The sequence below is a fragment of the Somniosus microcephalus genome, chromosome 22 (genome assembly GCF_052327205.1).
Source record: "Somniosus microcephalus isolate GS21.2 chromosome 22, FLI_Smic_1.0, whole genome shotgun sequence".
Lineage (NCBI taxonomy): Eukaryota > Metazoa > Chordata > Chondrichthyes > Squaliformes > Somniosidae > Somniosus > Somniosus microcephalus.
Window position 1 is genome coordinate 56,781,267 of NC_141008.1, and position 288,358 is coordinate 57,069,624.

Sequence of the window (288,358 nt, forward strand, 5' to 3'; positions counted from 1 at the left end):
GCATCTGTTCGCCTCGAAGGCGGTGTATGGACGGTCCTCCGGCCTAATGGGGAGCTGGTGGTATGCCGATTTTAGGTCGATGGTGGAAAACACCCGGTATTGCGCAATTTGGTTAACCATATCCGCTATGCGGGGCAGAGGGTAGGCGTCTAGCTGGGTGTATAGATTAACCGTCTGGCTATAATCTATCACCATCCGCTTCTTTTCGCTACCCTTAACTACTACTAGCTGGGCGCGCCACGGGCTGGTACTGCATTCGATGATACCCTCCCGCTTGAGTCTTTCTACTTCCGACGCAATGAACCGTCTGTCCTCCCAGCTGTACCGCCTACTCTTGGTCGCTATGGGTCAACAGTTGGGTGCGAGGTTGGCGAACAGAGAGGGCGGCTTGACCTTCAGGGTAGCCAGACCGCACACTGTGAGGGGCGGCTGGGACCCACCGTAGGTAAGCGTGATACTTTGGTGGTGGCACTGGAAGTCCAGACCCAAGATCACGCTCACACAGAGATCTGGCATTATCAATAGTTTAAAATCTCTGTAATCAGTGCCTTTCACCGACAACATAACCGCGCAAAAATCTGTAATTTTTGAGGTATGAGTCTTATCAGCCATGGCGATTTTGCCCTGTGTGGGGACTATCGTTAGTGAAAGTCGTTTTACCAGGCTAGGATGAATAAAGCTTTCGGTGCTCCCGCAGTCAATCAAGCATTTAACCTTGTTCCCGTTTACCTCTATGTCCATCATCGATCTAGACAACAGATGCGGCCTGGATTGATCCACTGTGATCGAGGCCACCAGTGGGTCCTGGAGGTCCGTGTAGTCGGGGCAAGATGGTGGACTCCATGAGGGTGGACAAGATGGCGTCCAAGATGGCCACCCCCACGGCGTGCACGCGGCGGTGGCGGAGTTGGAGGCGGGGTTCCCTCTGCAGACTTTGCTGAAATGTCCTTTCTTCCCGCATTTAAAACAGGTGGTGCCCTTCACTGGGCACAGATGCCTGGAGTGTTTGTCCTGGCCACAGAAGTAGCATTTCGGGCCCCGATGCATCACGGCAGTAGTGGGGCTCCTGGGTGGGGGCTGGGGCTCCGACGGTGCTGGGCTGGCCTGAGACCTGGGAGGTGAAGATGGCTTCCAAGATGGCGGCCCCCACGGCGCGCACGAGGCGGAGTGGGCCGCGTGGCCTGAGGAACAGGATTCAGAGTTCCTCTGGGCCATATCCAGCGATCGCGCTATGCCCATAGCCTGTTTTAAGTCCAGTCCCTCCTTTTCAAACAGTTTCTGCCGAATGTAATTCGAACTGAGGCCCACAATAAAGGAGTCTCGGATCAGCTCCTCCGTGTACACGATGGTAGACACGGCCTTACAGTTACAGTCTCTGCCCAGTACTTTTAGGCTTAGCATGAAGTCCTCTAGTGTCTCACCATGCCGCTGCGTGCGAGTAGTCAGAAGATGCCTGGCATACACCTCGTTTATTGGCCGCACGTAGTGGGCCTTCAGAATGGTGCAGGCATCCCCGTAGCTGGTGGCATCTTGGATGAGAGGGGAGACCCGATGGCTCACCCAGTTTCGCAGGATTCCCAGTTTCACGTCTCCAGTGGCGGTTGCGGCTGCTATGGCGGTGGATGAGTTTGCGATGAAAAATTCGAAGCATTGGAACCAGTGTCCGAACTGTGTGGCTGCGTCTGAGGCATGGGGGTCCAGATCCAAGCGCTCTGGTTTCAGGAGTGGATCCATCTTGGTGTTTTAGTGATTAAAATTGATGTGCCATCAATAACTCAAAGACAAGGAGTTTAAAGGATTCAACTGAAGGCTTTTAATCACTAAGAACATTGCAGGTCTTTCCACATCGGGTTCGTCTGATAGAATGACTCATACAGCTCTTGAGACCTTTATATGACAAAAGACAGGGGCGTAGCCAATACACACAATAGGAAAAAGGGGGCGGTACACACAATACAAAGCAGGTAAAACACAGGGGCTGATGAAGGTATATATTTCATCACAAAAGTATTCTGGATGATTAAGTGCTGTTTAAACAAGAGTTTACTGTATTATTAGCAGTTACATTGTTCATAAGCATACTCATAGATAGGGCCTTAAAAAAATTATTGGCATAATGGGTTTTACAGTGTGGGAAGAATAATGAGGCAATAAAGAGAGTACAAAGAAGATTCACTGAGATACTGCCTAATATGAGAAAATACAAATTCAAAGAATGACTTGAAAAATTGGGTCTGTTTTCGTTAGAACAAAGGAGATTATGGAGTGATTTGATAGCGGTGTTTAAAATTATGAAGGGACAGCTCAGATATCTGTTTCCGGTAATTGAGGGGTCGAGAACAATGGGACATAGATATAAGATTAAATGTGAGAGATTTAAGATAGAGAGCAGGAGAACCTTTTTTTTGCACAGAGCGTTGTGATATGTGAATACACTATTGGAGATGCTGATGGAAGCAGAGACCATGTCAACATTTAAGGCTAGGTTAGATTGCTGGTTGAAAGAAAAAGAAATATTTGAACATATGGGATTAGGACAACTGCTCACATGGAGGATAAACATCAACATGAACTGGTTGACCTGAACGACCGGTTTTTGTGCTGTAATTCTATGTACGATAAGGAGCCTAATTTTCCAGGAAAATATGGCACAATTATATTATAATACATAAAAGACAGGAATCATAATAGATGAATTATTAACATCTGAAGTTAGTGTTATGCCATGAATAATAATTGCTGTGACTGAAATTATTCATGCATTGCATTATATTGCAATAAGTATTCTATTATGTTTTCTATTACTATATACTGGAAGCCTTGCTTTGAGGCCTTCTATGACTGATGGGCACCGCAGGAACTGGAGGGCATATGGGACACGGGTGTCAATATTATTGACGAATGGTCATCGACCTGAAACGTTAACTATTTCCCTCTCCACAGATGCTGCCTGACCCGCTGAGTATTTCCAGCATTTTCTGTTTTTGGTTCAGATTTCCAGCAGCCACAGTATTTTGCTCGACATTATTATTATTTAATTTGATCAATTTCCTTAGATTTTACGGTTTAGTTTTTAAAGAGGACACTTTTGTTAGGTTTTTGTTATATAGACTTGCATTTATGTAACGCCTTTCACGACCACTGGACGTCCCAAAGTGCTTTACAGCCAATGAAGTACTTTTTTTTTAAGTGTAGTCACTATTGTAATGTAGGGAACACGGCAGTCAATTTGCGCACAGCAAGCTCCCACAAACAGCAATGTGATAATGACCAGATAATCTGTTTTCTACTGACACAAAAGCAAAATGCTGCAGATGCTCAAAATCTGAAATAAAAACAGAAAATGCTGGAAATACTCAGCAGGTCAGGCAGCATCTGTAGAGAGAGAAACAGAGTTAACGTTTCAGGTCGATGATCTTTCGTCAGAACTCCGACAAAAGGTCATCAACCTGAAACGTTAACTCTGTTTCTCTCTCCACAGATGCTGCCTGACCTGCTGAGCATTTCCTGTTTTTTAGTGATGTTGATTGAGGGATAAATATTGGCCAGGACACTGGGGAGAATTCCCCCAGCTCTTCTTTGAAATAGCGCCATAGGATCTTTTACATCCACCTGAGAGGGCAGATGGGGCCTCAGTTTAACGTCTCATCTGAAAGGTGACACTTCCAACACTGCGGCATTCCTTCAGTACACTGCACTGGGAGTGTCAGCCTGGATTATGTTCTACGAAGTCTGGAGTGGGACTTGAACCCACAACCTTCTGACTCAGGGGCGAGGGTGCTACCAACTGAGCCACAGCTGACACCAAAATGTTAATTGTTTCTCTCTCCACAGATGCTGCCAGACCTGCTGAATATTTCCAGCATTTTCTGTTTTTACTTCAGATTTCCAGCAGCCGCAGTATTTTGCTTTTTGGCAATATGATGATTTAATTTGATCAAATTCCTTAGATTTTATGGTTTACAGCAACAACAACTTGTATTTATATAGCACATTTAACGTAGTAAAACGTCCCAAGGCGCTTCACAGGAGTGAAATAAGACAAAAAATTGACACCGAGCCACCTAAGAAATGAAGGCAGATGACGAAAAGCTTGGTCAAATAGGTAGGTTTTAAAGAGCGTCTTAAAGGAGGAAAACGAGGTTGAGAGGTTTAGGGAGGGAGTTCCAGAGCTTAGGGCCTGGGCAGCTGAAGGCACGGCCACCGATGGTTGAACGATTATAATCAGGGATGCTCAAGAGGGCAGAATTAGAGGAGCGCAGATATCTCGGGGGGTTGTGGGGCTGAAGGAGATTACAGAGATAGGGAGGGGCGAGGCCCTGGAGGGATTTGAAAACAAGGATGAGACTTTTGAAATCAAGGTGTTGCTTAACTGGGAGCTAATGTAGGTTAGCGAGCACAGGGGTGATGAGTGAACGGAACTTGGTGCGAGTTAGGACACAGGCAGCCGAGTTTTGGATGACCTCAAGTTTACGTAGGGTAGAATGTGGGAGGCCAGCCAGGAGTGCGTTGGAATAGTCAAGTCTAGAAATAACAAAGGCATGGATGAGGGTTTCAGCAGCAGATGAGCTGAGGCAAGGGAAGAGACGGGCGATGTTATGGAGGTGGAAATAGGCGGTCTTAGTTATGCTGTGGATATGTGGTAGGAAGCTCATTTCAGGGTCAAATATGACATCAAGGTTGCGAACAGTCTTGATTCAGCCTCAGACAGATACTCGGGAGAGGGATGGAGTCAGTGGCTCGGGAACGGAGTTTGTGGCGGGGCCTGAAGACAATGGCTTTGGTCTTCCCGATACTTAATTGGAGAACATTTCTGCTCATCCAGTACTGGTAGCTGGACAAGCAGTGTGTCAAGTTAGAGATCGTGGATCGTGGAGGGGGGCGGTGGGGGGTGGTGGTTGAGAGAAATGGTGCTGAGGTCGACCTGGGTTCGGTCAGCGTACATGTGGAAACTGAGGCCGTGTTTTCAGATGATGTCGCCAAGGGGCAGCATGTAAAAAAAAAACTTACATTTATATAGCACCTTTCACAACCACCAGACGTCTCAAAGCGCTTTACAGCCAATTAAGTACTTTTGGAGTGTAGTCACTGTTGTAATGTGGGAAAGTAGATGAGAAATAGGAGGGGGGCACTTTCATTTGTTTTTGTTTGAGGATAGTTTTATTCAATAATTAAAAAAATTCTTTCTAGGAAGAAGGGTGGTGGGATAGGAGCAGGGGTGGGGGGAGGAGTCCAGCTGGGTGACAAGAAGCGAATCTGCGAAAAAGGGGAAGCAAGGTCAATAATCAGCCCAAGCGTTGGGCGGCGGCGCGGTGTCTTGTGGGAGCTGTAGTTCGCTGGCCTCCCCGCCCAAGGGGAGGGCGCGACTACAACTCCCAGAGAGCAGCGCGCGCCGCCCTAGCAACCGCTCAGCCCTCCCTTTCCTCGCCGCTTACTGACTGAAGGGGAAAAGAAAAGGGAGCTGCTCCAGAGTATTGAGCGGCGACCGGGGCTTCGGATGTGTTTATATAGGAGCGAGAAATTTATGAACTAAATACTTTGTGCATTATTATTATTTTTTTGCATTGGCATTTTTGCAAAAGAAAGAAAAAAATATTTATATATATATTTTTAATTTTGTGTGAGGAAAACTTTTTAATTTTTGCAGTTTTTGTTTGTTTGAAGGTGGGGGGAGGAGAAGGAGGAGATTGAGTTGAATTGGGGGAAAAAAAAGCAGGCCGAATGTTTAGGAATGGCTGAAGAGAACAACCAGGGCCATCCCAGTCACAGTAATAAAATAACGAAGGCTGCAGTTGCTGAAGAAGAAGGAGGTGAAGAAGAAGGGGAGGAGGAGGAGGAAGAAGAGGAAGGGGAGCTGAGTTTGGGGAAGGCCCTGCAGCAGTGCGAGCTGAACCAGAACATGATCGACATCAGCATCTCCAACCTGGAGGGGCTCAGGACCAAATGCGCCGCTTCTAACGACTTGACACAGCAGGAGATCCGCATGCTGGAGGTAAACAAATATATATATATATCTCTTATTGTGTTTGGGAAGATGGGAACTCCGCAAAGTGCAATAAGGGGGAAAAGTGAGACCAGAAAAAAGGAGAGAGGAAAGTCTCCCCCCACCACCACTTCTCTCTCTCTCTCTGCAAATCCCCAATACAAGGGCAGCAAAAAAGGGGAAATAAAGCCTCAAGAGAGAGACAGACTCCCAACAGCAGCTTTTAGATTTAAAGAAGCTCCGTATGTTTTTCTAATGCACTTAAAAAGGGTATTTATGAAGGATTTGCTCATTACAGTGATGATCCAGATATTTTTGCACCTGCACACATCATTTGCAAACTCCCAGCCACACGCCGTATGTTGATAATATGCTGCCTGCATCGTTGAGCACATAGAGACAACATGGACCTGTCTCTCTTATCTGACCTAACCAGTTGCTGTTGAAACCAAAATAAAATGCATAGAAATTAAGTTACACAGTGCAGCAAGGTTGTTGTGGGTTTTTTTTATTTGGCGTTTGATTTTTTGGTGGGGGAGGGGGGAGTTGGCAAATTGTGTAGCATTTATCTTTGTTTTAAGTAGTAACCAAGTTGTGTGTAATTTTATTGTGATCTTGTGTGCGCGCAAAACGAAACGAAACTCGCATGGTGAGAGGCGGTCCTAATCATAAAATGTTACGTGTGCTAATTTGGAGTTTACCCACGACTAGCCATTAATTGTATTATTCCCTGTCTTGGCTATGTGTTCAGCTGAGACCCAACAACAGCTGACGTTAACCCTTAATCCACAAGCCAATACATGCTGGTAAGGAGATACCTTTTTTCTTTTAAGCAGTTTTGCTTAAAGGAGTGACTTGGTACTTTTTTATGTGCGCCTGGTCTTGAGGATTCCCAGCAGCTCCATAGAGATTTTCGAACACTTCTGTGTGTGTGTGTGTCGCTCTTTTACGAGTGTGTTAGTAGTTTTTGGCGGGGGGTTGAGTGATCCTGGTAAGCCGCTGTCCTAACTCGCCTGGAAATGTTTAAACATGTCCCAGCATTTTCTGTGTCGTCAGCTTTTTTTTAAAAAAAGAGGAGGCTTCACAGTTTCTCCAGACCTGTTAGGGATATTCGTGACATTTTTAACTGCGTTTGCAAGGGTGTTAATGTTTTTCGAAGACTCAGTGCCAGCCCTAGGCCTGTATTGAGAGCAGACACTACAACGATGAGATCAGCATAACCTACTTCTCCCGAAATGAGCAGTCGCAACACTGCAGCACTCGCCTGTCTGTTGTAAGCCCGCTGTATTTTGAAAGAAGGCGATATTTTTGGGAGGGGAGGGGGTGTTGGGTATGTTTTGAGGTTCACAACGAATTTTAGCGTGTGGATTTGTGTGTTTTAATCTTTCTTTTCACCAATCTAACTTGCAACCAAGACCTTACAAATATGGAGGGAGACAGTCAGTGGTCGTGTCTTTGGATAATGGAAGTTTTTTTCTTCCAGCCAAGATCTGGTTTGTGGGTGTTGGGTGGCAGCAGTACGAAAAGTCCTTTATGGATTATCGGGGGATGAAGTAATACTGGTCTCCACAGTTGTGGTGTGTTGCTGTATAGTGTTGTGGTTGTTTCTAAAAATAGAACGGAACAACTCCTCCTCATTTAATGAACAATGTGATAAGACTATGTCACTACTGTACAAAGACACAAGCTGATTTTAAAGTTCTTTCAAATGTGTTTGGCATTTACGTGATTTAAAACATAGTTGAAATGTAGTACAGGGCTTTGACCTTACTAAGCATATTTGATCTATTTTCTCTCACCACTTTTGCTGATAGTGATACATCGGTGGCTGAGGAAGGACTGTACATGGGCTGGGAGTTGTTGCCACTTGAGGGTCGAAGCAGTTTGGTTGCAGCCTCCGGGTTCAGTTGTGTAGGGGAGGATATGGTGTCTTGCCTACAGCACTAAATTAATTTAACTTTCGTGTAGGTTTGCCCCACATTTATATACATATTTGTCTCAAGTGCTGTAATGAGCAGAGGGTATGGAATGTAAGAGGACAGGTTAGTTGAGCTGCTCTAGTTATACTGCATGTTCTTGGTAACTGCTCCTCGGAATTTCTTTTGTTGATTTTATATGTGCATATTTGTTCCTTTGCACAGGCATGGTATAACACGGATGATTTCATAGATGTTGAAATGAATGGTAATGGACAGGAACAGACTCCTGTAATGGGTATGGGTCTGCTTTACATTAATACAGATTTTAGTACATATTGCACACCCAGAGGACAGCTTGTGTCTAATTTTGGAGCTGATCTGACCTTATGCACCTATGTAACTGAGGCAAGTAAATGGCCCGAGGAAATAGTTCGAGTAATCTGCCATCATGATTAGTCTTCTATCCCAGTGCAGACTGGAGTCTCCCCCCCCCCCCCCCCCCCCCCTCTTTAACTTGTGCCCATACAAGGGAATATAACAAAAACTTGCACTTCACGGAGGCGTTATCAAACAAAATTTGACACCAAGCCACATGAGATATTAGAAGAGGTGATGAAGCTTGGTCAAAGATGTAGGTTTTAAGGTGCGTCTTAAAGGAGGAAAGAGAGGTTTCGGGAGGGAATTCCAGAGCTTTGGGCCTAGGCAGCTGAAGGCACAGCCGTCAATGGTGGAGCAGTGAAAATTTACAGTGTGCAAGAGGTCAGAATTGGGTGGGATGCAGAAATCTCCAAGGGTTGTAGGGCTGCAGGAGGTTAGAGAGATGGAGGGGCAAGGCCATGGAGGGATTTGAGTGTAGACATTTGGCATGCTTTGTGTGGGTCATGTTTCTGCACAGAGACTGTCAAACTGGACCATTAGACATGTATCTGCATAAACTATTTAGCATTAAAGTACAGTCTTGGTCTCGTTGAAGTAGGCAGCTTGGTCGTCCAGCATTTTGGTATCTTAACACATTCTGCCACATTGTGAATGCCAGCGAGACAAATTCTGAATTCTTTTCCTCCACTTGGCTGGAGGCTGGATAAACCCATACCACTTGCTCACTTTCTAAAGGTTTATGTGTAAGGGGAACAGAAGGAAAGAAATACTTTGTGGCCACTGCAAGGGGAAAATCATGATCTGCATTATCATGGCTGACTTATTTTCCTGTTTGGAGATAGTGGTAGTAGGGGCATTTGTGGCTTTTACTTAACTCTGTTTAAGCTATTGAGGTATTCTGCGTCGACCTTTCTAATCGTCACACTTCCAATTTAGTGAACATGTCTCTGCATTTCCTAGCCTTTGCGCTAAAACTATAGAAAAGCATGTCAACCCCTATTGGGGTTGAAAAGTTATTTTATAAATCCAATCACCTCCTGAATTGGAAAAAATGAACCTAACTATAGAGATTGCTAGGTTAGTTGAATATAAATTTATGAATATAACTTTTATGCTTATTGGGAAAGAGACCTGGGTCACCTAAAGTGTTTTCTCTGAAAGGGTTCTTTTTAAAATTCATAGCTTATCGCGCTTGGGTATCTGTGCTCCATTTCTATAGTTGCTCACAGTTTTGAAGAGTATGCTTTTTATATAAGTAGTTAGACATTCAGATCGGTGTATGTAAGCAATCTTTTTATATATTTTTTCCATTAACTGACTGTCTCCTGACTCTAAATTAACACGTGACTTTTCATTATATATTTATATGGAGCAGCTTACTAGGGCAGGAGAATCCTTTACATAATCGAATATTGAACCGCTTTGTGAAAACTCATGATTGCAGATGACCTTTATCGAAGATTGAGTAAATTGATGACCTGTCTTTTTGTTCTCTATATGAAATTAATCTGGGTATGGATGGGGGGGAGGGGGATAAAAGTTGAAACAGGAATAAAAAGTATGATTTAGACACAGTACCTATCTATATTCTCTTTTTATATACTAGTTTTGAGAGCGTCGGATGGACACAGTCCAGATGTTATGCTTTGTATGAAACACTAACCGAATAACTTTTTTTTAAGAGGTGTACAAAAACAAAGAAACCAAGTTACTTGCTGTTGCTTTTTTAAAAATTTGACACAAATCTGTAAAGGTTGTTGAGCGATCCAGCAAAGAAGACAAATCGCTCCCAATCCAGAGAAAATTCCAACAATAAAGTGAGCTTCAAATGGACCTCGGGACCTATTTGGATCATTTCCCCACAGGCAATAGATGAACCATGATCTAACGGAACAGGACAGGCCAGGCTAGCTGCTTTTCATTATAACTGTGCACTAGACTCGGCATGAGCAATGCCACTGATGATCAGCTGGTATGATAGATGAATGGGGTTGGGAAACTTAAAATCAGTATAAGCTCTTGTAGCAAATAGCGAGACTTTGATTCCAGTCTTGATGCTATCAAGCTCTTCTGTCCTAATTGGAAAGTTTGTTTTTCTTGTCTGTTTTGTCAGACAAGTGTATAGAACAGGAGCACCTAAAAGAGAACTGGATGCTGGAAATCAGCAATGAAAACACTGGAAATACACAGCAAGTTTGTTAGCATGCGGGGGGGGGGGGGCAAAGAAAGGTGATTGTAATGAAGGGTCTCTATCTGAATGGACTTCACAGAATCACAGAAACCCCACAGTGCAGATAGAGGCCATTTCGGCCCATCGAGCCTGCACCGACACATATCCCACCCGATCCCCGTAACCCCTATACCAACACATTTCCCACCCTATCCCCGTAACCCCACGTATTTAATCCCCCTAACACTAAGGGTCAATTTATCATAGCCAATCAACCTAACCCGCACATCTTTGGACTTTGCTAGACATTTCCAGCAATTTCTGTTTTTATTCTATGCAACACTTTCTGTAGTGGGGGAGCACTTCCATGGGTTCAGCTGGGTGGAGGCGAAAGGAGGGAGAAAACAAGAGAAACTTTCCGCATCAGCCATGTCCCAATCCAATCTTTATTGGGCCTTGTGGGGATTACTATGCTGAGCACAGCATTGAGTGAATGAAGGAAAATAAAGTGATTGCTTTTGCTCCATGGCTGGCTTTTAGTGTGGGTAGAGGTCTGGCAACAGGTCATCTGTCCAAACTTGGCAGGAGAGTGATGTTTAATGGATTTGGGTGGGTGCAAGTAAAGTTACAGAAAGGAGGACAACAAGAAATGGCAACTAATTATGAAGGATCATGTGACCCATCCACCTGCTGAACAAGGAAGTGTGCAGGGGCCCTAAAGGGGGGGAGTAGGAAGGGAAGTAGTAAAAAGAAACTTAATGCATGTCTGGCAACTTAGGAGTGCCATTTTTTTCTTGTTTGTTACGTGATTCTATGGAGCATTGTTGGATCACAGCATATTTTCATTTAAAAGATTTAAAAAAAGAATGCAGGGAAATGTACAATTTTATTTTGATCTTCATGTCCTGAGGTTGCTCTGGTGGGCTTGTTGTATTGGCTCTGTTCAGTGCTGCAATATGAACTGAAGTGTGTACTTTCACTCACTCAACTCTTCTTTCGTTTTCTGTGGTAGAAATTGGTTAAACAAATCCAATCGTTTTTTTCCCTTCCTGTTTTCTCCCCTCTTTTGAAAGCACTGACTTTTACTGGGGTACTGTACCACGCCCTGGCAGCGCTCCAATACCTTGCCTAAGGTGTTACACTCCACGCGAGTCTTGATGGTGAATATTGGAACTATGTTTGGTGCAGTGCATCACCGTTGAGCCTGACGTCCACGCATGTATTTTCCAAGGGTCACGGGCTAACAGTTGGGAGTGAGAAATCTGGCTTTGTGGCGGTGCCACCAAGAGACACTGGGCAATTAGTAATCACCCCTTTAACTACCATGTAGTGCAGCTGTGGACTGCACCTTTAAACTGTGTAGTTTCTTGCATTTTCGCGTCATGACGCCGATCACGTGACCCCCAGTTGGCGCGGGGAACGTGATGACGTCAGCTTCCAGTACTTAGTAGCAGTCTTAGAGAGGCTGTGAGGCTGCACAGACCTGTTTACATCTGCTCCTGTAGTTTTACCAGTTAAGTTGTTTGTTTATTAAACTTTGTTACTTTGTTTCACTGCGTCGAACTTCATTATTCGGATAGGAACTTCCGTTCCTACATTGGTGACCCCGATCTCGTCGGACAACTTTCGTCGAGATATTTATCATGAACACGAACGCCGTTGCCCTTAAATTGCCGCAGTTCTGGGAACAGCAACCAGCAGCATGGTTTTTCCAGGCAGAAGCCCAGTTTGCACTCCGGAACATTACAGCGGATTCGACCAGTTATTATTACGTGGTCTCCGCTCTCGACAGCGCCATGGCCTCGCGGGTCGTCAGCCTCCTGGGCAACCCACTGGCAGAGGGCAAGTATGAAGCTCTAAAAACTCGTTTACTACAGGTGTTTGGTCTAAATAAGTCGGAGCGTGCACGCAGGCTTATTGCTATGCCCGGCCTCGGGGACTCAAAACCATCGGAATTGATGAGCCAGATGCTCACGCTTTTGGGTTCGGAGCCCCAATGTTTTTTGGTTTCGAGAACTCTTCCTCTGCCAGCTACCTGAGCCAGTTCAGGCAGCCTTGGCCAGTTCTACGATTACGGACTGTGCCGAGCTTGCTGCAGAGGCAGACAAGACTTTTATGGTCACACAGCAGAGTTGTGCAGCCACGAGGCGCCGTTCCCCTATGCGAGCAAAGTCCAGCCCTCCTCCAGCAGGCTGGTGTGTGTACCACGCCCGTTTTGGCGCCAAGGCTCGACGCTGCCGTCCTCCCTGCAGTTTCGCTGAAAAAAATCTCCAGCAGGCCCGCAAACTTCGATGAGGATGACGGGGTCTGACAAACACACCCAGTTCACCATGGCAGTCGGTTCAGCGGGAAAACTCCTCTACATTACGGATTCCATGACAGGGCGACGATTCTTGTGTGACACTGGTTCTCAGTGCAGTATTTTGCCAGTTTCAAAGCTAGATCTACAATCCGGCGGTCACGGTCCTTCCCTTGAGGCAGCCAATGGTGCGGCCATTCGCACGTTCGGTAAACGGACAGTTAATTTAACTCTCAGAGGTCAACGTTTTGTGTGGGAGTTTATAACGGCTAAAGTATCACAGGCCATCCTGGGGGCTGATTTTTTCTGTGCCTATGGTTTTCTGGTCGACGTCCAACATTGTCGACTCATTAATGGGCTACTTTCCACGTGGTGCCTTGCCACCGCAGCACCGCTGTCTCCTGGTCGGTTGCCTGTGCGGTTCCATCGCAGGAAGGGTTTAGGCGCCTACTCGGCGAGTTCCCGGAGCTCACCAGGCCTACATTTTCGGCAGCAGTCGCGAGGCACGGTGTGGCGCATCACATCACCACAACGGGATCGCCTGTTTACGCTCGGGCACGAAGATTGGAACCCGGAAAGCTTGCAGCCGCAAAGGCAGAGTTTCAGACCATGGAGCGCCTTGGGATTGTCCGACACTCCGATAGTCCTTGGTCCTCCCCACTACACATTGTACCTAAACCAGGTGGCGGATGGAGGCCTTGCGGGGATTACAGACGCCTTAACGAAGCCACTATGCCAGATAGGTATCCAATACCGCATATACAAGATTTTTCGGCTCATTTGGCTGGCAACTCAATATTTTCCAAAGTAGATCTCGTCCGTGGATATCACCAAGTTCCTGTGCACCCTCAAGATGTCCCCAAAACGGCGGTCATCACACCGTTTGGCCTTTTTGAGTTCCTCCGCATGCCGTTTGGATTGAAAAATGCGACTCATGGACTCTGTTACGGGACCTTCCCTTCATTTTCATTTACTTGGATGACATTCTCATCGCTAGTAAGGATAAGAAGGAGCACATGGCTCATTTACGTACACTCTTTGCCAGTCTCAGCCAACATGGCCTCGTCATAAACCTAGCCAAATGCCAGTTTGGGTTAACCAGCATTGACTTTCTGGGGCATAGGATCACCTCCGAAGGCGCCGTCCCACTGGCCACCAAGGTAGAGGCAGTTACGGCATTCCCGCGGCCTCACATATATAAATCTCTTCAGGAGTTCCTGGGGATGGTAAATTTTTATCATCGTTTTGTCCCCAAGGCAGCCCAATTGATGCAGCCACTGTACGAAGCACTCAAAGGGAAGTCGGGTAAAGATGTTATCACTTGGACACCGCAGATGGACCAGGCGTTCCTTGACACCAAGGCGGCGTTGGCAGACGCAACTATGCTTGCACACCTACTCCCGGGCGCGACCATCGCCCTTCCTACCGATGCCTCCGATTACGCCATCGGGGCGGTTCAGGAACAATGGGTTGACTGGACTTGGCAGCCATTGGCCTTTTTTAGCCGCCAACTGCGCAAGAATGTGCGAAAATATAGCACTTTTGACGGAGTTGCTGGCCCTGTTTCTGGCCATCCGGCATTCCCGTTTTCTCCTAGAAGGACGCCCGTTCACTGTATTCGTGGACCATAAGCCGCTCACTTTCGCAATGGCCAAAACGACGGAGCCGTGGTCAGCCTGGCAACAGCGCCACCTTACATTTATATCTGAATTTACGACGGATTTACGACATGTGTCCGGCAAAAATAATCTCGTGGCCGATTGCCTTTCACGTGCCCCAGTCCAGGCAGTTCACCTGGGAATCTATTTCGTCGGGTTGGCGGAAGAACAAACGCCTGAACTTCGGGATCTGCCGGATCGGACCACGCCTTCTAGCTTGCAGGTAGCCGATGTTATGTTCCAATCAGCAGGAACCACGCTCTTATGCGACACATCCATGGGAGTGCCCCGGCCCATTGTGCCGGTCGAATGGCGTAAGAAGATTTTTCAGGCAATACATGGCATATCACACCCGGGGATGCGAGCTTCACAACGGCTCATGTTCTGCAAATTTGTTTGGAAGGGAATGCATTCGAATGTTCGGGACTAGACAAACCATTGCGTGGACTGTCAAAAATCTAAGGTCCATCGTCATGTTAAGGCTCCAGTGGCCACCTTCCAGGTGCAGGAACGCCGGTTTGATCACGTACATGTGGACTTAGTGGGTCCCCTCCCCACTTCGCGGGGTTTCATGCATCTCCTGACAATAGTGGACCGCACTACCAGGTGGCCAGAGGCGATTCCCTTGGTCGCTACCACTGCAGCGGACGTATCCAGGGCGTTTATTTCGTCGTGGGTGGCCCGGTTTGGGGTGCCATCTGACATCTCCTCTGACCGAGGTCCACAATTCACGTCAGAGTTGTGAAACGCAGTTGCAGAGGGCTTGGGTACCGAGCTGCACCGTACCACTGCTTGCCATCCGCAAGCGAACGGTCTATGCAAGAGGTTTCATCGGTCTCTAAAGGCGTCCCTCCGTGCCAGCTTGCGTGGTCCCAACTGGGTGGACAGACTCCCCCTGGGTGATGCTAGGCCTCCGTACAGCCCCTAAGGATGACCTCCAGGCTTCATCGGCTGAGTTAGTCTACGGTCAAGCACTTAGAGTACCAGGGGACTTCCTTCCTCCACATACAGAACCGTGGTCGCCTGCTCAGCAGCTCCTTCAGCATCACGAGGCGGCAAAGAATTTCCTGCCTATTCCAACCTCGCATCACAGCCTACAGAGGCCTCATGTTCCAGCAGAACTTAGGAGTTCCGATTACGTTTTTATTCGGCAGGACGCTCATAGAGATACACTCAGACCACCTTATGCTGGACCGTTTATTGTCATCTCAGCGGGAGAGAAATTTTTGACGGTCGAAGTGGGAGGTAAGTCCGATACCATCTCTATCGACCGACTTAAACCAGCACATCTAGATCGGAGTGAACCAGTTGTTGCTGCCCAGCCACCTCGCCGTGGACGACCACCGTTGGCTGCTAGACCAGTTATGCAACAGCCTACCATTGAACTGCCTGCTTCTGCCTCATCCTTGCCTACACCTTCTGCTACTGTTTCCTCCACCCCAGATGCACCGCTTCAGACACAGCCAAGCACCGGCTCGTCTCCCAACGTTCCACTGCCTGAAGTTCGTAGTTGTTCGGGCAGAATCATTAAACCTCCTGTTCGTTTGACGCTGTCTGTTAGAGAATTCTTGGGGGGGCGCCTGTGGCGGAGCCACCAAGAGACACTGGGCAATTAGTAATCATCCCTTTAACTACCATGTAGTGCAGCTGTGAACTGCACTGTTAAACTGTATGTAGTTTCTTGCATTTTCGCGTGATGATGTCATGACGCCGATCACGTGACCCCCAGTTGGCGCGGGGAACGTGATGACGTCATGACGTCTGCTTCCAGTACTTAGTAGCAGTCTTAGAGAGGCTGTGAGGCTGCACAGACCTGTTTACATCTGCTCCTGTAGTTTTACCAGTTAAGTTGTTTGTTTATTAAACTTTGTTATTTTGTTTCACTGCGTCGAACTTCATTATTCGGATAGGAACTTCCGTTCCTACAGCTTGCTGTTTTTTAGGGGGACTGAGATCAGTTGTAGCACCACTACTGCCACCTGAGCTGAGATAGACTAATGCAGCACAGGCTAGGAATTACATAGAAATGTGTAGAAGTTACAACTCCGAAACAAGCCATTTGGCCTGATAGGCTCGTGTTCGCAGTTACCTTCCATGTGAGCATAGTCCTAATAATATTGATCCACCCTGTTCCCATATCCCTTTTATCCCCTTTTCCTTTAATTTATCTATCCAGCATAATCTTGAATGTTGACACAGTTTTTGCCTCAGTTAATAACCCTGGAAGTGAATTTCACAACCTCTCAATTCTCTCTCTAAAGAAGTTTCTCTTGCTCTTTGTTCTAAATCTCTTGCATCTAATCTTCTATACCCACTTTCACCTTTTATCTACTCTACCATCCTTTCATAATTTTCAAAACTTCTTTCATATTGACCCATTATCTGCACTGTTCTAACAAAAAAGCCCGCATTTTTCAAGTCCTCTTTCAGATTTGTAGTTCTTCGGACCAGGCAACATTCTGGTGAACCTGCCTCAATATTTTTCCCTTAGTGTGGAGCCCAATTCTGCACACACAAGTCTAGCTGAGGTATTATTAAGGTTTTATATAGGCTCATTGTTACCTCCTTTGCTTTTATTATTCTATAATCCAAGTCCCTCTGCACTTCCACAGCATCAAGCCTACTTCCATTCAGAGTATAATTATTGCTGTTTATTCAAAATGCATCACCTCTCACTTACAGACATTGAACTCCATCTGCCACTTTTTAGCTCACTTCCCCCATATCCCTTTGCAGCTATACCTCTTTATCCTTTCTGGTAATCTTCATTGTGGCACCTTGTCAAAGGCTTTGTTAAAGTCTGCTGCATTTCTCCCATCTACCATACCTGTTACTTCCTCAAATAATCCTATGAGGTTTGTTAAGCACGATCGGCCCTTTTGAAATCTGTGCTGGCTGCTTCTATTTTCCTTAATTAAAGACTCTAAAATTTTCCCTACCACAGATGTCAAGCTAACTGGCCTGTAGTTGCCCAGATTAGCACTGTCTCCCTTTTTAAATGGAACTTGGGACCTTTGGGTCTCAAAAACCCAGGACTTCACCAGGTATACAATGAAATTAATGCTAAATCTATACCAATGCTGAGGTAGAGTTCTATGGACACTGGTCACAGCTGTATTACAATTTTTCCCCTCCACCTCCAGTTGTTTATGCTCCACCCGAGCCTCCTTCCACCCCTCTTCATCTAACCCTGTCACTATATCTTTCTATCCCTTTCTCCCTCGTGCTTATTTAACTTCCCCTTAAATGCATTTATTCTATTTGCCTCAACCACTCCCTGTGGTAGCGAGTTCCACATTCTTACCACTCTTCGGGTAAAGAAGTTTCTCCTGAGTTCCCTATTGGATTTAGTAGTGACTATCTTATATTTGTGGCCTCTAGTTTTGGACCCCCCCCCACCCCCCCCCCCCAAACAAGTGGAAACATTTTCTTTACATCGACCCTGACAAACATTTTCATAATCTTAAAAGACCTCAATTGGGCCACCCCCACCCCCTTAGTCATCTCTTTTCTAGAGGAAAAAACCCCAGCCTGTTCAGCGTTTCCTGATAAGTATATCCTTTCAGTTTTGGTATTGTCCTTGTAAATCTTTTTTGCACCTTCTCCTGTGTATCTACATCCTTTTTTATAATATGGAGATCACAAATGTGCACAATTTCTATCCAATTTTCCTCCTTCCTCTTGTAGGGATATGGATGAGCTCCGCTTGGTGTTTACCCCAATGGCATGGTTGAGATAGAATCTCGATATGAGGAGAGTGGTTGAAATTAATCCATGTCCTGGCCCTTGGCGCTCCAAGTTGTTTGGTCTCCTTTTGGATTGAAAGTAAATGTTGGTCCCTTAGAGGATGAGACCGGGAAATTAATGGTGGGAAATATGGAGATGGCAAAAACACTATGAATATTTTATCCGTCTTTACAGCAGAAGACACTAAGAATATCCCAACACTGGACAAACAGGGGGCTATAGGGGGGGAGGAGCTAAACACGATCAAAATCACTAAGGAAGTGGTACTCGGTAAAATAATGGGACTCGAGGTGGATAAATCACCTGGACCTGATGGCTTACATCCTAGGGTCTTGAGGGAAGTGGCGGTAGGGATTGTGGATGCATTGGTAATTTTCCAAAACTCCCTGGACTCGGCAAAGGTCCCGGCAGACTGGAAAACTGCTAATGTAACACCCTTATTTAAAAAGGGCAGTCGACAGAAGGCTGGAAACTATAGACCGGTTAGCCTAACATCTGTGGTAGGTAAAATTTTGGAGTCCATTATTAAGGAGACAGTAACAGGACATTTGGATAATCATAATTTAATGGGACAAAGTCAGCATGGTTTTATGAAGGGGAAGTCATGTTTGACAAATTTGCTGGAGTTCTTTGAGGAAGTAACATATAGGGTGGATAAAGGGGAACCAGTGGATGTAGTGTATTTAGACTTCCAAAAGGCATTTGACGAAGGTGCCACACAAGATTATTGCTTAAGATAAAAAATCACGGGATGGGGGTAATATTCTGGCATGGATAGAGGATTGGCTATCTAACAGAAGGCAGAGAGTTGGGATAAATGGTTCATTCTCAGACTGGCAATCAGTAACAAGTGGTGTTCCGCAGGGGTCAGTGCTGGGTCCCCAACTCTTTACAATCTATATTAACGATTTGGAGGAGGGGACCGAGTGTAACATATCAAAGTTTGCAGATGATACTAAGATGGGAGGGAAAGTAGTGAGTGAGGAGGACATAAAAAACCTTCAAGGGGACATAGACAGGCTAAGTAAGTGGGCAGAGATTTGGCAGATGGAATACAATACTGGAAAGTGTGAGGTTATGCACTTTGGCAGGAAAAATCGTAGAGCAAGTTATTATCTTAATGGCAAGAAACTGGAAAGTACTGAAGTACAAAGGGATCTGGGGGTCCTGGTGCACGAAACTCAAAAGGTTAGTATGCAGGTGCAGCAAGTGATTAAGAAGACCAATGGAATGTTGGCTTTCATTGCTAGGGGGATAGAATATAAAAATAGGGAGGTATTGCTTCAGTTGTACAAGGTATTGGTGAGACCGCACCTGGAATACTGCGTACAGTTTTGGTGTCCATACTTAAGAAAAGACATACTTGCTCTCGAGTCAGTACAAAGAAGGTTCACTCGGTTAATCCCGGGGATGAGGGGATGGACATATGAGGAGAGGTTGAGTAGATTGGGACTCTACTCATTGGAGTTCAGAAGAATGAGAGGCGATCTTATTGAAACATATAAGATTGTGAAGGGGTTGGATCGGGTGGATGCAGGGAGGATGTTCCCGATGATGGGTGAAACTAGAACTAGGGGGCATAGTCTTAGAATAAGGGGCTGCTCTTTCAAAACTGAGATGAGAAGGAACTACTTCACTCAGAGGGTGGTAGGTCCATGGAATATGCTGCCCCAAAAAGCTGTAGAAGCTACATCATTACATAAATTTAAAACAGAAATAGACAGTTTCCTAGAAGTAAAGGGAATTAAGGGTTACGGGGAGCGGGCAGGAATTTGGACATGAGTCTAGGTTCGGATTGGTCATGGCCCTGTGGGGAGTGGGCCCAGGGGCCGTGTAGCCTGATCCTGCTCCTATTTTGTGTGTCTAATTCTGTTAGATTCAGGAGATGGTTCTGTGATAGTAGATTGGCGGTTAGGATCAGATCAGCCATGATCTTATTGAATGGCGGAGCAGGCTCGAGGGGCCAATTGGCCTACTCCTGCTCCTATTTCTTATGTTCTTATGAATCATTTAGTATTGCACTCGACACAGAAACCTGCCAGTGTCGAACTGGTGGAAGCTGTGTTGATGCACTCAGAAATTATCTTCATTGGAGCCTTGGATACCAAATCTAGGACACAAAGAAAAGAAAGATGAAATAAAAAGAAACCTATTCCTTGCATACAAGCAGGGAAGATCTGTGCTTGCAAGATTTTAGCCACTCATTTGGTGCTCCATCAAGAATGTCGACTGACTGCTATTTGGTTGTGCTTCTTTTGCAGCAATGTAATTTTTGCAAACGAGGCTGGCTGTAGCTAATGAGTGACAGCCTTGGCTAGAAATTAAAATAATTGAAATAGAATTACCATAAGTTTTGGTAAAAACATAACCGTTTAAAGAGTTTTTAAAAAATGTTTTGCTGGGAAACCAGAGTTCAACCTGAACTGTTGTATCACTGATGTAAAACAGATTTTATTTCAGCACCCTTAAGTGCTATGTAAATGTTTGTATAAATATAGAGATTATTCAGAGAGATAAGGGGCTGTATAGTTTTAATCAGGTTCCTTCTAATATTTTCTAACACTTGTCTGAATCTGTAAAATGGGTTTGGTGAGTTTTTTATGGCAGGGGGGTTCAATGAAAGGCAGGTTGGACTAACTCGGAGTATGAGTAAATACTAATCCCTTAAGAATAAATAGAAGCAAAGATATTTGCCAGTGTTCTGTGTAGATATATTCCAGTGCAGCCTAATTTTGGTTGACTGGATGCTGACCTGCTTGAAGTGAGGAAAACGAGGTGTTTGGGGCAGGATGCAGATGCAGTGCAGCATTGCCATTGCTTGACCTCTTCCTGGCATTTCAGTTTATCTCTCCATAGCAGATTTTCCCTAGCACCAGTAGCGTGCAACAACAACATATCTGGGTGACAAACTCTCTATTCTAAATGCAGCATTTGCATTTTGCTCGCAAGATGTGACAACTTGAAGTAGTACATTGCTGCTTCTTCAGCCATCCTTTCCCCCCCCCCCCCCCCCGCCAGCCCACCCCAATACAGCAGGAATAATTTTCCATGTTCTTTTAGATCCGTGTGGAATCAAGTTCTCTTCTGAAAGATCATCTGAAAGCTCTCCATTTTAATTTAACAGTTGGTTTGTGTACATTTGGCCAGTGGCCAATAATTGAGTGCCACAGACTGCATTTACACATTATAGGGTGTGGGGTAGTTGTGACCATGTAAATCTATGCAGTATGTCTGTCTGTCCGCTATACACTCAAAAGTTATAGAGCGTACCTACACATATGTTATATCAAAAGAAAGCTGATGATCAGGGGAGTGTCATAGGCATATTTATTTTTTGGTCAGACAAATTGTTCGGACAGTACACAAAAAAAAGTTCAAAAATCCGCTCCTTAGCGGTTGACCAATCCTACCGCTCATTAGAGTTGAGTGACGTGATGGTTGACCAATCCTACAGTTCAGTGACCTGATGGTTGACCAATCGGTGTGTCACAGGCGGGACCTAATCCTGTAGCCTCCCGAAACTTCGCCGCCATTTTTCCCCCTGCTTTTCCTCAACAGCAAGCGGGGCAGCTGCGTCGGCCCGCTGGAGCGGGAGGCGAGTTCGGGTCACGCCGCTCAGCCCGAGACACAGAGCGGGGGAGCGGCAGCGGCCGGCCGTCAACCACGCGGCCCTCTAAACTGCCCTGGCAATGCTGTGCCCCCCCAGCTAGTATGTCATAAGTGGGTGCATCATTGTCATTATCTGTTTTCTTAACTGCTGTAGTTTTTTTTCCCCTGTCAAACAGTCCCTTCACTTAGAGGGACATCAAAATTTGTGGTGGTTAAGCAACTCCATGGCAATGCTTATTGTTCCTGTTGACCTCTTGGTCTGCATCCTGTACTTTACAGTTCCTGAATTTATTTGTACCAATTTTGAGCTGTTAATTGTGGCAGTTATGTGAATCAAGGGCTGGAATTTGTGGTCTCAAAGATTATTTTTGAACAGTCTTGGTTTGAATTATAATTCATTCAGGCCATGGGTTAACTTTGTAACATACTATAAAGTTGGAGAATATTGGCCATATTTCCTGGTACTAATCCTTGCAGTGGTTATATTACAATTGTTTAATTTTTCATGTGGACGTTATCGGTATGGAGAGCATCTGTTTGCAGAAAAAGACCCCAAATCGAATAAAAGCAACCCAGATCAGCTTGGGGTGGGGTGAAAAGGAGAGAAAGAGAGAGAGGGGAGTTGTCTGAAGTTGTGAAGTTAATGCCTTATAATCACTCCCAGCTGTTAGTTATTCTCTTGATACCTTTAAGGTAAGTTATTCCTTCAGCTAAGTTATTCCTTCAGCTATGAAGCCCAGTACAAAAGCAAGACGTCCATTCACGTTCTCATGCTGGACCAACAGCCAATTTTTGTTTTCTTAAGTAAGCTACCATGACTTTCAGCTCATCAGCCAGATTTATAGCCATTGTCATCTCAGTAAAATAGATTCTAAAAGCACTGCGATGAACTGGTGAACTCCTGTTATGGTCAGGTATGCTCTGCTATATACAGGAAACTTTGTGCTATCCGGCACCGACGGGACCGAGCTGTTGCCGTCCCATCAAAACTGCCGGACAAACCAGCGCTAATGTTAAAACATACGGAGCTTTTGAGCTCCGTATCTAGCAACAAACCCTGTTGCTTAGCTTCTAAACAGTCGGTCGTAGCTTGCAAGCGTCTCTGTAGCTAAGCAACAGCTTTAGCTAGACCTTGGGGAAAAAAAAAAGCAACGAAAAGAAAAAAAACTTACTGAACCGACTCCTGAATTTTGCCGGTGGATCGAGCATTCCGGACAGTTAACCTCCAGATAAACCAAAGTTTCCTGTAGTAAGCTTTTTTCTCTAAAGTAAGGAATAAAAGAAAAATGCTTTATTTTTATGGTGTTGAGAGAATATTTTTTCCATTGTGTTTTAGCTCGTTTAAAATATGATCAACTAACGCTAAAGAACTTTTTCTGGGTCTGAGTTATACCTCAAGATTATCCAATTTTAGGTTGCAACTCAGGCCCCAAGACCCACAATAAATTAAAGGAACAGTTTACTTTATAAAAACAAATTGTGCAGCAGTTCAAGGGATTAATTAAATGTGCGTGAAGGTTTTCTTCATTTTAAAAAGCATGTGGTAACAGTTATCTGTATTAACTTTAGAGCAGGAAGTGACTTGACTTGGAGAGATTAATGGGTTGAAAATGTGTCTTGTATGCACTGTCTCTTGTAAATGTGCGACAATACAAAAAGAAAACACTGCAGATGCTGGAAACCTTATAAATGTGAATGGCTGGAAATTTAGCTGCTGTATAAATTTGCTGAGTCACCGTACAAACTTGAATGGCAGAATGTTTGGTGCAAAATTAATATTTCCATTGTGTTTTGAAAGTGTCATGAATTCTGTCTAATCAAGGGTCCATTTTATTGTGACCGAGACTGTAGTACATCTTTGACGCTCTCACTGCTCTAGTTTCAAGGGGCTGTGTTAAAACTTTTAAAACTTCCTTTTCTCCCCTCTTAGCCTGAACAGGATGCATTTTGTAATGACCAAAGCTGAATTTCCACAGCATCCTCTCTTGTGTTCTCCACCTGTAAAATAGGCATTGTGAGTAAGCTCTTTAGCACTCTTGATATACTGTGCATCAAAAGTAAATACGTTTTTGGATATATTTGCATTATTTAACTTTGCCCATGTAGCCTCTAACAACCATAAGGTAAGCCCAAAAATCGGCCCGTTCATCCATATTTAATACTCTAACTTAGTTAAATAACTTTGTTTTACTGGTTTGCTTTATAATTTGAAAACTAAGTTTTAAAATTCTGATAGAATATAACACTTCTCGAAGGGAATCCAAAAGTCTTCTATCGGCATATTAATAGTAAAAGGGTTGTCTGAAGAATGGTGGGACCAAAATGGAGAACTATTGGTGGAAGCAGAAGGCATGGCTGAGGTACTAAATGAGTACTTTGCATCGGTGTTTACCAAGGAAGAGGACTTTACCAAAGCTATGGTAAATGAGATTAAAAATAGAGGTACTGGAAAGGCTGGCGGTAATTCAAGTGGATAAGTCACCCAGTTCAGATGGGATGTATCCTAGGTTGCTGAGGGAAGTAAGGGTAGAAATTGTTGAGTTGTTGGCCCCAATCTTCCAATCCTCCTTAGATACTGGGGTGGTGCCAAAGGACTGGAGGATTGCAATTGTTGCACCCTTATTCAAAAGAGGGGAGAATGTTAAACCTGGCAAATACAGGCCAGTCAGTTTAACATCAGTGGTGGGGAAGCTTTTAGAAACAATAATCCGGGAGAACATTAACAGCCACTCGGACAAGCATGGACTAATAAAGCATAGATTTGTTCAGGGCAAATCGTGTTTATTTGGTAGGGTTGATTGAGGGAAAAATTTTGCGCAGGGCACATGGAGAACTTCCTGCTCTTGTTAGAATCATGGAATTGGTACAGCACAGAAGGAGGCCATTCGGCCCATCGAGCCCGTGCCAGCTCAATGCAAGAGCACTTCAGCTAGTCCCACTCCCCCGCCCTTTTCCCGTAGCCCTGCAAAAATTTTTTCCTTCAGGTATTTATCCAATTCCCTTTTGAAAGCCACGATTGAATCTGCCTCCACCTCCCTTTTCAAGCAGTGCATTCCAGATCCTAACCACTCACTGCGTAAAAAAGTTTTTCCTCATAGAAACATAGAAGATAGGAGCAGGAGTCGGCCATTCGGCCCCTCGAACCTGCTCCACCATTCAATGAGATCATGGCTGATCATCGAAACTCAGTGGCCCCCCTCATGTTGCCTTTGGTTCTTCTGCCAATCAGCTTAAATGTGTGTCCTCTGGTTCTCGACCTTTTTGCCAATTATGCTTTTTCTTGTAACAGGTTCAGTTGTGCAAAAAGAATTTCCCCAGCTATAAAGTGGTATTGAAGCCTTGGCCAGACATGGGCTTTATGGAGTTAAGAGCTGTTGCCCTGAATTTAAGTTGCATGGCTTTCACTTGCTGCTGTGAAAAGATGAACAAACTTTGGGTGGTGTTGGCATGAGTCACAGATTTTATCACCTCTTCTGGGAACATTTAAAGGTTAATTAACATCTTTGTTTTCTAGGTCACTAATGTTAGTTTTAATTGTAGTAAAGGAAAGGGTAAGAGCATCTAATTGGGTCCTCATCTGTATTTGAAGGAGCAGTGTAGTTTAATTGTGCTTTTTAGAAAAGGAATTATTTTACTGCTTTTCTTTCAATTAAGGGAAATTGAAATTTTCTTTGATCAAATCACAATGTCTTCAGAGTAGTGCACCTTCTATTCCCATTTGTCCTGAAGTAACCTATACTTGGAAGGTATCAAATATAGATGGGTTGTTTGCGTTGGGTGCTGTGCCAACTGTCTCCGGGAAAATGGGGTGAGATTGCAGGGGTTGAGACATTCTGGTGACTGTACATCTACAGACTGACTCGCTGGGGTGGATAATGGATTTAAATATTTAGTCCCTTTTTGAATTTTGTGCTCACCAGGATCAGAAGTAGCATGGTTACGTTCGGAATAAAGCTCCAGCCTAGAAATAGGCCTGCGTCCCAACCTTTGGAAGGCGATCCCTATTGCACTTCCTTCTCCCCCTTTTTAAACTTCAAATACACTGTCCTACACACACACGCATTTCACATAGGATCCTTACAGCTAGTGGATAGATGTGACTTTTGTTCCATCAGTCTAGCTGGATTTGGACATGGGTTTCAGAGGGTGAAAGGCCAGTGTCTATCAAACTCCCTGCAGCATCCAACCATCTGTTCGATTCATTTTCACAAGGGATCTTTGAGGAAAAGCACAGTTTGAGACATTTCTCATCTGCTGTGCTGTTTTATGTCCGATTGTTCTCAAGTGGCTTTGCGCTTAAGGTTGATGTTCCAGTATTCTATTTCTCATAGCAGTAAAGTAAATGATTACATCGGTTGCCCTTGAACAAGATTGCGCTCAATGAGTGGGCTGGGATGTAATATCAGTTTGTTGAATTTGATGAGCCTTGTACAGCAGTTGATCTCACACCCCAGCCTACTCACAAAGAACAGCATGTTTTTTCACAGGAACTGCCACAGCATTGTGTTTGTGCATGATCACATTGGCAGAGAGCTGGCATAATCTTTCATGCTGTTTTGGCTGGCTGATTTGGGTATCAGGCAGGACTTAGTCCCTTGAATCCTTTTTGTTATCTTCCAACCCATGCACTCTTAAGAGGTTGGTAAGTCCAGTAATCTTCACGGCTACCTTCTATGTCACTGACAAACTGGAGCAAGTCCAGCTGATTTTTCCCTCCTTTCATATGCTATTCTCCTCTCTGGTCATATGCTCAGTGACCTGCTGTTGTCAGGAAGGCTTAATTAATTAGGTTTATTTTTCGATCAAGCTGACATTTTTTTGTAATGGTCCTTAGCGAACTTTTGTATTTAAAAATCAATATCCTAAATGCTTAGTACTGGTTTGCAGGATATTTTCCCTCTCCCCATGTAGTCTGATAGTGTATTGTAGCTCAGATAGTAATTAAGGAAAACTTGCATGATGAGTTGAAATATAAGTATACCCATTGTAGACCTGCATTTGTCTCTTCACTTCAAATTTTGTCATTTCTGAATCTTGAAGAACATAAGTCATAAAATTAAAAGAAATTTATAATCTGTATAAAAATTCATAAGTAATCACAGTTAACGTTTCAGGTTGATAACCTTTCATCAGAAAGGTCATCAACCTGAAACATTAACTCTGTTTCTTTCTCCGCCGATGCTGCCTGACTTGCGTATTTCCAGCATTTTCTTTTTTTATTTCAGATTTCCAGCATCTGCAGTATTTGGCTTTTACATAAGTAATCCCATAATCTGCATAATCCATGTATTGGAAAGTTTTAGTTTCTATATATCTGACCTAATACTGTTGATGTTGGCAGATGGGGATTATGTCCTTTTTTTTCAAGTTTATATTACAGGGATAGCCATTCTTTTCTCTAGCTTATGTCCAAACACTTATATTTTAATAATAAAGCAACTCTGCGATTCTCAGCAAGTTTCTGGACTCGTGTTGCTTGCATGAAGGGTATCAAATGGATTGATTAAAGGAATCTTTAAATGGTAACAGATTCTTCAGAAGAATGTTGAATTCACTGGTAAAAAAATAAAGCCGCTCATTTAGGATATTTCCGTAGATAATCGGCATCATGCAAGTCCAACTGATCTCTGGCGAAAATATTGTCCATGTATATTGGTTACTCTGCACTCTAATTTTTTTAATCATGCTTCACTAAACCTTTTGACATGGGTTATTCATGTATTACAATACCCTGAAAAAAGGCTACTTTGTTGCAAAAGGAATAACCGCAACCAGAAATGCTTTAAAATGAGTTATTCAATACTTGTATTCCAGCTTGGTTCAATTCGAGAATGTGACGCCAGTCAATGTTTTTTCCATCCAAGTTTAGTAGGCCTGTTTTAATTTTACTGAAGGGAGTTCAGTTATTTCTGTTTTTTATTACTTTTTCTTTTGCTACAATAGAAGAGACTTTCAGAACATTGGGGGGAAAATCTATCTTTGAGGACAAAAAAGCCTTTAACACACCAGCTTTCAAATTCTGAATGTGAAGTCTGTTGCTCATCCAAAAAAGAAAAGAGCCAAGCTGGTAGCATATGGATATGGAAATAAGCAATTTCCCCAGTGACTGTTGGAACAGAGATGATGTTGGATGCAAGCCGCATAATGCAGATTAACTGCTGAACAGCTATGCTGCAAGATAAAATAAATCATTTTGAAGGGACAGCACTTTGAGAGGATGATTGTTCAAGCAGCAAAATATGAATATAACTGGACAGTGTTGCCCTAACTTAAGAGGGAATTAATACTTTTTAGTAAAATATTAATAGGTATAGGGGAAAAAGCAGAGAAGTGAGATTAGAGTAAGGAGCTTCAGTGTGGAGTTAGACCCTGCACAGGCACAATGGTCGCGTGACCTCCTTCTCTGCTGAAATATTATGCCTCTGTCCGTTACTTTTTTTCTTTGCAGGGAGTTGCGTTTCCCTCTGATGGCAAATTCAGACTTTGAGTGGATGGGAGTGAAATTCCACTTGGGAGGGGTCACAAAGCGGGCAGTATCGCATCTGCTGACCATTATACGCCCTGCCCGATTTCCAGTTCCATTGATTTTAATGGAACTGAATATCCTGCGCAGTGTATAACTGGCGGCAGGTGCAATATTGCCCGTTTTGCGTCCCCGCCCCCCAGTCGAATTTTACCCCCGATATCTCTTTTAAAGAGCAAATTGTAAAACTGGTGTCCCAAAATACAGTGCCACAGGTTTGTACCTATGCTTCTCCAGGTGGTAAGATGATGCTGATCTTGACATTTTGGGGAAGTGTCAAGCAGAGACTAGGGCCTCTAAGAGGATGGGAGCGATGCTAGGCAGCTGTCATGTGCATTGTCTATGCAGGATACAAAGTTGCATTAGCTGAAGCTGTACAAGCTCTGTTTTCAAAGCCCAGTATCTGAAGTTGCCATTGTGAAATTGAACCCTTTGCGAGCTACCAATATACAAAAGTTTAGATGATGATTATGGATCAAGAGTAGATCTGTACAAATGCAAATTCTGAGAGCGAGGTTTTTTGAAAATATTGAGATAAGCAGTTGTATTGTTTAACCGGCTCAGTAAAGGGATGAAGTACTGCAGGTCTGTTCTTTCCCCATTACTTAAATGACTCCACTGACGTGGCAGTGATGCCATTTCACATCCTTTCCAGGTTATCTAGCACAGTGCTGACTCAAATTGCAGTAAATGCACATGGCTCCAGAAATGCCATCTGTTTCTCATTGCGCCTGTATCCAAGTATGATTCTGTTGCAAAATAGCTTATCTGCGGACACTGAAAATATTGTTCCTGTCATGCTCTTGTATATTTAGAATGTTCAGATCTTGCATGTTCGCCACCTATATAGGTCTGCACTGGCCACCCAGAAATTCATGGTCAATATTAGTCCCTAATGTCAAAGAGTAACGACATGTGAGAAAGCTGCTTTGGCCCATCAAGCCCACTTCCCCGCAACCAACTACAGTGAAATCAGTTAACTCACCACGATCATGGTTTAATCCATACTATACTGTGGATGAGTTTATTCATCTGGGTGTGTTTAAGTTCTGTTGCCAATGGTGACTCGGCCATTGGCATTTATTTCCAGTTTGACACATTTTCACACGCCAGAGGCTGAAGTGGTGCCATGTCACTAGGTAAGCAGATACTAGGTTTCAATTGGCTGAAATTGCCTTGTCAGAAGCAGCCAGTCTGCTCTGATATGCTTTGTAGATACAAGAAAATCAGTTAAAAAAGTTAATTGATGTTTAAAAGCACTGAGCAGAAGACACATCGGCCCTGAAATTAGGATCGGGAGCTTGCCGTGCGTGCAAGCCCCCGATGTTCACTTACCCGGCGCGCTGACATTTTAATTCTGGCCCGCATTGCATTTCCTCTCACTGGCCCACTTGAGGTCCTGCCGTGCTGTGCGTGCATGACCCAGCGGCGTACTTAGTGCGATGAGCCGGCTGGGATCACGTGAGCACAGGGCAACCAATGGGAGGTTGCAAAAGTTCATTCATGAGTTTGACAGTAAGAGCTGTCAAACTCATGAAAACTCCTGGCCCCAAAACACTACTTAGAAAGAAAATGAAAAAAAACATTGCACTACTTAAATGAACCATAAAGAACTCTGAAAAACTATTTTAAACAATAATTTTAAAATTTGAAAATTTTTATATAAAAAATTGGGGCTAAAACTAAACTTACTGTAAATTCTTTAAAAATAACAAACCTGTGGGGAAAAAAAAATTCTCAATTGTATTAATAGACCACTTACCTGAAAAACTAAGTACTTGTGGTTTTTCAATGCGTAAATACCGGAGGCCTTTACACACGTGCAACTCTCTAAAAATAGAGGAAATCCAAGTCGCACGCGCTGCCCGATACCGCGCACGCGTTCAGCCTCTTAACCCCTTGGGTCAGAGGACAGGAAATGCCGGTTTTCAGCGCATGCGCTGTGCATGCTGAAAACCGGCAATTCCTCTGGGCACACACGTGAGTACCCCGTCGTTACTCACACGTTGGGCCCGGAATTACTGGGCCATCAAGTGTAAGCATGTTAAATTGGGAATGTTGGAAATAGAATTTTGTCATACAGTTCTCTCGTTTTCTCCTAGAGGTGTCAGTCCATGGTTGAATGAGATTCCATGTTCCAAGATCTTGTCTGAGACTGCACAGTGTGTTCTGGATATTTTTTCTGTGGAGCCCAGTATAGCGGAACCTGTCCTCAACCACCTTTTTGTGTGCACTGTTTGGGTGGGGCAAAGAGGGAACAGAAAGGAGGATCACAGGAATGGCAACCGTGGCAGATTTCCCCATCTTAGCCTGGTGCCAGTGAGGCCCCTTCAAGCAGCAACAACTTGGATTTATATAACGCCTTTTAATGTAGTATATGTCCCAAGGCGTTTAACAGAGGTGTAAGCAGGTAAAAATGGATGCTGAGCCAAAGGAGGAGATATTGGGAGTGCAGACCAAAAGCTTGATCAAAGAGGTAATTTTTAAGGAGGAGAGGCGGATGGATTTAGGGCGGAAATTCCAGAACGTAGGTCTTGAGCAACTAAACATGAGGATGAATGGAAGCATTGGAGGACCAGGCGACAATATAGGTCAACAAGGACAGAAGTGATGGCTGCGCAGCCCTAGGAGTGGGATAGGATACGGGCAGTCTGGGTGAGCTAAAGTTTAGAGAGTGTGGAGGATGGAAGGCCGCCAGGCGAGCATTGCAATAGTCGAGTCCAGAGGTAACCAAAGCCTTGGGTTTCAGGCAGCAGCAGATGGGCTGAGGCAGGGATGGAGGTGAGTGATCTAAGTAGGCGGTCCTTGTAATGGAGAGGGTATGGGGTCAGGAGCTCTGCTCCGGGTTGAATAAGACACAGGTTGCAAATAGTCTGGTTCAACCTGAGGCAGTGAGATCAGTTAACTCGCCATGATCATGGTTTTCAGCTTTGTTTATCTTCATAGTCCCAATTGCTCAATACCTCACCATATAGTGCATATAAGCCATTGGATGCTGAATACTTTAATGGGGCTTAGCTATGGGACAAGACTTCAGTATTTATATAGTTAGTGAAAAACTAGTTGCAACAGCCAATTTTGTTTACTGCAGTGACAAACAATTGAAGTGAGACAGGTTTTTATATTTACATATTAATGGGATAACCAAAACACCAGGGAAGAGCTGCTGCATCAACTATATTTTCTGGGACTTAATCAACTAAAATGCAGAAGCATTCTAATCTCTAGTTTCGTTTGAAGCTTGTCAATTTTAAACCCATCTCTATTTAGAGTCTGATTCAAAATTGTTATCATAGAATGTTACAGCACAGAAGGAGGCCAGTCGTGCCTGTGCCGGCTGTTTGAAAGAGCTGTACAATTTAGTTCCACACCCCAGCTTTTCCCCCATAACACTGCAAATTAGTCCTCTTCAAGTACACGTCCAATTGCCTTTTAAAAGTTCCTATGGAACCTGATTCCACCACCCTTTCAGGTAGTGCATTCCAGATCTTAACCCTTTGTGTGAAAAAATTCTCGTCATTTTATCTCTAGTTCTTTTGCCAATTATTTTAAATCTTTGACCTCTGCTTTCTGACCCACTTGCCAGAGAAAACAGTTTCTCCCTACTTAATCTATCAATACCCCGTATAAATTTGAATACCTCCACCTTATCCTTCACTGCTCTAAGGAAAACAATCCCAGCTTCTCCAGTTCCTCATCCCTGGTATCATCCTGGTAAACTTTTGTACCCTCTCCAAGGCCATGACATCTTTCATAAAGTGTGGTGCCCAGAATTGGACACACTACTCCAGCTAAGGCCTAACCAGACATTTGTAAAGGTTTAGCATGACTGCCTTGTAATTGTATTCCATGCCCCTATTTATAAAGCCAAGTATACACTTTCTTAACTGCCTTATCAGCTTGCCCTGCCACCTTTTAAAGATTTGTGAATATGCACCCCCAGGTCCCTCTGCTCTTGCATCGCCTCAAAATAGTATTATTTAGATTATACTGCCCCTCCATGTTGTTTCTCCCAAAGTGCATGACTTCACGCTTATCCACATTAAATTGTATCTGCCATGTGTCTGTCTGACCATTTCACCAGGCTGTCTATGTCCTCTTGAAGTCTGCTACTATCCTGCTCACTAGTTACTACTTTGCCAAGTTTTGTATCATCTGCAAACATCAAAATTGTACTCCCTATACCGAAGTCCTGGTCATTTATTTATAACAAGCAAACGATGGTCCTAATACCGACCCCCGGGGGACCCCACTGCATACTTCTCTCCAGTCAGAAAAATATCTGTTCACCACCACTCTGCCTCCTAACCAATTATGTACCCAAGTTACCACTGTCCCTTTAATACCATGTGCTTCTATTTTCCAAATAAGTCTGTCATGTGGTACTTTATCAAATGTCTTTTGAAAGTCCATATATACATCGGCTGCCCTACCTTCATCAGCCCTCTGTTACTTCATCAAAGAACTCCCATCAGGTTAGTCAGACACGATTTGACTTTAACAAACCCGTGCTGGCTGTCCCTTATTAACCCATGCTTCTCCAAATGATAATTAATTTTGTCCTTGACAATGCTCTCTTAGTTTCCCTACCAATGACGTTATGATTTGAGCTTGCTTCAGACCTTTTTTCATGATACCCAACAGAAAAGTCTGCTAAAATAGCTAATTTCTCACTCCATATGAACCGAAATGTGACCTTGCATGCAAAGTATTTTGAGATAGCATGCCCTGGGCAAACAGTGGACCCTTTTTGCTGTTGAGATGTATATTCGAAACGGGATGGGATCCCACCATATTCTCCTGATCTCTCCTATGACAGCAAATGCCATCTTGGCACATCAGATTCTGGATGAAAACCATGAATCAAGTTTAATTAGAGGCAAGGCTAACAGCTGCCGGATCAAAATAGAGATTTTAGTGATATTATAATACTTCGCATAACAAAAATCTAGAAGCCTTTAGCAGTTCTTTGCACTACTTCAAACAATCATGTATCCTTGTTTTATTTAAAGAAAAACTTCTGCAAAAGAAATGGAGCCTAAAGTGCTTTCACCTGTCTGGTGTTGCAGAGAAAGGAACTGAAAAATAAATGCAACCACCTTGAATTATATTTTGTCATTCCCTTTTTGATGAGCTGGATACAAAAGGTCAAAATGTATCCTACAGAACAAAAACTGTTAATAAAGTAGAGTCCAAAAACTGCCTGAATGGTTTCTTGATTATGTATTAGAACAAAGCAACACTGCTGTTTTGGGTTTTAGAGTCTTCTCATCTCTCCTATCTTTCCCCCATGAAAATGCCCGGTACAGATAATGTTAATAATGTCTGCAACACTTGTTGAGCAATCCATATAAGCAGAGGTCCGAGAACACTCTCTGAAATGGCATCATGTAGCAGCATCAGGCATTGCTCAACCCCTCTTGCACTTCAGTACCAAACCCAACCTACCCTGAGTCTGCGTACTAAGTAATGGAGGCCATAGCTTCCCCTAGGGAAACCGTTTTTTAAAAAAAGGCAGCAGTCTAGTTAAAAATACATTTAAAACTGTGGGATATGTCGATTCTAATGATTCAAAACAAATTAGATCCCTAATCTGACTCCTGACCTCATTGAGTCCTGCACTTAGTCTTGCATTGCATTATCACAAGTTTTGTTTCACAACATGAAACTTGTGGAGTTTTAACATGGAATGTTGAGGCAGAAATGATGCTGAAGCAAAGAGAGTCTTGGTCTGTTTTGCTTCAGTGTTGTGTTGGATTTAGGTTGCATTCATGCTATAACTGCAATGTTGGTGCAAAGTGAAACCACTTTTGCACCAATGTCACAGTTGTATTATGAATGCACCCCAAATCAAATAGTCCATTTACATCTGTTATACCAGCTACTCCATTTCTCCAGTGGCAACAACTGTATTCTGATGAAAAATGTCGGTTCCAAGTCCAGGAATCGTTTCCATTGCTCTTCTAAAACTGAACATAGTATTCCAAATGTAGACACTCCAGTGATCTACAAAAGCTTGTAACAACTTGTCTGTGTATTCACAACCAGTAAAATGGAAAGTCCAATTTATTAACCAAATAATGCCTGTTGTGTGTAGTGTAGCCAATTCTGAATCAGTGGCTTGTACAATGTTGAGTTAAGGTGAATGTAAGGAGTCCATATCAGCAAGTAGCTTATCACATTGTTTCAGCTATCGTAAAGAGATACAAATTTCTGGTAGCAACCAAGAATGATCAAATTATTGACTCAACTTTTTATTTTATGAAAACTTAATTAATATTGTGCTCTTAATTTGACTGGTTTAGACATTGCATTAAATTGTGATGTTTTCTGTTCAAAAGAATACAGTACACCTGCTTTCTTTCAATATCTAACTAGCTGATACTTATCTGATAAATCAAACTAATTCTATGGTACATTGCAAAGTGATCTCTGGAAGTGTAGGTTTTTTTCCCCTCCCCTTTTCGAACATGTAGATCTGTCTTTATCTTTCCACATCCCACACGCAGTAAAGGTATAAGCAGCAGATGAGTAGTACAAGTTATTGGCGCTTAAAATGAGTTGCATGTGCATGAGGCAGATTGGCTGTTAAACCATGTTGTAGAGATCTCTTTTTTCTCCCTACTTGGCTGTGTACTTTTCCTTGCGTGCCTGGTTTTATTATTGATGCTTATTGTTCAGGTAGATTGCAACTCACTTTGACTGTAGTTCAGCTCCGGCTGGATCAAGTCTTTGGCAGGTTTCTGTGGGACAAGTTCTTTGGAGGCGGAGATATCCTTGGGTGATGCAGTGGTGACTTCTTAGTAGAACATCCTGCCCACCTTTTGAGATAGATGCATCCGATTTGGAGGTTAGTAATTACATTAAAACAAAGTTTTAAATTATCTGTGCGTCATACTCTGGCAGCCTGTAAAGGGGGGGGGGGGGGGTGGTGGGGCGGGGGTTGTTGACATCACTGGTTTTAGACAACATCAACATTTCCTGGCATTGCTTCTGAAATAAATGTCAAATGCTTGAGGTTATGTTCAGCCCTTTTTCAATATACTGTACAGTGCAAAATAAATAGCTCATTGAAAACCTGGGAACTGTTTCACCTAACAGTTTGAGAACTGTTGCAACATAAGAATGATTGGTGTGTTCTTTTTTGAGAGTTCACATTTTATTTTATGCACCCAAGTCACAGTACTAGAACAGTCCATTGTTCAAGATCTTCTCATGACCAGCATCTGAAGTGCCTCTAACAATGCTGGTCCTAGTGGAATAGAAAGAAACAGAAGTGTCCAAATCCAACAAAATGCTATTTATCTTTAATTTCCATGTGCTTTCTGCAATTTTTTCAGTCAACTGTACTTAAGTAAAAGAATCTTTTGTTTACAGGAAACCATAAACTCCATGTTACATATAAACACAAAATTAATGGGCAGGTAACTAGTGGGTAAGTGCATCACCCAGTGTGGTACTAAGCCACCTGAGCCATAAACAATATCCCAAACACAAGGGAACGTTAGAGCACTACAGTTGGCATCAGCACCTCAGCGAAAGGAAAATTAGCCAGGGCTCTGAAGCCTCTGATTGCTATCTCGTGGTTCCACTTGGAATATGTGAATGAGGACAAGTTGGAGAGTTGGGGCTTACCTATCTTCCTCCCAGTCCCAATGTTTTGAACAATTTGCTGATATTCCCAGTTTAGGTTTATGCATAAAGAATGGATGCATGGAGAGCTGCTTTGGAAACACCCCCACGTGAACTGATGCTTTCTGATGCCTAAATAAGAATGTTGCCATATTGGCAAAAGCTCCAGTAGAGGCATCCGGGGCCCATACCTGAAACAGGCGCCTGGTGGATTAGCACCCACAGCTCACCGGCAATGTGCTGATCAGGCCCGAGGCCCAATTTCGGGTGAGCCTCGGACCTCTAGCTGCTGGTGCACGCTCCCAACGCATAAATGTAAACGTACCAAAATGAATTTCCACCAAGTGAGTCCTTGTGGCATGGTTCCATTGTTGGCCTTTTGGCACTTTGCTTTAGTAGCCACTATTGATGTTTGTGGGTTGACGGTAAATGTTGGCAGGCTATTTGACTGTGGAGAGAATCGTAGCTGAGCCCCATCCGGTCTTCGTCCAATTGAGTGGCAACTCCAGCTAAATTATTTATTTATGTTTTTCCTTACCGGGGGATGCTGAGGCCAATTGCAGTGCCTCTGCTAGATTAACTAATTTGGCAATGACTGGAGACCAAAGTGAAGACCTTCCTGGTGTGTGTGCCTCAGCCACTCACTCGGTAAATGAGTTAAGCCAAAGAGAGTAGCCCAGCTTTGGAGGTCGAATTTGCTGATGTGGGTTTCTATTGCACTTCACACAGATGCTTGCTGTGTTCGGGAAGTGCTGAGCAGAGACCAAAAATCTCCTGTGGGGCAAGGAAGCATTTGAGACCCTATGAGGCCATCTCCTAGGGGTGAGCCCAAGAGTGGCATTGCTGGAAGTGTAGGAACAAGTTATCTATTCATGCTGTTGACCATTATTGATGGTTTCAGTGTACTTGACTTGTGTATTCTATTGTCTCAATACATGATAATGGAAAACATATGTTTGCAGCTATGAGACAAAGTTGTTTTGTGGTTAAGCTGGTTTCAAAATGAGCACATTCCTTTGGAACGAAGTCCTGTACCACAGCCCAAGAAGTCATTACATCAGTTTCACAGTCATCGTCCCTTAGCTTGTTCAAGCTGAAAACCAAAGGAGAAATTGCTGCTCATTTTCAATTACCACTTTATAAACTTTACAGGGCTAAAAGTTTAATATTGCTATCTAAATGCTCCAATTCTAATTTTTAAAAAAATACATTGAGAGTTTTCCTAAAATATTTATGGAGTAACGATGGTGCAGATTAAAAGGAAGTGTACATTGAAATGCAGTTGAAGTGATGATAATTAGGGTGGGCAACAGCAAAATATTGCTGTAATCAGGTTTGTTTGTGCAGCTTGATGCACTGCACCATTATGACTGTTCTTTGGGAGGTGCAGTATTGAGATGCATCAATTATCATATGACATTGTACCTTAAATCAGGATTGCAAACCATGTATGTAAGCAGATTCTTCATTCAGCCTAGTCTCAATTCATGTATACAATCAGAAGACTGGGTAGAAAAGTTTGGTTTTAAACAGCATCCAACAGCGTCATTCCCCTTAGTTAGAAAACTGTCTATCTTTGACTGTCTAGCTTTACGGGTACTGGTTTACAGGAGCTAGAGATTGATGGTGTGAGGAGATGGATCAGCAATTGGAGATGTTAATGAGCCTCATTGTTGTCCACGTCAGTGTATATGGTCAGGTTATATACTGCCTTCAAGTCTATACTCTCTATTTTCTTTGCCAATTTTTCATCCTACCCTCCTGGTGGTGGTAACTCATGGCACATATGCCAGGAGCCCTCCAGTGTGCAGTGTTAGCTGGCACTTTTGTCACAGAGGATATCCCAACCGAACCCAACAATTGGCTGACCCAACAAAGAAAAACTAGAAATTGAACCAGAGACCATATTGCTTTATACGGCCCAGGTCCACACTGTACAATGCACTTCCCAGCTGAGCTATTTGGGGAAGCATATCATTGAATTTTCACAGTAGGCTGTTCTATGAACCTAGTTTGCCTGTAAACTCTTTGGTACAGCAGCAATAGACCAACCTACTCTGAATTTGTGTGCATGTTTATGGATATGAATGTTTGGCATCCCTCCCCACTTCTGTGATCTCCTCTGGTCTTGCGTCTCTTTTGACCCATCGTTTCTCCAACAAAGGCCTACTTCTCATTTCCTTTTCATCTGCTGCACATTTTGGCAGCTGCTTCTTCAGTCACCATTCTCTAGAACTCCCTCTTCCGATACTCTATCTTGTCTTCAATATCCTGCTTCCTAGATTAATATGTTTCTAGTCTAATAAAGGAAAAAAATATTGCTTGATTTAGTTCTGGGAAATGAGGTGGGACATATAACATGTGAGGATAGGAGAATAATTGGGATTTAGTGACCTCAACATAGCCGAGTTCAATGTGATGAGAAAGAGTTGAAGATAAGGGTGCTGGACTGGAAAAAGGCGAAGTTCACTAAGATGAAATGGGGAGGTAAAAAGAGAGATTATAAAGGCTAAAAGGTATTATGAAAAAAGCTATCAGATAATATATAAGGGATTAACTAAAGCTTTTAGAAGCCTTCTAAAAGAATAGAGTGCTCAGGCTGAAGGAGGCAACCTAATTGCTGAAGGTTGGGGATATGAAATAAAATATCAGTTTGCTTAAATGAGCGAGAATATAGATGTACTAGAGGGGAATATGGAGCAATTCTTGTAGATAATTATAGGAAAGGAATTAGTTCTTTTTTTTAATGATCTAGTGGATGTCACCAGGTCCTGATGGCATGTTACCCTAGGCTGTTGAATGAAACCTGAGAGGAGGCAACAAAAAGGGTCTGACCACAATTTCATTCCTCCTTGGGTATACAAATTCTGCCAGGGGAATATAGGATAGCTAATGTAATGCCTCTGTTCAAGAAGGGAGAGAAGGGTAAACTGATAACTATAGTCCAGTTAGTCTAATGTCAATTGTGGGCAGACTTTTGGAATCTATCATTTGATCTCTAAATGATCACTAATTTGATAAGTGCGGGATAATCAAATGCAACCAGCATGAATTGTTAAAGATGAGTATTGTTAGACAAATTTAAGATTTTTTTTGAAGTGACGATTATTATATAGATAGAAGGAATGCAGTAGAAACAGTGTATGTAGATTTTCAGAAGGTGTCTCTCGGGAGGCTCGTTACTAAATTCAAATATATGGTCAAGAGGAAATGTAGCAGCATGGATAAAAAGTTGATTGGATAGGAAACAAAGTGTTAGATCCGTGATTCTTAAAGTAGGATGTTTTCCAATAACTACACGGAGGCTGTAACTTAACAATCAACAGGTGTTTACTGGAGTAGGGTAGTCTCAAGACTGGCAGTACAGAGGCATGCTCAAGGCTTATATACAGGTGTGGCCACTGCCGGTACTACAGTATACAGGAGCTGTAAAAGTAGTTCTCTCTTAAAGGTACATACACTACACAAAGAGCTTGGGTTAATGGGTATTGCTTGGATTGGAGAAAAGTTGGAACATATTGGGATCGATGCTGGGTCTACTTTTGTTCTCAATATAAATATTTAGATTGATTTGGATTTTGAGAGTACAATATTGAAATTTTGACGACTGCACAAAGGTGGAGGTTTGGCAAACAGCAAGGAGGACTGCAAAAGATTTCAGAAAGATGAGGACTGGTTAGTGGAATGGGCAGATAGGTGGCAGTTGCAATTTAATGTTTAGAAGTACAAGAGTGTATTTTGGCAGGCACAGAACAAGAAATGAGAGTATACACTCTGGATAGGAACAGAATTATGCAGAGGAACAGAGATCTTGGTGTATGTACATCATTTCTTGAAAATGTGAGTACAGGCAGGCAACGTTTTTTTTAAAGCCAATAGCTTTTCAGGTTTTATAAAGTAGCACAGAGTACAAGAGCAAACGGGCTATAATTTTTTGCAGGGCAATGGTTAGACCACAGTTAGAATAATGTGGCCTCTTGAGCATCCCTGATTTTAATCACTCAACCATTGTTGGCAGTGCCTTCAGTTGCCTAGGCTCTAAGCTCTGGAATTCCCTCCTTAAACCTCTCCGCCTCTCTTTCCTCCTTTAAGATGCTCCTTAAAACCTACATCTTTTAGTCATCTGCCCTAATTTCTCTGTGGCTCGGTGTCAAATTTTGTTTTATAACGCTCCTGTGAAGCACCTTGGGACATTTTACAATGTTTAAAGGTGCTATATAAATACAAGTTGTTGTTGAGTGCCCATTATAGAAAGGACATGAAAGCCATAAAAAGCATACAGTGCAGATTCACCATACTGACACCAGGTTGAGAAACTAGGTTTGAGCTACTGGGACCTTTCATTCGAGTAGAGGAGGCTGAGAGCAGATGCAAGAGGTTTTTTAAAAATTATGAAGGGTTCAAAATAGTTACCAAGAGACTGAGGCGGGAGGTTAGGAGACATTTCTTTAAGCAGAGTTGTTGGAGCATGAATACTTTGCCACAGGGAGTGCTTGAGGCAGAGGCCATTGCATCGTTTGATGGAAGACTAGTTAAACATTTGAAGTAAAAGGAGATCCAGGACTGTGGCGAGAGCAGGGCAGTGGAATTGGCTTTGAATTGCTCTAGTAAAGAGCCGTACAGACAAAATGGGCTGAATAACCTCCTTCCGTGCAGTAAACATCTGTGGTTCCTTTTTAAGACTTTTTTTGTGCTTTTTATCCAACTTGCTTCCTCTTATTCCCCAACCCTCCTGATAGTGCTGATTCATACTAATGTCTATCCGCTACCCTGAAGTGCTGTAAGGTGTTTCCTTTGTATGTACTGAGTACTATAAAAATGTTAAGTTGTTTAGGAATAGTCAAAAACTACCTACATTTCTGTACTTCGGATTCAACAATGTCTTGCTGGCTGAATGTTTATTGCAAGCTTGTAGTTGTGCCGACCTTAGTTCCCCATAAGGCTCATTCAACCGTAGTTTTAAAACAAATTCATTTTGCAATGCAGTCTTTCAAACTATCGCTGCTTTTATTAAAGATCCAAAATGTTGGAAGCAATACTGATGGTTTAGTGAGTTAATGCAGAGTGTGGTGTGGTACTGAGCCAGAGAGACCAGAAAGGCCCGAAGTTCGATATGCATTCTGTGCTGAGTCAGCTGGGTTCGCAGTACGGGCACTGTAATTGGCCTCCTGAGTTAGAGAGGGAGAGGAAAGTCGGCCAGGATCCTGGCACCAGACTAATCCAGCAACCACCTCTGGAAACTGTAGATGTCTGGACTTCTAGTTAGGTCAAGTATTCTGAACTGTAACGTACTTCAAACCTGCTCACGCTCATTACGAAGAATTGCCACTTGTGTGAGCTATCTGTAGGTGCCTCTGAAACTGTACACGCACGAGTCCACACTTTGAGTGAGGTCGGGGGAAGAGATCCATTTGGTTGTTTTCTGTGACTCTGCATTGAACTGTAGTTGCTTTAAAACAGCGTTCAGTCACATTGAGCTTGTATATTTGAGTCTTGTTATATAAATTGCCTGTCAGGACTGGTTCCATTTCATGTGGATTTTAGATTTGCATGGTTAATGCAACTGCATTATTATATTAATGGGTGCTTTTAGATTGTAACAGTAACTTCTGTGCACTACCACCTAATTCCCCTTTTTAATATCTTCAGAATTTGGAGCTGGACTTCACTGAGTAATATGTAGATCTGGGATGCAAATGCCTGGGATTGCCCCCTCCCCTGCCCATGTTCACTTTAATTGAAAGCAACTTTCTCTAACCCAATAGCAGATTTACAACCACATTTTCATAGGTATACACTGCTGTTAATTACTTTATGCTTAGTGCAACTGCATGCCTTTAGATCTTAAGTAAAAGTTAGTTGACATGCTTCTTTATTTCTGGTTTAAGACCGGCAGGGTGGAAGACCCATTTTTAACGCTATGTACCTGACTGTCACTGACATTTATGGGGCAGTAAATGTGCTGGTCTGGCAGCAACAGTGTGTTATTGCCAATGATGTCATGGCACCATTATGTATCTCCACAGTGATTCCCAGTTGTGACTTCAGGACGTCATTTTCTGCTGGCGTCATGGTACAGGTACTTTGAGCGTACATGAAATATCGAGACACGAAGGCTCGTTTATAAGATGATCAGCTGCACTGTTGGCAAGTAAATGCAGGAGAGTGGCATACTAAATGCTGCTCCTCCAATTCCTGAGCTGAAATGTAGCAACAGCTTTAATTCATAGCAAAGACATTGGGACTGAGATTTAAGATGACATTTCTGAGAGTGAAGTACTGCCTGTGACTTGCAATGCAAACGCTCATTGCTACAACAATACAAAAGGTATTGCTATGGGAACCTGCATAGGTCCTAGCTATGCTTGGCCTTTCGTGGGGTATGTGGAGCATTCTTTGTTCCAGTCCTACTCTGGTCCCCTCCCTCACCTCTCTGGTACTTGTATCGGTGCCGTTTCCTGCTCTCACCCTGAACTGGAAAATTTCATTCACTTTGCTTCCAATTTCCACCCTTCCCTCACCTTCACAGGGTCCCTCTCCGACTTTTCCTTTCCTTGACTTCTCTGTCTCCATTTCTGGGGCTTGGCTATTGACAAACATCCACTATAAGCCCACTGACTCCCACAGCTACCTGGACTACACTTCCTCCCACCCCGCTTCCTGTAAGAACTCTATTCCATTCTCCCAGTTTCTCCATCTGAGTCGCATCTGTTCTGACAATGCCACCTTCCAATATGTCTTTCCTTTTTCCTCAACTGAGGATTCCCCTCTACCGTGGTTGACCTGGCCCCCTCTTGTGTCCACTCCATTTCCTGCACTTCTGTTCTCACCCCTTCCCCCTCCCTTCCAGAACCACGATAGTGTTCCCTTGTCCTCCCCTTTCACCCCAGCAGCCTCCACATTCAATGGATCATCTCTAGCGTGATTCCACTACCAAACACATCCTGCCCTTTCCTCCTGTTTCAGCATTCCGAAGGGACCGCTCCCTCCACGGCACCCTGGTCCACTCCTCAATCACCCCCAATACCCCTCCCTTTCCCACGGTACCTTCCCGTGCAAGCGCAGGAGATGCGACACCTGCCCTTTTTACCTCCTCCCTTCCCACTGTCCAGGGCCCCAAACATTCCTTCCAGGTGAAACAGCGATTTACCTGTACCTCTTGCAATTTAGTACACTGCTGACGATGCAGTCTCCTCTACATTGGGGAGACCAAATGCAGATTGGGTGATCGCTTTGCGGAACACCTCTGTTCAGTCTGTAAGTGTGACCCCGAGCTTCCAGTCGCCTGTCACTTTAATACTCCTACTCTGACCTCTCTGTCCTCTTACACTGTTCCAACGAAGTTCAGTGTAAGCTCGAGGAACAGCACCTCATCTTTCAATTAGGCACTTTACATCCTTCTGGACTCGACATCGAGTTCAACAATTTCAGACCGTAACCTCTGTCCCTATTTTTTTCAAATGGCAAATGTTGATGATTCTGCTATACCCATTTACACCTCTTCTAGACCCATCTTTTGTTTCTTTACTTGTCCCATTACCACCATCTTTTTGTTTTGTACAATCATCCCTTTAGTCATTTAATCTCTTGCCTTCCGCCCTATCACAGACCTTCCCTTTTGTTCTTTCCTCCCCTTCCTCTGCACTTGCTTAAAATCTAACTTTTTCCAGTTCTGACGAAAGGTCACCAACTTGAAACGTTAACTCGGTTTCTCTCTTCACAGATGCTGCCTGATCTGCGGAGTATTTCCAGTACTTTGTTTTTATTTCAGAAGCTCATTGCTATTTTGTTTTAATGCCTTGATTTCCAGAGGTTTTGTAAAATGTTGCTGGTGACAGCTTATTGTCAATCCCTAAGCTGGGTTTCTACACAAGTATCTCTGTGCCTGTAAAAACTAGGATATGCTTATTGTCTCTTAAACCATATCCTGCTGAATAAACAAATACAATGTTATTGTAAGAGATGCTACATTGGGTACTTTATGGTTGATTTTGGGTAGAATATGCTACTGAAGTCCTTCAGTAATGAGACTACATGATCCAGATGGAAAATATAATTGGTTTTTGATTCAGTCAACGTAGCGGTCGCAGTCACTTCATCACATTCAAGTGTCTAAATGCTTATAATGAAACAGTGTGCTGGCTTAATTGTATGAAAATGCTGTGTCACTGAAGAGCATGATGGAGCCGCATCCTTCTAATTGCCTCTCTGCTCACTCCTCCAATGAGGCTTGATACCGAGAGTGAGATTAATGGCGTAGAAATATATTGTTGAGAACACAGACTGGCAAACCTTCTGGGAATTAACACATACAAAATGGTACAGCAGTTGAGTGAAATTCATTGCAGCATCGTCACAGCATATTGGAAGTCCTTAACACTGTGGTTTCACTGCTGCCGATGACCGAATATAAATACACTACATCAACAACTTGCATTTCAATAGCACCTTTTAATGTGGGAAAACCTCCGAAGGCCCTTCACAGCAGTGTAATCAGACAAAAAGTGATACCTCGCCAAAGGAGGAGATACTGGGATGGGTGACTAAAAGCACTACCCGTGTCGTACTGAGCTATGCGAACGGGAAAGCTCCACGATTTGATCCTTGGTCTGAACTCACTGATTTTAAACCAGGGAGGTGGTAGGGCTGCTGCAATTAACCATGGCACCCTTGCGCATAGAAGGGAAATTGATCAGGGTTGCTATTCTGTAATTTTATAGGTGCTCCTTGCCGGAAAGTACACGTGCATGGATATTGAGTGAGGACAAAGATGGGGCTTGGATGTAGCGCCTCACTATGATTGTGTTCTGCTGATGGTGTGATGCCTGTGCCATTTGCTCTTGATAATTCAGAGTTGTCTTGTCCAACAAAAATTTGAATTATTCAGAAATTGCATTAAAATGACAAAGTAGCCCGTAGGCACAATTCAAATTATCTCCTAATTTGAATTAAGCGACTTTGATAATCGAGACATTTTTCTCCCTCGGGTGCTTTATTGAAATCCTTTCAAAGGCGGGATTTGAAAAGCAATGCAGACAAAGGAGTGTTCTGTGGAGATCTCCATCAGCAAAAACTTGCTTTAAAAGGCTTCATCATATCATAAAGCTTCAGTCAGGACATGTGTAGGATTTTTTTCATGGAATGGTATAAATTGTGTGTGCACATTTCGGTGGATTGGAAGAGATTACTCTGGAAATGCAGTGGGCTTTTGTGGGGGAAAAAATCAAAGAAATGTAGGTGGATAACGAGTGTTTTTGGAATAGAAATTATACCTTAGTTAATTATCTCATTGAACAACCTCCCTAACTTGCAAAATAGGCAAGTTTTCTTTTGTACTGCACCTTCTCCCATAATAGTACATTTCTAAAAGGTATGTTAATGATATTAGAAGAATGTGAATAATCAAGACTCTTTTAATTTATAGTATCCTTTTAATAACAAAGTATTTCTTAATTTTCCACTGTAGTTTTCAGAAGCATACATGCAAACATAAACTAGCAAAAACTGATCAGATTCATAAAGTCAAACAATCTCAAATATAAGCCTTATTTCATATGATAGCAAAGCGTTAGATTGAAAGTGCAATAGAGCAGAGGCTTGCCATAACTGCTCGAATAAGCTGCATGTAACCGCTAATGACTGATCACGTATTGTAGTATGCAAAAGTGGAATTAGCAGGAGCAATGGATTTAGAAATTACAGAAGTTGATGTCTGTGTTGAAGGCATGAAATTTATTTTCTGGGGGAGGAGGGTGGATTACCACCACCCTGCCCTGGAAATTCTGATATTTAACACTGATTTGGTGTATTTTTGAATATTGGAGCCTATTGTATCTTTCTTTAAATTAATTAAAACTCATCACCACTTTACAATTTATTTCCATTCATTACACTTCTTGGAGTGCAGTAACAGGAATGATGAAATAAAGCCAGTAAAATCATTATCACCAGTGAATCCTTATCTGGAAAAAAAAAAAGTGGTTGCAACCTGTCTTGAAGAAAATAAACTTGCACAGAAGAAAACAGCTGGGCATATATCATAAAGTTCATTTTGAAAAGTTGAAACGATTTTAAAAGCTAAATGTTAGCACTACTTACTGTAACATTTATTACAGGGCAAACACTAAATAAACACACCTGTAACTGCGCCTCTCAGAAACCAACAGCTTATTTGAAATTTTATGCCACCGGTTTGCGTGTAATCAACAGTGGGAGAAAGTAAAGTCTAATTGGTTTTGATATCCTCCGATCTGTGTTGCAACCGATGTGATTGGTTGAAGAACTAGACTGAGGGCTGTTCGAACCAATCTGGTTCCGATTACCTCCAGTTCCACCGTCCAAATGATCGCTGGCATGAATGCAAAAGTTCAAAATACGTTGACTCTATTTGAATTTGTCGTTTACAAGGCAATAAATGCTCCTATGTACAAAATGCATGATGTGCCTAAAATTTGAAATGTAATTTGTAAAAACAAATGCTATTACAGGTAGTGAGGAATGTAATGGCGGAAAAAGCTATCCCTGTTAAAAGCACATTAAACTTCTGTGTAAAAGCTAGATATTGTGGCCCTAATTAAGGGTATTTAAATGTCGTATAGCACTACCATGATCACTGCTGTCAGAATGTCATTTATTTGCCATCGTTATCTTAATAAATAATGTCATTCAACTCTTTTTTTATAATTGTAAGTAATAACTCAAAACTGGAAAATATCAAGCAGTTTGAATATTGCACTATGTAGATACAGAGCAATGTAAATGCCCCAAGTTTGAAAAATCAATGCTCAAGAAAATTATAGTGACCTGTCACGGTAAAATGTGCTAGTTACTATCAAGTGTAACATTAATTGTGCTACAACTTGTTCTTGCCACACAAGTGGTCTGAAAGGGAAAAAAAATGTAGTGAGTGAATCCCTGGCAGTAGTTGAAGATTGTAAACTGGTTCTGTGGAATAGGGCTCAAATATTTACTGAGTGAAAACGATGTTTGCTGTGACATGGTTCAGCAGTTAAGTTGTGTGACAATCAAAGTCAGCCAAGCTAGGTTTATATAGCGGCTAAAAAATCAAATCTGACCTGATTTGGATCAGACCAACTTCTTCCCTCTTGCATTTCTGTACGTAACTTAATTATCCTGCTTGAATCTACTATTTGGGTGTTTTTTTAATAATTGTTTTGCCTGGGATACTCTGTGTGGAGGTTTCAATTAAGCAAACCCTATTGGGATTTGGACTTCCTTCCCAATTTGAAAAACTCCGTCATTTCAACCCTAACTTCCTAGTTTAGAACTGAGCATAATTCATATGAACACAGTGCGCACTTGTTTTACTTTTGAGCAAAAGAAGTTACATAGCAGATTTAATGACACCGTACAAATATCACCGGTTCATATTTCGGTACATAATGTCTGAATGACATCAGAGTTGTAATTTTTTTTTAACCAATTTGGCCAGTTTTCCTCCCTCCTTCTACAGCAGGTGTTGACTCCTTCCTAGATATGGTCCCAGCTGTTAGATCTGTGTATCTTGATGTTGTGTGTCCTTCAATAACTTGACAAGAGATTGCAGGGAACAATCAACAGGTGTTTACTGGATGAGGGTTACTCTAAAAACTAAACGTACAGATCCCTACTCAGGGTTTATATACAAGTGTGGTCACTGCCGGTACTACAGTATACAGGAGCTGTAAAAAGTAGTTCTCCCCTTAAAGGTACATACACTACACCAGCCAGGGCACTGTATGCTCTCCAGTACTCGCCCAAGTGGCCAGTATCGATGCATGAGATTTGATGTGGAATTGCAAACAGGAATTCCAAGAACTTTCCTATCCTCATCCAATGTTCATACATGTGCATACCTCCCCAGGGTTTTCTGGATAGTAATTAGAAGGCCATTTTTTTTTTGTTCCATTATGTGAAGTCTATCTTAGTTAACACTCTTTGTCAGATGCAGTGAAGTTCATCCTTTAACGTAGTTTTAATTGACATCCTACTGTACTGCGTGTTTATTGATCAAAAGTTGGGCGTGGCACAATTACATTGAAAAATCTGTTTCAGAAGCATTTGGCAAGTTATTTCTCCAACTGTCTAGAGATGGGTGGAGCGCTTAGCGTTCTGCCCCTCAGGCATGCCCCAAGCTCACCTCTGGTCATTGAGCATGCATGGGTATGGATAGCGTTTTGGGCTTTTCAGAAATAAGGAATATCATAGAATGATATATCACAGAAGGAGGCCGTTCGGCCCATCGTGCCTGTGATAGCTCTTTAAAAGAGCCATCCAATTAGCCCCTTTCCCCATAGCCCTGCAAATTTTCCCCTTCAAGTATTTATCCAATTCCCTTTAGAAAGTTACTATTGAATCTGCTTCCACCACCCTTTCAGGCAGTGTATTCCAGCTCATAATAGCTCGCTGCATAAATTTTTGTTCCTCATGTTTGCCTCTGGTTCTTCTGCCAATTACCTTAAATCTGTGTCCTCTGGTTATTGACCCTTCTGCCACTGCAAACAGTTTATCCTTATTTACTCTAACAAAACCCTTCATAATTTTGAATACCTCTATTAAATCTCCCCTTAACCTTCTCTGCTCTAAGGAGAACGGCCCCAGCTTCTCTAGTGTCTCCACATAGCTGAAGTCCCACGTTCCTGATACCATTCCGGTAAATCTCCTCTGCACTCTTTGGTGTTGACTTCCTTCCTAAAGTGTGGTACCCAGAATTGGACACAATCAGGCTACTTCAGTCAACTGGCTGCCCCATTTCCTGATTTTTAAAAGGAGGAAAAGGGTGAAGAAAGAGGAAGTGACTGTAAGGCTGGTGGTCAAATTTAGGCTGTTGACTGAGATGTAAATTTATGACTAAGGGTGGATCATGGATACAATACTGGCTGTAGCAAAGTGCTGAAATTGTATTTCATTTGTATAATACATGCCATTCCTAAATGGAGTTATATTCAAGCCTTATTTTTACTTCCCTCTTTCACCTCCAAACTTATTTATGCCAAGATTTGTTGCATTATAAGGTAGTCAGGCCATTTTAAATAAATAGCAACGGGTCTCCTGGATTGCAGATTACTTATCTGATTTGGATGTGAATCAGTATGGAAATGCAGCCAGAAAATTGAAAATATGCATTGTCCCAGTAAACTGAAAATATAGATTATCCCAGGGAATTTTGTGAACTCTAGCTTTCCTTTCCTCATGAAAATTTAATTTTGTTTTATGTGTGTAGCAGAAACAAAAAAAACAGGATATTGCCAGTTAATTGGCATCTCAGTTTTTCCATGTTTGGCTTTGATCTACCAAAGTACATAGCTCAGGAAAGAAAATTGACTGCAGCCAAGAGGGACATGCCTCTAGATCTCTGCCAGTCTTATTCAAACCTGGCCACACAAACGCGAGAATGCAGTTGTTCCCCATTCCCTGTCCTTCCTTTGTTATTGCAGCTTGGCTCAATATGATCCTCTGCTGCTGGAACTCCACAATATTGTAATTATTTGCTAAGATTAGCTTTTTTGATTTGCATAGAGCCTCAGATTTGAACAGTTCTATGTATTAGCAAATATACTATTTTGGTATAATTCAACAAATTTGCTTCTATCTGAATCAGATGTATAATGGTATTCTGCTTTTAACATGAATTATGTGCGTTAAAAAATGCACTACTTGGACGAGGTGTCTGGTCTTCATGATTTGAACTGATGAAATTTCAAAATCATGCAAATTCAAATAAATCTTAAATGCCCAATTTTATTTTTGGAATGATTAGCAGGACAGAGTTGAGATCTGGACTGGAAACTAGTTGGATTTAGCTTTTTTAAAGATGATTAACTGAATTTCCTTTTCAGATACATTTATTATTGGAGTGATCTGTTTTATGAAGGGTAGAAGAAAGTTGAAATTGGCGACTTTTGTCTTCCCCAAATACGTGTGTTTCAGAAATTACTGTATTTGTATTTCTTCAGCTTAGGAGTAAAACATGATCATTTTAATTGCTTAACATGCTAGTCATTTTTTGTGGATGAGACATGCACAGCTCAAATTAAATTCCTGATGTGCCTTGCACTGTGAGTAACTGGCTTACCCACAGTTACTGGTTTGAATTTCTCACAGTAAGTGCTTCTTTCATGTGGAAGACTTGCATATGAATGAGTGCCATACTAAACGAAGAATTTGAGGCTGGGGAAATGTTTGCAAGCTTATCCAAATGAGGAAATGCAACCCACCATTTTGGCATGCAATTATTTCCTTGCGTTATGGTTCACTTAATTCAAATTAGATTCCTAGACTAGCCCAACCCTAATTGCATCTCGAGTTAGATTTGAAGCATTGGGAGAGAGATGATGCCCCTCAGCTGTGTGTTAAATCATTTCTCAGCCAGATTGCTGTCGGCTTCTCCATGTTGCCTTCATTTGACCATTTAGAATATTTGTGATGTGATGTGTGATTCCTACTGTGCCAAGTATTTGGGAAAGACACAAAAATTGTCTTTGTACTGAAGATTACTGTAATTGGATGTGTAGGTGGGAACTTGCTTGAGATTTGTGTAGACTTAAGTTGCATACATGTGAGCTTCTCTCAGTGGCCTATTGTTGCTTTTTATCTTTAACTGCATAAGGGCGTAGTCAAATAAAAAAAACATTGTGTAATGGTGTAATCTCATTTTCTGCTGGTCGCTAGTCTTGCAGGGACTTTTTTGGAGACGAATCATTCTGGACGACTCTTGTGCACCTGTGTCGAGTGCTGGCAGGGGGCTTTGGAGCAGGTTGCACTTCCACCTCTGATGGAAGTGGTGCCTTTTTAAAAGGGAGGGGGAAAACTCCCCAGTGGCAATTCCCCTGCACCTGCTTCTTGCATCATTGATCACTTGCAACATACTAATCAATGGTTGCACTGAATTCGTTTTTTTTCCTCCCCATTCCTTCACTGGGCTTATGGCTCTTCTGGTTTTATTCTGTTCTGGTAAGTTGAATGTTTGTTTTTTTTTATCTAATATCTTATTTTTTATCTAATATCTTATTAAGTACCACATGGGAGTTACAAAATTAGCAATAAAACTGGAGCCAGAACTGCTGGAACAGAAGTATATTTTAGGCAGTTAGAGGCCCTCGAGATCTTGCACAGTGAGTAATAAGGCTTTTCTCTAGTGCATTTTAGTAATGCACTGCTACCAGTGAAATGTTCCTTACACCCTTTATTGCTGCCAAAGAAAATAATTTATTTCAGCTCTTGCATTTTTAACATCGATTTTATTTTTGAGTAGTTACTGTAATGCTGCGTTCATATGGTACTGCAGTTTTACGATCACTTCTGTTTGGCTTTTTGTTCATGTGGCATCAGCAGAGAGGTCGCTAATTTTGTGATGTGACTGCTGTCATTTGAATAAATGAGGAATTTTTATTGTGACAAAATTATTGGCTGAAAAAAATTGTTGTTCAAGAAAGGCATTTCTTAACCAGCTGCAGTCTGACTATTTTTCAGACAAAACCCATATGTAATAACGTCAGGGACAAGAGTTTCCGCTTTGGGTGCAATTGGAATCTGGGCACAAATTGCGCTAGTTTTCAAGAATTGATTTTTTTTTTGCTCAAGTTTCCGCTCGCTCATTGGCATTTTGACAAATGTAAAATCTTAAATGAACCAACGCAATCTGGCATCGTTTTAAAATGTAATTTAAAAAAATTGCATTAAAAATATTCCTTGATATATTGAGCAATAACCTGGTGCAGTTTTATTAATACAGCTGAAAATGGGATTATCACAAAAAACATTTTTAATCAGTGTCTAGTCCAGCACCTGTGGGTAACCCCATTTTTAAATAATTGAGAATTACTTAAAAAAAAACTATACAGATCCATTTACTAGTTTTATTGGTGTACAGTAGTTTGAGTAAATGAAATATTTAAAAGGTGCCTATTCGTGTTCTTGCACATAAAAACAGCTTAATTTTAAGAGCCTCCTCGAAGGCCTGCAAACAAGTGCAATTAGCGGAAACATTGAAGGCATGTAAACTGAGCGTGAGGAGCAGTGTACTGAATAGTGTCAGGATACAAAAGCCAGAGGAAATACAAAATTCTGCTGTGCGTCACTTGAGGGGTGACTGTATTCTAAATGAGGTGGCATTGCTTTTGCCAGTATAATGTGGCACCTGAAGACGTTATTCCTGATATTGCAGAGACACTGCGCCAGCAAACATAAAATGGTTTGCTGGCATTGAGGATTGCTGCCCTGTCAGCGTTTTATTTTCTGAGTTTGAATGGACTGAGTCCTTAAACTGACGGTGCAGGCCTCCAATCTGATTTTAGGGGAAGGTTCTTGGCCAACCAATTAAATGCTGCGATTGTTCTATTTGAATGAGTGCAGTCAGGTTTTTATTACGCTGCCACTGAAGCTCTGAAAATTCACCCTGCAGCTGGATTTCAGAGCATTGCGAGCGACTCATTTAGAACCACTTTCATTTGAAGTGCTTCTGTACAATATAAACTCGCTATGATGGTTTATTAAGCAGTGATGGAGCTGATAGTGAACACAATGATAACCAATTAGCACCTGAACTTGCCACCAGAGATAATTGCTTAATTTCCTTGTAGCACGCAGCAGTGTTTAAGAATTTCTGTTTCCGGTAAGCAGGTATTAGAAATGCATGTTTGCCAGGTGTTAATGAGTTATTGCCAATCCTTGTCTGCACGCAATATACACCCTCCCTATCACCCCACCAATGAATAGCTCATTTAAATGTGGAAAAATGCAAGCCATCCTGTATTTAGTAGCTAGGAGTAATTCAGCTTCGTTTGAGCGTCAAGCATTAAGAACACAGAATTCATCATGTGAATTGTAGAACTGGCAGCTGAAACAGAGCTAGCTTTTGAAAGGTAATAACAAAATAATCCAGAGAACTCAACTTTTTGCACCTGTGTGTACTGGTCAAGTATGTTAACACTGACTTGATTTTTTTTTAGAAAGAAAGAAAGGTTTTGAGATGAGTTTACTTTCACACAGGAAGATTGTATTCAATCACTTGTATTCAGACATCATTCTGAAGTGCTAAACTTTGGATGGCATTTGATGTTTACATTGGTTTCAACATTCATGAGAGCTCCTTTGGTGATGTGCGGCAGAGATTACAGTGCAGTTTAATTTGTTGGGTTTGCAGGTTTTATATCGGTGTTTCAACCCATGTGGAATTGAATGTTCTTAAAGCTACAGGAGCATAAATAAGAGAGAGGAAGGGGTGAACTCTAACCTAGTTTTAGAATTATTTATGTAACCCTGCTCTTTTCAGCGCCCAACTGAATTTAAATGTTCCATTAGGAGAGGAGTTCAACCTTGAAGAGACTGAATGTTCGTTCTAAGATTAATTTTTCTGGTCACAAACTTGTATTATGGCAATTTGACTAAAGTGCACTTTTGTTAAGTTTTTTTTAAACTTTATTTTGCAATTGTACTGTGACTGAAAAGTAATACTCTTAACTTATTGACTTGTGTAAGTTGAAAGAAACAAGCTGGTATTTTTTTGTAGGACTGGTTGATGTGAAAATGTTTTCTAAGCCTGTTCAGTGTTAGATTGGCCAATCCTGTTTTTGAGTGGGTTGCCTGGAAATTTCTAAAATGTAAACTGAGTGCCAAAAGTATGGTTTGTTTTTCTAATAAAAGCATTTTTCCACTTTTATGCCTCGTGATGTGGAGATGTTAGTTATTGAGGTTATTAAGGTTTACAAATGAATTTGTATAATCTGACAATCAAATTAAAGCCATGATTTCACCCACCATCCCTTTTTGGTGTTAGCCAAAGATAGAAATGTACTGTACCATCGAGAGTGTAGTTGTTTTCAGTAGAGGTGGAGGCAAGTTCCTGATGAGGTTGATTTAGTCCATGGGACTTCGGCGTGGGCAAAAAAATTAAATTTTCCCCATGTTACAGTAGGCTACTGATGAGGGCCTGTTACTTTCCAAATTTATTTCTGGTTTCTCAGGAAGGTACAAGTAGAGGTTAAGGACCTTGGCACTGGGAAGGAGAGCAGTGTGTAGGCAAGACAGCGACAGCCACATGGAGCTTTGGGAAAATGGCCAGCTTAACAACTGCTGAAGTTCTGGATAAGGAAAAAGTACTTGCCTTCAAGTAGCAACAGTGCTCATTGTACAACTCTTAACAAATATTGCCTTTATGTTTTGGTTAGAAGAGGAGAAACCTGTTAGCTCATAAACTAGCTTAGTCCAGCAGTATGGGAAGTACTTTTTCATTTTTACTTCGAGTTTGACTTTAATGCTACCTCTGTTGCTTCTGTAATGTGATGTTGGGCGTACAAGGTCACCTTAACTTGAAGGGTATCATATTACCAGTTGTAGCCTGAAAATTACATAAACAGGAAAATTTCCTGTGATGTCAGCAGGTAATCGTTTATTTTCTTGCCCATTTAAAGTACTTCAATTGATGAACTATTGTCATTTTTATAGCATTTCAGTCCAAGGGTACAATGTAGACCATTGAGCATGGCAGTGTAAAATTCAAGAAGAAAATTGTATCATTTATAGTTAAGATTGTGCATTTGCAGTCTTTCTGATACTCTATTTGAAACTTTGGGCTTCTAGTTGTGAACCCCCACCCTGTTAAGTTTGGAACGGTCTACAGAGGACAGGAGAGCAAAAACTGTTGTTGACCTGTGCAGGTAGACAAATCTCAGCCTGTCCATAACCTGAAACGATGGTGGCAAAACTTGTCCAGCCTGCTTCATAAACCCATATTGCAAGGTTACCAAATGGTCAACAGGAGATTTTACAGTGAAGCAAACTCTTTAAATAAACCTCAGTCATTTTCTTTCTTTTTTAATTAAAACCAGGTTTAAAAATAAACTTGTAGCGTTAGATTTCACTGTGGAACATTGTACCATGTGTTTTCAAATTTTGCGACTTCTCTCTCATGACTTGTGCAACTCCTGGTAACGAGCTCAAAGCGGTATTGTTGGAGGTCTTGTTGCAGTTTATCCAACTGTCCCTTGCCCGCCCCCCTCCCCTCCCCTCCCCTTCCCCCAGTCTCGGCGACTTCAGGAAAAATTCACTCGTCCATTGAGGGAAAAAAAGTTTCAACGTGCCAAAAAACCTTTCTGTATCTGCATCAGCTTGCTTTTTTTATAGTCTGTATACTTTGTGGTCAGTAATTTGCTTTTGTGGGCTTAGTGCCCTGTATAATGGAATTTACTTTGTCTTCGATTCTGAGAAATGTAGTCACCTACATTGGTTAGTAGAGCTCAAACGCAAGTTCTTTTCATACTGTATATTTATAACTAACTTATTCAGCCAATCTCTTTGATGTGAAAGGTACTTTACTACTAATGTGAGAACGTATTCAAAACTTATGTAGTGTCTTTTGGTCAAATCTGTGAAAAGCATTGTAGAATTTTATTATAATCATCTCCCTTATTTGCTTTTTGGCTGTTTTGTCATTTGACATTTATGAACTTATTTCAGTGATTTTTCTCTCTGGGTGTCAGCCTTGACTCAGTGGTAGCACACTCTCCCCTGAATCAGAAGGTTGAGTGTTCAAGTCCCATTCCAGAGAATTGAGCACATAATCTCGGCTGACACTTCAGTGCAGTACTGAGGGAGTGCTGCACTGTTGGAGGTGCTGTCTTTCGGATGAGCCGTTAAACCATCTGCTCTCTCGGGCAGACTAAAAAGATCACATGGCATGACTCAAAGAAAAGCAGGGGAGTTCTTCCCGGTGTCCTGGCCAGTATTTATCCCTCAATCAATGATATTTATCTGGTCATTATTGCATTCCTGTTTTCTAAGAAGTATGGATTGTGACATGTTAATGGTCTTATCATGGTGCATGTTGGTGTACCAGTACAAATGCCTCATTACAGTTCACACACTTTGTAACCCTATATTGAGCTTCAGACCCCATATCCTGTCCATCAGAAAGACTGCCTACTTCCACTTCGAGTCATAGTCATAGAGGCAGAGTTATACAGCACCGAAAGAGGCCCTTCGGCCCATCGTATCCGCGCCGGCCATCAAGCCCTGTCTATTCTAATCCCATTTTCCAGCACTTGGTCCGTAGCCTTGTATGCTATGCCGTTTCAAGTGCTCATCTAAATGCATCTTGAATGTTGAGGGTTCTTGCCTCTACCACCCTTTTCAGGCAGTGAGTTCCAGATTCCAACCACCCTCTGGGTGGAAAAGTTTTCCCTCAAATCCTCTCTAAACCTCCTGCCCCTTGCCTTGAAACTATGCCCCTGGTTATTGACCCCTCTACTAAGGGGAAAAGTTCCTTTCTATCTACCCTATCTAGGCCCCTCATAATTTTGTACACCTCAATCAGGTCCCCCCTCAGCCTTCTCTGCTCCAAGGAAAACAATCCCAGCCTGTCCAGTCTATCTTCATAGCTGAAGCGCTCCAGCCCAGGTCGGGTAACATCCTGGTGAATCTCCTCTGCATCCTCTCCAATGCAATCACATCCTATAGTGTGGTGACCAGAACTGCACAAAGTATTCCAGCTGTGGCCTAACTAGCGTTTTGTACAGCTCCATCATAACCTCCCTGCTCTTGCCTTCATTAGCCGAGGCATAGAATATAAGTATCCCATATGCCTTTTTAACCACCTTATCTACCTGTCCTGCTGCCTTCAGGGATCTATGTACATGCACACTATGTACTGTCCTTCCTAGGGTCCTACCATTCATTGTGTATTCCCTTGTCTTGTTAGTCCTCCCAAATGCATCACCTCACACTTTTCAGGGTTAATTTCCATTTGCCACTGTTCTGCCCATCTAACCAACCCGTCTATTGTCCTGTAGCCTGAGGCTTCCCTCCTCGCACTTCTGTAACATTGTCTGCCTATGCCCTTGCCTCAGCCCATCTGCTGCTGAAACTCTCCAACATGCTTTTGTCACCTCCAGACTCCACTATTCCAATGCTGCCCTGGCCAGCCTCCCAACCTCCAGTCTCCAAAAACTTCAGCTCATCCAAAACACTGATTCTTGTATCCTATCTTGCACCAAGTCCTGCTGATCCATCATCCCAGCTCTCGCTGACCTACATTGGCACCTGGTCCCACAACACCTCAAATTAAAAATTCTCATCCCCATATTTAAAGCCCTTTTATGGGCACATCCTTCCCTATTTATAAACTTTCTCCAGCCCTACAACCCTGCATTTCTCCAACTGTGGCCTCTCTAGCATCCTCCGAACCTTTCGTTCCACATTGGCTCCCACCACCCATGCCTCAAATTTAAAATCCCCATCCTTTAAATGCCTCCATGACGTCTCCTCTCCCTATCTTTGTAACGACTCTAGCCCTGCAACTCTCCTGAATACACACTTCCTCTGACTCCAGCCCTTTTTTACATTTCAACCCACTCCTCACCCAACCATTGGCATCTGTTACTTCAGCCGTCCAGGTCCCACAGTATGGAATTTGCTCCCTAACCTCTGCATCTCCACCTTCCTCTTGTCCTTTAAAATCGTCCTTTAAAGCTAATCTGTTCGACCAAGCTTTTGACCCTTCCCACTCTCTTCTTTTGACTTGCCGTTTTTTTTTCAGTATGCCTCTTGGAAGTGCTTTGGGGCTTTTTTTCTATGATACAGGTGTTCTGGAAATACAGATTGTTTTCTTCCTTCTGTTAAGATTTGCCACCAAGGTTCATAGATGCAGAACGGTCACTGGGGCAAGGTACTAGGTCTACCAGCATCTGTAGAACTTCGGGATGGGGAGGTTGTGGAAAAACTGCTCTCTCACTGCTTTCTATAGTGAAACACACTTGATAGTATTTAACTTAATATTGCAGTAATTTTTTTTTTTGAAGACTTAAGGACTGAATCCTTTTATACTTCTTTGATAAACACTAATTAATAAGATCTATGTGCAAGACTTCTAGTTTAGGCACAATAGATGACATCTGAAATGATTTACTTTGTTCTGCAAATTGTCAAGTGTTCAGATCCTCTTGCCTCTCTCTGCTTATACTGCTGTAAGAGATAGCTGCTAGGGAGTGGTTGTGAACTTCCCAGAAGGACAAGTTGTCTGGGTTCCTATTCTTTTCTGTGGGAATGTTTCCAGTTTCTGGTCAGTACTTCTTCCTGATGGTCTGATTGAGGCTAGGACTTTATCATATGGAGAGTGACTAACAAAGCCTCCCAAATACCCAGGAACACAGTCATTGAGCCACAGCTTTGTGATTTCAATGTTTTATACAGTACTTTATATTGATTCTGCTTTATAATACCCAGCATTGGAAAAATTGTTTTGATTTGAAATTGCTGGAAATATTTAGTGCGTTAAATTGAAAAATGAAAGAAAAGAAGGAACTTGTATTGCAGTTTTCACATCCTCAGGATGCCCCAAAGCCTTTACATCTAATAAATTCTTTTGAAGTGTAATAACTTTTATGTATTCAAATAGTGACTTCAAATTGCAATATAGTCAGAGGATGACCCAAGCACAGAGCTCTAATACAGGAGATGATTGGCCAGAAGTTGAATATGTTAGTTAATTGCCACCAAATATAACTTTTTAATCATTTCAGTATTTTTGTGTGCAAACTATAGTGGAAGTGAAGTGATAACTGATTAATGCATTTGGTTTTTTCTCTTTTCTCAAGCTTGGCAATCTCCATGCACCAAGTCTTACGGCCATCTTTAAGAGCAATCTGGATAATGTTTGGTCACTGGGCTCCCAGTGACCCGTGAGTGACCAGCTCTTTCATTTAACCTTCATAGAATCATAGAAATTTACAGCACAGAAGGAGGCCATTCGGCCCACCTTGTCCACGCTGGCTGACAAACAGCTATCCACTCTAATCCCACTCTCCAGCACTTGGTCCGTAACCTTGTAGTTTACGGCACTTCAGGTGAATATCCAAGTACTTTTTAAACGTAATGAGGGTTACTGCCTCTACCACCCTTTCAGGCAGTGAGTTCCAGACCCCCACCACCCTCTGGGTGAAAAAATGTCTCCAACTCCCCTCAACCTCTGACCAATTACTTTAAATCTATGCGCCCTGGATATTGAACCTTCTGCTAAGGGAAATAGGTCCTTCCTTTCCACTCTATCTAGGCCCCTCATAATTTTATACACCTCAATTAGGTCTCCCCTCAGCCTCCTCTGTTCCAAAGAAAATAACCCCAGCCTATCCAATCTTTCCTCCATAGCTAAAATTTCCCAGCCCAGGCAACATCCTCGTAAATCATCTCTGCACCCTCTCTAGTGCAATCACATTCTTCTTGTAATGTGGTGACCAGAACTGCATGCAGTATTCTAGCTGCGGCCTAACTAGTGGTTTATACAGTTCAAGCATAACCTCCCTGCTCTTATATTCTATGCCTCGGCTAATAAAGGAAAGTATCCCATATGCCTTCTTAACCACCTTATCTACCTGTCCTGCTACCTTCAGGGATCTGTGGACATGCACTCCAAGGTCCCTCTGATATTCTGCACTTCTCAGTGTCCTACCAGTTATAGTGTATTCCCTTGCCTTGTTAGCCCTCCCCAAATGCATTACCTCACACTTCTCCAGATTGCATTCCATTTGCCATTGTTCTGCCCACCTGACTAGTCCATTGATATCTTCCTGCAGTCTGCAGCTGCCTTCATTATCAACTACATGGCCAATTTTTGTATCATCTGCAAACTTCTTAATCATACTTCCTACATTCCTAAGTCCAAATCTCATATAGCACAAAAAGCAGAGGACCCAGTACTGAGCCCTGCGGAATCCCACTGGAAACAGCCTTCGAGTCACACACTCACACTTGTTAGTCAGACACGACCACCCTCTTCTCTTTGGGGAAGCAACTGGCAGCCACATGGCAATTCCCTCCAACAACCATGTTGAAATTGGAATGCTCCCTGTTGCATCACTGTCTTGTGCATTGCCCCTGTTGTATATTTAGTATCCATGTTGGTTGCCTAATTGGGAATCATTGTTCCAATTCCCAATAGCAAATGGATTAGAGTTCCAGTTACGTTGCTCTCAAGTGGATCACCAGTTTGCAATTATTGGCTGAAAGTTGAATATTGCCACTACAATGCTACATGTGGACATGATATTGAAAATATTTCCTTCTAGTATTGTGGAAACATATGTTAAGATCTCATTAGAAAGTGTGTGCTACTGGAAGGCTTGTTTGATGCCAGATCCATGGAAAATGAACAGTGTGGTGCCTCAGAATTACACCCAAAAGAGAACCTCTCTCGGGGATGAAGCTACTTGATGCCTGGATTGATTTGGCACTTAGTACTGGTTCAGTACTCAAAGGGTTAAGCTGATAAAGGTTCCTTGTGTGTTTTCAAATAAGATTAAAGACTTGGAGCATAATTCTGTAATTTGAACCCTCTTGCTTTACTTTAACTGATGCCTAGATAACCCTGTTTTTCCGGATAGACTTGGATCCAAGAAAATTAGCTGATACATGAGGCATCTTGGTGTATTTCATTAACACATTTGGAAACATCTCTAAAATGTCAAGAATTTTTCAAATACTGTGCCAATGTCTTGCCATATTAATTGTACTTGAATTCTGGAATAAATTCTTGGTTATGGTTACTGCATAGTGTATCAGCATTCAACGTAAGGAAAAGATTTTTGTGGTTGATCAGGAAGGTAAGGCGATAGAGTAGGAAATTGACCCTTGTGAACAGAAGAGATAAAGGTTATGGGAAAGTGGTTCCTTAGAGAATTTGCCTTTAGCTTCCTGCTCCGAAAATGCTTGCATCATTCGTTATAAAGCCAAATTCTTCCCGCAATCTGAATTGGTTATGAATTACATACCTCAAGAATGTAAGAGCCATTCTAGCAAATAGTCAAGCTTGTTCTCTTGTAAATTTTGTGTAGAAATAGAGTTCACAATAGCTTTGTTTGCAGAGCCCCTGTTGCAAATTAGCAGATGTACTGTGATCCAGTGAAATAATCTCCAGAAGCAGAGGACTACAAATGCAATTTTCCATTACTGTGATAGTTTTGTGCCAGCAGATTTGAATGACTTGTAAATCGTAAAGCAGATGGTTATTATCTCACTGGCAGAAATGATACTGAGTGGATCAAGCTTCTTGTCTGTGCAAACAGGTCATAGTTTGCATATTATACACAAAAATCAATTTAATGATGTGACCTACATTTTTTTGCATTAAAAGCTATCTGTTCTCAATCATCAATCAAGCTATTTAATCCCCATTTGTATTGCAGCCTTTGGAAGTAGACAAGCCCTATTGGCTGTAAACTACTGCTTTTTAAAATCACATCTATAACTGCCGTGCCCTACATGAACAAATGTATTGATATGCAATTAGGTGGCCTTTTTTTGAGAAAGCAGTAGATTGCACACTTTTTTTGCAATATGGACTATCTCAGCACACAGTTGACCACTGTCACCTTCGAGAAGCACACTCCTTGCTGAAACAAATCTGCTGAAGTATTTAATAAGATGGGCCAAAGTGTTGGAGAACTGCCTCTTCTAGTGCAATATTTGTCTATAGAAAGAAATGGTATGGCTGGCCTTTATTCACTTAATCCCTTGGATTTCTTTCCCTTCTGTAGCTTCCCTGCCATTCCCTGCCCCCGCCATTTTGAATTTTTCTCCCTTTTGCCCTGAAGGCACTGAGTCTTGCAGAGGAACAGTTCCACGGTTGTCAGCAGCTCTCTGTTATCTCACGTGTGAGCCTAGACATTGTGAATCAACAGGCTTTTTGACTGTATAGGACATTGTCACTGAGTCCAATCCTAATCTTGACTGATGTCGCCATGTACTTTATATCAGTACTTGCTGGATCACAATCTGTAGCTATAACCTATCTTCTGTCCTTTCCCTTTCCTCTCCTCTCACCAAGCCCTGAGTACTGAAGTTGATTGCTGCTGCCGATGAGCTAAAATAATACCAATGAGGATGAAATCTGGTACTTTCTAGTCCTTCTGATGGCTAGGTACTTCAAGCTTTGCTGTAGCTCACTGATCCATTAGGGTAGCAACTCCTGTTGCTTTTTGTACTCCTTTAGTTGCCATTTTGAATGTTCATTAAATTTATTGAAATAGATATTAAGGCATATAATCGTTTCGGCATTTATATTTGTGTGTTCCCAACTTCCTTCGCCTCACCATTTGCAATTGTGTCTTCAGCCGTCTAGGCCCTAAGCACCAGAATTCCCTCCTGAAACCCCTCCACCCCTCCTCCTTCAAAACGCTCCTTAAAACCTACCTCTTTGACTAAGCTTTTGGTCATTGGTCCTCTCTGGCTTGGTGTCAATTTTTGTCTGATTATACTCCTGTGGCGTGTCCTTGGGATGTTTCACAATGTTAACGGGGATATATAAATGCAAAATGAAGGCAGAAAATTATCAATTTCTCATGTGAAATATGGTACAGAACTATTCAAATATTTATGTATTTGTAGACATTTTAGTTTAGAGATTTTGAATTCTGGAAAGTGGTAAAATATGCCTCTGACCATTTCGATCTGTGCTCAATTGTACTTTTTCATAGACACACTTGATTGTCTGTTTGCTGCATGTGTGAATAACTTGACATTTTAAGTTCATGTTTTATTCCAGTTCATCAGACAATGAATGTACAGGGCAGTGCCAGAATAACTGACAATGCTGAAGGAATTTGTAATGCCAACAAATCTTTGTGTGTGCTTTTGGAAGATTAAAAACTAATGTAGTGACTTTGAGCAAATTCCAGGATGTTGACAATTCATGTATTTGATTTGAGTGTTTCTATATCAATATTTTCTTTCTTTAATAAAGAAAATTAGCTTACATAAAAACAGAGCAGGAGTAGGCCATACGGCCCCCCGAGCCTGCTCCACCATTCAATAAGATCATGGCTGATTATTGACCTCAACTCCCCTTTCCCGCCCGATCTCCACATTCCTTGATTCTCCACATTCCTTGATTCCCCTAGAGTCCAAAAATCTATCTGTCTCAGCCTTGAATATATTCAAAGACTCAGCATCCACAGCCCTCTGGAGCAGAGAATTCCAAAGATTCACAACCCTCTGAGTGAAGAAATTCCTCCTCATCTCGGTCTTACATGGCCGACCACTTACCCTGAGACTATGCCCCCGAGATCTAGACACTCCAGCCAGGGGAAACAATCTCTCAGCATCTACCCTTTCAGAATCTTGTATGTTTCAATGAGATCACCTCCCATTCTTCTAAACTCCAGAGAGTATAGGCCCGTTCTACACAATCCCTCATCATAGGGCAGCCCTCTCATCCCAGGAATCAATCTAGTGAACCTTTGCTGCACCACCTCCAAGGCAAGTATATCCTTCCTTGGATAAGGAGACCAAAACTGTGCACAGTACTCCAGGTGTGGTCTCACCAAGGCCCTGTACAATTGTAGCAAGACTTCCTTACTCCTATACTCCAGCCCCCTTGCAATAAAGGGCAACCTGCCACTTGCCTTCCTTATTGCTTGCTGTACCTGCATGTTAGCTTTCTGTGTTTCTTGCATGAGGACACCCAAATCTCTTTGAACAACAACATTTGAAAGTTTCTCACCATTTTAAAAAATGACCATTTACGATGTATTTTATTTTGGTCCTTTAGTTTAGGCCTTTGTGTTGTGCACTGGCGGGCAAATGATTTGCTTTCAGATCCCTATCGGCAGGGCTGATGACTCTTATCACTGGAGATTGTGACATTTGTGAATTAACTTGCTGCTGCTGATGGGGGATTCCAGAACAAGGGGGCGCAATCTTAAAATTAGACCTGGGCCATTCAGGAGTGAAATCAGGAAGCACTTTCTCACACACACACAGTAGTGAAAATGTCAAACTCTCTTCCCCCCCCAAAAGGCTGTGAATACTGGGTCAATTGAAATTTTCAAGACTGAGATTGATGGATTTTTGTTGGGTAAGGGCATCAAGGGATATGGATTAAAGGTAATTAAATGGAGTTAAGGTACAGGTCAACCATGATCTAATTTAATGGCGGAACAGGCTCGAGGGGCTGAATGGCCTACTCCTCTTCATATACAATATTGCGGTCACATGTCCTACAAAATAGAAGTCTCTAAACATCTTTACGCATGAACTTTGTAACCATCTAACTTGCCTTGCATTGCATATTGTAGTTTGTACATGGCACCACTTAGATGGAACATGGGGCATTCATTTATTATGTACCATTACATCTATAACTCCTAATCAGACTGACGCCTTAGAACATTGGGTGAAGCTAGGTGACCGTGACGAGTGAGAAGGAATCTGAATCCAGGTGGGTTGACATCTAGGGGGGTGAATTTTTCCTGCCCTGTTGTAACTTTTGTATGCATTTTAGCCGCCACCCCAGTTTTCAAATGATTCCTTGGTAAATGCAAGAAAGCTTGTTTTTAATAAGTTGTCTGTAATGCAATACAAAATAGCATTTTAGATCATATTTGTACAGTGTAATCATGTCAATTATTTTGTTGCAGTTGATCTAGTGGAGTGTAAAATTGCAACCAGTATATGCTGGATTCTGTTGTTTTTCTTTCTGGATAGTTTGGATTTGGACTTTTAAATGGTGCGTTTTATTCACCTGCGTGGGCTGGGTGTATCCAAGACGAGATATGAAAACAGACTTCAATCTCTTTTCGCTTGAATTTTTGAAGGTTTAATTTGGGCTGAGTGAAATCCAAGCTTCTGCTAGCTTGGTTCAGACTTGGCATTGATTGATTTTTTTTTTTTAAAAGAAGAAATAATTATTTGTAGTCTCCCAAAAAGTGCATCTGTACAGATACATCTGCTCTTTTGAGATCGCAGGAGCATGAGGTGGAAAGTCAGATTTTTAAAGACCAAAATTGCCCATATGCAAAGCTCTGTGAATGCACACTTCTGCTTTTTGGGGAAATTAAAATAGAAGGCAGTTTGGTTCAAGTCTGGCCAAATAGAAAGGTTCTGAATTAATTGGAAACACTTCCTTGTTCACCTCTAGCTAACAGACAGGAGTACGTGCAGTGTCTGAGTTTAGGTACTTGATATTTCTATTTTACCTTAAACGTTTTCTGTTGAAGTTGCAATGGTCAGAGCTAAATTTGATCTTTTAAAAGTGTTAACATTGAACAACAATATTCTTTTGCAAGGTGTTTGACTTTGACAAGGTCCTGCGATTTGTTTGTTTGTGAAAGACTGATTTTTCACTACCATTTGGTTTTTATTTATTTAACTTCAGTCAAAATGTCTGAAGTTGCATCTAATGTATACTGTACTGCCTGGAATTGTAACTTCATTTCTGAGCTTGGTTCTTTTGCTAAGAACTCTAGTTTATTAACATGTAACTTTGGCTACTAACCTTGTAGAAATTTTGTTGCGCTCTACCAATTTTTCTTGCATTTTGGAGCACTTTCTGTTGCTGTTGTGATGTAGCGAATTGAACAGCTGGGACAAGAGTTGATGAAACTAACAAATTTTGAATATCCAGTGGAGACCAATGTTCAAGCCTCTCTCAATGGCATTAGTGTTTTAATATTCAAGCTGATGGACCACTGTACAATGGGCTCCAGTGTCCAGTAAAGAACATAAAATAGCATTATAAATTCTGTTACATGAAAACTTGCATGAAAATGTAATTTAGGCCTTCTAGATATAGGGATGAGTTCTTTGTTGATACAGTACCAGGATTTTACAGCATTCAGATTTGTAGTCCATTGAAGACTACAGAGAACAAAGAATTGGTCCCAATGAAAACCTAACTTTTGAAAAATATAATAATAATCAACTTTATTGTCATTGTTAGTGCACAAGTGCAGTACAACGAAATGTAGGCTTGCGGCTCCCGAGAGTGTACATTTAGATTAAGACATGTAAACATTCAACATACATTTGGCTTGTAATACATTAACATAAACATAACCATAATAAAGTGCATTGGCAGATGTGCAGGCTTTAGAGTTTATTTGTGGAGTTCAGTAGGATGACAGCCCTGGGAAAGAAGCTGTTCCTAAATCTGGTCGTTCGGGTGCGAATGCATCTGTAGCGTCTCCCAGATGGCAGGAGGGCTAACAGACTGTGGCTGGGGTGGGTAGGGTCTTTGATGATGGTCCGTGACCTCCGTAAACAGCGTTTCTGGTATATGTGCTCTATGGTCGGTAGCCGGGTGCCGGTAATGCGTTGGGCAGTTTTGACTACCCGCTGCAGGGCTTTCCGGTCATAGTAGCTACAGCTGTCATACCATACTGTGTTACAGTTTGTCAGGATGCTCTCTATTGTGCAGCGGTAAAAGTTAGAGAGGATCAGGGGTGACAGGTTACATCCCTTCAGCCTCCTTAGGGAATATAGGCGCTGCTGGGCCTTCTTCACCAGAGAGGAGGTATTGAGGGACCAGGAGAGCTCTTCCGTGATGTGGACTCCGAGGAACTTAAAGCTGTCCACCCTTTCCACCACAGCCCCATTGATGTGGATGGGGGTGTGACTTCCGCCTTTAGACTTCCTGAAGTCCACAATGATTTCTTTGGTTTTCTTGATGTTAAGGGCCAGGTTGTTATTGGCGCACCACTTCACGAGATGCTGGACCTCCTCCCTGTAGGCTGACTCATCGTTGTTGGTGATCTGGCCTACTACCGTGGTATCATCCGCAAACTTGATGATGGTGTTGGAACCATGAACAGCCACACAGTCGTGGGTGAAGAGGGAGTAGAGGAGGGGGCTCGGCACACATCCTTGTGGGGCCCCCGTGTTCAGGGTCAGGGGGGGAGGTGTGGTTACCTAATTTGACAGACTGGGGCCTGTTTGTTAGGAAGTCCAGGGTCCAGTTGCAGAGGGAAGTGTTCAGGCCGAGAGTGTGGAGTTTGGTGGCTAGCTTGTTGGGGACGATAGTGTTGAATGCTGAGCTGTAGTCTATGAACAGCATTCTGATGTAGGTCTCTTTACCATCTAAGTGATTCAGTGCAGAGTGTAGAGCAGTTGTGATTGCATCCTCCGTTGATCTGTTTGCACGATAGGCAAACTGGTGTTGGTCAAGAGAGGCGGGAACACTGGCTTTGATGTGAGCCAGGACCAGTCTCTCTCAACACTTCATTATGATGGGTGTGAGTGCGACAGGTTGATAGTCGTTCAGACACTCCATTCAAAAAGCTTTTTATACTTTTTTTTGGTATTATAAAAGCAGAGTATTTTAAAAGTAGTGGTAGATTTAAATACAGATAGGCTCCTAGATTCACAACGTTTCAATTTTATGATGGGGAATTTAGAAAGAATGTTGATGAGGCCCAGATATGAACCCTATTGTAGTCTTGCAGTGTACAGTCCTCTCTGTTGAAGGAAATTAGTTATTTGTTTTGGATCCAAAGGAGGAGGTTGAATGGCCAAGTTGTGAGTTCATATTTAAGACACAAAATAACCCCACTGGTTTCATGAAATTCATCTGCTCAGAAAATTCTGCTTTTATTTTGCCGAGGCTCGGTGTCTATTCCTTTTATTTTCTTTGTAATGTTTCTCGCCCTTTTTACTGCCCCCCCCCCCCCCCCACTCCATAATATCCCTTGCACCTTTAATGGAGAAAATGTCCCAAGCTGAAGATGTTTTGTCTGTCTTGTAATTTTTTTCTTCATTTGGATTTTCATAAATAAATATAAATACTGGTGTTGATGTTTACAATGTATAAGAAACTATTGGCGAGGGGAGGGGGGGGTGTGGGTGGTGGCTATTTAACTACACCAGTGATAGCTGAATGCTAAATCAGTGGTATCTTGAAACCCTTATCAATGCTTTCTCGATAATTAACATTGGTTCTCATACCCTGCCTGTATTGGGTTTCATGCCTTGTTTAAACCTAGAATGACTGCAGCAGATGCCTGTAGAATTTGCTGCGGAGAGCTACCCATGGGAACTTGAAAATTGACATTCCAAATGGCGAAAGCAGGATACTTATAATGTTGGTGGCTAGTGACAGTGTTTGTCAAGTCTACAATAAAATACCGCCTCGGGCCTTTTTTTTTAGAAATTCCTAACCTTGAAATTCACAGTGTGATTCACCCCTAGTGTTCAGCTGAGGTTTTTTTTTCGATTGGGAAGAAGAGAGACTTAAATGGGAATTTAAATTTTAGTAGGAGGCTGCTTTTTTCTTTTAAAAAGAAAAGGACATAGAGTATTAAGTTAATTTTGACCATTTTTTTCGACTGCAAAGTGGAACGATGGAAATTAAACTTTCTATTGTTTTGGTTGGTGAGGTTGGGAGATTTTCTGCAATTTAAGCAGAGCAGAAGGGCCTACTGTTTGATAGCTTGTCGATTAATCACTGGACTCGCGCATGTAGAATGACTGAGGGCTCCTGACACCCATGGAACCATACTACAGCATGAGTATGCTTTTTAGAACAAGGGGAGGAAACATTTACTTAACTACCAACTTCCTTCCTCTGAAAACTGCACAAATAGTAAAGAACAGCTGATCAGATTCAAGAATGTCAAGTTTCAGGTTTTTAATATTTCTATTCTAAAATTGCTGACAACTTTACAAGAGTTATTGAAAGCTTGCAGTCATAATTCACAACTTTCAAACTAGATAATAAAGGAAATTGACAGTCGAGGAATTAACAACAAGGGGGCATAATCTTAGATTTTGAGATCTGGCTAAATGTAATTCCAGGAAAGACTTCTTCATATGGGCCTCAATGGGCAACTATGCAAAGTCATTTGAGGTATTTAAAAAGGAAATAAACACTTGAAGTAAGGTTATGATGAGGTATGGAGTAAAGACAAGGAATTGGGATTAAAAAGCTAGAGCTGACAAAATGGCAGAGCGGGCTAGATGGGCCGAAAGGCTTTCTGTTCTGAGGATATAAATTTTGGGGGAGGTAATCTTTGATAAGTAAATTGTACATGACGTATTGTAGCCACAGCTTGTTTGATTTTCCTGCCAACATGGCTCCGAGGCAGGTGTGCTGCTGCCGCTAATTATTTCTCCTGCAGTTTATGTGGAGGCTCTCTGCATAGGAAAATCCAATACGACCGTTGCCATCTCTCATGGCCTCTCTACTCCCATGGTCTTGATCACTGCTGACAATAACAAGCATTTATATAGCAAGTTTAATGTAGTAAAACGTCCCAAGGCACTTCACAGGAGCGTAATCAGATGAAAATTGATACCGAGCCAAAGAACAAGACATTGAGACGTGACTAATAGATTGGTCAAAAAGAGATTTTAAGGAGTGACTTAAAGGAGGAGAGAGGTGGAGGCAAAGAGGTTTGGAGAGCGATTCCAGAGCTTGGCACCTAGATGGCTGAAGGTATGATGGCCAATGGTGGGATGAAGGAAGTGGAGGATGCACAAGAGGCCAGATTTCGAGAAATGCAGAGCTCTCGGCGGGTTTTAGGGCTGGAGGAGGTTACAAAAATGGAGAGGGACGAGTCCATGGAGGGGTTTGAACACTAGGATGGAATTTAAAAAATAAGGCCTTGGTGTATCGGAAGCCAGCGTTGGTCAGCGAGCACCGGGGTGATGGCTGAATGTGACATGGTGCAAGTTAGGATACAGGCCGCAGAGTTTTGGATGAGCTCAGGTTTGTGGAAGATGGGAGGCTGGCCAGGAGAACATTGGAATGGTTGCGTCTAGCAAGGCATTTCCTTGTATCCCTGACCACCCATGTCCCCCTCCCCTCTTCCAGCCCCCACTTGCTTCTGCCTCTGTCCCTAGAAGAAACTCTTCCCCAAGTCATTTACAACTGGACTTTGAAACGCTCGGCTGCCTAGCCTTTGACGTCCATTTTTGATATGCAGTTGTCCATTTGCGCAACCATTCCTTCACCTCTACATTTGCCCTTGTCACCAGAAAAGCTTTTTTACACTCCCACCCTGGTATGGCCCCTACCTTCTCCCTCAAATCCAAGGGGCACATTGTTAACTTAGCTGATACACAACTGATTTAGCCATCCATCACCAGATCTGGCTGAATCATACTGAGCGCTCTCGCTGTCCTTTGCCCAAACCACCCACTATTCCAGGATCAATCCCAGCTTCTTTCTCCACCACCAACTCCTCCGCTACCCTCCTTTTGTACCGCTTTCAAAACCATTGTCATTACAGCCCTCCAAAAACCCATTCTCGACCTCCTCAGTCCTTGCAAACTACTGTCCATCTCCTTCAACCCCTCTCCCCTGAACCCTCCACCCTTCACTCCAACAAGCATGAGGAGGTCATGGACTTTTTTGTCATCAAGATTAAGATCATCCACTCAGCTGCCTCTGTGCTGTCCACATTTCCCTATATGCCCTCTTCAAGCTCATCATGAAACTCACCTCTTGCTCCCTTGACCCCATTCCTACTAAGGTGCTGACCCACTTAACTTCCCTTTCTGGCCCCCATACTATTTGACATTGTAAATGATTCCTTCTCAGGTACTGCCCCCCTTGCTTTCAGAACCATTGTCATTCCATCTTGCCTATCAAAATCCATCCTTGACCCCTTCAGTCCTTGCAGTCTACTGCCTATTTCCAAGCTCCCTTTCCTCTCGCGTTCTTGAATGTGTTGCCACCTCTCAAATTTGTGCCCATTTTTCTCGCAACTCATGTTTAAATCTCTCTCATCAGAATTTCGTTCCTGTTGCAGTACTGAAATGCCCCTAACCAAAGTCACATGACATTGTCTGTGACCGTGATTGTGGTGCAATATCCCTTCTCATTCTCCTTGACCCCTCTTTAGACTTTGGCCCAGTCGACGACACCATCATCCTCCAATGCCTCTCGTCCATTGTCCAGCTGAGTGGGATTGTTATTGCATTGCCAACAATGACTTCTCTTCCCACCTTTGCACAGTTATCTCCCAGAGTCCCCCAAGGAATGATCTTTGGACCCTTCTTCCTCCTCTACTTGCTGCCACTTGGCAACATCATCTGAAGGCATGCAGTCAGCTTCCGCATGTACACTGACAATCTCTCCACAATCTCTCTTGACCTCTCCAATGGCTCTGCATTGTCAGACTGCTTGTCTCATCCAGTCTTGGATGTGCCACAATTTCCTCCAGCTAAACGTTGCTAAGACCAAGCCCATCATCTTCGATCCCACCAAAAACTTCGTACCCTTGCCATCGATTCTACCTCCCTCCTCGGTCACTGACTCGAGCTGAACCAGACTGTTCGCAATCTTGATGTCCCATTTGATCATGAGATGAGCTTCTAACTCCATATCCTCTCCACCACAATGACCGCCTATTTCCACGTCCATAAAATTACCCATCTCTGATTCTGCCTCAGCCCATCTGCCACTGAAACCTTCATCCATGCCTTTGTCACCTTCAGACTAGTATTACAATGCTCTTCTAGCTGGCCTCTCATTCTCCACTGTCTGTTCACTTGACGCTCATCCAAAACTTTGTTGCCTATATTCCATCCCACATCCATCACCATTGTGCTCATTGGCGTCAAATTTAATGTTCTTGTCATGTGTTTAAATCCCTTTTATGGCTTCACCTCTTTCTATCTCTAACTTCCTCCAGCCCTACAACTGCCCAACAACAACTTGTATTTATATAGCGCCTTTAACCTAGTAAAACGTCCCAAGGTGCTTCACCGGAGTATTTTAAGACACAAGATTTGCCCACCAAACATTTTGAGCCTTTGACTTCAGTCTCTTGTCTTTCCCCTTCCTTTGGCCCACCATTGACTGCCATGCCTTTAGCCGGCTAGACCTTGTGCTCTGAAATTTCCACCCTAAACCCCTTCATCGCTCCACCTTCCTTCCCCTTTAAGACCCTCTTTAAAACTCACACCTTCGACCAAGCTTTTGGTCACCCTTCACAATATCTCATTCTTTGGCTCAGTGTCTGTTTCTTCTGTTACGCCTCTGTGAAGCACCTTGAGTTATTTTTTTCTACATTAAAGGCCCTATATAAATGCGGGTTGTTCATCATTCAGAGATATTTAAGCTTTGATATCTACTCGCAAGAATGCTGCCTTGTTTTGTCTGTTGTAAGTATTTCACGTATAGTAATTGATTACGGGGATGTGATGTCAAGTGCAATGACCACATTTGAAGGATGTCCATGAGGCATAGGCTCTGAATAAATGGGCGGTTATATAAAAAAAAGCACTACAATATCAGTTAGGCACTATAACCAGTTACTGAATTTATTAGCTGCTCCTACTGATTTTCGTTTGTATGTCACTAACATATGGAATTTAATTCCACTTGGTTTGTTGCCGGAGCTTAAATTGCAGGGCTATATGGCAACAGTGTACTGAAAACAACTGAGCTAACAACAAAGCCAAGGAGATGACAAATCCAAACAAAGCTGAGAACAACCATTTTTGGGAGCAAATACAGATGTCACTTTTCTGAAGATTTGAAGTAAAGTTCAAAGTCTTGACAAACCGGCATGTAGCCAAGGCAGATGATTATCTGTTTGGGATATGCTGTCTAATATTTAACTATTTCACAATTCAAGTTTCTGGAATTTCCCCAGAAGTGCTTAATACGTCAATGGTTAACACGTGTGATTTAAATTTTACCCGAAATTGATGCAGCCCATTTAAACTGAAGAAATCAGACAGACATGGCAACATTTTCAAAGCTCAAGAGCCAGAATAAGAAATTGCAACCTGATGAAGATGCGCAAGTATTAAATATAATACAGTATATACTAACACATGTCCTTGCTGTAGTGCCAGCCAGTACAAGAATACAATGGAAGAAATGTTGAAACCTAGCCCATCCATGTGACTCAACATTCTATGCTTCCAATTCTTTTTTCTCTCTTTCCCCCTTGCCCACCCCTCCACTTCCTTCTCACTCTCTTGCGCTCACACTTCTCCCCCACTCCAAGCAACGGCTTCTTTCATTAAACTCAAGAACCACCTCTGCTCCACTTAACAACATCTGCTGTCCACTCCATTGCAGATTTGTGCTAATGGCAGCTCCATGGCTGGTACGTTTTAACATTTTGATTAAAAGTATGTAGCTGAAATTGTGATTAATCCAGAATGTATAATTTACTTGGGTCGGCAGGAAAGCTACTTGTTGCATTGTGTTGTGGCAAAGAGCTGTGCTTCAGCTGCACGTGGCCTGGAAGATGCCAGTTGGTCACCTGGAGTAATTCATTTTGGGTGGAGTTGTGACTGGACAATAGCTCATTATACAGTGACTTGCTAATTACATTTTTCAGTTTCCTTTTTAAAGAATGCTATTCTACCAGACTGCTATTTTCTATCTTGATACTAATATAACTAGATTGTAATAGCCTTTAGTCGTGGTCTCAACCTATTTCTAAGGTACTGTGTTGTGAAAGATATATTGTACCTATATCCTATCTGTCAGTGCCTCATGCGACAGAATAGTTCAGCCTGAATGTAGGGGCTAGAATTTTTTAATTTTGTGCCCCTGAGTTGGATCTTTGCAAGTAATTTGAAAAAGAAATTGAATAACCATGTTCTTTCAGTCTTGTGTGTTGATCTATCTGTCTTTGTTAGCAGACTGAGGGAAGTCAGGTGATGCAAAACCATTTACTCTCTGATGTCACACCCTCTCTGCTTGGAGTTTGTTTTCTTCCACATCCGCCCCTTCCTTTTTTTTTCAAATTCTATTAAAATGCTTGCTTGTTTTTCAGCTTTCACTTTTGAAGAAGGACACTGCTTGAAACATCAGCCGACCTTTTCTATCCACAGATGCTGGCTGAGCTGCTTTTTTCCTGTCATTTCTAGCATTTGCACTTTTTTTGCTTTTTATTTGTACCACTTAAATCTCTGGCCCATGTAGAATTCACAGAATCACAGAATCACAGAAACCCCACAGTGCAGATAGAGGCCTTTTTGGCCCATCAATTGGGAATAATTTAACTGAAACTAATGGTGCCACAAAAAAGCATATACTGTAGACAGTGTTTGTGGTGGTTATGCAGCATGACTGTCACTTCCAAAGGATCAGTTCAGATTGAAAATGCTGTGTACAACATGAGTTTAAAAATCATTGGAATTATTAGAAAGCCATTACTAATTGACATACTGTATGCGGAAAGCTTTGTTGGGACAGAAAAACAGTTGCAGTATAGCTTGTGTTCCTGGAATTGTAGGCTGGGCAGGTATGTGTGAGTGCCAAGGAAAGCAGTAAAACTGGAACAGCAGCAATCAATTCAATTTGCATTCTGAATGGTTCCTTTATGGCCTTTGGTTGCCATTGACGACCAAATGATTTTTTTTCCTTCCCCCAATGTCACAGTACAACTACAGGGTCTAGCTTTATTTTGTGTTTCGACTTTATATTAAGTTTAGAAATCCTGAATAGCATTAAGGCGCAGTGCTAATTTTTGCCAAATTTAAGAGACCCTTTTTATTTTAGATTCACACGGGTTTCCTTCATTGCTTTTGTATTTTTATATAAGGCATGTTTGTGACACGGGTTGGTGAAGCCATGTGGTGAAGCAGTCAAATTTAGGTCAGATAACATCTGATCTCTGCAGTGGAATGCGGACTCTATTTTAAGAAATCAACTACAAACATTAATCAGATCAGCTGAATTTCCCATTATTGTTTACTGGGGCACTTGCCTCTGATAAAATGCAGACCATTAAGCACTTTTTAGGTGCACACTATATTCTACCACATTTTTATCCATTTGTTTACTGGTATGTCTTGAATCAGTACTTGTTTTGTTGCGTAGCAGAAGTTACAATACAACAGTGACTACACTTCAAAAGTACTTGGTTGGCTCAAAAGTGCTTTGGGACGTTCTGAGGTCGTAAAAGGCGCTGTGTAAATGCAACTCTTTCTTTTGCGTAATAGTGCTGGTATATCGGCTACTTGTATGCTAGACTTTTACTTCAGATTCTAGGAGCCTGGTGTCAGTGAGCCAGCTCCCAGTGTTTTTGCTATTAAATTTGCTTACTGTAATTTTGTGGCAGGATTAATTAAAAGACCAACATAAAAGCAGCTTTCTGCCAAAACTATACAAGAGGATGAACAGAGGCTAGATGCTGCTTAAAGGCAGAGAAAATTGAATAATTTGTCAACCTACGCCATCTCTTGTGGCAAGTTTAAGAGCGGCTTTGATAAAGGCCTGGGAATAGGTTCCTGCCTTTTCTCCTGTTCTAGGGATTGTGCATGGAATTAGCTACCAGCTTTAATGTTTGAGCTCTAGAATTGGGGTCAAAACTGTATGTGAAATGCAAATGTAACCACATTTCCTAGGTTGTAGTGTCCTCCTAACAACAAAGAACTTAACTGTAAAAGGACAAGCTTTTGTTTGATCTCGGCCCCAGTGACCTGTCTTCTGTTCTGCTCCGCATGCTGTACAACTGTTCGTTTAATACATGGTTCTTTGCTTCCATATTAATCACTTATCTATACACAACTGCATCTACTGCCCCAGTTAACTAAAAATCCAAATTCTGCAAAATCTGGTCATATTGATCCTCATTTGCTCTGCCTCCTATTTTGGTATCATCTGCAAACTTGGAGACGTGGTTAAAATGCTTATGCTCACGTGATTTATATATTAAAAATAACAAGGGCCCCAGCCCTGACCCCCGAGGTACCCTGCTTGTAAACTCTTTGCAGCTTGAAAAGTTCCCATTAATGGTCTAGCCTTGGCTTTCTGAATTTAAACCAGTTATCTTTCAAGCCCATACATTATCTCCCATTTCTTGATTCCTTAAATATACTATTAATCACTAATGTGAAACTCTGTCAAGTTTTTTGAAAATCCCAGTATTACCCTTTCCACATGTCAGGAGTATCTTTGAAAAACACCAGCTGTATGTCCGGCATAAGCTTCCCTCCTTGACCCCCAAACCCAGCCTCTTCCCTTGCATTTGATCCATTACCAAGACCATTTTCTTTCACCCCTGAAAACATCACTCCACCTCTACCTCTCTTTCTGCTGCCAAAGCCCATGGAATACAAGACAGTGGCAGCATGAATACGAAATTGGCTAAGTGACAGGAAACATAGCGTATTGGTGAACACTTGTTTCTCAGACTGGAGGAAGGTATACAGTGGTGTTCCCTAGGGGTCTGTTCTAGGACCACTGCTTTTCTTGATGTATATTAATGACTTTGATGTGGGTGTACAGGGCACAATTTCAAAATTTGCAGATGACACAAAACTTGGAAGTATAGTGAACAGTGAGGAAGATAATACACTTCAAGAGGACATGGCTGGCGGAATGGGCGGACGTGGCAGATGAAATTTAACACAGAAAAATGCAGTGTGATGCATTTTGGTAGAAAGAATGGAGAGGAAATATAAACTAAATGGTACAATCCTAAAGGGGGTGCATGAACAGAGACCTAGGAGTATATGTGTACAAATCGTTGTAGGTGGCACAGCAGGTTGAGAAAGCAATTAAAAAAACTTGCGGGTCCCTGGGCTTCATGAATAGAGGTGTAGAGTACAAAAGCGTGGGAATTCTAATGAACCTGTATAGAACACTGGTTTGGCCTCAACTGGAGAATTGTGTCTAGTTCTGGGTACTGCACTTTAGGAAGGATGTGAAGGCCTTCGAGAGGGTGCAGAAAAGATTTACGAGAATGATTCCAGGGATGAGGGACTTCAGTTATGTGGATAGACTGGAGAAGCAGGGGTTTTTCTCCTTTTAGAGCAGAGAAGATTGAGAGGAGATTTGAGGTGTTCAAAATCATGAAGGGTTTGGACAGAGTAGATAGAGAGAAACTGTTCCCATTGGCAGAGGGGTCGCAAACCAGAGGACACAGATTTAAGGTGATTGGCAAAAGAACCAAAGGTGACATTTTTTTACGCAACGAGTGATTAGAATCTGGAATGCACTGCCTGAAAGGGTGGTGGAGGCAGACTCGATCACCGCTTTCGAAAGGGAATTGGAGAAGTACCTGAAGGAGAGAGATTTGCAGGGCTATGGGGAAAAGGTGGGGGTGGGGGGTGGGTGGGACTAACTGAGGTGCTCTTGCAAAGAGCTGGCACGGGCGCCATGGGCCAAATGGTTGCCTTCCGTGTTGTAACCATTCTATGATTCTATACCTTAATCACCTCAAGGTGGGATTTTCCTCAGTACTCTCCACTTCCACCCACCAAAAGCAGAGTGCCACAGTGTGTACTGTCACCCACGCATATCCCCATTACCTCCAACCTTGCTGAGCTCCATTGGCTTCCCATGCCCCACAAAATTGACTTGATGATCCTTATCTTCACCTTCAAATCCCCCCTCCCCCGCAATAGCCTAACTACTCAAGCCTGAAATCTTCTCCAGTCTTGTGTCCCTTTGCGCGTACCCTCTGATTTTCTGATACTGACTGGCTTCAACATCAGCAGCGATGACGACAATCTTTCAAAAATGCTTTCATCCCATTCTTTTCCCCCTGCTGCTCAGTGTCTACTATTTTGAAAAGTGCTGAGAGATCTCATGTGTGAGAAGTGCTATAGAAATTTAAACTTTTGTTGATGGCCATTTTTCCCAGTTATGCTTTTCCAAGTATTCATTCAGCAATTCTCAATCAGATTTGACCTAAAACTGATCACTTGTTTGTCTATCATTTTCAGTTATATGCCTTGACCTTTTAACATATGGAATTATGCTGACTTTCTAAATCTCAACATGAATTATAAGGTATCAGTTAAATCTTCAATAATTTCAGTTTTCCCATAATAACGTGAGTGTTTTAGCATGTGCTCATTGAATTTGTTTAACATTATAACTAGTGATGAACTTTGACAGACCAATTGCCTTTTCCCATCCTTTATTTTTCTGATGTTCTTAATGCCCTGTTTTGCCTTTAACTTAGTACGAAATTGGAGCAATTACTCTTTATTTTGTCTGTCTCTCTCTCTCTCTCTCTCTCTCTCTCTTAATCCTTCCTCCACGTAAACATCTATTTTAAATTCTGTTGCTTTCATTTTCCTGGGGTAATGCAGAACTTTCTCTGCTGAATGATCGATCTTGTTAGGATAGTATCAATCATACACCTATTAACTACAGCTCCCAATGTATCTTCAGTATAGAATGTGAGACCTCTTCCTATTTTCCTGTTTAAACGTTAGAAGCTCTATAATGGCGAGTAATGTACTGGTGGAATTTGTATTTGAAAGTTCCATAATTAGCCCATGTTTGAGCTCCTTTGCCATGACTTAAAGCGTTTTTTATTCAAGAAGACTGTTCTGATGCAGAATAATCAATGCATTGCAGTTGTTTCTGGTGGTAGTATTTGCTGAATGTGTTGTGGTTCATACTTCCATTTACTTTGTACATGTGTTAGCTTTCATAGTTAAGTTTACTTGAATGTAGTTTCCACCAATTCGGAAGTGTATGCGATGGAGGAGTACAAAATTATGTTTAGTCTATTACAGTATATAGATTAATGACTGTATAATGCCGCAATATAAAGTAGAAAAAATTCCAAAATGTTTCAGAGGCATAATGAAAACAGACATTGAGCCTAAGGCGATGATATTTTGAGGAGAGGGAGGCAGAGAGGCAGAAGGGTTTAGGGTTTAGAGAATTTGAGACTCTGGCAGCAGAAGGCATGACTCAATTGTGAAGCACAGGAAGAAGGGGATGCACAAGAGACCGGACTCAGAGGAGCAGGAATGGAGAGGCTATGGTGAGATTTAAAAACAAAAATGAGAATTTTAAAATTTGAGGTGCTGGGAAACCCAGATCCAGTATAGGTAAGCGAGAACAGATGTGATGAGCGAGTATGATTTGGTGTGGGATAGAATGTGGGCAGCACGAGTTGTGAATGAGCTCAAGTTTATGGAGTGTGGCAGAAGAGAGGCCAGTCAGGATAGGGAGAGTATCAGCTTGGCTCAGTTGGTAGTACTCTTGCATCTGATCAGAAGGTATTGGGTTCTAGGCCCACTCCGAGCATACAGTCCAGGTTAGCACTTTGGTGCAATACCAAAGGAATGATGCATTGTCAGAGACACAGTCTTTAAAAGGAGGGCCCTGTCTGATATATAGATACATAGAAGATAAGAGCCAGGAGTAGGCCATTCGGCCCCTCGAGCCTGCTCTGCCATTTAATGAGATCATGGCTGATCACCCAAATTCAGTACCCTGTCCCTGCTTTCTCCCCATATCCCTCGATCCCTTTAGCCTTAAGAAATATATCTAACTCCTTCTTGAATATATTTAATGAATTGGCCTTAACTGCCTTGTGTGGTAGAGAATTCCACAGGTTCACCACTCTCTGGGTGAAGTTCCTCCTCCTCTCAGTCCTAAATGGCTTACCCCTTATCCTTAGACTGTGACCCCTGGTTCTGGACTCCCCCGCCATCAGGAACATTCTTCCTGCATCTAGCCTGTCTGGTCCTGTTAGAATTTTATAAGTTTCAATGAGATCCCCTCATTCTTCTAAACTTTAGTGAATATAAGCTAGTTCAGGTGGATATAAAATCCATAGCACACTTTGAAGAACAGGTAGTTCTCCCGGTGTCCTGGCTAATATTCCTCCTTCAACGAGTACAACTAAAAAAGATTAACTGGTCATTTACCTCTTTTGCTCTTTGTGTGACTTACTGTGCACGATTGACCTCCGCATTTGCCTGCATAACAGTGAGTGCACTTCAAAAATAATTGGTTGTGATGTGTTTTGAAATAAGATGCTGTATAAATGCAAGTTAGTTCTGTTACTGAGGGGCTGTTGCCCACCTTCATTCCCCCCCCCCCCCTTTCCTCCTGTAGATGGGGACTGATACCAGTTCTGTTGGCACCAGCATCCCTGAGTATCTTGCTCAACTCGTTCATGCGAGACTTGAAATCGACTGAAGAGCACCATGGCTGAGCACCTGTTGTGCTCACGTATGTACCTTCCAGTAGGGGGGGTCTCTGGATAGCAATCGGGCGTGGGAATCCTGGCTGACTTTTTTTTCTTGTCCGTTCTCTTCACCCTTGCTTGTGACGCTGAGATCAAAAGTAATACTTTCCCCAATTCCACAAAGGTCAAAATGAATTGTTGTTCCGTGACTGAGATCAGCTAACCCAGCACCGATATCTTTCAACATTTGCAAAGTTCAACCCCACCCACCAACTTTACTATTGGTGCTAATTATCAGCCAATAAACTTCGACGAGGAAGCTGTAAACCTGTAGCCCTCATCCTAATTGGTGTTCAATGGGAGTCACCAAATTGAAAGTAGAGTAGTGAGTTAAGTTGAGGATAGGTCTCCATAAAGTTACATGACACTTGGTTTTAACAGCTGCAGGAACCTTGTATCTGTTATGCTCAGATTAATTTGGAATGTGTCTCTCGCTAGTGCTGAGCATTTACAAGAAAGTTTAAAAAAACATGAAAATTACCTTTTTTAACTAGTGAAAAGAAAAGTATCTATTATATATAGTTGTGTACAGAGTATGCTGAGGAATGGTTAATTCGCCATGTCTGCTTAATTTTAAATAGGTATATTTTTTGACTTGGAAGTACAGTAATCATATTCTGAAAGTTGATTGTGAAGGAACCTTCACAACGTGACAGAATCTCCAGTCTGCTATAAAGTCTGTTATAAAATAGTAACACATTGAGGTGTTAAGATTATACCCTAAACCGCAAGAGCAAAGTTAAAGGCGTTTAGAATCATCATATCAACTGCTCATGGTGTTAATGCCTTGTTAAAGGCAGGTAATTCTTTAGGCTATATACGGATGTAGGGATTTCTTGCTGTCTTATGTAATTTGCTAGCAATACTGCAGTGGCAGACTCTAGGTATTATATTTACATGATTTAGCGAGCAGTATAATTGAGATGCACGTGGTGCAGATGATATTACAGTTGGAGTACATCATACTGTGTCTCAAGATTTTAAGAAATGTCCTGGCATCCTCAAATAATTGTTGTTTCAAAATGCAGTAACTTATGCAGGCAAAAGTGGCAGCCATTTTGCACACTAGTGAAGTGAATGGTTAATTAATCTTTTTTTGGTAAGGTTTGTTGAGGAAGGAACGTTGGCCAGGATTCTGGGAGAATTCCCTGCTCCTCTTTGGTGCAATGGGATTTTTAACGTTCACTGCAACAAGCAGATCTGTACAGTAGTGTCAGTGTAGATTCTGTCCTGAAGTGGGCTTGAACACGCAACCTCCTGTCATGAAGGCAAGAGTGCTTCCAACTGAGTCCAGCTGACATTTTTCAGTGGCTATTCTCCACACAATATTCCCCAACTTCATCCGGTGATGCAATGTTATTTATCATGTTGCAGTTTGCTTTTGTAGCATTGTGTTTTATTTGCCAACAGTTTCACAACAGTTCCGATAAATAAACTTTGCCCAGTATACATTGTCAGGTTCCACATGTACGCTGACACCATCCAGCTCCACCTCACCACCACCTCTCTCGACCCTTCCATGTCTCTGATTTCTCACACTGCTTGTTCGACATCCAGTATTGGATGAGCAGAAATTTTGTCCAACTAAATATTGGGAAGATTGAAGCCATTTTCTTTGGTCCCCGTCGCATACTCCATTCCCTAGCCACCGACTCCATCCTCTACCTGGCAACTGTCTGAGGCTGAACCAGACTGTTGGCAATCTTGGTTTCGTATTTGACCCTGCGATGAACTTCCGACCACATATCCACTCCACCAAGACTGCCTACTTCCCCCTCCATAGCATCGCCTGTCTCCGCCCCAACCTCAGCTCATCTGCTGAAACCCTCATCCATGCCTTTGTTACCTCTACACTTGACTATTCCAGCGCTCCCCCGGCTGGCCTTCCATCTTCCACCCTGCATAAACTTGAGCTCACACAAAACTCTACACTTGACTATTCCAATTGGCTCCCTGTCCGGCATGCCTCAATTTTGAAATTCTCATCCTTGTTTTAAAATCTCTCCATGGCCTCATCACTCCCTATCTCAGTAACCTCCTCCAGCCCTACAACCCTCAGATCTCTGTGCTCCTCCAATTCTGGCCTTTTGCACATCCCTGATTTTATTCGCTCCACCATTGGTGGCTGTGCCTTTATCTGTCTGGGCCCTAAGTTCTGTAATTTTATCCCTAAACTTTTTTGTCTCTCCTATCTCTCCTCCTTTAAGATGCTCTGTAAAACCTACATCTTTGACCAAGTCTTTGTCCTAATATCTCCTTATGTAGTTCAGTGTCAAATTTTTGTTTGATAACACTCCTGTGTAGCGATTTGAAACTTTTTTACGTGAAAGGTGCTATATAAATGCAAGTTATTATATGATCCAGAAGCTGTACCTGTTTGATCATCTGCTTTTAACAAAAGTGTGTGTCCAGAAAAGTAACAATTGCCCTGCAGGTTTCCCCAATTGCTCAGTCAGTTTATCAAGTGTGTAGCTAGGAAGATCAGTGGTTTCTGCTAATTTAGCTGGTTTTAACTGGGATGTGCTAAAACACTAATTGGCCTCCATGTCCATTGTCCCCCCCCCCCGCCCCCCACAAAACCAAGGGCCAGCAAAGGCTGTACTCCTGAACTCAATCCACTCCCCCCTCTTGAAAGTGGTATGTCTGTGGATGTCGGGTGAGAACGGGATCGTGATGCCACCAGTGGCCAAATAGCCTGCTGCTACTCGCTGTTCAGGTTCTGCATGAATAATAGGCTCTTGGATGATATCAGTTTTTATGGTGCCACTTTTAGAAATCAATATTTCCAGGAGAGGGAAGAAAATTGGCGAGAGAGAGAAAACAACTGTGTGTACTTGTACTAATCTGCTCTCTCGATTTAATGGAACATTGCACTGACACGACCAAACACTCACCTTGGAATAGTGCATATTAAACACAGACCAGATTTTACAAGCTAGAACAATGAATGCATGTGTTTAAAGCCAAGTAGAAATATGAAGCACAAATTTAGTAAATACAAATATGAATATGGATATACAATGAGATGTTTATAATGACTCAATGGTACTTTAAATACTTCAGATGGAAAAGTTAGTGTCTCCAGTTTTGAAATGTGTAGTTCTGATTACTGGTAGACCAAATTCAGGAGATTTTGTTTTGGACTGCATTTGGCATCGTGATAAGTTAACTGAGAAACTAGGGACTGTAGAGGAGCAGAGATGTTGGAGTCCGAGTATACAAATCATTAGACATGCCAGTAGACGGGTACAAAAAACAATCAAAAAGACTAATGGGACGTTGGCCTTTATCTCGAGGGGCTGCAATGCAAAGGCGAGAAAGTTATTCTTCAGTTGTACAGAGCCTTGGTCAGATCACAGCTGGCGTACAGCATTCAGTTTTGGACACCGCACCTCAGGAAGGATGTATTGGCCTTTGAGGGGTTGCAGCGCAGATCCACCAGAATGATGCAGGGACTCAATGTTAAATTATGCGGACAGGTTGCATAAACTTGGCTTGTATTCCCTTGAGTACAGGAGATTGGGGTGTTTAAAAATATTAAGATTTGATCGAGTAGATACACACAAACTATTTCCTCTGGTGGGGCAACCAAGAACAAGGGGACATAATCTTAAAATTAGAACTAGGCCATTCAGGACTAGGCCATTCAGGATAGATGTCAGGAAGCACTTTTTCCACACCAAGGGTAGTAGAAATTTGGAACACCCTTCCTTCAAAAGGCTGTTGAGGCTGGGACAATTGGAGCTTTCTAGACTGAGATAGAAATATTTTTGTTAGGCAAGAGTATCAGGAGATATGGAGCACAGGTGGGAGAATGGAGTTGAGATGCAGATCAGCCATGATCTAATTGAATGGTGGAGCCGGGCTGAATGGCCTACTCCTGTCCCTTATGTTCATATGTTCCTAATAGTCTCCAAGCGGGGTGTTCAAGGTGAACTTTCCCTCTGATCAGTGTAAGAACTACTGAGCTCAAACCAACTCCAGCTTTTGACTACTTAATTCTTTTGAAGTATGATTTTTGGATGAACATCACAATATTACATACAACATAGATACATAGAAGATAGGAGCAGGAGTAGGCCATTTGGCCCCTCGAGCCTGCTCCGCCATTCAATGCAATCATGGCTGATCATCCAAATTCAGTACCCGGTCCCTGCTTTCTCCCCATACCCCTTGACCCCTTTAGCCTTGAGAAATATATCCAACTCCTTCTTGAATATATTTAATGAATTGGCCTCTGCTGCCTTCTGTGGTAGAGAATTCCACAGGTTCACCACTCTCTGGGTGAAGAAATTCCTCCTTATTTCTGTCCTAAATGGCCTACCCCTTATCCTTAGACTGTGACCCCTGGTTCTGGACTCCCCGACCATCGGGAACATCCTTCCAGCATCTAGTCTGTCTAGTCCTGTTAGAATTTTATAAGTTTCAATGAGATCCATCTCATTCTTCTAAACTCCAGCGAGTACAAGCCCAATCGATCCAATCTCTCCTCATATGTCATTCCTGCCATCCCAGGTATCAGCCTGGTGAATCTTAGTTGAACTTCTTCCATGGCAAGAACATCCTTCCTCAGGTAAGGCAACCAAAACTGCACACAATACTCAAGATGTGGTCTCACCAAGGCCCTGTACAACTGCAGCAAGACATCCTTGTCCCTGTACTCAAACCCTCTCGCTACGAAGGCCAACATACCATTTGCCTTCTTAACCGCCTGCTGCACCTGCATGCTTACCTTCAGCGACTGGTGCACAAGGACACCCAGGTCTCATTGCACTTCCCCTTCTCCCAATCTATTGCCATTCAGATAATCTGCCTTCCTGTTTTTGCTACCAAAGTGGATAACCTCACATTTATGCACATTATATTGCATCTGCCATGCTTCTGCCTAATCACCCAACCTGTCCCAATCATCCTGGAGTTTCTCGGCATCTGCCTCACAGCACACACGCCCACCCAGCTTTGTGTCGTCTGCAAATTTGGAGATATTACATCTAGTTCCCTTGTCTAGATCATTAATATATATTGTGAATAGCTGGGGTCCAAGGACCGATACCCCACTAGTCACTGCCTGCCACTCGGAAAAAGACCCGTTTATTCCAACTCTTTGCTTTCTGTCTGCCAACCAGTTCTCTATCCAAGTCAGTACCTTGCCCCCAATCCCATGTGCCTTAACTTTACACGCTAATCTCTTATGCGGGACCTTATCGAAAGCCTTCTGAAAGTCCAAATACACCACATCCACTGGTTCTCCCTTATCTATTTTACCAGTTACATCCTCTCAAAATTCCAGTAGATTAGTCGAGCACGATTTACCCTTTGTAAATCCATGTTGACTTTGTCCGATCCTGTCACTGTTTTCCAAGTGCTCTGCTATTACATCTTTTATAATGGACTCTAGCATTTTCCCCACTACTGATGTCAGGCTTACCGGTCTGTAATTCCCCATTTTCACTCTACCACCTTTCTTGAATAGTGGGGTAACATTAGCTACCCTCCAATCCATGGGTACTGTTCCAGATTCCATCGAATGTTGGAAGATGATCAGCAATGCATCTACTATTTCTAGGACCACTTCCTTAAGTACCCTAGGATGTAGATTATCAGGCCCTGGGGATTTATCGGCCTTCAATCCCATCAATTTCCTTAACACCATTTCCCTACAAATACTGATTTCTTTCAGTTGCTCCCTTTCATCAGACCCTATGCTCCCCGACATATCTGGGAGGTTATTTGTGTCCTCCTTTGTGAAGACGGAACCAAAATATGTATTTAATTGGTCTGCCATTTCTTTGTTCCCCATTATAAATTCCCCTGATTCTGACTGCAAGGGACCTACGTTTGACTTCACCAATCTTTTTCTCTTTACATATCTATAAAAGCTTTGTCAGTTTTTATGTTCCCTGCAAGCTTACTCTCATATTCTATTTTCCCCCTCTTAATTAATCCCTTTGTTGAATCCTAAACTGCTCCCAATCCTCAGGTTTACTGCTTTTTCTGGCCAATTTATATGTCCTCTCCTTAGATCTTATGCTATCCCTAATTTCCCTTGTTAGCCACGGTTGAGTCACCTTTTTTTTGTTTTATTTTACAACAGAGAATGCTGCAAACAGAAGTACGAATAATTATGGTATACACATACGGAGCTTGACTATGCACCCAAGCCAATCCTTAAATAAATTTGCTTGTGGATACGCAAGCAGCATTAACAAGCCCATCAATTAATTAGATGAGAAACTTTGCTCTTCTGATCAATGATCTGCTCTAGTTAAATATGAAACTAAGGAAACACCAATGGCTGTACAAGTTTCAGTGGGGGTACAGGTCCGGAAGTCTCGAGTTTGATTCACGGCCCAAGTTGAAATGAGCTGATCTTTGTCAGGGTGGCAGTAGAGGCTTTGTTGGCTTCAGCATCCCTGATTGCTATCCAGGAGCTCCTGCCAGGAGTATGTGTGGGAGCATGAGGTGAGAATGGGATCAGGCTTGACGGTAATGATTGAATAAAAGACTTGCATTTATATAGCGCATTTCACGACCACCGGATGTCCCAAAGCGCTTTACAGCCAATGAAGTACTTTTTGGAGTGTAGTCACTGTTGAAATGTGGCAGCCAATTTGCATACAGCAAGCTCCCACAAACAGTAATGTGATAATGACCAGATCATCTGTTTTTAATGTTGATTTGAGGGCTAAATATTGTCCAGGACACTGGGGAGAACTCCCCATCTCTTCTTCAAAATAGTGTCATGGGATCCTTTATGCTCACCTGAGGGAGCAGACGTGGCCTCAGTTTAACGTCTCATCTGAAAGACGGCATCTCAGACAGTGTAGCACTCCCTCAGCACTGCACTGGAGTGTCGGTCTAGATTTTTGTGCTCAAGTCTCTGGAGTGGGACTTGACACCACAACCTTCTGACTTGAGCAAGTGTGCTACCCACTGAGCCACAGCTGACCCTGTAAGTAATCTGCCAATATTTACTGTCAAGACTCACATGAATAATGGTGACTTGGGTGAACTACTGGAGGCTACCTGAGGTCCATGGAACCATGCTTGAGTCAATATCTTCAGAAAAGGAAGGGAGCGGATAAAATTGTCAAGAGAAGAGGAAAAACTGTAGCAATGCAAAAACCTGTGATCACTTGATACAGTTAAGTCTGTTTCCCCCCCTGTGGCTCAGCTGGTTAAGTCGGTGAGTAATTGATCCGTGCAGACCAATAGATCCCAAGTTTGAAGCCCAGCCAATGCTGAATTAGCTGGTCTCTGCCAGACTTGTAATAGGGGCACTATAGTTAGCTTCAGCACCACAGGTTCAAAAGTTGAAAATTACCCAGGGTTCTGCCCCTGATGGCTCTGCATCAATCTCCTGTTGAAAATACATGTGCATGGATCAGGGTGAGGGTAAGATTGGGTTTGGCCGTGGTGCACTCTGTGGTTTCAAGGTCCGCTGGAACTCGTTGTCTATCGTCCTGAAGAATGACCACTTTGGTGAGTGATCAGAGAGTGCCTGGTTCCTGTGGAACTGCACCTCATCAAGGAGTGCATGCTTCTGAGAGAGACAAAGGAGATGGGTGAAAATTGGTGGGAAAAGGTGTGTGCGTGTAAGCACAGCCACTAACTGCTTTGGAGAAATGGAATTTTAAAGAAGTGTTAGGAAGCTTGAAAGTGTTTTTGCATTAAATATATAGTTGGGATCCTGACATTTTTCTTTAAATGAATACATGGTCTTTTCAGAACTTTGTTCTTGCACATGGCTTTAGTTGTGTGTATAATGTGAAAATAGAAGCACTAACACGTTAATGATTCCTGTTTGAAATAGTTATCCCTAACATTGAAAAACAAATATACATTTTATATTCTGTAGTATTTGGCCATTGTTTATGGATATAGTTCTAGACTACTGTCCTTTAATATTTAATCTAGTTGGTGTTTGAGAAGTAGTTGACATTGTGTACCATGTAGAACTTATCCTGTGGTTAACAAGAAAATTGGCGTAAACTTTATAAAAAAAAAGTGTTTGTATTTTTATCTGATTGTAAAACCATAGCTTTCTTTGTTCTCTATTTGCAAAGTCCAATACTTCATCTTAAGGGAAGGAAATAATGCTTCAGACTTTTTAAATGTATATCTCATCTTAGCAAAGACATATATAAGGAGTTTACAGTAACGCCAAACTTTTTTTTAATGAAAGCATTGTGATGTCCGATCTGCGCAGCATACAGTGTGAAAGTCTGCTTTTTTTTTTAATAACCCAGACATCTGGCTGCTTTCTAGCACAAGTGGTAAACACAAGGTGTTGATTAAAACGGCAGTGTCAGACTCTGCAGCTTTGTCTACGTGGATGCTACTTCAGCAGTGGTCATATAGACGCAGCCATCTCTGTGTGGATTATACTTGGCAAAAGAGTTTAAAAACACTGCTGGTAAATTGTAATTCAATAAGGGGAAGGCTGAAGGGTCCTTGAAGTAGAACTCCCATTTTAATTATGCTGTGTAGGCTTTTTTTCATGCTGTTGAAAGTGGAAAATTTATTCCATAGTTCTGTCTATTTTTAAACACTAAATTGTCACCACAGTAACTCAGTTGCTAAACTTCAATGAACTTTCATGTTGGATTTAGAGAAATAAAAAAAAATGATGGGAACTGTTCATCCAGTCGCAGGTAGCAGCTATTTATGATGGAAACACCACAGTACCTTTAAGATAAATCTTCTGATTTTAGGATTAAACTCGATAATTAGCCCTTAAGAGATATTGCGGAGTTCACCTGTGACGCATGTAGCCGCTTTCTGTGTTTGACATAAGGAACACTTCATCTCGCCATACTGATAGTGCGCTTCATTCTGATGTCACCTTTCAGTTACTTGCAGCACCTGTGGGTGGGTGAATGAAGTTCCATGGAGGCAGAGGCACTGGGCATGCAGCTAATGATGCATGTCAACTCCTGGGAGTATAATTTGTAAGTTACTTTTAAGCATTTGTTATTTGCTTCTGTTCCTTCCAAAATTGTTCTGCGGATTACGCCTGAAATTTTCTGATTATAAACATGGTTTTATTTTTGACTTTCAAAGGCATACATTTGACCCTCAAGCAGAGAAAAAATAAAAATAGCCACTTGTGCATTGATTGCTAATGAAAATTGGCTATAGTCCTTTTTGTCACAGTGGGAATTTACGAGTGGCGTGTTTTGTTGTGAATTTCATAATTGTAATTTAACAACATTGAACTGCATTTATCCAACGCTTTTACTGCAGAAAGCATACCAAGACACATTGCTTAGAGGGAGGAAAGAAATATAGATGAAAGGAATGAAGAAATGATTTTCAAGCTACGGTATGAGAATTGGGAAAAGTGACTGAAAAGGTGGATTTTAAGATGATTTTTGAAGGCGGAGAAAGAAGTGGTGAGGCTGAAGGGTTTAGCAAAGTTCCAGGGAACAGGACTGAGGCGGCTAAAGGCATGGCCGCCAATGGTGGGATGAAGGGAGGGGGATGCACAAAAGGCCAGAGTCAGGACTGCAGGGTGCGGGGAGAGGAAGTTGGTGAAGTAGGATGGGGCCAGGCAATGGAGGGATTTGAGTACGAGGATTGCAGTGATGGGTGAGTTTGAAAAACACTCGCCAGTGACTGCCTCTTGGATTGCCATCAGACTTGATGTCTGTCACACAGAATCACAGAAACAGAAACCCCACAGTGCAGATAGAGGCCATTTCGGCGCCTTCTATCTGTTTTGAAAACTAACTGACAGTAATACACGTCATGTCCTTTTTATAATTGTCTGCAAACCCTTTGCTATTACTGTAGAAGTTTGATAAGTGATATCATGAGGTGATAAACTACTACCTAAGAAAACTTCCGTGTTCAGAGCCTACTTTTAGAAGGGGGCATGTTTGCAACCACCTGTTCTTCAAAGCGTACTTACAAATTGAATCTTCAGCTAAATTAAGGTGACAAACATGGCAAAATCCTAGAATCTTGCAGCACAGAAGGAGGCCTTTTGAAAGAGCTATCCAATTAGTTCTATATGTTTAACCAAAGTTAGTGCCATTCACTTACCAGAATCTGGGTTTCCTTTTAAAATGAGTGCTGGGAAGTGTTTGAACCATGTTGTAACACTCCTGTAAAACCCTTTTTAAATGTTTTTGTCCTTTCCAGTTTGCTTCTCTCTCCCTCCATTGTTAACCCCCTTTTTATAAAAAAAAAAAAAAAAAAATAATCTTTGTATCCATGTTGTTTTTGGTCAGATGTGTGACTTGGGCAACAGATCTCAACCAACTCCATCAGTGCAGTCCAGGGCCCCAAACACCCCTTCCAGGTGAAACAGCGATTTACTTGTATTTCCTGCAATCTAGTATACTGTATTCGTTGCTCACGATGTGGTCTCCTCTACATTGGGGAGACCAAACGCAGATTGGGTGACTGCTTTGCAGGACACCTCTGTTCAGTCTGTAAGGGGGACCCCGAGCTCCCGGTGGCCTGTCAGTTTAATTAACCGCTCCATTCCCACTCAGACCTCACCGTCCTCGGCCTCTTGCATTGTTCCACGGAAGCTCAGTGTAAACTCCTCATCTTCCGATTAGGCACTTTACAGCCCTCTTTCGGATCATAACCTCGAGTATGTATGTCCCTCCCACAGGGCAGCTGTCCTTCATTCTGCCAGTGCAATTCACACCTCGTCTAGAGCCATCCTTTGTTCCTTAACCTCAATGTCTCTTAATCTCTCCTGCTTTCTATCCTATCACTGACCTTCCCTTTTGTTCTTTCATCCCCCTTTTCCCAGCCCCTAACTTGCTTCACAATCTTCCTTTTCCTGGTTTTTTCCAGTTCTGACGAAAGGCCAGCGACCTGAAACGTTAACTCTGTTTCTCTCTCCACGGATGCTGCCCTGGCCTGCTGAGTTTTTCCAGCGTTTTCTGTTAGTACAGTTCCTTAGTTGGCTCACCGCAAGATGTGATTGATGAGGAAAGGGAGCTTTTTCCTGCAGCAACCCCCCCCCCCCCCCCCCCCACATCCTTCCCCTGGATGGTTTGGATGAGCACACTCATGGGAATACTGGGATGAAGAGTGAAGACATTTTTAATCATTGAATTATGTGGAAGGTAGTTTTCATAGGCTTAGAGAAAGTTACTTGATTAATAAATGATGTGACTATTCGTCTGCTTTAGTTTCCTGAAAGCTATCCTCTAATCAAGTGGCCTGATTATATATTATTTAAGCTTGTTTGTACAAAGGGTTTTTTTCTGTATATTTTAGCTGCTATTTTAAATGTCACAAAAAATACAGCTTTGAATAAATCTTTTTACAGGTTTTCAATGTACATTTCCTATCTTCCCATCCCATTTGTACTGCTTTTTAAATGTGTTCCCAACACCTCCCTTGACGTGGTTTTTGGGGGATTTTTTTTTTTTTAATGAGTCACTCACTTGTTTTCTTGTTACTGCAAATAGTAGTATGTACCATCTGTATGCCCAGGGGACTGGAATGGAAAGTTCCCCAGCCAAGACTGTCTGAAACGCAGGGTACCTGATCCTAAATATAGCAGGTTGTAAAATAAACTGTCTGGAGTCGGGCCAAATTGTTTATTGCAGGTTATTGGGCTTAAAGCATTCATTTTTAGCTACCTAATTCTGATTATTGAAGTAAATTGATGACCAAAATGGTAGAATTTGAGGCTTGATGTTGATGTGTTTTTGTTAGTAGCTACAGCTCTTTCATTTTATTGGTGAAAATTGATGTTATGATTTTATAAGACTCTCCTGGTACAGTAAGTATATAAAGGAATCCAAAACACATTTTCAGCAGTACCTCAAACAAAATTCAACCAACTGTGGCACATCGAATTATTACATAACTACTGGAACTACCAGTGTCTGCTGTAGTGGAATCTCATATTTCGAGGCATAATTTAGTGCTGTTGATTGAGTTGAGCTTTGGGATAAGGATGATTTGCAGTAAAAAGTTGTTTAAATAGAAACCTCAAGTACGTGACTTCTCAGTACAAAACCAGCCATATTCTGCAAGAAACTGCTCACGATGTGGTCTCCTCTACATTGGGGAGACCAAACGCAGATTGGGTGACCGCTTTGCGGAACACCTCCGCTCAATCCGTAAGGGTGACCCCGAGCTTCAATTCTCCGCTCCATTCCCACTTAGACCTCACCGTCCTCGGCCTCTTGCATTGTTCCACGGAAGCTCACCGTAAACTTGAGGAACAGCACCTCATCTTCCGATTAGGCATTTTACAGCCTTCTGGACTCTATCGAGTTCAACAATTTCAGATCATAACCTCGGCCCCTATTACATTTTTATATTTTTTATCCACACTTGGTTTGTGACTTTTCCATTTTTCTCTCTCTCTCCCACATGGCAACTGTCTCTCGCTCTGCCAGCGCATTTCACACTTCATCTAGAGCCACTGTCTGTTTCTTTACCTGTCCTATTACCATCTCGTCTCGCCTTGAATATCTCTTAATGTCTCTTCTTTCATCCCCTCCCCCATTTCCCAGCCCCCAAACTGCCTTTTGTTTCATTTCCTGCCTTTTCTCAGTTCTGTAGAAGGGTTTCGACCCGAAACGTTGATTCTATTTCTCTCTCCACAGATGTTGCCTGGCCTGCTGAGTTTTTTCCAGCATTTTCTGTTATTTTGGATTTCCAGCATCCGCAGTATTTTGCTACCATATTCTGCAAGACGTTTGGAGTAAAACCACAAAACATTCATGCTACGTGTTAATGTTTGCCAGAAAGCACATTACTAATCCGAGGCGCTGATATGCATAATGTTTCATGGTGCTATTGTTCCTGTAATTAGGAGTGAAATAATATTCGCTCAAAATTTCTGGCCTCAAAATATTAAGATTCGGATTTGTGCCTGTGATTCCTTACTCGGCAAGTGTTGATTTCAGCCGTGCCATGGGGAATGGGTGGTTGTGCGCTTTCTTAGACAAAGGAGAGAAGATTGGGTAGATCACCTTCACATCAATCTGGGGAACCTCCCTTGGTATTGACTAACATTGACAGTACAGCATGGAGCCCATGATCCCCACAGGTTGAGCATTCTGCTGGCATTGTCTACAGTGGATAGGTTCATCTACCTACGAAGCATCATGTCACGTGATGCGCTCCTTGATGGTGAAGTGAACCACAGATTGTTTAGAGCCAGTGATGTTTTTGGAAGGCTCCGTGTGAGGTTATGGGGGTGGAGGATGAAAGGGACATTAGATCTGCAACAAAACTTAAGGTCCACAAGGCAATAGTTATAGAAAGAAAGAACTTGCATTTATATAGCACCTTTCACAACTTCAGGATGTCCCAAAGCACCTCGTAACCAATTAAGTACTTTCTGAAGTGTCGCCACTGTTGAAATGTAATAAATGTGGCAGCCAATTCGTGCACAGCAAGCTCCCACAAACAGCAATGTGATTTTAAAAATAAACAGATTATCTGGTCATTAAGTGATGTTGGTTGAGGGATAAATATTGGCCCCAGGACACTGGGGAGAACTCCGCTGCTCCTCTTTGACATAGTGGCCGTGGGATCTTTAATGTCCACCTGAGGGCAGACGGGGCCTCTGTTTAACGTCTCATCTGAAAGACAGCACCTCCGCCAGTGCAGCACTCCCTCAGTCCTGACCCTCTGACAGTGCAGTCCTCCCTCAGTACTGGCACCGGGAGTGTCTGCCTGGATTATGGGGCTATGTCTCTGGAGTGGGGCTCAAACCCACGAACTTCTGACTGAGGTGAGCGCGCTACCCACTGAGCCACGGTTAACACCCTTCAAAATGTTTAGTGATCAGTTGGTCGCTGGTGTGAAAATCAACCCGAGTGTGCAGTAAGATTCAAGTGGCAGAGTTACAGTGGAGAGATGATTATAAAACCCTTGCTGTATGTGGGATAGCTGGATCACTTACAGTCGCCACATCCGAAATCTCAAATCATTTCTACCTAGGTTGCTTTAGAAAGGTCATGAAAGTTCGATGGTAGCTCAAGGTAAGCATAGAGGCAATGATAGTAAAGGCGCAGCTGCGGTGGGCTGTTCACTTAGTCCGAATGCATGATACTAGACTACCCAAGAAGGTCTTTACGGTGAGCTGAAGCTTGGTAAATTCTCTCATGGTGGTCAGTTTCAAAGACATGAGTATTGCCTAAAAACTAATATAATAAAGATATGGCACCTGAATTGACACATGGGAGCATGATGTTTGTGACAGGCAAATGTGGCAAAAGATGATTCATGATGGCACGAGAAAGATTGAAGCAAGTTCAATCTAGTTAGCTGAACAAGCGCCCAAATGAGATTGAGGAAAAATCAGCCATTCGGTCAATCTGACATCTGATGTCTTGTGTGTTGGAAAACAGTCCTTGCGAAAATCGGACTGTACTGACATGTGAAGACACAACCTGTATTAAATTGGAGATGAATCATAGGCTGTTATCAACAACGATGTAATTTATCTATATATTAATTTAATATATGTATCTTAATCGATACAATTCTGACTTTATTCTAGTTTATTTTTTCTCTCGGTGGGGGAGGTCAATACCACAATTCTTCTTTTAGGTTTCAGATGACGATGATGTATTTATCTGGTTCCTGAAGTTAATCAAGCAAAAACTCTGGAATATTGTTCTACCGGATTCTCTTTCCTCCCCCCACCCCCCCCCCCCCCCTCCATAAACTGACATGGACAGTTTTTTAAAATTTATTTTCCGTCCCCATTTCTCTTGCAGGCAGTGATTTATGTTAGAGTACTGTTCCATGTGAATCCCTCTGGTATTTTGCTCAAATAGCTGCTATTCAAATAAGAACCTTGATGGTATCAAAATGCTACAAAGATGGTTAGGTAACAACAGAAAACACCATACACACAGCAAGGATATGCAGAATTGGCACATCAACCACTGATGGCTTCATCGCGGTGTCTGCTGTTCGTCCATGTCCCGTTCCCAGCAGTGTTCCCTGGATGAGTGAGCAGCTGTGGAAATTCTGGCCCATTTTCATTTCTTCGCTCACCCAGCCCCTTCCTGGCCTGGCCAATTGCAGCCTTCAATTTGTTCTGATAATTTAATGCCAGTGGACTTTGACAGTATATACCTTGCGATGCTATTTGTGAGTATAGTTACACTCCGTATTGCTCCAGAATGACATTTCTCTTTCCCATTTCTTTTTCATACGAACAATCTTCGTGATCTGAGTGAGAGATTGTTTGCTAATTAGTATTGAGTTGCGGGCAGTTTTGCTTGTGCGAACTTGTGCCTACCAGGCACTGGACTGAAACTACCAAACTTGATTCAGTTAGTAGCAGAAACAGAAGATTAATGTGATGAAAAGTAATTAATTGTTCGAAGCCACCTTTCCACTGATGCAACTTTAGCAAATTCATTACTTAATTCCTTGGAGAATTACAGTAGCATCTTTGCCTCCAAAATTATATTTTTACACAGTTCAAAGAAGACTTCAAATTAAGTGCCATCTGAATATAGTGCATTCTGTTTAGTTGTACTGTAATATCCAGTGCTCAAACTGTTTTTGTAGGTATATAATTTCTTTGTAGGTATATAATTTTGAAATTGTTAATTGTGAGGTTAAATGGTTTTTCAGCTGTCATATATTTAGTGGTTGATGCTGACTAATCCTAGTTCATTTTTCGTTTATCAGGTGAAACTTGTCAAGTACATCAGTAAGCAGTTACAGTGCAAGCACAAGGTACCGCCCAGTGAGAGAACATCTGAACTGGAGAGCTATCCCCGACTAAGTGACTGGTTCCGTACCATTAACTTGCGAAAAGAAATAATACAGGTAGTTTAATTATTTTTTTCACCTGGTTATGTTATGTATGTAATATTAGGAAATGTGTTGTAACATTGGTCTGAACAGTCTCATGACCAATCTAGTATTTCACTCAACTTGGAATGTTTGCATGTTGCAGCATATTGGTAATATTCAGTTTATTCAACAACTGTGCCATCTAAGCAGGTACTGAAGGGGCGTTCCATTTGAGGCAGTAATTTTTCCTTACTGCAATGTTTCCAGACAATTCTACGGTTCAGTTGGCCTCACTGCAAGTAGCATTGTTTGTATTTGGTTGTCATAACCTATTGAACATTGCACTGTGCTCTGAATCATGCCTAATGTGACACAGGAAGTATGTCAAGAAGCCAGCATGCTTTTCTATTGACATTATTTGTGGTGGTTGGTAAGTTTGGACTTGTCAAAAAATGAAAAATGCTTTAATAACTGTTTGTTTAGATGGAGGATGTGCTAGCTGTTGCTGTAAGTTTGGTAGAGATTTTTAAGTTCCTTTTATGAGAGACTTGAAAGGCTTGTATTTATGTAGCACCTTTCACAAGCTCAGAACATCCCGAAGAGCTTTACAGCCACTGAAGTGCTTTTTGAAGTGTAGTCACATTGTAATGTTGGAAATGTGGTAGCCAATTTGTGCACAGCAAGCTCCCACATAAACAGCAATATGATAATGACCGGGCAATCTGTTTTAGTGGTGTTGGTTGAGGGATAAATATTGACTAGGCCACTGGAGAGAACGCCCCTGCTCTTTGAAATAGTCCACCTGAGAGGGCAGACGGGGCCTCGGTTTAACGTCTCATCTGAAAGACGGCACCTCTGACAGTGCAGCACTCCTTCAGTACTGCATTGGGAGTACCAGCCTAGATTTTTGTGCTCTAGTCTCGACCTTGAGCCCACAACCTTCTGACTCTGAGGCGAGAGTGTTACTGAGCCACAACTGACAACCTTATGCTTAATCTTATTTTTGGAGTCATCTCTGTAAATGGATTGAAGTCCCATGGATGTTTCCTTTCCCAGGCTGCTGCTAGTGTTAAATCTAAACCAAAGACTGATGATCAATATTTGAGCAACGATTTGATTTCAATTAACATTATGGTGCCGAGGAATGTAAAATTGCATTTAATAGATCTGCTTGCACCCACTACAGCTGAGATATTCTCGTTAAACAGGGATAAAATGGTTACACTGGAAACTGCTGAGTTAGTCTTTCTCTTTCCCACCTGTCTTTCCCCAGTCACTATTTTGTATTTTAAAAAGTGTATAAGTTATGATCGGACTAAAGACTGAGGTATATTCAGTTAGCCTAAGTAGTAACGTCTGCGCAGAGTCCTTTTAAGTGCTGACAAGTGTTGGAATAATACACTAGTTTTGCAGACACCTCAAATCTCATGCATATATCCTGAAGTGCACAATGATGCACCATATATCGTGCTATTCACTGATAATTTAGATGCTGCTTTCACTTTTTAACCGTTTTCTCCTTTTCTGAAGGTGGTAGCTAATACAGGGGGAGCGAGAGAGTTCAGTGGACAGCAAGTGTCCTCCACTGCCTCACCTAGGTGGTCTTTTATCTATTTTGAACCTAAACAATGAGTTTTTGTGGGGTATTTGAACATGGAGGGCATAATAGTTGGACCTAATCACCTAACATCTGCAAAGTGCACATCCAGCAAAAGTCACGAAAGAGGGGTTGGGAATTGGAATCCCCCAGTGCAGGGTGATTGAAGTATAGTGCCTCACCATTGCTCTTGGTTACATCAGCTGGCTTGATGCAGACCAGGGATCAAGCCTGCGTTTTTCCTGATCTGTGTGTTTCAGAACCATATTATGTGCATCCACCCAGTGAGCCATCAATAGATGTATTTTCTGAATATTTGGATTTTTTAGATTTGTACATCTAACTGATGACTAAATTTTCACACATCTACAACTAAAATCACAAGTTGTAGGACTGATATGTGAACACCTCAGCAAAGTGCTGTAGATTGCGTCGTTGAGGCTTTTCCTCTTGTCTAGATAAACTACAGTAATTTACTGGAATCCGTCAAGTTAGTTAGGCATTCTAAGTTTGCCAGTAGTGAGGAAGTCTAACTGCTTGACATGAGCTACAGATCATCCAGAGTGAAAAATCGATGTTTACGCAAAGGTTGAGTAGCACGTTGCTGAAATGATGGCAAAGCTGTAACAATTAATCACTTGTAATGGTTCTGTTGTGGGGTGGCCCTATTCTCTGAAATGGTATCCTGTGACAACTGCGAAAAATGAATTATTATGGTTGCTGGCGAATATGTGCTAATGAAACTATGGTTAGGGAGAGCTTATCTATTTCGGATAGAGAAATGCCATAATATTTAGTAACTAGCTGACCTACCGTGGCATTGCCCACATAATCTGACACTTGGCTATGATTCGTGACTGAGCGAAAGCTGTGCTTAACCTGGCCTGTCCCTTTAAGGCCACTGCTCAGGTATTCCCTGTGGCTAATGGTCTCAATAGGCACACCCTGAGGTTAATTAGAGGTTAATAGTTGTGGGAAGTTTCTGTTGATTAGAGGCTGCTCATAAATCACTGCCTCCTGCCCTTGAGAAGCTGTGTTAAGGTCAGAAACAGACTTTGTTTTTCCATACTTTTGACCCATTAAATGTTACTCTACAGTAGATTCAAAGTATGTGTGTTTGGTATATAATTTGTGTATATATTTTGTCAGTGTGTGTGTATATATCTAATTAAAACTAGTTTAACATCTGTGGGCATGCCATTCATTAACTCCTTCATATCTGTTGTGTCTGTCATTTCTTTGCTTCTCATCTATCCCTTATCGGTCTGCTTACATTAGCTTGGTGGGTGGGATAGTCTAGGCTGCTACTGATAGAAAACTGTTAAACAGGAAGTGTGGTTCTGTGGAATGGAACTGAAAATTTAGTTTGCCGCCACTCCTTTCCACAAACTGCAAGCTTGGTCATGTTCATGTTTTCTTTCGCTTGTGATTTTATACTTTTTTGCTTATATGTAATCTCTAGTTTTCTATTTTCTCTCCTCCCTGTTGGATTGCATATCCTGAAAAAGTGTAATTCAGCCACAGTCTATGGCAGTTTAATGCCCAAGTGTATCATGGGCATACTGTACATTTGTGCTATTTTTTTCTCCTCTTTCTCGTTCATGAGGAAGAATGTTGTAAGGAATTTCTTTCTTTCTAGCTAGTCTTCCTTCTGCCAAGACCATCAAGTTCAGACTGTAGCATTCAATTTTAAAGATTTCCAACTGTGAACAGAAGGTCTGGATTGAACTATGTGGCCTGGATCAGCACTGTTACTGCCACTGTATACTTTGTGACAGAGATGTAAGATGCAGGTGGAGTGCAAGATGAAAAGCGATGGGTGATTAATGGTATGATCTGATGCATCAAAGAAATACACATGGCTAATTAGCTTGGGTGTTAGCTTGGGATGGGTGTAAACTCCACCCAAGCTAGGTGCAAAGTATGTGTCACTAAAAACAATATATACCACATAAGTTAATGCAACAAAATGGGGTGGTTGGGGGGGGAACCCAAAAAGAAAATGCTGGGAACACTCAGCAAGTCAATCTTCATCTGACAAAGGCTCTACGCCCGAAACTGTAAGTTACCTGTTTTCTCCAGGGATGCCGAACTGACCTGCTCAGTGCTTCAAGTACTTTTTGTTTTGGTTTTAGGCATTGGCAGTGTTTTGCTTTTTGTATGAAATTGCGGAAAAAAGTGTATTAAGAAGAATGGAAAGGAAAACTTGAAACAAGAGGAGGAAAACAAAGAGCAGGGGAGGGGAACCAGGGAACTGCCATACGAACTTCACTTTTGCTGGTGCCGTACTTATCCCTGCGTTTCATTGTCTTCGCACCAGTCAATTATTAATGTTTCTTATTTTTGATCCCTTTAAATAATTATACTCCTTTTCATCGTGGTTGCTTTTTATCTTAACCTCTTGTGCCAGCATTTTTCATTCCAATTGCAGCTGTACAGAAACTGTAAAGTGCCTTTTGATTCAGATTAATGCTTGCTCTGATGTGTTCTCAAACACTTGTCAACGTAAATAAAATTTTGTTCATTTATTTGACACTTTTTGCCTTATTTCAAATTAATTTTTCCTCTTGACTCAGTGGCAGCAGTCTTGCCTCTGAATTAGTAGGTTGAGGGTGCAAGCGCCTCTGCAGAGACTTGAGCACATAATCTAGGCTGTCAGTTTGGCGCAGCACTGAGGGAGTATTGTACTGTCCGGTGCCATCCTTCTGATGAGACCTTAAACAGAGCCCCTGTTCACCCTCTCGGGTTGACAGGTTGCCATAGAGGGAGTGCAACGAAGGTTAACCAGACTGATTCCTGGGATGGTGGGATTGTCCTATGAGGTGAGATTGAGTAGACTCAGCCTATATTCTCTTGCGTTTAGAAGAGTGAGAGGTGATTTCATTGAAACATACAAAATTATTACAGGGCTTGACAGGGTAGATGCAAGGAGGGTGTTTTCCCTGGCTGGGGAGTCTAGAACCAGGGGTCACAGTCTCAGAATAAGGGGTCAGCCATTTAGGACTGAGATGAGGAGAAATTTCTTCTTCACTCCGAGTGTGGTGAATCTTTGGATTTTTCTACCCCAGAGGGCTGTTGAGTATGTTCAAGACAGAGATTGATAGATTTTTGGATATTAAGGGAATCAAGGGATATGGGGATAGTGCAGGAAAGTGGAGTTGAGGTGGAAGATTAACCATGATCTTATTGCATGGTGGAGCAGGCTCGAGGGGCCAAATGGCCTACTCCTGCTCTTATTTCTTATGTTCTTATGACATAAAAAGCACATGGTGCATTTCAAAGAAGAGCAAGAGAGTTTCTCCCAGTGTCCCGGCCAACATTTATCCATCAACCAAATCATTAAAACTGATTTGGTTGTTTGTTGCATTGCTGTTTGTGGGATCTTGCAATGCCACTTTTTCCTACATTACGACCGTGAATAAACTTCAAAAGTACTTCATTTGACTGTGAAATGCTTCGGTACTGAGGTTGTGAAAGGCGCTGTATAAATGGAAATGTATTTATTCTTTCCCTGCCTCATTATAGGTTTCTTTTGGTTTGGAGAGGGGTAAGGGGGGTGAGGAGGGTAAGGCAGACAGGTACTTGCTCCTTGGTCCCTATTTGAGTAAAAGGAGGTACAGAAGACTAGCCTGATTAATTTGCTCTGCAATTTATCCTCTGTCCTTGCAGTGAAATTCATAGATTTTGCTCAGTACCTCCCTCATTCAATGGGAATTTATCTACATCTTAGAATTCTGGGACTGGTGTTGGTACACTAACAAAAATTAGTGTAATTATTCTGAAATTTTAGTTAATCCAGGTCAGAGTGTATGTTATGTTTTCATATGTGTACAAATATAAGGTCATAAACTATCGAATATTTTTGTCTCTTTTCTGATTATAACCATTTAAAATTTTAAAAAGGTGTCTTTGTTTAACAGAGTGTATTAATTTAAACTTCCAGTTCAATCATTTTGGAAGCTCTAAATATTGACACACAGCTGAATAAATTAGTTTTTCTGTAAATTAAGAAAGTGATGCTTGCCAAAAAATGGAAAAAATTAGCAGCTTTTGAAGTGTGCATTGGACAGTTTTCAAATTTACTTGTCCTTCAAATATACAAAGGATGCATTTCTATCAAGGTTGCTAGTACTGTGATTCCATACTTCACCAGTGAAAACATTGTAGAACAAAGTCACACAAGCCGCCTAATAAATTTAAATCCTATTCAATTAGCCATCTGAAATGGAAATGCTTTAATCTGCAGCCTTGGTCATTGCAGCTTTCAGAATAAGTCTACAATCAAATGTTGATGACTATAATGAGTAATTTTGATGAAGTAATCTGTATGTGTTTTAGAATGGAGCTCCTGGTTTTTAGCTGTGCAATATTTGAAGATGGTTAGAGTGAGATGAATTTCCAAATGCACACTTGAGGCATGAGCCTCACCCACAGAGCAGTTATGAGGAAATTGTGGGCACACTCCCAACAATTTTCCACTCATTAATTTTTAGATTTTTGTGAGTTTGTGTGGACGGGGTAATGGAAGAAATATCAAGTACAGTAGTAAATCTACGAGCCAAGTTCTGCGGTGTGCTGAAAATTTTTGAAAGGAAAATAATTGTCACTTCACTATAATTGGCTTTTTATGGCCAGTGTACTAACGAGCTGTGGCACAAGGTATCACACAGTATCACAGAATCTACAGTGCAGATAGAGGCCATTTCGGCCCATCGAGCCTGCACCGACACATATCCCACCCTATCCCCGTAACCCCACGTATTTAATCCCCTAACACTAGGGTCAATTTTTTTATCATAGCCAAATCAACCTAACCCGCACATCTTTGGACTGTGGGAGGAAACCGGAGCACCCGGAGGAAACCCACGCAGACACAGGGAGAATGTGCAAACTCCACACAGACAGTCGCCCGAGGCCAGATTTGAACCCGGGTCCCTGGCGCTGTGAGGCAACAGTGCTAACCACTATGCCACCGTGCCCCCCGTAGTTAAATACTGATTCATATCTACAAATTCAGAGATTTTGGTCTCTGGTGGACTGCTTTCAAGGCATGTTCCACATGAAGGGTGAAAAATCAGATGGAACTCAACCTGAATCAATGTCATGTTTACCTCACCCACTCCTACCTCTCAGCCCTAATGACAGGCTGGTAGAGTAGCATAGACAGTGGTCAGGGAGCAGCGATGTGGCAAGGTAAAGGGTCATTTTCCAAAAATGTGGTTGAGTTGGTGAATATTGCAGTTTTGTTGTCAAAGCTGCATTCCTTTTAAATAACGTGCATTTGCATATATAGTTTTCATTCATGTCTAGGTAATGCTAAGGCTACTTAATTTTAAGATGTACAAATTATTTCTAGCTGCTCCAATGGCTTCGTGAACAAAAGCAGCCTTTGGTATAATGCTGAACCATAACAGGCCAAGGTGGGCTTGGGCTGATTGTTGGTCTGTGCTGCTAAACAATCTCAGTCAGGGACAGCAGTTGGGGTACTAGAATTGGTCTTGGAGTTCCTGGCCTAGGGAGGGGAAGAAAACCAAATAGCATTTGGCCCTATTGTAGTATGTTACAGCATAAAAGCAGATTATTTTGCTTATCATGTCTGTGCTAGTGTTTATCTCCGCATGAGTTCTGGAGTCTAATCCAACTCGCCTGTCTGCTACTCATACACTTTAATCCCCTTTTTTTCAAGCAATTCTATAATTTAAAAAAATAAATGATGACTCTGCTTCGACAGTGGTTTGTGGTAACATTCATTCTAACTGCCATCGTGTAATTCATTTTTTTCTTAACCTCCCCTTTATTTCTTTTTGATTGTCCTAAATTGGTGCCCACTTACCCTTGTCTTTAATAACAACTGGAAACTTCTTTTGCCTCTACCCTTTGCTTTCTGCCCTCCAACTATCACTCTATCCACGTGACCAGGTCCCCCTTCATTCCATTAGCCATTATCTTTCCTTTGTCTTTTATGTGGTCTTGTATCAAATGCCTTTCGCAAATCCCTATAAACCACATCGCGGCATTTCCTTTATCCTTTTATATTTTCAAAGAATTCTATAAAGTTGAAGCATATATGACCTGACTCTTAGAAATCCATCTACTGTAGCACATGTTTCTCCAAGTATGTAGGAATTTCTTCTGTCATATGGATTGTATTAATTTACCAATAACTTGAAGACTGCCGTATAATTCCTGGTTTATGTTTTCTTTTGAACATGGGAGTCACATTTGTTATTTTCCAGTGTGGACTAATTATAGTCAGTGTGTCTATTTGCTCCCTACCCTCCCTCAAAATCCTCAGATGTGAACCATCAGGTCCCATGAGATTTGTCTACCTTAAGTTTGAGTAACTTCTTTAGTACCATCGCTCTTTGAATAATAACCTTCACTAACTCTTCTACAACTACCCCTGGTAGTTTCTTCACTTCTATATTGCCTTTCCATGGTTAAGAAAAAATTAGGCAAAGTACTTTAGTATTTCTGTTCTGCCTCATTCTCCATTACAAGCATGCATTCTTCATTTCTTAGCAGCCCTACCCCTCTCTTTACTATAATCAGTGCCAATGTGCCGATACAGAGCCTTTTTATTGGCCTTTATGGCTAACTTTTTCTCTCGTACTTCCTCTTGGCTTTAATATTCTTCCTTTTGTAACTGTCCTATATATTCTTTATTTGTCCAGACTTTGCAGTCTTTTATATGCTTTTAGTGGTTTCAAATTTGATTAAAAGCCCCTATTCAGTTCTGGAACCCAAGCAGCTTTTAATACATTCTCCTTTTTTCTTTACCAGAATATACTTGATTTGTACTTTGCTCCTCCTGCTGAAAAGCGCATGTGTGTGCTTGAGATTGTCGAGTGCCAATTGGATTAAGCTTGGCTGTTATGCCATCTATGGGTGAATAGCCTATCGACGCTCACTTGACTGGAGTTTCCGCTAGCGGTGCTGTCGGGGGGAAAATGCGCCCAGAATGCGCTGGTCGTTGGCAGGGGTGAAGTTTCCACGCAAATTTCATTTGCATAAGCCCGAACATAAGTTAAGCGGCGTAATCGATTTGTGACTGAAGCAGGGCCAGGTGCTGGGTGGGGTAGCATAACAGGCGAAGAAGAAAAAAGTCCTTCAGAGTGAGCTTCGCCAATCCCAAGGTGTGACTCTCGGTCCAGCAAACCTTTTACAGCTTTTACGCATTTAATTGATTTGAATCATACTGAGCAGTGTGCAAATTGATTTAAATCACACTCTGCTCTGTCCTGCAAACAGGTGGTATGCACTCGCAGGGTAGATCGATTGACTGAACTTAAACTCATTTAAATTGAATTGAAACTAATTGCTGCAGCAGCAGAAACAGACCTGGATCAGTGGCTTCAATTGACTGCTGGTCATTGCAAGTCAGGTGATTGACGCTGGATTCATGTGACCGCTGGTTCCTCTGCATCCGAGAATCTGGGCGCAATGTAATGACATTCTTCTTCCCCCCCCCCCCCCCCCCCCCCCCCCCCCAAACACCCTGAGTGGGCGCGATCCGCGAAACCTCGCCTTTCTGACCCGAGGACGTGGCCGGTTTTGCAGGTGGGAGCTTTTTCGGGCGAAGGCACTTTTGAACCAGCGTGAAAGATTGTCTATACTCCCAACGTAAAGTGGTTATGGGCACAACTCGCCCTTAGAATTCCGTGATCTTTAATGCTATTTAATTTGATTACGCCCAGAGTAAGCTGTTATCTGGGCAGAAATCATGAACTCCAGGCTAGTGGGTTTAAGTGCATAGATAAAGAATGGTTACTTGGGCAAGGTACTGGAAAATGTTATTGAACCGTAGCTCAGCATGAGTCAATGTCTTGTGGAATAGAGGGAAGAAAATTGTTATAACTAGCTCCAAATTAAGAAAAAAAAACTTGCCTTTATATCGTGCCTCATCACAATTTGAAGTCCCAAACACGTCAAAGGCAATGAATTGTTTGAGGTATAATTACTGTTATTATGCAGGTACACTCAACAACCAGAATTGTACATAAGAGCACACAAACAGAAAATGTGATGAACAACCAGTTAAACTGTTTGTAATGGTGTTGGTTGAGGGAGGAATGTTGGCAAGAACATGGTACTATTCCAAGAAGAGTTCTCCCCACGATCTTTTTATAACCACAGCGCCTTGGTTTAACATCTCCTCCATCTTATCCAAATTATATACTGCAGTTTAGCTCGCCCACTCCGGCTCATTCCCTGGTTAGGACTGGGACATTTGTATGAAGTGTGTCAGCCAGTGGTTCAGTTGGTAGCACCCTCACCTCTGAGTCAGATGGTCGTGGGTTCAAGTCCCACTCCAGAGACTTGAGCACAAAAATCTAAGCTGACACTCCCAGTGCAGCACTGAGGGAGTGCTGCACTGTCTGAGGTGCCGTCTTTCGGATGAGATGTTAAACCGAGGACCCAAAAGATCCCATGGCACTATTTTAAAGAAGAGCAGGGGAGTTATCCCTGGTGTTCTGACCAATATTTATCCCTCAACCAACATCACTAAAACAGATTATCTGGTCATTATCACATTGCTGTTTGTGGGAGCTTGCTGTGTGTAAATTGGCTGCCGTGTTTCCTACATTACAACAGTGATTACACTTCCAAAAGGACTTCATTGGCTGTAAAGCGCTTTGGGTTGTTTGGGCGCTTTGTGGAAGGTGCTATAGAAATGGAAGTCTTGCTTCAAGACTTTGGGATGCAGTATCGAGACAGTAATGCATAGGTCATCTGAGCAAATATTAGAAAGGTACGCTATTAATTATTTACCAAATTAAGTTGTACTGGGGTGAATTACTTGTTTGTAGTCCATACTTTAAAAAAAATTCTTTTTAAATATGCAATTATGTCTAAATAGCTATGTCTAAATAGCTAACAACAAACAATGCAATTCCTTGGAGACAGTCAAGTGGCTACATTTGCAATGGAAAAGTTACATAGTTCACAAAGTGGTGGATCCTGGAACTGTGGTATCACTTGTGCACTATAGAAAACTTCCTGGGAATTTCTAGCAGAATGTTGCGCACAAACTCCCCAAGTTTTGGGTGAGTTACTGCTTGAGTTCGGAGGAGTGGTGTATAATTGTCATGCAGATCTTGTTGCTGTGTTTATTTTGAGTCCGAAATGGAGCATCGCTCCTAATTATAAGCATGTGCTGACTCTCACACTATGAAGAGCCCCAATCTATTTTTACGCAATGACTTTGCTTGATTGGAAAAACTGTGGTTTTCAAGTTGCTGTTCAGACTTGTCTCTATAATGACCTGCCTTCATTATTGTTTCATTATCGCACGTCAGTGTCCTTGAGCCTTTGAGATTAAAAACAGTTGTAGCTGTCAGCGTCTTGTTTTCAAATTTATAAGCTCTGATAGTAGATTACAGTTCAAGTGTTCTGACATTCTGGAATATAGGTGAAAAGGCAATTACTGGACTACAAACCTTTGAGACCTCTTTCCTGGTGTGTGCTAACACTTAAGGTACGTATATTGTAAATACTGTATGTTGTAGTTAAAAGGGTGCGATTATAATGTATATTACTCGACAATGTCTGCAAAATAGTACTGCAAGAGTTATGCTTGCGTGTCAGGTGAATATCCAGTGCTTATTAAGGATGTTCTTGCTACATTGGGATGCTTTACTATGTTAAAGGCACTGTATAAATGGAACTTGGGTTATTGGAGTTCCATTGAGTATGTGGTTGTTTCTGTGTGCTTTGATCAACACTCATTCAATGCTGTCGTGCTTACTCCGTTGTTTTTTTTTAAAGAGAAGTGGATATTGGCAGAGAAAATCTGAATAGATTTACGATGTAGATTTTGTTTCTTAAAAAGTGAAGGATAAAATTCCATTGCCTTTTTTTTAAAAGTTACTTGTGATTTAGCTTGCCCTTTTCCCCCTCCAAGTCTTCCTTAGCTACAACCTTTCTTGACGAGAGATGTGGCTGGAGAACTTCTCTCTGTCCTTGAATCATTTGGCTGCTCAGGTGTGTGCTGGAATGGTCTGGGGTGACTGTTCCACATATGCTCTCCCTTCAACTTGGGAAGCACATACAGTAGTCTGTTCAATACCTCCCCTCAGTGATACAGTTCAAACTTGGAACGTTTTGTGGGGAATTGTGGTTACAAGTATGATGGCCCTTTCCAGTTTCTATATTTAAAATATTGAGGCTTGCTTTCTGGCATGCTCTGCCTAAAGAAAGTAAAGGTATGAGCAACTTTATTTTCATTACCATTTTCATGCTATGTAGCAAATGGGTACAGTTCATGACTAATGAACATGCCCCCAACACACACACAAGTACGATTCATATTTTTAGGCACGTTGCTGCATCTCTCTCAACTGTCTCAAAGCATTTCACAAACTATGAATTACTTCAAAATATATTAACTGTTGTGTAACACACAGCAGCCATTTTGCACGCAGAAAATTCCCACAAACGGCAATGAAATGCTTGACCAGTTGAGGTGTTTTAGGCAGGACTGGTTGAGGGAGGAATGTTGATCAAAACAATCGGAGGATTCTGTGCTGTTCTTCGCATATTGCCGTGAGGTATTTAGCATCCACCTGAACTGAAGGAAAAGGCAGGCGGGGTGATGATTTTAACATCTTATCTAAAGGATGCTCCTCTAACAATGCAGAACACCCTCAATACTACGTAGCATTATAGAAATTTACAGCACAGAAGGAGGCCATTCGGCCCATCTTGTCCGCGCCGGCCAACAAAGAGCTGTCCAGCCTAATCCCACTTTCTAGCTCTTGGTCCGTAGCCTTGTAGGTTACGGCGCTTCAAGTGAATATCCAAGTACTTTTTAAATGTGATGAGGGTCTCTGCCTCTACCACCCTTTTCAGGCAGTGAGTTCCAGGCCCGCACCACCCTCTGGGTGAAAAAATTTCTCCTCAACTCTCCTCTCAACCTCTGACCAATTAGTTTAAATCTATGCTCCCTGGTTATTGACCCTTCTGCTAAGGGAAGTGGGTCCTTCCTATCCACTCTATCGAGGCCCCTCATAATTTTATACACCTCAATTAGGTCTCTCCTCCGCTGCCTCTGTTCCAAAGAAAACAACCCCAACCTAGCCAATCTTTCCTTGTAGCTAAAATTCTCCAGCCCACGCAACATCCTCCGTAAGTCTCCTCTGCACCCCCTCTAGTGCAATCACATTGTTCCTGTAATGTGGTGACCAGAACTGCACGCAGTATTCTAGCTGCGGCCTAACTAGCGTTTTATACAGTTCAAGCATAACCTCCCTGCTCTTATATTCTGTGCCTTGGCTAATAAAGGCAAGTGTCCTGTATGCCGCCTTAACCACCTTATCTACCTGTCCTGCTACCTTCAGGGATCTGTGGACATGCAGTCCAAGGTCCCTCTGATCTTCTGCACTTCTCCGTGTCCTACCAGTTATAGTGTATTCCTTTGCCTTGTTAGCCCTCCCCAAATGCATTACCTCACACTTCTCCAGATTGAATTCCATTTGCCTCTGTTCTGCCCACCTGACTAGTCCATTGATATCTTCCTGCAGTCGCCGCCTTCATTATCAACCACATGGCCAATTTTTGTATCATCTGCAAACTTCTTAATCATACTTCCTACATTTAAGTCCAATCATTAATATAAAGCACAAAAAGCAGAGGACCCAGTACTGAGCCCTGCGGGATCCCACTGGAAACAGTCTTCCAATCACAAAAACACCCTTCGACCATTACCCTTTGTTTCCTGCCTCTGAGCCAATTTCAGATCCAACTTGTCACTTTGTCTTGGATCCCATGGGCTTTTACTTTCGCTAAAATCCATATAGACTACATCAAACACACTACCATCATCGACCCTCCTTGTTGCCTCCTCAAAATTCAGTCAAGTTAGTCAGACACGACCTTCCCTTGACAAATCCATGCTGACTGTCCCTGATTAATCCATGTCTTTCTAAATGAAGATTTATCCTGTCCCTCCTGAATTTTTTCCAATTTCCCACCACCGAGGTTAGGCTGACTGGTCTGTAATTACTTAGTCTATCCCATTCTGAACAATGGTGCCATGTTAACAGTCCTCTGGCAACACCCCTGTAGCCAGAGAGGATTGGAAAATGGTGGTCAGAGCCCCTGCTATTTCCTCTCTTTCATCTCTCAACAGTCTGGGATACATTTCATCCAGGCCAGGGGATTTATCCAATTTCAAAGATGCTAAACCCCTTAATACTTCCTCTTTCACTTTATTTCATCTAATATTTCACACTACTCCTCCCTGATGTGTGCTGAGCCCCCTCCTCTACTCCCTCTTCACCCACGACTGTGTGGCTGTTAATGGTTCCAACACCATCATCAAGTTTGCGGATGACACCACGGTAGTAGGCCAGATCACCAACAACGATGAGTCAGCCTACAGGGAGGAGGTCCAGCATCTTGTGAAGTGGTGTGCCGATAACAACCTAGCCCTTAACATCAAGAAAACCAAAGAAATCATTGTGGATTTCAGGAAGTCCAAAGGCGGAAGTCACACTCCCATCCACATCAATGGGGCTGTGGTGGAAAGGGTGGACAGCTTTAAGTTCCTCGGAGTCCACATCACGGAAGACCTCTCCTGGTCCCTCAATACCTCCTCTCTGGTGAAGAAGGCCCAGCAGTGCCTATATTTCCTAAGGAGGCTGAAGGGATGTAACCTGTCACCCCTGATCCTCTCTAACTTTTACCGCTGCACTATAGAGAGCATCCTGACAAACTATCACAGTATGGTATGGCAGCTGTAGCTACTATGACCGGAAAGCCCTGCAGCGGGTAGTCAAAACTGCCCAACGCATTACCGGCACCCGGCTACCGACCATAGAGCACATATACCAGAAACGCTGTCTACGGAGGTCACGGTCCATCATCAAAGACCCACCCCAGCCACAGTCTGTTCGCCCTCCTGCCATCTGGGAGACGCTACAGATGCATTCGCACCCGTACGACCAGATTTAGGAACAGCTTTCCCAGGGCTGTCATCCTACTGAACTCCACAAATAAACCCTAAAGCCTGCACATCTGCCAATGCACTTTATTATGGTTATGTTTGTTAATATACTACAAGCCAAATGTATGTTGAATGTTTAAATGTCTTAATCCAAATGTACACTCTCTGGAGCCGCAAGCCTACATTTCGTTGTACTGCACTTGTGCACTAACAATGACAATAAAAGTTGATTTGATTTGATTTTGATTGCAATGTCTGCATTGTCCCCCTCTCTCGTGAAAACAGACGCAAAGTATTCATTAAGTACCATACCCATGTCTTCCGCTTCCACACACCGGTTACCTTTATGGTCCCTAATAGGTCCTACTCTTACTTAGCTATCCTCTTGCTCTTAATGTATTTATAAAACATCTTTGGGTTTTACTTGCCAATATTTTTTCATGTCCTCTTTGCTTTCCTAATTTCCTTTTCAATTTCACCCCTGCACTTTCTATACTCCTCTCGGCTTTCTGCAGTATTGAGTCCTCGGTATCTGTCATAAGCTTCCCTTTTTTTCTTTGTCCTACCCTGTCTGCCCCTTGACATCCTGGGAGCTCCAGATTTGTTAATCCCACCCTTTTTCTTTAAGGGAACATCCTTGCTCTGAACCCTCACTGTCTCCTCCTTGAATACCTCCTACTGCTCTGATACTGAGTTACCTTCAAGTTTCTGTCTCCAGTCCACTTTGGCTAAATCACCTCTCGGCTTAATAAAATTAGCTTTTCCCCAATTGAGAACTTTTATTCCTGGTCTGTCCTTGTCCTTTTCCATAACTACCCTAAATCTAACTCAATTATGATCACTACCACCAATATGCTCTCCCACTGATGCCCTTTCCACCTGCCCAGCTTCATTCCCTAAAACTAGGTCCAGAACCGCCCCCTCTTGTTGGGCTTGCTACGTACTGGCTAAATGCATTTGGGGTATTCTGCTTCCTCCATAACTTTGCACACTAATTTTATCCCAGTTAATATTAGGGAAGTTGAAATCCCCTACTATTACTGCACGTCTCATAAATTTGCCTGCATATTTGCTCTTCTATCTCCCTCTGACTGTTTTTGGAGGTCTATATTACACTCCCAGCAGTGTGATTGCCCATTTTCTGTTTTTCAGTTCAACCCATATGGCCTCATTTGACGATCCTTCTAAGATATCCTCCCTCCTCGCAGCTGAAATTGATTCTTTAATCAATATTGCGACCCCCCCTCTTTTTATCCCCCCTCTATCTCGTCTGAAAACCCTGTAACCAGGTATGATGAACTGCCATTCCTGCCCTCCTTTCAGCCATGTCTCCGTAATAGCTATAATATCATACTCCCACTTGTCCATCTATGCCCTCACTCATCTGCTTTACTCCCTAGACTCCTTGCATTGAAGTATATACCATTTAGCACTGCCAAACTCCCTTGTTGTCTTATTTTCTAGCCTTTGTTCCTCTGCCAAACTCGCTTACGAATTTTCTGCCTTCCATTTCCAGCTTTGCTTCTCCCCCTTCTGAATCCACTCTCTGGTTCCCATCCCCCTGCCAAGCTAGTTGAAACTCTCCCCAAAAGCACTAGCAAACCCCGCCGCGAGGATATTGGTCCCGGTCCTGTTGAGGTGCAACCCGCCCGGCTTGTACAGGTCCCAATTCCTCAGGAATCTGAAGCCTTCCCTCCTGCACCATCTCTCCAGCCACGCATTCATCTGCTCTATCCTCCTGTTTCTGTACTCACTAGCACATGGCACTGGGAGTAATCCGGAGATTACTACCTTTTTGAGGTCCTGCTTTTTAATCTCTTTCCTAGCTCCCTAAAATCTGCCTGCAGGGCTCATCCCTCTTTCTACCTATGTCGTTGGTACTGATGTGGACCATGACCTCTGGCTGTTCACCCTCCCCCATCGGTGTCCTGCAGTTGTTCAGTGACATCCTTGACCCTGGCATCAGGGAGGCAACATACCATCCTGGAGTCACATCTACGGCCGCAGAAACGCCTGTCTATTCGCCGAACCATCAAATCCCCTACCACTATTGCTCTTCCGCTCTTCTTCCTCCCCACCTGTGCAACTGAGCCACCCATGGTGCTGTGGAATTGGCTCTGGCTGCACTCTCCAGAGGAACCATTGCCCTCACCAGTATCCAGAACTGAATACTAGTTAGCGAGCGAGATGCACTCTGAACTCCTGCACTACCTGCCCGTTGGTCCTCTTCTGTCTGGCGGTCACCATTCCCTCTCTGCCTGCACACTCTTAAGCTGTGGGGTGACCACCTTCAGAAACATGCTATCCATGTAACTCTAAGCCTCGCGGATGCATTGTAGTGACTCCAGCTGTCACTCAAGCTCTGAAACCTGGAGCTTGAGCTGCTGTAGCTGTCGACACTTCCCGTACACGTGGTCGTCCAGGACCCACATGGCACAGGATGTGCAATCCATGGGACTGAGCTGCCCTGCCATGCCTTTACTTTATAGACTTAACTGGAAATACTTACCAGCTGCTCAGCGATCAGCTCCTTCCCTTGTGCCGACGTCACTTTAAAAAAAATTCTGATGTCACTCTTTCCAATTCTGCCTTTGCTGAGTCGCTCCCACTCGGGTCTGCTGCCGCTGCTCCTCTCGCGCCAGTGGTGGCCCCGCTCCTCTGTGGTGTCAGCCTGGATTGTGTTGAGGGCCTTGAACATATACAACCTTCTGGTTAAAGTGCAAGTGCTGCCAGCTGAACCAAACTGATACAGATATGCAGGATCTTACATTCCCTTTGTAGATTTTTTTCAATTTTCTCCATCTGTTCTTAAGAAATTGACTCATGGGTTACAGTTCCACGTGTGGTAATAGGAAACTCTCTCGTAACTGGCGCCTAAATATCCGGAAATCTCTCTTAACCGGCAAAATTCAGGAGTAGGTTCAGTTAATTTCACTATATATTAGTGACCGTGTAACCGGGGTTCCTGGATCTGTGGCCGTGTACGGGGCTCTCGTACCTTGGTAAGTATACCTCTCTGTAATCCGGACTTTTTGATCAGCCGGCACCACGCCGGTCCTGTCGGTGCCGGATAAAGAGTTTCCTGTACCTTTTGATACCGTGCCCAAATAGCCATTCATGTGTGGGTCTAAACAGTGAGTGTTTAACTCCGACTGACATTAGAGCTGTCCTGATGCTGCTTCTCGCTCAATGTCTACCATCAAGGAGGACCCACTGGACCGCAATTGGGAGTGGGAGTACTGTCTGATTTTTTTTTTTTCTCCCCCCTCCAGCCAGCCCAGTGACAGATATCATTTGCTGCACTCTCAGCTAACCGCGCAGACGTGGGAGCTACTGGTTTGAGTGCCGTAATAGTACACTGGGCAGTGCTTTTTACCCAGTAGGCCATCGGAGAAACTTTGTCGGTCACTTCAGCTGCCTCAGACCAGCTATTGCTGCTTTCCCACAGCTACATATTGGCAGCTACTGGGCCAAATGGTTTACTGTAAAACTAGATTCCATAATTATGCTACATGAAAGCTGCTTTTATTTTTAACTGGAGTTTTGTGCTTGAGGCAAGAGATGTGGGAGCATCTGGTATAGCGCAGCCAGTTGCAAAGTAAGCGTTCTTTTGCTGTGCTTGACTAATATGCCTTAATCTGAGTCTCAGTGGAGCACTCATTACTGTGTCAGGGTGACCATCCCATTTCTCTCTCAAACCATCTTTCTGGCATCTGAGCGCGGTTGGCGATTAGTGCGATTTCTCAGCACGTTTGTGCTGTCAGCTCTTCTTCTCGCTTCCCCAACGAATGGGACCATACACAGTCATTTCATCTGGACACCAGCAGAGACTTTGTTTTACTGAGGATAGTTACCCTCTATCAAAGCAGGCATACTCTCAATCTTCTCCTCTCATGTTTAGCTTCAGGCTCTGTGTTTCTGCCAATGTAATGTAACCTGACTTCTATCAATGCCCACTTTGGTTCACTGTAGGAGATGTGCATTAGCAAAAAATCGAGGATAACTCCTATTTGATTTTTGCTCCCCATGCAGGGAAATGGAGCTTTTGCTGCTCAGTGCCACCCTGCATTGTGCAACTTGGATCAGGAATTGAGCAGAACCGGCATCATCTTCCTCCTCTGTTGGTGAAACGAGTTTGGGCAGTTTCCACCTAGTTCCTGGTGGGGCTCGGTGTGCAGCACTAAGTTGTCTCTAATTTAGCACTCCAGTAGTGAAGTAAAGCTTCCTCAAATGTCTAGAATAAATTCTTATTTAAACACTACGTAAATGCAGGAAGTAGGTCATAAGTGGCGCTCATTTACAAAGACAGTTTTCTGTGTCGTAAATTGGCTGTGCAAATCTAGTTACTTCATCATTTAGAGTCAGTTTATGGAGCTGCAGGATGCAATTTCGTGCTTTTATTTCTCTTTAATGTGAGGGAATTTCCAAGCGGCTCAAAATTTGTTCCTTTTTTCCCGCTGCCTCAGCAGTTGAAGTCGAGGACTTACCTGAACCATTACCACTTCCTGTTTTTTTAATACTTAAAGCAGATGGCATGCTAACATTGTAGAAAATGCAGTTGAAAAGATGCAGTTAGCGACACTTGGAGGATTGCATCAGACAAGGACAGTTAAAACCTATTGTGACCATAGTGAATGTCACATCAAACACTGGCTTAATATTGTAGTAATCATATTAAAGCCAAGCTTGAAGGGATCATGTTGACTGGTTTTATTTTAAGCTGCTATATATGTATAGCACGAGTGTGAGAGCTAAAAAAGCCTCTTGTTTTCTACTGACTTAGTTTCACTTGTCGTGTGTCATGGGGACTGGCTGCAGATCCCATAAAGTCTGTCTGAGCTCCTTTTAAATGAAGGTCGATATCCCCATGTAAATATAATCTCTTACTTATTTGCTTTGCCACGTACTGTTAACTAACCTTAGATCTCAGTCACTTAAACTAAGTGATATGTAAGACACAGCAATACTTGCTCAAAGTGTAGCTTTTAACATTTATACAAGGGGAAACTTCCAGTTTATTAGCATTTATTTTCTCCTGTTCCTTCTCCTGAAAGTGTCGACTCAAACTGAAAACAACAGCCCTCTGGTACCTTGCCCAAAGGACCATTCTTCATCAGTCAGCATAGAACAATAGCTTATTCGACAGTTAGTGGGCATCACAGCAAAACATGATCTTGTGTTCATTTGATTTCCACAGCAGACATTGGGTACTAATCAGGAACCCTATCTTTTGCTCCCCTCCGTTCCCAGCTCAGCCTCTTGGGCCTTTCTTGGAGGAAGAGGGGAGAAAGGGACTCCAATTTTAGTCATTTTTTCGACTTTGAAATGCACGTTTAATAGTCATTGCTTTACAAAATAGTGCTCCAGATAATATCTATACATCCCCATTCTTCTTCTTAGGCAGTCCCTCGGAACCGAGGATGACTTGCTGCCACATTAAAAATAAGTTCTCTGGTGACTGAGTCCACTGGGGGACCTACAGCCTCTTGGGGCAGACGGTGGTTGAAGGAGCGGGTGGGTGGGGTGCTTGGGTTGACGTGCACTGCTTGTGCTTGCTCCTGGCGAAGAGATTCAAGGTGTTCGGCGCCTTCCCGGATGCGCCTCCTCCACTTTGTGCAGTCTTGGGCCAGGGATTCCCAGGTGTCAGTGAGGATGTTGCACTTTTTCAAGGAGGCTTTGAGGGTGTCCTTGAAGCGTTTCCTCTGCCCACCTGGAGCTCTCTTGCTGTGTCGGAGCTCCAAGTGGAGCATTACAGCTGAGAGGGCAGTGTAATTCTGGGTGTGAATTTCTGCATGATCAGTGGAGCTGTTATTGAGTAACAGGGTGCATGTGTTTGAGTGGTGAGACCGAGTGGATCAATTTTTCCTGTTTGATATAGAGCAGGGGTTCGTGACCTTTTTGCTTCCGTATAAAAATTCCACGGACCCCTGTAACACAACACTTTTTTTTAAAGAGTGGCTCCTGTCACGTGGTTAAAAACATGCAGCAAATTCATGCACAGCAAGATCCCACAACAGAAAATCAGATGGATCACCATATACGATGTGTACCTAAGTTCCAGGCTCACTGCACGATGCAAAATATATATCGGACCCGGGATGGTGAGCACCCGGCAGCAGCAGCAGGCAATTTGATCCATTGCCCGTGCCGTGTTCGGTTCTAAACAGCTGCCACTGGCGAGCAGCGGTCAGCCGCATAAAGAGCGAAAGGTTAAAGTCAGTTGAACATTTGCCGACACGCTTTGGTTAATTCTCGGCCCATTACCCCACAAAACGGACATCCAACTCCACTGACCTGTTGCTCCGCTTACCCGATTTAAACATGGTGGGCAGTGGCGCGCGGGCTGCGCAGCTTGCCAGGAAACTAACCCGCTGCCAACTGTCACTTCACTGATCTTGGGGAGGAAAGGGGGCAGGAGTCTCCTGCCCCAACATCATCGGTGGTACATCGGCCCAACCTCGCTTCAGTGTACAGAATTAAACTCTCTTTATTTGGAGGTGGGTTAAAAAAATATTTATAGCCTATTTCGAGGTCTCATTCTTAGTAATAAACAGGACACCACTGACATCAGCAGTGATCAGTCTCAGTTTTTTTTGTTGATCCTGCTTGCAGAATGGAATTTTTAAAAAGGTTCTATTGAAAGATGATGATTTGGCGGACCCCTTGAAATCTTCTCGCGGACCGTTAGGGGGGCTGTGGAACCCCGGTTGAGGACCCCTGATATAGAGTACTGTGTTTTTGATGATTCACCTGGCTGGGCAGTCAACAAATGAAGGATGCTGTGCAGCTGAGGGAGGTGGATGTAAGTGACTGGGAGCTTCTGGTTTATGAAGCGTGAGTCAATCGCATGGGTAGCAAATATTGCTCGTATTATCAAGCTGCACAATACGGAAGGTATATCAAAAACCATTCACTTTGAAGAGCTATCTTTTGATGGTATTTGACACATTAACATGCGTTATATGGCGCGTCTACTTTGGTGATACCCTGTATTGCCTGTGGTTTAACTTGAAGTGATATTTATTTTGTGATATGAGCGAGAGAGAAACAAGGCAGGAGATAATCTGCTTGGAACATTGCCACTATTTCCTGATGGCGTGTAATTGAAGCAGTAGCATCTCTTTTGAAGGACTGTACATGGCAATAAAAGTGTCCCATGTGTCTCTTTTGGGAATACTATTACTGTTCTCCTAGCTGGCCTCTCATTCTCAGTCATCCCTAAATTTCAGCGCATCCAACACTCTGCTGCAGGTATTCTATCCCACACCATCCCGCTCACCCGTCACCTCTATCTTCAATAACCTATATTGCTTCTTTGTCCCCCAGTGCTTCAAATTTAAAATCCTCATCTTCCAAGTCTGTCTTGGTCACTGCGCTCCCTATCTTTTATAATTGCCTTCAACCCTACAAATCCCATGTCCACCTGAACTCTCCATTCATAGAGAAACATAGAAAAATAGGAGCAGGAGTAGGCCATTTGGCCCTTCGAGCCTGCTCTGCCATTCACTATGATCATGGCTGATCCTCTATCTCAATACCATATTCCCACTTTCTGCCCATACCCCTTGATGCCTTTTGTGTCTAGAAATCTATATCATCTCCTTAAATATAGTCAGTGACTTGGCCTCCACAGCCTTCTGTGGTAGAGAATTCCACAGGTTCACCACCCTTCGAGTGAAGAAATTTCTCCTCGACTCAGTCCTAAATGCCCTACCCTGTATCCTGAGACTGTGACCCCTCGCTCTAGACCCTCCAGCCAGGGGAAACCTCTTCCCTGCATCCAGTCTGTCTAGCCTGGTCAGAATTTTATGTTTCAATGAGATCCCCTCTCATTCTTCTAAGCTCTAGTGAATACAGGCCTAGTCAACCCAATCTCTCCTCATACGACAGTCCTGTCATCCCAGGAATCAGTCTGGTGAATCTTCGTTGCACTCCCTCTATGGCAAGTATATCCTTTCTTAGGTAAGGAGACCAAAACTGCGCACAGTACTCCAGGTGTAGTCTCACCAAGGCCCTATATAACTGTAGTTAGACATCCTTGCTCTGATTCCGACCTCTTGTGCAACCTCCCTCCCTCTGCCCCATCATTGGCAGCCATGCCTTCAGCCGCCTAGGTCCCACACTCTAAATTCCCTCCCTAAATCCCCCTGCCAGTTCACCTCCCTCTCATCCTTTAAGACCCTCCTTAAAACCCACCTCTCGCCCCTCTTGATATCTCCTTTAGCTTACTATCCAATATTTGCTTGAGTCTCTAGTGCAGTGGGATATTTTTCTACATTTAAGGGTGCAACATAAATGTAAGTTGTTGTAGTATAAGTAAGTAAGGGTGCGCTGATCAATTTTTGGTTATTGAGTGTTTTCACTGTTGCTGAGCACTTTAGGCAAGTTTTGCTTCCATTAGCATGGTACTGACGCAACCTGTGGCAGTAGCAGGAGAGAGACCGGTGATGTGACCATTGGAGTGGTTGGGAGAGTCATTTAAAATCAACACCAAAAATAACGTGAGCACAAATAAGGGAAAGAAGGTGGGAGAGGAAATTGAAGGACAAAAGGTACGGTAATAATCATGGGTGATTATAATCTCCATTTTGATTGGACAAATCAAATTGGCCATGGTAGCCTTGAGGAGGAGTGCATCTGGGATGGTTTCCTAGAACAGTATGTAATGGAACCAACCAGGGAGCAGGCTATCTTGGATCTGGTACTGTGTAATGACAGAATTAATAAATTATCTCGTAGTAAAAGATCCTCTAGGAAAGAGTGATCATAGCATGGTTGAATTTCAAATTCAGTTGGAGGGTGAGAAAGTTGTATCTCAAACCAGTGTCCTGATCTTAAACAAAGGTAATTACACTGGCATGAGGGCAGAACTGGCTAAAGTGGACTGGAAAAATAAATTAAAGGGTAAGACAGTTGAAATGCAATGGTGGACATTTAAGGAGATATTTCATAACTCAACAAAAATATATTCCAGTGAGAGAAAGATTTTAAGAGAAGGGAGCACTATCCATGGCTAACTAAAGAAGTAAAGGATGGTATCAAATTGAAAACTAAGGCATACAATGTTGCCAAGATTGTTGGGAGACCCGAGGATTGGGAAATTTTTAAAAACCAGCAAAGAATGACACAAAAAATAATAGAGATGATGAATTATGAGAGTAAACTGGCAAGAAACATTAAAACAGATAGTAAGAGCTTCTGCAGGTATATAAAAAGGAAGAGGGTAGCTAAAGTAAATGCTGGTCCCTTAGAGGATGAGACTGGGGAATTAATAATGGGGAACGGGGAAATGGCAGAGACTCTGAACAAATATTTTGTATCTGTCTTCACGGTAGAAGACACTAACAACATCCCAATAATGGATAATCAAGGGGCCACAGGGAGGGTGGAGGGGAAACTAAAGACAATCACTATCACTAAGGAAATGGTACTTGTCTTTTAGTCCCATTATTTTAACCAAGTCCCCTGGACCAGATGGCCTGCATCCCAGGGTCTTCAAAGTGGCTGCAGAGATAGTGGATGCATTGGTTGCAATATACCAAAATTCCCTGGGCTCTGGAGAGGTCCCAGCGGATTGGAAAACTGCAAATGTAACACCCCTATTTAAGAAAGGAAGGAGACAAAGCAGGAAACCATAGACCAGTTAACCTAACATCTGTCGTTGTGAAAATGCTGGATTCCTTCATTAAGGAAGCATTTGAAAAATCATAATGCAGCCAGGCAGAGTCGGCATGGTTTTATGAAAGGGAAATCACGTTTAACAAATTTGCTGGAGTTCTTTGTCCATCCTGCTCGTTACCTCCTCAAAGGTGAACCAGTGGATGTGGTGTATTTGGATTTCCAGAAGGCATTTGATAAGGTGCCACATAAAAGGCTACTGCATAAGGTAAGAGCTCACTGAATGGGGGGTAATATATTAGCATGGATAGAGAATTGGCTAACAGAGCAGAGAGTTGGGATAAATGGGTCATTTTCCGGTTGGCAAACGGTAACTAGTGGGGTGCTACAGGGATCGGTGCTGGGGCCTCAACTATTTACAATCTACATTAATGACTTGGATGAAGGGACCGAGTGTAATGTAGCCAAGTTTGCAGATGATACAAAGATGGGTGGGAAAGCAAGTTGTGCAGAGGACTCAAAGAATCTGCAAAGGGATATAGACAGGCTAAGTGAGTGGGCAAACATTTGGCAGATGGAGTATAATGTGGGAAAGTGCAAGGTTATCCACTTTGGCAGGAAAAATAAAAAAGCCAATTATTATTTAAATGGAGAGAGATTACAAAATGCTACAGTTCAGAGGGACCTGGGGGTCCTTGTGCATGAAACACCAAAAGTTAGCATGCAGGTACAGCAAGTAATCAAAAAGGCAAATGGAATGTTGGCCTTTTTCAAAGGGGTTGGAGTATAAAAGCAGGGAAGTCCTGCTACAACTGTACAGGGTATTGGTGAGACCACACCTCGAATACTGCGTACAGTGTTGGTCTCCTTACGTAAGGAAGGATATACTTGCATTGGAGGCAGTTCAGAGACGATTCACTAGGTTAATTCCAGAGATGAGATTGACTTATGAGGAAAGGTTGAGCAGGTTGGGCCTATACTCATTGGAATTTAGAAGAATGAAAGGTGATCTTATTGAAACATAAGATACTGAGGGGGCTTGACAAGGTAGATGCAGAGAGGATGTTTCCCCTCGTGGGGAAATCTAGAATGCGGGGGCATAGTTTTAGAGTAAAGGGTCGCCCTTTTAGAACTGAGATGAGGAGGAATTTCTTCTGAGGGTCGTAAATCTGTGGAATTCTCTGCCCCAGAGAGCTGTGGAGGCTGGGTCATTAAATACATTTTTTGCAAGATAAGGGAGTGAAGGCTTATGGGGAGCGGGTGGGGAAGTGGCTTTGAGCCCAAGATCAGCCATGATCTTATTGAATGGCGGAGCAGGCTCGAGGGGCCAAGTGGCCTATTCCTGCTCCTATTTCTTATGTTCTTGTAAGAAGAGCAATTTAGAAGTATTAAGTTAATAAATGTGATTAAGCATGAAAAACAGTAACCGGGAAACAAAATGGAAAAGATACAAAGGAAACAAAGTGCTTGCATACCAGCTGGTAACCCCCAGCATTCAGCTTTGTCAAACATTTCCTGGTTCAGTGACTCTCATTGGGGTATAGTTTCATGGATGCTGACAGTGTACCTTTTCAAAGTGGTGGTGCTTCATGCCTAACTAGTGAGTATTTGCAAGCTTTTTGACCTTGACATCTGAGCCCGATTTGTGGCCTCACTAACAGCTGCATCGGTGCACTTTTCAGTATGTTTGAGCTCCAGTTTGACAGGAAAATGAAGAGTCCTGTTTCCCCCTCGCCATAAGGAAGCCATGTCCACTTTGTGACAGCTGGTACATTTGTACTTGGGATAGATAGAATTCTATGTTACTTTATTGGTTGGGGAGTTTGTGTTATGCCCAATCATAATCAATACTTAGCATATTGCTAGGCAGGTATTTGCTGCACCATATAATTAAATTGTGCTGTTTTGTGTTGATATTTTTCTCAAATGATTGCTTGAACCAGTGAAAGATGTAAGATAGTGATCCAGATAAATGTTTATTGAAATTACAACTTTGGAGTACATCTTCAACTGCCTTGGGATGTTTTACTATGTTAAAGGCGCTATATAAATGCAAGTTGTCTGAAATTTTTAGTTGATTAAATTCTTCAAATTAATTTAGGATTATCCAAAGAATACAGAATGGGGAAGATTAAGACCAGAGCCAATATCTTGTAGGATTTGGCTGAAAGAGTGTAGTTGTCTTCTCCCAGTTACATTTCTAGAAATGCCTGAATTTACCACACTTGTTTTGATGCAGCAGTTGCATTGTACAAGAAACTCTCTTTTTTAACCGGCACCTAAATATCCGGAAATCTCTTAATCGGCAAAATTCAGGAGTCGGTTCAGGTAAGTTTTACTATATATTAGTGGCCGTGTAACCGGGGTTCCTGCACCTGTGGCCGTGTAACCAGGGACTCCTGGATCTGTGGCCGTGTAACTGGGACTCCTGCACCTGTGGCCGTGTACGGGGCTCTCATACCTTGGTTAAGTATACCTCTCTGTAATCCGGACTTTTTACTCAACCGGCACCACGCTGGTCCCGTTGGTGCCGGATGAGTTTCCTGTACATCAGTGAAAATGGGCTCCTAAGCTTTTGGCGCTGCGCCTGTCATAGAAAGGCCACTAAACCTTTGTAAAGCCAATAATTCTACATATAAAGTTTGAAATAATGAAGAGTTATTCCCCCAGACTTGATGTGCACTAAACATGAAGTGTGTCGTGCATTTTGATGTTGAATGACTAAGTTGCCAGTAGAATACAGGAGAATGATGCACTAATGAATGTTGGTAATTTGTTTAAATGTCTTGATGTGAAACTTTCTTGACTGTTATTAATCTGTCAGTATGTTGGTTAATGTTTGTTTGTTTTTTTGAATGCCTTTTCTTTGGTTAATGCTTGTTACTGGATACAGTTAGAAATCTGCTTTGGTATTACATAATTGTAGCACTAAATATAAGTTGCATTATCATGTTACTGGTACAGTGCAGCCATTGTCTGTCTTGTAGGTGTTTGCATTTTTGACTGAAGTAAACCAGAGTTATTTTAAGTCATCAGTTTCGAGTAATGTTTAATTCTGTATTTTAATATCTATGGCAAATTGACAAATAAATGCATGCCGTATAACATGTCCGTTAATGCGCTTCCATTGGCCAGTACAGGAAACTTTCTGGTATCCGGCACAGACAGGACCGACGTGGTGCCGGTTCATCAAAAATTCCAGCTAACCGAACGCTATAGTAAAAGATACGGAGCTGAGAGCTCTGTATAAAGCAACAAATAGTAACAGCTTCAGAACAATGGGCACAAGTTGCAAGCGTCTCTGTAGCTTAGCAACAGCTGCAGCTACACCCTTGCACAGCAACAAATGCAGTAAAAAAAAAAAAAAAAGTAATAAAAGTTACCTGAACCTACTTCTGAATTTTGCCGGTTAACCAACATTTCCGGTTATTTAGGGCCGGTTAATCGAAAGTTTCCTGTACTTGGAACGGGCAGGTAGTAAAAGTGAAAGGATGCATTTCACATGGACGCTCATAGTTTTATTAGAGAGCTGAAAGCACTCCACTGTTCAATTAATGTACAAAACAGTTTTTTGTCTTTTTCAACACTTGTGGTAGCTCTTGCTGAAAGGTGAGAAATAAATAGAATGTGTTTACTGACTGATCCTGGACCAGGTTCTGTTCCCACTGGGAATACTTGGAATGGACCTAAGTTTAATGGAATTGTACTTCATTTTATATTTGTACATTTTAGCTGTGCTGCAGACCATGTATCTCGGCATTGAAAAATGTTACTTTTTTAAGAAGTGAAGGTGAGGGAAGCCAATTTTGTTTTTAACCTTTTGCTCCTATCGAACACTCCCGAATCAGATATAGCATGTAGAAAGCTCTCTGTACTCTGCAACACGTGCATTAACCAAGCTTCGGGACTGCATCATTGCTGCACCAGTGTGACACTTCCGTTTCCTACACTACCTACCTGTGTGCAACTGCCGGGTTAAAACTACCTGAATGCATTTCACCTAGGGAAGGTAAAGACCCAGGTCTCGGTGGTGAAACATCACTTTTTTCTATCCTTTATAAGCCATTGTTGTTGAATTGGAGTTCTGAGATCAAGAAAACATGTACGATAGCAAAATACTGCAGATGCTGGAAATCTGAAATAACAGAAAATGCTGGAAAAACTCAGCAGGCCAGGCAACATCCGTGGAGAGAAATTAGAGTCAACGTTTCGAGTCAAAACCCTTTGATGATAAAGGGTTTTGACCTGAAACGTTGACTCTAATTTCTCTCCAAGGATGTTGCCTGGCCTGCTGAGTTTTTCCAGCATTTTCTGTTGTTATTTCAAGAAAACATGTGTTGTACAATCGAATATTGTAATAGTGTTGACTAAGCAAATTGCAGGGCTTGTAAAATCAAGATCTAGAGGCCATTAAGTGATTTTAATTTCAAGGAGCATAAATAGAGTTTCTGAGCGCAGTATCCAAGCTGGAGACACTTCCTGTGTTGACTACGAGAGTTCTAAATCTCCAAGAACTGACTTCCAAGTTAGTTTCAGAACTTTCTAGGAGGAATGGCTGAGGTTTGTGTATGCAGTCGCTGTGCAGTTCTCATTGAGTAACCATTACATTGCATCCTAATTGTCTTCTAGTGAAGCAAAATATTTTTTGAATATTTTATCGATGTATTTAATAACTGGTGTCCATCATATGCATCCTTTTAAGAATACAATTTTTACAATGGCTTTTTTTTAAACATTAAGATAGAGTAATTATAGGGAAACTGTAGCGGCTGAAGGGTCGATAACCAGAGGGCACAGATTTAAGGTGATTGGCAAAAGGACCAGAGGTGACATGAGGGAAAACATTTTGACGCAACAAGTGGTTAGGATTTGGACTGCACTGCCTGATCGGGCGGGGGAAACCGATTCAATAGTAGCCTTCAAAAGGGAATTGGATAAATACTTTAAGGAGAAAAAATTGCAGGGCTATGGGGAAAGAGCGGGGGAGTGGGACTGACTGGATTGTTCTTCAAAAGAGCCGGCATGGGCTGAATGGCCTCCTTCTGTGCAATACTATTCTGATTCTATGATTTCATTAGCTCCCTTCTCTCCTTTTGGAGCTTGCTATAGGTTGGGGTACCCCAGGGCTGTTTACATCCCAGGATTATTCCTTGGATCTAGTTAAACTTATCCAGCAGTGTAGTAGTGACGACTTAACTGGCACCACCTCATGGCCTCGGTTTTTATGTGTGCTTAGAAAGACGGGTAAAAGAATCGTGGAATGCTTCTGTAACTCATGGATGCCGTGACATTATGGGTTCAGGGCCATGGGTTGAATCAATGGTGTTGGAGTGTGCATTAGACAGCAGAGCACTGCACACCTGTCTTCTTAAACATTTTCAGTGTGTAAAAGTGCCAACCATCTGCCAATCGCAGTCTAGAGCTGTTACTGGTTATGGTCCAGTAGAATCTTTCTTGTATGTTAATGTTGATATTTTTCAAAAGTCAGTGCTGTGTAATATTGTGTAGCCTTTATACATTTGAGCAAATACTGTATATTCAACATCCAGGAAGGCTGTGGCTAATAACAGAATGAAGGTATGGCAATGCGCATACACAGATGCCCTTTGCATCATTCCTGTTTGAAAGATTTTGATGTCCTGACCTTTGACAGATGCCAGATAGGGTAGGAAACTAGAATTGGTAATAATTGATGAGCTTGCCTCCAAATAAATTACAAAGTTTCCCTGATAGAGGGCGGCAGAAGCAATATTTCAATTTCCAGTTTGAATAATGAAATTTAAAATTCCTGTCCTCTCTCTTCATACACATCTCTCTTTTTATATCGGCTAAAGGCAGCACGGTGGCATAGTGGTTAGCACTGTTGACTCACAGCGCCAGGGACCCGGGTTCGAATCTGGCCTCGGGTGACTGTCTGTGTGGAGTTTGCACATTCTCCCCGTGTTTGCGTGGGTTTCCTCCGGGTGCTCCGGTTTCCTCCCACAGTCCAAAGATGTGCGGGTTAGGTTGATTGGCTATGATAAATTGACCCTTAGTGTTAGGGGGATTAAATACGTGGGGTTACGGGGTTAGAGTGGGATATGTGTTGGTGTAGGGGTTACAGGGATCGGGTGGGATATGTGTCGGTGCAGGCTCGATGGGCCGAAATGGCCTCTATCTGCACTGTGGGGTTTCTGTGATTTATGTGAAAGGCGATTATGCAGATTACTTCTAATGAAGGTTTTTTTTTCTGCTGATAAAATATTTAGATTCTTCCCCCCCCCCCCCTCAATATCTAACATGAAATGTGTATGGCCACTCGTGTGGTAGGCAGAGGGTGAAGACCATTTTACCTTGAGGTTTAATGTTCACCATAATGTAAAGAGACATGGATTCTGAGCAGATTTGAAGATGAACTTCCTCCAAAGTCAGCAAATGGAAATACACTCAGCACAGTTATCAATGAGATGAACGCAAAAGGTCAGACCAAGAATAGTTCAGGTGTCTCGGAACAGTACTCACAACAGGGCTCCGAGTGAGTGCTCATGTGATCTATAAATTTCTACCTTTGTTAAAACATATATTGTGACCGCCATCACTGTCTCCACTCTTTCTGTTGGTTTCTTTCCCTCATTGTTTCAGTCTTTTTTTCTTTTTTGTGCTAAGCAAGGTGAGGTTCTTAATGCTGGAGAATGGAACTTTGGCATTTCAGATACTCGGGGCTCTTTTTTATAGAAGAGGCTGGTTGAGGGCGGGCCCGCTGCTCGGCAGCTTTTGGACCCGTTCCTGGATGCCACCGGCCCACAGTTCCGATTTTTGTATCATTGGCCTTGTTACGGCCGACGTGCGGGTTCCTCCAGGCAATTGCTTGGAGCATGTCAGTTTCTCGCATCTGATGATGTGTTTTTGGAGTAAAAATTTAAAGGGGCCATGTCCCCTTTGCAAAAAATGTAACTGGAATGGCTTGGTGCTGTATTATCTAGAAAGGGGAGTTGACAGCAGCTGGTGTGAACACAAATAATTGAATAAAATTGCTGGTCATATTATTCCAGAAAGACATTTGATTTTTTTTATTCCAGAAAGACATTTATGATTTTTTATCTATCAATGTAGTATGTAACTAAGAAATGAAAAATATGCCAGATGTGTTCCAATCATTGGCTTAGTAAAATTAATGCTTTTTTCTCTTAAAGGTGCTGGCAGCCCCAAAAACTGAGGCTGCAGCCAGGTTCAATGAGGGCTCCCTCCATGCTCTTGTGGGGGTAGTTAGAGCACGTCAGGAGGTCCTCTTCCCTGGAAACGGAAGGAGGAGGCCTCCTCAGCAAACCAAGGCCACTTGGTTGCAAATTGCTGAGGTGAATTCGAGGTCTGTGTGCAGACGCACATGGGTTCGGTGTCGCAAAAGGTTTAATGATCTGCTGAGATCACCTAAAGTGTGTGGCCTCTGTGTTCTGGGAAATGGAAGTTCGAGAGTGAGGGCTCAGGGCGAATGCCATGTAGAATGTTGGTGGTGACACTGAGCGCTTTAGTAGACGGATGATGCCTAGGATTTTGAGGATGTCGGACTTATATTCATCTCCACGTGCCAGCCACCTGTGGTTGAAGCGTAAGCTTGCGTGAATCTGGCATGGATGAGTGCATCCCTTGCTTGACGGCCAGCAATGTGTTCGCTTGCTGCTGGATTGGCCACATCCAGCCCCGCAAAGCGTCGCTCCCCGTCCTCTTCCTCTTCCGAGGAGGCTGTGTGCTGAGCCACTTGTTTATGCGGCAGTGCTAAGCCGCGCTGCTGTGCGATGTTGTGCAGGGCACAGCAGGCCATGACGATTCTGTACACCCTGGCTGGTGCATACTGCAAGGCTCCTCCAGATCTGGGTAGGTATCGAGCGCATTTTGAGCAAGCCGATGGTTTGCTCGATGATGCTTCTGGTGGATATGTGGCTCAAATTGTACCGCTCCTCAGCATCGTTTAATGGCCTCCTCACCTGTGTCATAAGCCACTTTTTCAGGGGATAACCCTTGTCGCCAAGAAGCCATCCGGAAAGTTGGTTTGGCGGATGGAAGAGCTGAGGCATAGTAGACTGGCGCAGGATGAAGGAGTCATGGCAATTGCCAGGGTGCTTTGTGCAAACATGCAGGATGATCTTCCTGTGGTTACACACCAGCTGGGTGTTCAGGGAGTGGAATTCCTTGCAGTTGACAAATACAGCTGGGTTGTGATGGGGGGGGGGGGGGGCCCGAATGGCGACGTGTGCAGTCAATGACGCCCTGCACCATTGGCAAGCCTGCCATATTGATAAAGCCAACCGCATGCGCCGTCACACTTGGGCCATCCGTGGAGAAGTGGATATAATTGTGGGCCTTTGCAAAGAGGGCATCAGTGACCTCTATGATGCAGGTGTGCGTGGCCGACTGGGAGTTGCTGCTTATGTCTGCAGCTGATCCCTGGAAGGAGCCCAAAGCAAAGAAGTTGAGTGTGGTGGTGGTGACTTTAACAGCCACTAGTAAGGAGTGTCCACACGCTTCTCTGGGCTCCAGGTATTGGTGCAGCATTGCAGAGTTGTCAGCCACTACGTGTCTCTCAAGTCTCCGCATCCTTTAGCACTGCTGCTCAGTCATGCTGAGGAAGCTGATCCACTGCTGGTAAACCCTGTGTTGGGGGGTATCTCCTGTGGCAAGGTGCAGCCCTGCGCTGAGGCCCTCTGCCCTGTTCATCATCAGGTGGGTAAGGAGGGGGATGGCACTGCTGGGATGGCTGGTTGTGGTGTTGCCGCGGCTGCTCTTCCTTCGAATCTGACGACCAGGTTGAGAGGATATAAATGTTTCCCATCCCGTAGCTATAGATTTCACTTGAGGCAAGAAGCTTGCAAGCGCACACTAGAAGTGGCCTGAAATTATTCCCATCAGGTCACACTGCAGATAGCTGTCAGCTTGAACAGTCAAGGCCAGTAGATTTGCAGAATCTTATCCCAAACCTTCAACAACAAGGTTGTTGCATTTGAATGTCAACCATGTTACAGGAGCGCTTTTAAAGTTCTGCATCAATGAGTACAAATCATGTCCTCCAGCAACTGGTCTCCTTGCAGCTGACCTGTTTCTGACAAGGCGGGAAACAGGAGCCAGAGGCACGAAAATGGGGAAACCTCTATCAACATAGGATTAGCAAGGCAGTTAACAGGCTCTTGACTGCCTGTCCCACCGGTTCCAGCCGGGTCAGTTTGGGAGCGGCTGAACAGACACTCACGAAAATTGGGTGGGGCAGGATGGAGGCGGGTTGGGTGTCTGAAGTCCTTTTTTCTGATTTTTCACTGCTGACCCCCCTCCTCGGCTATTAAAATCGAGCCCAGTGTCCGCATCAGACACTCCCATGTCGCATGGAGCACAACCAGATGTAGAGTAAAGCTGCTTCTACTCTGCCCCAACAATGTGCCTCAGTCCCAAACAATTATGCGATTCACCAAACTCTTTTAATTAGTTATTATCTATTTTCCTTTTGAATGTTAAGTAGGCCCCTGCCTGTCTGTAGCAGATAAGCTGATGCTGGATGGGAACTGAGCGACCTCGGGCTGGTAATTTTAGCCCTTCCATGCACCATTCTTGCAGGGCAAGGTGAGTTAAAACGCTAGCCATTGGTTTTAATTTAGGAAGAAAAAAGAGCTTGCTTTCATATAGCGCCTTTCACAACCTCAAGATGTCCTAAAGCACTTCGCAGCCAATGAATTGTAGTTACTGTTGAAATGCATGAAAACATGACCATCAATTTGTGCACATCAAGGTCCCACAAACCGCAATGAAATAAATGATCAGATAATCTGTTTTGATGTTGGTTGAAGGATAAATGCTGGTCACGACGCACAACATGTTCCCTACTTAATCAAACCGTAAAAGTTTCAAACTTGTAACTGTCACCATCATTCTTTGCTTCTTCTCTATTAGTTTAACAAAAACCGAAAAAGTAAGCAGTACTAAGAATATTCAACTTTTGCGTAGAAAATGAAATGCCGCTGTTGACGTGCAGCATAGAGATTAATGGATAGCTGAGAGTGATGATGGGTCTGTAATCTCACTTGCCTGAGGGGTGATCAGATAGCAAAAGCTTGAATGAAGTTTAAGTAATTTCCGATGGTAATCTGAACACAGGGAGTGTTATTCCAGTGTAGATTTCTGGATTTGTTGGTGGTGGTGGATAGTTCTCAGTGTGCCCCGTGCAATTGATTTACCATATCCGCATTGCAGGGTTAACTAATATAATGTGACCAATTTGCTGGTACCGTGATAATTCACATTTTCGGGCAAAAAACAGGACATAATGTTGAATCTTGGATAAATGAAATTATAACCTCAAATCAGCCCTTGACGTTACTGGTGGTCTGTAATCGGGTCGCTCGTCTTTTTACCTGCATGATGTCAGCCCAGACTAGTTGGGCTGAATGGCATGCTTCTGTGCTCTGGAGTTCCCACCCTAAACCTCTCCGCCTCACTACCTCTCTTTCCTCCATTAAGACGCTTCTTAAAACCTACCTCTTTGACCTGCCCTAATAAGGTCAGATGTGGCTCAGTGGGTAGCACTCTCGCCTCTGAGTCAGAAGGTTGTGGCTTCAAGTCCCACTCCAGAGACTTAACCAGAAAAAATCTAGACTGACTCTGCAGTGCAGTGCTGAGGGAGTGCTGCACTGTCGGAGGTGCCGTCTTTTGGATGACACGTTAAACCGAGGCTTCGTCTGCGCTCTAGGTGGACGTAAAAGATTCTATGGCACGATTTCAAAAGACATGGAGTTCTCCCCGGTGTCCTAGCCAATATTTATCCCCCAATCAACATCACTAAAACAGATTATCTGGTCATAATCACACTACTGTTTGTGGGAGCTTGCTGTGCGAAAATTGGCTGCCGCGTCTCTTACATTACAACAGTGACTATACTTCAAAAAGTATTTCATTGGCTGTAAAACACTTTGGGATGTCTAGTGGTCGTGAAAGGCGCTATATAAATACAAGTCTTTCTAATATCTCCTTCTGTGGCTCGGTGTCAAATTGTGTTTGATAACGCTCCTGTGAAGCACCTTGGGACGTTTTACTGCAGTCAAGGCACTGTATAAATACAAGTTGTTATATTCTATGTAATAGGACGAGAAGATTTAAAAAAAAAAACAGCCTTAAAGAACTCTGAACTTTCAACAGCATACCTTCAGTTTCCTTGTATAGCATACACTCGTACTGCTTGATATACACCTAATTGGGTAAAATAAAGGAAAGGCAAACACAATAATACCATTAACTTTGGAAATGTATTGTTAGCTACACAAATGCATACAAGTTAAAGCAATTTGAGTGGTTGTGTGTGTATATATGTATGTATGTAGCCATTAATCCCTTTGTATTAAATGTTAAGTACTAGGCCTATACTTTCATGCTCAAATTGCATGACGTGAGAATGACATGTTTCATAAGTGAGCCCTGACGCAGGCAGGCAGACTTAAAATTATACAAAAATATAAAATATCCTTCATAAATGTGCATCAATAAACACCTATATGTAAAATAGTTTCACAATGTTAAATATGCATTCTTGAGAACCCAATACCAAAAGTTGTTATAAAAAATCTAATATTTTGCTCCCAAGAGCTTCAGGATTTTGCTTCAACAAAAGTAGGTGTGTCCTCCCTTGCCCAATGACCGCTCCAGTATTAGCAGACTGTGCTCATCTCCAAGGCCAGCAGTGGCGGCCAGTCCGATTCTCTCTCATGCAGCTCCTGCGGGGGTCAATGAAACACTGTTGGAGTGGGAAACTAGGCTGTGTGTGGGTTGTTTATTTCACTCCTATCTATCCTAGGGGCAGTGGTGTAGCATGAACTAACTCAGCATGGCTCAGTAACACACAGGACAGCACATGCAACCCCTGAGAAATCAGGAGAACCTGCAGAATTGATTTAAAAATCTTTGCATGGACATTAAAGCATTTGGTGCAAAATGTTGTGGAGTTGGACTCGATGGTACTTATTTTTGAGTAATCCACTGCACATATTTATGAAGGCTCATATAATGGTGCCTACACCATCTGCTTCAGTATAGCTCCCAAAGTGTTTGCCCAAATGAAGGCTTTTATGAAAAGCAGTGGGCTGCACAATGCCTGTGGGTTGGTGGGTCACGTGGGGTGAGGTCACTCAACAGTTTGTTTTTTCTCCAAGCTGCTGTCACCGTTGATTGTTCCCTTCATCTGGTGTTTAACAACATTTACTGGAACTGAAATGATTGCTATCACGTTGCAATTTGACATGGGAATCTACTTCCTGCAATACCGTTCTTAAACAGCAGCAGCAAACTCTGATTCAAATGAATTCCTGTGTTTTGGGGCCTTGTGCATTTCTGAAATGGTGCGATAGACAGTTTCAAAGCTGCCTACTACTTTATTGATCACACGCTTTGTTTTGGCTATTTCCTGTGTGGGTAAAACTGATCTGAATAACTACAAGAAAAGTGTTGCTTTTTACGGTTTTGTGTTTAACATTAGGGTTTCAGCATAAATGCAGCTGGGTTTCATTAGGATTAAATGCTGTTGTAATGTGTGTTGTAAGTTGAAGTGTCATGATTTCAGTTTTAATATTTTGCATTGTGTTCTGCTTCAGGAGGTCCCAGGTGATCTAACACTAGATATCTTGCTGAACATGTCGGATACTAAGGTCTGTGCAGCCATGAAGAGGTATGGAGCCAACCCGGAGGAATGCTGCCGGCTGAATGCTGCCCTCTCCTGCTTAAGGAGCGTAAATGATTCAGGTAATTGTTCCTGCATAGCTCTTACAGTGAACCTGTCGGCGCATATTTTATGGTCCGAGAGCTTTTCATAATACCTTAAGAACTTTGGAAAGCTAGTGAAGACTAACAAATGGTTAAGATAAAACTTTGTGATTTGAGGATGGGTTGCAAGCAGAAGCACCAAATGTTGCGAGGTTTTCCCATTTTTGTTAGGTCCCAGCAGCATCATCATCAATTTATTTTTAAACTAATGCACCTTGTTGTTTTCAGTGTCTCGTGCTGGTATTGTGATTAGTTTTGTATTTTGCCCTGGCAAATGTTCACGTTGGTACTTTATTCCATGGAAAATTACAAGAGTGTGATGAGTGTCCTTCTGTTTCGGAGCACAATGTATTTTTCTTGCTCTTTCATTCAGTGTCCATTAATCCATGGAAACATGCGAGAAGATGTATTAATACAAAAAAAAAGCACATTTCGATGCTAATGTATAACAATTAGCTATACAGTAGTTGCTAAATTTTCAATGAAATTGTCACACTCGCCAGTTGGACGTACACTGACGAGTGTAAATGGCGTACGCACTTTTTAGAATTTAGTTTTATCAGTGCAAGTTATGTGAGCTTTTTAGTCATTGCTTCTGTGAAGCTGGACAGGCAAGCTGCAGTCCCCACCCACCTCTCGCCAACATTTCCCCCTTTGGCTGGCTAATATAAAGTGTGAGTTCCCGTGCAGTCTGCAGCCCCCTTCTCCTTTCCAGGTTGGGCGGCACTGTCTTGTTGCATCTCCAATCAGGAACTGAGTGGAACAGGGAATTGAACTTGTTTCCTTCCCTCTGTGCTCCAGTGCTCAATGTTGTTCATCCTTACTTAAATTGTTTTTTACCCCTTGATTTATTTTTTTCACTAACCCATTCTCCAGAGAGTGAGGAAGTAACTTGTTCCTAGGCCTCTGTATGTCCTCTCTGAAATTGTTGAGGTAGACCCAGGGTTTGTAAAGTTACCAACCCTGACATTTAGTTTAATTTATATGCTGGTTAGCAGGAATGTATATTTGCTGCAAAATGTAACCGGTATGATCTGTGGTTTGCTGATTGTAACATTGCTCTTAAATGTACAACATAAAATGCATTTTTACCAAAGAACGTACATTGTTTTTACAATGGCTTAAATACTATATCTCGTTCAGCTTTTAAGTGATCAAGATAATTATTTTGAAAACTTGTGTTACTGTATTTGATGATTCATATTACTTCTCACTTATATAATGGCTGAAGAAGATTATAAGCATGGATAAATGTTTCAATAACTAATCCAGACTGATGCATAGAGGATAAGTTAATATTTCAATGTAGAGCCAGTACATTTTGGCTTTAGACTTCAATCCATGAGATGATCTTGATGATAAATATATTGCTAAAACTCATTTGAGCAATTTAGTTAAAATGCAAACATTGTTGTGAAAAATAAGTAGAGCTTGTGTTTATAGTGCCCAACATTTGTACAGCAAAAATAACCAACCTTGAAATCAGGACGGTAATAGCCCGTATATGGTACTGTCCCAAATTCATCCTGTTTAAGCTGCAGGAGCATTGATGGTGATATTAGAAAGCCTAGTTGCTCAAGTCATGTGACACTTGTTCGTGGTAAAACATTACCGGGTGCTTCAGAGGTGTAATCGGACAGAAATGGACGCCAAGCCAAAGAAAGGACATAATTAGGAGCAGGAGTAGGCCATACAGCCCCTTGAGCTTGCTCTGCCATTCAATAAGATCATGGCTGATCTTTGACCTTGATTCCACTTTCCTGCCCAAGCCCCATATATGAATTATTGGGTTGGGTGACCAAAAGCTTGGTCCAAGAGGAGTAGCCTCCAGTCACGCACAATTCATAGTGATCTGAGGTCCCAATCTGGCTAGCTGAGAGCATCTATTTTAATCCCATGTGCAGTGTGAACATTATACCAGTGTTTTTGACCTGGATATAAAATTAATTTGATTATCCTAACCTTAATCTTAATATGAAGCTAGTATTACTTAAATCATAACTTATGCTTCCTGGACTTTAGACCAGTGTAAAACTGGGATGTGTGTATTCTAAATCACACTGCGTATTGGCTTCCATAGCCTCTTCAATTGCTTGGGATTTTTCCATGCAAAATAGGCTGCTTTGCATGTCACATTCACACAAATCTGACTTAATTCTGAGACTCAGGAAAGGTCCCGGCAGATTGGAAAACTGCTAATGTAACACCCTTATTTAAGAAGGGAAGTAGACAAAAAGCTGGAAACTATAGACCAGTTAGCCTAACATCTGTGGTTGGCAAAATGTTGGAGTCCATTATTAAGGAAACAGTATCAGAGCATTTGGATAAACATAATTTAATAGGACAGAGTCAGCATGGTTTTACGAAGGGGAAGTCATGTTTGACAAATTTGCTCGAATTCTTTGAGGATGTAACATACAGGGTGGATAAAGGGGAACCAGTGGATGTAGTGTATTTGGACTTCCAAAAGGCATTTGACAAGGTTCCACACACAAGATTACTGACCAAGATAAAACATCGGGATTGGGGGTAATATACTGGCATAGGTGGAAAATTGGCTATCTAACAGAAAACAAAGAGTTGGGATAAATGGTTCGTTCTCGGGCTGGCAATCAGTAACTAGTGGTGTCCCACAGGGATCAGTGCTGGGATCCCAACTCTTTACAATCTATATTAACGATTTGGAGGAAGGGACCGAGTGCAACATATCCAAGTTTGCCGACGATACAAAGATGGGAGGGAAAGCAGTGAGTGAGGAGGACATAAAAAACCTGCAAAAGGACATAGACAGGCTAAGTGAGTGGGCAGAGATTTGGCAGATGCAATATAATGTTGGAAAGTGTGAGGTTATGCACTTTGGCAGAAAAAATCAAAGAGCAAGTTATTATCTAAATGGAGAGAAACTGCAAAGTGCTACAGTACAAAGGGATCTGGGGGTCCTGGTACATGAAACACAAAAAGTTAGTATGCAGGTGCAGCAGGTGATCAGGAAGGCCAGTGGAATCTTGGCTTTTATTGCAAGGGGGATGGAGTATAAAAACAGGGACGTCTTGCTGCAGTTATACAGGGTATTGGTGAGGCCACACCTGGAATACTGCGTGCAGTTTTGGTTTCCGTATTTAAGAAAAGATATACTTGCTCTCGAGGTGGTTCAGAGAAGGTTCACTCGGTTGATTCCAGAGATGAGGTGGTTGACGTATGAGGAAAGGTTGAATAGGTTGGGACTCTACTCATTGGAGTTCAGAAGAATGAGGGGCGATCTTATCGAAACATATAAGATTGTGAGGGGGCTTGATCGGGTGGATGCGGTGAGGATGTTTCCACTGATGGGTGAGACTAGAACTAGGGGCATAATCTTAGAATAAGGGGCTGCCCTTTCAAAACTGAGATGAGGAGAAACTTCTTCACTCAGAGGGTAGTAAATCTATGGAATTTGCTACCCCAGAGAGCTGTGGCAGCTGCAACATTAAATAAATTTAAAATGGAGATAGACATTGTCCTAGCAGATAAGGGAATTAGGGGTTACGGGGAGAGGGCAGGGAAGTGGACGTGAGTCTAGATTCACATCAGCCATGATCCTATTGAATGGCGGAGCAGGCCCGAGGGGCCGTATGGCCTACTCCTGCTCCTATTTCTTATGTTCTTATGTTGTGGAAGCATGGAGCTAACTAACATGCACATACGTACACTTTCCAGCGGGGGGGGGGGGTCACTGGATAGCAGTCAGAAGCAGGAATTCTGGCTCTTGATTTCCCCATACCCAGGGAGTGTGAAACCAATTGCAACTTCGCAATTGCTGCTCTGGCTTAGATCAGCTGACTCCGCACATACCTAGGCCTTAGTGGTCTATGTGACTTGAGTACCAGTTTTACCCACTGAGCCATCAGGAGAACTGTGACTTAGCAAATGTTACTTGTGATGCCGATGGGGCTGAAGGAGAATGTCTGTAAATAAAGAACAACCATTACAAGTTTAGATATTTATGAAGAAGAGTGGATGTTGTTGCAAATCAGTCGAAGTTTATTCTTCTAATACCAACAATAATTCAAGATGGTGCTGAGCTAGATTTCTGAACCTGGAATTAACACACCGATAAAGAAAATGAAGCAGACAGACATTTACAGACACACATATTAGAGAAAGCCACGAATCTTGAGAGTTTTGGCTGCAAGCTTGCTCTGGTTTCCCTAAATGGTAGGCCATGTACTGGCAATCCATTATACTCAACACAAATCTCTGTTTGCTCCACAGCGCACACTACTTCTGACCTAGAATTATTTTTAAAAAAAACAGTAACAATGATTAAAATACTAGCCAAGATATTTGAAATTGATTTTCAAGATTGATGGCATTAATATTTGTTTGCTGTATTTTAGGTTCTATCCTTATATGCAAATAAACTTCAAAAATTTAGGTATAGAAACAGAAAATACTGGAAATACTCGGCAGGTCAGGCAGCATCTGTGGAGAGAAACCGAGTTGACGTTTCAGGTCAATGACTGTTCGAAAGGTCAATTCAAGAAGAGTAGGGAACTCTTGCTGTATCCTGACCAACATTCCTCCCTCAACTAAAGCAGATGAAATGGTCAATTAGCTCATTTGTTGTTTCTGGATTTTGCTGTGTGCAAAATAGCTGTGGAGCATGCCTATGTCTTTATTTCAAACAGGCAGCTTACATAACCAAACCTCTCTTTCTGAAACTTAATCTTGAAGCATTAAGTATGGGATATAGTGGGCGGCTGGGCAAACACTTACTCATTTTCTGTAAACTTGGCACTGGATAGGACATGGGATTCCACTATATCCCAAATCACTTCAGAACATGGGTATTATCAGCTACACACACTTTTCATAACTGGCTAAACTATTAATTGTAATTCTTACAATTCTTCAAAATAGCATTCACAGAAGCAAGCAATACAGATAAGATAATAAGCAGCATGATCTAGAACTCTTAAATGTTTACAGGGGATCAATCGTAGAATGCTACAACACAAACCTAGGCGTTGCTATTTAGCCAAATCAAGTATGCACTGGTTTTTTCTCCACAGTACTCGGTCTAATGTCGCTCTCTTGCTCCCTCGCTCCTCATACAATTTAATATTCCTCTTTTTCAAGCAACTTTAAAAGAATTTATAGGCTCTGCTTCAACAGCAGTTCGTAGCAGAGAATTATCCAGCATCCGTGTAAAGAAATTTTTGTTAGTTTACCCAATATTTCTTTTTGTAATCATCTTGGATTTGTACCCTCTCATTCATGATTCACCATCTTAATTTTGAATACCTCTATCAGCGTGCCCATTAACTTCTCAGCTCTAATGGAAAAAGCCTCAACTTCTCAATTCTCTCCATTAGTATAACCCCTCATCCCTGATGGTGAATCTATGCTGTATCTTTTACTTTGCTTTTATATTACTATTATGTGTCTAAAACACAATTCTCTAACTGAAACCTAAGTAATGTCTTGTAAAAGTTCAACATTTTCTCACTGATTTTGTATTCTATCGCTTAAAGCTAGGATTCCATTTGTCTTTTTATGGCATTGTTGACGTGTTGCCACCTTTTACTGACCTCTATCTGCACACCAAGGAACCTCTACTCCATTTAAAATCTTACTATTTAAGGTGTATTTCCTTAGCCCCTTTTTATTCCAAAATTTATGACTTCACATTTTTTACATTTAACTGTATCTGCCACTTAGCTGCCTATTTCCTCCTGCAGTCTTTTTCAATTCTTGCAACAGTTCTTCTCTTCCCACAGTGTGGTGTTATCAATAAATTGTGATATTGTTCCCTCAGTTCCTGAGTCCAGATTATTTATGTATTATAGTGAATAATAGTGACTCCAACATGGACCCTTGTGGGATGTCACTTGCCGTAGTTTATCATTCCTAGAAACTTCTTGTTGCCCTTTGTGACAAATCCCTTTGTGATTCTAGTTGCTGAACTTGAGGCAAGTTGTTACTTGTTCCTCAACAAAAACAGATTGCAAACTTTGGAAGATTTACATAAGCACTAGCTTATTAAGTAAAGTATATCCGGTGCACCATGACGAGATGACTTAACTGTTTAATGCTTGAAATCCGTGGTTTTGCTTTGAAGAATAGACATTTGCTATGAAATTCGGTCTGTCAAACAAAGGTGAACAATACCAACAGTACTTACAACCTTAAAACACAAAGACATGAAGATGACCACGTGAGTGTTGATGAAGGCCATAAATATACATTGTCTGAGCTTGGACAATTCTACACAATTCACCCCATATAATTGTTGCACTCAATTCATATCTGGCACCAGTTGACCTGAGCCCAACTCATTGAAGTTGGAATTGAACAACTAAAATTGTGGTGTCCGATTTGAGCGTTCAACTGAAACTGTTGGGTAATTCCATCTGCTTAGATTTCCCCTGCAGTGAAGAATCTGAACTTTGATCTGATAAAATCTGAATGGGCTTAGGTTTGTTTCCATCACTACCAGCATTGTCAGTAATAGCATATCATATTATGTTCCTCTTTCAATACAATTAAAACCATAGCCCCAGAGATATTGGCCTAGAAATTCAGTTGCCTTAGCGCCGCTTTTGAGGCGCTAGAGGGACTAGCGCCAGAGTTATGGCCAGTTTAAAAATTCCCTGGGGCCCTAAATCGGCGTTGCACCGGTAGCGCTGCGCCGGCACCGATGACGTCATTGGTGTGCGCAGCGTCCCGGTTGCCGTGCCGACGGGCCCTAGCGCCGAAATTCAGTTGCGGCCGCCTCGCCCGTGGCAGCCGCAACTAAGACTCTGGCAACAGAGTCTTGCATGAGTTTGCGCCGGCGCATTAAAGGCCCCGCGGCGGCCGGCCGCTTTCCCCGCCGGCCGCCTGCCCGCAGCTCCCTCCCCGGACTTCTCCCCCCCCCCCCCCCCCCCCCACCCCCCGGAACAGATGCAAGCCCGGCACTTGTCCGAGGTGCTGGGCTCATTTTTAGACAGATTTGCGCGGGCCGCGGCCGGGTGCAGGCAGCTCCTCCTTAACGGAAGGAGGAGGCCTGCACTTCCCGAGCCTGCCGCACCGCATCGGGTGCCGCAGCGCCGGAATTGTGGCGCGAAACGGCAGTTAGCGCCGATTTACCGCCGCAAAGACCCTTCAGTAGCGCCGGCAGCCGTTTGGGCGCGGCCCTGCTGAATTTTTGGCGCGCGCAGGGGGACTTAGCGCCGGCACTAACTTCCGGCGCTAAAGCCCTGGCTAAGCCAAAACCCAATTTCTAGGCCATTATTCCTTACAAGTATTGTTCCCTCCAAGTGGTCATTTCTGGCCTAGTTTAACCATTGACCCACTGGGGTCCTATGCAAGTGATACCCAATCATGGAATGTTAAAAGCATTGAAACTGGTTATTCTGTCCATCAAGTCTGTGCCAGTTAATGTGTGATATGTAATGATCTGTCTCTAACAGTTTGCTTCCTATTTCCTTACACCTCACTTGCTTTATTCTGCTTGACTGACTGTTTCCATTCTTCCTTCCTGTTACTTTCCTAAAACATAACAAATCTTTAGAAGTTAACGTACACTGTGGTAAAATGAATGAAGTCCATGAATCTGTGAATAAAATGCAAGTGACAACTGTAGTTTGGTATTTTACGAAGTGTCAGACTGCTTGGGAAAGAGTAAGCCCTGTTACTTTATTATTCACCTTTATTAGCTTTATTCTATTTTAAAATGTTTATATTCCAAGAAATTCGATAAATTGTTGAGGAATTTTAAAGGCAAATGCTGCTGCATTAGTGAACTTTGATATTTACTCATTTTATTTTTGTATTTCTTTTAAACAGGCGGAGAGTTGCAAGATGATTCTGTTCTTTGGACTTCACCTGAAACTAGACGAGAAAGCAATACTGTACCTCCTTCAGAGCTAGGGTGTTCTGTTGGTTCCACACAGCCACACAGTCCTTCCCTTGTTTCCAGACTAATTCACCCACAGCCACGTTCAATATCTGTCTCTGTTATTCCTACATCGGATTATATATACTTGCCAAATCGATCAGATAATTTAGTAGACCCCTTTTCACAGTCCCCTCGACCAGGTCGACGAACGTCAGGAGCTCAGTCCATCACAAGTACACCACCAGCCACACCAGCCACTCCTCCCTTGAAGAAGAAACATCGATTTAAATCACCGCCACCACCGCGAACTCCGCCGCCACCTTCTAGGAAATTTATTCACCTTTTTCCTGGTTTCTCAGGACTCACCAGGAGCAAATCTCATGAATCGCAACTGGGCAATAGAATAGATGAGGTACCAACAATTAAGTAAGTCAGATTTCTATGTATATTAATGCGACTTGAATAGCTTGTTTCCTTTTAATGAATGTGGTGCATCTACGAACAGTTGCTGTGCCTTTTCAAGTAAGACTGTTCAATTGAGATGGCTTTGCTAGATCAAAAGCTTCAGCTGGCTATAAAGGTTTATTCACTTTTGCGTAGGAAGGGGTGGTGTTTGTAATTCAGGACTTGAAATTTTCTGATCTGCGATCAGATTTTATCAAACAGTTGGTTGCACCTGGCGCAGTTGGTGGAGGATGTGATGGTGTGCTAATTTGTGCAGGTTTTATACAGACAGCACAATAACATGTGCATGCTGGGTTAATAAGGTTGGCAGTGGATCCCTTTTTTTAAATTAGCATTTTTCTGCTTGGGCATTACTGGAAAGTTGGATGTCTCTGTATGCATGCACGTGGCATTTGATAGGCAAGGAAGAAGACCGAACAATTCGCTCTGATATTTACTATTCTCCATTTGCGATATGAAACACTGATAATTCAGCATTGCTTTTAATTTGTCATTGTGTTAATCAGTCCATTTGTAAGGTTTTATTCAGTTTAACTCAAATTACTTTTTAATTTCAAGAGATTAGTTATGTTTTCCACCAGGTTATTGCTAAAAATCCTTTGCTTCACAATAATGGATTACTAAAAGTTTTGGTGATTTGTAGTGGAGGATAAAAGCAATATGGATTGGTTGAGCCGAACAGCCTGTTAAAATCACACACAAATAACTGTTGAACTTGCTGGAGTGCGGTGGTGGGTGGGTGCAGGGGCAGCTAGCGGGGTAGGAGTGAGGTACAGGAAACTTTCGATTTACCGGCACCTAAAGAATCGGAAATCTCGGTTAACCGGCAAAATTCAGGAGTAGGTTCAGGTAACTTTTATTACTTGCCTTCCTCCATCTGTTGCCGTGCAAGGGTGTGGCTGCAGCTGTTGCTAAGCTACAGAGACGCTTGCAACTTGTGGCCATTGTTCTGAACCTGTTGCTAAGCAACAGGGTTTGTTGCTTTATATGGAGCTCTCAGCTCCGTATCTTTTACTATGGCGTTCGGTTATCCGGAATTTTTGATGAACTGGCACCGCGTCGGTCCCGTCTGTGCCGGATAAAAAAAAGTTTCCTGTAGTATGGCTCTGGTTGGTGCTAGAGAGTGCCCAATTGAAGCTCTTGATCTCATCCTGAGAGACTGGCTCTTTAGTTTTCTCTTAACACGAGAGTTAAAATCAAAAAGTTCGGCTGGTGGTGTACAGTATCTTGTGTGAAATACTAAGCATTGGGCGTGGGGTGGGGCAGAAAACATTGCACATTTAGGAGTCCCAGCGAAGGTCCCCAGCCCACATGAAGGACTAAAGTGAGTTTTTTTTGCAGGACTGTGATGCAGCCTGTGTTGTGTTCCACCACAAAACGGAGCCAAAAGTTCATGCACTCTGCTCCCCTATGGAAGTGGGTTATAGCAAGTCAATCTAACTAAAACGCTTGCATACTACCTTGTCCGGTGTTGCATTAAAAAGTCCGGTGTTGCATTAAAAAGTATGTTACTCTTCGGCAATGCAAATTTAATTCCAGTCCTCTGAGGGGCTGGTTTGTTTATGTTCCTGTGAGGCTTGAGCCATTATGGAGATTTGTGTCATGCATATTGATTCTTCCTGGCAAGTCATGATTTTAGTGGTGACACCCAGGATCCAGATTCAAGACAAACATAAATTATTAGAATGGCACCCCTGATAGATAGATAAATCAGCTAATTAGCTGAGCCATGCTAACCAAAATCATACCTTGTTTGATTTTCAATCTGTGCTGGGTTTGTTAGTCTCCGCAAAGGTTGTGATAGAGGGGCTATAATTGGCCTCACTGCACTTGGACTATAAGGGGAAAATTGACCAGGGTATCTGCTCCTGATTGCTATCCAGGAAAGTACAGTTAGAAGTACTGTATCCGATGCCTCTTCAAGCTTGTTCTATTTTGAGTCTGTTGAGATGGGCAAGGTATGCCCATGTTTTTGATATAAATTAACTCATTGATCAAGTGAAGCATCTTCAGCACTGTGTAAGGATTCCTGGTGGCACCAATAATTTGGCTTGGTTCACTACAGATTTTTGAATAAACAATGATTTTCTAGCTCATGATCTTCATACGGTGCTCTTCCTCAAGCTACCACACACACTGCAATCTGTTATGAACCATTAAAGCACACAGTTCCCAATAAAATGGCAATATGTAAATATCCATTGGCTGCTCATATAATGAGTGTTTGAAAAAGGTGAACAAAATGCACAGATTTCTAAATGAATAGCTTTAAGTTTCACTACAAAATGAAAAATACAATTTTCTAATAAATCTTGAGTACTGCATCCAGTGGCTATTTATAGGTTGGCAGAAAACAGCTTTATATGTGGATATATACTTGACAAATGTTACTTAGTATGCGTTTATATATTTCTCCGGTATTAAACAATGCATGGTGGCAAGTCAAGTTGTAATTTTAATCGTGTACGGTCAGATTGATGTCTTGTCGTTAATCAATGATCCGTCTCTTGCTGTGTATCTAAGATTGGTACGATAGAGCCAATTTAACTTTAATCTTTCTGGCGCGAGGGAAATCTCTTGGTTGAAGTTGACCTGTCCTCAACGTTGCTGCTTCCCCAGTTTGCATTTGCAGAATGGGAGGGTGGAAATAATTTTGGCACGGCCAAAGTCCAGTAATGGGACTGGTATCGGGCAAGGGTCAGATCCGAAAAGTATCAGTGCTGTCCTGATCATCAGAAGCAAAATTGTTCTCTATCAAACTCCACTGTAAAGAATGATTAGTGAAGACCCAAGGTCACACAGCAATGCTATTGCTTAAACATAGCAAGGAGCTGCTTTCACAGGCATGTTGTGTCAAATAGACCAAGAATCATAGCTATGTCAAGTAGACCTTCATTTGGTGAAAGCAATGTCAAATGTGTGATTTGTTGTATTTTTAGTATTTTTATAAATAAACTATTGAGTGAATCTTGGATATAATTTTTTAAAATTCAAATTAAGAAACCTGGATGAAGAGTTAAGGTTCCATTCCCAATATCCATGCTCCAGTGTCTGTTTAAAACTGATGTGTGTAATGTAAACTGCCAGATGGATTGGAGGGGTCACCCAGGTTTCACTTCCAGTCACCATGTTTGCATTACTATGGAGAAGAATTATGCTGTGTGCTAGCTTAGCAAACTTGTAAACCTGTTTATTAAAAATGCGCTTAAGATTTTGGTCCACCTAGCACACACACAAATCTGCCCACCCACCCATTGTGCCTACAGGTCATGATGTAAACTGCATTCTGTTCAATAATTTGTGCACTTGCAAACCTCATAATTGAGTTGGATTCATTTCGCTGCTGTTCTGCAGTGCTAAACTTGTCACCATAACCCATTTTGGTATGTGGTTCAATTATAATGGTATTAATGTCATTGTGAATGGGACTTAATCTATTAAGTACAGTTCACTACTTGCTGCACAATTTTGAATATATCTTGATTTAATTCTGTGTATTACTGCTGCCTGTCAACGTAACTGCTGCTTACACTTTTTTTTTTCCCCCCCTAGGTTCGGTAAGAAAAACAAGTTTATTCTCAATCTGAACATCAATGGCAGTGGCAGCAGCTGTGATGATATTGCTACTCGATCCCCCTTATTACCATGTAGGCCTTTCTTTCCTCAATCTATCGGAAGTTCTCACTGTCTTCCCACAACGCCTTGTCCATCTGATGACCGCAGTTCTCCTAAAAGTTGGTATTTTAATATTAACACAGCGCTGAGGCATGCATTGTGTTTGGGTGTTTTGCGATATCATCAGATTAGTTTGCTTCCGAGTGGCGTAATCCTGCATGACATGCTTGTCTTTCACTTTTGCATGATTTTTTTCTAATGACTGCACAACTAATCAACACCTAAGCATTTAATTCTAGTTGTTTTAGAAATACAGTGAATGTTTTTTTTTAATGAAGCATGTTTCCTGTCAGTTCTTGTCCCCTTTTTGAAAATATAATTAATTGTGGTTTAATTCTCTCCGCCATTCTATGCCATGCATCATTCCATGACTGAGAAAGCAAGCAAGCTAGCTGTGCCAAGAGCAAGACCAGCATTGCTCTTGAGCAAGCTACTGAGTGTGAACAACCCAAGAGTGTGTAACTAGGATATCCGTACAATCTTCTGGATATCCGTACAGTCTTCTAGAGAAGCAACTAGCTGCACATTTGGCTAATTGTACCCGTGACCCAATGAATGGCATAGCTCAGTTGCAGACTATGTTGGACGAACAGTCCACTGTAGCACTGAATAAAAAGATTATCTTGCATTATTAATGTAGAAACACATCCCAGGGTGCTTCAGAGAGGTATAAGGAATAATGAACAGTGAGCGAAAGGAAGAAGAATTAAGAGAATGCCCAAAAACTTGGTTCAAGAGGTGGGTTTTAAGGAGAGGGAAGTGGAGAGGCAGAAGGATATAGAAAGGGGATGCTAGACTCTGGACTAGGCAGTTGAAGGCACAGCTGCCAATGATGGGGGTAAAAGGGAGGGGGCGGGGGATGCACAAGAGGCTAGAGTCAGAGGAACAAGAGAGTTCAGGAAACGTTGTGAGGCTGGCGGAGATAGGGTGGGGTGAAACCATAGAGTAATCTAAACATGAGAACTTTTAATTTGAGGCAGTGGGGAACTGGGAGCCAGCGTAGGTCAGTAAGGACAGGGTGAGTGGGACATTGTGCGGGATAGGACACGAGCAGCAGTGTTTTGGTTGAGCTGATGTTTATGGAGGATAGGAGGCATGCCAGGAGAGCATTAGAGTAATTGAGCCTGGAGGTGACGCAGGCATGTGAGAGGGTTTCAGTGGCAAATGGGTTGAGATGGGAAGGAAGCAGGCAATGTTACGGAGATGTAAGTAGGCGGTCTTTGTGATGGGGAGGATATGGAGTCAGAATCTTAGATCAGGGTCAAGCAGAATGCCGAAGTTGTGATCATCCTAGTTTAGCTTGAGACAGTGGTCAAAGAGGGGGGTGAAGTTTGTGGCAAAGATATGGAGTTTGTAGAGGAGACAGAAGATGGTTTCGGTCTTGCCAATGTTTATCTGGAGGAAATTATGGCTCATCGAAAGCTGGATGTCTGACGACTAAGTCCACGAAGGGGTTGAAAGAGATGGTGGGGAGGTAGACCTGGGTGTCACCAGCGTACATGTGGAACCTGACCCTTGGTCTGTAGATGTCATCGGCAAGTGGCAACATTTAGATGAGGAAGGGCTGAGCATAGATCCTTGGAGGACTTTTGAGGTGACAGTCTGGGGTGGGAATGGAAGCCATTGCTGGAGATGCTCTAGCTACAATCAGATAGGGAAAAGTGAAACCAAGAGAGGCAGTTTCACTGAACTGGGTAACAAAGGAGGTGGAGTTGGAGGATGTTATAGTAAGCTGTAGAGAGGTTGATGAGGGATAATGCACCATAGTACAGCTGCAGAATATGTCATTTATGACTTTGTTGAAGGTTATTTTGGTATTTTGAGGGGTGGTAACATGATTGAAGAGATTCAAAGTTGCTGGAGAAATGGGCATGGATCTGGGAGGTGATTACATGTTCAAGGACTTTTTGAGTTTGTTTAAATTTATTGGCCCGGATTTTGATGTCATCGGTGAAGGAACGGCGCTCGCTGTTAACCCCGCTGACAATTGCCCACAAAGGTTTTGTGGGCTTTAGAACGCAGACTTGCTCTAATCTGGCGTTTGATCCAGTGTGGCGCCCTCTACAGGGGATCTGAGACATCTGTGAGTTGGGCAAAAAACAGCGAGGCTCTTCAACCAATCAGATTGAAGAATCCTCACTGAGACATGCTGAGTCTAAACCAGGAAGTATAAATCAGGAAATATAAACTAGATGTAAATCATGTACAGAGAGCAAAATAAAGATTGGGAAATATAGATGGGATTAATGGAGAAGTAAGAAAACGGGGAAAAAAATGTTAATTTTTATTTTTTCTAAAATCTCCCCGGTTATCTTCTGAAGGAATGAGACTCCAACTTGTAAAATAAATTTATCAGGGCCAGTGAGATTGTTCGCCAGTAATTATCACTTCTTATGCCGTTAAAAGCTCACTTACTCCTGAATGCACCAGCCCTAACTTTTTCTGCGGTCTTTAGTGTGGAACTAGTGGGCAATTACCCCAAAGCTCCATTATCCAGAGTCAATCAGCAAGGACTGCAGCAGCGCACCCTGTTCAGGAGCGGGGTATCTCTGACAGCAACTTCCGGATTTCCGCGTTTAACTGCGCATGTGCGGACGCCGGAAGTTGCTGTCCGATATATCCTGTTGTAACGGTGAGCACTGTTAGCCTCACTTGTTATCGCAAAATCCGGCCCTTATTTTTCTCCTGATTCCCCACCCACAAACACATAATACATTAATCTTTAAGTTAATATAAATAGATACCCTGTTTTCTCTTTTTTTGCCCTCATACTGGCCCTTGGGGGCTAGAGGCCAACCAAGTAACCTGCTCCTGTCTCTTCTAACGTTACTGCTGACCTGGGCAGAAGGGAGGTTTGAGAGTGCCTCCCTAGAGGACCCCAACTTAAGGGCTCAACCACTTCGTCATTCTTCTTTATACTTCAGATAATATCTTTTGAAATTTTTACACTAGTAATGTGTTTCATTTTAGAAATATGTTTTATATTCATTAATGCTATAATTGAACTTGAATACAGTGTCTAGCAGATTATTGAATATACTTACTCCCTATTAAAGATTAGAGTCATAAAGTTATACAGCACAGAAAGAGGCCCACCGTGTCTGCGCCAGCCATCAAGCCCTATCTATTCTAATCCCATTTTCCAGCACTTGGTCCGTAGCCTTGTATGCTATGGCGCTTCAAGTGCTCATCTAAATGCTTCTTGAATGTTATGAGGGTTCCTGCCTCTACCACCCTTTCAGGCAGTGAGTTCCAGATTCCAACCACCCTCTGGGTGAAAAAGTTTGTCCTCAAATCCCCTCTAAACCTCCTACCCCTTATCTTTAAACTATGCCCCCTGGTTATTGACCCCTCTACTAAGGGGGAAAGTTCCTTTCTATCTACCCTATCTATGCACCTCAATCGGGTCCCCCGTCAGCCTTCTCTGCTCTAAGGAAAACAACCCCAGCCTGTCCAGTCTCTGTTCATAGCTGAAGTGCTCCAGCCCAGGCAACATCCTGGTGAATCTCCCCTGCACCCCCTCTAATGCAATCACATCCTTCCTATAGTGTGGTGACCAGAACTGCGCACAGTATTCCAGCTGTGGCCTAACTAGCATTTTATACAGCTCCATCATAACCTCCCTGCTCTTGCCTTCATTAGCTGAGGCATAGAATATAAGTATCCCATATGCCTTTTTAACCACCTTATCTACCTGTCCTGTTGCCTTCAGGGATCTATGTACATGCACACCAAGGTCCCTCTGATCCTCTGTCCTTCCTAGGGTCCTACCATTCATTGTGTATTCCCTTGCCTTGTTAGTCCTCCGAAAATGCATCACCTCACACTTTTCAGGGTTAATTTCCATTTGCCACTGTTCTGCCCATCTAACCAACCCGTCTATATCATCCTGGAGCCTGAGGCTTCCCTCCTCGCTATTTACCACTCCACCAATTTTCGTGTCATCTGCGAACTTACTGATCATACCTCCTACATTCATATCTAAATCATTAATGTACACTACAAACAGCAAAGGACCCAGCACCGATCCCTGCGGTACACCACTGGACACAGGCTCCCGGTCACAAAAACAACCTTCGACCATCACCCTCTGCCTCCTGCCACTAAGCCAATTTTGGATCCAATGTGCCAAATTGCCCTGGATCCCATAGGCTCTTACCTTCTTGACTAGTCTCCGATGCGGGTTTGTCAAAAGCCTTACTGAAGTCCATGTAGACTACATCAACTGCACTACCCTCATCCACACACCTAGTCACCCCCTTGAAAAATTCAATCAAATTGGTTAGACATGATCTCCCCCTGACAAAGCCATGCTGACTATCCTTGATTAACCCTTGCTGCTCCAAGTGGAGACTAATTCTGTCCCTCAGAATTTTTTCCAATAATTTCCCTGCCACTGATGTTAGGCTCACTGGCCTGTAATTCCCTGGTTTATCCCTACGACCCTTCCTGAATAATGGTACTATGTTAGCAGTCCTCCAGTCCTCTGGCACCTCCCCTGTGGCCAGAGAGGTTCTGAAAATTAGTGTCGGAGCCCCTGCAATCTCCTCCCTTGCCTCACACAGCAGCCTGGGATGCACCTCATCTGGGCCTGGGGATTTATCCACTTTTAAGCCCGCTAAAACCGCTAGTACCTCCTCCCTCAATACTAATTTGTTCAAGTATATCACAATCCCCCTGCCTGATTTCTATGCCTACATCGTCCTTCTCCATAGTGAACACAGATGCAAAATATTCATTTAAAACCTCACCCACATCCTCTGGCTCTACAAACAGATTGCCACTTTGGTCCCTAATGGGCCCTATTCTTTCCCTGGTTATCCTCTTGCCCTCAATATACTTATAAAACACCTTGGGATTTTCCTTTATTTTGCCTGCCAGTGTTTTTTCATGCCCCCTCTTCGCTCTCTTAATTTCTTTAAGTACCCCACTGCACTTTCTATACTCCTCTCGGGCTTCTACTGTTTTTAGTCCTTTGTATCTGCCAAAAATCTCCCTTTTTTTTTCCCCTAATCCATTGTTGTATATCCCTTGACATCCAGGGTTCCCTGGGCTTGTTGATCCCAACCTTGACCTTTACGGGAACATGTTGGCATTGTGTACTCTCTACTTCTTTTCTGAAAGACTCCCACTGCTCTGATATGGATTTTCCAACAAGTAGCAGATCCCAGTCCACTTTGGCCAGATCCTGCCTTATCATATTAAAATCGACCTTCTCCCAATTTAGAACCATTATTTCCGGTCCATCTTTGTCCTTTTCTATGACTACCTTAAATCTCACCAAATTATGGTCACTGTCACCAAAATGCTCTCCTACTGACACTACCACTTGCCCGGCTACATTCCCTAGAATTAGGTCCAGTACCACCCCCTCTTGTAGGACTTACTACATGCTGGCTCAAAGAGCACTTCTGGATGCACTTTAAGAATTCTGCACCCTCTAAGCCTTTCACACTCTGACTATCCCAGTTAATATTGGGGAAGTTGAAATCCCCTACTATTATTACCCTATTATTTCTACACTTCTGAGATTTGCCTACATATCTGTTCCTCTATCTCCCCCTGACTGTTTGGGGGCCTATAGTACACTCCCAGCAAAGTGCTTGCCCCCTTTTTGTTTTTAAGTTCTACCCACATGGCTTCATTGGAGGAACCTGCTAAAAGATCATCCCTCCTTACAGCAATAATTGACTCCTTAATTAATATTGTGACACCCCTTCTGCCTCGCCTGAAGATTCTATACCCTGGAATATTGAGCTGCCAGTCCTGCCCCTTCCTCAACTATGTCTCTGTGATAGCAACAATATCATACTCCCATGTGTTCATCAACACCTTCAATTCATCTGCCTTACTCGCAAGACTCCTTGCATTAAAATAAATGCCATACTCCCTTGTGCCATTACATATTTGTTCTGCCTTCCAGGCTGACATGTTTTTTCCTCTATATATTTGGCTGTGCATCACCCCCTACTATAGCTCCACTCCGTATCCCATCCCCCTGCCAAGTTAGTTTAAACCTCCCCGCCCTCCCCCAAAACAGTACTAGCAAACCTCCCCGCAAGGATGTTGGTCCCATTCCAGTTCAGATGCAACCTGTCTGACTTGTACAGGTCCCACCTTCCCCAGAAGCAGACCCAGTGATCTAGGAAACTAAAGCCCTCCCTCCTGCACCAACTCTTAAGCCACGCATTCATCTGCTCTATCCTCCTATTCCTATACTCACTAGCACATGGCACTGGGAGTAATCCAGAGATTACAACCTTTTGAGGTCCTGCTTTTTAATCTGCTACCTAGCTCCCTAAATTCTTGTTGCAGGACTTCATCCCTCTTTCTACCTATGTCGTTGGTACCAATGTGAACCATGACCTCTGACTGTTCGCCCTCCCCCTTCAGAATGCCTTGCAGCCGTTCAGTGATATTCTTGACCCTGGCACCAGGGAGGCAACATATCATCCTGGAGTCACGTCTGGGGCCACAAACGTCTATCTGTTCCCCTTGCGATAGAATCCCCTATCACTATTGCTCTCCCACTCTTTCTCCTCCCCTCCTGTGCAGCTGAGCCACTCGTAGTGCCATGGACTTGGTATTTGCTGCATTCCCCTGAGAAACCATCTCCCCCAGCAGTATCCAAAACGGAAAATCTGTTGGAGAGGGAGATGGATCCAGGGGACTCCTGCACAACCTTCCTAGTTCTTATACTCTGTCTGGAGGTCACCCATTCCCTGTCTGCCTGTGCACTCTTTACCTGCGGTGTGACCACCTCGTTAAACGTGCTACCCACGAAGATCTCAGCTTCGTGGATGCTCCTCAGTGACTCCAGCCGCAGCTCCAGCTCCGAAATGCGGATTTCGAGTAGCTGCAGCTGGAGACACTTCCTGCACATGTGTTCGTCCTGGACACCGAAAGTGTCCCTGACTTCCCACATAGCACAGGATGAGCACTCCACGCTGCCAAACTGTCCTGCCACGTCCTACCCTTAATTTATCCCTTTACTTCCTTTAAATTAAAGAATATTAAATACACTAGGGACCTTACTTCCCTTTAAACACTACTTACTCTAAATTAGAGACCTTACTTTTACTACAACGACTGAACTGTAGAAATACTCGCCAGGTCCTACTTGCCAATCGGCTCCTTCCCCAGATGTGATGTTACTTTAGAGGCTTCGCAGTTGTTGTTGTTTGACTGCTCCCGCTCTCTGACTCTTTCCCAACTCGCAACACTCCAGTGTCGGCCTCCTCTGCAACGTTCTTTTATGGCCGCTCCCACACAGGTCCACGTCCTCTGCAGCGCTCCTTTTATGGCCGATCCGCCTTCTCTCAGGTTCCGCTACCACTCCCACACGTGTCGGGCCTCCTCTGCAGCGCTCTTTTTTGGCCAATCCACCTTCTCTCAGGTCCCGCTGCCGCTCCCACACAGGTCTGCCTCCTCTGGGTCGGTTGAATAGCAATTGTAGCACTCTGGGGATTTTAAATAGGCTCTGCACCTCATGAATGGCTGTAGTGATGGAAGTGCAGGTTCTATAACCTTCTGCTTCAACCACTCGTTGAACCTTTGCATTCACACACATTAACATTAATTTAGGCATATAATATCAGATGGTAATTGTGGGTGAATAACCAGGTTAATCTCCAAGAACTGTGTAACATTGGACCGGGGACTTGGACTGTACAGTTGCTTTTATACCCGTGCCTAAAATATGCACTTAATGTAAAATGTCTGCTGTTCGGTACCAAAGCTGCTGCTCGAGTATGGCAACACTAACCTTGATTTAGTATTTAATATCTTTGCATGAAATAGTACCCTGCTTTCACACGCTACATGGCGTTGCAATTGTTTCAAATGCAGAAGTCATTGGTTCTCAATAAGAAAGCATGGACAAGCGATCAACCTGATTCATAGAGTTGCTAAATTCAACAACACATTTCACTTACCAGCCCACACGGCGAGAACTGGCTGCATCTGCATGGGGAGCAATTATAATACATCTCGTCACATTTCTTTTTCTGTGTGAGATAATTGATGTAGCTGCGAAGAACAGCACAAGTGAATAATCACTGATATTTATTGTGCTGGTCCTTAAGGCAAATTATACCGAACTTCTGTTTAATACCTTGTGTCCTGTAGACTTCAATTTGAAAAGTTGCTTTTATTTCTTGATTTCCCCCTCCCCCCTTCTCTCTGCTCCCTTCTCCCCCTTTCTCTCTGCTCCCTTCTCCCCCTTTCTCTCTGCTCCCTTCTCCCCCCTTCTCTCTGCTCCCTTCTCTCTGCCCCCTTCTCTCTGCTCCCTTCTCCCCCTTTCTCTCTGCTCCCTTCTCCCCCTTTCTCTCTGCTCCCTTCTCCCCCCTTCTCTCTGCTCCCTTCTCTCTGCTCCCTTCTCTCTGCTCCCTTCTCTCTGCTCCCTTCTCTCTGCTCCCTTCTCTCTGCTCCCTTCTCTCTGCTCCCTTCTCCCCCTTTCTCTCTGCTCCCTTCTCCCCCTTTCTCTCTGCTCCCTTCTCCCCCTTTCTCTCTGCTCCCTTCTCCCCCTTTCTCTCTGCTCCCTTCTCCCCCTTTCTCTCTGCTCCCTTCTCCCCCTTTCTCTCTGCTCCCTTCTCCCCCTTTCTCTCTGCTCCCTTCTCCCCCTTCTCTCTGCTCCCTTCTCCCCCTTTCTCTCTGCTCCCTTCTCCCCCCTTTCTCTCTGCTCCCTTCTCCCCCTTTCTCTCTGCTCCCTTCTCCCCCTTTCTCTCTGCTCCCTTCTCCCCCTTTCTCTCTGCTCCCTTCTCCCCCTTTCTCTCTGCTCCCTTCTCCCCCCTTTCTCTCTGCTCCCTTCTCCCCCTTTCTCTCTGCTCCCTTCTCCCCCTTCTCTCTCTGCTCCCTTCTCCCCCCTTCTCTCTGCTCCCTTCTCCCCCCTTCTCTCTGCTCCCTTCTCCCCCCTTCTCTCTGCTCCCTTCTCCCCCTTTCTCTCTGCTCCCTTCTCCCCCTTTCTCTCTGCTCCCTTCTCCCCCTTTCTCTCTGCTCCCTTCTCCCCCTTTCTCTCTGCTCCCTTCTCCCCCTTCTCTCTGCTCCCTTCTCCCCCTTTCTCTCTGCTCCCTTCTCCCCCCTTTCTCTCTGCTCCCTTCTCCCCCTTTCTCTCTGCTCCCTTCTCCCCCTTTCTCTCTGCTCCCTTCTCCCCCTTTCTCTCTGCTCCCTTCTCCCCCTTTCTCTCTGCTCCCTTCTCCCCCCTTTCTCTCTGCTCCCTTCTCCCCCTTTCTCTCTGCTCCCTTCTCCCCCTTCTCTCTCTGCTCCCTTCTCCCCCCTTCTCTCTGCTCCCTTCTCCCCCCTTCTCTCTGCTCCCTTCTCCCCCCTTCTCTCTGCTCCCTTCTCCCCCTTTCTCTCTGCTCCCTTCTCCCCCTTTCTCTCTGCTCCCTTCTCCCCCTTTCTCTCTGCTCCCTTCTCCCCCTTTCTCTCTGCTCCCTTCTCCCCCTTCTCTCTGCTCCCTTCTCCCCCTTTCTCTCTGCTCCCTTCTCCCCCTTTCTCTCTGCTCCCTTCTCCCCCCTTCTCTCTGCTCCCTTCTCCCCCTTTCTCTCTGCTCCCTTCTCCCCCCTTCTCTCTGCTCCCTTCTCCCCCTTTCTCTCTGCTCCCTTCTCCCCCCTTCTCTCTGCTCCCTTCTCCCCCTTTCTCTCTGCTCCCTTCTCCCCCTTTCTCTCTGCTCCCTTCTCCCCCTTTCTCTCTGCTCCCTTCTCCCCCCTTCTCTCTGCTCCCTTCTCCCCCTTCTCTCTGCTCCCTTCTCCCCCTTTCTCTCTGCTCCCTTCTCCCCCTTTCTCTCTCTGCTCCCTTCTCCCCCTTTCTCTCTCTGCTCCCTTCTCCCCCTTTCTCTCTGCTCCCTTCGCCCCCCCCTTTCTCTCTGCTCCCTTCTCCCCCTTTCTCTCTGCTCCCTTCTCCCCCCTTCTCTCTGCTCCCTTCTCCCCCCTTCTCTCTGCTCCCTTCTCCCCCTTTCTCTCTGCTCCCTTCTCCCCCCTTCTCTCTGCTCCCTTCTCCCCCTTTCTCTCTGCTCCCTTCTCCCCCTTTCTCTCTGCTCCCTTCTCCCCTTTCTCTCTGCTCCCTTCTCCCCCTTCTCTCTGCTCCCTTCTCCCCCTTTCTCTCTGCTCCCTTCTCCCCCTTTCTCTCTGCTCCCTTCTCCCCCCTTCTCTCTGCTCCCTTCTCCCCCTTTCTCTCTGCTCCCTTCTCCCCCCTTTCTCTCTGCTCCCTTCTCCCCCTTTCTCTCTGCTCCCTTCTCCCCCTTTCTCTCTGCTCCCTTCTCCCCCTTTCTCTCTGCTCCATTCTCCCCCTTTCTCTCTGCTCCCTTCTCCCCCCTTTCTCTCTGCTCCCTTCTCCCCCTTTCTCTCTGCTCCCTTCTCCCCCTTCTCTCTCTGCTCCCTTCTCCCCCCTTCTCTCTGCTCCCTTCTCCCCCCTTCTCTCTGCTCCCTTCTCCCCCCTTCTCTCTGCTCCCTTCTCCCCCTTTCTCTCTGCTCCCTTCTCCCCCTTTCTCTCTGCTCCCTTCTCCCCCTTTCTCTCTGCTCCCTTCTCCCCCTTTCTCTCTGCTCCCTTCTCCCCCTTTCTCTCTGCTCCCTTCTCCCCCTTCTCTCTGCTCCCTTCTCCCCCTTTCTCTCTGCTCCCTTCTCCCCCTTTCTCTCTGCTCCCTTCTCCCCCCTTCTCTCTGCTCCCTTCTCCCCCTTTCTCTCTGCTCCCTTCTCCCCCCTTCTCTCTGCTCCCTTCTCCCCCTTTCTCTCTGCTCCCTTCTCCCCCCTTCTCTCTGCTCCCTTCTCCCCCTTTCTCTCTGCTCCCTTCTCCCCCTTTCTCTCTGCTCCCTTCTCCCCCTTTCTCTCTGCTCCCTTCTCCCCCCTTCTCTCTGCTCCCTTCTCCCCCTTTCTCTCTGCTCCCTTCTCCCCCCTTCTCTCTGCTCCCTTCTCCCCCTTTCTCTCTGCTCCCTTCTCCCCCTTTCTCTCTCTGCTCCCTTCTCCCCCTTTCTCTCTGCTCCCTTCGCCCCCCCCTTTCTCTCTGCTCCCTTCTCCCCCTTTCTCTCTCTGCTCCCTTCTCCCCCTTTCTCTCTGCTCCCTTCTCCCCCTTTCTCTCTGCTCCCTTCTCCCCCTTTCTCTCTGCTCCCTTCTCCCCCTTTCTCTCTCTGCTCCCTTCTCCCCCTTTCTCTCTGCTCCCTTCTCCCCCTTTCTCTCTGCTCCCTTCTCCCCCCTTCTCTCTGCTCCCTTCTCCCCCCTTCTCTCTGCTCCCTTCTCCCCCTTTCTCTCTGCTCCCTTCTCCCCCCTTCTCTCTGCTCCCTTCTCCCCCTTTCTCTCTGCTCCCTTCTCCCCCTTTCTCTCTGCTCCCTTCTCCCCCTTTCTCTCTGCTCCCTTCTCCCCCCTTCTCTCTGCTCCCTTCTCTCTGCTCCCTTCTCCCCCTTTCTCTCTGCTCCCTTCTCCCCCTTTCTCTCTCTGCTCCCTTCTCCCCCTTTCTCTCTCTGCTCCCTTCTCCCCCTTTCTCTCTGCTCCCTTCGCCCCCCCCTTTCTCTCTGCTCCCTTCTCCCCCTTTCTCTCTGCTCCCTTCTCCCCCCTTCTCTCTGCTCCCTTCTCCCCCTTTCTCTCTGCTCCCTTCTCCCCCCTTCTCTCTGCTCCCTTCTCCCCCTTTCTCTCTGCTCCCTTCTCCCCCTTCTCTCTGCTCCCTTCTCCCCCTTTCTCTCTGCTCCCTTCTCCCCCTTTCTCTCTGCTCCCTTCTCCCCCCTTCTCTCTGCTCCCTTCTCCCCCTTTCTCTCTGCTCCCTTCTCCCCCCTTCTCTCTGCTCCCTTCTCCCCCCTTCTCTCTGCTCCCTTCTCCCCCCTTCTCTCTGCTCCCTTCTCCCCCTTTCTGCTCCCTTCTCCCCCCTTCTCTCTGCTCCCTTCTCCCCCTTTCTCTCTGCTCCCTTCTCCCCCTTCTCTCTGCTCCCTTCTCCCCCTTTCTCTCTGCTCCCTTCTCCCCCTTCTCTCTGCTCCCTTCTCCCCCTTCTCTCTGCTCCCTTCTCCCCCTTTCTCTCTCTGCTCCCTTCTCCCCCCTTCTCTCTGCTCCCTTCTCCCCCTTTCTCTCTGCTCCCTTCTCCCCCTTTCTCTCTGCTCCCTTCTCCCCCCTTCTCTCTGCTCCCTTCTCTCTGCTCCCTTCTCCCCCTTTCTCTCTGCTCCCTTCTCCCCCTTTCTCTCTCTGCTCCCTTCTCCCCCTTTCTCTCTCTGCTCCCTTCTCCCCCTTTCTCTCTGCTCCCTTCGCCCCCCCCTTTCTCTCTGCTCCCTTCTCCCCCTTTCTCTCTGCTCCCTTCTCCCCCCTTCTCTCTGCTCCCTTCTCCCCCTTTCTCTCTGCTCCCTTCTCCCCCCTTCTCTCTGCTCCCTTCTCCCCCTTTCTCTCTGCTCCCTTCTCCCCCTTCTCTCTGCTCCCTTCTCCCCCTTTCTCTCTGCTCCCTTCTCCCCCTTTCTCTCTGCTCCCTTCTCCCCCCTTCTCTCTGCTCCCTTCTCCCCCTTTCTCTCTGCTCCCTTCTCCCCCCTTCTCTCTGCTCCCTTCTCCCCCCTTCTCTCTGCTCCCTTCTCCCCCCTTCTCTCTGCTCCCTTCTCCCCCTTTCTCTCTGCTCCCTTCTCCCCCCTTCTCTCTGCTCCCTTCTCCCCCTTTCTCTCTGCTCCCTTCTCCCCCTTCTCTCTGCTCCCTTCTCCCCCTTTCTCTCTCTGCTCCCTTCTCCCCCTTTCTCTCTGCTCCCTTCTCCCCCTTTCTCTCTGCTCCCTTCTCCCCCTTTCTCTCTGCTCCCTTCTCCCCCTTTCTCTCTCTGCTCCCTTCTCCCCCTTTCTCTCTGCTCCCTTCGCCCCCCCCTTTCTCTCTGCTCCCTTCTCCCCCTTTCTCTCTCTGCTCCCTTCTCCCCCTTTCTCTCTGCTCCCTTCTCCCCCTTTCTCTCTGCTCCCTTCTCCCCCTTTTCCTCTGCTCCCTTCTCCCCCCTTCTCTCTGCTCCCTTCTCCCCCTTTCTCTCTGCTCCCTTCTCCCCCTTCTCTCTGCTCCCTTCTCCCCCTTTCTCTCTCTGCTCCCTTCTCCCCCTTTCTCTCTGCTCCCTTCTCCCCCTTTCTCTCTGCTCCCTTCTCCCCCTTTCTCTCTGCTCCCTTCTCCCCCTTTCTCTCTCTGCTCCCTTCTCCCCCTTTCTCTCTGCTCCCTTCGCCCCCCCCTTTCTCTCTGCTCCCTTCTCCCCCTTTCTCTCTCTGCTCCCTTCTCCCCCTTTCTCTCTGCTCCCTTCTCCCCCTTTCTCTCTGCTCCCTTCTCCCCCTTTTCCTCTGCTCCCTTCTCCCCCTTTTCCTCTGCTCCCTTCTCCCCCTTTCTCTCTGCTCCCTTCTCCCCCTTTCTCTCTGCTCCCTTCTCCCCCCTTCTCTCTCTGCTCCCTTCTCCCCCCTTCTCTCTGCTCCCTTCTCCCCCTTTCTCTCTGCTCCCTTCTCCCCCTTTCTCTCTCTGCTCCCTTCTCCCCCTTTCTCTCTGCTCCCTTCTCCCCCCTTCTCTCTGCTCCCTTCGCCCCCCCCTTTCTCTCTGCTCCCTTCTCTTCTCTTCCCCCTCCCTTCTCCCTGCCTTTTTGTATTTTGTCTTTTGTCACAATTTTATCCCCTTACCTCCTTTCCTGTTCTGTGGCCACTGGTACCTTGCCCAGTAGGGCATTTTTCATGAGGGTCTTGATGCTAAGCCTTGGCTGGCTTTTCACAGTGCAGCAGCTGAGCCTGATTTAATCTTCACCAAAATTCTCTCGTGTGCTTTGCAGGAGTCACTAGATAATGATCATGGAAGGAAACTGACTATTTTTACCTTTGCATTGCAGAGGCAATGAGGCCATTTGTAGTGCTCTACTGCTACCATGCTCAGTTAACTCAGCACAACCTGGGACATTTTGCTCTGTATGGTTCAGCAACTCACTGGATCAACTTTGGGCAGTGTAATATTTTTGCAATTATACTTGATAGTAATGTAAATATAAAATTATTTTGAGCTCCCTTGATGGTCTTCTAAACCATATAGGTCATTGCCCCAGGTTTGATTCCTGTTCTGTGCTGAGTAAGTTGATCGCTGTCATGCTGACAGCAGAGTGCCTCAATGCTCCTGGCTAAATAGGCGAGGGGAGGTGGGAGGTAGAAGGAGAATCAACCAACGTCTAGCTCCTGTTGGATAACTATTGGTTTCGGCTGCAAAGTGGATGTCAGGTGAAGAAAAAAATTGGGCTTGGTTGTGATGTCCTCCACAGTAGAATAGTCTGCTGGAACTCGATTTCTGGACTTGTACATGAATGCTCACTTGGGTGAGTTACTGGAGAGTATTGGTACTCCGGCAAAACTCGATTCTTTCAGGACAGGAAGATTAAGGGGAGAAAATTAGAACAAAAACATATTAGCCCGGATTTTGTGGTAAGCGGTGAAGGGATGGCGCTTGCCACTGACCTCGCAAAAAGCTGCCCACAAAGATTTAGTGGGTTCTGGAACGTCGATTTCCTCTATTCTTGCGCGACTTTGGCGCCATCTGTGGCATTTAGCAACAGTACAGGCAGGCTGATCAGCCAAGCAAATTGAAAAATTCTCAGACTGCAAAGCAGGAAGTAAAAAGCAGGGAATAAAATTCACATTTTAGAACATTGTACAGAAAGCAAAATAAAGATTGGGACATACACATGGGATTAAGGTAGAAGCAGAAATATCATAAACTAAAAAAAATATTTTTTATTATTTTAAAAATCATGGAATGTTTAAATGTTCTTCTGAGGGAATGAGACTCCACACTTGTAAAATTAGTTTTTCAGGGCCAGTGAGGTTGTTCAGTAATTATGACTTAGTATGCTGTTTAAAAACTCAGTTACACCTCATTCAATAAGGCTCAACATTTTCTGTGGTTTTTACAGCCAGAATAGTGCGTAAAATGTTGAAGTTCACGTCAATTCACTGATTTTGTGTTGATTGCACCTGGTGAAGACTACATCCGCGCACCCTGTGGAGGAGCAGGGTATCACTGACAGTAACTTCCGGATTTCCACGTTTAACTGCAAATGTGCGGAAGCCAGAAGTTGCTGCCAGGCTTACACAGTAATGACAGCAAACGTTGACAGTCTCACAGTCATTACAACCACAAATTCCGGGCCTTTATTTTGCAGCTGTTCCATGATAAAATGCATCATAAAGCTGTTTCAAACAGCTTTCATTACTTTAAGGGTTAAGCTCATGAGGCTTGTGTTTACAGATTACTAATATAGTAAAGCAAATTTTTTATGTGGTATGTGATGTAATCAATCAGTCAATGACTTTAATTAGATGTTGGCTTAGTTTTTAAAGCTTATTAGATTTTATTAACAATATATACAATACTTATTTACTTACTGGTATCAGCCGTGGCTCAGTTGGTAGCACGCTCACCTCCGAGTCAGAAGGTCGCGGGTTCAAGTCCCACTCCAGGGACTTGAGCACATAAAGCTAGGCTGACACTCCAGTGCAGTACTGAGGGAGTGCTGCACTGTCGGAGGTGCCGTCTTTCGGATGAGACGTTAAACCGAGGCCCCGTCTGCGCTCTCAGGTGGATGTAAATATCCCACGGCACTATTTCGAAGAAGAGCAGGGGAGTTATCCCCGGTATCCTGGCCAATATTTATCCCTCAACCAACATAACAAAAACAGATTATCTGGTCATTATCACATTGCTGTTTGTGGGAGCTTGCTGTGCGCAAATTGGCTGCCGCGTTTCCCACATTACAACAGTGACTTTCTTTCTGTCTTATTCCAGTAATTGTCATCATGACAGGAATGAGTTCCTCCCTAATGGCAAAAACATTTTCTTTCCCCCCAACTTTACTTAGAGCTCACCTTTAAACCTCCATGTCAAAATACATATGTGGAACAGAGACAGGAGCCTAGGGGATTCCCTTCAGTGCAAATGCCCTTCGAAGAAGGATTTACCTTTGCTGGTCTCAGTGCTTTTTTTCCCTTCCACCTATGCACCCCTCCCCCTCCCCTCCCCCCCCCCCCCCCGCCTAAAACACAATATTGGCTAATAGTCTAAGCTTGAGGTATGGGAACCGTGTAAAAGAAGAGTTCTTACAAAAATTAAAGAAACCAATGCAAAATCCTTGTCTCTCCACGCGTCACAACAAAGAAATGAAGTAACTGAGTACAGGAAACTTTTTGTGCTATCCGGAAATCTGGAGCCACCGGCAAAAATCAGCAGCCGTTTTTTATTCTTTTTGTTTGTTTTTTTTTGCTTTGTTTGAACAGTCAAGCTGTGCAAGGTCTGTAGCTATAAACAGCTTCAGCTACAGAGCTTTAGGGCCACACCCCAGTGTTTAGAAGCTGTTGCTAAGCAACAGTGTTTGTTGTCAAATACGGAGATAAGAATCTCCGCAACTCTCAACATTAACTCTGGAGAGTACGGCACTTTTTAGGCAACGGCAGCAGCTCGGTCCCGTGGGTGCCGGATAGCACAAAGTTTCCTGTAAATGCCTGTTATGGTACTAGACCGTAATGCGGCATTCTCTCATCTTCTCCCCCCACCCCCATTCTCTCTGGTTTTCTGGACCATGCACTATTTTGTGAGCAGGCAGGTAACCTGCTGATGTTACTTTGTAAGTAATCATTGGGAAGTGCTAGGGTGGTCTGAGCTGTCACTGCTTGAATTTTTTTGATGTCCCTTTGAAAACCTTTGCACTTCACTTGATTTTTAACTTGGAACACTAATCATTGGGGGAAATGTAATATGTTGGTACATTGATGTCTGATGCCACCAGGCCACCCATTGTGTATATTTTTGGCAAAGACTGCTCTACGCAGCAGGTTGTTTTAAATATATACAATTTTAAGTCTATAAATACATTTTATCCACCATTCTCTTGGAGATTTGTATCTGTGAAAGCAGTTGGATTTTGTGCAACTAAGTTTGTTTCAATGTAGACTGACTGCCCAAAGTCTTATTTATCTGAGGGCTTCCATTTTAAATGCATTGGTTGGAAGTGCTTGATGGTGTTTCAAAGACATGCAATTTAGACTTTTAAAAATATGGCAAAACCTGCCTTATACACAATATAGGCACCCTTGTCTATAGTGGCCATCCTGGACAAATTTGGTCCTGCATTAAAACAAACACTGGTCTGTTGAGCCCAAATAACTTCTGTCTCTTTTTTAAACCATTTTAATTCCTTTGAAAGTCAGTTTAAACATAATCTCTCTTCCCTTTGCAGACACTTTACGTGTACCGCGGGGATCCCCTCAGATGCTACGAAGAGATTTTGGGCTTTCCATTACACATAGGTAAGTAACAAGAAAGCAGAATCAAATTGTTAAACTTTTTGCTCGGGTCTTCACATGTTTAATGCAGTGGTACTCAATCCAGCTCCTGTGCCTCTGGGCCTTCATTCACAGCCGGTCTGGTTGGACTCTAGGGGAATCGAGGGATATGGGGATCAGGCGGGAAAGTGGAGTTGAGGTCTAGGATCAGCCATAATCTTGCTGCATGGCAGAGCAGGCCTGAAGGGCTGTATGGTCTACTCCTGCTCAGAGTTCTTGTGTTCTTACTAAGCTGGGATTCATATTGTTCCGAGTCCTTTTCTTGCGCTCCAACAAAAGATCAGGCCAGAGGTAGAATGCAATGAAAAAGTAGGATTATCGCATTCTACGCAGCAAATGAGAGAGCCCCATTGAAAAATAACTAAGTCAAACTAATAGTTCTGGAATGTTCCCTCCCCCTTCCTGTGGGGAAGTGCCTGGTATCCACTTGGCAACTGCCCATAAAAGAATGATTGAAATCAGGTGCTTACTTGGTGGCGAAATGCAGATTGGGTCCTGCGTGCCAGCGCTGTGTGTTGCAGCATTCTGAGAATGGCTCTTTGGACAAGTCCTTAGTTGGGAATGTGGCCCCCAATAAGTTAATGAGTAGCACTATTTGTTTTAATGGGACTAGCTCTGTTTATGCCACGCTTAAAGGAATTGATTACCACATTGTGCAAAATAACTGAATCCTTTGGTAAATTAGTCTACGGAACACATATTAAAAAAAATAAAAATAAAAAAAATAAAAAAATTACATTTCTGACAATTGATCTTTTTGAAAATGTTTAGTGCGTGCGTTCCATGTTTGCACCTCACAATCCACAATTTGTTGCTACTGTTGAGCTCCCAGAAGTCAGTCTTCCCAGAAACGTGTCTGGCTGGAACTTAATGGTACTGATTTTGAATGTGAGATTGCAGTTTTGAATAATTATAAATAGAAAATTCTCATGCCCCTTGTGGAGGATATGACCGTGTTACAGATATCTGGTTATGAAAGCAGGCTACTGATGATAATTGTTATCACTGAATTAAAAGGTTACTAAAGAAGATGTAAGTTACATTAGTGACTTGCTTTCAGTACCAGTGTTCAGATGTTTTCACTGAACAATCTGATTATATGACTGAATTGGTTAAATTCTCTCTCCTATGTGAATTTTCTCTTTATACAGCTTTCAAGAAGTGGAAAATTGCTCTTTAAGAATAATGTTGAACAGTTTCAATTGTCACATGAAGCAATAGGAATGTTTTTAAATATTCCTTCAATGTAATTTATTTGCTTAAAAAGTTACTTGATTCATATTCTATCTGGCCTTAGAAGTCTCTGTTAATACTGAATGAAACAATCTTCCACTTTTCAGATATGACAATTTCTGTTGCTCTTGGACTAAGAGACCTGTTACATATTTGCTTTTAGGTTTTCAACAAAATCCTGGTTATCACAGACCTGTCAAGTTTGTCAAAAAAATATGATGTTTGGCGTGAAGTGCAAACACTGTAGGTAAGTTCTGCCAGGACAGTTACACTTGTAATTGGAGCAGGCAAACATGTAGGTGTAATAAATACACCATATAATTAGTGTAGCTAGAGTAAATGTACTGCCTGGAGTGGTACTGTCTCTGACACGGACCAGCAAAAGTCACAGGTTGAATTTTGGGTCTGTGCTTTAGTTAGCTGGTCTCAGCTTGGGCAGCGATGGGGCTGCTACCATTGCTTAAGGAGGGGGGGAAGTCAGCCAGGGTGTCTGCTGCTGATTGCCATCCAATACTGCCAGCTAGAAGGTGAGTGGGGCATTGGGTGAGGACAGATCAAGCTGTGTCTGTGACGCCCTACATTGTTAAATATCCTGCTGGCACTTGCTGGTGAGGTGTGCGTATAAAAGCATATGTAGATCTTAATCACACCTGATCCGCAGAATGGGAAGATCTCCTTGGCCTCGTAAAAGCAAAGAGGCAGATTTTCTGAGGGGGAACCCAGATTATTCAACTCTGGTCACCAGCAAATGAAAGTCTCTGGCCTGTGCAGCTGACCTATTGAAATAGATCCCATTAACTAGCTCAGTTACTCAGATAAATGCGTTTACATTCTCTATGGGGGTAGCTTGAAAAGAAAATAATTAACCAAACTGGAATATATTGGTTTTAGGAATGAACTCTGAAGAAGTTCCAGTCAGGAAATGGTACTGTTCCAAAGAATTACCATCGCTCTTAATAAAACCAGGTTAATGGATTTAAGTGTCTGAAACCAACATAACACTGCTCATGAATAGGCTCTGCAGCATAAAAGCTTAATATAAATGCCAAGATTTTTTTTTTTTTTTAAAGCACCTGTTGCCGATATCTTAAATTATTAAATGAACATGAGCATAGTAGCTATTGATAAAATATTAATGGTAAAGCCCTTGTGGTGTCCATTCTTTCTGTTGCCAAGGGTCGGTAAGCTGTTATTGCCTATCTTAGTTTTGAAATAGATAATACATTTGAATGCATTTTGGTATTGTATTTTGCTTTCCTTTTTAGATTAAAGTGCCACAACAAATGCACAAAGGAAGCTCCTCCATGTCGGATATCACTTCCTCAAAGTAAGATTTCAGTTTGTAATATAGTGTACAGTATTTTTCCATGTAAGGTGTTTTCAGTCACATGGTTGATTGGTTTCTGTGTGTCAGACACTCGGCTGACCAGGAAGCCATATAGCTTCAGGAGGAGATGAATGAATAGTTTAAAAGGTTAAGTTGGGTGTCGCGTGATGTTTCAAGCTGCAGCGATACAAAGTGGTGATTACATACATCAACCCCCGGTCCTCCGCATGCTCCATGCCCCAGAAAATAGACTGAGATCCTCATCCTCACATTCAAATCCTTTCACAACCTTGCCTCCCTTCCCAATCTTAATGATGGCCTCCAGCTGTATGTCCCAGTGCACTTCTAATGCCAATTTGCACTTTGGTCCTTTTCCTATCGCCCCATTAGCTGTAGCTGGTACTTCCCTCAATCTCTCTAGCTTGCTGCCTCCCCTCCTAAAAGCCCTTCTTTTAGACTATACCTTTGGCTCCTTCCCCTAAACGTCTGTTTTCCCTTTCACTCCTGTTTCGTTTTCTTTTACGCGGCTGTAAAGTGCTGAGAGATGTTTTCCTTGTGTGTGAGCTGTTGTTGCCGATGCAGATTGTATTGTGAAATTTGGGAAATGTCGGCTATTAACACCTCTCTTGAAAAATGCCCAGAGTGCATGATGGCAGGGAAACTGCAATCTGACCTAAGCAAGCCAAGTGTGTCACAGCAGTTATGCTGCACTTGTTTGGAATGGAAGAAGAAAGTAACTGCAAAGTTTTTCTCAATGGCGCTTGCGCTTAACTAATGGGTCGTTTAATTCCCCATCAGATACACTTTTTCATGTAAAAGGTACATTATGTTGTCAATATGGTATTTTGGGCCAGTGGAGGAGGAGGGGAAGGAGCTCAGGCAGCTGACCTGTCCAAAAATGTTGCACTGTGAACTTGATGATTGTTCAGCCCAATTTAATGTTTTGACCCAAATCATACAATAATACATTCTGTTGTGTTTTGAGAAACCAGTAACTTAAGTTGTTCCTCTATTGTCTAGTATCATCAATTCGAAGAACAGAGTCTGTACCATCTGATATAAACAATTCTGTGGATAGGTCTGCAGAGCCCCAGTTTGGCACGCTCCCAAAGGCACTAAATAAAAAGGTAACACAGGACAACTTTGTGGATTTGAGTGTGTACAACTTTGTAGTTTTAAAAATAAGAGTGTTGTAATATTTGTAGATGGCTTACATTGGTAGTAAATATGATGTTTTAGTGCATAATTTACTTTTTTCCCCATAAACACATACTTCAAATCATACAGCACAGTAGGAGGCCATTCGGCCCATCATGCCTGTGCCTGATCTTTGAAAGAGCTGTCCAATTAGTCCCACTCCCCTGCTCTTTCATAGAAACATAGACATAGAAGATAGGAGCAGGAGTAGGCCATTCGGCCCCTCGAGCCTGCTCCGCCATTCAATGCAATCATGGCTGATCGTCCAAATTCAGTACCCGGTCCCTGCTTTCTCCCCATACCCCTTGACCCCTTTAGCCTTAAGAAACATATCCAACTCCTCCTTGAATATATTTAATGAATTGGCCTCTACTGCCTTCTGTGGTAGAGAATTCCACAGGTTCACCACTCTCTGGGTGAAAAAATTCCTCCTAATTTCTGTGCTAAATGGCCTACCCCTTATCCTTAGACTGTGACCCCTGGTTCTGGACTCCCCGACCATCGGGAACATCCTTCCTGCATCTAGTCTATCCAGTCCTGTCAGAATTTTATAAGTTTCAATGAGATCCCCTCTCATTCTTCTAAACTCCAGCGAGTACAAGCCCAATCGACCCAATCTCTCCTCATACGTCATTCCTGCCATTCCTCATAGCCCTGCAAATTACTTATTTTCAAGTGTATATATACTTTGTTATATATAATGTGACTCTTCCAAGCACACTGCTTCTGGTTGAACAACTTTACCTAGGTTTCATTCTGTAATAATGGCCTATTGACCAACAAATAATTGGAACCTATGAATATACAGAAGCAGAAAAGACCACTGCAGTCCATCTGGCTTGTCCCAGACTCTTAATACTGAATAAAGATTTTAAACAAGTATTCTAATACATTTTGATAACACTGACATTAAATGTCTTTTCTGAATATCTGTATAATTCAGCCTTGCATGTAAGAATAAGGAGCAGGAGTGGGCCATACGGCCCCTCGAGCCTGCTCCGCCATTCATTAAGAGCATGGCTGACCTTCGACCTCAACTCCACTTTCCCGCCCGATCCCCATATCCCTTGATTTCCCCAAGTCCAAAAATCTATCGATCTCAACCTTGAATATACTCAACGATTCAGCATCCACAGCCCTCTGGGCAGAGGATTCCAAAGATTCACAACTCTCTGAGTGAAGAAATTCCTCCTCATCTCGGTCTTAAATGGCTGACCCCTTATCCTGAGACTATGCCCTCTAGTTCTAGATTTTCCAGCCGGGGAAACAATCTCTCAGCATCTACCCTGTCAGTCCCCTTCAGAATCCTGTGTGTATCAATGAGATCACACCTCATTCTTCTAAAGTCCAGAGAGCAGCCTTGTTATCAACATTAAATTTGTGCACATTGTTTGAAGCTATTCACAGAAACCTTCAATGTAGCGTATTTTGGAGACTCAACAAACGGTGAAATAAAATTTAGAAGTTGGTCTGTGTTGGAAATCATTGCTCGTTATATTGCAAATTAGTAAATATACAAGTGGTCACATTCAAATATAACTTTTTTTTTGCAGGATCATGCACCAGTTCCTTTAGATTCCAGCAGCAACCCATCTTCAACAACTTCTTCAACTCCATCTTCTCCAGCACCTTTTCAGTCTTCCAATCCTCCCAGCGCTACCCCGCCCCCTCACCCTTCACCAAAAGGTCACAGAGACAGGTTCAAATTTCCAGGTAAGTCTTTAAAATATGTAACGGTATGGATGAAAAGCCCCCTTGTATTTGAAAGTTTTAATTGGGAGGAATGGTTAACACCATTGCTCTCCTTTTCATGCCCAGAACTATTTTTAAAAACAAAACCTGTACTGACCTGTACCTTTGGTGAATTGTAAAATCTAAATTAAAGCTAGTTTTTAATATTGCAAATATATTTAGTCATTCTTTAAATCTTTTTTATATAAAAAAAAACACTTGCTCCCTCTACCTTCCTTGGTCTACAACCAAGCTATTTTCTTTCAACTGAGAAATCAAGGTGATGTGGGCTGTGGAATCGTCTCCAGTCCATTATTGCCCAACAGTAAGTGCTTTTGGACTGTGTAGAGTTGACTCGCACTCGCAGTCGCTCACACTCTCAAATGGTGGCACTTCTGAGACGTGATGAACCGTTCCCATTGAGGGTAACTGGGATTCAAGTTGTGGCCTCCTTGAATAGGAATCTTGATTTAATTCAGGAGCTATTAGTTCCCATTCTGTTGTAATATTTTCTGACTTGGCACATTATAAGATGGGGAAACATCATCTTGCAACAGGTTCTAGGTTTTAAAAAAAACACCGCAAACACTTTTTATCCTTTTTTAGAAAATGGAATCCTATAGTTTAGCAGTCCTTAAGAAGTTGATTACTCTCCTCAACAAAGTAGAGCTGGAAGTATCAGTTTAAAAATGTGCAAATATTTGAAGACTACAATATGGAAAAGGATTAAATACAGATCATAAAGTAGTCTCACCAAACGCTACCAAAAATTATATGGGAATATTGGATTGATTAGGAGGAGTATTGTTTAGGCAGCACATTAGATTTCTGGCAGCCACTCTCCATTGGTTTTCAGTAGACCATAACAGTTTGAATATGTTGTTGAAACAAAAAAGTTGTCTTTCTAGAGATGATCAATAATAAATGCATGATGGGTCTATTTAATAATGGGCTGAATGGCCTCCTCCTGTGCTGGAAATTTATATGATTTCTAGAAGAAAGGTGATTGCTGGCTACTATCCTACAGTTTCTTAACTGATTTGTTATCTATTCTTCTGCCTGTGTGATCTTTTCCCCAAGCTGCGTACTACTTTCATCATAGACAACAGTTTATCTTCCCAGGTGAGTAGCAAACCTAGTCTTTTCTACTAATGTCATTTCTCCCTTCACTTTTTTCAGTCTTTACACTCGTTTCTTAAGGGGAAAACAACCTCTTGACACATTACTAACCTGTATGAAGTAGTAATAACCGTGCACTTTAGCATTTAGTTTAGTCATTTTTACCTAGCTATTTTAGTGGACCAGTTTGAGTAGAATTGTACACTCAGATAATTGTTTTATCTTGCTGACTTGTTTTAACTTTTTGTCATTTAGATGTTCCTAGCCCATCGTTGCATGTCACTTTACAGCCCGACAGCTCTGAAGACACTAAGTAAGGATTTACTTTCCTTTATTGCCATAGAGTAGTATGTGGAAAATTTAAACGATTGGACTGGAAAAGTCAATGCATTGGTTGATAACTAAGCTGTGCCATAGAGGGCTAGGCAAGAGGCTTATGCCAATGATTTCCCTGTATAGCACGTTTCTAGTATCAGTGGTATGTGGCAGAGCTGAAAATAACCTCCACAGCAACTCGCTTGCTTTCCTGTTACAAATAACGGTTCCAAATTGGCAGAGGCCTGGGAATAGGTATTGCCTGTCCAGCTTCTCCACCAGGGAATGTTGGATCATGATGTGGCTTCCCTAAAGGACAGAAAAGAACGTTTTTAAAAAATTGCTCGTTTGAATATTTGCTGTTGAATTGTATTCATTTTTTTTTTAAGGTGAAATAAAAGTACATTGTAGGAATGTCTAGTTCCCATCCAAAAGACTGAGGTCCACTCAGGCGATCAAATAAACGAGGTTTAATGAAAAGTAACAGTTTAACAGATAACTACAGGAGAACATCGAATATAGGTCTCGTCAGTTCGGAGGCTCCACGAGGACTGCTAGGGCGGTCCCGTGGCTGACGTCATCACGTTTTTCCCGCCGGTGGGGGATCACGTGATGAACGGCGTGACATCATCGTGTTTGCCCGCGCTATTAAAGTGATCACGCTCTGTACATGTAAACAGTGAAAACAAAGATACAGACTCAGGCTGCAGCCAACATATTATTAAAGGGAATTATATACAATTGATTGGAGTCCCTTAGTGGCTCCGCCACAACATGACATAACTTTCTCTTTAGTTGTATAATAATTTTGTTCAAAACAAAACCGTTTCAGTGCATTTTACTTTCTTTGCCTTTTTCATTTCCCTCCTCCACCTCGCCATCAATATTATTGTCCTCTTGTCATAAGGGAGGCACAGTACACCCAGATCTCCATCAATGTCACTTCTTTGTGACCAGTGTTTTGCTTAATGCCTTTCTCCAATTGCTAATTTTGCTCCAGTCCATGACATTGGTTTGACAACACTACAGAGTTCAGTATTGTTGATGTTGATCGCGAACTGGAAACTGAACCAAATCAAGATTTACTCCCAAGTTTCAGATGCAGCAAGGTATTTGCTGTCTGGTTGCTTGTGTGTGATAAATTCTGTAATTGGTTTTCATCTTTTACTGAGTCAGAAGTTGTATTTCATTGTACTGTTTGCTTTTATTGTAAGGGTTACAGTAAATTTTCCCTCTTTAATGTTGAGAATCCTGCACTGAGTCACTATAGAGTTTACTTGTAGCCAGTGAGATAGTATAACATTCCACACTGCTGCTTATAGTGCCAGACATGGGTATTGTCACCATGGCTCAAAGTTAGGACAGTTTCAGACATGTTTGTTGTGTGGAGGCAGTGACAAAATAGTTACTGACATTTTAAAACATTCACAAATGTCTATATATGTTGCCATAGTTGAACTGTATTTCTAACTCTGAACAAGATGAAAAAGATATTCAGTTCAGAGTTATTGCTATGCACATTGAATTTAAGCACAGAAATAGTTTTTAAATTTATTTTATTCGTTTATGGGATGTGGGTGTCGCTGGCAAGGCCAGCATTTATTGCCCTTGAGAAGGTGGTGGTGAGCCACCGCCTTGAACCGCTGCCGTCCGTGTGGTGAAAGTACGCCCACTGCTGTTAGGGAGGGAGTTCCAGGATTTTGACCCGGTGACGATGAAGGATCGGCGGTATACTTCCAAGTCAGGATGGTGTGTGAGTTGGAGGGGAACTTGGAGGTGGTGTTCCCATGCGCCTGCTGCCCTTGTCCTTCTAAGGTCATGGGTTTTGCACCCTGCAACGTGGCTTGGCTATTCAGCTTCAAAATATCCAATCAAGAGTTAGATTTTTGGTTCTGCTTGCCTGCTTAACTCATTCAGATTTGCATAGAATTAGACTTTCACCCGTAGTGCTAGGTGGTTGTACAGGTACCAAAGTATAGAATGTGTTCTTTCTTTTGCAGTACTGCAGAGGAAACTGAGCTAGAAGCTGCTGAAGATCTGGATGCAGAGGTATGTTGGAATTAAATAATCAGGACAATGCAGTATTGTTGTATACTGCTGTAAAGTTCTAGTGTAAAGTCATGCAAGGGGTCGGTAGCATGGTGGTTATTTTACTCGACTAATAATCCAGAGGCCTGGACTAATGATCCAGAGACATGACTTCAAATCCCATCATGGCAGCTGGGGATTTTAAATATGGAATAAAAGCTAGTATCAGTAATGGTGACCACTGCCCCACAAGAGGGGAGAACACACTGAACCAAGTCTACACGAGCATTGTAGACGCTTATAAGGCCATTCCCTGCCCCCACCTTGGGAAGTCTGACCACCTCTCCCTGTTTCTAGCCCCGGCATACAAACCGCTCATCAAAAGAGGGAGAACATCAGTGAGAGCAGTGAAAGTATGGCCAGAGGGGGCAGTATCGGAGCTTCAGGATTGCTTCGAACGCACTGATTGGGGCATGTTTGCCCATAATGACATCGAGGAATATGCATCCACAGTGCTATTCTACATCAACAGCTGCGTCGAGGTCGTCACAACCCATAAAAATATCAGGACATACCCCAACCAGAAACCCTGGATGAACGGAGAGGTCCGCTCACTGTTGAAAGCACGCGACGCAGCATTTAAATCTGGCGACGCGGCGGCTTACAGTGCAGCTAGGACCAACCTAAAAAAGGGTATCAGGACTGCCAAAAGGAGACGGACACTGCGGATAGAGGATCGCTTCCGCAACAACTCGGACCCCCGGCGCATGTGGCAAGGCATCCAGTTCATCACTGACTACAAGGGCAAAAACACCAGCCCCCGGGTTAGCGATGCCTCCCTCCCGGAGGAGCTTAACAACTTCTACGCTCGCTTCGACAGGGACAACAGGGAGCCGGCTACCAAAGCCTTGCCACCCCCGGAAGACCAGGTGCTCACTCTGTCAACCTCCGACGTAAGGGGTGTTCCACGCGGAGTGAACACACGTAAGGCTGCTGGACCGGATAGCATCCCTGGACGGGTACTCAAGGAATGTGCCGATCAGCTGGCTGATGTCTTCACCGCCATCTTCAATCTGTCATTGGCCCAGGCAGTAGTCCCTACATGCTTCAAGACCGCTACCATTATTCCTGTGCCAAAGCAAACGGCTGTGACGTGCCTGAACGACTATCGACCTGTCTCACTCACACCCATCATAATGAAGTGTTTCGAGAGACTGGTCTTAGCCCACATCAAAGCCAGTGTTCCCGCCTCTCTTGACCAACACCAGTTTGCCTATCGTGCAAACAGATCAACGGAGGATGCAATCACAACTGCTCTACACTCGGCACTGAATCACCAAGATGGTAAGGAGACCTACATCAGAATGCTGTTCATAGACTACAGCTCAGCATTCAACACTATCGTCCCCAACAAGCTGGCCACCAAACTCCAAACTCTCGGCCTGAACACTTCCCTCTGCAACTGGACCCTGGACTTCCTAACAAACAGACCCCAGTCTGTCAAATTAGGTAACCACCCCCCCCCCCCCCCCCCGACCCTGAACACGGGGGCCCCACAAGGATGTGTGCTGAGCCCCCTCCTCTACTCCCTCTTCACCCACGACTGTGTGGCTGTTGATGGTTCCAACACCATCATCAAGTTTGCGGATGACACCACGGTAGTAGGCCAGATCACCAACAATGATGAGTCAGCCTACAGGGAGGAGGTCCAGCATCTCGTGAAGTGGTGCGCCGATAACAACCTGGCCCTTAACATCAAGAAAACCAAAGAAATCATTGTGGACTTCAGGAAGTCCAAAGGCGGAAGTCACACCCCCATCCACATCAATGGGGCTGTGGTGGAAAGGGTGGACAGCTTTAAGTTCCTCGGAGTCCACATCATGGAAGACCTCTCCTGGTCCCTCAATACCTCCTCTCTGGTGAAGAAGGCCCAGCAGCGCCTATATTTCCTAAGGAGGCTGAAGGGATGTAACCTGTCACCCCTGATCCTCTAACTTTTACCGCTGCACTATAGAGAGCATCCTGACAAACTGTATCACAGTATGGTATGGCAGCTGTAGCTACTATGACCGGAAAGCCCTGCAGTGGGTAGTCAAAACTGCCCAACGCATTACCGGCACCCGGCTACCGACCATAGAGCACATATACCAGAAACGCTGTCTGCGGAGGTCACGGTCCATCATCAAAGACCCTACCCACCCCAGCCACAGTCTGTTCGCCCTCCTGCCATCTGGGAGACGCTACAGATGCATTCGCACCCGTACGACCAGATTTAGGAACAGCTTCTTTCCCAGGGCTGTCATCTTACTGAACTCCACAAATAAACTCAAGCCTGCACATCTGCCAATGCACTTTATTATGGTTATGTTTATGTTAATCTACTACAAGCCAAATGTATGTTGAATGTTTAAATGTCTTAATCCAAATGTACACTCTCGGGTGCCGCAAGCCTACATTTCGTTGTACTGCACTTGTGCACTAACAATGACAATAAAAGTTGATTTGATTTGATCGGATTGTCGTAAACGCCCATCTGGTTCACCAATGTCCTATAGGGAAGGAAATCGGCTGTCCTTGCCTGGTCCAGTCTATATGTGACTCCAGACCCACAGCAATGTGGTTGATTTTTAACTGCCCTCTGAAATGGCCTAGCAAGCCATTCAGTTGTACACAACCGCTACAAAAAGCAATAAGAATAAAACTGGCTAGACCACCCGGCATCAACCTCGGCACCGGCTTCGGACATGACAACGGCACACCCAGCCCAGTTGACCCCCCTCACTCTAGGGATTTGTGCCAAAATTGGGAGAGCCATCCCACAGACTAGTGAAGCAACAGCCTGACACAGTCATACTCACAGAATCATACCTTTCAGCCAATGTCCTAGATTCCTCCATCACCACCCCTGGGTATGTCCTGTACCACCGGCAGGACAGACCCACCAGAGATGGCGACAGTGGTATACAGCTGGGAGGCAGTGGCCCTGTGAGTCATCAACATTGACTCCAGACCCCATGACTCAATGGTGTCGAGCACCTACCACCCTCCCTCAGCTGATGATAAATCAGTACTCCTCCATGTTGAACACTTCTTGGAAGAAGCACTGAGTAGCAAGGGCACAGAATGTACTCTGGGTGGGGGACTTGAATGTCCAAGAGTGGCTCGGTAGCACCACTACTGACTGAGCTGGCCGAGTCCTGAAGGACTTAGCTGCCAGACTAGGACTGCGACAGGTGGCGAGAGAACCAACACGAGGGGAAAAAACCTACTTGACCTCGTCCTCACCAATCTACCTATCGCAGATGCTTCTGTCCATGACGGCATTAGTAGCAGTGACCACCGCACAGTCCTTGTGGAGACAAAATCCTGTCTTTGCACTGAGGACACCCTCCATCGTGTTGTGTGGCACTACCACCGTGCTAAATGGGATAGATTCAGAACAGATCTAGCAGCTCAAAACTGGGCATCCATGAGGCACTGTTGGCCAGCAGCAGCAGAATTGTATTCCACCACAATCTGTAACCTCATGGTCCGGCATATCCCTCACTCTACCATTACCATCAAGCCAGGGGACCAACCCTGGTTCAATGAGGAGTGCAGAAAAGCATGCCAGGAGCAGCACCAGGTGTACCTAAAAATGAGGTGCCTACCTGGGAAAGCTGCAACAAAGGACTACATGCATGCTAAACAGCAGAAGCAGCATGCTATAGACAGTAAACAATCCCACAATCAACGGATCAGATAAAAGCTCTGCAGTCCTGCCACATCCAGTCGTGAATGGTGGTGGACAATTAAACAACTAACTGGAGGAGGAAGCTCTTGGAATATTCCCATCCTCAATGATGACGGAGCCCAGCACGCGAGTGCAAAAGACAAGGCTGAAACGTTTGCAACCATCTTCAGCCAGAACTGCCGAATGGATGATCCATGTCGGCCTCCTCCTGATGTTCCCACCATCACAGAAGCCAGTCTTCAGCCAATTCGATTCGCTCCACGTGATATCAAGAAACGGCTGAGTGCACTGGATACAGCAAAGGCTATGGGCCCCGACAACATCCTGGCTATCGTGCTGAAGACTTGTGCGCCAGAACGAGCCGCGCCTCTAGTCAAGCTGTTCCAGTACAGCTACAACACTGGCAGCTACCTGACGATGTGGAAAACTGTCCAGGTATGTCCTGTCCACAAAAAACAGGACACATCCGATTACTGCCCCATGAGTCTACTCTTAATCATCAGCAAAGTGATGGAAGGTGTTGTCGACAGTGCTATCAAGTGGCACTTACTCGCCAATAACCTGCTCACTGATGCTCAGTTTGGGTTCTGCCAGGACCATGCTGCTCCAGAACTCATTACAGCCTTGGTCCAAACATGGACAAAAGAGCTGAATTCCAGAGGTGAGATGAGAGGCAGCATTTGTCCCAGTGTGGCATCAAGGAGCCCTAGTAAAAAATTTAAATCCATGGGAATCGGGGAAAACTCTCCACTGGCTGGAGTCATACCTAGCACAAAGGAAGATGGATTTTTTTTAAATTCATTGATGGGATGTGGGTGTCACTGGCTGGCTAGGCCTGCATTTAGTGCCCATCCCTAATTGCCCTTGAGAAGATGGTGGTGAGCCGCCGCCTTGAACCGCTGCAGTCCATATGGTGTAGGTACACCCACAATGCTGTGGTACGATAGCAAAATACTGCAGATGCTGGAAATCCGAAATAACAGAAAATGCTGGAAAAACTCAGCAGGTCAGGCAACATCCGTGGAGAGAAATTTGAGTTGACGTTTCGGGTCGAAACCCTTTTTTCAAAACTGGAAAGAAAAGAAAATAGATCGAAGGCAGGGCTGCGATCGAACAAAAGAAGTGAAAGAGACAATAAAAGGTATTCAAAACCAGACGAGATGGTAATAGGCCGGTGGAGACAAAAGACATCTGAGATTAGGTGTGTAGTGTACTGGCAGGTAAGATACAGCTGCCAGGTGGGAGAGAGAAACAAAAGGAAAGGGGGGGAGGGGGGAAAGGAAGACTCGAAACAAAGGGGTGGAAAAAATTTTAAGTAAAAAAGTAATAGGGGCCGAGGTTATGATCTGAAATTGTTGAACTCGATATTGAGTCCGGAAGGCTGCAAAGCCCCAGGACATCGCTGCAGCAGTTCCTCAGGGCAGTGTCCTAGGCCCAACCATCTTCAACTGCTTCATCAATGACCTTCCCTCCAACATAAGGGCAGAAGTGGGGATGATTGCACAGTGTTCAGTTCCATTCGCAGCTCCTCGGGTAATGAAGCAGTCCATGCTCAAACGCAGCAAGACCTGGATGACATTCAGTCTTGGGCTGATGTGTGGTGCGAATGTTACTTGCCACTTAAGTGCCAGGCAATGACATCTCCAACAAGAGAGTCTAACCATCGCCCATGACATTCAATGGCATTACCATTGCCAAATCCCCCACCATCTTGGGGTAGCCATTGACCAGAAACTTAACTGGACCAGCCACATAAATACTGTGGCTACAAGAGCAGGTCAGAGCCTGGGTATTCTGCGGTGAGTGTCTCCCCTCCTGGCTTCCCCCAAAGCCTTTCCACCATCTACAAGGCACAAGTCAGGAGTGTGATGCAATACTTTCTACTTGCCTGGATGAGTGCAGCTGCAACAACACTCAAGAAGCGCGACACTATCCAGGACAAAGCAGCCTACTTGATTGGCACCCCGTCCACCACCTTAAACATTCACTCCCTGCACCACCGGCGTACCGTGGCTGCAGTGTGTACCATCTACAAAATGTACTGCAGCAACTCGCCAAGGCTGCTTCGGCAGCACCTCCCAAACCCGCGACCTCTAGCACCTAGAAGGAAAAGGGCAGCAGGCACATGGGCACACCACCACCTGTAAGTTCCCCTCCAAGTTACGCAGCAGCCTGACTTGGAAATATATCGTTGTTCCTTCATCGTCATTGGGTCAAAATCCTGGAACTCCTTCCCTCGCAGCACTGCGGGAGTACCTTCACATGGACTGCAGCGGTTCAGGGAGGCGGTTCATGACCACCTTCTCGGGCAATTAAAGATGGGCAACAAATGCTGGCCTTACCAGCGATGCCCACATCCCAGGAACGAATTTAAAAAAAAAAAAAAAAAAAAAAAAAAAAAAAAATTTAAAAAAAAATCTGGTCTTGTTTTTGGATATGGTGTAGCCATGCATCTGCACTTAAAAATTAAGCTTACACCCACATTTAAGGTATGAATATTATTTTTAGACCTGATGCATTGGCCTTTTTTTTCAGACTGAAGCACAACTGCCTGTATGTGCATTTCATTCTGGCAGCATTGCTGCCAGGAAAAAAATACTTAAATTTAGACATTTTATTAAGCCTTTGTAAAGAGTACAATTAAAATAACTCATTCTATCCAGGTTGGGCATTACTGGAAATAATTAACTTATAACTGCAGCAATTAAAGAAAAGTTGTTCAAAATATACATAACTTGCATTCATACATTTTATATTGGCTCAAAATAAAATTGCGAATGATAAAATCTTTTAAATTGTAAACAGGAAACTTAATGCAGGAGGCGGTAACTCGGGGTGTCAGTGTTCCTGTGCTAGTGTGGTGGGATGCAGGCTTATTAAGAATTTTGCTTAGCACATTTACTGATCTCCATGTAGTTTGGGAGGCGCAAAGAGACTGAGCACTGCTCCTCCGGAGGTGAGAAAATGAATTGACCCAGGGCAATTCTTGTGCACTTCTTGATCGGTTCAAGTCTGAGGTGAGTGGAAGTCTTAAAGCTGATTATCTACCAGCCCTTCAGCAAAAGGAGCACAAGAGCAGGGGGACTACCAAAGCGCATTTAAAAATAACTGATTTAAAATCCAATCAAAACTTCATTCCCCAATTAAGTTGTACCTTTTCTATTTCCTTTCAGAATGAAGATCAAGCACTTGAAGATGAGGAGGCTAATAAATCAGAATCGGAGTATGAGACTGACGAGGTGGATGACTTGCCAAATACTAGGTCCCACATGAAAGGACCAATTTCTCGCAAGCCCAGCCAGACAAGTGTCTTCCTACAGGAATGGGACATCCCGTTTCACGAATTGGAAGTGGGAGAGCTGATTGGCAAAGGGCGATGGGGCAAAGTTCATAAAGGACGCTGGCATGGAGAAGTGGCAATTAGGTTGTTAGAGATTGATGGGAATAATCAGGATCACCTGAAATTGTTCAAAAAAGAAGTGATGACTTATCGGCAAACGAGGCATGAAAATGTGGTACTTTTCATGGGAGCTTGTATGCATCCTCCTCATTTAGCCATTATTACAAGGTAAATACATTTTTTGTATTGTAATCCTAACATTCATACAAGATTTCAGACACTGCGTTGAATTTTTAGTGCCAAATAGCACTTGTATTTCCCCCCCCCCCCCCCCAAAAGTAGTAATTATTTGAACAGAGTAAAATAGATGGGAGCCTTGTGGCATGGTGTGTTGGTGCAGTGCACTTGCACTACACTGACCCTAACTGGTGCTGCTCCATCTTAGTGGAAAGTTGCCTTTTCCAGGTGGTAAGGGATCTTGCTGAGGAGAGGAATATCTCGCGTTCTGGCGGGCAGGGGAAGGCCAGCTCAAGGAGCAAGGCGGTGGTTACACCACCTTCTGGAAAGGCAAACCCGAAGAAGAACGCCGCCTCCATGGGGTAGGCTTTGCCATAAAAAATGAACTGGTCGTGTGTCTTAGACTCCCCTAGTGGTATAAATGAGCGCCTCATGACTCTTCAACTCACCCTAGCCCGAAACCAGTGCGCTATGGTCATCTGCGTACGCCCCAACACTGGAAGCTACAGACGAGACCAAAGAGGAATTCTACTCCAGCCTCGAACATTCCCTGTCCCGAGTCCCAACGGGCGACAAGCTGATCCTCCTTGGCGACTTCAACGCCAGAGTTGGAAAGGACACAGACCTCTGGAGAGGTGTGACCGGCAGAGAGGGGGTAGGGAAAGCCAACTCCAACGGTACCCTCCTCCTGTCGAAATGCTTAGAACATGGCCTCGTCATAACCAACACCTTGTTCCGTCAGAGACAAGTACAAAGCTTCATGGCAGCACCCTCGTTCCAAGCACTGGCATCTGCTGGACTACGTTATCGTCTGAGTGAGGGACCACAAGGACGTCCGCATCTGCGCCATGACGGGAGCTGATGACTGCTGGACAGACCACCGCCTAATCCGCTCTGTCATCTCCATCAACATAGCCCCAAAACAGCGGCGGCAGCAGAAACAATGCCGCAGGAAAATTAACGCTGGAGCACTCAAAGACCCCGCTAAGAGAGCCCTATTCAGCCTGCGCCTCACAAACAACCTGACGACTCCCAGTGATGCCGAGACAGAGTGCCCACAGCGTCTGGTCTGCACTCAAGGCCTCCATAATCAGCACCTGTGAAGAGACGCTCGGTCACTCAACCAGGAAACACCAAGACTGGTTTGACGAGAATGACCAGGAGATCCAGGAGCTAATAAGCCGCAAGCGCAAGGCATTTCTGATCTGGAAACAGCAACAGAACTCGAGAGCAAGAAAGCAGCTCTACAGAAGCCTGAAGGCCGATGTCCAACAAAAAACTCGTGACCTAAAGAACAGATGGTGGGTGGAGAAAGCGCAGGAGATCCAGCAGCTAGCCGACAACCACGACATGCATGGATTCTTTAGCGCAGTCAAGACCATCTACGGCCCAAGCACCCAAGGCCCTTCCCCACTGCAGGCCAAGAACGGAGAGGACAGGGAAGCAGTCAGTGCCTGCTGGAAGGAGCACTTCGAAGATCTCCTTAACCACGACTCTGTCTTCGACATGAGTGTCCTCAACTCCATCCCACAGCATGCTACCCGCCACCATCTCAGCACAACCCCAGCCCGGCATGAGGTTGAGAAGGCCATCCGACAACTGAAGAACAACAAGGCCTCGGGAGCAGATGGAATTCCCGCCGAGGCACTAAAGCATAGCGGAGAAGCACTGCTGGCGCGAATTCATGAACTCATTTCTCTTATCTGGAAGGAGGAGAGCATGCCAGGGGACCTCAGACGCCGTAATTGTGACCATCTTCAAGAAAGGTGACAAGTCCGATTGCGGTAATTACAGAAGAGTTTCCCTGCTGTCTGCCACAGGGAAAGTCATCGCAAGAATCCTCCTCCATCGCCTTCTCCCAGAGTCGCAATGCGGATTCCGCCCACGAAGGGGCGCAATGGACATGATCTTCACTGCATGTCAATTACAAGAGAAATGCAGGGAACAGCACCAACCACTGTACATGGCCGCCTTTGATCTCACAAAGGCCTTCGACACTGTCAACCGTGAGGGATTATGGAGTGTCCTCCTCAAATTCAGCTGCCCTCAAAAGTTTGCCACTATCCTCTGCCTGCTTCACGACGACATGCAAGCTGTGATCCTGACCAACGGTTACACCACAGACCCAATTCACGTACGAACCGGGGTCAAGCAAGGCTGTGTCATTGCACCAACGCTCTTCTCAATCTTCCTTGCTGCAATGCTCCATCTCACCCTCCGTAAGCTCCCCACTGGAGTGGAGCTAATTTACAGAACAAACTGGAAACTGTTCAACCTCCATCGCCTCCAGTCCAGGTCCAAGGTCGTCCCATCCTCTGTCGTCGAATTACAGTATGCAGACGATGCTTGCGTCTGCGCTCACTCGGAGGTCGAACTCCAAACCATCGTAAACGCCTTCACCGAAGCATATGAGAGCATAGGCCTTGCACTAAACATCCGCAAGACAAAGATCCTCTACCAACCTGCCCCCGCCACACTGTGCTGCCCCCCGATTATCAAAATCCACGACAAGGCCTTGGACAACGTGGACCACTTTCCATACCTCGGGAGCCTACTGTCAACAAGGGCAGACGTCGACAACCAAGTCCAACACCGCCTTCAGTGTGCCAGTGCAGCCTTCGATCGCCTGAGGAAGAGAGTGTTTGAAGACCAGGACCTCAAACCCGGCACTAAGCTCATGGTCTACAGGGCAGCAGTGATACCTGCCCTGCTGTATGCCTCCGAGACATGGACCATGTACAGCAGGCACCTCAAAGCACTGGAGAGGTACCACCAGCGCTGCCTCCGCAAATCCTGCAAATCCATTGGCAGGATAGGCGCACCAACGTCCGTGTTCTTGCTCAGGCCAACATCTCCAGCATCGAAGCTCTGACCACGCTCAATCAGCTCCGATGGACGGGTCACATTGTCCGCATGCCCGATACGAGACTCCCAAAACAAGCGCTCTACTCGGAGCTCCGGCATGGCAAGAGAGCCCCAGGTGGGCAGAGGAAACGCTTCAAGGACACCCTCAAAGCCTCCTTGAAAAAGTGTAACATCCCCACCGACACCTGGGAATCCCTGGCCCAAGACCGCACAAAGTGGAGGAGAAGCATCCGGGAAGGCGCCGAACACCTCGAGACTCTTCGCCGGGAGCAAGAGGAAGCCAAGCGCAAGGAGCGCACGTCAACCCAAGCACCCCAGCTACCCGCCCCTTCAACCACTGTCTGCCCCACCTGTGACAGACTGTAGGTCCCGCATTGGACTCATCAGTCACCTGCGAACTCATTTTTAATGTGGAAGCAAGTCAGCCTCGGTTCCGAGGGACTGCCTAAGAAAACGACACTGATCCTAACTGGTGCTGCTCCATCTTAGTGGAAAGTTGCCTTTTCCAGGTGATAAGGGATCTTGTTGAGGAGAGGAATATCTCGCGTTCTGCGTGGGATGGTGTTTTGGAATGTCCGACTAGCTGTCCACAAAGAGACATTACCAAAAGCCTTAGGAGAAATATGTAATTGCTGCCTCCTCCCCGCCATAGAGCATGGCCAGACAGATCTGGCCATTTAGTCATGTTTAACCCGCCTCTTGCTTGATCAATGAAAAGTCTAAAAGGTAATTGGAGAAATCAGAATGTTGTTTAGCTGAACGCACCTGCTTCTATTTAATAATCTCCATCCTAGTGTTGGTTTGCTGTCCCAAAAAGCCCAACTCCTAATTTTAAGTGTTGCATGATATTCTCTAGTTCTGTGTATAACCCAATACGTTTTTATCTTTTAGTTTCTGTAAAGGACGAACACTCTTCTCATTTGTCAGAGATTCCAAAACCACACTGGATATTAACAAGATGAGGCAAATTGCACAGGAAATTATAAAAGTACGTTTATATAAGAGGCTTTTAATGGAAATTTCTCTTTACTGAATTGAAATTTATTTTGTGTTTTTTAAACAATATTTCAAGTAGAATTAAAATTGTCATTGTCGGTGTTCAATGCTTCAAAAGGGGGGGCCTTGTTATCAGTTTCATATCAAAGGGCCAATATATAATGAGCTTTGCCAAAGGACTAGGATTGCAATTCTACTAAAACAGTGGGTGTGATTTCTGTTCTAGACAGTGTGGCGATCATGCCACATAGTAACTTTTTGAAAAGGGCATACTTGAACTTTATCGTGGAATGGTTAGACTACTGATTGCATCAATTCAATTCAATTCAATTCAATTTTATTTGCCATATGTAACTAATACACTAGTACAATGGTGTAGCTGCCTGCAGTGATTTCATTCTCTCTTTGGGGTCTGCATTCATTCTCCCTCTGCCTCAGTGTTTGTGCTTCAGTCATGGCCAGGCACCATTCTTCTCCATACAATTGTTTTTTTTCCCCCTGTATTGTATATTTCCCACCAATCGCTTCCAATTTGTTAACCAGGCAGCACTATTCTCTTGTACTTTAAAGCAAGAGGCATTTTTCCATCCAAGCAGTAACTTTAAGTTCTTCAAATTGCTTTTCTAGGTTTTATGTTACAGAAGATCCAGTTGACTGCCATTTTAATCCTTTCTCTCTTTATTATACTATTTAAAGCATCTCCTCTGCACCTCATGCCTGGAGGACAGTCAGACGGACAGAGCTCCATGTACTAGTTTTTCATAAGAACATAAATAGGAGCAGGAGTAGGCCATACGGCCCTTCTAGCCTGCTTTTTCCTTTCGCAAATACCCTTGATATTTTACATTTGTGTTCTAGCAGACATTTATACTCTTGTTTTGGTCTTTGTATTTATCATATCTGTGCAGTTAATTCCTTCCCTTATAAATCGAATTCCCCAACTGTAGAATTGCAAATTCTTTTCTTCTTCTAGGGGATGGGGTACCTTCATGCAAGGGGTATTGTGCACAAGGATTTGAAGTCAAAGAATATCTTCTACGACAATGGAAAAGTTGTAATCACAGACTTTGGACTATTCGGTATATCTGGTGTGGTACAAGAGGACAGGTGAGACAAGAATGCACTTTAGGACAATCGGTGTCAGCTATGCAAACGATTGTTTATTTTTTTGAAAATTTTATCTCCAAATCCCCCCCCCCCCCCCCTCGTGTTGGCTCCTTGTGAGGATATGGTTCCATTGTCATCTGGTACCTCACCTACGTTGCTAATATTCATGCGTGAGCCTTCGTAGTAAGTGTGTGAGCGGCTGTTCTTGCGTGAGGGCCAACATGGGAGTTAAATCCTGTCCTCACCTGATTCCTACATGCATGTCCTCCCAACAGAGGTCACTGGATAATGATTTGGAACGTCAACTTTGGTTGATTTCCCAAACGTGGATGTTGCAACAATTGCCGGGCCCCTACCATGACTCAGATCTGCTAACTCGAGATGGACTGGAGATGTATGGTTCAGCTACAAAAGATAAAATTGCTAAGCCATCGGGGGACCATGTGCCAGAGGTTAAGCAGTCCAAGTAATATTTTGAATCAAGCCTTTTAATGGGAATTTTTTTAAAGTTGATAGTTGAAATATCTGTGCTTAAATATAAGTTCAGATGAAATGTTAGAATGCATTAATTGATGAAAATGCAGTCATCGTTTCCTTGATCCAGCACAATTTAGCTCCTAAATTTTGACAAACTTTGCTTTTCCAGTGTGCTTTGAAGAGTTATTTTAATTGGTCGTGGGTGGCGAGGTTTCTTTAGGTCAGTTGAAACCATTGGCCATTATTTCAAGATGACTATAAATCACAGCCATATGATGGGCAGAGGGTAATTTTCTTTCTGCTGACTAAGTGGACTATAATGTTAACCCCTGAAGGACTGCAGTAACATTTCTGAACTGAGCCTGCAAATATTGCAAGATTAGAGTATTGCAGAAGTCCTATCCTGCACTGTTCCTTCTGATTATGGATCTACATGTTTACAGTGAAGAAAGGTTCACTGCCTGTATTTTCTTACGGAAAACTCTGCTGGTTTACTTGTCTCATAGAAGTACATTTTTTTGTGTCTCTTGCTATGAGGAGGCTTGATATAATTAAAAAAAACCTTTGCTTAATTACTTTGATTCAAATCAGACCAAAAACATCGTCCCACGTTGTGTGCTGATCTTGGCTGGATTGGCAATGGAGGCACTACAACTGGCTTTCGCATCACTGGGCTGGCATCAAGTGGGATGGAAATTTTCCTGTTCCTAAACATTATCCAGCTGGAAAATCTTTGTTTAAGCGTTGGGTATGGATGGGATGATGCTTGACTGTGATGACCCCATGTAGTCAAATATCCTCAAGTTCACACTTAAGAATGGCCACTTGACCAAGATATTCAAGGGCTGGTAGTGCTCATTAAAACTGTATCCCCACCATGAGTTGGTGCTTTCAAAAGAGGAGGAATCTTTTAAATATCTTGTACGTTTTCATATTTGGAGTGACTAAGTGTCCAAAACTAGTTATTTTAAAATGAGGCTTCTAATTTTATATTATAAAATCATGACAGGAGAGAGAATGAGCTGAAGCTGCCAAATGGATGGTTGTGCTACGTAGCTCCTGAAATAGTCCAAGAAATGTATTCAGGCAAGGATGAAGACAAGCTCCCGTTTTCAAAGGCAGGAGATGTATATGCATTTGGGTAAGATCTAAAACTTCTATTATGCCTGTATATTAGCTGTAGCTAATACTTGTTAGGAAAAAATGAGTTTTATTTTAAAAGTGTGATTCTAAGGACTCCATTATTTTTCTGTGGAAAAAAGTTAATTTCCTGCAATGCAAGGCCCCAAAATGTTATCCATGGATCTTTGTACTCTATGCAGTTTTAATTTAATGGGGTATAATTGAGGTGCATTCCAAGTAAACTAGTTAATTGAATGTTTCAGTACAGCCTATAGTATGAGTTAGGGATTTTTAAAAAATCTCTGCAATTTTCCATAATGCACATTTCTGATCTTTGGTTTTTGATATTCAGTTTGTTTCTTAATTCTTGCAGGACTATTTGGTATGAACTTCAAGCAAGGGATTGGCCATTCAAGAACCAACCTGTAGAGGCAATAATCTGGCAAGTTGGCAGTGGGGAAGGAGTCCAGAATCTTCTAGCTCAGATTTCCTTGGGAAAGGAAGTGACTGTGAGTAAGGGTTATTGTGAAACAGCTGTTGGCTTGTGCAAGTGTTGCAATAAGGCAGTAAAAAGACAGTAGAATCTCTGCATTTTCATTTTTATTGAAAATTTTTTTTTATATTTTAAACTAGCAGAGACTAAGCCTCCTATTAATGTGTGGCTCCTTTCATTTGAACAAAGAAATTTAAGAGGCAAATTGGATAGACGTGTTTGAAAACCTTAGCTTTATAGTTGGACTTCTGTGCTCACTAATTTGGGATCTCTAAATTGCAACCTTGCCTTTTCCAGGCTATGAATAATGATTAAGCACCCCGTGGGTAAATGCACTGCCTGGTAGCACTAACCCATGTAGAGTGGAGGATCCAAGGTTCAGTTCCTGCACTGTGCGCAGTTAGCTGACCTTCCAGTTGGAGCACTAAATTGTATCTTTTATTCATTCACTGGATAAGCCAGCATTTATTGCCCATCCCTGATTGCCCTTGAGAAGGTGGCGGTAAGCCGCCGCCTTGATAATTGAGTGGCTTGCTAGACCATCAGAAGGCAGCTAAGAGTCAACCACATTACTGTGGGTCTGGAGTCGCATATAGGCCAGACCGGGTAAGGACATCGGTGAACCAGATGGGTTTTTATGACAATCTGGTAATTACACGGTCACCATTACTGGTACTGGCGTTTTGTAAAATTCCCCAGCTGCCACGGGATTTGAACTTGCGTCTCCAGATGATTACTGCAGGCCTCTGGAATACTGATGCATAATTAGCCTCAATGACTCAAATTAACCTTCAACCCATCACTAACTTACTAGAAATAAAAACAAAAAATGCTCAAAGCATTTGGTAGGTTAGTCAGCATCTGTGCAGAGAACCGATAAGTTCATCTTTCTGGTGTAGATTCTTGGTCAGAACCGGAAGAAATTACAGGTGAATGGCAATTAAAGGAACAAAACCAAGGAAAGGGGGAGGGAAATACACATGCGCGCGCACACACTTAAATTGAAAACATGACCGATAAATGGCTAAGTGATATTGAAGACACTTTTGAGACACAGAACATGTGAATAACTGAGGCAATGAGGGCTAAGGCAAGTAGGAATTGAAATAAAATCCCACCATCGACAAAGGGGGAACTGAAACACTAACAACTTGTTCTGCTTGCTCTATAGGAAATTCTGTCTGCATGTTGGTCTTATGATCACAACGAAAGACCAACTTTTACTCAGCTGATGGTCATGCTTGAAAAACTGCCAAAACTCAACAGGCGACTTTCTCATCCAGGCCACTTCTGGAAATCTGCAGAGTTAGTATCCCATAATTTTCTATTTTGTGCCTTACATTGTAGTGATTCAATCTACTTGGTAGCATTCAATCTTTTTTTTCCCTGACTCAATTGTTAGTCGTTAGCAGTGCCTGTGCTTACTGGTACAGCTTTTCAGTCCTTGTGCTGCTGGCATATATTTAGATTTCTTTGGGCCGTAAGTGAGTATTTAAACTGCAGGAGTTTTAACTTGAGTTTTGTAACTTTTTGCTTTATATATTAGTTTACCAGCAAATCAAAGTGGTTTATTATAGCAATTTAATCTTTTTATTAATTTCATTATAAATGAAGAAAATAAAGTAACTTTCTCCTTGTTCAGTCACGAGCTTAAAGGGCGGGCAGGTATGGGACCAGGCCTCTACCAACACTGCTTTGTATACAATTACTGGGCGGGCTGAAAGAGGGGCTAGAGTGACACACTTCCTTTCTTTTCCATACGAAAGCATCTGGCCTTTGACATTCCCGCAGTGGCCCAGCTGAGATTGATAACTGTTAGGAATCAAAATTCACTTCAAGGTATGGCATGTTGAGCTATGTGAAAATTTACTATCTGTTGGTCCTTTTGATGCTAATAATTCATAAATAGAATATAAAACTCTGATAAATATGCATACAATCATTGTTTAAAAAAAAAAAAAAAAAAAATTTAAAAACAAATCTCTCAAACCTGGGATGACTTATGGGCGTGAGTGTATGCCATTTATAGTACCTACTTCCGCACCATTTGTCTTCAACCTATTTGTTTTCTGTTATTTTATCATTTCCATAGCAGTCTTAGAGTATATATCGATAAATGGGCACGTCTTAATGCTTGCATTGAGAGACTTTAAATTTAAAGTTACCTCCTACTCATCAGTCCCAACAATGAACCAGTGGCTCCAAGATCAACCTGATGTTAAATCGGCGTTATAAAATTTGGCTCGAGTTATCAGTTATTGGCAGATCAATAAATTTTCACCTCACAAACCTAAAATAATGAACAGTCAGAATGTAATTAAACTGATGTTTATTGTGGCAAATTTTCTTCTGTGCTACTTGAACAAAGTATTTTTGTTCATGTTTACCATATGTTGTCATTTTGGGCACTTCAGTAGTCCCAGGAAACAATGAGGTCAGTTTTTGTTTTCAGCACTCATTGGGTGGGTGGTGGGCAGAGCGATGGGGATGCCTGCCCAGTGTCATCAGCGAGAGAGGTCCAATCTATTTTTATTGTCCAGTTTGATTACAATAATATTGACCAGCTGCCAGTGCTAAATGAGCAGTGACCAGCAGCTCGCCATTCGGGGCCAGGGGAAATCCGGTAACTCCTCCCTGTAGCCAAGCTAGAAGTGGGACATTAAGGGGAGAAGGGAATCGTGGGGGGTGGGTTGTGGAGAGACGACACAGAGGGACCAGCAGCAGATGGTAAATTTTTGAGGCCAGGAGGAACCCGCCCCCACAAAAATCATTGGCAAAGTGGATTTTAAACTTCTTTGGAGTGGCATGCAATGGTCCCTTAAAGGTCTGCAGATTCGGCCACTCGGTTCCACTGGTTGAGCGCACTCTCCGCCTAGCGGAGGAGCACAATTGCATCGGGAACCCTAAATGCAGCGTAGGAACCCGATTTATATGTTTTAATGAGGCTCCCGCCTGTTTTGGGTGGAAGTGCTGGCCACCTATTCTCAGGCCTGCTCTCAAATCGCCCAATGTTTTAAAAATATCAGCTTCAAACATTCTAGAGGAGGCGAGCATAAATCTCTAATTGGTGTGAATTGTACATGTTCAGCGATGTGCCACCCATCCAAAAAGTGTCATTTCAAGTGCTTTTTTTAATGCTTATTTTTCCACAAATTATGCTGGTGTAGGTGAAGCTTCCACCCACTGAGTTCTGCTTGAGAGCTGACGTCACGTATTACATTTTGCACTCTTTGGAATGCAGAACTGCTATGTATGAATGTGAAAGAAAATTGAGATTTAGCTACGTTTTTATCTTAACTTTTTTGTTCTGACTAAAAATTATTGCTAACACTTATTTTTTCTCTTTTTGGTCTGTTCATCATCTTTCTCCAATCTCTCTTCCCATTCTTGTGTGAACACTGTGGTATCCTGTTGTAACTCCTTGGACATCCATAACTCTGGTCTGCTAATCTGCACTATTCTACTGCATCTGACCTTTTATTTGAACACCTCGCCATTCACCTGTATTTAAACTTTGAATACTGTTGAACCTTGATATTCTTGCTATCCTTTTATCTTTAATGTTTTTGGGGATATTTGAATCTTGGTGACTGTGAATCATCTTCTCTAAGATGTTGGTACCCTTACTCCCTCCATGAGCACCACTGGCACCAAGCCTTGCATCACCACCCTGCTTTGTAATCATCAATGAGACCTTTGAAAGGCTAACTTGTATCTCGTGTACCTTCTACTGTCTTTCTGTAGTATTTCTCTTTCTAATAAAAATAGCCTTTTTGATTAGTGTCATTTTTCAGTTGGCAGTATACAAAGTATGTTGGCATGACTGTAACCAAGCTGCAGCAGTGGCAGCCCTTTCTAAAAAGTTTTAGATGTTTTGCTGTGGGTCTCCTCGGGCTTTGGGTGAAATTGCCAAATATGTCACTGTTGACCTGTAGATCTAAACATGTGATAGTAAAGCCTGCTGAGAGGGGTCTCCAGTGGTATTTCTTTCCACGTTACGATGCTGTAAAGCAGGAAAATCATTTTAAAAAGCTAGTGGAATGTCGGCCTTTATCTCAAGGGGGGCTGGAAAGGGGTGGAAGTTATGTTAGTTATATACAGCTCTGGGTCGACCTCGTTTAGAGCACTGCGTTCAGTTCTGGGCACTGCACCTCGGGAAGATATATTGGCCTTGGAGGGGGTGCAGCGCAGATTCACCAGAATGATACCAGGGCTGAAAGGGTTAAATTAAGGGGATAGGTTGCAGAGACTGGGCCTGTATTCCCTTGAGTATAGAAGCGCAAGAGGTGATCTCGTTGAAGTGTTTAAGATGATTCAAGGAGCTGGTAGGGTATATAGAGAGAAACTATTTCTTCTGGTGGGGGAAGTCCAGAACAAGGGACTATTAGAGCTAGGCCGTTCAGGGGGGGTGTCCGGAAGCACTTCTTCACACAAAGGGTAGTGGAAATCTGGAACCCCCCCCCCCCCCCCACAGAAAGCTGTTGAGGCTGGGGGACGGGGTTCAGTTGAAAATTTATAAACTAGATTTTTGTTAGGCAAGGGTATTGGAGGGTTATGGAACCAAGATGAAGTTAATATGCAGATCAGCCATGATCTCATTGAATGGCGGAACAGGCTCGAGAGGCTGATTGGCCTACTCTTGTTCCTATGTAGCAGGTTGAAGCCCCCAGTATACTGCACCATGGAGTGTTTGGGTACAAGTTTGCACCCACAAGTACCTGCAAATTGCATGCCAACGTAGCAGGAGGATCACTGAGCAAAGACCAGGTGCTTCCCTACAAGGAGGGAGGGAAAATCCAAGGGAGCATTACCCAGGCCATGTTTGGACAGCCCACCTCCTAGCTGTTCATTATGGAGTGCAAAAGGCGAAAGGCATAGGAGCAGATCTCCAGGCCAAGGTGGGTTTGGGGTGGATAGACTCCAAAGATGGGGGGAAAAGCTTACAGAAATATTTAAATCCTAGAGAACATCGTATACTGTTGCATAATTCTGCACTTTTCTCTGATTCTACGTTCTCTTGAGCATTGAAAAAATCAGAAAATTGTTTGATATTATGCAGTGTTCTGAAATATTGTAAATGCTAAGTTCTGAATGGGGTATTGCAAAGTCCAGTAAAAAAAAAATCTTCATCCCATAGTTTCCCAAAACAATCTGTGCTAGTTAGCGGAGACCCTAAATTAATGAGAACACTTGCTTAGTTGATTGATTATTTGCTTAATTTGATTGCCTGAATAAAGTGGTTGCAAGGGGTTAGAAGGATGTTTTTGTTGAAGTTTTTAATTGAGAGTTTGGGGGCAAAGGCAAGCTTATAGTGGGAAGGAATAGCCTCGGAGTCATCTTGGCATTAAAGAAAAGGTAATGTGAACATTATTTTTTGACAACAATAAAAAATACATCCATGACTTGTTTTCTGTTTAGTGGTACAGTGAAAGATTTGAAATGGTTTCCATTGTCGCTATGTACATAATTTAGGGGAAAATAGGATAACTTACTGTTTAACAAAGCTGTTGTTCCACTAATTATAAACAGTAGTTTAATGTTATAATGGGGGTATAAAGAAACACTGTATTTGAATATGTTGCTGATCAGTGTTTTGGAACTCTGCAAATATAGAACTATGGCCAGTTTGTTAGTCGGAAAACGCCATGTGACCGCTATTGATTTGTAATAAACTGTGATTGGAAAAGATTTTTAAAATGTGTTACTATTCCATTTGGCTTCAAAGATTTGTCTCTTCATTCTAAACAATGTACTGTATCTCATCTAGGTTGTCATTCTGAAAAAAAGAGACCGCAGCAAGTAGTGAGTAACTGCTTTCACCTTTAGATATATTAACTTCCTTCCCAACTTCAAACCTTTATGTAATTTTATCTGATCCTTCCTTGTGATCTGTAACCCAACACGCAATCTATAACCTATTCTAATATTTATTACAGTAAAAAAGTTATTTAGTTAAGCAGTCATTTTCCAGTGACTGGATACCAAAATGAAGTTTTTAATGTTTCAAAACTACTGTTTATTGCACAAATTACATGATGTTACCAAACATTTACAAGTTGCTTATAGTTCTATATTTACCTGGGCTAAAATATTCCAATAGTATGATGGCTTTTTTGATGGTCCAACTTTGTTGAACAATAAGAACTAATCTATAGCAAGCACCTCTTCCCCTCGTATAGGATTCTGCAATAGATTTTGCTTCAGAATATTTTAAGTCATGGTCGACACTGTGTTGTAAATGTGCCAGTGCACCATTTTAATACAGTGCTAATATGATCAGCAGAATTGAGGTTTAAAAAAAAAACTTCAGTTACCCAAAACTAACTATACCCTATGTTCTCATTAAGCTGTGCGGTTGCACAGCTGTTGGAACTCCCTTGCAGGTCGCTTGCTGGCTTCTCAATGGGACATAGCGCGCATGTGTGAAATTTTGAATGGGCAGCGTAGTCTGTTAAAGGGACCATGCACCCCCAAAAAATTAGGGGGAACATTGACTATATCCCTTGCGTTTAGAGATAGTTTAGAAATGGATTATGCTGCTGAATCTTCATACAATATAATATGCCCAGATCGGTCTCAATCAGTTCAGCTTTTCCTGTAATGTAGTGTATTTTGACACCATATGTGCCATATTGCCCCCACTTGTACAGTTATTGCTGCTCACTAACCCTGAAGATAAACACACAGTACCTTACCAAGTTTCCATGCCCTCCCACTGTCCTTCAGTAGAATGCCTTCCCTTAAGGTGCACATCCTGAAGAGGAAATTTTCCACATGGACCACCAATATTCGGCACAATTGCACAGGGTTTGTTTTAGCATTCCAAGTTACAAGTCCATCTGCAGTGTGTGTCTGGTGTCTTTATTTCAAAGAACTATTGGGCTTTGTCCAGAGGACCAGATTTAATTTGAAGCCTTGGGCCTGTTGTGATTGAAATCTAGAAACCGAATGTATACATTAATTTATCCATTTGTAGAAAAATATAATAATGAGTCAATCACCGTGATAAATTGTATAATATTTGAAAACCCAATCCTTGCACCCTGGTTAGAGCATGGGTGAGTGTAGTTGGTGTGTGGAAAATGGGACTATATTGTTCAACCTAATGGGCTTTTCCTATTCCTGAAGATGCTTTTACAGTATGGCCCTAAAAGTGTTAAGTTCTCCACTTCCAGGTAAATTTTGGTGTAGGGTTTTAGAACACAGTTGGCATTAGAGCTGGTTTTATATTCAGAAATGAGCATCTTTTTCCTACTATGTTGCCTGTACTAATGAAGGAAATTAATACTGAAAGCTTGTGATTTGCAGTTTTTCACTGTGCATGGTTTGACTTGGTTTCTTTTATCTTAATACTGATTAACTTTGAATTCTCCTGTTTTTTTTTCCTTTCCAGGTTGTAGCTGTTGGTGCAATATCTGGGCCTGCCTTGCATGCATCCAAACTTACTCCCCTGTGATGCAGCAACTTTGGCAATCATTTTCATCGTTAAATCTTCCCAACTTAACCCCTGGAGACAACGTAACCGTAATCCCTAACCCTCCCAATGCTTCTTTGCCTTTCTGATTTTCTTTCTCTGGGCTAATGGCTTCAAAGATAACATCGTTTGCAGAAAACCACCCTTCTTACTAACAGAACCAGCCTGGTCACTTGGAAAGACTGCAAATACAATACCTGCCACTGAACTGGGTCTGCTTTTACTACTGATTATGCTAATACTGCACACACGCTGAAGAAACAAACAAAACATCTGCACTGTGTGTGGTTTTCTACTTTTAAAGTCTTCATCTGACGATTAGCTCTGGTCCAGATTTTTATTTTTAACTTGACTACGCAGTGACTGTTTGTTCGTAGGTAGGAATACAGTTGGCTTGTCTTTTCTTGTGCAGCCACTTTCCCTGCTGTGATGACATTTGAAAAAAAAGAAGTTAACCTGTTTTATTTCTCCTGTTCTCTTTTTTCAGCATTAATAGTAGCAAAGGTCTTGCAAGGTTCGAAAGACTTGACCTGGGAATTCTGGAACAGCAAAGCAATCAAAAGCTTTAATGTGGTTGCTCACTTTTTGTTTTTCATGGGCTGTGTTGCAGCGATACCGTCATTGAGTTATGCTCAAACTATTTCCAAAAAACATTTCTTCAAGATTCACTAAATTTTTGTACAACAGTTGAGCTAGCTTAGTGAAAGAGGAAAAAACGGGGCTGTTGAGTATCAGGAGACTGGAGACTTAATTCTTGGTCGCCCACATATAAAATTGTTCATTTAATAGTACATGTCTTGATATAAGTAGCAGCAAAAAAGCTGTCTCAAACATGCCTGTTAATTGTTGGAGATTTTGCAACATCAGTTCCACAGAACTTTTATGTACGCTTAAACAGAATGCGTCATAAAAACTCTGAATCCGCAGAGAAATAATTGAGTCAAAGAACAGAAACTTAGTTAAGCCATTTGCGTTAAACTGTTTCACATTGATTGAAGACTCTTAACTGCTGAATTGTTCACAATCTGCTGCTGCTGATAGATGTGAAAGGCAGGTTATGCACAGCTTGGATGCAAATCTTTTATAATTAGGGCCAAATTTCTTTATCCTGTAAACTTGTAGGTACTGTGGGCACAGAATTAAAAGGGGAAGAGGAAAGGGGGGGGAATTCTCAATCAAATTCACAATTTGAGAAAGCAGAAAATGCTTTAGTAGAACAATAAGCTAACAGAACATCTATTAAAATTCATGCACGTGGGATCAAAATTAAGGTGAAAGAATCATTAAATAACAGGTGATGCAAGTAACTGGTCCATACATTTTCTATGCAGCGGGCTTTGGGGGGGTGGGTGTTGCGGAAATGCATACTGATTGACAAACTTAAATTTACTTGCAGTACTTTACACACACGGGTATCTATTGACAGCAGTATGTACTGTACCAGTGTGTAGAAAGTCTGTACAAAAACTTCCTGTATGACTGAACAGCACAGTGAAGATGTATTAGAACTGCTTTCAGTGGAGCTTTGTACCAGTTGCAGTGTCATCGCTGGTCTGTTGCTAAATGTACTGACCTTGATCTAATGGACCATTGTTACTTTCAAGTCCCACACGTGAGCCATATAGACAGAATTTTGATGCAGTCTGCTTAGTTTACCATTGTTGGTTAATAGATGTTAAATATTACCCTGTACATTTTCAACATGAGACCCCCCCACCCCCCAAATATCCGAAATGTGTATTATCCTCTCAGAAGTGCGGTTATTACAAGAAATGAAGAGAAAATGCAAGAAAAACATTCTGCTTCGACCCTCTCTTCCCCTGTTAGCACAACTACGAGACAAACTGTAGTGAGAATGTGGGTTTTGTTTTCTGTCTTTTTATTTTAATGTGTGTCCTTTTTGAACTATTTATGCCTAACCAGTTACTAAAGGAAAATTCCTGGATCTTGTTTGTTGCCCGAGTCCCTGAAAAGATCCTCCTCTCACTCTGCCCTCTCTCCCACCCACTCCCCCTTGTGGGGGGGGGGTGGGGAGGAGGGGTTGAGGAATCCCCTGTCTGACTGTGTGTTGCCTAGTGTGTGCTTTCTGTCTAACTATTGCCTAATTTACACCAACGTGCGGCTGCATGAATCCTGGGCCCTGGACTAGGAGTTCCGACGTCAAAATGCTCTGCACCCCAGTGAACTATTCGGCCCTTGGCGTTTATACCCTTTTGTATTTAACATGCACTCAAGGTTCCATTCCAAAAAGCCAACATTTGACTCGTGTCCAGGAAAAGCCCTCTAGTAATTGGATCCTGTATCTGAGGTCTAGGCTGATGCTGAGGACCACTCTGTAAATAGAGCCACATTCTATGGGTGTTTACATACAAACTAAATTCTTGCTAATGTGAAACAGACACTTGTTTGAATAATGTTTTTCAAAGATTTTTTAACTGCAAAGAAGTGGTAATTAGAAAGAGACCTCTGTATTGTAACTACTAATTTGCCATGAAGACCACAGATTCTGATGTTTAAGTTCTCCTGTGTTTGCATGAATATTTTGGTTTGGATGAGATTTGCATTGAAATGTGTATGTAACTGAGACAATCAATATTTCTTAAATAATTCAGATTTTCTATAATTAATGCTATTTTTTTCCCCTGCCTATGAGACCTATAAAAGCCACCTTTAAATTTGCAGTTTAGTTTACATAACGTGCTTATGGTGCATAGTAATGCAATGTACCTAACCCTATCCGGACAATATGGGTGGAAATACGACTAGGTTAGATAACTAAACAGATACAATTTTCCTCAGTAAAAGGTGATATGAAAATACCAATCAAAATAACATTGAATTAAATGCAACTCTTCAATAAATCAACCATCCACTAATATATTTTTGTGGGTTGCACATTAAAAGGTTTTGCACCATATGTAATAGTTTTGAGGTTCAGGCATATAATTGATTCGGGTTGAAATTGATTTTGAAAATTACTTGTTGAATGTTGGCATCTATGAAGCACATGAATCATTGAACCTTGACCTGTATTTGGAAGCCAGTTCCATAAGTGGTTATTTTAGACTGATCGGATTGTTTAATCCCCGAGTTCTTTGTTCGTTCATCATTTTATGACACTGTTGATGTGTTGCCATGTTTCAACCAGCAAATCAACTTATTGGCCATCCCAAGCTATACCGAGATAACTAGCATTATAGCTGGATGTCAAAGAAAAATCAACTTGACATGTAAACTAATGGGATAGACTGCCACCGAACACCTTGAACGCTCCAGTTGAGTTAGCCATTGCAAAAGGAAATAGATTTAGGATTCAACACACACCGCTCACACGGGGACCAGCAAAACACACAAAATGGAGGAAGCTGTCCTCATCCACAATAAGGAATTACAGGTTTTGGATAAAGAAGACATTTTAGATAGATTTCAGCTTTTTCTTCCACAAATCAGGGAATAAAATAAACTGCTCCAAATGTTGCTGTTGAGTATCGCTAGAGGACTTGTTGCACAGCACATTAGAGACGTCTCATGACCCTTTGCAGTAGATGCACTTGTACATTTGTTTACAGCTCCCTGTTGTGTCCTAACTCTCTCCAAGCCTTGTTCACCAATCACCCCTGTGCCCGCTGACCTACATGGGCTAATGGTACAGCAACACCTCAATATTAAAATCTTCATCCTCATGTTCAAATCACTCCATGACCTTGCTCCTCCCTATCTCTGTAACCTCCTCCAGCCCTACGACCCCCTGAGAACTCTGCATTCCTCCAACTCTGGCCTCTTGTACATTCCCCACTTCCTTCACCCTACCATTGGCAGCCGTGCCTTCAGCTGTCTATGCCCTATGCTCTGGAATTCTCTTCCTAAACCTTTCCACCTCTTTCCTCCTTTAAGACACTCCTCAAAATCTAAGCTTTTGATCGCCTGTCCTACTGTCTTCTACTTTGTATCAGTGTAAATTTTTATTACCCTCGTGCGAAGCATTTTGTGAGGTTTTACTTTAAAGGTGCTATATAAATGCAAGTTGTAACTTCGTATAAAAGTTGGAAAGATTCAAAATTTAGAAATAAGACTCCAGGGGGCTGAAATTCTTTGGGGGTTCTGCTGATCTTCACCTCAACTCTGGCAGAAGACGACTGGCAGATCCCCTGGAAAAATGGAAGAGACACTGGAAATGTTTTACTTGCCTATTAAGAGGTGGAACCTCTGCCTGCCCCTTAACAAGGAAAATGTCATCGGGGATGGGGACTCCCTGAGCTGGGAGTTCCTGCCCCGTTTGCTAAGTCAGGACCCAGTCTTTCTGTGGAGCCCAGCACATCGAGTGAGTTCAGCTATGCCAGCCTCTAAACAGACAAATATAGGCCCCACCGGGGAAGCGGCCTGCCCTTCTCTAAGATAATTAAAAACTTCGACAGGGAGCTAAGGGGAATGTGGCCTGGGTCGGGAGGGGTGCCTGATGCTGGGCGAGCGCCAGAGTTTTTGGCTGAATGGGGCTGGCAGGTGCCAGAGTTGCACCATGCTATTTTAAGGGGCCTCTTGCTGATCCGGCAAACTCCAACGGAGTTAGAGCTTGAGAGTATTGGCTGGGGCAATCCAGGCATTGCATCCCCAGCATTTTCAGCTCCCAGATAGCCTTCCAGTGTGTTGTTACCATGTTGTAGTTTTAAATTGAACGTATAATGGAAATATAAAGTTAATGACAAGTATACAACTTAAAACTGAAGACGACATTCCGTCTACATCCTGATCCAATTATCCCCTGCCCTGACTCTGCTTCACCTCAAGAGTACACTTGGTCTCAACTCTGTGTCCAACGCCATGATTGATTGACTCATTGAACCTTAAATATGTGGTGCTCTGTAGTTGTTTTGTGCAGTGAGTCCTTGAGGATTATGTAGAATGTCCAGCACAGAAACAGGCCATTCAGCCCAATAGGTCTGTGCCAGTGTTTATACTCCACATGAGCCTCCTCCGACTGCTCTTTTCTTTCTTTCTTTCTCTTCATCTAACCATACCAGCATAACCTAGTAGCTCTAGTATTAAAATAATAGTCTGTTACTCCTGAAGTAGTTATAAAAATCATTGCAACCACCATATTAAGTATTAGTCTCTCAATATACTGTTACACTAATGAGTTCCAGTTTTAACAGGAGTGAAGATTTTAAACTAGAGTTGAGAGTTGTAAACAGCAGCAGCAAGTGCATTAGACTTGAAGTTTTAGCTCTTGGCCTAAACTGAAAATTGAACTTGTCCTCTTTGGGTGGCTCTTGCAATTCTTGCCGAAGCCTCCAAATGGAGTACTCAGTGGGGTTTTGGTTCTCAAATCTCCTTTCCCCCACCCCTCCAAAAAGGTCATATTGTGTTGGGAATTTAAAGCCAGTATTGATAGTTGCAGAGAAATCTGTTCTACCCTCCAGACTGAAGGAGGATGCATGTGACCAGTGGCAGGAGTGGGGGAGCTAAAAGGACACAAAATATAAATGACATTGGAGAATCCTGCAGAGTTGTGACTACTTGGCAAGTCCATTTAGTTCCAGTGGTATGAGAAATTGAAGGTCAGCAGTTGGTGTGAGAGAGAATTGAGGAATGTAGTTGAAGAAAGGAAGAGCAGTTGAAGGTTTTGTGAAAACTTACAAGTTGAGTAGCTTGAAAAGGGTTATAAAACCAATGGGAATTTGACTGACGAGTGGTTGTTTGGTAGAGATGTTGCATATAGAAAATGGGTAATTGGGAATAGTGTCATGATTTGTTTTACGAACGATAAGCCATGTAACTTGCTAATGCAGAATTTGATGGTAATCCAGTGGTTAAAAGCTAGTTTGGAAAAACTTCTTTTTTTCTGTCGTGGAGATGCATTTGTGACTAGACCATTCTAGTTTTTCCTGCAGCTCTCAGTATTAGGCTGGTGTAACTTCAGTTAACCCAATCCTGTATTCCAAGAACAAAGGGTCCATTTATCTCTGATCAGACCATTGCCAGATACTGTATATACTTATTCCATTTCCCTGTCTCATTATGTACCATTTTAATTCCATTTAGAAAGAGCTCTTAATGTTCCTTCCTACTGCAGCTCAGTATTTCCTCCTGCGTTGAATGTTTTACGCAGCTCTTTTCAAATTAGTTTTAATGTTATTTCATTAATCTCTGGGTGGCTTCCTATCCCATGTAGTAATTCTTATCAACCTAATTGTAACTAGTTTCAGCTCCATTAATCTTTCATAAAACCAAAATGTTTACTCCGTTTAAAGTGGATAAAGGGATTTTTACAGTGTCAACCTTGTCTCATTAGTAGCACTTGCCTTTGCCTCAGAAGGTCGTAGGTTCAAGCCCCACTCCAGAGACATGAGGACTGAAGGAAGGAGTGGTGCGTTGTTGAAGGTGCTGTCTTTCAGATGAGATGTTAAACCAAGGTGCTCCATCTGCCCTCTCAGATGGACATAAAAGATCTCATGGCACTATTTGAAGAAGGGCAGGGATGTTCTCCCCGGTGTCCTGACGAACATTTATCCCTCAATCAACATTACTAAAACAGATTATCTGGTCATGTATCCCGTGTGTAGGATCTTTTAGGTGCACAAATTGGCTTGTCAGATTTCCCTACATTACAACAGCGATTACACTTAAAAGTACTTAATTGGCTGTGAAAAGTTTTGGGATGCCCTGAGGAAAAGAAAATTGCTATATAAATACCAGTTTTCTTCTTTCAACGGCTGCAATTTTTGCAAGCTATTATTCCCTGTACTATTCACCACTGTAGAACAGGAGGCACCCGGTTTCCAGGTCTTTGCCAATGTTTTCACATCATCTCAGCGGCAGCTTGGGTTGAGTCTGGATTCAAACCGCCTCCCTCCCCTCCTCTCTGGGGTGGTACCTCTTTCAAAGTGCCCAACTGGAATTGGGAAAACTCTGTCTAGAGAATTGCACTACAAAAACGAGACCTCCCCATTGCGGAAGTGCATCTTTGCACAGGGCCCCCTAAATTATATATTAAACAGAAAATACAGAGCAGGTCAGACAGCATCTGAAAGGGAAACAGTAGATTTGCATAGGATCCTCGACCAGACCTATATTGAGATATTGAGCTGCCGTTTTGTTTCAGATGTTGGCTCGTCCATTGTGTGGCTCCTGAATTTTCTGCTTCTGTTTGATTTTCAGAATTATCACTTTTAAAATGAATGTTTTAATCATGTGCTGGTAAAACCGATATTGACACGCAAGCTACTTCGAGTTCTGAAAACAAATGATCCCATTGAATGTAGCCATATTAAGGAATGAGTGCAACAATGATTGACAACAGTTCTAAGGAAAAGAAGCAAAATTGCGATTGAACGGATGGCTATAATTTGGAGTGGCTTTTATGCCTTGAATGGCCTACCTCTGCTCCTAAATAAAACAGTACATTAATTACTCTCATGGTTCGAAGATTCTCTCAGTTACACACACGAGGCGTGTTTATTTAATTTTTGGTTTTGTAACAGTTGTGGAGGATTCCTTCAGCTACTTTTCTTTGTACTGCACCTGAGAGTGAATGTAATGCAAACGTGTTACAGTGGCACCGAAGTATATTGAAGCAGAGAGTAGCATGGTAAGCCTGCTGGTTTCAGTGCAATCTTGAACATGTATTATGAATGTAAATTACATTTTATATTGGCTTCCTGAAGCTAGGTGTAGCATTTTGGTACTTTAGAAATTCTGTACATGGATTCTTTGTGTGTGCATGTGTGTGTGTGTGCGCTCGTGTGCGTTTTTTTTTTAAAAAGGGGAGTTTTCAATAATTTATTGGTGGCTTAAACTTTAAGGACTGGGTGTTTTAGTGTTGGATTTTTGCACCTTGTACACTGGTGCTGTTTTAAGTATAGTGCTTCCTTTGAAAAATGTTCTGTATGTTGCTAAGTGGAGGATGCCATTCTGCAGTATTTTGCAATAAGTGGTGTGTTTTCAAAATTTTTTAATATGGGATGGTTATGCAAGGGAGCGGATATAACAAGTTTTCACCCCCAGAAAACAAATTTAAAATGTGAAAAATGGCTGTTCTGATTGTAGAATATTGCTGCAGTAGGTGAAATGCAATATTATGTAAATGGTGGCTATTAAAAAAAAATTTGTGTAAGCAACTTAATTAGATTTGAATGTGATGTAAATTTGTACAGTAAAATTATATTTTCTATAAACTGGGTTTGTCTTCCAGGAAACTGCAATTAATTTATATGAGAATCTGTTAGTATTAACCAAGGTCTATGTTTAGTTTATGCAACCCCAACAGTCTCGGTATGCTGGATGAATTCTGTATCAGACATGTAGGTTTTTGTGCAGACAATATTGTCTTGATGCTCACAATAAAAATTTCCATGTAACAATTGTGTTTTTAATTAAGCAGAGAAGGAGATGCAACACTTAACACACCACTGTGACATATGGGATGAAGGGAGCACAGGAGGGGAGGGTAAGCTGTGGCTGCGGTGCTGCAATGTAAAGGGGACATGAAAGGGGAGACACTTGGGGAGCTGCACTTAACATTGCAAGAGTCACTGATTGACTTGCAGTACCCAGCACTTGGAAACATGGGACTGTGGGGGCGAGGGTGATCTTTTTGTTGCAGTGAGAAAAAGATATTCAACTCGAGTTCCAATTTGTATCGATTTGTTTTAACGTGGCATTGCCGCTTCCAAGACAGGAAAGTATGCTGACTTTCCAATGAAATTCAGCTCCCACTTCACAAAGAAATGTAGCTGCTGGCTTGTAGCATGGATCAGTGGAACAGTTGTACTCTGGCTGGGACACCTGACGTGGCAGGCTGCTGTGTGGCCTTCAAAACTTAGAACTCCTCTTCACGGTGATGTAAATTAAAAACCAAAATGCTTTTGACACTTATGGTGGGCGTACTTCAGATTGCAAAGTGCTTTTCTCACCCTTGACCGTATACTTTCTGAAGATGGATAGTGTGGAAGGGAGTGCCATCAGTATGAAGTATTTATACTCCCATCCCAGAATTATAGAACTGGGAACATTTCCTGGCAGAAGGTGTACCTAATGTTTTCAGCTGCTAGAAGCCACCAGCTCATGTCTCCTGCAACAGGGAACTGCTTTGATGACCTCCGCTATGGGTGTGTACAGAATTATTTTCTTGGGGAACCTCCCATCGGCAGATTGGCGGCTGATCAAGAGGTTTCCAAAGATGGCCAGTTCACTTGCCCATGAGATCAGCACCCACTATTTACACCAACATCCAACCGATGTGTACAAAAATATGAATTCAATCTGGTTACAATTGTTAAGCTTTCTAAAAGAAATTAAATGTATTGAATGGCATATAAAGTGGTTTTAGACCTGTGCCATTGAACAATGATTTCAGATTAACATGAACATTCAATGGGAAAAGTGAGATTTTGGTTAAATGATGAGTAATGAGTCGTGACTATGCCTTTCAGCACTACAGTGGAACAGGAGGGGCGGAAAAAGAGTGGGAGAGCAATAGTGATGGGGGATTCTATCATAAGGGGAACAGATAGACGTTTCTGTGGCTGCAGACGTAACTCCAGGATGGTATGTTGCCCCTCTGGTGCCAGGGTCAAGGATGTCACTGAACGGCTGCAGGGCATTCTGAAGGGGGAGGGTGAACAGTCAGGTCGTGGTTCACATTGGTACAAACAACATGGGTAGAAAGAGGGATGAGGTCTTGCAACAAGAATTTAGGGAGCTAGGTAGCAGATTAAAAAGCAGGACCTCAAAGGTTGTAGTCTCTGGATTACTCCTGGTGCCACGTGCTAGTGAGTATAGGAATAGGAGGATAGAGCAGATGAATGCGTGGCTAAAGAGTTGGTGCAGGAGGGAGGGCTTTAGTTTCCTAGATCACTGGGTCTGCTTCTGGGGAAGGCGAGACCTGTACAAGTCGGATGGGTTGTACCTGAACCGGAATGGGACCAACATCCTTGCGGGAAGGTTTGCTAGTATTGTTGGGGATGGGGCGGGGGGGAGGGTTTTAAACTAACTTGGCAGGGGGATGGGATAAGGAGTGGAGCTATAGTAGGGGGTGATGCACAGCCAAATATAGAGGAAAAAACATGTCAGCCTGGAAGGCAGAACAAATATGTAATGGCACAAGGGAGTATGGCAAGGCTGGATGGCATTTATTTTAATGCAAGGAGTCTTGAGTAAGGCAGATGAATTGAAGGTGTTGATGAACACATGGGAGTATGATATTGTTGCTATCACAGAGACATAGTTGAGGGAGGGGCAGGACTGGCAGCTCAATATTCCGGGGTATAGAATCTTCAGGCGAGACAGGGGTGTGTAAAAGAGGAGGGGGTGTCGCAATATTAATCAAGGAGTCAATTACTGCTGTAAGGAGAGATGATATCTTGGCAGGTTCCTCTAATGAGGCCATATGGGTTGAACGTAAAAACAAAAAGGGGGCAAGCACTTTGCTGGGAGTGTACTATAGGCCCCCAAACAGTCAGGGGGAGATGGAGGAACAGATACGTAGGCAAATTTCAGAAGTGTAGAAATAATAGGGGATTTCAACTTCCCCAATATTAACTGGAATAGTCAGAGTGTGAAAGGCTTAGAGGGTGCGGAATTCTTAAAGTGCATCCAGGAGAGCTTTTTGAGTCGGCTTGTAGAAAGTCCTACGAGAGAGGGTGGTACTGGACCTAATTCTAGGGAATGTAACCGGGCAAGTGGTAGAAGTGTCAGTAGGAGAGCATTTTGGCTACAGTGACCATAATTTGGTGAGATTTAAGGTAGTCATGGAAAAGGACAAAGATGGACAAGAAATAAAGGTTCTAAATTGGGGGAAGGCCAATTTTAATATGATAAGGCAGGATCTGGCCAAAGTGGACTTGGATCAGCTACTTGTAGGAAACTCCACATCAGAGCAGTGGGAGTCTTTCAGAAAGGAAAAATAGAGAGTACAATGTTAACATGTTCCTGTAAAGGTCAAGGGTGGGACCAACAAGCCCAGGGAACCTTGGTTGTCAAGGGATATACAAAAATGGATTAGGAAAAAAAGGGAGGCTATTGGCAGATACAAAGGACTAAACAGTGAAGTCATAGTTATACAGCACAGAAAGAAGCCCTTCAGCCCATCGCGTTGGCGCTGGCCATCAAGCCCTGTCTAATCTAATCCCATTTTCCAGCATTTGGCCCGTAGCCTTGTATGCTATGGCATTTCAAGTGCTCATCTGTATGCTATGGCATTTCAAGTGCTCATCTAAATGCTGCTTGAATGTTGTGAGGGTTCCTGCCTCTACCACCCTTTCAGGCAGTGAGTTCCCGATTCCAACCACCCTCTGGGTGAAAAGGTTTTTCCTCAAATCCCCTCTAAACCTCCTGCCCCTTACCTTGAATCTATGCCCCCTTGTTATTGACCCCTCTACTAAGGGGAAAGGTTCCTTTCTATCCATCCTATCTATGCCCCTCATAATTTTGTATACCTCAATCAGGTCCCCCCTCAGCCTTCTCTGCTCCAAGGAAAACAACCCCAGTCTTCATAGCTGAAGCGCTCCAGCCCAGGTAACATCCTGGTAAATCTCTGCACCCTCTCCAAAGCAATCACATCCTTCCTATAGTGTGGCGACCAGAACTGCACACAGTACTCCAGCTGTGGCCTTACCAGCGTTTTGTACAGCTCCATCATAACCTCCCTGCTCTTATATTTTATGCCTCGGCTAATGAAGGCAAGTATCCCATATGCCTATTTAACCACCTTATCCACCTGTTCTGCTGCCTTCAGGGATCTATGTACATGCACACCAAGGTTCCTCTGTCTTTCCTAGGGTCTTACCATTCATTGTGTATTCCCTTGCCTTGTTAGTCTGTCTAAAATGCATCACCTCACACTTTTCAGGGTTAAATTCCATTTGCCACTGTTCCACCCGTCTGACCAACCCATCTATATCGTCCTGTAGCCTGAGGCTTCCCGCCTCACTACCACCCCACCAATTTTCGTGTCATCTGCGAACTTACTGATCATACCTTTTACATTCACATCCAAATCATTAATGTAGACCACAAACAGCAAGGGACCCAGCACCGATCCCTGCGGTACCCCACTGGACACAGGCTTCCAGTCACAAAAACAACCTTCCACCATCACCCTCTGCCTTCTGCCACTAAGCCAGTTTTGGATCCAATGTGCCAAGGCACCCTAGATCCCATGGGCTCTGGAGGAGTATAGAAAGTGCAGAGGGGTACTTAAAGAAATTAGGAGAGTGAAGAGGGGGCATGAAAAAACACTGGCTGGCAAAATAAAGGAAAATCCCAAGGTGTTTTATAAGTATATTAAGGGCAAGAGGATAACCAGGGAAAGAGTAGGGCCCATTAGGGACCAAAGTGGCAATCTGTGTGTAGAGCCGGAGGATGTGGGTGAGGTTTTAAATGAATATTTTGCATCTGTGTTCACTATGGAGAAGGACGATGTAGGCATAGAAATCAGGCAGGGGGATTGTGATATACTTGAACAAATTAGTATTGAGGGAGGAGGTACTAGCGGTTTTAGCGGGCTTAAAAGTGGATAAATCCCCAGGCCCAGATGAGATGTATCCCAGGCTGCTGTGTGAGGCAAGGGAGGAGATTGCAGGGGCTCTGACACTAATTTTCAGAACCTCTCTGGCCACAGGGGAGGTACTGGAGGACAGGTAATGTAGTACCATTATTCAAGAAGGGTCGTAGGGATAAACCAGGGAATTACAGGCCAGTGAACCTAACATCAGTGGTAGGGAAATTATTGGAAAAAAATTCTGAGGGACAGAATTAGTCTCCACTTGGAGCAGCAAGGATTAATCAAGGATAGTCAGCATAGCTTTGTCAGGAGGCGATCATGTCCAACCAATTTGATTAAATTTTTCGAGGGGGTGACTAGGTGTGTGGATGAGGGTAGTGCAGTTGATATAGTTTACATGGACTTCAGTAAGGCTTTTGACAAAGTCTCGCATGGGAGACTGGTCAAGAAGGTAAGAGCCCATGGGATCCAAAATTGGCTTAGTGGCAGGAGGCAGAGGGTGATGGTCTAAGGTTGTTTTTGTGACTGGAAGCCTGTGTCCAGTGGTGTACCGGAGAGATCGGTGCTGGGTCCTTTGCTGTTTGTAGTGTACATTAATGATTTAGATATGAATGTAGGAGGTATGATCAGTAAGTTTGCAGATGACATGAAAATTGGTGGAGTGGTAAATAGCGAGGAGGGAAGCCTCAGGCAACAGGATGATATAGACGGGTTGGTTAGATGGGCAGAACTGTGGCAAATGGAATTTAACCCTGAAAAGTGTGAGGTGGTGCATTTTGGGAGGACTAATAAGGCAAGGGAATACACAATGAATGGTAGGACCCTAGGAAGAACAGAGGATCAGAGGTACCTTGGTGTGCATGTACATAGATCCCTGAAGGCAGCAGGGCAGGTAGATAAGGTGGTTAAAAAGGCATATGGGATACTTGCCTTCATTAGCCGAGGTATAGAATATAAGAGCAGGGAGGTTATGATGGAGCTGTACAAAACGCTACTTAGGCTACAGCTGGAATACTGTGTGCAGTTCTGGTTGCCATACTATAGGAGGATGTGATTGCATTGGAGAGGGTGCAGAGGAGATTCGCCAGGATGTTAACCTGGGCTGGAGCGCTTCAGCTATGAAGAGAGACTGGACAGGCTGGGGTTGTTTTCCTTTGAGCAGAGAAGGCTGAGGGGGGGTCCTGATTGAGGTGTACAAAATTATGAGGGGCATAGATAAGGTAGATAGGAACTTTTCCCCTTAGTAGAGGGGTCAATAACCAGGGGGTATAGTTTCAAGGTAAGGGGCAGGAGGTTTAGAGGGGATTTGAGGAAAAACTTTTCCACCCAGAGGGTGGTTGGAATCTGGAACTCACTGCCTGAAAGGGTGGCAGAGGCAGGAACCCTTACTACATTCAAGAAGCATTTAGATGAGCACTTGAAACACCATAGCATACAAGGCTACGGACCAAGTGCTGGAAAATGGGATTAGAATAGACAGGGCTTGATGGCCGTCGTGGACACAATGGGCCTCTTTCTGTGCTGTATGACTATTATCTGCCAAAATGGAAGGATATCTTGCTCACCCCACCCCCAAAGTGGATAATGGACGTAGCTCCCTCGCACTTGGCTTCTGTAATTACTTCAAACCATTACCCTGCAGGATGTTATCAGAGGTTGCTGTTTAAATGCAAATATATCTGGATAGAACAAAAATATTAAATCTCTAAATATTTGGGCTTGGATATTCTGGCGTCCAGCTGCCCTCCAAAGGAACACACAAGGGCCGAGCATGAGGGAAAAGTGGCTCAGGATTGTTTTCTGGCCATACGTTGGTCCACTTGCCTTTCCAACTCTCTTCCCCAATAATTAGTAGAAATCCATCTGATTAATCAACGTGTAAACAGAGGAACACAACCAAACCTTCATATTTTAGTTGTGTACAGTTTTTACAAATTGAACTTGACCATTGTGTAACATTTTAGCCCCTCTCACAGCAGGAGGCAACTGATTGTATGCCACTGACAGCCCAAAACGTGCAAGGACAGAGACTATCAATTCTTTATTTTAATTGATTTTCCCTTCCTTCTAGAATCTCTGTATTTAAAAGCCTGGCAGGCATCACTTAACGTCTTCTTGACTTCCTTCTTCCTCTTCTCAACCTTGGCGCCATCTGTGCTGTGGCCTTGGCTCATCACCTTGGTTTTTCCATTTAAAAAAAACAACAGCTATGCCTGTCGACAATCCCACATCCTAATTGGCTCCCGAGTATCTCTGTGCGTGTTTGAGGAAAGCCCTTGTGAAAAGCAGCACAAATGACTGAAGCTGACATGTGCCATTTCATAGGTGAATAGGTTTTACTGAGGTCTGTTTGAAATGTAGTAAGGTACAATTGAACATCATGATTTGGCTCCCTGATGGTGAAATGGATAAATTATGTTGCCCTGAAATATATAAACCAGAACAGCCCTGGGTTTGATTGCTGCTCAGTTGATGCACTACAAATGGTGGAAGCTGATACCCATGCAATTTGGATCATTCGTAGGGACTTAAAGAAAAATCCATTTGACCTACTGTAGTTCATCCCTCTGGCCTATGAACTCCCCTCCCATTGTGGCTTTTAATTGTGTTTTAAATAACCCCTAATGTTTTTACTTTCCTATGCACCTTAACATCATAGTTGCTGTTTATCCTAGCGATTTAATATTTTATATTGCAGTGCAGACTACATAGTCGGAGGTGTCGTTTGTCAGATGAGACGTTAAACCAAACACACACAAAAGATCCCATAGCACTGTTCGAAGAAGAGCAGGGGAATTCTGACGGTGTCTTGGCTAGCATTTATTCCTCAACCAACACTACAAAAAAATTATCTGGTTATTTATCTCATTGGTGTTTGAGAGACCTTGCTGCATTTCCCTACATTACAACAGTGTAAACACTTCAAAAATTATTTCATTGGCAGTGAAGGGCTTTAGAACACCTCAAGAATGTGTAAGGCACTAAATAAATGCAAATTCTTTATTTCTTCAATATATTGTATACCTCTGGGATCCCATAACTACCTTCATCCTAGACAGGTAGATTTAGAAGCCTTGCAAGAAGGATGAAGGTTACAGATTTATATGGATGTAAGAACACAAGAAGTAGGAGCAGGAGTAGGCCATCCGACCCCTTGAGCCTGCTCCGCCATTCTACTCAATCTCTCCTCATCGCACCGCCCTCTCAAAACAGGAATCAATTTAGTGAACCTTTGTTGCACCCCCTCTAAGGCAAGCATCCTTGGGTAAGGAGACCAAAACTACACCGTACTCCAGATGTGGTTGCATCAAAGCCTTATATAATTGCAGCAAGATTTCCTTACTCTTATACTCCAACCTCCTTGCAATAAAGGCTAACATACCATTTGCCTTCCTAATTCCTTGGGACTTAACATCTGGCAGCATCCCACCAGAAATGATGATTGTGGCACTTGATGCATTTTGCAGCAGAATACAAGGGGAGTAGAAGTTAAGCTGCAGCTACACAAAGCCCTGGTGAGACCACACCTGGTGTACTGTGAGCAGTTCTGAGCACCACACCGTAGGAATGATATATTGGCTTTGGAGGGGAGTGCAGCGTAGGTTTACCAGAATGATACCCAGACTCCAAGGGTTAAATTATGAGGAGAGATTACACAAATTAGATATATTATTTAGAAGGTTGAGGGGTGATTTGATCAAAGTTTTCAAGATATTAAGGGGAACAAATAGGGTAGATAGAAACTATTTCTGCTGGTTGGGGAGTCTACATCTAGGGGGCATAGTCCAAAAATTGGAGCCAGACCTTTCAGGAGTGAAATTAGGAAACACTTCTCTATACAAAGGGTGGTAGACGTTTGGAACTCTCTTCAGCAAAAGGCAATTGATGCTGGATCAATTGTTAATTTTAAATCTGAGATTGATAAGATTTTTGTTAACAAAGGTATTAAGGGATATGGGCCAAAGGCAAGTAAATGGAGTTAGGTCGCAGATCAGCCATGATCTCGTTGAATGGTGGAACAGGCTCGTGGGGCACAATGGCCTATTCCTGTTCCTATGACTGAAGCAGCAGCAGCATAATTTACTGGTAATGCAATCGGTTACTGTAATTATCATTACCCAGAGCCATGTGTTAGGAAATTACATTTAGGTACTTTTACTGTGCTCTGCTACTGACCCTGTACATACACCACTCACCCATGCATTGTACTCCTGTGGTCTTCAACCAGGACTGGATCAGACTAATAAAATAAATCATTTAATGTTTAAAAAAAACACACACTATTTGTGAGCTACTGCTAGTGGGTGCGTGTCAGTGCTCACAGTCACTCAGACTACAGAACAATTCGAATAAACTAAAACCTGGGTCCCTGAGTCATAGTTTATAGTTAGATTGCAGGGAAAACAATGCACTAAACCCAGGCTGATTACATTCATCTCAAACCCAGTTATTGAGCTGCTATCTATACCTCATCCGGCAAGCCAGGCTGGGTATGAGTGCTATACTAGGGCATGCAAGGCTCTGACCCCTCACAAGCTCAGGTGTCAGCCGTGGCTCAGCGATGGCACTCTCACCACTGAGTCAGAAGGTTGTGGGTTCAAATGCCACTCCAGAGACTAGAGCACCAAGAGTATCCAGGCTGACACTCCAGTGCAGTACTGAGGGAGTGCTGCACTGTCGGAGGTGCCGTTTTTCAGTTGAGACATTAAACCGAGGACCCGTCTGCTCTCTCTGGTAAAAGATCCCATGGCACTATTTTGAACTCCTGGCCAATATATATCCCTCAACAAACATTATTAAAACAGATTATCTGGTTATTATCATACTGCTGTTTGTGGGAGTTTGCTGTGCGCAAATTGGCTGCTGCATTTCCTACATTACAACAGTAACTACACTTCAAAAGCACTTAATTGGCTGTAAAGCGCTTTGGAATGTCCCGAGGCCATGAAAGGCGCCACATAAATGCAAATATTTTTTCCAATCCCCCATTTAACAGAATAATTAATTACCTTTCAGATGTTTCATAGAGTAGGCATCTAAATCACCACTGTATAATCTGTCCTCACACATAGCTGCTCCTCTTTTCACTTGGGAATAAGCATCATCCTTTTTAGTACCTTTTCTGGGGAATGACGACCAGAAGTGGAAACAAAACTCCAAATGCTGGGAGTTTGAAACAAAACCAGAAATGCTGGCAACACACAGCAGGTCAACTGCCATCTGTGAACAGAACAAAGTTAATGTTTGGGGCTGGGCCCTACAATTTCCCTCTTTCACTTTCCAGTTCTGTAAAAGGGCTAAGCTTAAAACAATTGTTTACCTGCTCACAAATACTGACTGACAATTGTGTGTGTGTGTTTCAGTTCCTTCAGTGCTGTGTGTCCATTAACATAACTTCATTTATAAACTTATATTACGTTCTTTAATTGCTTGAGACATTGAAAGTTCTCCTGTGATTTTTGTGTCCTTTCATTGTATATTCTCTAATCAAGTCCAGGTGGTGACCGGTACAAGGCAGCCCTGCTGATTAAATCTAGTTCAGTCTTATTTAGCCACTTGTTCGTAAAGAGACAGAATCCTGGTGATCTTATTTCCCCCCCTAAAGCTGACAGAGCTGTTCACTATCGATGATTAAAGTGAATTACTCTTGGATTTGGGCTACAACACAGCAGTAAGTTGTACCATCTAGGCCAGAAAGGGTAAGGTGAAGGAACCACGCTGTTAGTTTTTTTTAACAGCAAACTGAAGAGGTTATTTTTAAACAGCAGCAAAAGGGCTCACTCTACCCACATGTACCATGTTACACCGCAGTTAAAGAACTGTAAAACAGCTGACAAGTGTGACATTATAGTCAGATGTTTGATTGAGAAATTGAGCAGTTTCTTAATCGCTCCTCCTCCAAATAAAAGTTACAGCTATTCATGAACCCAAATGTCCTTTTTCGTGGGGAGGGAATGGAGGAGGATTCTTAAAGGAGCACCATTCTGCTTTTTTTGGGTCAGAGTTACATAGATGATCCAACACATAAGGAGGTCATTCGGCCCATCGTGCCTGCGCCGGAAACATGTCGTCTCATTCCATTTTTTCTCCGACTGATAGAAAAATATTTGGCCAAATATTTTCGCCTGAAGGAGAGATGCCCCTTCAACTGCCATTCCCCCACCCCCCTGGGACATTCTCAGATGTAGAATGAGAAGTATAATTCTTTTGATGCAGTTTCATTGCAATTAACTTTTTATGGAGAGAAAATGGTTTTCAAGAGAGACATCAAAACATACTGCAGGCTGAAGAATTATTGAGCCTGATCTTGCTGTCTTGTTTTAACAATGCACGCTGTTATTAACATGCAAATCAGCCAGAAAATTCAGGGGGTTAAGAGATACGCTTTGTGTTACGAATCTCCAGAATTTGCTGGTCGATTAACTCAAACAGCATCTCACCCTTGGCCTCCGCATTATTTTTAAGAACTTACTGCATTTGCACATTAATTGGCCATTAAACTCACCGCAGAAAGTTAAGACTGGAAGTTAACAGCATAAGTAGCTTTGTGGTAATTTTTAATGCTATGCCAATCAACCTCTCTGGCCCAGAAAGGGAACAATTTATATTGTTCAATCTCATTCCTGCAAGTCATAAATTGTTGATGGCCATCTTAAAAACATCAAATTTTATATTTTTCCTTTCTGTCTCCTTTTTCTCACCGCTAAAAATTCAAGAACAAATTTGATGCACCCCTCCCCAAAAAAACCAATTATTTGAAGAAATTAAAAGCAAGCAAGGAATAAGGATACAAACAAGAAGAATATGCTGAAACGTCAAGTTTATCTTTTCCATTCTTTGGGTTTTCATTTGTTTTTCGCCTTTTATCAGTTTAATCAATTAAAAAAATTCTATAATCCCAATTAATTAATAACCCGGTAACCCTAAACAAATAATTTTTAATTCAGTAACCCACAGTACACATCCGTTTAGATAACTCTCTTCAAACATCATCCCGCCAGGAAATCTGTCTGTTCAGACAAGTATTAGGTGCTTCCGGTAAAACTGAAACCTGCAAAAAGAACGTTTTTAACCAGCCACTTTGTGAAAATAACGGCTTGACTTTTCTTTATTAAAATCACTTCCTTAAGTGGCTGTTGCTCTGTTAATTTAAATTATTTTTTTTAGAAACAAGCTGAAACTATATAAAAATCCTCTCTCTCTCTCAGATCTCACTCTCAGGCCCAAAAGGAAATTACGACACTTGGTGTTACTACCCTGTTTCAGTCGCGGTGTGAGTTTGGAAGTTGGCTTTGGTCTGGATCAGCATCGGACATGGATTTCTACTCCGCCCCACAGCCCGTCTATAACCCGGTAAGCACTTGGCCTCGCCCAGCCCGGCTGCCTCGCCCCGGCTGGGATATTAAACGCAACGATGTATCTGCAGCATTGCGTCTCTACTCAGGATTAGACCGGTTCTTTAAAATACGCGTTGGCTTTAATAGATTGAAACATACTGTTACATTCAGTTTTGTTCTTAATTCCTGTGCTTTTGAAAAGTGTTTTTGTTGTTGCTCCCCCTCCCTTCAGTTTCAGGCACTATGGAGGCTGTCGTTACCCCAGGGGCCAAGGGAATGGGAGGGATAAATTCAGGGCTAATTTTTGACTTGAGGCCAATGAGGAATGTTAATTGTATCAAGCTGTCAGTTGGATGACAGACTGTAATTTTGAAATGGGGATGCTGTTCTTTACAGTCGTTCTACATTGGCTCTCGGTTAAGCAGCGCCTCGATTTCAAAATTCCCATCCTTGTTTTCAAATCCCTCCATGGCCTTGCCCCCTCCCACATTACAACAGCAACTCTACTTCAAAAGTACTTCATTGGCTGTAAAGCGCTTTGAGACGTCCGGTGGTCGTGAAAGTCGCTATAGAAATGCAAGCCTTTTTCCTATCTCTGTAATCTGCTACAGCCCCCCCCCCCCAAAAGATATCTGCACTCTTCTAATTCTGCCCTCTTGAGCATCCCTGATTCTAATTGCTCAGCCTTTGGTGGCCGTGCCTTCTGTTGCCTGGGCCCTAAGCTCTGGAATTCCCTGCCTAAACCTCTCCACCTCGCTACCTCTTTCCTCCTTTTAAGATGCTCCTTAAAACCTACCTCTTTGACCAAGCTTTTGGTCACCTGCCCTAATTTCTCCTTATGTGGCTCGGTGTCAAATTTTTTGTCTTATAATACTCCTGTGCAGCGCCTTGGGACGTTTTACTACGTTAAAGGCGCTATATAAATACAAGTTGTTGTTGTTGTGACACTGCCACTGTGTTTAAATATATATCTGGGGTTAGGCAAGTGGGGGTGTCTCCTCTCGGGAGAGTTTGTGCCCCATAGCAAACAAATAGATGCTCTACGTGTGCTGCTTTCTCTGTAGTTTAGTTAAAATGCAATATCCTTCTGGAATCTTCTTTCTGTGCTTGGAAACCTCTAGGTTTGTCCTCTGGGGTGATGGTCGGTTGGGTTAGAATTGGACAACTTGGTTTTTACACAGCTCATCTGTGGGGAGACTGGGTTGGCGAGATGGGATTCTCTGCAAGAGAGGTACCCCTGGATAGATGCGCTTGTGTTCACATACATGAGCTACAGAGTTCCCACATCGGGCATTTGACCTATGTCTTGCCTGTCTCAAGATAATTTACACATGGAGCAGGCCATTCCGTCCATCTAAATTCATCTTTCTAGAAAGAGCCTAGATTTTTTTTTTAAAACTACTCATTCACGGGATGTGGACGTCGCTGGCAAGGGCAGCATTGGTGAGCCGCCTTCTTGAACCGCTGCAGTCCGTGCGGTGAAGGTACTCCCACAGTGCTGTTAGGGAGGGAGTGCCAGGATTTTGACCCAGCAATGATGAAGGAACAGTGATCGATTTCCAATTCAGGATGGAGTGTGACTTGGAGGGGAACTTGGAGGTGATGGTGTTACTCCTGTGCAGGATCCAATTGCTAAATGATTCCAGGGTTTTTGCCCTCCGTACCCTACCAGGTGATGCTGACTATGTGAGGAATTTCCTGATCTCCATCCTAAACGTATCTTTTACCAGTTTGAACCTGTATCCTCCTCAAGCAATTTAATTTAAAGTAATATTCCAGATTTATCTTTTCCACACTGTTTACTGTCTTGTCTATCACTTTGGGACGTTCTGAGGTCATGCTATATAAATGTAAGTTTGTTCTTCCTTTACAAAGTCACCTCTCGGGCACTTTATTCCAGGCTGATGAACCCACGTTTCTCCAGTGTTTAGTGTGATGTATGAACCTGTGCAGGCCAGCTGACGATGTACCAGTCACCTTGATGTTCTAGACTCCTAGGTCCAATGCCACGTGCTTGTCACCAGCTGCTAAATCCACCTTCCCATGTTTGGCAAAGACTCGTCTCTATCGTGAGGTTGACTCACCCTCCAGGGCATAAGTCCTGAGGGGAATTGTTTTGCCAGGGTTATGTCTCCTTGCCTGCTCTGCATCGATCCTGAAATTTCCCTTCATTTCCCCAACTATCTCTACGCAGTTGGATCTCTACTCGAGGTGCTAAATTTAAAGCATGGTGTAGGCCCGGTCTGACTGCAACCACTTCCCTCTCTTTGCCACAAATGCGCTTCACGCTTTAATATTGAAATCATCGCAGATGCACTAAAGGAACCCATTCTGTTGCCTAGGAGAGCTAAACCCATGAAGGAGAACAATTGGGTCATACATTTTAAACACCTCTTGTTTAACCTTAACCCTTATATTGTCTGTTAAAAGTGGAAGGAAGTGGGAGTTTTTGTTGTTGTTTTGTTCAAAGTACCCCTCTTTTTTGTCGATGAAAATGATCATTGCCAAGTATTTTTAAAGTGTTCCTTTTATTGCTACCATTTAAACCCCCGACAGTAATTCTTACACATCCCTACCCTATAAATTCAGAAAAATTACAGTTTAAAACCCATCCTCCAATTACAAACTAATTTAAAATAACAACAGAACATGCTGGAAACACTCAGCAGGTCAGGCAGCATCCGTGGAGAGAGAAACAGTTAACGTTTCAGGTCTGGGACCCTTCGTCAGAACTGGGAAAAGTTAGAGATGTAACAGACCTGACCTGAAACGTTAACTTTGTTTCTCGCTCCGTGATGCTGCCTGACCTGCTGAGTGTTTGCAGCATTTTCTGTTGTTATTTCAGATTTCCAGCATCTGCAGTATTTTGCTATTGTACAGACTCATTTTATATTGATTTTGTCGTGTGAGATTGTCCTGGGAAACAGGTACTAATGAGATTAGGGAGTTTGGCTGATATTTACTGTTTTGTCCCCCCACTAACTTGCCGAGGGACATTGATTGAATGTCAGCCGTGCCTCAGTGGGTAGCACTCTCGCCAGCGACCCAGAAGGTTGCGGATTCAAGTCCCACTCCAGATACTTGAGGCTAAAGGGATCACTTAAGGCTAAAGGGATCACTTCAGGCTAAAGGGATCAAGGGATATGGGGAGAAAGCAGGGGCAGGGTACTGAATTTGGAGGATCAGTCATGATCTCATTAAATGGCGGAGCAGGCTCGAGGGGACGAATGGCCTACTCCTGCTCCTATCTTCTATGTTTCTATGTTACTTGAGCACCAAATCAAGTCTGACACTCCAGTGCAGTTCTGAGGGAGTGCGGCACTGTCGGAGGTGCCGTCTTTCGGGTGAGACGTTAAACCGAGGCCCCGTCTGCTCTCTCAGGTGGATGTAAAAGATCCCATGGCACTATTTTGAAGAAGAGCAGGGGAGTTCTCTCTGGTACCCTGGCCAATATTTATCCCTCAACCAACATTACTACAGGAAACTTTGTGATATCCGGGACCGGCGTGTTGCCGATCTATCAAAACTGCCGGACATACAAAGTTAATGTTGAAGCATACGGAGGTTGTCATCTCCGTATCTGACAACAAACACTTTTGCTTAGCAACAGCTTCTAAAGAGTCGGCTGCAGCTGCAAGCGTCTCTAGCTGAAGCTGTTGCTATAGCTACAGACCTTGCAGTGCCTGACTGGGGGGAAAAAAAAACGAGAACTAAAAAAAACTTATAGAAAACGGCTCCTGATTTTTGCCGTTAGATCGAGTATTCCGGACATACAACCTCCGGATAAACCAAAGTTTCCTGTAAAACAAATGATCTGGCCATTATCACATTGCTGTTTGTGGGACCTTGCTGTGTGCAAATTGGCTGCCGCTTTGCCTACAGTGAACACACTTCAGAAGTACCTCATTGACTGTAAAGTGCTTTGGGACATCCTGAGGCTGTGAAAGACGCTATAGAAATGCAAGTGTTTTCTTTTCTTTTGATTGGCTCCCAGGTTGGCAAACTCTGCCCACACCTCCCTGCTCTGTAGGACTCCGGAGTTCATTTACTACAGCAGGGGTGATTCTGTTTTCACCATTAAAACACAATAAACGTGTTAGATTCTAGTTTCACCCTCCTTGATATGTTTTAGAAAGAAATGTAGATATAACGAGGGAAAAATGTGCGACGGCTGAAAGTGTGAAAAATTATCAAATGCTGGAGGTACACAGCAGGTCTGAAGGAGAGAGATGGGTTAACCTATCGATCGGAACATTTCAGATGTTGCCCTCATCAGGAGCTACGTCCTCTCCTGTACAGTCATCTCTTTCGCCTCCCCCCCCCCCCCCCCCCCCAAAATATTTAACAAGGGGAAAAAATGTACAGGGCTATGGAGAAAGAGCAGGGGTGTGGGACCAATGGGATAGCTCTACCAAAGAACTGGCACAGACACGATGGGCCGAATGGCCTCCTCCTGTGCTGTATCATTCTGTGATTCTATGATATCGAATCATAGAAATTTACGGCACAGAAGGAGGCCATTTGGCCCATCGTGTCCATGCCGGCCGAAAAGAGCTATCCAGCCTAATCCCACTTTCCAGCTCTTGGTCCGTTGCCCTGTGGGTTACGGCACTTCAAGTGCATATCCAAGTACTTTTTAAATGTGATGAGGATTTCTGTCTCTACCATCCTTTTTAGGCAGTGGGTTCCAGATCCCCTCCACCCTCTGGGTGAAAACAATTCTCCTCAAGTCCCCTCTGAACCTTTCTACCTTTTTTAAAATCTATGCCCCCTGGGTTATTGACCTCTCTGCTAAGGGAAATGATTAACCTATTATTATAGGGCTTGATAGGATGGATGCTGCGAGAATGTTTCCCTTGGCTGGGGAGTCTAGAACCAGGGGCCACAGCCTCAGGATAAAGGGTAGGCCATTTAGGACTGAGATGAGAAGAAATTTCTTCACACAGAGGGTGGTGAATCTTTGGAATTCTCTACCCCAGAGGGTTGTGGAGGCTCAGTCATTGGGTATATTCAAAACAGAAGTCGATAGATTTCTGACTAGTAAGGGCATCAAGGGATATGGCGATAGGGCCGGTGAATGGAGTTGAGGCAGAAGATCAGCCATGATCTCATTGAATGGTGGAGCAGGCTCGAAGGGCCGACTCCTGCTCCTATTTCTTATGTTATGTTATGTTCTTAATTGGTGGTGGTGAGCCTCCTTCTTGAAACCGAGTGACTTGCTAGGCCATTTCAGAGGGGCAGTCAAGAGTCAACATTGCTGTGGGTCTGGAGTCACATATAGGCCAGACCGAGTAAGGACGGCAGATTTCCCTCCCTAAAGGACATTAGGGACCAGATGGGTTTTTACGACAATTACTGACAGCTTTTTATTCCAGATTTATTTAATTAACTGTATTTAAAATTCCCCAGCTGCCGTGGTGGGATTTGAATTCGCGCCTCACCGGATCATTAGTCCAGGTCTCTGGATTACTAGTCCAGTAACATAACCACTATGCTACCATTCCCACTGAAGCGGAGGGGAGCTTCACAGCCAAGCCCAATCCTGACGTCTTCATTTGCGTGAACTTGCCAACAGAGGTGCTGCACAGTGATCAGGAGCAGGAATGCTGGCTTTTTTTACCTGTTCTTTTCCCCCCTCCCCCCACCCCCACCCCAGCTCAAAGACTGAGACAAATTGCACCACCACCACCATTGCTGCCTGAGATCAGCTCACTCAGCACCGGCTGGGCATTGAATCGAGGCACCTTCCTGATGCGAACATAAGTATTAGGAGCAGGAGTCGACCATTCGGCCCCTCAATCCTGCTCCACCATCCAGTAAGATCATGGCTGATCTTCCACCTCCACTACGCTTTCCCGCCCTATCGCCATATCCTTTGATTCCCTTATTATCAATAGATTTTTCGACCTCAGTTTTGAATATACTCAACGACTGAGCATCCACAGCCCTCTGGGGTAGAGAAATGCAAAGATTCACCACCCTCTGAGTGAAGAAATTTCTCCGTCTTGAACGGCAGACCCCTTATCCTGAGACTGTGCCCCTGAGTTCTAGACTCTCTAGCCAGGGGAAACAGCCTCTCAGCATCTACCTTGTCAAGCCCTCTAAGACCTGTGCAGTTTACCAATCGAACCATGATGGGAAAGAGAGAGAGAGAGAGAGAGAGATTCGGTAGAACTCACTCTAACGTCCAACTGGACTCGATTTTCTGCACGCACTTCATGCTTAAGAGTTACCTGCATTCTAACTAATTGCTGCCAGCTGAACGTCTCTCATTGTCTGTCCCTGTGCTGTCTCACGATGGGCCTGTTTTGTGTTTCAGCTGATTCCTTACACTGGGCCCATTCCCGGGGGCTTGCAGGATGGTAAGATGATCATGATTAAAGGACGAGTGCTTCCCCACAGCGACAGGTATTCCGCAGAGAATGTGTCTTAAAGTCATGAGCGCGGTTGTACTAATTATCCAGCTTTGAAAACCTCTGAATAAAAATCTTAATGTTTGTGGCGTAGAGGAAACTGTGAGCACAAATGCTTGATGCTAGCATTGGGTTCCCAATATCGTTCCAGTTGCTTGCCATTATATAATGGGGGCCATTTCTAACCAACTCCGCCTGTTAGAAGACTGACGGGATTGGGTGCAGCGCTGGTTTTATACTCCATTGAAGTTAACGGTAATATCGGGCGGGGTGTGAAATCGGCGCTCCACCCGATCCCATGGCTTTCCTGCCTGCTGAGTTCGGTTAAAATTACCCCCAGTGAGTTCTGGTCCCTGAACAAGATAACGAGCATTTGTTCTAGTGTTTCAACTGCTGGGTTTGTGCAGTCATTAATGCTGCATTTACATTACAGGGTTGAGGCTAGAGAGCGCCCCTGAATTCAGTGACAGGCAGCACTGTTGGGCAGATGAGGTGGGCGCTGCCATCTTTAGAGGCACCAATACCCATTAAAGGAGCATCAGCCTGGCTGAAGGGCTCAGCCGCCGTGTGGACCGGAGTTATTCTCTCTCTCTCTCTTTCCCAACCACAAGTCATTGGTGAAGCACAAATGAAAAAAACAACTCTTGATCTTTGATATACCTATCAATTCGTCCAATGAAAAGCGACGAGTTAAGAAAGTAACTATAGGTTTTTATTGACTAAATAACAGAGCCCACCCTCGTGGGTGATCGGATCCAAGAAGGAGGAATACCAGCCAGTCGACCACCTTTATACCCGGGCAGATGGGCGGAGTTGGCAGTGGTCAGCCCAGGTATAGCAGCGTGACAAGAGGCGACCTCGTACAGTGATACAACAATGTGAACAGTGATAACTATAGGGAAACGATCTAACAGTGATAACTATAGTGTAACGATAGTGAACGGTAAAAGTGGTTTACCACATTCACCCCTTGTTTAGATTTGAGTCCGGCGGGGTGAAGTGTACTACCAGTTCTGGTATGTCCGTCTGTCCGGAGGCCTCGTAAGCCTGTCTGATCGTCGCAGCGGCGGTGTTGCGTTCTCCGGTGTTAATGCTGGCGTCTGCGAGGTAGGCGAAGGCTCTTGGGGTTCCGGCGTACCGTCTACCTGGGCTGGAATTGGGGGGGTGGTGGGGGGGGGTGAAGGTGGTGTCTCCGGAATGCCCGAGGGTGCGAGGTCTCGTAAGGAGACTGTGTCCTCCCGCCCGTCTGGGTATGCCACGTAGGCGTACTGGGGGTTGGCGTGCAGGAGGTTCACCCTCTCGACCAGGGGGTCCGTTTTATGGGCCCTCACGTGCTTTCGCAGCAAGACCGGCCCCGGAGAGGTCAGCCAGGTTGGTAGCGTGGTTCCCGTAGTCGACTTCCTGGGGAAAACAAACATTCGTTCATGGGGGGTGGCGTTAATGGCAGTGCAAAGTAGTGACCGGGTGGAGTGCAGCGCCGCCGGGAGGACCTCCTGCCAGCGAGAGGTTGGGAGGCCCTTAGACTTTAAGGCTAAGAGGACGGCCTTCCATACCGTCGCGTTCTCTCTTTCCACCTGGCCGTTCCCTCGGGGGTTGTAGCTGGTGGTCCTGCTAGTGGCGATGCCTCTCGCTAGTAGGAACTGACGGAGTTCCTCGCTCATGAAGGAGGCGCCCCGGTCACTATGTATATAGTTTGGGAACCCGAACAAGGCAAAGAGGTCGTTCAGGCATTTAACGACCGTGGTGCTGGTCATGTCTGGGCAGGGGAAGGCAAAGGGGAAACGGGAGTACTCATCAACAATGTTGAGGAAGTACACATTACGGTCAGAGGACGGGAGGGGCCCCTTAAAATCGATGCTCAAGCGCTCGAAGGGGCGGGTGGCCTTGATCAGGCTTGCTCTGTCCGGCCTAAAGAAGTGCGGTTTGCACTCGGCACAGGTCTGGCAGTTCCTGGTCATGGTCCTGACCTCCTCGATGGAGTAGGTCAGGTTGCGGGCCTTAATGAAGTGGTAAAGCCTGGTGACCCCGGGGTGGCAGAGGTCATTGTGGAGGGTCTGAAGTCTATCAATTTGCGCGTTGGCGCATGTAATTCGCGATAGAGCGTCAGGGGGTTCGTTCAGCTTACCAGGCCGGTACAAGATATCATAATCGTAGGTGGATAGCTCGATTCTCCACCTCAAGATCTTGTCGTTCTTGATTTTACCCCTCAGCTTGTTATTAAACATAAAAGCGACCGAACGCTGGTCGGTGAGGAGGGTAAATCGCTTGCCTGCGAGGTAATGCCTCCAGCGGCGTACCGCCTCCACAATCGCCTGGGCCTCCTTCTCGACCGAAGAGTGTCGGATCTCAGGGCCCTGTAGGGTCCTTGAGAAGAAGGCCACCGGTCTCCCCTCCTGGTTGAGGGTAGCGGCTAGGGCGAAGTCGGATGCATCGCTCTCCACTTGGAAGGGGATGGACTCATCCACTGCGTGCATAGTGGCCTTAGCAATGTCTCCCCTGATGAGGGAGAAGGCCGCGCGCGCTTCTTCCGTAAGGGGGAAGGAGGTGGACTTCATGAGGGGTCTGGCTTTGTCCGCATAATTCGGCACCCATTGGGCATAGTAGGCGAAGAGCCCCAGGGTTCTCTTCAGCGCCTTTGGACAGTGGGGAAGGGGTAGCTCCATGAGGGGACGCATTCTTTCGGGATCGGGGCCGATGATTCCGTTCTCTACTACGCAGCCGAGGATGGCAAGGCGCGAGGTGTTAAACACACATTTCTCCTTATTGTAGGTGAGGTTCAGCCATTGGGCCGTACGGAGGAATCTTTCCAGATTAGCGTCATGGTCTTGCCGGTCGCGGCCGCAGATGGTGACGTTATCTAGATAGGGGAACGTGGCTTGCAGCCCGTTCTGGTCAACCATCCGGTCCATCTCCCTTTGGAAGACCGAAACCCCGTTGGTGACGCCGAAGGGGACCCTAAGGAAGTGGTAGAGGCGGCCATTCGCCTTGAAGGCGGTATACTGGCGGTCCTCGGGGCGGATAGGGAGTTGGTGGTAGGCCGACTTAAGGTCGATGGTAGAGAATACCCGGTATTGAGCAATCTGATTGGCCATATCAGATATGCGGGGAAGGGGGTATGCGTCCAGCTGGGTGTACCGGTTTATGGTTTGGCTGTAGTCGATGACCAGGCGGTTTTTATTGCCGGTCTTAACGACTACAACCTGGGCACGCCAGGGGCTGCTGCTCCCCTCGATGATGCCCTCCTTCAGGAGACGCTGCACCTCAGAGCTAATGAAAGCTCTGTCCCCGGCGCTGTACCGCCTGCTCTTGGTAGCGACGGGTTTGCAGTCGGGGGTGAGGTTAGCGAACAGGGAAGGTGGCGGGACCTTGAGGGTGGATAGGCCGCAGGTGTTACGCGGTGGGCGATTTAAAGGCTGCTGGTTGTCGACTGTGAGCGGGGGGAGGGGTCCACCGTATGCTAGAGTGACGCTTTGGAGGTGGGATTGAAAATCCAGCCCTAGTAGGACGGCAGCGCATAGCTGGGGCAGGACGAGGAGTTTAAAGTTTTTATACTCCGTGCCCTTAACCGACAGGGTCACAACACAGTAGCCGCTGATGTCTGTGGCGTGGGACCTCGATGCCATCGAGATCCGGTTGCGCGTTGGCTGGACAGTGAGGGAGTAGTGGCTCACCGTGTCTGGATGTATGAAGCTCTCCGTGCTTCCGCTGTCGAACAGGCAGGTCGTGGCGTGGCCGTCTACTTTGATGTCCATCATTGACTTGGACAGCTGATGCGGGCGAGCTTGGTCTAGCGTGACGGAGGCTAGTGTGTGGCTGAGCGGGTCGCTGTAGTCTGTAGGTGAAGCGGTCGTCAGGTCTGGAGGTAGGGTGGCGGTCGAGCGTGGTGGGTAAAATGGAGGCGCCCACGAGGTGGGGCAAAACGGCGGAGAAGATGGCTGCCCCCACAACCCACATGAGGCACTGCTGGCGTCGGTTGCCTGGATCAAAGATGGCCGCCCCCATTGCTCATCTGTGGCCTTGATAAAAGATGGCCGCCCCCACAGTTCGCATGAGGCACTGCTGGCCTCTGCTGCTCTCCCTCTGCAGGCCTTCGCGAAGTGGCCTTTCTTCAGGCAGCTGGAGCACGTCGTGTTTTTGGCTGGGCAGCGCGACCTCGGGTGTTTCGCCTGCCCACAGAAGAAGCGGCCCGGTCGCGGGGGTCCGAAGTCGCAGCCGGTACCGGGGGTGGCGGTCCCGATCGGGTCCGGGACGCCGACGCTGAGGTAGGTCCCGGGGGCGGCGCTACGAGGGGTATTGCGGTCGGGGTCGGGCCCGAGTCCCAGAGTCGCGAACTGTACCTGGAATACACCTCGAGGTCCCGCTGGGTCACTTCTAGGGAGTAGGCCAAGGCTGCAGCTGTGTTCAGGTCGAGGTCCTTTGATTCCAGCAGTCTCTGCCGTGAGTAGTCGGACCGAAGGCCTTTCACGAAGGCATCGCGGATGTTATCTTCAGTGTTTTCTGCAGCCGATACTGCTTTAAAGTCACAGTCCCTGCCGAGTGTTCGTAGCGCCCGTAAAAATTCAGCTACAGACTCTCCTGGCTGTTGCGGGCGGGATCTTAGGAGGTGTCTGGCATACATGGAATTTACCGGGCTCCGGTACTGCTGTTTCAGTAGGTTGATAGCGGCCTCGTAAGTAGTAATGTCCTGGATGAGTGCGTATACTTTAGGGCTCGCTTGGGCGGTCAGAACTCTTAGTTTGGATCTCTGAGGGACGCCGGATTCTTCCAGGTAGGATTCGAAGCAGCACAGCCAGTGTTTGAAGTCGAGGGCTGCGTTTGTTGCTTGTGGGTTTAGATCCAGGTACGGTGGTTTGAGGGCTCGCAGCCAAGCCGGCTGCTGTGGCTGTTGTAGCTGGGCGTCTGGCTGGTTGTTTGGCTGCTCCGTTGACTGGTTGTTTGGCTGCTCAAGTGACGACATTTTAAAATTTAGTCAATAAAATTGATATACCTATCAATTCGTCCAATGAAAAGCGACGAGTTAAGAAAGTAACTATAGGTTTTTATTGACTAAATAACAGAGCCCACCCTCGTGGGTGATCGGATCCAAGAAGGAGGAATACCAGCCAGTCGACCACCTTTATACCCGGGCAGGTAGGTGGAGCCATGGGCGGAGTCGGCAGTGGTCAGCCCAGGTATAGCAGCGTGACAAGAGGCGACCTTGTACAGTGATACAACAATGTGAACAGTGATAACTATAGGGAAACGATCTAACAGTGATAACTATAGTGTAACGATAGTGAACGGTAAAAGTGGTTTACCACAATCTTGTTTGAAGGACTCGGAATATAAACCGATTAAAATTCTGCGCCCTCCGCCAATATTCGCACAAGATTACAAAGTAGGTTTGGATGAGGAAGGCATCTCGGCCTCTTGTACCAACCTTACCGTCTTAGTTCTAAAATATCCATCTGATCGGCTGGGATAGGGCCTCGTACTGAGATCTCATCCAAAGGACGGCACCTCCAACATTGCAGCACTACCCCTTACTGCACTGGAGTGATAGCCTCGATCAGGCCAGGAACCCACAACCTCATGACACCTACCAACTCATTAGATGTTGCTGCTGAAATACTAACACAGCCTGAGTTGGTGGTGATATTGCTGTTAACCCAGGGTGCTTTGGTGATAGCCTCATTTCAACTGTGTGCATTAGTCTGGTTTCCTCGTATTTTGTTGGACACATTAACTTCTCTGAGCCTGTTTTAAAAAAAATTCGTTCATGGGATCTGGGCGTAGCATTTATTGTCCATCCCTCATTGCCCTTGAGCTGCCTTCTTGAACCGCTGCAGTCCATGTGGTGAAGGTACTCCCACAATGCTGTTAGGGGGGCGCTCCAGGATTTTGACCCTTGACCCTTGACCCAGCAGCAACAACAACTTGTATTTATATAGCGCCTTTAACGTAACATAATACTCCTGTGAAGTGCCTTGGAATGTTTTAAGACAAAAAATTTGAAACAGAGCCACAGGAGAATTTAGGGCAGCTTGGTCAAAGAGGTAGGTTTTAAGGAGCGTCTTAAAGGAGGAAAGAGAGGTAGCGAGGCGGAGAGGTTTAGGGAGGGAATTCCAGAGCTTAGGGCCTAGGCAACTGAAAGCATAGCTGCCAATGGTTGAGCGATTTATAATCGGGAATGCTCAAGAGGGCAGAATTAGAGGAGCGCAGATATCCATGGAGGGATTTGAAAACAAGGATGAAGTTTGAAATCGAGGCGTTGCTTAACCGGGAGCCAATGTACAGCGAGTACAGGGGTGATGGGCGAACAGGACTTGGTGCGAGTTAGGACATGGGCAACTGAGTTTTGGATGACCTCCAGTTTACGTAGGGTAGAACATGGGAGGCCAGCCAGGAGTGCGTTGGAATAGTCAAGTCTAGAGGTAACAAAGGCATGGATGAGGGTTGGAGGAGACGGGCGATGTTACAGAGGTGGAAGTTGGCGGTCTTAGTTATGCTGCGAATATGTGGTCGGAAGCTTATTTCAGGGTGAAATATGACACCAAGATTGCGAACAGTGTGGTTCAGCCTCAGACAGATGTTGGGGAGAGGAGTGGAGTCATTGGCGAGGGAACGGAGCTTGTGGCGGGGACCGGAAACAATGGCTTTGGTCTTCCCAATATTTAATTGGAGAAAATTTCTGCTCACCCAGAACTGGATGTCGGACAAGCAGCCTGACAATTTAGAGACCGTGGAGGGGTCGGGAGAAGTGGTGGTGGGGTGAAGTAGAGTGGTGGTGAACCTGGTTCAATACGTGTCTTTTTGCACAGCTCCTGTAAACCGTGTTAGAGGCTGAATGGGACCCCCAGTATCCCGGTGCTCTGAGGGGGACGATGGTTTGTCTTTTGGTGGTTGAGAGTTCACGTTGCCCTGACCCCTCTCTTTCTCCTCAGATTTCACGTAAACCTTCAGTGTGGCATGATGGCACAACATTGCGATGTCGCATTTCACTTCAACCCGCGGTTTGAGTGTCCAGACTATGTAGTTTGCAACACCTTCGAGAACCAGAGCTGGTGCTCTGAGGAGAGGAAGTATGAGATGCCAATCCAGAAGGGAGCAACTTTCCAACTTCTCATACTTGTCCAGAATGATTCTTATAAGGTAATTTGTACAATTCTGAGTTTTTAAGAAACATAAAAATCTTTAAATTCACAGCACACTTTCAGTCACTTGTTACAATTTGGGAGCAATGCATGATTGGGAGGCCCGTCTTAGGGGAGCTGTGGCCAGGGATAGTGTGCCTATGGATCCCAAGGAAAGGCATGGAGGTTGAGACTTCCCAGCCCACCCCCATCTCTTCTATCGAACCCGTCCTTCATATTCCACAGCAAGAGAGCAATAGGGTGAGGGACAGTCCCATAGTTGAGTTAATGGTGTCAATCAGGAGAGAAACTACCAGGTCTGGGAACATATGAAGAGGAGTAGACCATTCAGCCCCTCGAGCCTGTTCTGCCATTCAAGGCTGTGGATGCTGGGATAATTGGTGCTTTCAAGACCGAGATAGATAGATTTTTATTAGGTAAGGGATATCGAGCAAAGACAGGTAAATGGAGTTGAACTACAGATCAGCCATGATCTAATTGAATGGTGGAACCGGCTCAAGGGGCTGAATAACCTACTCCTGCTCCTATTTCCTAACCCCTGGTCAGTTCTGAGTGAGTCAGGGTGTGGGTGGCAGTAGAAATGATGGAATTAGGGTTTGTAGCCCAGCTGATGCAATGCACACATGACCTTGTGACTTGTGAGTTATGTGGTCAGTCACCACTGGGATGTTTTCCATGTGACTTGGCAGTGATGTATCCTCTGAGCAGTAGTGATACCCGCCCTCCTGTATGCTTCAGAGAGTATTGGACCATGTACAGCAGACACCTCAAAGCACTGGAGAGGTACCACCAACGCTGCCTCCGCAAGATCCTGCAAATCCATTGGCAGGATAGGCGCACCAACGGCGGTGTTCTCGCTCAGGCCAACATCCCCATATTCGAAGCTCTGACCACGCTCGACTAGCTCCGATGGACGGGTCACGTTGTCCGCATGCCCGATACGGGACTCAAAACATGCGCTCTACTCGGAGCTCCGACACGGCAAGAGAGCCCCAGGTGGACAGAGGAAACGCTTGAAGGACATCCTCAAAGCCTCCTTGGAAAAAGTGCAACATCCCCACCGACACCTGGGAATCCCTGGCCCAAGATCGCACACCTGGCCCAAGATTGCACAAAGTGGAGAAGCATCTGGGAAGGCGCCGAACACTTCGAGTCTCTTCGCCGGGAGCAAGCGGAAGCCAAGCGCAGGCAGCGCAAGGAGCGCACTTCAACCCAAGCACCTCACCCACCCGCCCCTTCAACCACCATCTGCCCCACCTGTGACAGAGACTGTAGGTCCCGCATTGGACTCATCGGTCACCTGAGAACTCATTTTTAATGTGGAAGCAAGTCATCCTCGGTTCTGAGGGACTGTCTAAGAAGAAGTGTACCCCTGGGGAAAAAGGCCCATTGCTCCATGCCAGGCTATACCTTTAAACTAAAACCAGCACCCAGGGGCTTCTCTTCCACCTGCAGTGAATCTGCCCCATGTGGCTGAGATGCCCCCGGCCAGTATTTTCATGGCTCATGGGGCTTTGTCCTAATGCGGTGGGGTGATTTCCAGCCCGCACTTCTTGTCGAACATGTTAGCTGGGGAGGAGAGGGGGCGGTCTTGCGGTGTGATGAGTGTGTGTTTATTCAATGTGACCTTGAAGTCAGAAATTGCCCTACTGCCCTAAAATGAGGAATTTGTAGATAAATAATGAGCGTGCCACAGCTCCTTAAGATGGTGTCGTGTTTATATGATGATTTTATTCATCTATTGACCCAAGTTGTTGCTTGTTAAAAATGGTATTTGGGGAATGGGATAAATCTGATTTTTTTTTGTAGGTGTTCAGTTTTGGTTCATGGAGCCGTTATTGTCTTATCCTGTGCTGTGTTTATTTTCATAAGATGGGATTTGTGTTTTTGGATAAGGATCTCCATGTTACATTATTAGCGAATATGGTAGATGCATTTGTGTGATGTCAGTGAGTTTGGTCAGTAGCTGCCCCCCCCCTGTGGCTCTGAGTAATTGCCCCCCAAGCAGTGCATATTAATACAGACCGGGAAGATCCCAGGTTTGACCCCTGGTCTGTGCTGATCTCCGCTTGGACCACAACCATTGGCATCAGCAATACCCAATGTAGGAGGGGCGGGATTCCAGCTCCTGGCTGCTCTTCAGGGACTGCTGCTCGCAAGTGCAGAGGCTTGACTGTTGGGGAAAGAAGAGGTGGGGCTCAGTTCTCTCCCACTGCCCCATGGTCAAAGAGCCTGCGGTCACTCCCTATTTGGGTTTGCAGATGAAGACGGGCTGAGCTTCCAGAGGGCTGGCAGCACCCACGGGACTGTGCCCCGGCATTTCAGCGCCCTCCGGAGAGGAAGGGGAAAACTCGAAGCAAAAGAGTCAAACTCTTCTCGCCCTGTTTTTAAAAAGTTGGGACAGTCCAGTCTTGACTTAATTGAGTCTGGTGTCTCTCAAATTATCAGCGGCTTTCAAATCATGGACCTCAAGTATTGCCAGTTATCTTTCAGAGTGTTGTGTTGTTGTCCAGGTGGCGGTGAATGATCAACACTTACTGGAATTCAAGCACCGGATCCCGATCTCCAGAGTGGACACCATTGGTATAGCTGGTCAAGTGGAGGTTGTCTCCCTCAGCTTCATAAACAATCAGGTAAGTAACGCGTTACATTCTAACTTGGTGCGGCGAGGGTTTAACTGAGAGGGTAAGTGCCAGCCCGCACAGTACCTCCGTGAGCTTAGTGTAAATCCCCTGCCCTTCCCCCCCCCCCCCCCCCCCCCCCCCCCCCAAAACCTGTATTTGAAAAGCTCCCCTGTCTCTAGCTAGTCAGACAGCCTAGAGTGGAGTGGAGTAGACAGGTTGTAAAAGGGTCCTCTTGCCCAGTGTCGCTGGGATGAGCCCACTCCACTTGGTGCTGTCTGAAATGATGGACACAAGGCCGAGTAAACAAACAACAATGGTTCAGTTGGCGACAACAATGTGGAACTGAGCTATACGGAGCAGGCAAGTCCCTGGTTCGATCAGCAGTGATCGAGGTACAACAATTGACCTCAATTCCGCTTCTAGATTGGCCATTCCTAGATGTGCCTGCTTGGCTCTGTTGGTAGCGTTCCATTCTCGTGAGTTACAAGGTTGTGGGTTCAAGCCCCACTCCAGGACTTGAGCAGAACAGTCTAGGCTGACACCACAGTGCAGCACTGAGGAAGTGCCACACCCTTATGCTGAGATGTTACACTGAGGCTCCACCTGCCTCTTCCATCCATACTATAAAAAGGACATTGAAGCACTGGCGAAAGTGCAAAAAAAGGATTTGCAAGGATAGTATCGGAAGTGAGAGATTACAGCTATCAGGAAAAATTGAACAGGTTGGGTTTTCTTTCTTTAGAAAAGAGAAGACTTAGAGGTGACTTGTTGTGGCCTCTTGTTGTATTGCATCCTCCCAAAAATGGAACTCCTTCTGGATGGGAGGGAGTGGTGGGGGGGAACATTCTGTGGTCACTGCCTTCAACTTTGACCTCGCATGTTGAATTTATTTGACTGTGGGCCTCGGTGTGCGTCACTGCTCCCTAGTGGCCTCTTGTTGTATTGCATCCTCCCAGCCTCAATGAAGGCCGCTGTTTTTGAAGGTTTGATGGCAAAGAAATGGCCAGAACGTGCTCCCCGCACCCTGGCATAAAGCCCCGTCCAATGAGCAGACTGTGACTTATACACATACAGTCAAACGGTGGCCGTGATAATAATGGGTATGTGTAGGGATGAGAATCGGCAACTGTTGCTCGGGATGACGCGAGTTGAAATGTTTCTCCTATATTGCAAACTGACGCCACTTCTGTTTCACTTTCAGTTCCAACCAGCGGCACCAGCAGGAAATAATGTGAGTTTGAGGGGATCGCTATAGTTATCTCTTCAATCTATTTCTACTGTCTGTCTCAAAGTCCTTTCCTAGTAACTTATTCCAAGTGCCTATTACTCGTTGTGTGAAATAGTTTTACGAATTGTCTGTAGGAGGGAGTTTGGCCAGAACTATTTCCACCAGCTTTTGGAACTATTGGTGTGAACAATTTGTCCACTTTTTAATCATTTTGAAAAGGTCTATTGAACCGCTTCAAAGCTTCCCCCCCACCCCCCGATGAGAAGATCTGGTCCAGCCTTTCCTCATTGTTTTGAATCCTGAGCACAAATAGCAAGGAAAATAACCGCAGACACAGGAGATGCACAGCAGGTCGGACGGGGGAGAACAGCAAGGTTAATGTTTCGAGCTCTCGGAACAGGAGCCTGCAGGACGAGCCCGGATCTTCTGGTTTTCGGCTCTGAAGGGTCATCGCCCAAAATGCTAACCCGCCTCTTCTGTTTCCAGATGCTGAGAGACCTGCTGTGTTTTCCCAGCACTTTTCCTGCCTCCCTTTTCTCTGTTCCCCTCCCGAGCGCCGTTATCCTTCCTGTTACAATGCCTCGATTTTTTCAAAATTCTCATCCTTGGTTTTCAAATCCCTCCAGGGCCTCGCCCCTCCCTATCTCTGTAATCTCCTTCAGCCCTACAACCCCCCGACATATCCGCGCTCCTCTAATTCTGCCCTCTTGAGCATCCCTGATTATAATCGCTCAACCATTGGCGGCTGTGTCTTCAGCTGCCTGGGCCCTAAGCTCTGGAATTCCCTCCCTAAACCTCTCCGTCTCTCTACCTCTCTTTCCTCCTATAAGACTCTCCTTAAAATCTACATCTTTGACCCAGCTTTTGGTCAGCTACTCTAATTTTTCCTGATGTGGCTCAGTGTCAAATTTTTTGGCTTATAATAATCCTGTGAAGCACCTTGGGACGTTTTACTATGTTAAAGACGCTATATTAATTTGTTGTTGTTGTAGCAGAGTGAGCAAGTACTGCACTTGATGTACCAGTTAGGGTCTTAACCAGTGTCCTGGGCAGTGATGAGGTCCACTGTGGGTGCAGTAGTATGTAGGCCACTACAGGAAACTTTCGATTTACCGGCACCTAAATAACCGGAAATCTCGGTTAACCAGCAAAATTCAGGAGTAGGTTCAGGTAAGTTTTATTACTTGCCTTCCTCCATCTGTTGCCGTGCAAGGGTGTGGCTGCAGCTGTTGCTAAGCTACAGAGACGCTTGGAACTTGTGGCCATTGTTCTGAACCTGTTGCTAAGCAACAGGGTTTGTTGCTTTATATGGAGCTCTCGGCTCCGTATCTTTTACTATAGCGTTCGGTTATCCGGAATTTTTGATGAACTGGCACCACGTCGATCCCGTCGGTGCCGGATTAAAAAAAAGTTTCCTGTATTGTGCACCCGTGGTAAGCTGGTGGTAGAGTGGGATTAGCTGAGGCTGGGCAGAGATTGCCTGCCTGCCCTTGGCCGGGGATGGTATGCTGCATGAGGAGACCCAAGTTGTCATGTGTCAGTCTGTGAGCTGGAAGCGTCTTCCCCCAAGGGCCATTAAGTGGGAAAGGTTAATTAGAAGTAAAATGCCCCCAAATTTTCCACCTCCCCACATAACCAGTTACCCTTCACTATGTACTCCAGAAGTCCAGACTGTTCCCCATCTGTGGCCCCTGTGCATGGCACTCAATGCCGTCAATCAAAACCAGTCTCAAGCTCCTCCTACTTTGAAGCCTATGGAAAGGGCCTTGATGCAAATTGAATGTTTAATGCTGCCTGTTTGTAATAAGTACATTTCTGTTTGAATTCCAGTTCAATCCCAGCTTTCCTGCTTTTGCATCCTCTGCTTATCCCATCGGAAATGCCTGTCCGGTAAGTTTCTAGCTGTTGCCGTAGGTTACGCAGTTTAGTCCCCAGAATGTCTTTGATTTGCGCTATTACGAACTTTTCTTTCAACCTTGCCCCAAATCCACTTTTAAACAGGGTAATTTTTTAGGGTGTTCTGTGCCAGAGGGCCACAGGACATGGTCTGTATAGTCTATAGTTATAAACAGAGTCAAGAGGCATGATGCCTAGTATCTCGCTAGGCCACTTCAGATGGCAGTTAAGAGTCAACCACGTTGGTATGGGACTGGAGTCACATGTAGGCCAGAGTAAACATGGCAGATTTCCTTCCTTAAATCCATTAGTGAACCAGTTGGGTTTTCACTCTTGCTGATCCCAGCCTTTTTATTTTCAGATTTTTTGAACCGAGTTTGCGTTCTCCAGTTGCCACGGTGGATTACTAGTCCAGGAACATGACCACTGCAACTACCACACAAAAGCATCTTCCCCCCCCCCCCCCCCCCCTTGGTTTTCTGAGGTGTCACTCTGAACAGTACAAGGGGAGCTCTGTGTGTGGGGTAGCCAGGTGAAGGGCCAAAGCCCATTGTGTAGGATCACGGAAAAAAATAGGGGAGAGGGCGAGCGATTAGTGACACCAAACAGATTAGTTAATCTCTTTATCCAAAGTTTAGGAGAATTTCTGTCTATGTCCTCTTTACATATAAATCACAGCACAGAAAGTAGCCAATTGGCCCATCTTGCCTGGCCTTGGGGGTTTTAACTTTAATCTCGTTTCCCATTTTCCTTTTAATATTCCTATCTAATTTCCCTTTGAACAATGTTTATAGTCTCTGCTTCGATAGCCACTATTCGAATAACCGTCTGGAAACACTTCTTCTAACAGCACGGTGGCATAGTGGTTAGCACTGTTGCCTCACAGTGCCAGGGACCCGGGTTCAAATCCGGCCTCGGGTGACTGTCTGTGTGGAGTTTGCACATTCTCCCCGTGTTTGCGTGGGTTTTCTCCGGGTGCTCCGGTTTCCTCCCACAGTCCAAAGATGTGCGGGTTAGGTTGATTGGCTATGATAAATTGACCCTTAGTGTTAGGGGGATTAAATACGTGGGGTTACGGGGATAGGGTGGGATATGTGTTGGTGTAGGGGTTACGGGGATCGGGTGGGATATGTGTCGGTGCAGGCTCGATGGGCCGAAATGGCCTCTATCTGCACTGTGGGATTTCTGTGCATTCTGTGCAACTTCACTCTTCGAGTCATAATCCTCGATCTACTCCCCCTTGATTCATCGACCAGTGGAAGCAACCTTTCAGTATTTATCTTCTCAAAACCTTTCATCATTTTGAAAGCCTCTATTAGATTCTCCCTGCTTCACCGCCTCTGTTCCTTTCTTAACAACGATAACTTCTCATTTCTGGCATCCTTGGTCCAGTGAATCTTCGGCACTTCGTGCTGCCTCTCCTCTCGGGCTTCTGAAACTGTTCTGCTGTTGTGAATAACCGAGCTGTCATTTTAAAGTGATCCAGATGTTTTTGTACTAACCTCTGTTCAATTCCAGGCTGGTTCCATGTTTGCGCCAGCTGCCCCGGCCAATCTGGTAAGTTCTGACCTTTTTGCTAGTAGTTATACTGATCAATGCCTGTCCTAATGGCTCCAGCAACCTTTCTTTTCAATTCATACCGAATAACCTCTCTCTTCAATTCCAGGCTGGCTCCATGTTTGCTCCACCTGCCTTTGCCAATCCGGTAAGTTACACCGATTGATCCTCGGAATTTCTTAATACTTGAATCATTTTTATGATGATGCGATAATCTCTCTGTTCAGTTCCAGGCTGGTTGCATGTTTGCCCCAGCCAATCCGGTAAATTTCTCATCTGTTGCTAGTAGTTACATCGATCAATCCCGTGAATCAACACCACCTCTTTGACCCCTCCACTGTCTCTGATTTTCATGCTGCTTTTCCGACATCCAGTCCTGGGTGAGCAGCAATTTCCTTCAATTAAATATCGGGAAGACCGAAGTCATTGTCTTCGTCCCCGTCACAAACTCCGCCCCCATCTTCCACCCTCCGTAAACGCGAGCTCATCCAAAACTCTGCTGCCCGTGTCCTAACTCGCACCACGTCCCGTTCACCCATCACCCCTGTGCTCGCTGACCTACACTGGCTCCCGGTCCGGCAACGTCTCAATTTTAAAATTCTCATCCTTTGTTTTCAAATCCCTCCATGGCCTCGCCCCTCCCTATCTCTGTAACCTCCTCCAGCCCCACAACCCCCCCCCCCCCCCCCCCCCCCCCCCCCCGGAGACCTCTGCCCTCCTCCAATTCTGGCTTCTTCCGCATCCCCGATTTTAATCGCTCCACCATTGACGGCTGTGCTTTCAGCTGCCTGGGCCCTAAGCTCCGGAATTCCGGCCCTAAGCTCCAGAATTCCCTCCCTAAACCTCGCCACCTCTCTACCTCTCCTTTTAAGATGCTCCATAAAACCTACCTGTTTGGCCAAGCTTTTGGTCACCTGTCCTAATATCTCCTTCTGTGGCTCGGTGCCAAATTTTGTTTGCTAACGCTCCCGTGAAGCGCCCTGGGACGTTTTACTACATTAAATGCGCTATATAAATGTAAGTTGTTGTTGCCTCCATTGCAGCAGTCACCGTTCTGTCAGGTGTATTAACGTGACTGTTGGCGTGCAGTAGGTATGTAGCCAAGCACCAGAATTGGGTTTAGATTAATGGCCAGACTGCCACAAATTATAATCATGAGAAATTCACATCCCCGTTCTCCCTCCGTGTGTGGAAGTGATTGAGGTTTGCAAAGATTCTCTCTCCAATTGCAGGCCAGCTCTCTGTTCCCCGAGCCAGCCTTTCCCTCAGGAATGATCGCTCCGGTAAGTACCAAACTGGCGTTTTGTTAACTAGCTTGGAGGCAGGAATGTCATGGCTTTCGCTGAAGCACTTTTTGGATCATTCACAAAATTATTTAGAACATAGAACACTTGACGCTGTTCTTTCCCTCCACTTCCACCCCCTCCCCAATCTCCTTTTCCTCCCCACCTCTTCTGAAGGCACTGAACCCATTCGGGGCTGGTAGCGCTGTGGCACCTCACCCAAGAGGCGATGCTCCCATGCGAAGTCTAGATAGAATGGTGTCGGGTTATTCAGCTGCATGGGGCCTCACATTCAGCCACAGTCCACGGCGTTCCTCCAGCTGCACTTGGAGCCGGGCTCAGTCCGTTGCACAGCAGTCCGGAGCTGGGAGTCCAGCTGATCTCGCTGACTGGTCGTGAAGTTGATTAGCGTACCTCCCTGCCATAGCTGCTGGTGAAAATCAGCTGGCATGGTGCACACAGCGGGCATGGAGCCTGGTACCTTCCCAGTCAGTACAGCACTTGCCAAGTGTGTCACTAGGGAGCCCCTTCCGTGTTATTGGCCAGTTCGAGGCCCCCCCTGGTTTTCGAGCGGTTTTAAATTCCCCCTCCAGTGGCACTTGGCAGCCACTGAACTGCGTGGAGAGACCCTGATAAGTTGCTGTGGAAAACGGGCAGCTCTTTTCCTGCTGGATTTGAAAGTCTTGGCTTAGTGGCCCTCTCCTGGGACCTGCTGGAAGGCTATTCGGAAACTCATCAATCACCTGAGAACTCATTGTTAATGTGGAAGCAAGTCAACCTCGGTTCTGAGGGACTGCCTAAGAAGATGATTCAGAAAGAACCAGACAGCTAGCTGGCTGCTGGCACCCTCTACTGGAGAAAGGGGGAAAGAGCCCGAGAGTTCAAACAAACTTTAACATTTAGTTATAGGTTACTTTTAGCCCCCTTATTAAAATGTTTAAATTTATTTTTCAAAAAATTAAATTTTAGTTTTAGCTGTTTAATTTAATTGCGTTTTAATTAATTTTGAACATGTAATGTGATTTATTTTTATTTAACTGGTGTGCAAATTGTGTTTTTTTTTTGGGTGATTCCTATTTGGCCGATGGGGATTCCGTACGCAAATGGAATCCCCCATCAGCATAATGGGGATTCCCCCCTCTCTGGCCTGGCCCACGTGATCCCCAGGGGCGCTTGTGAACCGCGTGCGCCCCTGTGATCCGCGGGCCTTGACGCAGGCATACGCCTGCAGGCCCAGTAGCGCGAGTCGACGAAGTTCCGGGACCATCAAGTGGGTGCGGAGTTTTCTTGCGGCTCGGAGGCGTTCGCCCCGCGGGAAGCCTCCGAGTGCAAATTCAGGCCCTGTTATGCTGGAAAATACACAGCATGTAAAGTCTGAACTGGGACGGTGACTGGACACCTTCAGCAAGCTACGATAGTAGCAAAATACTGCGGATGCTGGAAATCCGAAATAACAACAGAAAACGCTGGAAAAACTCAGCAGGCCAGGCAGCATCGGTGGAGAGAAACAGAGTTAACGTTTTGAGTCGAAACCCTTCTACAGAACTGAGAAAAAAAGGCAGGAAATGAAACAGATTAAAAGGCAGTTTGGGGGCTGGGAAATGGGGGAGGGGATGAAAGAAGAGACATTAAGAGATATTCAAGGCGAGACGAGATGGTAATAGGACAGGTGAAGAAACAGACAATGGCTCTAGATGAAGTGTGAAATGCGCTGGCAGAGTGAAAGACAGCTGTCATGTGGGAGAGAAACAAAGGAAAAGGCACAAATCAAAAGTGTGGATAAAAAATATAAAAACATAATAGGGGCCGAGGTTATGATCTGAAATTGTTGAACTCGATATTGAGTCCGGAAGACTGTAAAGTGCCTAATCGGAAGATGAGGTGCTGTTCAGCAAGCTGCTCCTTGTGGGGAGTCGGGGCTGTGTGAGGGTCCATGCCCCCCTGCCTACCTCTCACCCACCCAGTGCCAGGGACACGTTTGGGGGGGGGGGCGGTGGGGTCACTGGCCGTGGACCCTGGGAAATAAATTAAGAGGCCCCTAGTTATAATAACCTTCTTTTGATAATGAAGATTTAAAGTGAAACCAGGAGTTGCCGAGGAGAATGATGTTTTTCCTACCCAAGTGGCGTTGGTTGAAGGCCCACGCGGAAGCTGAACAGCGCAGCGCTCTGTTAAGTCTGCCTTGAATTTTTGGAGGGAACTGATGCTGTCCTTGTGTTGCCCCGTGCACTGACCTGGCGGGCGCTGCTGGAGACCCACTGCAGGATTATCGGGCTTCATTTTACAGCATCACCAGTGAAGGTGGTGATTAAAGACCTCTACCTACCCATAGTGCAAATTAAAAAGTGCAACGAACACCTTTTAAAGCTATGTACAGCAACTCGAATGTCCTCCTTTCAGTCCAGTTTCGAATCCATAAATCCAAACCAGTGGCAGTGCCAGCCTTGCGTTACACTCCTGTCCCTCTCATACAATCATAGAAAGTTACAGCACGGAAGGAGGCCATTTCGGCCCATCCTGTCCGCGTCGGCCGACAAAGAGCTATCTAGCCTAACCCCACTTCCCAGCTCTTGGTCCGTAGCCCTGCAGGTTAGAGCAACCCAAGTGCACATCCAAGTACTTTTTAAATGTGGTTAGGGTTCCTGCCTCTCCCACCCTTTCAGGCAGTGAGTTCCAGACCCCCACAACCCTCTGGGTGAAGAAATTTCCCCTCAAATCCCCTCTAAACCTTCCACCAATTACTTTACATCTGTACCCCCTGGTTTTTGACCCCTCTGCTAAGGGAAATAGCTCCTTTCTATCCACTTTATCTAGGCCCCTCATAATTTTATACACCTCAATAAGGTCTCCCCTCAGCCTCCTCTGTTCCAAGGAAAACAAATCCAGCCTATCCAGTCTTTCCTCATACCTTGTATCCCGGCAACATCCTTGTAAATCTCCTCTGTACCCTCTCTAGTGCAATCACATCTTTCCTGTAATGTGGTGATCAGAACTGCACACAGTACTCTAGCTGAGGCCTAACTAGTGTTTTATACAGTTGAAGCATAACCCCCCTGCTCTTGTATTCTACGCCACGGCTAATAAAGGCAAGCATTCCGTATGCCGCCTTAACCACCTTATCTACCTGGCCTGCTACCTTCAGGGATCTGTGGACATGCACTCCAATGTCCCTTTGTTCCTCTACACTACTCAGTGTCCTACCATTTAATGTGTATTCCCTTTCCTAGTTAGCCCTTCCCAAATGCATTACCTCACACTTCTCTGGATTGAATTCCATTTGCCACTGTTCTGCCCACCTGACCAATGTATTGATATCTTCCTGCAGTCTACAGCTTCCTTATTCAGTATCAACCACACAGCCGATTTTTGTATCTGCAAACTTCTTAATTATACCCCCTATATTCAAGTCTAGGTCATTGATATATACCACAAAAAGCAAGGGACCCAGTACTGAGGCCTGCGGAACCCCACTGGAAACAGCCTTCCAGTCACACAAACACCCATCAACCATTACCCTCTGCTTCCTGTCTCCGAGCCAGTTTTGAATCCAACTTGACACTTTGCCCTGGATCCCATGGGCTTTTAACTTCGTGACCAGTCTGCCATGTGGAACCTTATCAAAAGCCTTGCGAAAAGTCCATATACACTACATCAAACGCACTACCCTCATCTACCCTCCTTGTTACCTCCTCAAAAAATTCAATCAAGTTTGTCAGACACGACCTTCCCTTAACAAATCCCTGCTGATTATCCTTGATTAATCCGTGTCTTTCTAAATGAAGATTTATCCTGTCCTTCAAAATTCTTTCCAATAATTTTCCCTTCACCGAGGTTAGGCTGACTGGCCTGTAATTACTCGGTCTATCCTCTTGCAGGATAGTTATGGATGAGGATAGCCATTTGGCCTCATCTTTGCTCATCCCATCTAGAAAGGCTGTCAAGTCCTCACCCCTCCTCCATCACAGCCTCCAATTCTCTCCTTTAAAGGATTCCCAGAGTTTTTCGCCTTGACTTAGCGAATGCCCAGCAGCCCATTCCATGAAAAACCTCCTGACATCAGTCCTAATGTTTGCCTTCTGCTCATTTGAACCTGTGTCCCCTTGCCCTAACGTCACTGTTTAACGTGCAGCAGTGCCCCAGAGTAACCCTTCCTATACCACTTACTGCTGTTTTATGTACCTCTGTAAGGCTGATACCTGGGATGGCAGGAATGACGTTTGAGGAGAGATTGGGTCGATTGGGCTTATATTCACTGGAGTTTAGAAGAATGAGAGGGGATCTCATTGAAACTTATAAAATTCTAACAGGACTAGACAGGCTAGATGCAGGAAGAATGTTCCCGATGACAGGGGAATCCAGAACCAGGGGTCACAGTCTAAGGATAAGGGGTAAGCCATTTAGAACTGATTTGAGGAGGAATTTCTTCACCCAGAGAGTGGTGAACCTGTGGAATTCTCTGCCACACAGGGCAGTTGAGGCCAATTCATTAACTATATTCAAGAAGGCGTTAGATATATTTCTTAAGGCTAAAGGGATCAAGGGATATGGGGAGAAGGCAGGGACAGGGTACTGAATTTGGATGATCAGCCGTGATCTCATTGAATGGCGGAGCGGGCTCGAGGGGCCGAATGGCCTACTCCTGCTCCTATCTTGTGTGTTTATAAGTCCCCTTCTTATTTGAAGTGCCCAGTGTGGAAGGATTGTGGTCACGATATGAATTTTTTTTTTTAAATTGTGTTTTCTTGCAGCAAGTTCCATACAAGGCTACGATCCTTGGAGGGCTCTTTCTGTCGAGATCTGTTGTGATCCAGGGGACTGTCGCGCCGAATCCCGACAAGTAGGTGACCTCTGACATTCGCAGCTTATAGGAGCAGGGGCCAGCTTAGCGGTTTCAATGTGGGAATGTCGTGGGCAATTCCATGACCTGGACCTGGATTTTCCCCGTTATTTTCCCGGTGAGAGATGCCAGGTAGTTAACAAGAGGATCCTTTTGGAGTTGGTTCTCAGCAAGGTGGGGGCCTCTATTGTTCTGTATAGGCTCTGCTACCGGACTTAGCTGGGACTCAGAATGCTGGGGAAGTGCCTTTGCTTCGCTTCAGTGGGGGAGGAGATGCGTAGTTGGGAGTGAGAATAAGGGGAAACTAGACCCAGGTCATGGGCTGCAGATCACTAATGAAGTCCACTGTGGCATAGTGGTTAGCACTGTTGCCTCACAGCGCCAGGGACCCGGGTTCAAATCCGGCCTCGGGTGACTGTCTGTGTGGAGTTTGCACATTCTCCCCGTCTTTGCGTGGGTTTCCTCCGGGTGCTCTGGTTTCCTCCCACAGTCCAAAGATGTGCGGGTTAGGTTGATTGGCCATGATAAAAATTGGCCCTTAGTGTTAGGGGGGATTAAATACGTGGGGTTATGGGGTTACGGGCATAGGGCTTGGGTGGGATGGCTGTCGGTGTAGGGACCGGGTGCTGGGGTTTGGATGATCAGCCATGATCTCGTTGAATGGCGGAGCAGGCTCGAAGGGCCGAATGGCCTACTCCTGCTCCTATCTTCTATGTTTCTATGTTTTGTTGCATTGTGCTGCTGCAGAGAAGCTCCATTGCTGCCTGGTCTCTCTCACTCTTCATTTTTTTTCTCCTCTGCCAGTTTTTTTATTAACCTGAAGCCGAGCAATTCTACCGACATCGCTTTTCATATCAGTCCTCGATTCCGCAGTGAAAACGCAGTTGTGCGAAACAGCTGCATCCAGAGTAGCTGGGGCACGGAGGAGAGGAGTTTGGCCGAAAATCCATTTTCTCCCGGACAGCTGTTCGAGGTGGGTGCCGTTCCTGAACCAGTTTGCACGCCTAGCGACAGGAGAAGGGGAAGCACAGCTCACACTTGGTGCTCACAATGCATACCTATCACTGTAGTTTGGTGACCGGATTGTCGTAAAAACCCACTGGTTCACTAATGTCCTTTATTAGGGAAGGAAATCTGCCGTCCTTACCCGGTCTGGCTTTTATGTGACTCCAGATCCCACAGCAATGTGGTTGACTCTTAACTGCCCAATGAAATGGCCGAGCAAACCACTCGGTTGTATCAAACCGCTACAAAGTACAATCGCCACACGGACTGCAGCGGTTCACAAAGGCAGCTCACCATCACCTTCTCGAGGGAAACTAGGGATGGGCAATAAATGCCGACCTTGCCAGTGATGCCCACATCCCATGAATGAATGAATGAATGAATGAATGAATGAATTTTAAGAAAAAGTCGTGGGGAGACGAGGAACGTCTCCTTGTTTGCCTGTGATCTGAAGGGCAATATATTTTTCAATGTGTTGATCTATTCGGGGCTCAGTTGGACCACCAGCCTTGAGCTGAGGTTGAGCTGGTCACGTCTCCAAGACAACAGGGTCAATCTGCAGAGTTCTTAGTCTTGTTTGGCTGAGAGGCGTCCTTTGGAACTGGTTTTCCGCCAGTCATTGGCGCGTGTTATTCCATTATTGGTTCCACCACCAAAATAGATGGTGGGACCCAGAATGCCCAGGAAGTCATAGGTTTAGTTTCCTGCATGCTTATTATTTTTAGCGCACTGCTTAATGCATTGATGCTAAATTCCTGTCTGTGCTATTTTTCACTTGTCTTAAATGAGTTAACGTTATCATGTTAAAACAGTTGGCGCGATCTTGCCAGCCCTGGGGAGGAGGAACTGCCGACAAAATGGTAGAACCTGGGGGCGGGTGCCCATCCCGCCCCCAACCCGCCTCCATGCCATCTTCCCGGGAGACGGGTAGCCGACCCGTGCCGGGTCCCATCTCCTGGAAGTGGGAATGGGATTACAGCCACTTAACTGCCTGTTAGTTAACGGGTAGTTAACAAGCAGATAAGAGGATTTATCCCCATTTTACCCACACAAGTGTGGGCTTCCCGAAGGCTGCGAGCCACGCCAGGGTCACCGAGGCGAGCAGTGGGTCTGCGGGGGTCAGAGGGGTGCAAAAGTGCGCTGTGAAGGTAAGTGATGGGTGCAAGTGTGGAGAGGTAAGTATGTGAGGTGAGAGGAAAGTGATAGAAAATGTTTACTTACCTTTGTTTCTTCCTGCAGGCTTCAACAGTTGGGGATGCGGAGAGTCTCGCATCTCACCGGCAGAGATGACCGATGGCTGCTGCATTCTCCAATGCAACAACCATCTAATTTCTGCTCATAAAAGGTTTGATGAGTCTTGAATACAAGGACTCATCGAACAGCAGAGAATGTCAGTGATTGACAGCTTCACAGAGCTGGCAAACGATGACAATTCATTTGTCAAAAATTTTTGACAGATGAAACGTCATACGCTGACGTTCTCTGTAACCGGCTTCCCCTTGATTGGCCTGCTAAGCCCGCTGGGATGGAGGGATTTGAAAACACGGATGAGAATTTTGAAATCGAGGCGTTGCTTAACCGGGAGCCAATGTCAGTCAGTGAGCCCAGGGGCGATGGGTGAACGGGACTTGGTGCGAGTTAGAACACGGGCAGCCGAGTTTTGGATGACCTCAAGTTTACGTAGGGTGGAATATGGGAGGCCGTCCAGGACACAGATTTAAGGTGATTGGCAAAAGAACCAGAGGTGACGAGAGGAAACATGATGGCGGTGGAAGCAGATTCAATAGTAACTTTCAAAAGGGAATTGGATAAATACTTGAGGGGGGGGGGGGGTGGAATTACAGAGCTCTAGGGAAAGAGCAGGGGAGTGAGACTAATTGGACAGCTCCACCAAAGAGCCAGCACAGGCACGATGGGCTGAATGGCCTCCTGTGCTGTATCGTTCTATGAAACCCCAAAGAGTTGTCAACCAGAGGCTGCATTCACCAGTGACTCTGTCTTGTTCCACAGTGTGTTTAATAGAATGGGACAGATCATCAGACCTGCCCCATCAGACATGGCGCAGCCAATTATGCCACTTACCCATCATCCCCCCCCCCCCCCCCCCCCCCCCAAAACACGCAATGTCCCAGAAAGGGTTTTTAAAAGACCTGTAGCCTAATTAGGAAAAACATTTGGAAATTCCTCTCCGACTCACTATTGCGATTGAGTGAAGCTCCCGGAGATGATAAGTGACCCATCAATCCTCTAATCCCAATTTATTCTTTCTAACTGGGAATGTCCTCCTCCTCTCGGTTACTTCTCCAGCTTCCTATTTGAAGGACTGCGTGGAATCTATTCTCGTTGCCCGTTTAGGTGTGTGAGCATGCTCGGCATGCTATAACAACTACAGCAACAACTTGCATTTATATGGCGCCTTTAACCTAGTTAGAACACTATGATGAACAGTGTGAACTGCCCCAGAAAACCTTTCAATGCCGCAGCTCCGGTCTGCCTCACTTCCTGATGTGCACTAACCCTGATCTTGAGAGGACCCTCAATTCTCTGTGGGCTGCTGGAGGGGTTGGGTTGGCGGGGGGGGGAACCTCAGCTGCAACACAAGCACACCCTGGAATTGATGACGAGTTTTAAAACGCTATCCCAATTATGAGGCCCTGGGAAAAGGAATGAAAACTGATGAATTGCAGCTAAGGCTCTGACTTTCCATCTCTGCCTTTTGATTGGGTAACTCTTGATAATCGCTCTTTGTAACTCCCTCCCAGGTGTCATGGCTTGGCCTGTGTGAAGTGCACCCCCACCACGTAGGAACAGGAGTAGCCCCTCGAGCCTGTTCCGCCATTCAATGCGATCATGGCTGATCTGGGACCTAACTCCATCTACCCGCCTTTGCCCCATATCCCTTAATACCTTTGGTTAACAAAAATCCATCAATCTCAGATTTAAAATTAACAATTGATCCAGCGTCAATTGCCGTTTGCGGAAGAGAGTTCCAAACGTCTACCACCCTTTGTGTGTAGGAGTGTTTCCTAATTTCACTCCGGAAAGATCTGGCTCTTAATTTTTAGACTGCTGGAAATACTCAGCAGGTCAGGCAGCACCTGTGGAGAGAGAAACAGAGTTAACGTTTCAGGTCGATGACCCTTCGTCAGAACTGGCAAAAGTTAGAGATGTAACAGATTTTTAAGCAAGTGCAGGGGCAGAGAAAGAGGGGAGGAAAGAACAAAAGGGAAGGTCTGTGATAGGGTGGATTAAGAGACAAAAGGGATGATTGTACAAAGAAAAAGGAGATGGTAATGGGACAAGTAAAGAAACAAAATGTGGGTCTAGAAGAGGTGTAAATGGGAATGGCAGAATCATCAACAGCTGTCATGTGAAAAAATAGGGGCAGAGGTTATGGTGTGAAATTGTTGAACTCAATGTTGAGTCCAGAAGGTTAAAAAGTCCCCGAGTCCTAGACTCCCAACCAATGGAAACTATCAGTTCCCCTTAATATCTTGAAAGCTTTGATTAAATCACTGCTTAACCTTCCAAATTCTAGGGAATACAAACCTAGTTTGTCTCTTCATAATTTAACCCTTGGAGTCCAGGCATGATCCACAAATAAAAACACAATCCATCTACATTATAAATGGGTCGTTGGATCTCGCCACCTCCCTCACCATTTGCCACTCTATAGGAAAGGGGTGGACAACCGTGATTGCTTTCTTCACTGTGTTGCCACTCTCATTCTGTTCCAGGCTGGAGGAAGGGGAGTAGGGGCAGGAGTGGATCTCGCTAGTCACTAACCTGGCCATTCATTGGTGTTCTTCTTACTCTGTCAGATTGCCATTCTGTGCGAGGCCCTTTGCTTCAGGGTGTCTGTAAACGGACGTCACGTCTTTGATTTCAATCATCGCTACCAACCCATCCAACAGATCAATGAGCTGCAAATCGAAGGAGACGTGACTCTCTCCAGCGTCCGCACTTAAAGCTCAGCCTCCGAATCTCACTCGTGTTCAGTGATCGTCCGCCTCTGGCGTTTTGTCACATCTCACTTGTTTTTGCAGAGCTTGGGCATCGGGTGCTGGTGGGAGGTGGGGGGTGAGGGGTTGAAGTGGGGGGTATGAGGGGTTCCATTAAGGCTTGGAGCAGACAATGCTTCTGCAGTGGTTCAGGGCCATCTAACTGGGAGAGTTTGTAAAGGAATCACACACTGAGTAAAATGTGGGCTAAAGAATTAAATGTTTGGCCATTTTGTGATAGTCATTTCTGCATATCTGATCTGGTATGTTATTAACACCCCTCCAAAAAATTATGAAAAATAACCACCAATTTATAAAATCCAGCTTCTGTATCCTTGGAGTGAAATACCTCTTTTAATGAAAAAAGGAGATACATATTTTTCAATAATTAATTAAATTGAACATTTCAAGGTTGTGTGTTCGTTAGTTACATGAGCAGATCATTCATTGCGGAGGCGAACCATTGCTAAGTTCTCCCCTTTTGCTGAGAGAGATTTCACCCAGACGGTTTGTGTTGCAGTGCGATTGGATGGTGCCGGTCTAACTCTGTCCATTCTCTCCCTCCAGCCTTCTGTTTGGCTGCATTTCCATGAGACTTGCACGCTCTCCGTTCTAGCCACGCCATCCCTTTATTTACCGTAGAGTATTTTACAAGTTCTCCGTATTCTAGAGGTCCTTAAGAAAAAATTCACCTACTCCCAGTAACTACTGTGATTAGTCTGATTTATCACTGAATTGTATTACTTCAATAAACCTTTCAGGAAATGGCAGAATGTTGTCTTTTTTTCCCTGTATTTTAACTGATTATCTTTTTGTAGGTAATGGCTGTACCTTTCTACAAGGCGCCAAAACACCAAACTTCACCAGTGTACCAGGCAGTAATGAACTGAACAAATCGGATTTGTTTTTAGTTCAAAGGCTGATCTGGTTTGGTGCCTGGTGTTAGGATAAGAACCTAAAGATTTTCAGAACCGGGAAAGAGCTTTTAGACCCAACAGGCCTCTCTCCCTTTGTGATGGATCTCAGTCCCTACCTACCAGCCTTCTCACCATTTCACTCAATCACTTCTCTTTCCAGAAACCTATCCCGTGCTTTGTCCTTCAATGGCCAACACTGCTAACTCTGATACCTTATCTGTAACAATAAAATGCATTCCTGGCTATACCTAATGTGCAGATTCCTATCTAGAACCCTTCTCTACAGCGAACAATTCCCATCAAGTTTACCCATCTCCTTCAAACTATTAATGTCTTGCTATTCATTTCAAATTTCCCCCGATTCCTAACTATTGTAGTTGGAACTATCTAAATCTTACTGGTGTCCCTCTTGGGCTGACTCCATTCCTTGTTATCTTTGGCTCTCTCATTCATGGAGCGAGACTGACAGCTGCTTAGCGCCTTCCTCCCCTTCCCTGAAATGTATTTACATTTTAGCAATTTGTTAAAGCTGGGCCTAAATGGGATAAATCTGACACAGCAATAAGAGCCACTTTTAAAGAAAAAGAATGGGAAAGGATCACGTTGGAAGAATAAATTGAAAATAAATCATGAAGTGAAGGATGGGATGAGGATAATTTAAAGGGAACGAAGACACATTTAGTGCCTTATCACATTTCCCGAAGTACTTCACGTACAATGAATTCCGTGAAACGTAGTGACTAGAGAATTACAGAAGCCAAGATCCAGTTAACAGCAATAAGATGAATACACGGTTAATCGGCATTTGTTTTTTGGTTGAAGATGTTGACTCGGCCATCAGGACAACTCCCTACCCGTTTTCTCACTCGAAGCGGTGACCAGGATAGTTGTGTTTTGTATCTTCACACTCTTCCCTTGGAGAAGAGAAGAAAGAAAGACTTACATTTCTACAGCGCCTTCACGACCTCGGGACGTCCCAAAGCGCTTTACAGCCAACAAAGTACTTTTTGAAGTGTGGTCACTGTTGTAATGTAGGAAACACGGCAGCCAATTTGCGCACAGCAAGCTCCCACAAACAGCAACGTGATAATGACCAGATCATCTGTTTTATTATGTTGATTGAGGGATAAGCATTGGCCCTAGGACACTGGGGAGAACGCCCCTACTCCTCTTCGAAATAGTGCTGTGGGATCTTTTACGTCCACCCGAGACATGTAGGGGTTCGCAAAATCCCCTAAATCCCTGACGATCGGAAAATATTGGTCCACATCGTGGACGAAGAAATTGTGTGATTTGAATTGTCTCTGGGTAGGACAATGTTTTAAAATATGCCCAGGACCGCAAAAGGCTGCGTTGCAGCATGTGGACAACACCGGAATCGAGGAGCTCTGTGGAAAAATTCGCACACTCTAAGACAGTACATTTTAATAAAATTGTTACCTGGAGTTTGGTGAATCAAAAGGGGTTTTAAAAAATGGCCGTCAGAAAGCATAGCCAAAAGGACAAAAGCAGCTCGCAGCTCGTGGAGTATGTCTGTGAAAAAGTGGGAGGATCAAATACAGTGGCAGTCAGACCTGCCAATCAAAGGGAGTTCCCTTCTCAGAAGCAATTGATGTTTGTTTATTGACTTAAGGGATTAACCCACTTGAACTAAACTGCAGAATAATTGGCTCTGTTTACACAGCAATTTAGCCCCATTTCAACACCACTCACACTCAATGGATACATCTAAACCCTGGAAAAAGGACTTTGATAGGGGACAGATCAGTATGGATGGGTTTGAATCACCCATTACTCAGAACAATAGGGCAGTTGGATTCCCTTTTGTTTTAGCCCAGGTGAACTCCGGATGTGGGCGGGTACACTTCGGCCCCAGAGTGCAGCCACATTAAACCACTCCAACCACTTTGAATCAGCCAATCACAGTCCTTCTCTTGTATATTGGAACTTTTGGGCACGAATTTTGCGCACACACTTTTTCAGCACCAAACAGGAGTTGGCAGGATATAAAAGACAGCTCCTGAGAAGCTATCTCTCTCTTACTTCGCTGGACCACAGGTGAGCAGGGTTTCTGACTACTCAGCAAGGCAACCTAGTAAGGAGTTAGGGGGTGGTAATTAAGGGGAAATTGCTAAGATTGTTTAATCAACATTGTAGCCATTAATCCCTTGTTTTTGCCGTCTGCCTTCCCCTGTTAAGCAATTTTACTGTAATTACTGTGTTCGTGTGGTATAGTTTAAAATTTGATTATAGTTTCTTTAGTTTAAATAAAGTTTGACTTTCTCACACCCAGACCAGTTGTCCGTTTTAATATATCATTAATTATAGGTCCTTCAGTCAGAACTGGAAGGTGGGGTAGCAATTCAAAAATGCTGTTTGGAAATTGGTTTACAGTGTAGCAGCAAAAGGCTGCCTGACCAGGTGAATTACCGTAAACCAGGTAAAAAATTGGAATTGGTCAGAGTGCAGGCAAAGGCTGCTGACCAGGTAAATTACCGTAAACCAGGTAAAAGATGTTCCCCTACACATTGGCGGCCGCGGCAGGACTGGGGGCAGTTCTTGATATGATAAGTGGTCTGGATCTGGAGAAAGCATCAGCTCTTGTTTCTCTCGTTTTCATTATGTGGGTAGCCCTGCGGATGTTAGCGGCAGCATGTAGGCTGACCTATCATGGTATAGGTGGCTGGGTTAAGAAGGGTGAGATGAGGGTGCAGGAGGAGGTTAAAGAGGCCAAGAATCGGGAGTCCCAGCTTGAAAAATGCCAGGCGGAGGTAGAACGCCTCATAAGAGAGGTGAACGAGGCCAGAGGTAGTGGGATGAGGGTGCGGGAAAAGAATGCACGCCTCACACTAGAGGTCACGAAATGCCAGGCATTTATAGAGCACCTTGTGCAGGAAGTCACAGAGGCGAGGGACAGTGAGATGAGGCTACAGGAGGAAATTGCACACCTCACCCAAGAAGCTAGCGAGCGCAAAAGCCATGCGAGGCATGAGATAGAGTTCCTAAAGTGCCAGTTTACTGAAGCAAAGGGTAACGAGATGAGACTGCGGGAAGAGAATGCCCGCCTCACCTCAGAAGTAACAGAGCAGGAGGAAATGGTTAGGGAGGTAAAAGCACGCTTATAAGCTGGCCTGCGACCAAAGGTTTAGTGGAGCAGATCATACCCCATGTAACAGAAAGATAGAGAATTTGGGTATGGAGTTAAGGAGGACTAAGCTGCTTAAGCAGGGGAACAGGGAAGGAGAGTTCTGGGACCCCTGTAGAGCAGGTCCGGTAGCAGAAATCCGGGACAAGGGAGGCACACGGAATAGTTTTGGCCCCAGACCAAAGGCAGGTCCAAGTCCAAAATTCCCCATTTAAAGCCACCCGGGTAAGAGAACATGAGTTTGCTGACCAGACAAGTTCAAGGTCACAGCCTGTAAAGACAGGCACTGTGGCTTGTTTCCAGGGAAAAGTTGTCCAGCCCACAAATTGGGACACTTCCCCGCCCCAGTGGGACCTAACTTTTGGCAAAAGCTTAAATTCGAACCAAAGTTTAAATTTGAGCAAGTAATGTGGCTCAAAACCAGAGAAACAGCAACCTGAGATTAGAAATCTGCAGGCTGCTGCCAATCCATTCACAAGACATCGCCTGGGGGGCTCCAGGGAGGAGCAGCACCTTGAAAAGACTGCCTGCGCATGCGCAGTTGCTGGTCTGGAGGCAGGAATTCCCCAGCCTTCTGAACAAGAGGTTCACGCAGGCGCAGTCGCGCGCCTGAGGGGAGAAGTTTCCCTAGACCAGGTTCGCGCAAGCGCGGTTCCCCAGCCCGTACCCCCAGCGGATCCTCTTCAGTTTTCCCGTGCAGGCGTGGCCGCGCGCCTGAGGGGAGCGGTTTGCCAACACCAGGTTCGCGCAGGCGCAGTCACGAACTTGGAACCCCCAGCGGCTCTTGCTCACTGTGAGGCTGAGCGCGCAGGCGCAGTCGGCCGTTTAAAGGTCCCCGCTTCCCAATACATACGCGCAGGTGCAGTGGCCTGCTTGGAAGACCCAGCGGTTCTTCCTATCTTTTTCAAGCAAATCGAACGCGCAGGCGCGGTTGCCTATGCTAGTATAGCAGTTCCCCAGCCCTTTAAAGAAATTGTTCACACAGGTGCAGTTGCCTGCGGGAACCCAGCGGCTCTTTCTAAGTTTTCCCACACAGGCGCAGTCGCCTGTTTGAAGCCAAAGGCTTCACAGCCTCTGCCGCGGGACACCGAGGAGGAGGTTTGCGCAGGTGCAGTTGCCGGCGGGACCCCCGCGGCTCCTTTTCGGTTTCCCTGCGCAGGCGCAATCGCCTGTTTGAAGACAGAGGCTTCACAGCCTCTGCCGAGGGACTCGGGAGGAAGTTTGCGCAGGTGCAGTCGCCTGTTTAAAGGGACAAGCTTCCCAGCCCGCTTCCAGAGTGGTCCCCCCTATGGTGTGGGACCCTGGGGAGGCAGGGATAGCAGTCCCTCTTGCAGGGGAGCTGGTACCAGGTTTTGGACATGGGGAGGAAAATTTCCAGCCACCAGCAGTGGGTGGTGAGGGAATACCTGCCCCCAGTACAGGAGTGGGTAGGGAAAAGGAGACAAACCCGGAGTACCGGCAGGCTGCCAGGTATCTTATACAGCCCGGGATGTTTGCATCAGGGGGAGAAGGTTCCCAGCCAGCTAAGGCTGTGACCCAAGCTCAGGGTCCGCCAGCCAAAGTTTCCCCCACAGAGACGCCCCTCAGAAGGTCTCAGCGGGTCCGCAAGCCCGAGACAAGATGGTCACCCACTTTACAGTGGAGTAGGGCAGTCTCCCGAACCGGGGAGGGGCCAAAAAACAGAGGTCCCCAATCAACAGCCATAAGCTGCGAGGGACCAGAGGCAGGAAGCAGTCCAGCTTCGCTGCAGCCAGCAGTAATCTGCGACAATGCCAGAGATTAGCCTGGCCGTCCGGAGACGGGCGGCATTTGTATTATAGCTTTGGTTTGAATATAGCGTGCTTTTAAGGTGTATTTTAAGTTTAGAATTAACTGGTAGTTTTAAGTTTAGAAGTTTAAGTTTACAAGTGTGCCAAATGTTTGTATTTTTGGTCCGAGGTCGAGGGACCCGACCACGCCTCCACCTAAGGCAGCAGGTCAGTGAGACCTGGCTGCATGTCCTTTTAAGTTCTTTTGCAGGAGATTGGATGAAGAAGCAGCCCTGTTCGCCCAGCCCAAGCTGGGCATCGAATGAAGATATGGATACAGAATGTTGGGGATCACCTCGCCACTGGACGAATCCAGAGGGAAACCCCACAGCGACCTTCGGGAGAAACCGGACAGGGTCCGGTGGAACTTGCCTACTCTTCCTACATGGAAGAGATGGCCCCAGCTGGGTGGGGCATGGCCCCCAACCCAGCACTATCCTGACCGAAGTTCACTTGCGGGAGACCTCGCTGTTGAGGAGTCATGGTGGGGAAGCCATCACCACCCCGGGAGTGGGTGGTGATGGCTTGGAATCATTGTAAAGGGGAGGGGGAGACCCAAGAGTTGCGTGGGTGCATTCGGGGGAAGGAGGAACTCACCTGGGGCCCACGGGAAAAGTTAGAGTGTAAGTGTGGCTGGGGAGGATGAGTGGGTGGCCGGATCTGGGATCCAAGTTTGAGTGTGGGGCCAGCCAGAGCCGCCACACAGGCACCCATCATTTTCTGCAGCCAGTCAAGGGTAGACGGGAGGGGGAGGGGCTGGCAGTCGTGATCCCATACTCTCCGGTCTCGGTCTGTGCCAAGGTAATTTTAAACATGAGGGGTACCCCGCCTCCACAAAGGGACAAGGGAACGGCTCGGGGCTGGTGGAGCAGGCTGGTCTGTAAATCCATTCTGTATGTTTTAAAGGTTTAAGACCATTCAAAGGGGGGGTGGAAGGAACATTTACTGCCCGGGTGGGAAGAGCAATACCCACTCGAATTTTCATGACCCATCATTGGCACGTGATGGTCGGGGTTTGTTTAAGCATGTTCAAGATTTTTTTTTGTATTTTGTGTTACAGCCCCAAATTGAGCAGAGGCGTAGGACCCTCTCCGTGCTTGGGATCATTTTGTGATGACTCCAAGTTGAGCAGAGGCGAAGGACCCTCTCCATGCTTGGGATCATTTTGATTACATTGTATAACTAAGATTGCAACATTTTGTAATAGGTTATAATGTAACAAGTGATGCAGGGGTATGAGTCCCCTTATTGTAAACTGATGTATCTGTAAGATGCCTACCGTACCACGGTTTTCCTTGAAATTTTAGGGGAATAGATGGGTCGGGGGATAAGTGGTAGATAGCTATAGGTAAACACAGGGGATGGTTGTTTGTCGGGGGTCAGAAAAGTTTGCTCACTCCTTCGAGTGGATATTACAATCAAGTTGGAAGTATCAAAAGGGGGGACTGTAGGGGTTCGCTAAATCCCTGATGATCGGAAAATATTGGTCCACATCGTGGACGAAGAAATTGTGTGATTTGAATTGTCTCTGGGTAGGACAATGTTTTAAAATATGCCCAGGACTGCAAAAGGTTGTGTTGCAGCACGTGGACAACACCGGAATCGAGGAGCTCTGTGGGATTAACCCACTTGAACTAAACTGCAGAATAATTGGCTCTGTTTACACAGCAATCTAGCCCCATTTCAACACCACTCACACGCAATGGATACATCTAAACCCCGGAAAAAGGACTTTGATAGGGGACAGATCAGTATGGATGGGTTTGAATCACCCATTACTCAGAACAATAGGGCAGTTGGATTCCCTTTTGTTTTAGCCCAGGTGAACTCCGGATGTGGGCGGGTACACTTCGGCCCCAGAGTGCAGACATATTAAACCACTCCAACCACTTTGAATCAGCCAATCACAGTCCTTCTCTTGTATATTGGAACTTTTGGGCGCAAATTTTGCACACAGACTTTTTCAGCGCCAAACAGGAGTTGGCAGGATATAAAAGACAGCTCCTGAGAAGCTATCTCTCTCTTACTTCACTGGACCACAGGTGAGCAGGGTTTCTGACTCCTCAGCGAGGCAACCTAGTAAGGAGTTAGGGGGTGGTAATTAAGGGGAAATTGCTATGATTGTTTAATCAACATTGTAGCCATTAATCCCTCATTTTTGCCGTCTGCCTTCCCCTGTTAAGCAATTTTACTGTAATTACTGTGTTCGTGTGGTATAGTTTAAAATTTGATTATAGTTTCTTTAGTTTAAATAAAGTTTGACTTTCTCACACCCAGACCAGTTGTCCGTTTTAATATATAATTAATTATAAGTGTAACGGCTTCAGCAGCACTTCCCTCTGCTCGCCACCTGAGGGTGGTTTTTGAGGCTTCGGTGCACTGCTGCCGTGCCTTTGGGCCCCTCTCCTCACCTGTTTCTCGAGTAATTGATCTCATCAGAGTAATTAGGCTAGTTAATAAAGTTGTTTGTTTTTGTCCTTGTCTTGTCCTCTATGCCTCTGGCCTCACCTGTGTCTTGTTAATGTATTTATCTCCCGTCTCATTTGATTAATTATGTCACGTGACCACTCTGGCCTGTATTTAAGCTTCCTGTTTCCTGTCCTCTTTGGTCAGTCCTGGGTTCGCCTGCCTGCAAGTAGCAGCTCTCTCGAGTCTGTGTTTTTGAGTCTCAAGTGAATCTCCTTTCGAGCGTTACCATGCCTCTGTGTTTTCGAGTATCAAGTGAAGCATCTTTCGAGTTCTACCCGGTCTCGAGTCCTTGGATAGGTTTCCTGCACTTGGGTCCACTACCGAAACCCTAGCATAACGGCCCCGTGAATGCACGGCCCCGTGACAATAAGTCCTTCAGTAAGAACTGGAAGGTGGGGTAGCGATTCGAAACCGCTGTTTGGAAATTGGTTTACAGTGTAGCAGCAAAAGGCTGCCTGACCAGGTGAATTACCATAAACCAGGTAAAAGATTGGAATTGGTCAGAGTGCAGGCAAAGGCTGCTGACCAGGTAAATTACCGTAAACCAGGTAAAAGATGCCCCCCTACAGATAGCAGGCATCTCATCCGAAAGACGGCACCTCCGACAGTGCAGCACCGCATTGGCAGTGGCAGCCTGGATTTTTATGCTAAAGTTTCTGGAGTGGGACTCGAACCCACAACCTTCTGACTCAGAGGTGAGGGTGCGACCCACGGAGGTTGACACTCAAATAGTGTGAAGTAGTGGAAGGATTCACAGGCTGATTAACAGTGCCTTACATGGCCTTAGCCACCTTTATACCAGCTGATAGGGTGGTTAGTCCTATATAGTGGGAGGGTTTATGGACTCCTACAACCCATGCGATTGGGATGCCACCAGACCCAGTATCCCACTAGATGTGATAGAGGTGTTCAAAATTATGAAGGGTTTTGATGGAGTAAATAAGGAGAAACTGTTTCCACTGACAGGAGGGTCGGTAACCAGAGGACACAGATTGAAGGTAATTGACAAAAGAACCAAAGGCGACATGAGGAAACATTTTTTTTACAAAGCGAGTTATGATCTATTTCCACCTCCGTAACATCACCCGTCTCCGCCCCTGCCTCAGCTCATCCGCTGCTGAAACCCTCATCCATACCTTTGTTACCTCTAGATTTGACTATTCCAACGCACTCCTGGCTGGCCGCCCACATTCTACCCTACGTAAACTTGAGGTCATCCAATACTCGGCTGCTCGTGTCCTAGCTCACACCAAGTCCCATTCACCCATCGCCCCTGTGCCCGCTGACCTACATGGGCTCCCCGGTTAAGCAACGCCTCGATTTCAAAATTCTCATCCTTGTTTTCAAATCCCTCCATGCCATCGCCCCTCCCTATCGCTGTAATCTCTGTCATCCCCACAACTCCCCTCTGAGATATTTCCACTTGTGGGCAAGAGCATAACTAGAGGCCATCAATATAAGATAGTCACCAAGAAATCCAATAGGAAATTCAGAAGAAGCTTCTTTACTCAAAGAGTGGTGAGAATGTGGAACTCGCTACCACAGGGAGTGGTTGAAGCAAATAGTATAGATGCATTTAAGGGGAGGCTAGATAAGTGTATGAGGGAAAAGGGAGTAGAGGGTTATGCTAATAGATGAGAAAAGACTGGAGGAGTCTCGAGTGGAGCATAAACGCCGGCATGGACTGGTTGGGCCGAATGGCCTGTTTCTGTGCCGTATATCCTATATAATATCTGTGCTCCTCTAATTCTGTCCTCTGGAGCATCCCTGATTATAATCGCTCAACCATTGGTGGCCGTACCTTCTGTTGCCTGGGCCCTAAGCTCTGGAATTCCCTGCCTAAACCTCTCCACCTCGCTACCTCTCTTTCCTCCTTTAAGATGCTCCTTAAAACCTACCTCTTTGACCAAGCTTTTGGTCACCTGCCCTAATTTCTCCTTATGTGGCTCGGTGTCAAATTTTTTGTCTTTTAATACTCCTGTGAAGCCCATTGGGACGTTTTACTACGTTAAAGGTGCTATAGAAATACAGGTTGTTGTTGTTGATCTTGAATGCGCTGCCTGAAAGGGCGGTGGAAGCAGATTCAACAGTAACTTTCAAAAGGGAACTGGATAAATACTTGAAGGGAAAAAATTTGCAGGGCTGTGGGGAAAGGGCAGGGGAGTGGGATTAATTGGATAGCTCTACCAAAGAGCCGGCACAGGCACAATGGTCCGAATGGCCTCCTCCTGTGCTTTAATATTCTATGATTCTGTGTCAACCCAGAATTCAGAGCCAGAGCTCCAGTCTCTGCTCACTGAGACTGTTTAGAGTGGGGGTTAAAACCCCTCTGAGTCTGAGGCGGGATTACTACACTAAGCCAAAGGCTTGCTCTAGAGTTGAGGTGGAAAACAGAAAGTGCCAGTGTTGTTATAGAGTACTGTGCTGAGGTTGAGATTTAAGGTCTGTTGGGACAGATTAGAGGGAGCTTTATTCTTCTTCTAACCCACGCTGTACCTGAGCAACATTTGATGCTGGGTTACAGAGCGAGAAGTGATCATAGCTCACTGTAGGCACAAACTTAACTCAAAATACTGCATAGATGAGTTGCTGTAGTAATTGGACATTGTAAGAGAGAAATTGTATTTCTATAGTATCTTTAACAACCTCAGGACGTCCCAAAGCACATTACAGCCAATGAAGTACTTTTTGAAGTGTAGTCACTGTTGTAATATAGTCATATGTCATAGAGTCATACAGCACAGAAGGAGGCCATTTGGCCCATCGAGTCCGTGCCGGTAATGTAGAAAACGCAGCAGCCAATTTGCACACAGCAAGCTCCCACAAACAGCAATGTGATAATGACCAGATAATCTGTTTTAATGATGTTGGTTGAGGGATAAATATTGGCCAGGATACCGGGGAGAACTCCCCTGCTCTTCTTCGAAATAGTGTTGTGGGATCTTTAACATCCACCCGACATCTTAATATCTCATCCGATAGACGGCACCTCCGACACTGCAGCACTACCTCAGTACTCCACTGGGAGCGTCAGTCTGGATTACGTGCTCAAGTCTCTGGAGTGGGACTTGAACCCACAACCTTCTGACTCAGAGGCGAGAGTGCGACCCACTGAGGCGTGGTTGACTCAAACCTGGTTACCCCCCCTCAGGTCAGTTTTGGTGGTGCTGACTCGTTTCTTTATTTGGACCAAAATCTCGGCAGGAGTTCCCCTTCCCCCTCCTCCGGGGAAAGCGCTGTGCCTTTAATCTAAAGGTATAGTGCTCGCGGATGTAGGCGATCGTTGTACTGATTAAGCAAAGCGTCGACAGAAACACAAAACAAAAGTTACAATTCATACAATTTTATTAAAATTCATAATTTATTTTATGCTAAACATACAGATAGCAGCCAGCTGCCACTCACATGCCATAAAGCTTTACCAGTCTCAATCTGTCAGTCGATACTGGATATTGCATTCTTAGCCACACTGTATTCTTTTAAAGTGCATGGTAAATCTGGACTTTACCAGCCGTTTCTTGCAATGTTCTGGCTGTTGTAAACACGTATCAGACTAACCCATCTTCCAGTGGCTTAATGCCGATTTGTGGGCCTAATTGTATGTCCTTCATAAACGCTACCTAAAATTCACGTTCGGTAATGCTGTGATACTGTTTAAAGAATGCTATTCATTTCTGTAACAAAAAAAATCACAATAGTTTGCACCCACAAATAACATTTGGAACTGCCAAGTTGTCACTGGAGGCTACGCCCACCATTTTGAAACGTCAATGTAAGTGTCAGAGAGGGCCAGGGTATAATTTATCTTTGGCTAGAAAGGCATTTGTTTCCCCCCCCCTCTATAAGGAGTAAAAAAAAACAAATGTAGTCGTAATTTGTGGCTACGATATTACGCTGCACTGCGACTGGCGCTCAAAATGCCCGACACTATTGATTGACACCCTCCAGAGCTGACGCCGTAGCGCTCTCCTGCACAAACCGGTTTCTGACACAATTAAGTCATAATTAATCATCTGCAAGGGTATAGATTTCCAGAATTTATCCCAAAATTAATACCTGCACACTTAAAAAGAAAAAAAAACTATCGCTGCAGTAGACTTTACTACAATATAAAGAAAAAGTGCTGTTGCTGAACTTCTCTGGATTTCCATTTGTGTTTATAAAGGCGAGTATAAAATTGAATGCTATAAGTTACAATAAAAAGTTGCTCCGTTTTGGTCCATATGTTGACCAGCAGATACATGGCGAGAGCAGTACATGATTCAAGCCTTGTTATTGCATTTCTTCCTTCATTCTTAACATCTGCTGGCAGAATTGTCTCTTTGGTGCTATTTGAGCCTGTAATCGAGAAGCGCCGTTATTTCTGAAATGTTGCCCCAAAGATGTCTTCATGATATCGCTTCTGGTTCTGATAAGTAAAAGAGAGATTGGAGTTAAAACAACAAAAAAAGACAATATAGGGCAATCGTTTATAATATTATTAATGTGGAGAAGTTGTGTAATTTTTAAAAAATTGATATATTTTTAGGGAACACTGGTGAGTGGCTCACATCAGATCCTAAACTGTAAGAGTGCTTTACAACCATCTGAACCTCCAGTTTATCCTTGGAATGGTTCCTGTGCATCCATTAAATTTTGTAATATATAGGGAGTTCATGAGAGAGTCTTATTTGTCATTCATTCATTTCAGCCCCTATTACTTGGAGATCTCCAGGCCTTCTTGCCAACCGGTGCCCAAGCTCCCTGGACCCTGGTAGGTGCGGCGTGACCTACTGGGAGAGCGTGTGCACCCCATATCAGGCATAGAGAAACACAACCTGTGTGCATTTCTCAGTCGCTCCGTTTGCAGATTCAAAGATGGTGATGGGTTCCTGCACCTGTCAGACACAAGACTGACAAAAAAAAGGCTACTTGAACTCTTACTACAAACCCCTACTCTTGTAGTGGTGTTGAATATGTGGGTGGGGGTGGGGGGGGGAGGGTGAGAATAGTTCCTGGACCTTTTAAGGAGAGATTCTTGGCCCCAGACCTACCTTCAGCTCTGTAAGGAACTCCTCGGCATCCTCGATGTTCATGCCCCCCTGCTTAGCAATGATGCCTTTTAGGGTTTCAGTGACATCTTGCGCCATTTTGATTTCACCGCAGATGTAGATATGCCCCTTCTCTTCATGCAGCACCTTGTAGACTTCAGATGCCAGCTTTTTCTGAAGAATATCTTGCACATAAGTCTGTTTAACAGAAACAGATGTTGCATTAGAGTGCAGTAAAACCAAGACCTTGCATTTGCACGTCCACGGAACATAAGAAATAGGAGCAGGAGTCGGCCATACGGCTCCTCGAGCCTGCTCCGCCATTCAATAAGATCATGGCTGATCTTCTATCTCAACTCCATTTTCCCGCCCTATCCCCATATCCCTTGATTCCCCATGAGTCCAAAAATCTATCGATCTCTGCCTTGAATATACTCAACGACTGAGCATCCACAGCCCTCTGGGGTAGAGAATTCCAAAGATATCAGGATGTCCCTAAGCATTTTGCAGCCAATTAATTGCTTTTGAAGTGCAGTCATTGCTATTTAGTAGGCAAACAAGGCAGCCAATTTGCACACAGCAAGATTCCACACAGAGCAATGAGATGTATAACCAATGTATCTGTTTTTGGTGGTGTTGGTTGAAGGATAAATGTTGGCCAGGAGAACTCTCCTGCTCTTCTTTATAGTGCCAGTGTTAAAATATTTTAGGATTTAAAATGATCTCTTCACCACCCACAAAGGCACTGATCCTTCCTGGGGTATGGCACTAGTAGCCCCCCAGTACCTCCGTCAAGCTGGTTGGCTAACTCAGCATCAACCAGGACAAAGCAGCCCGCTTGATTGGCACCCTATCTACCACCTTAAACATTCAATCCCTCCACCACTGGCGTACCGTGGCTGCAATGTGTACCATCTACAAGATGCACTGCAGCAACTCGCCAAGGCTTCTTCGACAGCACCTCCCAAACCCGTGACCGCTACCACCTAGAAGGACAAGGGCAGCAGGCACAAGGGAACACCACCACCTCCAAGTTCCCCTACAAGTCACACACCACCCTAACTTGGAAGTATATCGGCCGTTCCTTTATTGCCGCTGGGTCAAAATCCTGGAACTCCCTCCCTAACAGCACTGTGGGAGTACCATCACCACACGGACTGCAGCGGTTGAAGAAGGCGGCTCACCACCACCTTCTCGAGGGCAACTAGGGATGGGCAATAAATGCTGTCCTTGCCAGCAACGCCCACATCCCACGAACGAATAAAAAGAAAACAAGGATTGCACTTGGGACCTAGCAGGGCTGTGTGGCTCAGTACCGTACCACGTGGTGCACAGAACCACCGGGGAACCCATGATAGTTTGAAAAAAACAGATTTGCGCCACTGACTGGAAAGTAGTTTAAATTACCTTTTGTTTGCCTGGCTCTCTGGAGTAGGCTGTGTAAACACCCTTCAGGATACCTTTGTCTTTAAGTTCAAATGTTTCTTCTTTATAAATATGGTCCATTTCTGGATTCCGACAACCAAACACCAAAGTCATGGGACCGGCTTTGATTCCTAAATGTTGCAACAAAACCAAATATTTGAAATGAATGCAAATCCGGCCTCACCTCATACATATTGACAATATAATAACTTTGGAGAAGGAGAGGGAAGGGGAGGTTGTATAAACGTCTGATAGATCACTGAGGGGAGTGGGAGTCGGCTACGATTATTGTTAATGTTGGAACGGCATGAATGGGTCAGCCTGAGATGTTAGAGTGAGGTCTTGAGCATTCATTCCTGAATGCCTAAGGAATAGTGTTGGCTGCCTTATGCAATATGGGGAGTAACGGACACATAATGGAACAGTTAGAAGGGTGTGGGAGTGGAAGTCTGGGATTTGGCACGGCCTGTGCCAATGTTGGTCCATCCCAAGCAGGTATCTACTCTCTCTCTCTCTCGTTTCCCCACTCTCTCTCCTTTAATAGCTATCTTCTTCAAATGTTTACATAATTCTCCCTTCTTTGTTTTTTTAAGCCAGGAGTAAGAAGCATCATCATCTGTTGACCAAACACTGCCCACGACCTGTCCGAGTGAGACAAAACTAACCGCTTTTGGACCTTGCTCTTTCTGCATTAATGTAGTTGGTGAACGTGAATGGGCAGCGGGTCCAGGCATGAATGGACAGTGGGGCCAAGTGTGAATGGGCAGCGGGTCCAGGTGTGAATGGGCAGCGGGGCCAGATGTGAATGGACAGCGGGGTCAGATGTGAATGGACAGCGGGGCCAGACGTGAATGGGCAGTGGGGCCAGACGTGAATGGACAGTGGGGCCAGACATGAATGGACAGTGGGGCCAGGCGTGAATGGACAGCGGGGTCAGATGTGAATGGGCAGCGGGGCCAGACGTGAATGGACAGCGGGGCCAGACGTGAATGGACAGCGGGGCCAGACGTGAATGGACAGTGGGGCCAGGCGTGAATGGGCAGCGGATCCAGGCGTGAATGGACAGCGGGGCCAGACGTGAATGGACAGCGGGGCCAGACGTGAATGGGCAGCGGGGCCAGACGTGAATGAACAGCGGGGCCAGACGTGAATAGACAGCGGGGCCAGATGTGAATGGACAGCGGGGCCAGACGTGAATGAACAGCGGGGCCAGACGTGAATGAACAGCGGGGCCAGACGTGAATGAACAGCGGGGCAAGACCTGAATGGGCAGCGGGGCCAGACCTGAATGGGCAGCGGGGCCAGACGTCAACAGCACTCTATTACATGTCAGCAGTTCGCTGGTGCAGACCATCTTCGGTGGGAATGGGGGTAAGGAATAATCAGGAGTTGGAACGTACCTCGTTTTTCGCTGTCGTGCTGTCGCTGTTGCCAGAAGCTTCTAAATGGAGCGATTCCCGTTCCTGGACCGACCAGTATGCAGGGTTTCGATTGGTGCTTTGGAAGATGGAATCCCGCGGTGCTAGAATTGTGACGTGAAATGGATTATTAATTTTGAGCCATTTTGCCGCTAGTGCGTTTATAGCAGATTGTGAGCTTGTGAGCTGCAATTTCAAAAGATTGACCTACCTGCGCACATAACATGGAACCAGTTCATCTGTCTCTATTGTGTTTAACCAGTTACTGCAGACACCATGGTGCATGGGCCCTTGGCCATCTAAATACAAAGAAAAATATTAGTAATGTTCAGATCCTGTTTGCACATCTCAGTAACGTGTGTCTATAACCTATCCAAAATAAGTCAGAATGCTGATACTACATTGCAATCCCTTGAAACCAACACTATGCTGTGACTCCTGATCACCTATGGATGGGTTTTATCTCACATTTAAATGAAGGTCGGTCGATTCACATCACATAGAATAAATGAACAAGATGCTTCATCTAGGGGGCATAGATGAAACATTGAAGACCAGGACCTCAAACCCGGCACTAAGCTCATGGTCTACAGAGCAGTAGTGATACCCGCCCTCCTGTATGCCTCAGAGACATGGACCATGTACAGCAGGTACCTCAAAGCACTGGAGAGGTACCACCAATGCTGCCTCCGCAAGATCCTGACAATCTATTAGCAGGATAGGTGCACCAATGTCAGTGTTCTCGCTCAGGCCAACATCCCCAGCATCGAAGCTTTGACTAGGCTCGATCAGCTCCGATGGACGGGTCACATTGTCCGCATGCCCAATACGAGACTCCCAAAACAAGCGCTCTACTCGGAGCTCCGGCACGGCAAGAGAGCCCCAGGTAAGCAGAGGAAACGCTTCAAGGACACCTTCAAAGCCTCCTTGAAAAAGTGCAACATCCCCACCGACACCTGGGAATCCCTGGCCCAAGACCGCACAAAGTGGAGGAGAAGCATCTGGGAAGGCGCCGAACACCTCGAGTCTCTTCACCGGGAGCAAGCGGAAGCCAAGCGCAAATAGCGGAAGGAGCGCACTTCAACCCAAGCACCCCACCCAGCCCCCCCTTCAACCACCGTCTGCCCCACCTGTGACAGAATCTGTAGGTCCCACATTGGACTCATCAGTCACCTGAGAACTCAATTTTAATGTGGAAGCAAGTCATCCTCGGTTCCGAGGGACTGCCTAAGAAGATAGTCTCAGAATAAGGGGTCGCCCATTTAAGACAGAAATGAGGAGGAATTTCTTCTCTCAGAGGGTCGGGAATCTTTGGAATTCTCTTCCCCAGAGAGCTGTGGAGGCGGAGTCATTGAATATATTCAAGGCGGAGATTGACAGACATTTGAACTACAGGGGAGTCGAGGGGTCTGGGGAGAGAGCGAGAAAGTGGAGTTGAGGCCAAGATTGGATCAGCTATGATCTTATTGAATGGCGGAGCAGGCTCGAGGGGCTGATTGGCCGACTCCTGCTCCTGTTTCTTTTGTTCTTATCTGCACAGTTCAAGTGCTTGACTGGTGGTGCTATTTATCCATGTTCCTCGGAGAGGAGGAAACTGCTTTATAAACCTAACTCAAAGGAAGCTCAAGGAACAGTGCCTTGTCCTTCGCTTAGGCACTTTACAGCCTGCCGGACTCAACAGTTTCAGATCCTAACCTCTGCCCCCATTTTTTCGGACACCAGCTGTTGATGATTCTACCATTCCTATTTACACTGCTTCTAGTCCCACATTTTGTTTCTTTACTTGTCCCATTACCATCTCCTTTTGCCTCGCACCATCATCCCTTCTGTCATTTAATCTCTCCTGCCTTCTACCCTATCACAGACCTTCCCTTTTGTTCTTTCCTCCCCTCCCCCACCCTTTCCCTGTTACATCTCTAACTTTTTTCCAGTTCTGACGAAAGGCCATCAACTGGAAACGTTAACTCTGTTTCTCTCTCTACAGATGCTGCCTGGCCTGCTGAGTATTTCCAGCGTTTTCTGCTTTAACGCTCTATAAACTTACTGTTTCCCTGAATCAAACTTGTGCCCCTCCAGAGGTCTCCTGTTTGGCAACTTGACAGTAAGATCCGAACGGTAGATACATCCTATCGCTAAGATACATCCTAAGGTTCCTGCTGGCCCAGTAACCCAGCCCCATTTAAGACAAGCAGACTGACCACGCGAAATCTGACTCTCTTTACCTTTCGTCTTGTAGTTCACGATTGCGACTGTCAGATGGATTTCTCCCGGGTTCATGTCTAAGGATGAGCTGGTGGAGTAATATCTGGGCTTCAGCAGCAGTAACTGGGTGAGGAGGAACATGGCAGGACATTGGATGGACTGAAATTCCTCCAGCACTTCCAGGATGGTGGGGATGTTGAAAGATTTCCATTTCTCGTACTCCTGGGAATTCTGCAGAGGGAACAACAAGGCATGATTAAATATCGAATAGTTTAAAGCATCGTCTGATACATAACATTTACCTGCATTACTTCTACATATTGAATCTTTGACTGCTGCCTTCACAAGGTTTTGACTCAGTAGAATATACTCTATGGGCAGAAGATGTTTCAGGAAATTGCACAAAAATTGGACCCATTAGGGCTCAACCAACCTGTCACTTTTTTACTGATCTATCCACCCACCTGTCCCTGCTTTCTCCCCTATTTATTCTCTTTCCAAATACAAATCTAACTGTACGAGTTCAAGTCCCACTATGACAAGCTCTGAAACTGAATTTGACCAATCCAGTAATTTGTGGACAGTGGCCAGAAACGACGGGGTCAATTTCACCTGAGCTCGCCGGGCGAGAGTCCCGCGCGATTGGGTGCAATGCCGGTTCTTCCAATGGTGAACAAAAAAATCAGGTGGGGTGTAAAACCACCACCGTAGGCTTCAAAGATGCAGCTTTCGCTCAGTTTTCCGACGGGCGGGGTAGGTTACAATAGCCCCCAATGACCACGAAAGCCACTGGATTGTCATTAAAAAAAAAACCCCAACTAGTTCACCAATGTCCTTCAGAGAAGGGATCCTGCCACCCCTTACCCGGTGTGGCTTTAAATGCGGCACACTATGCACTTGGCCACTTATCTCATTGCTGCCTATGGGATCTTGCTGTGCGCAAATTTTGCTGCCGCGTTCCCCGACGTTACAGCAGTGACCGCACTTCAAGAAATAACTTCACTGCCCGTGAGCCGGTCCGCCTGCGCTCAAGGTTAAACTGATCGCTGTACACGAGTCCGAAATACGACAGGGTCCACGCTCACCTGGCTCAGCTCCAGCAGTCGATTCTTCTCTGATTCCTCTGTGGCCAACTGGGCGAACTTCTTCAGGAGCTGTTGAGAGGGCGGGGTAGTGATGTCCAGGAAATAGGTAAGAGCCTCTGAGAGACAGCAAGCCGGGATCCTTCCCTCTACCTTCCAGTCTGCGAAGAGCAAACAACATCCTGTCAATTAGACTCAAAATACGCAGGACAGAAACAGATTTGAAATTTCCTCTTTGTTTTTCAGGGGATTGCAGGGGAATTTCGATAACTGAAGGAGCAAAGGAGCCAGAATTCCACATGGCCATGTAGATGGGGTGCTGGAGGGTTACTGACGCTCATGTCATGATACCCCAAGAACGGTCAGCAACTTTAGGCGACATGGGGGTAGAATTGGAGAATCGAATTATTTGCTTGAAGGGAGTCCAGCCTTGCGATTGAAGATGAAGATTACACTCAGAGAAAGCTGAATCTTTGAAGCCTAGGGTGGTGGTGGTGGTGGGGGGGGGGGGGGGGGGTGGCAGGGGAGGGGGTGGCGGGGGAGGGCAGCTATTTGTGTTGAGGGCTTTTAATTGTATCTGTTTAATCCACTTGAAGCGAGCGAGCAAGAGAATGTGGACATTTTCGAAAGCTCCTTACCCCGTGCACTTTTGCCGTTGTTGACTTGCACTTGGACACACTGATGAGGAGTTGGCAGCTCTTTGAGCCTCTTCATCAGGGCGTTGACGAGGGCTTCTTGATTCTGAGGGAAAACGCCAATGTGCTCCCCGGGCAGATACTGGAGTTCCTTAGAGTCCTCGCAGGACAGCTCGACCAGAATGGTGGAACGACTGCAATCAGAGAGACCCGGGTAAGTACGTGATAATGAAGAGTTTGAAGACTTGAAAACGAAAACTTAGCTCTTCTTTAAAAAAAAAATGTTAATGCATCAGCGTACCTGGATTTTGAGCTCTGCAGGTTCTTCTTCGATTTAAACTTCAATGGCAGAATTTTCTTTCCTTGCATTTTGGAGAGAACTGAGAAAGTGAGAAATATTAAATTGTTAATCTGCGTGTCTATAGAATGGTCACATTTTAATTAAAAGCCCGAAACAATGTGGTGTCGGAAGGGTAATCATTGCAGCACAAAGTCTGTAAGTGAACGGGTACCTGAACACAGGTCCAATAGCTTCAACTCCATTGTGAACCTGTATCTGCTGGGATCCCACACGTCACTTTTGGTCACTGACTTGAATTGACCCAGCTCCACTTTGCCTCGCACATTGAACGCTTTGCAGGCCGTCTGTTTTACAAAAAAAGGAGAGAAGGAAACAGTTTTTAAACGTTGTACATTTTTCAGTACTTCGGCTGCTGGTCCTCAAGGGGGACCTGAAGACCCTGGAAACTGGGAGCAAGATGTCTGCATGGGTGTGATTGATACCAGAGTCTGTGTGGCAAGCCGGATGATTGATCACCAAAAGCACCATGTTTCAAAGTGGTAGGTGTTATGTTCATTAATAACTAGACATTCTTATTATGAACAGTTAGCTTCTAGCTAGTCATTTATTCAGTACACGTTCTCTAGGTACAGCATCTGTAGAGATTCAGCATGTGTACTTCTGTGTACAGGCAGCCATCTTGACTACTGCCTTCTGGGTAGCCTAGTGCATCGTGGGTAGTGTAGTCTTAAACACATACAACTAAATATACAGCTCTATACAGCTCTACGGCTCCATCTAGTGTACCACTCTAGAATGACATGTTATTGATCATTACAGTAGGATGTTAGTTTGCAGTAGTAGTTATCCCACACAGAGCGTTCCCTGAGATCTGCTCAGGGTGACACTGAACAGGAGACCAGGTGTTTCCACAGAAAGGAAAAGAGGGAAGAATTATGCTGGGTGAAGTAGTGCAGTGGTGATGTTACTGGATTAGAAATCCAGAGAATAAGTGAGAGAAGACTTAATGGTTGTCAAATGGTGAGTTCAAATCCTACCATGGCAGTTGGAGAACTTGGATTCAGTTGTTCAAAAATCAGTAATAGTGACTATGAAACTGTCAGATTGTCTTAAATCTTCAACTGATTCACTAATGTCCTTCAAGGAAGGAAGCCTGCCGTCCTTTCCTAGTCTGGCCTATATGTAACTCCAATCCCACACTGACATGGTTGACTCTGAACTGCTCTCTGAAGTGGCCCAGCAAGCCACTCAGTTGTGTCAAACTGTTACCTTGAAGAAGGCCCACCACCTTTTCAGGGCCCCTAGGGATGGACAATAAATGCCAAGCCTTTCCAGTGATACTGATATCACGAGAATTAGATATAATAAAAAACCAGATTAATAGTCACCCAGACCATGCCTGATCTCCTCTAAGCTGTTGGTTATGGACATTGAAATAGACCTGGTGCTCCTTATTCTCGGCTGTCGGTAGCACATGGGAGATTTCAAAGAGGGAAAGGGGCAAATAACAATTGTGAGAGAAGATTTAATAGTTGTCAACTAATCAAGAGTTTTCAGTGAAAGAGGCTCGCAAGCCTTTCTCCTTTTCAAGACCTCTTGTATCAGTTATGCTCCTCTCTCCCCCACCCACCTCACAATGAAGAATCAGGGAAACTTGGTACTTCTGCTATTGGGCATGCAATATAATATAACTCCCCCTGCCCCCCAGGTTAGCTGGGGATGTAGAAAGCTTTCTTGGGAATAAATAGTCCCTGTGCCAAACACAACTGCAACCCACCTTGAAAACGGTTATAGCCCAGTCTACGAAGGACTCCTCCTGTCCGCCAAGTTCATCTCCTTCTCCTGTTGGGGACATCTGCGTTGCCCCGAGCTGCTTCAGCTTCTTATCCAGTGTATGGGCGAAAGCACAGAATTGTGGGTACATGCGGGAGCCAAGTCCAAAGATGGAGTAACTGCAAAAAAAAAATTCATGAGAATCTAAATTAACTTTTAGTTTTGAAGAACCAGTTTCTTTCTTAAATGTAAAGCTGCCCGTTTTATAAGTTGCAGCTCTCCTTTACCTTGCCCTGTGGTATGCCACACATCCTGACCGAATCACCCATGCTCCCAGGTATACATATATATATATAGATGTGTGCGCTGCTCTTGACCTGGCTACGTCAGAGCGGCCAAGATTGTCCTGTCAGCTGATTTTTTTAAAATACGCCCTTGGTGGGCTCTAGCAAGCAAATGGCAGACAATCCTAACTTGCCATATGAGGAAATCGCGGACAAACACCTACATCTCATAATCGGGGGGGTGGGGGGGGGGGGGGCAGAGCACAGGTACACTAACAAGCCTGAACCCCTTTCAACGGTACATTACAACAAATCCTGGCACAATCGGCAACAGAGGAACTGCGCGGATTTTGAATTGTGGAGTTAATCTTTAAAATAAAATGACAGACTAAGTTCAGAAAGAATGCCTGATTTTCTCTCATTGATGACATGCCCTGTCTTGCAAGAATGAATCTGCATTTATATAATGCCTTTCACACCCTCAGGGGCCTCTGCAAATGTTTCACAGCCAGCCATTGGATTCCTTTGGATGTGCAGTCACAGCTGTTATGTAGGCAGAAGCGGCAGCCAATTTGCGCACAGCAAGGTCCCACAAACAGCAGTGAGATACATGAGCAGATGTTGGTTGAGAGATAAATGTTGGCCCGGACACGGGGAAAACCCTAGTGCTGTACTGCACTGAAGAATTAGCCGTGATTGTGCCCTAAAGTCCTTCAGTGGGACCTGAACCTACGACCGTTCTGATTTAACAGCGAGAGTGCCACCAACTGAACCTAACTGATGCGTGCAGTAAATAGAGCTGCAAAACTGAGCATACAACACCAAATGAAACAAACGTTTACCTGAATTTATACGGTTTCAATGTCTTCTTGGTAAACAAGGATTTCTTAAACGTCTGCAATGAAAAAATTCCATTGTTTAATAGAAAAATAGATTCTGCAGCATTAACAAAGGTTTTATTTTTAAAAGAGAATTTTTAACATTCCCTCAGGAGTTTCTTTACCACTTTTCACTTCTAATTTGACATGAAATCCTGTTTCCGGGACTTTTCCTGTTGTACGTGTTGGGGTATTAAAGTATTTACTGATCTTTCATGCCCCTCTCCCACTGCGTTCTTCATGTTATTCTCAAAGGAAATGACCCATTCTCAAAATAATCCCTGTTGCACAATTTCTGACCCTTCCATCCAACTTTGGTGAGTGGGGTGGTGGGGGTGGGGGGGGGGGGCGGTCGGAGGTAGCCTTTCCGCTCAATTCTGTTTCTCCTGATGGTGAAGTATTTTAACGACTAAAGTACTGCCTCCTGAACCCAAGGCCCCGATCCCACCTCCTGCCCACGTAATCAGCCTGCCTCCAGTTTGACTCTGGAGTTGGCACATGGTGGCGTCCCCTAAATGCCAGCCTTTGAGCTTGCGGACTTTGATTATGATGTATGTCATTTATTCAAAGCCCGGATGAGAGGAATTAATTGGGCTCAACTTCACTAAATCTGCTCCTCTTGTGCTGGGGATTGTGAAGAGGTAACTTCTTCCAGGAACAGACTGCTTACCTCTCCATTTCCAGGTGAATCTCCATTTCCAAAGGTACTTGCCACCACCAAGACCAGCGACTCTTTGGCCAGGTCACTCAGGTCATAGTCATCCATGCAGACAACCTGATAGTAAAGAAAATCACAACCAAACAACCATTAGGGTCACGATTGATGAAGAGGATGGTTTTAAAATAAAGCAGTCCTTCAAAGTCCCTCATTATGGGATGTATCAAAACAGTTCGAGCATATTTGTACACACGTAAGAGCAAAGTGATTGAAGCTATTGGTGCCTCAACAAGGACCGCTCTGGGGAATGGAATATTTTCTTATGTTTTCTGCCCAACAGCAATATTGACCACTTGCAGGTCAGGTGCAGCACAGAAAAGTTAGTGTTCCCTCAATTTTGCCTCATCACAATCTCAGAAGAGCATTTCCATTCTCCACATTCGCCATCTTTATGGGCCTTACCAATCACTGGTGCAGTATGGGCAGGCTTGTGAAGTAATTCAACCCCCTCCCCCCCCCCCCCCGAGATATCTGCGCTCCTCTAATTCTGTCCTCTTGAGGATCCCTGATCATAATCGCTCAACCACTGGTGGCCGTGCCTTCTGTTACCTGGGCCCTAAGCTCTGGAATTCCCTGCCTAAACCTCTCCGCCTCGCTACCTCTCTTTCCTCCTTTAAGACGCTCCTTTAAACCTACCTCTTTGACCAAGCTTTTGGCCACCTGGCCTAATTTCTCCTTATGTGGATTGGCGTCAAATTTTTTGTCTTAAAATACTCCTGTGCGGCGCCTTGGGACGTTTTACAACTTTAAAGGCGCTACATAAATACAAGTTGTTTGGTGTTGTTGTTGTAACCACGCAAAGTTATTGTGATGCAATAACAAGAGATGCTGGGAGCTGAGGTGTACTGTCAAGTTTCCATGGCAATACCAGGTGCGCAAATTGGCTGCCGCTATTCCTACAATACAACAGTGACTACACTTCAAAAGTGCTTCATTGACTATAAAGCACTTTGGGGCGTGCTGATGTTGTGAACAATGCTGTATAAATGCAAGTCTGCCTTTCGGCTTTTTACTTACCTTGGAATTGAAGGCGCCGTTGAACAGTGTGCACAACTTTTTGGCGAAGGTTTCTGATTTCCCTGTTTCCGTGGCATACAGAATCGTCGCCTTTGTTCTCTTGGCCATGGTCTTCTGCATCAGAACAGAGGTGAACAACGAGGCCCTGAAAGAAAAGCAACACCATTAATATTTAATGATCTGTTCGTGTCTCTTAATGGCTCGAACTGAAGTCACTTCGATTTTTCCAAACTTGCACATGTTTTTTGGAGAGGTCCATGGAGGATGTTTCCCCTGGCTGGGGGAGTCTAGAACGAGGGGTCACAGTCTCAGGATACGGGGTAGGACATTTAGGACTGAGATGAAGAGAAATTTCTTCACTCAGAGGGTGGTGAACCTGTGGAATTCTCTACCACAGAAGGCTGTGGAGGCCAAGTCACTGAACATATTTAAGAAGGGGATGGATAGATTTCTAGACACAAAAGGCATCAAGGGGTATGGGGAGAGAGCGGGAATATGGTGTTGAGATAGAGGATCAGCCATGATTATATTGAATGGCGGAGCAGGCTGGAAGGGCCGAATGGCCGACTCCTGCTCCTATTTTTCTATGTTCTATGTTTCTGTGAGACAACACCAAGGTTGAAAAGAGTAGAAGACAAAAAACAAACCAAGAAGCAGTGTTGCACCAAACTTGGGTTTTAGACTGTAGGAGGAAGAAAAGACTAAAGGAGTGAAGAAAAGATTGAGGGGCACGTTTTGAGGTCGTAGGAAAGAACGAGTTAGAGTAAGATACCGTGAGTTTTGATTTCAACACAGTTGGGGTGAAGACGCACAAAACAAAACTAGGAAAACAATCTCATTTTAAAAAGGATGAACGTTTTTGATGAACTTACAGCGCTAATTGTTTGAATTTGATCTCATTCTTCTTCGGTCTCCGGCTTTCATCGTGCCAGACATGTGTTTTCCAAGCGTCAATCTGTGATTAAAGAACGTTGATAGGAGGTTGAAATTAAGTTATACTGCCTCAATGCTGAACAACAGTATCTTTCAGTTTCAGGACAGCTTGCTGATAGTGGACACTGATTGTGCGATACCTTACATAAGAAATAGGAGCAGGAGTAGGCTATATGGCCCCTCGAGCCTGCTCCGCCATTCAATAAATCATGGCTGATCTTCTACCTCAACTCCACTTTCCCGCCAGATTCCCATATCCCTTGATTCCCTTAGTGTCCAAAAATCTATCGATCTCAGCCTTGAATATACTCAACGACTGAGCCTCCACAGCCCTCTGGGGTAGAGATTGGTATCATTCTCAGGGCTGGGTGAGATACCTTGGATTAATGCACTGGGCTCTTTTGAGACACCTTGGATTAATGCACTGGGCTCTTTGAGATACCTTGGATTAATGCACTGGGCTCTTTGAGATACCTTGGATTAATGCATTGGGCTCTTTGAGATACCTTGGATTAATGCACTGGGCTCTTTGAGATACCTTGGATTAATGCACTGGGCTCTTTGAGATACCTTGGATTAATGCACTGGGCTCTTTGAGATACCTTGGATTAATGCACTGGGCTCTTTGAGACACCTTGGATTAATGCACTGGGCTCTTTGAGATACCTTGGATTAATGCACTGGGCTCTTTGAGATACCTTGGATTAATGCACTGGGCTCTTTTGAGACACCTTGGATTAATGCACTGGGCTCTTTGAGACACCTTGGATTAATGCACTGGGCTCTTTGAGATATCTTGGATTAATGCACTGAGCTCTTTGAGACACCTTGGATTAATGCACTGGGCTCTTTGAAATACCTTGGATTAATGCACTGGGCTCTTTGAGATGCCTTGGATTAATGCACTGGGCTCTTTGAGACACCTTGGATTAATGCACTGGGCTCTTTGAGATACCTTGGATTAATGCACTGGGCTCTTTGAGATACCTTGGATTAATGCACTGGGCTCTTTGAGACACCTTGGATTAATGCACTGGGCTCTTTGAGATACCTTGGATTAATGCACTGGGCTCTTTGAGATACCTTGGATTAATGCACTGGGCTCTTTGAGACACCTTGGATTAATGCACTGGGCTCTTTGAGACACCTTGGATTAATGCACTGGGCTCTTTGAGACACCTTGGATTAATGCACTGGGCTCTTTGAGACACCTTGGATTAATGCACTGGGCTCTTTGAGATATCTTGGATTAATGCACTGGGCTCTTTGAGATATCTTGGATTAATGCATAGCAGTGCTCTAAACCCATGACCCAGTGTGCGCTGATATCCAATTTCTGGCAGGAGACACTGAATGGTGAGTGGGAATCTTGGCTGATTCTTTCCCTCCTTACCCTAGAGGTACTGAGGCCAACTATATCACCCCTACTGGCACCACGACTGAGATCAACTAACTCAGGACAGGAACTTGGGAACTTCACGGCTCTTCTTGGCTCTATTTTACAAAGTCAGCGCCCTTACCAACTGGGGGATTGACCTTTGAATTTTAGCACATGGGAGTCAATTACCTGATAATAATAGAAGGGGCTGAGGATGTAATTCAATATCTCCTGGTGGAACACTGGTGTGATGCTTCCAGACATTGGTGGGACAAGCCAGACCCAGTCCCCTGGGCAGCCCCCTCTCAGCCGGAACTCGTTCTCCATGTGCTTCATGAAGGATTCTGCTGCAGTGTGGTGGTCCATAATGGTCACGTTCTGTTTCTGGAGCAAGAAAATGACATCATGTAATTAAAGTTCAAGGCCGAGGGGACGTTTAGTGAATGGACGGTAAATCTGATGCCATGTGGGCAAACCTACAGACAGTGCTGATGTAATGATCCCAGCCTCGGGAACGATCTTCAAAACAACATGGCTTATTTTTTGTACACTAATTCCCATAATAGTGAAGGACTAGCATGTGCAATGGTCAGCGGTGCTTTGGGGAAATTAAACTTCAGAACATCTACTTCCATGATGTAAAGCATCAACTCCAAGGACAAAGAGGGTTTTATACGTCAAGACTTTTCTCAGTGCCCTTGGGTAGGGGGAATTCAGCTGTTTTCCTGAGAAGAGTGGGCTTTGAGTTTTCGTTTTCAGAGGAGATCATGAGCTCCCCTCCCCCATGCACAACATCTACGCTATCAAGTGACATCATTGTGATTGGTTCTACCCATTTTCATAGGCTTCTATGGTAGCTTCTATCAGAAGAACCAACAGGAAGTACCAGTTTAGAATTCTAAAGTTTTCTGAATCCGGACCTCCGCTCGGGAGATACTAAGATGAGTGGAATTTATCCCAGTGAAGTGATCTGAATTCTACTTTTGAGTCAGTTTTGCTTCTGGCTCAACCTAGTGAAAGGAAAAATCCCATTAAAAGCTTTGTACAGCTGAAGTGCTCATGATCTTCTTCAGACTAGTAGCTTTGCTAATAAGTGATGAACATCCTCCTAATGCTGGAATAGGTTATTAAATCATTTATTTAATGGGAGGGAAGCCTGGACAGAATCCTCTGAATGGAATAAGTTTTCTTGTATCCAAAATGATGGTTTTTAAATTTAAAAAAATCTTGATATTCAACATCAAGTTCTTTCCCTCACCTGGAAACTATAGAGAACAGCAATGTTGATCTCCACCACTGCCTGGTCTTTCCACAAAGACGCCAGTTTGTTTGTCTCTAATCCCAGTTTCTTTCCCACATCCTGCAAAAAAAATGATCAAGAAATTAATTTCAAGCCAACTTAAAATTAGACAAAAATTCCAGAAGTACTTCAGCTTTTTATATTGACCACTGAGAAGTGACATCACACTTATTAATTTATTTTGAAAGCTTTTGTTAACTGTCTGTTCCCAATAACTTTGCTTTCAACATGTTAGTTATCATGTGATATGTCACCACCTTCGACCTCTTTCTCTGTTGTAACTATCTTGTCTTTCTCTATTTTACTGATGCAACCATTGTCATTAACCTTTCTTCTCTTTCCCTGTGAGCTCCAAATTTGCCTTCTCTCTACAGCTTCACTCTGTTGCAATCAAGACTCACTCCTTGACTCCTACATTAACTCACTCTTTCCTAGTACCTGTAGCTCAAAATGATGCAACTCCTCCTCTCCCTCAGTCTTTCTTTCTTCCTACGGTCTAAAAGCTTTTAAAACCCAAGCCAGGCTTCATCTGACCTTAATGAATCTCACCTTCTCTTTGACTCTTTTTAACCTTGCCGGAATCTCTTACTATGGGCCTTGACCCAGAGGGTTCCCAACTAGCAGTGTGACTCAATCCCTTAAATGAGAAATGTGGGAAAAAAGTTCTCTATGAAGCTGGTGCCTGTGTCGCTCTGTGTTGGTGTACTGTCGACTGTTAGGGTCCGGGTTTACAATCTGTAGTGTTTCCCACAATGCGCAATCTTGATTTTAGAGAGGCCACAGTGGGGCATGGGGGAAAGCACTCAACAATGATAAGCTTCCTGACTGTTTCACCCCACATTTCTTTGTCATACACAACCATTAATGCATCTTACAAGAGACATTACCAGATAACTGTACGATAGCAAAATACTGCGGATGCTGGAAATCCGAAATAACAACAGGAAACGCTGGAAAAACTCAGCAGGCCAGGGCAAATTCAGTGGAGAGAGAAACAGAGTCAACATTTCAGGTCGATGACCTTTCGTCAGAACTGGAAAAAAAGCAGGAAATGGAAAGCAAGTTTGGGGGCTGGGAAAAGGGGGAGGGGATGAAAGAACAAAAGGGAAGGTCAGTGATAGGATAGAAAGCAGGAGAGATTGAGAGACATTGAGAGACATTAAGAGATATTCAAGGCAAGGGGAGGTGGAAATGGGACAGGTTAAGGGACAGATAACTGTACCCCTTTAGATCCGCTATCGCAAAATATATCAATGCAAATGGACTGTACCTCTAGTACGTTGTATCGCTGAACATCACAGAAGTCTCGAACACCAATCTCAGTGCTCATGTACCAGCCATTGAAAGGGCATCCAGGAAACTCCAGGCCTCCAATTTCCAGTAACATGTTGGCAACTGCAGGCAGAACATACCATCTGAGGTCCAATTCCTTGAACCACTCATACCTGCAAGTTCAAGCAGAAGGTATTAGTTATGTGAATCATTACATTGCAGCATATATAACAAGCCAGTTTTTGTGCCAGTGTTTGTAGTATTCTTGTGTCTACTGGCCTGCAGGCGGGATGGACATATAGTAGTTTGGAATTGTGCATCTGGGACCGTGCTACACACAAGTGGTTGGAAGTTTGAAAGTTAGAATGAACTTACTTTGGATGCTCAATTTCGACTTCAAGAATCAGCTCTGGTGGAAATTCAAACAATTCTGGATCCTGACCGTTAGCCTGAATGATTAATGGAAGCATATCGTAGCGCCCAAAGCGGGGTGTCCAGCCAAGGTCAATGCACAACTGAAAATAAGGCAGACAAACTTCTTCAGATACAACTCCTTTTAACGCAATGCAATATCGTACAGTGACCTGTAGCCACATAACAGTTACATTATACACCAGGTCCACTGGAGATCATTCTTTCTTTGAGACACTGGGTCAAAAAATAGGTAGTAGAGAGTGAGAGAGAAAATATACAGCTAGGGAATCAAGAGATATGGAACAAAGACGGGTAAATGGAGTTGTGTTACAGATCAGCCATGAACTAACTGAATGGCAGAACAGGCTCGAGGGGCTGAAGGGCCCCCTCCCTGTTCCTATGGCATTGATCCGGGAACAAAGCGATGACAGCGACATCAACAAGACGTGGACACACTCTAGCGTTGCTTAAACGTGTGGTCTTCACTGCATTACTGGGGAAATGGTGATTGTAAACCGCTCAGCAGAGGAATCCTGTCAGTGAGAATACTTGGGAAACTAACATAGAATCATACAGCACAGAAGGAGGCCATTTGGCCCATTGTGCCAGTGCCGGCTCTTTGAAAGAGCGATCCAATTAGTCCCACTCCCTTGCTCTTTCCCCGGAGCCCTGTAATGTTTCCCCTTCAGGTATTTGTCCAAATTCCCTCCTTTCAAGTAGCTGCCTGGGAGATCTGGAGAGCAATCTTTCTTTGAAAGAACATAACAATTTTTGAAATTAGGAACAGGAAAAGATCATTAGGATTAAGAAGCCTGCCTTTTCTTTAAATAGCTCTCAAGCTCCCTTTACCCTTCTCGCCACCTCTTGCAGTCAAATCTCGCACTGGAAAAGCATCTTGTTGCAACCCCCCCCCGTACCCATATAAACTGTCTGTTTCTTTGGGCTTTCCTGGAAACTTATTCCACAGCTCAAATGTCCCTTGTATTAAATGCTCTGCCTTATTTCTTTTCTTACTTCTAACTTCCTCATTTTTAAATTGTGCTCCCCTACCGTATTTGAACCATTCGCCAAAGCGAATGCTCAGTTTGGACCCTCCCTTTAAATTAGTTATTGCTGGTTGTTATTTCTAGTGCTGTGTGTGATAATCATTTGCTGTTACAGATATGAATGAAAAGGAACAGATTTCTAAGGGTTGAAGATGCCTTTAGGTTCCTGTGAGGGTCGACTGACTTTTAAGAGGTGTGGTCTTCTTTCTTAGTGCCTCCGCACTTTGGTGCAGTGATAGAAAGTCGACTGAACCCATTTGCACTCTGGACTAATGCCAGCAACTGCAGTGAGCTTCATGGCTTACCTGTGTGAATGAAATGCCAGCTGGATCTCCAATGATGGAGCCATCAGGCAGCTGATACCCTGCGTATCGGACCATCTGGGCGTTCCATATTCTGAAGTCATGCTTTCCGTCAGTCCTTTGAGGGAAGATGGTGATGGTAGACCTGCAGAGCCAAAATTATCCAGCCAGTAAGTTACAGAAGAAAAATAAACTCTTTCCTACATTACAACAGTGATGACATTCCCACAGTACTGCATTGCCTATAAAGCACTTTGGGATGTCCTGGGGTCGTGACAGGCACTATATAAATGCAAGTCTTTCTTTCTTGTTAACAACACACAGCATCCTGTAATGTCTGTTCCAATTGATTTTTTTTGATACAATGCAAAATCTTATCATGGTCAACCATATAATTAAAAAAAATGGAATAAAGCTTTTAATTAAAGGGGCAATGTACTGAAGAAAAACGATTTGGCAAACTGTTTTTGGTTGGTGGGCAGAAGGAAAGCTGAATTGCATTTTCCTGACAGGACATAGGTGTGACATGTTTACACTACATATTGGTAGACAATAAAAAGATTAACCGGGAAAAAAACTGATTGATGAAGGCAGCCTCTCCCTGTGTCTCCCTCTCTCTCTTACACACGTATATATATTCACAAAATGATAAAGTTCTTGCTTTATAAATATAATGAGATATTTAAATTCAATTTATCAGTGTTGGTAAATTATTATATTAACTTTTGATTCTCCCCTTTCCTTTGTACACAGAAATATACCAAGACTTCGGACTAAACTCTGTACATATTGATGCTGAACACTTAATGCCATTCCTTTACCTGCTTACCAGAGGCACTAATTAATGTATTTATAATAAAGGAAACTCTCTTTTAACCGGCAAAATTCAGGAGTAGGTTCAGGTAAGTTTTACTTTATATTAGTGGCCGTGTAACCAGGGTTCCTGGATCTGTGGCTGTGTAACTGGGGTTCCTGCACCTGTTGCCGTGCAACAGGGATTCCTAGATCTGTGGCCGTGTAACCGGGACTCCTGCACAAGTGCCGTGTAACCGGGGCTCCTGCACTCATACCTTAGTAAGTATATCTCTCTGTAATCTGGACTTTTTGATCAACCGGCACCACGCCGGTCCCGTTGGTGCCAGATAAAAAAGAGTTTCCTGTACATTGTTTAATACCTCCATTAAGAGAGCGGAAAAAATAATTGCGTGCAAATGTGTTAAAAGCTCTAGCCTTCAAATGATGCTATATGAATACTGTATATGAATTAATGTACACATTCATTCACTAATATTCACACAGGATTATTTCAAGGCCAACGTTACTCGTTCTAAGAAATATTAATGGAAATGCATCCCGGCCCATACCTTAAATTGCCACCGTTGGTTGCGTACTTGAGGTGCCTGCACATGTGCTCGAACATCTCCTTCGCAGTGGTGCATTTCCGAGCGTCGAACAACTACAGAGACACAAACATGGGGAGGTGGGTGGGTTTCATTTGCCATTCCAAAGGGGGGGGGGGGGGAAAAAACACAGCTTAAAGCCTCCAAGCGGCAGTGAGAAAGGGGAAGGGCACCTACCTGGAGGTTGGACCACTGGATGCGGCCAATGCACCGAGGGGCATTGCGCCAGGCTTGTTTGGCCCCGAATCCCAGCTCCTCGATGGTCAGATCATATGTGCCCGTGTCGGTGATGCTTTTTGTAACCTGCTCAACTCGCCTCAGGTGCTCTTCAGTTCTGGGGCTGGGGTGGGGAAGAGGGAGATCAATATGATTAACCCAGAGGTTAATCCAGTCCAGTCCTGACTCCCACAGTAACTGTTCATTTATTTAATACAACTGAACTTGATCCTATTAACAATCCACAGCTAACCTCTGTAACATATTAAAAATCTTACATTTTCATGCCCTTCCTGTCAACCTTTCTCATTTGAACCCTTCATATACATTACTGAAGCTGCCTATTTAAACTTGTCATACTGTAATTACACCCATCCTTCAGTGGAGGTGCTACAACCGATTCTCCCTAACTGAGGCAGGCTCGTTGCCATGTTGTCCACCCTGGCACTGCAAGAACTTCCACCACTGGACAACTCAAACTGGTAAAGATGTCAGCCAAGAGTTATAGCAGAAAATGGGAGGGGGAATAATCCCAGCACCTGGAAGGCTGGTAACCCCCATCCATTCAGAATTACGTTCCCCTTACCTTTTGAAAGATTGATAATATTGATTGATGAAATCTATAGCCTGAGGCAGGACTTCCTCTGGTGGGATAGGCTTATCTCGAGGTTCTCTGGTCATTGCTTTCGGGGTCATTAGCGAGCCCCGGCAGGCTGCAGACTGACAGGGCATGTTCTAAATAAGACACAGTGGGGAAGAGACAGAGCTTACTAGCAATCCATCATTTCAATGCAAATAAAAATGAGTCTTTTAGAAATATTGAGACTTTATTTCTCCACATTGCTCTTTTTAAACAGACATGGGGTATATTTTAATTTTGAGGGTGGGTAATCTGATGGGACGGATGTTATGGAACCCGCCCAATCTATTAACATCAGTGGATCTCTGGCAATAGGAAAATTGGGCGGGTTCTATAAGGGGGTCGGGCGATCCGCTCCACCAGATTACCGCCCAGGCGATGAATGAGGAATATTTGCCCCACTGTTTATAAACTTTCTGTTTCAGAACACACACAGGATTTAGTTAGAAAGAGGAATCCGAGTTAATCTCCAGAAGGTGTCTGCGATGTCTCACGCACTCTGGGTGAAGGAGGTCTCACACACTGGGTGAAGGAGGTCTCACGCTCTGGGTGAAGGAGGTCTCACCCACTGGGTGAAGGAGGTCTCACACACTGGGTGAAGGAGGTCTCACACACTGGGTGAAGGAGGTCTCACACACTGGGTGAAGGAGGTCTCACGCTCTGGGTGAAGGAGGTCTCACGCACTCTGGGTGAAGGAGGTCTCACGCTCTGGGTGAAGGAGGTCTCACGCTCTGGGTGAAGGAGGTCTCACGCTCTGGGTGAAGGAGGTCTCACGCTCTGGGTGAAGGAGGTCTCACACGGGGTGAAGGAGGTCTCACACACTGGGTGAAGGAGGTCTCACACTCTGGGTGAAGGAGGTCTCACACACTGGGTGAAGGAGGTCTCACACTGGGTGAAGGAGGTCTCACGCTCTGGGTGAAGGAGGTCTCACACTCTGGGTGAAGGAGGTCTCACCCACTGGGTGAAGGAGGTCTCACGCTCTGGGTGAAGGAGGTCTCACGCACTCTGGGTGAAGGAGGTCTCACTCTGGGTGAAGGAGGTCTCACGCTCTGGGTGAAGGAGGTCTCACGCTCTGGGTGAAGGAGGTCTCACACACTGGGTGAAGGAGGTCTCACGCTCTGGGTGAAGGAGGTCTCACACTGGGTGAAGGAGGTCTCACCCACTGGGTGAAGGAGGTCTCACACACTGGGTGAAGGAGGTCTCACACACTGGGTGAAGGAGGTCTCACACACTGGGTGAAGGAGGTCTCACACTCTGGGTGAAGGAGGTCTCACACTCTGGGTGAAGGAGGTCTCACACACTGGGTGAAGGAGGTCTCACACACTGGGTGAAGGAGGTCTCACACTCTGGGTGAAGGAGGTCTCACACACTGGGTGAAGGAGGTCTCACACTCTGGGTGAAGGAGGTCTCACGCTCTGGGTGAAGGAGGTCTCACACACTGGGTGAAGGAGGTCTCACGCTCTGGGTGAAGGAGGTCTCACACTGGGTGAAGGAGGTCTCACCCACTGGGTGAAGGAGGTCTCACACACTGGGTGAAGGAGGTCTCACACACTGGGTGAAGGAGGTCTCACACTCTGGGTGAAGGAGGTCTCACACTCTGGGTGAAGGAGGTCTCACACTCTGGGTGAAGGAGGTCTCACACACTGGGTGAAGGAGGTCTCACACACTGGGTGAAGGAGGTCTCACGCTCTGGGTGAAGGAGGGCTCACGCTCTGGGTGAAGGAGGTCTCACACACTGGGTGAAGGAGGTCTCACACACTGGGTGAAGGAGGTCTCACACACTGGGTGAAGGAAGTCTCACACACTGGGTGAAGGAGGTCTCACACTCTGGGTGAAGGAGGTCTCACACTCTGGGTGAAGGAGGTCTCACACTCTGGGTGAAGGAGGTCTCACACTCTGGGTGAAGGAGGTCTCACACTCTGGGTGAAGGAGGTCTCACACTCTGGGTGAAGGAGGTCTCACACACTGGGTGAAGGAGGTCTCACACTCTGGGTGAAGGAGGTCTCACACTCTGGGTGAAGGAGGTCTCACACTCTGGGTGAAGGAGGTCTCACACTCTGGGTGAAGGAGGTCTCACACTCTGGGTGAAGGAGGTCTCACACTCTGGGTGAAGGAGGTCTCACACTCTGGGTGAAGGAGGTCTCACACTCTGGGTGAAGGAGGTCTCACACTCTGGGTGAAGGAGGTCTCACACTCTGGGTGAAGGAGGTCTCACACTCTGGGTGAAGGAGGTCTCACACACTGGGTGAAGGAGGTCTCACACTCTGGGTGAAGGAGGTCTCACGCTCTGGGTGAAGGAGGTCTCACACTCTGGGTGAAGGAGGTCTCACACTCTGGGTGAAGGAGGTCTCACACTCTGGGTGAAGGAGGTCTCACGCTCTGGGTGAAGGAGGTCTCACACACTGGGTGAAGGAGGTCTCACACTCTGGGTGAAGGAGGTCTTACCTTGACTGCTTTCTGATGCAGCCTGTCCTGTAGAATGGCCCCGTTTTCCACATTGATCAACTTCACAAACTTCGGGGCGAAAGGGCAGCGCATGGTCTCTTTGGCTGGAAGCGGCTATTAGATTAAAAAAAAGTTCAGTTTGCAGAAATAATTTGTTTCTGACCACAAATCTGATTTTTTTTTAAATGAAAGTAACCGGGGTATTTGTTGTTGAAATAATTTGAAACTTAAGTGATCTTAAAATATTTCTCCTTTCTGTATACAAACAAACAGCTATTCTAAATATACATATCTAGAACGTTAAACAATCTCAGTCGTGCATGCACTTGCCGTCAACTTTTCATTATAAATTCCTGTATTCACATTTGTAATGAAAATAGATTTTTTTTAAAAAGGACTGAATGTATGACTTTAAAACGGGGACTGAATTACTTTCTCACTCCATGGTCCAATTATCTCGCCCACCCTGTTCCCTTGAAAATTATACTTAGTCCTGAATCCAGGAGTGTAATACTATGGGATATGGACCAGCTATGGATATAAACATATTGTACAAACACTTCCTACTAAATCCCCTGGCTCTCATTAACTCATGGTACAATAGCATTACTGGCAATCATTTATACCCGTGTATCAATAAACAAAGTATATTGCAGAAATATATCTTTCAATTTAGTCTATTTACAAACTTCTCAGCATCCAAAATTGCTTATTTCAAATGATCTGATATTTTTAGCACAAACTTTGCTGTTAATTTATGTCGTATAATTCCAAATTCCAAAAAAGGCCACAGCTGGAATACTGTGCGCAGTTCTGGTTGCCACACTATAGGAAGGATGTGATTGCATTGGAGAGGGTGCAGAGGAGATTCACCAGGATGTTACCTGGGCTGGAGCGCTTCAGCTATGAAGAGAGACTGGACAGGCTGGGGTTGTTTTCCTTAGAGCAGAGAAGGCTGAGGGGGGTCCTGATTGAGGTGTACAAAATTTTGAGGGGCATAGATAGGGTAGATAGAAAGGAACTTTCCCCCTTAGTAGAGGGGGTCAATAACCTGGGGGCATAGTTTCAAGGTAAGGGGCAGGAGGTTTAGAGGGGATTTGAGGACAAACTTTTTCACCCAGAGGGTGGTTGGAATCGGGAACTCACTGCCTGAAAGGGTGGTAGAGGCAGGAACCCTCACAACATTCAAGAAGCATTTAGATGAACACTTGAAACACCATAGCATACAAGGCTACGGACCAAGTGCTGGAAAATGGGATTAGAATAGACAGGGCTTGATGGCCGGCGCGGACACGATGGGCCGAAGGGCCTCTTTCTGTGCTGTATAACTCTATGACTCTGACTATGACAAATATTCGATAATTCCAAAAAGTGTTAATACAAAAAATTGGAGTTAGCGGGAGCCGGGCGCTATTTGATAAGGAACTTTCCGTTTGAGGAATCAGATTGGTATCGAGTTGTGTGTCACTCACCTCGGGGACAATCTCGCTGCTCTTAAAATTCGGAACGGAGTCATTGATGAGGCTGAAGAGAGAATCAGATCGACAATCATTTACCATTACCAAAAGGTCTCTTCCTAATTCGGGGCACGCCTTTGTACCCAGCAGTAATGATCAGAACGAATTTTTAAACTCTATCAAACATTAAGATGTAGCGATTTCAAAACAAAAATTGTCAAATCGTTTGAGCGGTGCCCGCTCAGCTTAATTTGAGGGGGGACACAAAAAAAACCCCGCACAATAAATGTGTTTAAAGAAAACAAGGAGAATAATTCGTTAAATATAATCCATCCGTTGTGATCGACAATTTCGTTCACCAGACGTCTGGATTTATTTTTTCCTAAATGTGTTGCAGCCGCCAGATTATTAAATAATTAAAAAAAATTACTGCAATTGATCAAACATAAATATTTAACGGCTCCAGTTCGATTGTTAAAATTAATATTCCGTTCCCGCCACACACCTGTTTTAGAAACTGACATCTTGTCAATTTCAGAGTTGTTTTAACTTGTAAGTGTGTGTGTGTGAAGGAGGGTCGTTCCCAACTCACAAGCACTTTTCTAATCGAATTAAGTCCTCTACACTATTCGTTCCTTTAAATTGATTCTATTACCTCTTTCCGTTGTCTATGTCCTTTTCGTTGTTGTTTAGATCCGCCACTTGGCCCATACCAGTCTCGTACTTGCCCCTGTACTTGGATCTCTGTAGAAAGCTCCATGGACACAACATCTTGGCTTGTTGCTTTTTTTTCTTGTCCTCCTTTGTGTGTTTATTTTTCCTGATGAACAGAAAAAACTTTTTTTTTCCCTCCGCACTTAACGATCAAGAAACGAAATCTGTCAAAAAAAATAAAATAAAGCAAAACTGCACCGGTTCGCACTCGGTATCAAGTTTGAAAACTTTTTAAAGTTCTTCAAATGGTTGTGACTGCGCCGCTGTCTCAACTGTCCTGTTCTCTACCGAGCCGTCTTATTTTATACACTTAGAGGTGCAAACGTGACACCCGTTACGCAAAACGCGCTCAAGGCAACTTACTGTAATTCCGGAAAACCCCCATCTTATTTCCAAGTTTCCTGGTTGGATCGTCAAACCACACCGATTGCAACATTCCTTAAGGCGTTTCATCAGCAGCGTCACAGAAACCTTCCCTTTTCAGTCAGCCTGAACTGGCATAACCCTCTCTTCCTACGTCGAACCAGATTTCTTGACCCATAAATAGCCTTACATAAGGAGTTTCAAATAGACACCAATCCTTTATTTACTTTGAAAGATTATTTTAAAGTGGTGTACGTTCAAAGCTGCTGTGTCCCCGACACTGAGTCAGAAGGCTGCGGGCTCAGAGCCTCACTCACAGGGATCTGAGCACAAACAATCCAGGCTGACACTCCAGGGCAGCAGTGAGGGAGTGCTGCGCTGTCTGAGGTGCCGTCTTTTGGATGAGGCGTTAAACTGTGGTGGACGTAAATGATCCCATGAGACTATTTTGAAGAAGAGCCGGCGAGTCCTCCCATATCCCCGGCCAGCATTCTCCCCCACCCCCACTCAATGCCACCCAAAGGCAGATTAACTGATCATTCATTGACTTGTGGGATCTTGCTGTGCTCCCAATGACTGCTGGATAGCACTGTCAATGACACCTTCCATCACTTTGCTGATGATTGAGTGTAGACTGATGGGGCGGTAATTGGCCGGATTGGATTTGTCCTGCTTTCTGTGGACAGGACACACCTGGGCAGTTTTCCACATTGTCAGATAGATGCCAGTGTTGTAGCTGTACTGGAACAGCTTGGCTAGAGGCGTGGCTAGTTCTGGAGCACAAGTCTTTCTTTCCTTACCTGAATGAATGCATGTTGACCGACCAGCACCCAATACTAATTGTGAACCGGCCGCTTAAAGGACTGTTCAAAGTGGAGCATGGGTGTCCTCCTCTGGGGAAACATCTCACCTGAACTCCGCCCTTTACCTGACAACCAGGCTGAGATCAGGAACTCATCGTGTGGGCAATAATGGGTTGCAATTCTACTTCTACCATTTCTGAATGCAGTTTATTCCACACAGGACCTTGTGTCACTTGGTGCTGTTGTTAATGTTAGAGAACAAACATATTAATTGAAAATCATTGCACTTTTATAAGGAATTGACTGTACACAGCACTTAAAAATGTTTTGAAGTGATAAATCACTAAATAAGTTAAATATTGCATTAATAAATTTGATAGTCATTGGCCAATGTTTTGAGCAGAAATATTTTCTCCCCCTCTTTCCCTTTACCCCCTTCTTTTCTGAAGACAGTAACTTATACTGAAGTACAGTTGCATAGGCGATTACTATCCTCTGGTGCCTTGCTCACGGTCATTCTGAGTGCGGCTGTGAACAGTGAGTACCGAGCCTGTCCACAACCCACTATCCACACACACGTCTCCCCAGGTGGAATAGATCAGCAGCAATCGTGAGCAGCAACTCGGGATGATTTCATTTCCACCCCCCCGCCCCAGTCTGAGGTCAGTCGTAGTAACCCTCCATTCCCCGCTGGAGATCTGACGCTTCAGGGATCCAGAGCTGGTCTGTCACGTTTAGCCCAGAGGAACGGGAGCACAATTCTCTACTCATGGAGAATACTGCACCGAATCCTCAACAGAGAGCCCAGTATGGCACGTTATAATTAAAGCGCGAGAAACATCTACTTCTGTCTATATAGAATAACGCACATTGTGAAGGGATTTAAAAGCTCCTGTATATGTTGGGTGGGGAGGGGGGGTGGGGGGTGGGCGTGAGTCAGTTGGCATCGCAACCCAAATGTACACTTTTATAGACCGATGGGGCGATCCCATGCCCACACAGAACCCTTTCCGGCCTCTGTAAGCGCTGCCTTGCCAGTGTTGCCCACGTTCCAAGAACCAATTTGAAAAAAAAGAAACAAAAGCAAAATAGTGCGGATGCTAGAATTCTGAAACAAAAACAGAAAATGCAGAAAACACTCAGCGGGTCAAAGCAGCATCTGTGAAGAGAGAGAAACAGAGTTAACGTTTCAGGTCGGTGACCTTTCTCGAGACTTGTGCACATAATCCAGTGCCTGTGCTGAGGGAGTGCTGCACTGTCGGAGGTGCCGTCTTTCGGATGAGACGTTAAACCGAGGCCCCGTCTGCTCTCTCAGGTGGACGTAAAAGATCCCGCAGCACCAGAAGAGCAGGGGAGTTCTCCCTGGTGTCCTGGCTAATATTCATCCCTCAACCAACGTCACTAAAACCGATTATCTGGTCATTATTACATTGCTGTTTGTGGGAACTTGCTGTGTGCAAATCGGCTGCTGCGTTTGCTACCTTGCAACAGTCCAAAAAAGTACTTAATTGGCTTTAAAGCGCTTTGGGACGCCCGGAAGTCGTGATTAGCTTTGATATGAATCAGTCATTCATGAAAGAAAGACTTATGAAATAATACAGAGTGGCCTACAGGTGGTGCTGTCCAGGGAGAGTATAAATACTCAGGCACAGGTCCAGCTTGTGCAGGACATTCTTAACAGGAACTAGTGAAGGACACAACTAGACCTCCATGTTGTAAAACGGTTGATTAAAGCTTTGTTTAACGCTTAGACCAAGTGCCTAGTAGTTTTCTTACATCAAGCACTATATAAATGCAAGTCTTTCCTTCTTGTTGGACTGGGGTGGGAGTGGGGGGCATCACAGCTGAGCCCTGATCCAGTTCTCACTAGACATTCACACACGTTCGGGGGTTGCTCTTTTGGGAATCCTGCCCACATTTTGGCATTCTCTAGTCCGGGTTCAGGGGTGAATGGAGCACACTTACCACTGGTCCTGCCGGAGAACATTCAGTTCAGCACAGACTGCAGACCGAACCTTGGACCCTGCTTGTCTTTATGGCACAGCTATTCACCGATAAAGCGGCTGAGCCGTTAGGGAGAATTTACTTTCAGGTGAAAAGAAGTAAAGGGGTAATCGATAACTGTGTTGCCCAGCGGGTAGTGGGAAGCAGGCATCATTCCAAAAGGGGAGTAAGAAATCGTTACAATGCTCACAGTATAATATTACCCAGCTCATGGGTGGGTGTAACAAGGCAGCTGTTTTCCCTATTTTTTTCCAGCGGGTCACAGCCCAACTATATAGTTTTTAAAAAATTGGTTCTTTGGGACATGGGCAGTATTTATAGAGGCCAGAAAGATATTAGTGAACTTGTTGGTTTTCTACCAACAAAGCATCTTTTATTAGTCAGTTCTTTTCCCTTGTGCTCGATATATTAAATCCAATTTCATAACACACCCTGGAGGAATTTGAACTCCTACCCTCTATACATACGTAATATTTATACCAAGTGCCTAGTAGTTTTCTTACATCAAGCACTATATAAATGCAAGTCTTTCCATGGTACCATAACCACTAGGTTACTGTATCCACACTGTGCAATTGTCAGCAAATAACAGTACTTTTAAGAGTTTAATTAAAAGTCATGTCCTGGGCAAGGGAGTGGGAAATGAACTGCAGCAATTCATTCAGTCATTAAAAAGACTGCAAACTCATGAGTGTAACAAGCTGCAGTGAGTTATGAGCATGACAAACACTAGTTATATATTAAGTTAATTCGTGTGATGTGGAGATGTTGGTGATGGACTGGGGTGGACAAACGTGAGAAGTCACACAACACCAGGTTATAGTCCAACAGCTTTATTTGAAATCGCAAGCTTTCGGAGCGCTGCTCCTTCGTCAGGTGAAGTGGAGAGATGCATATAGGCACAGCATATATAGTCAGAGAGCACTGCCAGATGATAATCTTTGAACGAAATTGAAGGAAAAAGAGACATACTTCTTGCGAGCTGAAAGAACATTTCCGTCGCTGGCCGCGCAACTTCTCTCTAAACTCCTCGGGAGTGAAATTGTTCTTGGGCAGGGTGAATCACCGCCCTTTTTACACTCGGGCGGAGTGCATAACGGGCTGCCGAATCACTATCGCTCATTTCACGCTACCGCCCGAAACAAATTGTTCCCCCCCCGCACCTGTCTTCTGCCCATGCCTCTTACTCTCAAAGTTAATTCACAGTCCACAGGGAATAAAATAGCAAAACACTGCCCATGCTGGAAATCTGAAACAACAGCAGAAAATGCTGGAAACACTCAGCAGGTCAGGCAGCATCCGTGGAGGGAGAAACAGAGTTCTGGTCTGGGACCCTTCGTCAGACCTGGAAAAAGTTAGAGATGTAACAGGTTTTTAAGCAGGTGTAAGAGCAGGGAAAGGGAGAAGGGGAGGAAAGAACAAAGGGGAAGGTCTGTGATCGGGTGGAAGGCAGGAGAGATTAAAAGACAAAAGGGATGATGGTGCGAGGCAAAAGGAGATGGTAATGGGACAAGTTAAGAAACAAAAGATGATCTAGATGGAGATGTGAAATGACAATGGCAGGACGATCAACAGCTGCCATGTGAGAAAAAAAAGAAAACACTGGGGCAGAGGTTACAGTCTGAAATTGTTGAACTCGATGTTGAGTCCAGAAGGCTGTAAAGTGCCTAATCGAAAGATGAGGTACTGTTCCTCGAGCTTGCGTTGAGCTTTCTCCAGTCATCGACCTGAAACGTTAACTCTGTTTCGCTCTGCACGACAGCATTTTCTGTTGTTGTCCACAGGCAATAAATGTGGCCACCAGGGGGCACAGGATTCCATGTTCTGAACACCTTGTCCTTCTGTTGCTTCAGGTTCAGTGGCTAACATCCTACCAGGAGGGAAAAGGATTTGTTATCATCCACCTCCAATCAGAAACCGTCCCTTTCAGTGCCCCTGACACACCTCTGGGCAGTAGATCACACGACATGCCGTAAGTTCACAAGATTTGTTGTGAGATGTTGGGTCATACCAAATTACATCAGCAATCAACCAAATAAAAGAAAGATCTTGCATTTATATAGCGCCTTTCACGACCTCAGGACATCCCAAAGCGTTTTACAGCCAACGAAGTACAGTCACTGTTATAATGTAGGAAATGCAGCAGCCAAATTGTGCACAGCAAGATCCCACAAACATCAACGTGATGATGGCCAGATAGTCTGTTTTAGTGAACGTTGGTTGAGGGATAAATATAGGCCCCAGGACACCGGGGGCAATTCCCCTGCTCTTCTTCAAAATAGTGCCATGGGATGTATCACATCCACCTGAGAGAGCAGACGAGGTCTCAATTTAACATCTCATCTGAAAGATGGCACATCTGACAGTGCACTGCCCTGGAGCATCAGCCTTGAATTTTGTGTTA

The 288,358-nt window shown here is 44.3% G+C and overlaps 3 protein-coding genes across 15 annotated transcripts; 2 read left to right on the plus strand and 1 right to left on the minus strand.

The window, feature by feature from the left end:
• The first annotated feature begins 5,368 nt into the window (after positions 1-5,368).
• On the plus strand, positions 5,369-200,709 carry ksr1a (kinase suppressor of ras 1a). 10 transcript variants are annotated; one of them, XR_015073253.1, is made up of 22 exons: positions 5,369-5,992; positions 95,240-95,380; positions 132,108-132,255; positions 140,086-140,563; positions 144,155-144,336; positions 161,453-161,522; positions 162,955-163,038; positions 164,057-164,118; positions 165,139-165,245; positions 166,869-167,028; positions 168,127-168,168; positions 168,421-168,478; positions 170,481-170,529; positions 177,415-177,809; positions 181,575-181,671; positions 182,653-182,786; positions 184,273-184,404; positions 184,759-184,894; positions 186,050-186,183; positions 190,646-190,680; positions 192,272-192,729; positions 192,840-200,709. XR_015073253.1 is itself a non-coding variant. In XM_085964817.1 (21 exons), exons 1-20 carry the CDS (start codon positions 5,732-5,734, stop codon positions 190,656-190,658), a joined length of 2,883 nt encoding a protein of 960 aa, XP_085820943.1. In that variant the 5' UTR covers positions 5,369-5,731; the 3' UTR covers positions 190,659-190,680; positions 192,272-200,709. The 10 variants fall into 10 exon arrangements, 9 of the variants coding, with proteins under 9 accessions (XP_085820943.1, XP_085820945.1, XP_085820942.1 ...); XM_085964817.1 differs by having other exon boundaries at positions 192,272-200,709; XM_085964819.1 differs by lacking the exon at positions 192,272-192,729.
• An 11,073-nt stretch (positions 200,710-211,782) lies between these two features.
• LOC147102413 (galectin-4-like) lies at positions 211,783-244,243 on the plus strand. Of its 4 annotated transcripts, XM_085964822.1 has the most exons (13): positions 211,784-211,889; positions 212,060-212,204; positions 218,508-218,596; positions 225,525-225,732; positions 228,248-228,367; positions 229,560-229,589; positions 231,417-231,476; positions 233,001-233,039; positions 233,149-233,187; positions 234,272-234,322; positions 239,071-239,159; positions 239,964-240,132; positions 243,986-244,243. In XM_085964822.1, the coding sequence occupies exons 2-13, from the start codon at positions 212,166-212,168 to the stop codon at positions 244,130-244,132; spliced, it is 1,080 nt and encodes a 359-aa protein (XP_085820948.1). In that variant the 5' UTR covers positions 211,784-211,889; positions 212,060-212,165; the 3' UTR covers positions 244,133-244,243. The 4 variants fall into 4 exon arrangements, with proteins under 4 accessions (XP_085820950.1, XP_085820951.1, XP_085820948.1 ...); XM_085964824.1 differs by lacking the exon at positions 233,001-233,039 and having other exon boundaries at positions 211,783-211,889; XM_085964825.1 differs by lacking the exon at positions 228,248-228,367 and having other exon boundaries at positions 211,783-211,889.
• Positions 244,244-255,831: 11,588 nt separating this feature from the next.
• On the minus strand, positions 255,832-283,641 carry LOC147102414 (nitric oxide synthase, inducible-like). Its single transcript, XM_085964826.1, has 26 exons — positions 282,726-283,641; positions 282,086-282,137; positions 280,614-280,727; positions 278,115-278,263; positions 277,490-277,652; positions 277,277-277,368; positions 275,916-276,057; positions 274,526-274,665; positions 274,149-274,323; positions 272,837-272,938; positions 271,768-271,962; positions 270,140-270,222; positions 269,268-269,412; positions 268,203-268,307; positions 267,497-267,549; positions 266,375-266,549; positions 264,809-264,941; positions 264,598-264,676; positions 264,300-264,490; positions 263,665-263,822; positions 262,600-262,810; positions 260,589-260,676; positions 260,360-260,481; positions 258,942-259,090; positions 257,538-257,732; positions 255,832-256,912 (listed from the first exon to the last, which is right to left on the minus strand). Exons 1-26 carry the CDS (start codon positions 282,839-282,841, stop codon positions 256,862-256,864), a joined length of 3,378 nt encoding a protein of 1,125 aa, XP_085820952.1. The 5' UTR covers positions 282,842-283,641; the 3' UTR covers positions 255,832-256,861.
• Positions 283,642-288,358: the final 4,717 nt, after the last annotated feature.

Excerpts from the sequence above, each read along its gene's own strand:
- LOC147102414 (XM_085964826.1), bottom strand. The coding sequence starts at position 282,841 with ATGTTGTGTCCATGGAGCTTTCTACAGAGATCCAAGTACAGGGGCAAG. Across the intron at positions 269,413-270,139 it reads AAATTCAAACAATTAGCGCT|GGCCTCGTTGTTCACCTCTG; the intron begins GTAAGTTCATCA and ends CTTTTCTTTCAG. Across the intron at positions 257,733-258,941 it reads GAGAGCCAGGCAAACAAAAG|ACTTATGTGCAAGATATTCT; the intron begins GTAATTTAAACT and ends TCTGTTAAACAG.
- ksr1a (XM_085964812.1), top strand. The coding sequence starts at position 5,732 with ATGGCTGAAGAGAACAACCAGGGCCATCCCAGTCACAGTAATAAAATA. Across the intron at positions 140,564-144,154 it reads GATGAGGTACCAACAATTAA|GTTCGGTAAGAAAAACAAGT; the intron begins GTAAGTCAGATT and ends TTCCCCCCCTAG. Across the intron at positions 165,246-166,868 it reads CAAAGGCACTAAATAAAAAG|GATCATGCACCAGTTCCTTT; the intron begins GTAACACAGGAC and ends TTTTTTTTGCAG.
- LOC147102413 (XM_085964822.1), top strand. The coding sequence starts at position 212,166 with ATGGATTTCTACTCCGCCCCACAGCCCGTCTATAACCCG. Across the intron at positions 225,733-228,247 it reads TCCAGAATGATTCTTATAAG|GTGGCGGTGAATGATCAACA; the intron begins GTAATTTGTACA and ends GTTGTTGTCCAG. Across the intron at positions 229,590-231,416 it reads CGGCACCAGCAGGAAATAAT|TTCAATCCCAGCTTTCCTGC; the intron begins GTGAGTTTGAGG and ends TTTGAATTCCAG.